Genomic DNA, 285,546 nt, shown 5'->3' with positions numbered 1-285,546 from the left:
TCTTCTAAACCAGTATCTTAGTGGGAGGGGGAGGATGACCCATTCCTGACCCTAAACCTGATAGCGGGATTGAGACCAGTTTTTTTCCCCTCTCTGAATTTTTATTGCTTGTTCTACTGTTAAAATAGCAGCATGTTTTTCTCAACAATTCAGTGTGAAGTGGCACTTTCTCAGACAACTGAAGGAAGGAGACAAGTGTACCTCCCACTCTTGTTGGAAGACTGATTCTGACAGTTGTTTGCTGATAATGTAGAGATCTGGTAGTTCTTTCTGCTTCTGTCATGATGTGAAACTGGAGATCCAGCCATAGAAAGGAGTGGGTTAGAATTGCTTCTTACCCACAAAGTGATGTTTTTCAGAAAATGCTAGGAGATTAATTAGTTAGTTAAGTGTTTGAGTTGTTCTAGTTGGTAGCATCAGTGCTGGGTGCTGACAGTCCTGGACTTGTTCCCTTCTGATACTTAAAACTTTCATGCATTTCATGTGAAATCTTGCCACCTACATTGCTCTCTCAGCATTTTTCCACCCCTCCAGTATTTGTTTTTGCACAAATAGCAACTCTAAATCTGTAAATGGTCATTTAACCATAATGCCAATTTTTTCTTTTCTTATACGTTCTGGTAAGGAAAGAAAAAATTGATCAGACTTTATTGCCTGTCCTTATTTTGGTTTCATTAGCCCCAAGTTGAGTGGGGTAGGGCAGGCCTCCATAAGCTTCTTAGAGATTCCACAGGCAGTGGACACCTAAATAGGCTCCAGCTGTTCTTTCTGAGCTTTCCCCAAACTTGTGCTGGCTACATATTCAAATGAAAAGCCACAGAAGGCAATCTGAGACTGTAGAGGTCAATTTAGTGATCAGTTTCCTTCTGCTTTCCCTTGTGCATCTAACACCACGGGAAATGGGTGTGCTAAGCAGTGTCTTCAGCATAAGCCTCTGGAGCAGTTAAGCAACAGCTTTCTTTCTTGAGGGAGGGCTAGAGGAGGAATTTGGGTAGTCAGGAGCAAGAAAACCATGGGTTTTTTTTTCCCTCCTGGCTGCGTAGATGTACGAAGTCAGGTGCCTTGAGACATGGACTTGAAATGTCCTAAACCTGGCAGGGAAACAAAACCATCTTCAGGACTGTTTGGCTGCTGATACAACATTAGGGTGTCCATACTAACCCTGGGTGCCTGAGTCCTGGGGGGCTGGGGTTGCTTAGTGCCCCTAGTCCTTCAGCAATCAGGCTGCAGGGCTTGAAGGGGAGAGGCCTTGGTGGCTGCAGGCAAGGACAAGGGTGTCTGTGCTAAATTGTCTAGTCCAACATTGGGAAAAGTGGAAGGACAAGACTCCTCCATCTTTCTTTCTGTTGCTGGGCAGAACTTTAAGATGGTACTGCAGTAAGCTATTTGTGGTCTGGGTTGTTTTGTTTTTAAATTGATTTGTAAGTGGTACAGTGAGGAACATGTTGATAGGCCACATGATTTCCAACTGACGTTTCACAATAATCGGAATATGTACGTGTTTTCCAGCAAATCAAAATCTGATGTGGAAAGAATAAGTAAGGGTTTCCAGCCTTGATTATCCGGGTTGTGACACAGGCTTCTGAAAAAGCTAAGTAGCTGAGCAAATACCTAATACAGATTTTAAGTGATGTATATTTATGTCTGGGGACCATTCAGTTGACTCTGCTTGGAAGTTGTCCCCCAAGTAGCACACAAACCTGAGCAGTTTTTTGATAATTCCAAGTTTTATGTTCTTAATACTATATTAAATGTTTTTTGAAGAGGTCCAGGTGTGTTTGGGTAGCTTTCTACTCTAGGCAGTGAATTTGTTACACTAGTAGAAATGTTTTTTCACCTGGAAATATGTTGCAATAATCAACAGTCTTTGCTTAGGAATAAATTGGTTCTCATACTTTTACTTTTTGTTCTTTATAAATTGTAGATTGTTTGTGTAAAATATTTGGAATAAATGAATTAAAGGTGTTTAAGTAGGTGCTGGAAAATATTTCCTTTTTAGAGTGATGGTTTGTTACTTTGCTAGTAATCTTTAAGCAAATGAAACTGGAGTCCAAGAAATGGATTTGCATGTGGATTCCTGCAGTTATAACCTGCTGATTCTGATTTCTTTTGGACAAGATAGGTATTGAAGAGTGCAAACTGTAGCTAATATGAGCTAAATCCCTCAAAAAGAGAAATGGGTTAAGAAGAATTTGATATCTCTTTCCTTTTGGTATAACTTTGCCTAAGGTAGGGATGCTCCTAAGTCTGCACCCTCTTCCAGCTTCCTCCCCCTCTGTGCCATTTTGGTGTGTAAGGCTTGACCATAGGTTGGCGTTGTTCTTGTGCAGGGGCTGGCACCCACTTGGGGTACATCCTTGTGCAGTTGTTGCAGCCAGCATCACTCGGTTCCTCCTGAAGAGGTGAGTTGAAGGCTGGTTTGTGTGGTTTTCCACACAGAACAGAGTGAGGAGAATTTCCCTCTGGTGCTTTCGTGGCTAGGTTTTCTCCTGCGGTTTAAATTCCACCGTGCAGAGATGAAGCCCTGTGCTGCTGCTATTGGAGAGCTGGCATCATTGCCTTCTGTGGAACAGGGACCAGCCAGCAGCTGCCTCCCAAGGACAGGGAGAGGGGTTGGGCAGCAGTCTGGTTGTTACAGCTGGATCCTTCTTCCTCACCCATTCCCGTGGCCCAGCTGAATGATTCCTAGTCCTGTTGCTTTCAATTGCCTCGTCACTCTTGTCCTTCTCTTTAAATCCAGGCTAGGATGGTGTTACACAGATAGTTTGTGTATGGTCTTGTGTTCAAAGCCTGAGATCTTAGTGTGCCCTTTTCAGTGAAGACACAAGGTAAGGACTTAAGTCTTGGGGGTTTAGGCAATAAGTCTGTCATTTCCAAACACTGTAATTTTTTCTTTGAACCACATTGCAAAAAGTGTTACAGAAAAGCCACATTCCCTGTTAGCTTTTTTTCCTAAATAAAGAGGAAGCTGTTTTTAGTATTAATGTTGTACTTCTCTTCTAGCAAGACAACTTAAATTGCCACACAGTTTTAGCTTATTTCTTCTGTGTTCACAGTATTTTTTTTAGGCAGGGCATTTTCAGGCTAAATTTGTACATGATTTTGAATTACAATTCAGTTTGGTAACTGGAAAGCAACGAGGCACAAACGTCCATGGTAGATCAGGACAATAAATTTGTAAATAGCTGAGTTGCACATTCTTCAGACTCTTAAGGATGTCCTACGCAGTGGCCAGGGAGTTCTTTGTTCTAGGTTGGCTTTGAAATAACAATCTAAAGCTTGTATGAAAACAACTAAAACAAATAGGCCTGACTTGGAAGTAGTTGCAACAGCCCAGACTGTGTGTCATAATGTAGAGATCTCTCTCCTGAATGATGATAGTCAGCTTGAGGCTTATTGTTTCATCTCTGAAGGTAGGATTTTATTTTATTTTTTTCACCAAAGACATCTGTTTATATTTTTCTGCGTTGACTGTCCTTTGGCCTTTCATTATCCAGTCACAAATTTTCATGAGGTCATTCTATTGCTAGGTAGGGTGTTGGACTCATCCCTACACAGAATAATTTCCCATCATCAGCTTTAATTGTAGTAGTCGGTGTGTCAGAGGAAGGCTGATCCAGATGAAGAAGAATAGCCAAAGGCAAACATAATATGTGGAAGAGAATAATAGTAAGCCTACAGAAGAGTACACCTTGAATAACAACATAAACTAGTAATTTTCAGGTGCCAGGTGATGCTTTTCCAGTGATGGTTCACTGCAGAATACAGTGGGTAGGATGTGTTCTTCTTCTGGCAGTGAAGGTGGGCAGTTGTATTTGGAAATGTGCTGGAAAACGTGCCAAGTGTTACCAAGCAGTATCACGAAGTCCAATCTACATATTCCCTAGAGTTGAAGAGTATTCAGTGATGAAGTGATGGAGCTTATGGTATCCACCATTAAAAGCTTCTTCTATCCTGTCTCCATGGAGGAATAGTAAATACTGTGTTTTTTAGAAATAGTTTAAGGGAGAGGCAGAGAATTGCAGATTAATGAGAGCTTACATAGGAATGAGTTTAATTGGTCACAGAATAAATAATAAAACACCTGGAAAATCATGATAGCGTGGTTTTGGCAAAGGACAAGCTGTGTTTCCTTAATCTCTTGCCACTCTTCAAACACATTGCTAAGAGGGAAAGAGGTAATACAGTCTGACACAATGTGCTTAAACTTTACTAATGTCTTTGACAATAATTCTCCCTCGGGTTAATAAAGTAAGAGACTGTCTTGGTATGCATTAAACCAGCTTAAGAAAACCCCAAAGTGTAAGAATCTTTAATCTTGGCAGAAGATAAACAGGGTGGTGGTTCAGTCTTTCTTCCCCAGGTCAATGTTATTTACATCTGTTAATTCCTGTGAATACTTCTGAGGAATTTAATTGGACTACATGGATTTGACTGGTGAAATTCAGTGCTGCAAAATGCCAAGTTGCAGGCAGCAGCAGAAATATTTCTGATCTCCTGAAAGAAAAAGAAAAGGAGAGGGCTAGAAGTGTTAAAGATAGTTTTAGTTGCCATATGTATTCACTGGCCCTTGCCAAAGGAGCTAGTTGTCACTAGATCTACTAGATGGGGCAATCAACTATATTGTGTGAGGTACAGATGTTATTTATTGATTTAATTTCCTTAATATGCAGTCTGACCACCGAGTGAAATCAATGAATGATGTGATGTTACCACACAAATGGCAGGAGTAAAAAGACACCATTTGGGAGAGTGCTCTTAAAATGATGCTTTTCCATATTTTGGAGTGACACTATGGGCCACGTGTTATATGCCCTCAAAAGGAGTAAATTCCAGGTTGCTGATTAAAAATAATGATAATAATAATGTAAAAGTTAAAGCGTGTCCGGGTAATGCATGTAAATTTTACTACTCCATGTGGAAGTTAATCTTAAAGCTTGTAGATTCAGTCTGAAGAGTGTGTGCAGAACAGCAGAGTCTTTTGTGTGAGGGGAAGGTTAACTGCCTATAGTAGCTCACTAAGAGTAGTTGTAGTAGATGTGTATGAGAGGGCTGGATCACATTTGGAAGTAAGGAAACAATAGTCATGTGCACACTGGCCCAGGGAGCAAGAGAAGCCCAGGGCAAGATTGTGACTGTGAAAATGGAGAACTGGGTTGGATTATGTGGTTTGCTCTCTGAGAATTTGTTTTTGTAATCTCTTCCTATTTCATCTGCTGTTCCCTGAAGTATTTACTTTCATTGCTGCCAGCACTTTTTTGTTTACATGCTTGTTTTTAACATGCTTTCCTACCTGTTACCTATGGGTTTGCTGCTTCAGGAGCCCCCAATAGAGGAAATAATCCAACAATGTTCTTCTTAATTTTTTTCCCACTGACTGTTTTTCAGCAGGAATGTAAGGGAGTGGATGACAATAGGTGGTTTTCATGTCTGTCCCTGTGCATGGGGATAGAAACACATGCCCACAAACATGCTTCTTTGCTTGCTGTAGTTCCGTGAGTGGCATACATGGTTTAAGAATTGCTGTCCACATAGATTGTTCTGACCAAGCTACTCTTGTTTTTGCATTTATGACCCAAGTTACTGAAGAGAAAGCCCTTACAAGGGCTGCTGTAGGTTAGGTAGTGACATTTCCTTTAACAATTAGATTACAGTGGATTAAGGTGTGAGACTCAAGGCCCTTACTGGAGTTGTTCCATTTGGCACTGGAACAGTTGAAGGGGATACTGATTCTTGTACAATATGCCTGCTGTTTATGACATTCTAGTCCCACAAGCATTAGAGTGTCTCTCATATGAATTATTTCATCCTGATTTTTCTTCAAAGCATGTGCAAAGTTCTATGTGGATCCATTTGTGGATGAACAATGTCCACCTGCTCCCCACATACCTGCAGCAAAGGAAGAGAAGCATGGTGCATTTCACCCTCATCTGCAGGCTAGCTGGTCAGCAGAGCAACACATAGAGGTCCTCGTTTTGTGGCACTGGAGGAATAAAATGGGGTGTTGGGGGTTTACTCTCAAGAGGTTTCCTCAGTGAACTGTCACTGACAGGATGTGTGGAGCTTGGGATCTCTGATGTATGGCCAGATGCTAAAGCCTGTTCTTCTTTTCTCCTTCTGTACTTGATTTTCAGCAAAGACTTTTAGTGCACACTCAGATTTCCTTAAACTTGTCCGTGTACTTGTCTTGATAGGAAAAAAGTGTTTGGCAGAAATGGGGCAGTATTTTTTGAAGAAAGGCCCTGAAAGCCAGCCTGTAGTTTGACACATTCTTTCAGCTGATGTATCTGTGTGCAGTCTGTCTCCCTTAATACACAAAGAAGCAGGACTGCAATTTCTTATTGTTTTTCTGGGAACATCCTCCCACCCATGTGCCTCAATTTTGTTTTCCCAGCACACTGATTGTTTTCATTTAACTTCTATATTGAACAGTGAATCATTTTTGGGCTACACAGTCATATCACATTACAATGTGGCAAGAGTTTTTAAACCACCCCAGCTCTTTTCCCTGTGCAAGGGCTCATGAAAAAATGTTCTGTGATGATGCTAACCTTTTAAGAAAAATACCAGCTGCTATCAAGTTGATGTTCTCCACTTAGCCACTATAACCAAGTTGTGTGAACTGTAATATCACTCCCCAGGCTATTAGTGCTTAATTGGTAACACCCTTTTACAAACAGCTTAGGAGTAGAGGAAATGTTTTTAAACAGTGTAATGTGTAACAGGGCAACATGTGATCAAAATTCAGTACGTTATCTCTCTTGGTATTTTGTTACTGCAGGTGCACAACAGCCACTGATCAGAGATGTGCTGTGGGCAACACTGCAATTAATTGAAGCTGTTCTATTTATACACCTGCACTCACAAAAGACCCTGCATGTAAACAGAAGATGCCAGAGAGAAGAATCAAGGAAAAGGCTCTGACTGAGCCGAGATTGTAAAATAATCTCTTGCTTAGGGGAAATACTGCAGAAGGGTACAAGCAATTCTTAAAACAACTTGATTGTTATCCCAAGGCTGCAGGTGTTGGAGGTATCGAAAGGATATTTCCAGATAAACTTCCACAGCAGCAGAGGCTGGGTGAGCTCTTGGTGAGCTGAAGGCGCTGTTTTGATTGAAGCAATCAGGCACTTCTCCTTAACGGAGAGAGAGCTGAAACGTTGTGTGCGGCATTAATGCTGATTATTCTGCAACAGTCAAACCAACTGACATCTGGTTGTGGAGATGTGCTGGACCAGAGACCAGTTCTTCTGCTGGCCAGCGTGGCTAGAAGCTATGTGGGTGCTGAGGTTGTCCAGGCTGTGTCCCTGGCCAAGTTCCTGTGGGAAATGTGAGGGAAACGCTCTGGGAGTCCCAGTCAGCAATGACTGATGTGAGCCCTCTGCTCCACGCCCCTCTGCTCCATGCCCCTCTGCTCCTAGCCATGGTGCCAAAGGTGGCACCCAACTCTTAGGACTGTAGAGGTTATTTTCTTTCTTTCGTTCTGAAAAAGTTGAGGATGTGGTGAGAGAAAGTAGATAATTAGTGGGATTTGAGATATCTTGCTGCATTTTTGTCAGACATGTCACAAGTGTGATGTGTGGATTTTCTAGAAGAAAAAATTCCACTGTAGCATCATGGTGTCTGTAGGCACAAAGTGAGATGCTGTGTGTGTGCACGAGCAGGTCTTTGGAAGATGCTGTTGACAAGAGCTATGACAAGACAATCATTACTGGCCTCTGTGCAAAGGAGGATAATGCCACTGGCCATGTGGATATTTGGCAGTTGCTTAAAACTTCAAATGCTTGTTTTGTTTCCTCATGTGACTTTGACTATACTTCATAACTTTTGACCTGGGAGTTTGTTTTTTTTGTTGTTGTTGTTGGGTTTGTTTGTGTTTTAGTTGAAAACACACCTTAAAGAGATTTTAACAACACTTGAAAGAAAGTTGCTTTGTTTTGCATCAGGGCACCAAAGCTTTACATTGTCAGTGTAGAAGAATGAAGGCAAAGTGCAGAATTATTATTTGCAAATGGATTAAATGAGATTTGTTTTTGATTCTACCCTTGTTGTTCTTAAAAATTAATAAAATACTTCTGAAAGACAAAAAAAGTCTTAGATTTATTTTGACGAATCTGCCATCTGGGAGTAACTGAAATATTTTTTATTTAAAATTGCATTTTTTGTTTAGCTCCAAGAAGTTCAGCAGCAGAGAGCTGAGCAGGTCATGGTGCTGCAGCGAGCTCTGGGTATTGGCCTGTGCTTAAACATGTTTCATGTTGCAGCCTCATGTACTTCAGTGCTCAAGTCCTAAACAAGAGTGGGTGTCTGTGTGGAAAATGTAAGCTAGCTAATGACTACTATACTATACTAGTACTCAGCATGTACGTGATTGAAGGTTCTGGTCATTTATTTTAAGCAGAATTTGGAAGGACTTACTGGATTTGCTTTAAAATTTTGCTATTTTTCTGCCTGAAAGATATCCTGAAAATTATCTTCTGTGTGCCACTTCCTTAATATAATGTTCTTTATATCACAGAATGTAGTCTTACTTGATTCATTTTCTAGAGAAACAGAAGATTGAACTCACCTAAATGACAGAAACATATTTTCAGATAGTTGAGGTTTTTTTAAAGGAGAAAAAAACAAACCAAAAGCCAGGCTTTCTGTCTGTGGGCTTGACCTGTTTTGCTTTTTCAACGATATTGAAGCCTTCTAGAAACAGTGATAAAATAGATTTTGCACTCCTAACAAGATCTTTACGCCATTTTTTTTTTGGTTGCTGTGTTAATACAGTGCCAGAAATTAGCTTAATTGCAGGTGCAAGCTGACAACAGTCTGTGCATCTGTTTTTCCTTCTTGGGCACAACGTTACTCTTTCTGTACAGATAACACACCTCAAACCAGGAGGCTTGTGTGAAACTTTGCAGTCCATTTTATAAATACACTGGGTGATTAAACAATTATGACTTGTCATTGCACTGCAGAAAGAAATCAAGAGGTTAGCACAGTATTTTCCATAAAATTGGAATATTCAAGGATATTATTGGCATTGCAGTTCTTATGGGTGAATCTTGCTGTGCACATAAATCTGTAGTGTAGGAGATAACATCACCCTATCCAGGGAGCAGTGACTGAATTAATTTGGAGCACTTCCAGACCAAGTGGGCTGTATAACGAGGTTACCCGTGTTGCTCAGGGCTGCTGCCTCCTAGTGAAACCCAACTTTCTCTGCAAGTCTTTGCTGCATTGACTGATTCACAGATCCTTTCTGTGGTCCTCCTTGCTTCTGGAGCAGCGCAGTGGGGAAAGAGTTCAGAGCTGAGATGGAAGTTGTGCTTTCTATACTGTGGGAGCATTAATATTTAAAAGCAGTTTAATGCCTAAGGAGGCAGGAACCTTGTGGGGACTTGTGAAAAAAGGCTTTGAAAATCCTCACAGCTAATTGCTGTCTCTCAAGGGGAGTTTTTCAGTTGTGTACTTTTGAGGACTCCGTCTACCTTTTGATGAAATGGCTTGTGGACCTACCAAGCTTAGAGTTTTAAACTGTCTTATCTCCAAGTGCATATCCCTTCTTCATCCATGTGCCTTGTGAAGCCAAGGAGCTAGTTTGGAAAGGAAGTATAAGACTGTATCTCCAGTGCTGGGTGGCTCTACAATTTGAGAGAGAAGGCTGGTTACCTGGATTGGTGGTGGGTGACCTGGCTGTGTGAGGGATGAGTGGTTGTGTGCAGACAGGACACGTTGCACCTTGTCACCTCTGTGGAAGGGACCTGGGCTGCTGGTTCAGAGGGGTGTCCCAACAGTGGGAGCATTGCACCCTGGCAGCTTGTTTTGTGTGTTGTGATGTTCTAGTCCAGAGCCAAACCAGGCACATTGGGTTTGCAGGTTTATAGCCATGTCCTACTATGACCAAGACAGCTGTGTCAGGAGGAGGGGATCAAGCATTTCCAGTTGCACAGCCCAAAACCATTTCTGATTACCTAAACATTCAAAGATCTATATTTGTCCTTAGCCTGAAAAATACTCTTGTGCTCTACTTGACTTTTTCCCTTGCACCTGTGTTTCACTGTGGAAAATATTTATTTGAGAAAATGTTGTCATGGCTAGTGCACTGAAAAGCAGAACAGTTTCTTCTAAAATCTGCCTTGAGACTGTGAGCTCGAGCCAAGATCTTGATGTGTTAAGATGTGATACCACTGCAAGGAAAACAGCAATAGGTGCAAAGTCCTGAGCAGAGTTGTGGGAAATGGGAGGTAGGAGATGAATAAGAGTAAGGATAAGTACTGATTTAAATTCTGATGGCTGTCAGTGCAGGAACAAATATTTTTCATTAAAACTTCCAAAACAAAGACCTTTAAAATCTTAGCTCTGCCTTCAGTGGATTCTGTTTAGTTAGCTTTTATTTTATGTAATCATTAAAAAAACAATAAATTACATGGTTTCCCACTTTTGGAATATGTTGGCTTGTTAAATGCATATGTATTTATGGTGTCCTATTTGTCCACTACAAGGTTGTTAAGTTTTTTTCTACTTTCTCAAATTAATGCTGCAATAGGTGTCACTAGGAGGATGTGATTTTTCACCAGGCATTGTCGTAGAAGTTTGTGTTAATTTTGGTTTTTTTTGAAGGTGTATCAAGCTGAGCCACCAGAATTGCTATTTTCTCCCCTAAAAAGCTCTTCCTGAGGACTGTCAATGCATGGATTTATTTTAATCATGTAGCCAGATGTACTAAGAATTTTATTTTAAAAGAAAACACTTGTAGTAGATTTCTGCCAAGTATGTTTCACATCTCCTCCACTGTGGTAGCTCAGGGATTTTTGTGATTCAGTCACTTCAGACAAAGTTTGTAGACAAGACTGTTGTCTTGTACTGCAAATGACTTGTCCTTGGATGTGAATGTAGAATTAGAAAAGCCTGATGTGACTGGTAAATGCTCATTTTTCCTTACACCTTTTTTAATACACAGCTATGTGTTAATTTCTAAGAACATAAGATTAGCAAGGACAAATTTTGTCCTATGCTCTTAGAGGTCTGTTTTTCTAAATCATAGAATTTAAACTTAGTGTCTTAACAAAGTATTAAATGAAGTATATTTTAATTACTTTTAAGGGTAAGTTGTGCTAGTGTTTTGAATTTTTTTCCTCTGTTGAGGAAAACAGCTCCTTCTGTGGGATAAAAAGACAGTATCCCTTTCCTAATGAAGGTTCTGATTTAAATAAGCACATGAAAGAGCTGAATGTTATAAACAGGGCTAAAAAGAAAAGAGCGAATAGAAATAATCTTTGTATTTTAACACTGAAAAAGAACCACTTGCATGCTTGCTTGGATAGATACTTGGTTGAAGACTGAACAGAAACAACAGCATCGAAAGGTGCAGGGAGAAGAAAAAAATAATAGTTTGGGGTTTTTTTTGTGTTCTGAAGTTCTGACCTGAGAAACAAAGCTGCATGGGACATGAGTACAGATGGATGTGTGCAGTGGGTCACCTCGCCTACAGGATCCCACCAGTGTTCTGGGCTCTGCACCTGCAGCACCCCCTGTGGAGGTGGCTGCTGCCTGAGGGAATCAGCCATCCACCTGCAGCCCAGAGCCAGGTGGGCTGCTGCAGGAATAGAAACACTCTGCTTACCCCAAGTATGGAATTCAGTGACAACGTGTCAGCTGCCAGCAGTGTTGATGTATGGGCAGTGTTTTGCATCCCAGATTGGTGCAGAGCTTCTGAAAAACACCAGCTTGGGGTAAGGATGGGGAGCAGGAGAAGCTGTTGTACAGTTGCTGTGGAAATCTCTCAAGCTGTGTCAAACACATTTATCTGGGTGTCTGGATTCTTAATGCAACAGCAGACTTTCATTAGGAATCAAATTGCCAAGTCCCAGAGTTAGGAAAGACCATTGGTGGAGAATAATTTTTTTTTTAATCTAAAGAAGGGGGAAAAGGAGAAGTAGTCAAGCTGCAGGATAAACTGGAGATCACAAACGCTGGTGGAGAAACAAACTGATGTTATAATCAGTTTGGCTAGCAAACTGCAGGACCATGGGGAGGTGGTCTCCAAATGTATGCTTGGAAAAGAGAGCAGTAGGTGTCCTTCCTAGAACTGAATTGAAACAAGCAGTAAAATCAGTTGCTCCTGTAGCTTTTGGTGTGAAACTTGCCATGGCACATGGAGCTGTGGGTGAAACTTGAACTTGCTGTCAGCTGAAGTCTTTAGCAATAGGACAGGCTTTTGTTTTGTGGTTTGTTTTATTTATTTTTTATATTTGTAATTGTGCAAAATCAAGTGAGTGATATCTGCAGTTCTGTGCTGTTATGGAAAATTATCTCAGAAATCATTAGCTGTGCATATAAGAATGCAGCTACCCTTGGCTCCTGCCCCTCCCCAGGCTGCTTTCCTCTACAGAATGGGGAATTGGAAGTCATGGGTTAGAAGTTCCTGTTTTTCCAGCATGGATGAGGCATGGCTACCTGGCAGATTTAGAGTGAGAACATGAAAAAAGAAACCACCTGTAGGTAAAGCAAGTAGTGGCCATATCTGTCCTCATCTTCAATAATCAGTACTTCTCCTTCACCATTTGTACTATTTCCGGGTTTCTTTCCTTTGGCGTTCCAAGGTCTTTGAACAGGACACCCATGTTTGTCTTTTTGACTTGACTGTGGCTGTGAGATTTTCATTTTCTTAGTCCCCGTTTTTGTGCTGCTGTCACATTTAGCTTGATATATAAGACAAACGATACACAGAAATTATTCAATATACATCTACTCTGTGAGCTGCATAGCTTTTCCCTTTTGCTTGCTCACCAGCAGAGGTAAGGTTTTAAGAATTTCACAGTCTATCTGCACCCTTCCCTCTCAGATACAGTGCTATGAATGAGCTTGAATGTGTTCACATGGCACTGGTTTGCTGTTGCTGCAGGCTGGTGTGTGAGGGGGCAGCTGGACAGATGTGGAGGAGCCTGGATCTCTACAGCTGTTCTGGCAGAATGGGTCAGAATTGAAGTGCACAGCTCTTCACTGCACAACCTAGCTGTGGTTTCAGTAGAAACAGTCCTTGGATTGTTGAACACCCCTTTGAACATGGATGTTGGATTGTCAGCAGTGTGCACACCAGTGACACGAGCAAACTGGGACAGGCCACAGGCAGTGGTGGGCTGGCTGTAAGCAGAAGCTTGTGGGCTGTAGGTCCTTGCCAACCTTCTGATTTCCAGGTTCTTTCCTGTTGTAGCTCCAGTCAGCTGTGCCGGTCTATTTGTGTTGATGGTCTACCCACAGATGGGAGGAAACCAGCTGATTTTTCCTACTGCCACTTAGGGACAAGCAACAGGCAAAATGAATACCCAGGGAATGGTCATGCATTATTTTTCCCCTGCTCATTCTTACAGATGTCTAGGTTTCTCTTAGTCTCGAGAGGAGCAAACTCTTTCTTTCCATCTGCCATTTAATTCGTCTTTGGATGAACTTGAACGTGGGGATCCTTGCTTAATCCTAGCTGGGTCCTGCTACGGTGCCAGTAAGGGCTCTGGCAGACTTGTAATACTGGGAATATTGGGGTTTTTCTTCCATCCCCTTGACCCCCTTCTCCAAAACACGTGCTGAGCTGCTCAGCAGGTGGTGAGTGTGCCCCCACCTGCAGCAAACCCAAGCAGCAACTGCTAACTTGTTACTACTGAGCAATGCCAGGCTTCACAAGCAGCCAAAGGGATCATCACCTTCTGGGGTGTCCACCAAATGTAGCTCTTGTGGGTAGAAAGTCCAGACAGGAATACAAAACCATTGTCCCAGCTGTGCTCTGGTCGTGTGCAATGAGCTACTGTGGATCCAGTTCTTGGCTCCTGAGTAGTTTCCAGAACCAGTGCAGACATCCTTTCTGAGGGCACAGGAGGTGGGATTGTGGCTGTGTGCCCTGTTGTACCGTGTGAGTTGTGGAACAGTGGCATGCCAATATGTTGCTCTAAAGAAGGGAAATGGAAGAGAAGCCTCTTTCTGCAGCCTGATTTTAGTAATTTATCTACTGGACAGGGTTTCTGATATCTGCAAAACTCCTTGTGAGTCTGGTTATTTTCCCTTTGACCGTCCAAAGATGGGTTTAATCCTGAAACCTTAACAAAGCATAGTAGTCACCTGAAGGACTTGGAAGCTGAGTCTGTCTGTTTGCTCCACTGAACTTTGTGGAAAAAGTAGTATTTCAGATTGTGTCCCTGAGGAAGGTGAGTTTTATATATGACTGTTTATCTTCTGTTAGAATTGACCTGTTTCTTCTTGTTTTACTAATTCAGCGACTGGTAAAATACTTGATTCAAAGAGTAAGGCTCATCCTTATGGATGCCATTATTTTAAGATCTTTTCAGCTAAGTAAAAATAAACTTATTGTATGGTCTTCAGCCAAATTTTGAAATAGGAAAATGATTTTTTAAAAGGCCCTAAATCCCTTTTTAGGAAGCAGTGTATAGGTATGAGCCCTTGTCACATGCAAAGTCAACACTGTGCAGTTTCTTTAAGTTTATAAATTACTTGCATCTTCTTTGAAGACATTATTGGAAGTTATTATTACTAGATTTCAATTTTTTTTTTTGTATAGCTGTATGGTAAGATCCTGAGAACAGCAGATGTGACAGTTTGGTAAGCAGTCCTTTTTTCTGCAGCAGGTGAGCATTTTCATTACTTCCAAGTATCCACACTGTTTCTTGAAGTCTGTCTTGTATATTTTTGTTGCAGTCCTCCTTCACTTGATCCTCCTGTGACTCTGACACAGCTTTCAGGAATGAATCCTGGAACCAGATTGAAGTTACTGGAGTGAAACAATGGTCTTGTTGGTTTTCACTGGGGTCAGATGTCACTTGGTGATGAATCTCATTTAGTTTGCTCTCTGTAGGCAAGGCTGGGAGTTGAGACAGCTCAGTGAGTGGCTGGGGAAAAGCCCCCTAAGCCAAACTACTCCATGGGTGTTTGTTGTGGTATCCTATGCTGAAGGGATGATCTTCCAGAAATCAGGAGAGAAGTTGACTTTGGGTTTCCTTATTGCAGACTTCTATATATGATTATCTGTACGTGTTAAATAAGACAGTATGGCTGGACAACAGGTCCCACATTACTTCAGATCTAATGTCTAATGGCAGCAGTGAAAAACCAGGAAAGGTTCATATTAGGTATCAATCATGTAAGAGCTTTTCTGTCAATTCACTTATAATGAAGCCCTTGTGAAAAATGAAGATGTTATGTTGTTTTTGGGTTTTTTTGGTCTGTTTTTTCTTTTTAAGTAACATTTTCAGAAGACAGAAAAATTTTGAATTTCTGAAAATGAAGTTCTTGCCACAGCACTTCAATTAAAGGCAGACTGAAGTGGATTCAGTGTTGTGTCTAGAGTTGAGATTGGCATCTAATGAGGCTCCTGCATGGAGAGTCAATTAAATTTTGCTGTGAATGGTAGATCCTTGAAAGAAAGGGAGCGCTGGGATGTGAAATGCACATTGATTTTCCACAGCTCTAGGTTTTTTCCCGTCTTCACTGGCTGTGAGCACTTTGAGGGCTGTAAATATGACAGACTTAGTAAATCTCATCTTCCTCTAGTTTATGGTCAAAGGTTCATCATTTGAAACACACCACTTGTCGTGGGCTATTTTTACCAGACACAGTAATGTGTGTATTACTTAAGACAGTGTATTACAGCTTCTCTTTTCTGGGACTGCTAGACAGTTAAGGGTAGGCTTTTAAAAGCTGTTCTGGGGTGACAGGCTAGCACTGAACTAGGCAATTTGGTGATACAGCTTGAGAGTATAGGCTAGAAGTCTCAAAAAGAACCCAGCAATGTCTGGGAGACTTCTTTCATAGACATTTCTGTGGGGATGGGAATAAGTTGTCTAAATCCAAAAGAATAAAAAAGCTAGCTGGAGTTCTTTCAATCAATTATAAGTGAGTATTTTTTAAATTGTGCCTTTTTTTTACTTAGATACTTGTTTTTTAGCCAAAGGTCTCATACATTTGATGGCTCTTTGAGTGTGCCTTAATGATGGAAGGAACCTTTAGATTTCTTGTGAGAATATCACTCTGCACTTCAGTGTGCTTCATTGCTTAAGCTACTCTTTAATAGTTTTCTTTTTTGTACCAATGATCGAAATGTTTTGGCCAGCCTGGGTTTGATGAGTTTCTTAAAACCAAGGTGATACATTTCAGAGCATCCTTTGCATTTGTGGAAATGAGACCTGGCTTATTGCAGTACTGCAAATGATGCTAATTTGACAGGCACAAAATCCTGTCTATGAATCAAGTCTTTTTGTTCCACTGAGCAGTTTCCTCTCCAGCACCAGGGATTGGCTCCTGTTGCTTTTTGAAGTGCATCTTTTCTGTTTGCAGTAGCGACCTTTTTGCAGATTTTAATTATTTCATTGTTTCAAACATACTCAGAATAAATTGAGAAAGTACCGAATGCACGTAAAATACTGAAACAATGATGTGTTTAGGTAACTCTTCATGTAATCTTAGTTTGGCTTCAGGAAGAATTCTTGCTTGTGATGGTGTGATGTGGTTACATGAAGAGGAGCTCCTCTTGGAACATGTCTGGAACATTCACCTGAGGGTGCAAAAAGTATTAAAGGATTCATTGCCCTCAGGTATGGGTAATGTGGAAGACAGCCACCTGGGAGTTCACAAATTAAATTCCTGAATTATCTTCTATCATAGGAAAGAAAGTGTTTGGTGTTTGAATAGCAGATTGCAACACATTAGCCCTGAGTTTAGCTGTGGAGATAATTGTGTGGGGCACCAGGATTCTGTAATGCTTCTCAGATGTCTTTAAATGGTTCTGTTTGAAGCTCAACTAACTGATACTGTACAGTGAACAACTGAAGAAAATACAAGCATCTAGCAGCATCTGTTTGGTCAAATATCTCGTTTGCTTCGTTAATACTTTTTCTGAGCTGTTTTTTTCACTGTTTGACCTGCCATGGAGCTGATTCTTGCCTCTGCTTCTTGTTCAGAGATGATATTCCCTAGCCTGTCACTGTTGCTTCTGATCGCTGTGTTCATCTCACATGTTTGGTGAGTTTGGGCCCAGTGTGGTTTCTGTAGCTCGTGGTGTCCTGGGGCAATAATGAGTGACTTGCCTATCTGCAGCGGCTCTGAAAATGGTGCTCAGCTTGCCATGATGAACTGCTTAAGCCTGATAACTCCAAGTTCTGCTCAGGGAATTTCTACATCCTGTTAGTGTCACAGCTGGGCTAGATGCTGTATTCAAATTTAGCACAAGTTGGTAGCTGCTTTGAACAGCTCAGAGTGGAGCAGGTGAGACAAAGCAAGAAGGTGATGTGATGTCTGTCCCATGTGCTGTGGCCGTGGGGGTGGATTTTGCTATTCTTTCCTCTCATCTGAGGCTGTCCACCTGCTAAGGGGAATATCAGAAGCAGTCATGTAGGAGTGCTGTAGTGAGAAAGCAAACCTAGTCAAAGAAGGATGAAATTGTAAATGCAGACACGAGGTATTTTCCTCTGTGACTGGGTCTTGTGAAGAGGAGGGAGCAGTGTTCAACTGGAGCTCTTATGGATTTCATTTGCAGTCAAAAGCTCTACAGAACCCCCAGGAACATCAGTTTCCTGAGAAGCTTTTGCAGAAAAGCCCAGGATTGGACAGTTTGCTTGGGAACTTGAAAAAGCCCAAACTTGAATTTCTTAAAATCTAATAGATGGCACCAAAGGGACCAAGTCAGACTGTGTCCTAGAGTTTGTTTCAGGCCATCAACGGGAAAACCAAGACCAATACATTTCCTGTTGGATGTTAATGTATATCAAAACAGCAGGAGCACTGGCAGTGTAGCTGTTTATTTTAAAATCATCAGACAACTAAAGCTAATCATACAGCAACAGGTAGGTAGAATGAGAAATGTTGCTGGTTTGAATCGTGCATATGTGTGGAAAAATCTGTAGAGGTTTTGTAAGCAACATCTGTAAAGAGACAGGAGCCCAGGACTTAATCTCCAGTGTCTATAAGGTTTAAATACTACTAAAAATTAACTGTGTTTGTGAAATGGAAGCAGCTGAATATAGTTTGGAAAGTGTTTCAACATTTCCTGTATAATAATTTATATATATAAAACATTTTCCCCTCTGTATCCCCTGGTATAAACTGGGATTGTTTGCTTTTATGATTGCCTTGACTTCTGTGGCAGAAATATATTTTTTACTATTAAGCAAACCACAAAAACACCTAGAATTTCATCTTTGAAGATGACAGCACCTTCTTTTCCCTGTTGAAAAACTAACCAATATGCAGTTTGTGACTCCTCTAGCTACTAAATGAGGAATTCCTTGCTGCATTTCTGCTTGCTGTTGGCGGGGTGAAGAGGGGCTGATGTTCTCACACCCCTCGAGTACCAGGCCCTGAGCTGCTGAAGGCAGACCTTAGCCAGTCCTGACCCACTCTCACCTCCTGGCCTTCAGTCATCTGTGTCAGTAGAAAGGAGACATGATATGGCCATGAAAGATCATGTACGTGCAAGGTTGCACTTTGTCAGCCATGAGAGACCCTTATGACAGAATTTACTGCTGAGGTTCTGAGGCTGCTTTAGCTCAAAGGTGTGATTATTGTGCATTTGGGTTTGTTTTTTCTTTTGCTGAGCTGGCCACAGGCAGCAGAAGTATCTTCCATTTCTTTGTGTGCAAATGTAGGGTCAGCAAAGGATTTGACCATCAGAGGCAAAAGGTTTTCCTTCACTGAGGTGATGTTTGCCTCCTGTTATTGACTAGTCTGAGAAGGTCAGCGTCTTGAGAAGGTCAGCTTCTTGAGAAGGTCAGCATCTGTCCAGCAGCTGTTAGCTCTCATCTCCTGTTGAAATAGTGTGATTTGGTCATGTCAGAGATACAACTATCTTCGTCGTAATGTTCAGTCTTCCCTTTTACTTCTTAGCTGTAGGGATGTGTTGAATAATTTCTTGCCTTCCCTTTCTCATGTTCTGGTGTGTCATGTTATGCAGATAGCTCATGGATTGTGGGGAATCAAGAGACAAGTTGCCCATTGCACTGCTTGGAAACATCAGAAAACCAAAGCTTTTATCCAGAGATTTTGCAGTAATGATAAGAGGCAAGATGGTTGGACATTCCTTAAGCATCTATGTTGTATTTATTAGGAGGCAAAGATGAAATATTTGAATTTCAAGAGGTCTGCACTTGCACTTTATAGCCAGGTGGCTTGGATTTGAATTCTTGTGGTGGCAAGTCTCCAAACCTGGGTAGATATAATATGCTCTGTATAAATAAGCCACTCAGTGCTGCAGTGTAATCCCCCAAATGGCTTCACTTAATCAGAGATATCACTGCTTCCTTTGTAGAAGCTTAAAGGCCATGCAAAAATACAAAATTTTTATTCACATTCTGACATTTGCTTCTAATAGGTTTCAGCTCTGATCAAAAGCCTCAGTTCTTTGTGGTCTTTCTTCATGACCACAATACCTGATACCTTGTTTAAAGCATTTGTGTTATTGGGTTTGGCCTTGGTTTTTCTAAGCAGGGTATAACATAAAACACAAGACAATTTCTGTATAAAGCTAAACTAAGAAGTTGCACGTGCTTTTTCCAAGCCCAGGTTTAATGGTAGAATGATATCTGCAAAGGTAGGCATTGTGCTGTAGGCACATTCTTAGGAAATAACTTGGTCCTTCAGAGGGAGAAGGACCATTAAATCTAGGAACAGTCAGTGTGATGATGAGGTTATTTTAATTATAGGCAGTATCTCAGGGTGTGGACCTTCTCGGTGCTCTACATGCTTTCTTTCCCAGTAGTTTCCCAGTGCAGCAGGTGTAGGATGCCACCTGTGCACCACTGGCACACTTGGGGCCTGACCTTCAGTCCCACAAAGGAGGCACCAGCACATGGCTCAGCTTTGGGTGCCCGGGGTGCTGGCTGGTGTCCTTGTGTGCAGCTTTCCCAAAACCAAGTGCTCCTGGCCAACCCCCTGTTCCTGGGCCCAGCCTGGTGCTTCCTCCAAGTCCTCCTTCTGGATTCCTTGTCTGTGAGATGCAAGTAAGATGGAAGCACAGGTAGCCTGCTGTGAGATGGAGGGTGAAAGCACCAAACCAACCAGATCATCATTACAATCTAGTTTTTTTCTAGGTTAATCTCCCCCCTCACCCCAGTAGTTTAATCTGATGTGAGCAGATGACTTGATCATCTGCTTTTAGGTTGGGGTAAAATCTCTCCCTGATTCTGAATTAGTCAGCTAACTAAACATAATCTTAATTTTTGCAAGGAATACTTAGTTCTTCCAAGTGACAGTGGTTTGGATTTCAGTTTTTGCCCTCACATACTTAGGACAAGTCCTCACTCAACTACTGGTGCCCTCTTTGTGAGGATTTCCCAATGTACAGTTCCTCAAGGTGACAGCTTTTCCTTGATGCCTTTGCCACAGGAGTCTTACTTTTTAATAGCAGTTCACTTAGTTGTGCTGCAAGTGCCATGGAGTGGGGGGTGAATGGATCCATTTAGCTTTCAAGCATCCAGTTAGCACTTAAAGGTGAAAAGTTAGTTTTAAAAAGTGAAAAGTAACACTTCATGAAGTGTTACTTTGCCTTTTTAACTTTTTTTCCCCCATTCTTTTACTAGGAGGAAATAATTAGGTAAAGAAAAAGAAATAATGAAGGAAATAAGGGTCTTTTGCCACTCTTTCTGCATGGAAAAGAGTCCCACTGAAAATACATTAAGAAGTTTTTTCTTTTTTCCTGAATAATTTCAGCTAGAATTATAAACAAAACAGTGACAAAATAAACAGGTTTATTTTCATGTAGAAAATAAACTGTCCTTCATTGCCTTCACTGCCTGTCCTTGAACTTGTTTTGATAATTAAACTTGATACATTATTTATTTCTGTCCCGTTCTACAGAGACCTCAGTATGTCACTCTGGCAGAGTAAGGGAGAACTGATTAACAAATGAGCTCTTAAGACTGAGGGCTGTTTGGACATGTGGATTTTCCACATTTACCTTTTGTTGCATTAGGAATGCATTTTACTTTTCCAGTGATTCAGCAAGTTGCTTTTAAACTGTTTTTTTGGTTGGGTTCACAGCCTGAAGAGCGCTAGTATTTTAAAGGCTGACCAAAGTAAATCTGGATTCACACCTGCCTAACTAAAAGTAGTAATTCTTATTCAGTCCTCAGCCTGAATAATTTGTCATTGGATATCAATGCTGCTGTGTGGTAATTGTTCTCACAGTTTCAGTTATTGTTGTACCTAACCCAGTGTCAACTCAATACTTATGCCTGCAATGACATTTTTGTTACTCCTGGAGAAGCTAAATCTCTTTCTGCTTGATACCTTCAAAAATTATTTTCTCTGTTCATGAAAAATACTCTTGAGTCTTCTGAGGATCAGCCATCTGCTGGCTTGGTACGTCTGAACTCTATCCTTCATAGAAGAAAATGTGAGGGTTTTTTTCTGTGGGAAAATAAATATTGATTGACCTTCAGAAAAACATAGCTAAATACACTGCATGAAAACAAACTGGCTCGGCAGCTGAATTCGTACATGGAAGCAACGTGAGTGGCTTTGGTGAGACCTGATGCTGTACTGCTGAAACTCTGCTGCTTTTGTCTGGCTTCAGCTGCTAGCTGTTGGTTTTGGCTAGGTCCTTCCCTGCTGAATTAATGAGCTTGGTAATATCCGGTGTTTTCTTCACATGAAGATACTTATAACTCCATTACCTCTTCATCTTTTTAGTAAGCGATTCCAACCATACCCATGGACCAGGCTTTGAAGTACATCTTTGAGGCATATGCCTCCTAGTTTGGCAGTGCAGTGACATAGTCTTGACCATGGCTAACTTGGCAGTGGGTGTTGGATGGAGGGAGGAGGCATGGAGGCTATCAAGGTCCTTCAGCACTTGCCCAGTACTCACTAGGGTCATGTAATTAATCATGAGTCCCTGTGCTGCTTCATATGCTTATAAGGGTCCACTTACCTCTCTCAGTCTTTTTACAGTTTTTTACAGTCTTAAATAGTAGTAGAATAGAATATTTACAGTCTCAAATAGTAGTAGAATAGAATATTTACAAGATGTGGAATAAAAGGCTAATCCTGATATAGATATATATGTGTGTGTGTGTGTATATATATATATAATATCTGCTCATTGTAATGGTAAATTACTCTTTCTTGTATCTTGGTGTTCTCAAATTCTTTCCTGTGAGGGTAGTGAGACCCTGGCCCAGGTTGCCCAGGGAAGCTGTGGCTGCCCCATCCCTGGCAGTGTTGAAGGGCAGGTTGGATGGGGCTCTGAGCAACCTGGGCTGGTGGGAGGTGTCCCTGCCCATGCAGGGGGGTTGGAATGAGCTGATCTTTAAGGTCCCTTCCAACACAAACCATTCTGTGATTCTATTCTTGTCTCCAGTTGTATCCTCCATCCATTTTCCTCCCTGTCAAAACCCTGAACAAAGTGGTGTTTATAGTATATGTAGGGAGTTGGGTTCTAGCAGACAGCAATGCTTTTACACAGATGCTGCTGCTACCAGGGTCTCTCTTCCTGCAAGCCAGGTTCCTTAAGCCAGGCTTATCCCCTGCCTAAGCACCTCAGTGAGGACAATGGTGATCTGACCAGATACGTATGGATGGTTACACAGGAACATGGAAGAATGTGCTTTTTTTCTTTCACAACAGTAGCCTTTTTTTTTTTTTTCCCTCTGCAGTAATGTTATTTGCTACCACAGGCAAAAAAAGTTCATCATACTGTCTTTTTACAGCTCTTATTAATATCTCATTGCATTTTAATCACATGAAGGATTTATAATTAAGGAATAACCTTGGTTTTCTCCAGCTCCTTTCAGTGGAGGCTGATTTTAGAGAAAGATATGAATAACATGCAAAGCAGTGAGACACTCTGGTGAACCATAAGAGATGAAAAAAGCCAAGCTGAAGGTGTTTATTGCTTTGTAAGGCCAGATGTGAAACACCTGGCTGCGGCAGTGCCCCTGGCTGACCTGTCCCCAGGTAACAGCTACACCATATGGGGCAGAGTGAGTGAGAACATCAGACCAGCCCAGTTTTGAATATATTCTCTGACTCCTTTATTTAGAGCATTTGTGGAAATGCTTAAAGAAGCCTTCAAATCTGGCTTGGTGTGGACCCAATTGTTAATAAATTAGTTGGAATAAATGGAAGTCTGATTGTAGAAAGAAGTTGTAAATTGCCTGAGCAAGAGAGATATCTCTGCGGATAAGCCACATTCCAAACTCTGTTAGCACAGCCTGTTACTTTGTTGGAAAGTGCCTGTCACTGCAACTGCAAACTCTGTTCTTCTGGAAACGGTTTCATTTTTGTGGCATCTGGCAGCATCTTCAGTGTGAGTCCTCAGTGGTGTTTGATGGGAACACAACCGAGTTCCATCTGTTCATCACGTGCTTCCTACCGTCAAGCGGGGCACACATGCAAGGTTATTTCCGATGTCCATAAATAAGAGACCAGTGAAACCCAAGCCAGACTCTTCCAAGATGGATTTTAACATCTTAACCACAGGAAGCAATTAAGCCCCCTGCCCCCCCCTTGATTTTTCCCGCCAACCTGCCCACATGCTCATTGTAGTCCATTAGGTCTTGGAGTTCCTTTTTAAAGCCTTCTTCAGTTTTCCTGAAAAAAAACCCCAACAAACAGCAAACAAAAGTGGATCATGGTAAATTTAAAGAAAAGAGGAAAATTGCTAATGGTGTTGCAGCTGTCCAGTTCTGTTTACAGTCCATGTGGGAGCACTGAAAATGGTCTGCTGAAGACATGTAGATGTGTAGCCCACTGCAATCTGGAAAGCAGCAGAGTTAACCTGAGTACTAGCAGGTTTTGCCTAATCAAGGGGAGGCAGCTTGAACGTGCAGCAGCTGGCTCCAGAGACATCTGCCCTCCAGGATCTCCTGGTGTGCTCCTGCTGCTATTGGTATTAGCAGGGATTGTGCCCACTGCCTGACTGCAGCTCCCACCTGCAGAACTGCATTCCTGCTCCCAGGTGTGCTGAGTCCTCTGCTCTCCACAGACTGCCTGCTTCCTAGAAAGCCCCCCCAGGCTTGAGGAGCATCTGACTGTCTCTGAAACATCAAGGACCTGTAGTGTATATTTCAAGTAAAGGGTCCCAAGAGTTAAAAAAGCATCAGAGTAATTGGTTCCCAGCAGCTGTACAAAAATGGTAGCACCTCACATAGCAATTGTCACTGAAGCTTAAATAAATGACTTACTTGCTAAGATCAGCACCCTTTCTTATTCAGTGCCTGCCTTTGCTGAGCCTGGTACAGAGAACAGGCATTAACTTCCACAGTGGTTTTCTGTTGTTTTCAGCAGTTGATATGCTGTCTTAGTCATGGTGTAATTATAATAATAATTGTAGGAAATGCTTCTCATGTGAAGCCAGTGTAGAAGCTTGTTTTTCACAAATGAAATGGGGGCTGCTCCCTGTTGCCAAGTGCCACATCACCTGCAAGGTCCTCGCTGCCACAGGGGTGCTCAGAACTTCCAGGGCTCCAGCAGTTTTGCGTAATTCACTCATGTTTAAGAAATGTTTGGATTGCTCTGTGAAGCAAATCGGCAGCATTGTGCCCAAGGTTGTGAATTTGGGTGATAGGTAGAGTCCTGTAATAGAGCAAGTTCTCACCACCACGTCTGCTAACAGAGTAGTCCCTGCCTGGATTCTGGGTCTGAGCTGCTGCTCCAGACAGGTTGAAGTTTCTGGGAGGGTTGTGTTGTACCTCACAGCCTCATGTCTCTTAAATGCTCCAGGATATTTAAAATGGCACTGGGTGACTGCCTGTATTTAGTTATTATCAGATTTCAGACTGTGAAATGATGGGAGAGTTTGGTGCAGCCAGGCGGTCCAAGACTGTGGAATCTGGCAGAGCTCTTGTGGTTATGGAATTCTCATCTGTGAAGTATTCACAGGTTGCAGTGATGAGTGTCAGGGTAAGTCCAGAAACACCTAAGTGAAAGATGGGTAGTTTGTACTCCAGGTAAGAACAGAGGTGTTGCTAAACCCAGAATACACACTTCAAAAACATTTTTATTCTGTTCCGTAGTTCCCACTGTAAAATAATTTCCAAACCTGGGGTTTGATTGGTGATGCTTTAGCAGGTGTTACCTTTTATTTAGTAGTGGCTACTGCATGATGTGTGTGTGGGTATTCAGCATTAAGATCTTGGAGTCTATACTGAAATGATGCAAAATCAGCTGTGGAGTCCTTCAGTACTAAAGAAACTAAGTCTTGCAAAGCCACAAAGCATTAGGAGTCAAAACATGAAACTCACTGTCAGCTGGGCAGAATCTAGAATGATTCATTTAACTTCTTTGTGATAAAATTAGATCTCTTTCAGTGATCTTTCCATGTACTCAAAAGGAACTTCACATTATAACCATGTGGGCTAAAGATTATATGCGCAAATGCTCTGATAGGGGTACTAATAAATTTTTTATGAGTAAAAATATTTAGACAGTAAATTTCTGGCTGTCAGCAATTGCAGAGTGAGTCTTTGGATCAAGTAATGTGCATCTCATTGTGCCAAGGAGTCGGGTGAATGATACCACAAAGCAGCTGGCCTGTGCTTTATGCCGAAGCTATTCATTAACCTTTAACTTGCAAAACCAGCAGAAAACAAAAACAATGAGGTTTATCATCTTGGCTGATTTATGGAACAAGTTCAGTAGTAAAATTTCGACAGTCAGAATCAAGCCCCTAAGAGTCATTGAGGGGAAGCCAGAGGCAGCTTTTGGGAACTGCCAATTAGTTTGTCAAACTTAAAATTTCATAATCTTAAGGCATTCAGGCAGTCACTGGCTACATGTTTTCTAAACGTTTGGATGATCAGCATCTTCCTACTAGATGTTCCTTTCCAGCAAATATAGAGACTTCCTCAAATTAAAGTTTTGCTGCGAATTTCTTTGGCTTCAGTAGGCTGAGGCTGATAGACTTTGGCTCCTTCACTGCTGTCTGTGGAGAACTTAGCAAACGTAGTGTAAATTTTCACTCTATTTTTTTGGAAAACAAGCTGACAAAATTGGCTTCATAATGTCTGGTGAAAAATGCAAACCAGTATTTTTTTGTCATTGTCCATAACATTGTTCCGTGTTCAAATGATGAAGCAAAGCTGCTATCTAACTTAACATGGGAGAATTTAATCACATCTGACAGACAATTACCTGTAAGATCAGGTTTGCTTACTTAGTCCTCATTTTCAAGAGAGGATGGTAATGTTTTATTCATATTATTGGGACTTGGGGCCCTTACTTAACATTTTAACCCCTAACTGCTCTGGACCCTTACAGAAGCTTTATGCAGTATTATAAAAGTCGATCACTTTGTGGGACTGTATTTGTTTTGTTAACTCCCTTAATGTTGTTGTTTTTTTTAAGTATATATTCTTTTGGATACTGATTTAAAATAATATCCTTCCTCTCTTGCAGTATGGTTTTCACTATAGTGCTGCTCACGAGGCTGCTCCATGATCCTTGCTTGGTTTGTAAGCATTGTTCATCAAGGGTACCAAGCCTCTTGGGGACAGTCCTGATGTTACAGAGATAGTCCTGTTCTTCCTCTGAGGCAGTGACTTGATTGTGACTTGGAGGAAGCCTTTCTTGAAAAGGGCCTTAGCCAGTCCTTATTTGGTGTGGTTTTTCTCCCTTGGTTCCTTACCTTTGCTCTGTGAAGGTGACGAACTACCATTTTCAGTAGCCAGCCTCCTTGAAGCTACCACCTTTATTTTTGTGGATTTTATGGTAGTTTCCTACTTTTGGAAATGGTAATGATACCATTCTACAAGGAAGGAGGTTTTGGTCCCGTGCTGCTGGTTGTCTGGTGTGGCTGATGGTTCGTATAATCTAATCCCTGACTCTTTTTGGCAGTAGGGAGCTAGAGAGAGGCTTTTATCAGCTCCCATATGCTCCAGAAAGGTGAGAACAGCTTCCTACATGAAGAGCAACTGGTTCCTGCTGGAAGGGGTGCTCAGAGCATTCTGCAATGCCAAGGGCAGCTGTGGGGTGTACCACCACAGCTCCCACTTGCTTTGGGATCTTTAGCCAGCTCATTGAGTAGGATGGTATTTCTTAACACATGGCTCTTAATTTATAAGACTCCTGCCCTGGAATTTTCTTGGAAGTTTCTGCTCGGAGAAGTGTTGGTGAAAAGATACATCTGTTTGTATCCTCAGGATGTCTCAAGTGCCAAAGCTCTATAGACCCTAGTTAACTATTTTATATGCCTGGGATTTACAGATCCCTGACTAATGATGTTCACCTTAAAAAAAAACCTTAAAGATCAACCTAATACTGACAAGTCCTTCACTAAACCCAAATGCTATGTCTATAGACTCTTACATCTCTCCAGGGATGGTGACTGCACCCTGGGCAGCCTGTTCCAATGCCCGAAAACCCTTTCAGTGAAGAGATTATTTCTAACATCCAATCTAAGGCTCCCTTGGTGCAACTTCAGGCCATAACCTCTTGTCCTGTCACTTGTAACTTTGTTCAACAGACCAATCCCCACCTCTTTATAGTCTTTTCTCAGGCAGTTGTAGAAGGTCTCCTTTCAGCCTCCTTTTCACGAGGCTAAACAACCCTCAGCCACTCCTCCTAAGACGTTCTACAGGAGAATGCTGTGGGAAGTGGTGTCAAATGCCTTACTGAAGTCAAGATAGACATTATCTACAGCTTTTCTCTCATCCAATAAGCATGTCACTCTGTCATAAAAGGACATCAGATTTGTCAAACAGGACTTGGCTTTCATGAACCCATGCTGACTGGGCCTGATCACCTGGTTATCCTGCACGTGCTGATGTATCCTACATTTGAGATTATCTGCTCCATAACCTTCCCTGGCACTGAGGTCAGACTGCCTGTAGTTCCCTGGATCCTCCTTTCAGCCCTTCTTGTAGATGGGGGTCACATTTGCCAATCTCCAGTCTACTGGGACCTCCCTGGCTAGCCAGGACTGCTGAGAGATGATAGAAAGTGTCTTGAAGAGCATTTCTGCCAGCTCCCTCAGAACCCTTGGGTGGATCGGGGCCCACAGACTTGTGTGTGTCTATGTTCAGTAGTGATCATAATTAGTTGCTTTTATGATAGGAAGGGAGGCAACTCAGCTGATACAAGCAAAGATTCTGTCTGTAGTTAATATAATACAGAAGTTTCACAGCTTTTCCTCTCATTCCTGGGGTCTGCTTTTATTTTTAGCTTCTCTCTGACAGCTTTATTGAACTTGTCAGCCTTGACTTTTGAGCCCTGTGACTCCACATAAGATGTAGCTGTATGTAGTAAGGTGGGTAACAGGAACAGTGGAAAACACCCTTTGGAGTTTGCTGCCTCTCCAGCTGCTAAGAAATAGGACATTCTCTGTGAATTTATTATTCCCTGGGGCAGATCAAAGAAGTTTAATAAAAGTTCAGTTCAGTCTAAATGGTAGATGACCATATGCTTATGTCAACCATGTTATGTGGAACTGTTATCGACTTGTTCTGAGCCCTGTATTTCAGCCACTAGAACATGGAAGGAGTCTCTTAAGCTGAACAAGTTTTTAACAAGGATCATTGATCTTTTAGTGGTTTAATAATGTAAATGCAGTTAATGTTCAAGATATAAATCAAGCCTTGCTGTCTTACTGATATATGAACTTTCAGTTTTTATCATATTTAGGTGTAATTTATTGTTACCCATGCTAAGTAGGATGCTAGATTTGTAATTGAAAGGGTGGGTCTTGTCCAGAAACCTCTGACTGTAATAGGTGAGTTCCTTATGTCTGTCTCACCCCTCTGGTCTTCATTGGGTACAGGTGAAGACATTTGCCCCTCCTGATTGTGAGGTGAGGCTCACCTGCTGGTAGAAGCTGGGGTAAAGTCAGGGGTCAGAGCAGCTTCCCTCCATTTCTGCTGTTGCAGGAGGTCTCCAGTTTTCTTGCTGGTGTGTTGGTGGCTACTTCTTTTGTAAATTTCAGGTAAAAATTCTACTTTCTGGGTTTGCATCTTAATCTTGCAGTAAAATGGGTTCAGAATGTGACAGCTTGGGAGACACGTTACCACAAATATCTGCAGTCAATGCTGGTATGTCTTTCTTTGCTCTTGTTTTATTATTAGAGGTAGAGATTTTTTTCATTTTGTTTTTTTTGCTTTTTAATCTATAGGGCCACAAATTATTTAGGCTCAGCCTAAATGAGATTTCCAGTGGAGTTTCAGTGATGGCTGTTGTTGAATTTCCCGGAGCTGCTTTGTTTAATTTTGGTTTTGTGTGATAAACAGTTAGAAAATTCTGGGAGAATATAGTTTTTAAGGAAATTCTGACAAAACTTAGCTTGCTTATATTGCTGAAAATGTTTTTTGTGTTTTGTTTTTTTTTTTTCTTGAATACCTTAGCACCTGATGACTCCAAAGTGTTAAATGTGACAACAGTTTTAAAAACATTCTAGGGGAGAGTCAGTAAACTCTTCACTAGTGAGCTTGTGGGAGCTGTGTAGGGCAGGTGGTTGGAAATGGTACTGAAGAAAGGAAGGGGAAGGTGCTGGGGACCAGTGTGGTGGTGGAATGGGGAAGTCCTGCTGCACACCTTGGTCAGAGTGGCTTGAAGACAACAGCAGCTGCCTTAATTAAGGTGATTTTGTTGATGAAGTCTATCTACTGTTTATATAGTCTTTTCCAGAAAGTAGGAAGAAAAAACTATTCCTATACATAGGCTAAAAGTGTCCGTGGATTTTTGCCCTCAGGTAGAACTGCTGAGTTCTGCTGACTGAGTGAATGACGATATGAAAGGGGAAGAGGATTTTCTGCCTTTTTTGGTGCTTTTCTGTTGTTTTTTTAACTCCTGCTCAGAATTTGAAAATGTTTTGCGTACTGAAAACATGAGCTATTTTAGATGCAGTGCCTCTTTATTGGAGAACTGTATTTTTATCTTATTTTGTAGAGAAGTTTTCACTTGTATGGTGACTATTTTACCATTTTATGTAGAAAAGGTCATGTGAAAAGCAGTGAATAGTGAGCACTTCTTGGCTAATTAAGGCTGATTAGCCAGGGTAAATCTGGTCCAGAAACCCTGCTTTCTTGTTAAGTGAGCAAAATAGAATCTAAATTGTGCTCTTCCCCACCAAAGCTGTGTGCTGCCATGTGTTGTTTCATTGTGGCATGGCCAGGGGTGCGGTTTCACTGGAGGAAAACAGTTAATTTAGTATGCACTTCAATCCAGATCCTTTCCTGAGCTGGGTTTCTGATAGGATAAAAAAAACCTGAGTCATTCCTGTATGATTTTGAGGCTTTCTGTCTCATTACATGAAATTTCAGAATGTGATGCAGAACAAAATGGCTGCAATTTTACTGTAAATGCAGTTCACCCCGAGCTTGGTCTTTATCATCTGTAGAAGCTGTCCCAAAGCCATGGTGTGTGGCTTGGCATGGTTCAGTACAGTCTCTACACAGCAGAGGCACTTGAAGGAGCTGTTGTCCAAGATGGACTGTGGTGAAATGCCTCCAGAAGCAGGGAGGTTTGGCAGGGCAGCAACCCGTGTAGATGGCAGGCATCTGTGCTGGAGTTGCTGCATGGTGCAGGTGGGGCTGGAAAGCACCTGGTGTTGGTTCTGGCTCCTGCAGCCCTTTGATGCTTCCTGGTGTCAAACTTCACTCTGGGAGCAGCCTGAACAAATGGATAACTGGAAAGAATGGTAACACAGGGACCTTCTGAAGGAGCTGGGCAACAGCCTTGTGTTCAGCAACCTGTTTTCTTGGGTGGGAAGAGTTTGCTGCTGTGCCCTGCTCCTTCTACTGCCGTGAGACCTGATGCTGCTCACCTGCATGTCTCCCTAGTCACTGAGGAAATGCTCAATGACTCTCACTTGCCAGGAAGAAAACAGTTTCTCCCTAATGATGTGGAATTGTAAGGTCCAGTGGCTGTATGAATACCAAGTGCCTCTTTTTTGCTTATTTAGTTGTAAGACAGAGCTTCTGAAAACCACAGCAGTGGTCAGGATGGGAGGGAGTCCTCTCAGGGCCAGAGATTTGGGTCTCCATCATCTAGGCATGTTTTAAACTGTCCTCCACTCCAGATCCATGTCAGCTGTGTGCATGTGTGTTTCACAGCACTCTCTCTCTTTTTTAGTGCAGCTTTCTAGTAGTTGAGCACTTGTCAGTTTGTCCTAACTTGCAGGAATTAGAGTTTAGACCTGGAATCCTCTTTCAGATACCTATAGTAGGACATTTCATACTCCTGTAAGTGCAGTATTATACCTCAAAGTACTAATAATCTGAATGCTGAGTAGTTTACAAAGTCATTCTGGTAGTCTTACCTCTTCCCTGGGCCCCCCTCTGCTTTTCTTTGTTCTAATAAAGCAAAACTCCAACCAAGAAACGGTTTTGTCTTTTTCACTAACTGCCCTTTCACAACAGCTGAACCTCTTAAAGTTAGATGTGCTCAAAAATTCATCCTGAGGAGAAAACATACACGGCTATCCATGGTATTTGTGAAATCTTTATGCTGCTGAACAGAAGGCAGATATTACAAAGTGTTAGGCATAACTAAATACTCCTAAGCAGTCACCACAGCACCTTAAAATATCTGATTCATAAAAATAATAGGAGCCTTTGGGAAATAATTCTTTTTTTGTTTATTTAGATTTGGAAAACTTGATTTATAGGTCTAATGCTGCTGTGCTGTTTAAGAGATCTTACTCTTACAATGCTTATTTAATCATGCAAAGTATAAACCACATGGTTTGAAGAAAAAAAAAAAAAGGGGGGGTGAATTACATGCACAGGAAACCTCACAGTGCAACATGAAATTGTTAAAACTCTCTTTTGTAAACCAGTCCTTTCTGCAGTGTAAGCACTTAGAGAGCTGTGAGGGCTAGAGATGGGCTGCAGAAATGTCAACTCGGATATTCTCACTCCTTGACATTTGTCATCAGAGCAGTATTAAAATCCAAATTTACACCCAGCTCATAGTTTGTGGGCAAATGAACAAGACTTCGGAAGGTCCTGGAATTTGTGGGGGTTTCATTCTAGTTCTGATTTCAAACCATCTTCTGTCATAAAGTAAACAAACTGTACATGCTAGAAGTTGCAGGGTTGGTTTTTTTTTGTCATCTCCTTCAAATATTTAGAGTGCTCTGCAGCTGATTTGCTGATACTAACATCTGCAACAGTACTTCTCTAAGGAATGTAATTAATATATTCCACATAGAATTAAATGTCCCTCCAGATATTTATGACCTGATGAACTGTTTTCTGAACCAATACTCACACTCAAGGGTCAAGGTTCACCACTTGAATTATGGTAACAACTCCAGTTGAAATGCAGACTCTCTGAAGTCATGCTCATCTAGCTGTATAGCACGTTTTTATAAATAAAATGCTTGCAAATCTCTGTGGCCTTAACTCTTATATAACTATATGCATTAATGGGTATGACTTTGCAAGATCAGTTGTGGTATTGCTTATTTAGAAAAAATCTTTATTTCACCATCAAATAAATATTTTCTCCCTTTCTGTCTACATATTCCAGATTTTGAATAAGTCTAAATATTTACTTCTTGCTTTAAACACAAACTTACTTGAAAATACACAGAAAAAATGTAGTTCATTACCGAAACACTTAAGCACTTAAGAAAAACAAATAAGAAGCTTATTTCAAAAGCTTTTCACAGGGAAATCTTAACTGAATTACCTGGAAGCTTCAAAAATCATTGCTCTTTCATAATTAATGACAGTAAATGAAATAATTGTTTTGGATGTAATTTTCAAAAGTAGTTTAGGAAATACAAACTGCACAACTGTACCAGGAAGATGTAAGAAATAATATTTTTGCCTTCAAATGACATCTTTTGTTTAGTTGATGTTTGTGGACAATTTTTCAGCTGAAAAGGGAATGGTGCTTTCTAGGGCACACTGGGATCTAGTGTAAAACTTGCTAGGTCAAATCACCTGAGAAATAACAAGCTTGTGTTGGTATTTTTACTGTATTTTTCTTAAAGAATAAAAAAAAAATAACCTAATACAGTTCTCATCTCTGGAACCTGCAGGGCAGAGATGGGTTCCTGCTTCAGGTGTGACTGAGCATAGGACTGTTAGTTGTCAGCTAGTTGATACAGTAATGGGCAAGATTCCAGCCTGTTTCCAATGGGTAATCCAGTAATTATTTACTTGTCAGTACCAAGTTCCAATGCACACATCAGTAACCTGCTTTGAAGGGCTAATTACTCAGACTGTTACAAGTAGCTGGTAGACATAACTGATTTTTTTAGCTAGCCCTTGAAGACCAGCATGGGAAGGCATAGAGCAATTCCTCACCTTGTCCTCTCACAGGCCCTGCTCAAGCTGTAGTTCCTAGCCCCAGATCTTACTTCCAGCTGCTTGGGCCTTTCTAAGATGGTATAAACTCTTTTTAGAAGTCCATGCATAGTGCCCAGGTGTGATGAGGAGGTGTTGGGGTACACTGGTGCTGCCAAACTTGCATGAGTGCAGGGTTTGCGTGGTGCTTGGAAAACTTCCCTGGTGTTTGGAGAACTTTGCAGCTGTCAGCCAGGCTGCAGGAGGAAAACTGCCTCCTTGGTTGCTCTGTTAGCTGTGCCACAGTGGGAAGCTGTTCAGCCAGCCCTCTGAGAAGCTCACAGAAATGACATGACCAACAGGTAGTGGCTACGCTGGGATTCGCGTGGCTCCCAGAGCATCCATGTCCCTTATTTCATCATAAAATGGTGTGATTCCCAGGATCGGGTTAGGATTTGAAAGAATGAGTAATCTCAGAGTAAAAAAAAAAAAAAAAAAAAAAAGCAGAGTAGTACCTCTCTGGGCACTGCTTATTTGTTTGTTTTCTGCCTAAACATTTTAACCTCCTTATGATTCTTGTAAATGGGTCCAGGAAGGCTGAAGAACTGTAAACAGGAACCATATGCTACAGAACTTTAACTTGCAACTTTTCCTTTTTAAAAATGCTGCAGGTTTTCTAAATTACAGAGCACTTCTCACTACTGTTCAGCAATTTTGAACTGTGGTCACAGGGAGATGGATGAGGTATGAGGTATTATATTAGGACAAGATTTGCTTCTTGGCAAAACATCAGTTTCTTGCGTTAACCATTTGCCAGTCAGCTTGTTTGGGAATATGTATGGAAGCAGCATACTGGGCTACCTTTCATCAAACATAATAAAACTCTTATTTTATACTTGCAAGCACACATGAAGCAGCATGTAAACTCCTAATAGCAGAATTTTAATGTCTTCCTTTTTTATTGATATATATTTAAGATGCTGGGCCAGACCCACAAACTGTTGTCATCTGTGTAGCTTTACTGAAGTTAATGAAGCTTTACTGAGATGCATGACATCTGCCTATGTGTGGGAGAGAGCTGGGAATGTGGTGCACCCTTTTTTTTTTTATTTGACACTCCCCCCTTGTGTAGCTCATGTTCTTCACTCTGTGTGTGGTTAGGACTAAAAGCATTTTAATAATTGTAAGTTGCAACATGGGTGTTTTCTGTTAATGGCATAATCACTGTATCTTGAGTTAAATAAACTCAAGCACTAAAGGTTGAAGAGTTGATTATCCCAGGATTAAGATATTATCATATTTAGGACAACACTGGTAGTTTATTTAAAATATGAAAGTCATGCTCTCCGTCTTCCTCTGTAAGCCACTAAAAATCTTCTTCAGTATGTGGGGATGTGTCTTCACAAACTATTAATCCATATTTCTTCAAATATAGCTGTAGCTATGTTTACCTTGTCTTCTTACCTTGTCAATTCAGCAAATACCTATTTATTTTCTTACCTCTAAATAATTTCTTTCGCAGAGTAAAAAAAATCGTCATTTCTTTGCCCTGAAAGCCTAAATTCATTGAAGAATACAATGGTTTTTGTAGCTCAGGAAAGATAACTCCCTTAGGCTCTTGGGTGGGTAGGATGCCCACTTGTTGATGAGCTCTGACAGGTCAATTAGTTGTGTAGAGCCTTACTGCAAAAATTCTGACTTGGTCTAACTTCAGTATGCTTTTTAGGTAATGAGATTTTTGTCCCTTGGGAACATAGTGGAGTTAGCTGAAAGAAGTGATTTGATAGCCCAGCAGAAGAGAAAATACAAAGCCTTATTTTCCTGTAAGCAAAGGATGCTCTGACAACTGGGGAAACTGCTGCTGCAATAGCTAAGTAAGGATAATTGGGTAAAAACTTACTCTCTCAAATACATGCACAGAAATATTTTCTCTAGTCAATTTGTGCCAAAAGCTTCTCCTTTTGTACCTTGGAATTCAGATCTAAACAAAAAGATTAAGAAAAAAACCTCAAGCTGCTCTGAATTCCCTTGTAATGATAGGTATCCTGCCTAGAAATCCACTCTCGAGCCTTGCAGTGCCTGGCACTTGCTTTGGCAGCAGTCTCAAAGCTTTCAGAAATTTCTGGAACATTTTGGGCAGCAGCTGTGAGTCTCGAGTAGCAGTGATAATTATATCAAGTTGTAGCTTGCAATTTTCAACTCATTCTCAGTCCACTCGCCCAGCAGAAAAGAACCCAACTGCTTTTTTCTTCTCTCTTTTATATATATATATATATTTTATTATTATTATTTTTTTCCTTTAGCTGTTGCCTGGTACGCTGCTTGAAAATCCTCTTGCTGCCCTAGAACATGAAGGTATTATGGAATAATACCTTCTAGTCAGGGTTCAGCTCACTATCTGAAATAATCAGTTTGGCTGGTATGATGCAGGTCTGTGTGCTGAAGGTGTCTGTGCTTTTCCCACTTGGCAGATTGCAAATAGTTCTAACATTTTCCCTCAAAAGTCTCTCACATATCGCACCCTTTGCAGTGGTCCTTAACATTCCTAGACAAGCTCCAGATGCTTTTACTTGCAACCACCTGACTGACATAGCTTACCTGTGTCAGCGTGTCTACTGGCCTTAGAAGAAGTTTGGGTAGGCCAGAATTCATCAAGTAAACTATTGTCCTTAAAGTGTCTGAATAGGAGCCAAGGCTTTCTGGCAGCTTTGGGACCCTCCAAGCAGCCTTGGTGGTTTGAGACGAGGCCAGCTCATTAGAGGGGTTACCATGCATTTTGGGGACCCAGAACCTCTTGGCAAGGGGAATGGATCCTTCTACTTGGTTCTAGCTGTGCTGTGTTTTGACAGTCTGAGTTTGTATTGGTGTCCTCATGCCTTGGGATGTTCCATTTGGCCCAGACTGTGGTTATCTCTGTGCTGAAAGAAATGTGGTCATCGCTGTTAGAGTGGTCCTTGGCCCAAAGACCTACTGGTTGCACTTCTGGAGTTATGCTGATCCTGAAACCAGTCCCAGAAGACAGCTTGAAAGCAACAACTCGCTCCTTAAGGCCACATGGATTCGCTGGTGGTCACTGTACCAATTGACTGCTGGAGCTATTTTGTTTACTGCTACAAATACCACTTTTTGGTCTTGATTTATCCTTTTTTTTCCTCCCCTGCTTGTGGGTAACAACTCCAGACAAGGTCCTGGGAGCTGTTTCTGTTGCTTCGGCATGTTGTAGTCCAGCTCTTCATGTGGTGTTTTTGGCTTGCTGCTTTGAGCAGCTTTCTTCAGAGCTTGTAGCAGTGCTTGAGCCTCCTTCAACTCTGGCTCCTCTTGGCTCACAATATTAGTATTTAAGCCCCTTGGTGACTGGGCACTTTCCATCAGCCTTAGGGGTTTGGAATGAAAATGTGACCTTTTTTTGGACTCTGAAGCTTGTCTTTTCCAAGAGGGAAAAAAGCCCCACCACGTTGGGAGGAAGGGGGAGAGATAGGAGTGGTTCCAGCCCTGTTTTGTATTCTCAGCAGTCTCTCATTTTGCTTACGGGGACAATGCTACTGAAGTCAGAAAGCAGACTCACTGAACACTTCTCCATTGTAGGTGGAATAAATGTCCCCTTGAGCTGTATGTTATTGCTGAGCCACTAGTAAATATGCCAGTTACTGATCCAGATAATAAAAAATTAGATTTCTGTCACTTTGGAAAACCAATTTCCAAAGAGCCAAGTATTTCAGTTTGGGACAAAGGAGATTTGATGCCTTCTGATCATTTTCAGTATGTACGACAGGTTTCTTGCGGTGCTGGTGGATTAGAGAAATGAGGTGGCAGAAGCATTGAGTTCCAGTGCTCAAGTCCAGAGATAACCTATTCATCCTGCACAAACCCCATCCTAAATACCCATTACGTGAAGTAATAAGGATTGTTGTACCTAGTGCAGGTTGGGGACTAAGTAAGTTGTATGGAACTTGGCCTTGCTGAATGCAGTTTTGTAAACAGGCTTGGTAACCTAGATTCTACTAACAATGCACAAAAAATTTCTATGGCTTGGGCCACGGATTTTGATTTTTATATAGTGGATGCTCAGCACTGGTTGAAAATTTTTGCTTGAGAAGAAACCCCTTGAGTGAAGAATCTGTAGTCACTTCAAGAACTGTCTGCCACTGTATTGTCTGCTGTAGCTTTAAATCCAAGCATGTGGCCAAAAGAGAAGTAGATGTGTTGTTTCTAAGTGCAATGTTAGTTAGATTTTTTTTAAAGTCAGCTGATGTCATGTTATGATTAACATTTGTTCCCAGCTCAGGAGCCTGCTGCGTGACAGGTCTGCTCCGTGAAAACATCTCCCTGTGCACAGTGCTTTCCCTTTTCTCTATTGCTATGGGAAACATCTCTGTGATGCCGGCCCAGGGCGACTTCCTGTAATTGGGTCTTTGAGTCATAGTTGAATTGTGGGGCTGAAACAAAAGCTGGTTTATCCAAAGCAACATTTTTGCCTCAGGTGTGTTCGCTGCCGATGGCCGGTGTCTTAATGTGAGGTTTCTGCTCTGACTTTTGTCTTATTTCCTATTGTTGGGTCAGAAATGAAGTCTGTTCAAAGTGCCTCCTGCTTCCTGTAGCCTCCGAGAGTGTTTATTTTTAACCTTCGCTTAAGGAATAGCTTGGAGATTTGGAGAGAATGTGCAAAATTAGCTTATTAATTGACTGTGACAGTTTCTGTGGTTGTTGGTCTTGGAGGCAGTAAGTCTCTGGAAGGATCACAAAAATAAATCTGATTTAGAGCTGCATGAAAAGGTTACCTACATCTTTCATAATAAAAATAACTAATAGTACAGCATAATACTGAGGGGAAAAAATGGCATATGCTAATGGTTATGAAGCAAGGTAGTAAAAATAGCAAAGGTATTATCGATTAGGTAAGATCCTGTAGAGTCACTGCAAATCCCACTGGATTTAAAAAAATGGAACTTCAGCCCCAGTGAGGCATGATTGTATCAGTTACCACCTGAGAAAATGATATGCGTGGAATATCTTTTAGGCTTTTTTTCAGTCTCATTTTAAACCCACAGAACACTAGGGTTTTGCCTGCATTTACTTGCCTCACTTTTTACGGGTCTGTATTTAGAGAATATTTTTGTTATTGTTATTTTTACATCTATAAATTCTGTTTGCTCAAGAGAGATACCTAGATTGAAGTAAAAAGTATGAATATTTTCATAGAACTTATTTTTTGTTTAATTAACGTGAGTATCAACACTTAAAGCTGAAACTCTGACCTTCTTTTTACTCAAGGGTAAATTCTAGCCCAGCTGCTACCTCCACCCCAGAAGGAACACTCACCTCCCTTCATTTCTGTTGAGATGATTTGAGTCCCAAGAAAAACACAGGCCAATTCATGTCAATACATAATCTTTTCAAATCCTGAGCAAAACATGATGTAAGTCTGTAACGTGGGGGAAAGGCATTTGGTTGATGATTGTTTCTGCTTTTGTCTGTTGTCTCGGGGATGTGGCTTGGGGAGGGGAAGCGCGTACGCGTGTCCACACATCAGGCAGTGCAAAGCATGATTTGAAACTTATCAGTTCCCCTGCAAGGTCCAAGCACATGAGGTCCACCACGGGGCAGTGTCCTCCTCCAGCAGAGGGTCAGCCAGCACTGCTGGTGCTGAGGTTGCTGTAGACCAGGTGCCCACTGACCTGCCCTCTTCAACTTCATTCAGAGGGTGGGGTGCACTGCATCAAGGGAGCTGAGGAAGTACCAGGTACTTCCCTACAGCTTCTTTTAAGGTTCCAGATAAACATCTCGGTTATCCTGTCTCAAGCCATGCAGCAGAGGTGACAGAGCTTTGGTGTCCCAGAGGGAAGGGTACTGTGCACGTTGTTGCAGGGAACGTGCAGGTTGAGACATATTGCAAGGCAGCAGTGATTGCAGACCCTCAGCATAGTGATATCCTTCAGCTTTATCTGTCCAGCCAGTGTTGGGAATTGTCTGCATGAAGAATGACAAAAAGTGAAACAGCAAAGATGTTTGGGCATTACCTGTGAAATATGGAATAGAGGTCACTGGGAAGTTTTGGGTAGCATCTGTCTACAGAGGATTTGGTTTAAGCCAGCTCTGTTAGTTCCTTGTGCTGAGAATTAAAATAGCTCTAAAAATATTGCTGTCAGAAGTGAGGAGGGAAAAGAGGGAATCAAGATCTGTTGTTATTGCTGATTTGAATTTTTCATTTGTTTTTCCCTACCATAAACATGATGATACAATATTCCCTTCCAATTCCCACACCTAAAATGGATAGTAATTGCTGTTTTGTGGAGTATTTCTTTTGGCAGCAATGTTGAAAAATTCTGTTCTATTATATGAAAAAGAACAGAAGGCAAGAGAAAGGTACGGCTTCTAGCTCCCTGGACAATAAACTTCATATCAACTTTGCTGGTACATTTAATATCCAATTTATAAATCCTTAGGTGCTGGTGAGGTAGTTTCTGTGCATTGAGGACCTTAGTTGGACTTCAAGCAGTGGCTTTCATGAGTCCAGAAACTGGTTGCTTTCCTTGGCAAATTGGGATTGAGGAGGAGGGGGGAAGCTTTCTTTTAGAAGGTCAGGTTTTTTGGATTTTCAGTACACAGCAGAGTTTCACTACTGTTGTCTGTTTTCTATCCCATGTATTAGTGATTTTCTTTTCTTAATAGTACCAATAGCAAAATATTAACTGACCTGTAAATCAGTGCAACAACATGGATAATTTTAGTTAGTGTTGACAGCTTAAATCTTCTCCACTGAAATGGTTATGAAAGCAGGGCGTCTTGAGAAAAGCACTAGTGAGCTCCTGAGAAATGAAATGGTTCAGAGCAATGGCAGTTGGAATCTGCAAGTAAATAAGGTCCTGTGAAATGTTCACAACACTCTGTGGATCCTCAGCCGAGTCTTGCTTGGGAGGTGCTTGCAGATGTCAGTGAAGGTTTACTGAAGTTTGGGCTAGAGCCCGTGGTTTTTTTTTCTCACTCCCTCCAGAGACCTCTTCACCTCCTTCTCCATTGCTAGGTTTCGAGAAATCTCCTAATCATCAGATTCACAGCCCAACGGTTGCACATAGGTGAAAGATGAGGCCATGTTTTAGTGATTTTAGAGGTAAGATTGTCTCCAGAAACAAAATGTTTATTTAATGAAGCTCCACAGGAAACAACCGGCTAAAGGAATACAGCTAAGCTGAAAAAGGAATACATGCCCATGTCTGGTGTGCCTGATGTTTTGTTTATTCCTGCCTCTACAATTGAGTCTTCAGTGAACTGTTTTATGCTCCCTCGCTTACTAAATGTTGTTTGGTATCAGATTGTATTATTTGAGTAGTTTCTGATTTCTGTTTTTCCCAAAAGCTTTTGTACTAGTGTGTTGCCACAGATAATCTGTAAGGTGTCTCTTGCAAAGTTTTTGTTATCTCCAAGGTGGAGGGTCAGGTTGGTATGCCTTTGGAACTCCAGCTCTACTTGTTTGTTTATTTGGGTTTTTATTTTTGGTGTATGTTTGTTTATTTGTTTTCCCTTTTTTTAAGATGGTTACAAGTTATTCATTGCCTCAGAAACTAAACTTTTAAATATGTGTAATGGTCTGTATATTCTGCTCACTGTTTCCCCCAGTCTGGGAAATTATTACAGCAGACTTTCAGCTCTGTACAGAATAACTTGTATACACAGGGCAAAATCAGTGTTCATTGTAAGCCTCTTGAAAAGATGGGTGCTGATGAAGTGGAAGCTGCTTTTTTTAATAGCAGTAAACCAGAACAGCTAAGCCCTAGCCTTGTGACACCTTTTACAGTAAAGCACATCTCCCAAAATGCAAGAAGCAAGTTCCTTTTCATGCCATGAACTGTACTAGAAAATGTAGAAACCTTGATTCTGCAAACTATACTGTAGGTAAGCTGATGTCTGAGTTGGGCTTGTTTTTTGTGTTTCATGGCAGGCCTGCTGGCTTCCCACCTTGCCAATTTGTTTCTCAGAGAGTGTCTGGGCCTATAGTAGCAGCTGTAATGAATGCCGTGTTTTCAGTAATATGCAGTGTTTTTGTTCTTCTCAGCTGTCAGACCTAGTCTAACCACCGTGTTGTGTTGAATTCTGTGTAACCATTGTTTGAGCTTGAAAAGCCCTTCACCTGCCCTGCTGTAACCTGAGTTGAGCAATCCCACATGCCTGTCTACCACATAATAGGGCTTTAGGACTTAATAGGAATATTGAATACAGGGGCAAACACAGGTGCATAACTTCTGGCTTCCTTCTCATTTGCATAATAGCAGCCAAGTAATTGAAGTGCAGAATGGTCAGGAAGCCAAGCACAAAAAAGATAAGAGCACCTTATTTAAGTGTGCTGCTTTAAATGTTTTTGCTTTAGAAGTGTATTTTTTGTTCCCCTTAGAAAAACTGGACATCAAAACTGGAGCATTTGTGTGTTGGAGTGAGCAGGTGTGTGTGCTGGCCCTCCCCATTCCACTTGAACCTGCATTTGCCAAGTATTTGTGTCCATCAGCCATTGCTCCAGCCTTATCCCCCTGGCCATTGCTCATGTTTCTCAACTCCTTCTCCTCCACAGCCTGTCATCTCTCTGTCTAAACCAGCTGGTTTTTGGTAAGGGAGTGAAGGAGGAAGGGGAGCAACAAGGAGTCTTCAACCTGTGTTATATTAAAGCACTGGCAGGGTCTCCTGGGAACTGATTCAACTTGCAAAACCGTTAACGTTTGTTTAAAAGCAGTGAACACAGAAGACCTTATTTGGTCTTTGGGAAAAGCTGAGAGTGATACTTTTTGCTCTCAGTTACTGGAGTGGAGAATGGATCCAGTGAGAGAGCTGTGCCTAATGCTTGGCTAATTGTAATGTGATGGTAGTCAGCAGCCAAAGTTGGACAGGCTGTGGGGCCAGGCCTGGAGTGGAAGCAGTTTCTTTAAAGATTATTTCTCTGTCATTATTTTGTCCAAAAGCAGATTTTTCACTTGGTTGTTATAGCAAATTCTGTGTTGTACAGAAAACAGAGATTATCTGACTTTCACTCCGTCCCGTTGCACCTGTTAATGTATTCTCATGAAATCAATTATAAAAACCACCCCTATTTGGCAAATGGCTAGCAAATCTGGACTGCTATGACCCTGATCCATCTGTGCACTTAAGGTAACTATTTTCCAGACCTGGCAGTGTCTTGGGAGCTCCCTTTCTGTGTTGTGGAAGGCACTGCCAGCCAGGAGGGGACAGGGTGCAGTGGCTGTCGCTTTGGTGCTGTCTGGCTCCTGCTAAGTGACAGGAGCTCTTCAGAGCTCCCTTTCCCCAGTGAGAAATTAAGGGCTGGACTGTGATACAGAGAGTAAAAAGGGTGAAGAGGTGGATCTTGTTTCTCAGAGTTGGACATTAAGTTTTTCATCTCAGAACTGCAACTTTGGGGCACAGTTTTCACAGTTTAAGATGGTTAAATCATTTGGCTTTGTAGGAGAAAGGTTGTAAATACATCAGGGTATCTTGTTAAATCCATTTTGGTGGCCTATCCAGAGAATGTCTCTTGATAAGTATCTTTATTGTCATGTATCAGTTTCTCCATTACTAGTAACATCCCAGTTCCAAGTTCTGCAGTGTTTCCAGAAATGGAATAGCATAAAATAAAAATCCTAATAATTACCAGTGTTTCATTTTCTTTATACTGAATTTAAGTTCATTTGTGACCAGAAAAGGTAAATACTGTAATTTGTCTTGCATAGCTGGTCAGGTGCTGCTGCTGTACATTTGCACATCTGGTAGAACAGTCACTTGCTTCTGCATCTCAGCTCTTGTGAAAAAAATAGTTTATAATGAGATTAAATGTCCCACAATGACCTCTAGACATGTCTTGATTAAACAGGAAATCCTAAATTCTCCCTGTGACTTGAAAAAATCAGGCACAAATGTGACAGGTGATTGCCTTAGTCCCTTTGGACTTAGTTTGGAAAAAGATGGTTTTTCTTATCTGCAAGGGTAGTTTTCCTCTCTGGTAGTCATTCTGTAAGATGCCAGGTGTACTTCCCAGTTTGCTTATTACAAGATGTTACTTTTGGTTTTCCATGTAAATTCTACATTTTAAGGTCAGTTTCTCAGTACTAAGTAAAAGCACCAATTAGATTAGAGCAAGGTTACTTTTGTTGTGTCTCTGACATAATTCCCTAAGGTCTTGTCATTTTCACAAGGAAGTTGGGGGGATTTCCCCCCCCCCCCCTCCAATTCTTATATCTGGGTGTTGGGTCTCCTCCTGCCTTCTCAGCCTAACCATTTGATGTGAGTTTTGGAGGTGTGACTGGTCGTGGAGATAACTGAGTCTGTGGGGGACACACACACACACACAAAAAAGGAAGAAATCCAGTTTCATTCCTCAACAGTCATGACTGAGGTGTGGTGCTAGTAAGTGTTGGAGATGGTAGTTTCTCTCCTTGTTTCTCCAAGTGGCTCTTTTGTGTGGTCTTGCAGCTTGAATGAAGGTCCAGCTTTGGATGAGCAGAAGGATCTCCACAGCCCCACTGCAGTGCATCTCTTTGTCAGGAGCTGTGGCCTTGTGCTTATTTTAAACAGGCAGCAGTGTGTCTAGTCTAGGGCCTTAAGCAAAGCTGGTAAAGTTTTGTGTGGGTGTTTTGGTTTTTTTTTAAAGTTTGTGAGTGTTGGCTAAGTGACAGAACCATGCTACTGGTAGCTCGGACCATTTGAAATCTTGGTGCCAGTGTTTTGTCAGGTGTGGGCTTCTTGACACAAGCCAAGCCTGCAATAGCTCTGGAAAGTGTTCCAGAGGAGTGCAGAAGCAACTCAAAAAAAATTTTTTTTTTAATGATTTATTCCATGGAGTTTCAAATATAATCTAGTAAGTACAGTTGCTACAGTTCCTTGTTCATTTTATTAAACAATGAAATGTCTGGTATTAAGGCCTTTAGAAAGGTATTTCCTGGATGTTCAGTTCTGGAAACATAAATAAAAAATTTTGTATCAGATTTTACTAATGTTTGTATCATCCTTCATTTCTAGGTAGACACATCTGTATGTGCAGGAGTCCAAATCTAGCTTGTGGTTTCAGTTGATGTCTTTGATGCCTGTCTTTTCCTTATCACTTGAATGCAGTGGGAATACTGCTGGAGAGTAGAGAGTTGGACACTGGAGGTCACACTCAAACAGCTCATTGTACATCAGTACTTACTTTTCTCCCTTCTTTTCCTGTTTCATTTTTCCTTTTAAAAATGAACTTGCAGATGTATTCAGGTGATGATGGTTTAAAGGATTATGCTTCTCACTATCTGGTGTTGCTGCAGTTTGAAGACAATCTGTGCATTGTTTCCTTAACGTTAAAAAAGATGGCACTGCGCAGTAGAAGCCAGTCTTGCCAACGCTGATGCACTGCCTTCAGTCTCCCTTTAGATTCCCCTGGCTCTGTGTGGTAGGTCAGCCAGAGGTTGCTCCTTGCCCTGCTGATCTTGACTAGGATTTTGATGGATGCTGGCTCCCCTTGCACAAGGTGTTTTTTTGACCCTCACATCCCGTTTGAGGTGAGTTTGCTGGAAAGGGCAAGTCTGCTTGCAGCGTTAGGTCTGTCAGGAAGGGGGAAAGGCCTGAGGATGTGAATTAGCAGGTCTCAGGCCAGTCAGATCCTGCCACAAGGTGGCCTGCAGAACCACAGTGATGTCTGGGGACAGTCAGATGTCTTTGTGGAGGCAGTGCGCTTTCTCATCCTCACAGGGACTGCTTGCTGATGAGAAGTGGGTTGACTCAGCTTCCAGTTCCCGTGACTTAACGTAAATGGGTATTTGTCCACATTACTGCGGTGTCTAAATCTTCCCCATGCCTTCTGAAGTCCCGTGCCTCTTGAGGAGTCCTAGGCAGCTTTACTGCCTTGGGCAGGTTGAGCTGGGGAGGTGCAGTCATCCCAGCTTTTCACACTGGAAACCGAGGCACAAGAAGGCAGAGCAAACGGCCAAGCTTGCAACGTGTGTTTGTGACACAGCGAGATGAAGAACTTCGATCTTCCCATCCCAGCCTTCCACCTTGGTCTCTAGGGTACACTCTTGTACTGTAGTCTCTCCCTTCTTTTCAAAGAGTGCATGCCTGGCATGGAGAAACCAAATGCACATGTAGTGTCTTGGAACACTGCTCAAGTAACAGGCCTGCCTCAGGACACAACTGTGTGGCACTGGGAGGCTAACTTCAAGTGTTTTAAAATAAAAGTTACATATCTCAAGATGAGGGAGAGACTTTGGGACTGAGTTCTTAGGCCTGTCTCCCCACTAATCCTGGGGCAGGTGTTTGCAAAACACAGCTGCTTTGCAGGAGTTAGGCAGGAATGTGCATTCCAGCCCAGCTTTTTGCTGAATTGGAACATGGAGCGTACTTTGAAAAGAATAACAGTGGGACTGTTAGATGTTCTTCCCATTATCTCAGTTTGATAAAAAGCATTCTTCAGGTCAACGGGGCTCTCTAGAAGTTCAACTACATTGTTCTGTTTCCAACTGTGACTCCAGTGCTCTCAGGAAAAGCCCACATGCTAGAAGATGGAGGAAAATAAAGTAAATGAAGCCCTAGGGAGCCATAATAAAATGGAAAAAAAATAATAAAAAAGCAGCAGCAGTGTAGCCTGTCAAAATAAGAATCCAGGAGCCCAACCCAAGTTCCAAAAGAGCTTTCCTTCTTTCTGCTTTACTAACACATATCAGTGAAGACCAAAAAAGCATGCTGCAAGTAAAGGTGTCTGGAATGGGATGGTGGAAGAAACTAGGAGCTCTTGGAAGGAGGAAAGCAGCTCGGAATGAACAAGATAGTGGGAATACAAATGGTTTCCTGAGTGAAAATCTGAGCATCATGAAGAACAGTGTTTATGGAATTTAAACTAGCAACCAAGTTACATCACCAAGTGTTTCTGTACCCAAATAAGTGCTTTAGAAAAGTATCCCTTCTATTTTTGCTGAGGTGTAATACTTCTTTGCAGTATTGCTTCTCCTGAAGGACACCCTAGTGAGGAGTTACTCCTTGTTAATGCTTCCTCTTCTCTGTGTACAGGAAAAACATTTTTTCAGGAGCAGAAAAGTTAATATAGGACTTACTATTTAATACAGCTAGTGATGCAGAATTCATCACCAACCTGGTAATTACAACATGTTTGAAGAGACATTCTGTGTTATCTTTGGATATATTGCTTAGTCTTTATGTATCTCTCATTCCCGTTTGAAAAATGAGAATAGTAACCACCTCCTATATGTCGCTTTTTCTACCAGTTTTTTCTGTGTCTGGGTGTTTGGTTTCAAAGCTCACCAAGACGGGAAGGTTGCTCAGCACCTAGGGCAGTAAAATCCTGCTCTTGGTGTGGGCCTCTGCCCATGTGCTGCAGATCATAATTAAAAATCTCATCAGTCTGTAGTGTTTGGTGGTGAGTACAGGTGGCTGCAGCTAGCATCAGAGTGCCTTGGAAAGAGATCATCCTGCCTCCTGAGTGGGGCTTGCATTCTAAAGCATCCTGCAGTCAGTGTGCTGAGGCTTCAGCTGAGTGGTATGGGTAGTTCTGGGCAGTGCAGAAATGTTACTGACGTGGTGGTGGAGATGCATAAATTGATGCTAATAATGAAATATGTTGTGCTCTCCTTCTCAAGTGCTATTTGAATTGGCAAGCAAGTTTTCTATGTTGGTGTGAAATATGTAATCCTCTAGCTTTGAGACTGACCTAATACAGATTTTAGGAAGTAACTTTTTTTTTTAATCATTTAACCAGCAGTTTTTAGGTCATGGCAAGTCTCGCTCATTAGATAGTAGTGTGTTTGATGGGTGATAGAGAATTCCTCTCTGCTCCTCCCAGCTCAGAACTCCCTCATCTCACCTGGCAGGAAGCTGGAACAAACATCTACGAAGCCTCCATGAATTCCTCACTAGTCACACCCCAAAACTGCAGCCTGTTTATGTGTGTGTGAACTTCTGTGGGGTGGAATGCCTTGATCTTTTCTTAGTCGTCTGCTGCACTGGTAAGGCAGAGTGCAGAGAATGTACATACTGCTGTGGCAGGGGGAGAAAAATCTCCTTTCTTCCTCCAAGGCTGGCCTGTACCAAATGCTCATGGTGTTCCTGTAAATGCTGCACCTTCCTAGACAACGTGTGGCTTTATTCCAGTGAGAACCACATATAATTGGAAACCACTGTGTATCATTTAAAACCAAGTCGCTCCACACTTGTGTCTCCAGAGGCTTGCAGTTGTTTCTTTACAGTGTATTACAGTAAAACTCATTTTTTTTAAACTGCTGGAGTGCAAATAAATGTCTGCAGAAGCTTGCAATTCCTCAGGGGCAATTTAAGTCAGGTCAATTACCAGTTTTTTACATGGGATGCTGAAATGAGCCTGGTTTAAGCCAGTTTTAAGAATATTCATGTGACCTTTGAACTACCTTAGTTGAAAATGTGCCTTTAGGTAATTGGGTGCACTTTCCTACTGTGGGGGCAAAGCACCCAGGGGAAGGACAGATCTCTCAGCTGGGATAGACAGGCAAAGGATGCACATCACAAGGGACAAAAAAAGTGAAAAAGACCAAGACTCAAAGAAATAGCACAGACATTTGTGCAGAAAATAATGGAGTGACTCCTGGCCAGTTAAAAAAATGTGGACCAAGCAGCTCTTGGTCCCTGTTATCAGGAAGTACTTGCTTAGATGGAGGATGCTTCTAGATCCTGGAGATTTTAAATTTAGGCTTTAAATGTTAAACTCCTTGTTCTGACACTCAAGTTTTCTAAATTAATAAAAGTTTGCCAGAGAACAGCCTGAGCCTATTTCTGCTGTCTTTGTGATTTAGATGTAACAGCAATGCCTTCTGTTAGTCTTTATCAAATAGCAGTATATACAGTAATAGTATATATTTTAAACACGGGAATGCAAAGAGTTTAAAAGTCTGATACAGAGGACACATCTCATTGTTTTGTTCCTGCACTCACTGGTCCTGTAAACTTTAAAAAAAAAAATCTTTTAGGCTGTTAGGGACGTTGATGTGAGGGTAAATTCATGTTGATGTATTTCTAAAAATGTTTCTTTAGAAGAACAAATGTTTCATATGTTTCTCAAAGATGACTCGAGAACAATTTTACTTATTTTTGGGGTAAGGGTCTTTTGTCCCACCCCTCTCTTTAACAAAAAAAGCAGCCAGTTAATATTAAGTTCTACTCCAAGTGATCTTGCTTCTGTGTCACTTCAACCATGATGTGTTGCATTCGCAGTGTTTTACTCAGCCATAATACTGTTGTTAATGTGTTTTCTCACAGACCCTGGAATAAATTTTTTTAGCCAAATCCAGACTTTTTTTTTTTTTTTGGTACCATTTTGTAGACATTGAAGCATGTTTTACGGATCAAGGGGGCCTTTGCCACTGAGCATAGTGTATAGGAAATATATACATATTAGATGACGCCTTTGCTCCCTTGCATCTTTCAGAAGTTAGATTTGCTGAAGTAGACCCCAGTAGTCAACACAGCATGTAAGGCACCATCATGCCCTTTGGGAGTTACTTCAAGGACTATGAAAAGCTGCTGCCTTAGACCTGTGATGCACCTGCAATGTTTTAGCTCCTTGTTTTTAACACTTAGTGATTTTTGACCTCGACAGGGCCACCCAGTGATACCTCATGTTTTTCAGAACCAGTGCAGCTTGATTTCAGGTATGGCTCAGTGTGTTCTGATGCATTTAACTTACTTCTCAGTAAGTATCATTACTTCTGCATCTTAGTATTCTGCAAGTGGGTCAGTGGTTGTTTTGCTGGTGATTGAGGGATGGGAGGAAGATGAGGTTTTTAAATAAAGATGAAGAACATAATATTTAAGTGGCTAAAACCCACCGCCTTCTTCTGGTTTAAAATAGGAGCCACAATCTTGAAGTTGGCTAGAGTAGCTGATCAACATGGATTTATTGTTGATGTACTGTTAACCTCTGCCAGAAAAAAAGAACAATTTGGGAATCTAGAATTCTTGACAAGAAAAGGAAAATTTGGCACTCTTCTTATCTGTTTTTTACAACTCATCAACTAAGGTGTTTTAATCCAGATGTTGGTATTGAATTTTTTATTTGTACAGTGCAGCAGATGCACTTCTGAAACAGCTTCAAACTCATCTGCTTCTGGATAGCAGCTGGTAAAGTGGCCGGAGATTGACCTGACAGCTCTGCCTTAGAGATTTGGAGCTTAGATTCAGGCTGTTCACTCAGTTTAAGGACATTACCATGCATGTCTATATGCAAACAATTACCAAAGGGAATTTTTCAGGTTTTGTAGCACTCTTTTATTTGAAACTCGATACATTAAACACTTGATAGAAAGGTCTTTATCGACGTTGTATTCTGTCTACGTAGACTGACAAACACTGCTACTTTTTAATGAAATAATTCACATGGAGTTAGTGGGGGGAGATGTAGTACTCCTTTCCCTTTCAGGTAGGTCTGTGCTGAACTCAGAGGCACCAGTTGGCCTTGGATTGCCCTGGAGCACTTGCCAGTCTCAGTGTGTGCTACTCAGGTGTTACGAGGAGCAGCGTTCCCAGTCAAGCTGCTTCAGTGCAGGATTAGGAATTCTCTGCTTCCTTCTTGTGCATGCAAAGTACCTTGGAGTGAGTACAATGACCCCAGCAGATGGAAAGGGCTTTAGATTGGACTAAGAGGCATATAGGAACCATTTTAAAGAATCACAGTTTTGTTGAGGGTTTGCCCAGTATTCAGTGCTTTTGTCCATCTGATGCCTGTCTTCTGTTTGTAATGACTGTTTGAATTCCAAGGCACTATGTGGAAAGGATAACAAGTGATTTTTAGTGTATGGAATACTTCCTTGTGATTTTTTTTCTTTTTTTCTTTTGCCAGTTTTTGTGAAGCAAAATTATCTTTTCATCCTTTGCACTTCAGGTTACAGAATCCTTATTGCCCCTGCCACCCCAAGCAGTCCAAGTATGTAGTAGTTAATTTGATTAATTGCTGGCAGAAGAACAAGGTATCCAATCTGTTTATATTAGTACAGGGTGACCATCTAGTATTCTTATGTAAACATGACTTTGGCCATAATTCTGGAGATAAAAAATAAGCACTTGGATTACTCCAGGTTTGTAATTGAAAATGTGTATTGGTAAGTCACCTTGTGGTAAACTACTGTTACATCACACATCTGCAGTAGTGATGGATTTTGAAGAGTGGTTTAAGGGTTTGTAAAAGCAGAATGGGCAATAGAGAAATGAGCTACAGTAAGGTGAGGACTGTCTCCTTATATTTACAGAACACTTAACCCAACAGTGAACCCAAAGTCTGTGTAAATAATTAATAGTAATAATTGTACCTTTTTTTTTTTTTTCCTAGGTTACTGGCAAGTGTAGGAAAAGAACTGAAAGGTAACTTCTTGCAAGCCCTGGCAGAGAGAGAGGAAGCCAATAGCACTGGAAAAATGTCTGTGAGTACCTGTGAGATCACAATCTTCTTAATAGCTTAAAAATTAATCTGAATAGGAAAATGAGGCATTTTACAGGAAAAAATTGAGTGGAGCATGTGAAAAAGATAATTTGACTTAGGCGGTATTTCTTGAAACTGAGAAATTGTTTATGGTATTTTTTTTTTTAAATAAGCAAAGCATATGAAAACACTGGCCAGAAGTCTGCAGAAGGTAAGTGACCTAAGAGCTGAAGGATATAAGAGGAAAGCACATCCACTGAAGTGCATTTTGATTTCATAAGATGATGTAGATTACTGCCTTGCAAAATACCTTCCCACATGTGCTTTAAACAGTGGAAGATGCAGCCTGATTATTGAGGGAGTCTCTTTGAAATGGAGTAACATGGATTATTTGAAAGGAGGATGGTCCTAAGTATTGTTTTTTTAATAGCTTTAGTTTTGCCCAAGTGAGAGTTTGTGCCTGCATGAGGTACAAGGAGGGAAGTTTGGAGTTTCAGAGTTTAAGTTTAATCTCCTTCAGTTTAAACTTTGTAACCCAACTGAAAGTTGTGAATCATCATCCTGGTGTTACTGCTGTGTTGATATACAATAGTGCTGCTTCTTGCTTTCTTCATGGGATAGCAGGATTCTGTCTGTGAGATGGCCTCTCATGTTAAAAATAATACAAGTGGCTGCAAAGGCAACACTGGGCTTTCTGGAATTCAGAAGCATTCCTCATCTTATTTCCTGGGTCTGCTTGCTTAAGAAGTTGGTCAGGCACACACTCATAGTTGTTTTTTTTTGCTTTCCTTCAATTCTCCTAATGGAAGTAAAAGCATAACTCCCCTCTCTTTTGTAATTCTGGGCTCCAAATTCATTCTTTTATGGCGAGCTAATTCATCTGTCAAATTTGCAGAGGAGATGCTGCCTCAAGTGTGGTTCCACAACATATGTGAGCAAGCTTTCTCATGAAGCTTCAAACACTTTGTGGCTTCAGCTGGCGGGCATATACCCTGGGAAGTGCACTTCTTGGGATATTTTGGGGTTTCTACAGGAGAAACAGGACACAAAAGGTTATATGTATGGCAAAAATGAGATAGAGGATGGAAAGATGGTGTGGTAATTTAGCCTTGAAATAGAACCACTCTGACTTATTCTACATATGTACCGTAATGTTAAAAAAAAAACACCCAAAAAACCAATTGCTAATTGTAGTACCTTACACTTGTAGTTCCCTTTCTGGCTGTAGTTCTCGGAGCATCCTCTAAAGGAAATGTAATCGATTGGTTTTACAGAGGGGGGCACTACCGAGTTGGGCAGAGCCCTTCCAGCTGAGAGCAGGTCAGTCTGTCCAGCCTGGCAGGGGTTCCTGCCTGGGTGTGAAGGCAGCAGCACTTGGGACAGGCTGAGACCTGCCTGCAGATGGATTCCAGTCCCCTCGGTGCTGGGGTGGGAAATGAAACCTGCCTTTCTGTTACCATAGAGGGCACAGGCAAGATCTGTGGCCAGTAACAGGCTCCTCAGTCTTGTGAACACAATGCAGTAGCATTCACTGAGCACTTGGAAGTGGATCCAGTGCAGCCTGGGAGCTCCTGGCAGCTTCTGCTAGAGATGCCCTGAGAAACCTGGATAGAAAAAAGGTAGAATAGGGTAACATATTTAAAATAAAGATTTTTGGTTTTTAACCTCCTTGGGCTTACCAAATGAAGAGAATGTGGGGGGAAGAGGGGAAGTTTTTTGTTTGTTGCCTTTTTCTGATGCTCTGAGGCATGCCTTTATATGTTGAAGCTAGTTGGGCTCCTCTCTCTGCTGTTGTGCCGTTCATCCTTACGCTGCTGTGGCAGAGGATATTGAAGCAAGCAGGGAGGAGCTGTGTTAAGCAAGCTTAGATTCAGAAAGCACTGGTAAGGTTTTAGTTCTCTGCTCAGTGAGTTACAAGTGGGGCTCTAAAAAATGAAGGCAGATAAATTATGGGCTAGCCTTTAAAATGAGAATAACAAATAAATAGTAAGCATCCCATCAAAATGAAGACAGCTGTTCTTGGTTCCCAAGTTCTCAGACCTCCTGCAGTGATACAATTTCTAGGCCCCCAAAACAGCCTCTGGTTATATATCAAAAGTTTTTTGCAACAGTGAGTATTATTACAAGCTCGTCAGTACATAGCTAGATGTAATAAGTACATCAAGTGTGCAGTTTCAGCCTCTGCTCTGACTTCCCTGCAGTTTGCTGGTTTACAGGAGACCCCATAATGTTTTCCTAATACACCTCCATGTGAAAATGCATTTCAAATAGTGGTTCAGAACATAAATCTGTTGGCTGGAATCATAAATGCACACAAAAGAGGATTGTGTTTTTACTGTTGTGTACCTGATGAGCCAACAGACAGAAGGTATTCCCTTAGGGTTTGTTTTTTATAAATCTTGACTGTGCCACCTTATTATTACTAGGGCTACAGACAATTCTGTATATTTTAGGGGTTGTAGTTGAATTCTAAGACCATGTTGCTGAGAAGACCAGCCTCCCCAGAGAAAACACTGCCTATTGAGAAAGCTAAAATTACTGCCAAGGAGTGATTGCATTGCAGGGTCCTTTCTGTCTCAGTGAGTGAGACACTTGCATGGATTCTGTGCTTTTCTGTTTGGTACATTATATCTAGAACCTGCTTCTCCTTCTTGAGGTGAAGGCAGTGCAAGCCATGGGACTGGCTTCCAAGTCACGCACATTGGACTAACAGCAAGGAGACACAGAGCAGGGAGTCATCATATGACTCCCCATCCTCCTCAGGGTGGCCCCACCTGAGAATAGCATCTGGAGTCTCTCTGAGCCATTCAATAATGTAATTAAATGCTAGAGATGCCTTACAAAAGACTGGTCAATGTCAGACTAACTTTGCTCCATCTGTCCTGCTAAGGCTGTGTAAGGCTTTCTGGGCTACCTCAAGAGTCACCAGACACATGTGACAGCATCCTCAGGATGAGGTTACCTGCCATGGTGGTGCTCAGCACAGCAGGAGTTAGCACTGCTGGATGGGGTTACCTGTTTTAGAGCTTGACTTCAGGGTTACTGCAGAAATGGGAGAAGAAAAAATAAAGGATCTAAAAAACTTCTCGGAAGTCCAATGAGTGTGATCTTGACAAAGCTTTTTGTAATACTTACTTTGCTCTAGTGTCATCCATAGCACAGCTCAGTCCTGCATTTAAGGGTTAGCAGCTCATCTGCATGTCAGAGTGACACGGATATTACATCTTGGAGATACAGTGACCAGTGCCAGTGCTCTCACCTGATGCTGCTGGTGGCAGCTCTGCTAATATGTCTGGACCCTTAGAAATCAGGCTCTGCCAGAAGATTGTTTTTGTTTTCTGGCTATACTGCCAGTTTGTCCTATTTGTAAAAAAATACCCACCCCAAAACCAAAACAAAACCAAAAAACCAGGGTAAAATATCTTCTCCTTTTCCCACACAGAGCAGGAGAAGGAGGATTCAAAAACATCCAGTCTTGAAAATTGCGCTTCACTGTGCCTGGAAAACAAACCTCTTTCAGCTGGGCTTGGTGATGCTGTGTGGCTTTTGATTAACTGAGTTTCCAATTTCCTCTCAATTTCATATCAGGTTTTGCAGGTCATTTATATGTCAAGTTGATCCGGGATGTTAATTCTCTAAAACAAACCTGTCATGACAGCGTTACTGCATGTGTTTACTTACTAACTAGCTCCATTAAAAAACTTGATCCAGGAAAGCTTCTGTGAGAAATAAGATACATGAATTAGAAGATGGTTTTAAAAAATTAATGAGGTCTGCAGGTGAAGTAGCAATAGGCTACTGACAGATTTTGGCAGTACAGGTGGATTCTCGATGTTCTCAAAAATGAGAATTCACTGAAATCCAGTAGAAGTCTTGTGATCAGATGAACTCAGCAGGCAGACAGGTCTTGACTCCTTTACACAGGTGCATGTTTACTCTAGCTAGCCCTCACCTATACTCTGGAATGCGTTAAATACTACTTGTTTGTCCAAGGTGATAAAGTGCTCCACAGCTATCATAGTTTGTGTTTACAAAAGCCTTGGGAAATTACGCAATACTTGGGAACTCCTTTTTGTGTCCCAGAGCAAGTCTCTCTGTTACTGTGTGAATACCTTGAGACTCACCTGCTGGGAGAGGCTTAGGGTGATGGGGCAGAGAGGAGAGGCTGCAGCACTGATGTGTCTGAAGACAGGTACCTTGTAAGCTTGGATTTGGTTTTCATGGCCATCAGAACAAGTTCTAGTTATGTTGTCGTGGGCAGCAGTGCCAGCATCTATAGTGTTTGGGCTCTCCAAATTATTAGGTGGAATTTGCTGGTGGACATTATGGACATTAGTGAGCTAAAGATTAAACTTTCCTCCCCCAGTTCCACTGACTAGGGGGGAAACAAGGTTTACACACCCCCCCACCCCAAAATAAATAAGAAAACCCCCCAAAAAAACTTGATGTTCCTATTCTCAGTCATGTACGAACTACAACCAGGAGATCAGATGAAATTCACACCTAGTAAAATGGAACTTGTGGGTTTTTTCTGCACTGAAGTATTGGCTGTGAAAGCAGTTAAATGGCTGGTCCTTCCTGGCTTAGAAATGTGTATTTCTGAAGCTGTATAAAAGCCCTGGTTAGAGCTTGTTCCTTCAGAGCCGTTCAAGCAAGAACTGCAGCTGACTCAAAAACTTGTGAATTATGCACTTTCTAATATACCTATTTCCTGTGTTGAAAACCCAATGAAGCATAAGATTGAATTGTATATGACCAAGAATATTGTGCTGACATGATCTTTTTTTCCCTTTATTGCTTCCCAGCAGCTATGAAGGGTTCCTTCTCAAAGAAAAGAGGGAATTACAGACATCTTTATTTCCCTTTTAGTTGAACCTGTTTGTCTGTTTAATAAATTGCAATGGAAATTGCATGAGTTGTGCAGGTAATCATAACTTAGTTTCAAACAAATCACTTCTACCCTTGAAATAATAATTAAAATCAATATTCCACGTCTTGGGAAAGAGTGTAGTATGAAAGAGATGAAGCTGTGTTTGCTGAATGTAGATGTAGTCTCATTATTTCATCTCTTGAAGGCTTAGCATGCATTTCTGCCCAATGAAAAGGAGGTAGGGATGTATGGAAATCATCTCACTTGTTGTGTCTTCCTCTGAAAATGTCTAGCAGAACCTTTTTTCCTTGTATTTTATCTCCAGAAGTCATAGGCATGATTGTCTGGTACTGTTTGTGTACTATATCTTGATGTGCATTTAGCAACAGGTGGAACAGAATAAAAAAGCACTTAGAATGCTTGTAAATGGGGCCATTGGCTCTAGAGTTCTCTGAACCTCAAAACCAACTATTAGGAAGCTGGCTGTACATTTATGTTGTAGATTTATTTCAAGTATTTCACTTGTAGGTTCATGAAATCCTAGCAACAGAAAGGGGATAAAAAAAGCCAGCAAAGAATGTTACATAAAATGTTACACAACACAAGACAGCTCTTAAGTTCAGTATGATTTTTCTTTGTGTTGATCAAATCAGTTCTGGAGATGTAGATCTTGTAAAGGACCAGTTAATATAATTTTTTTCCACCCCCAAAGATTCCTTCTCTTTAAATTTTAGGTGCAGTATAATGGAAAAATCATCCTAGTTGTAGTATATGGATTATAGATTATTGTAAATGCCTGAAAATTACACTATTAGATACAGTGTACTTTGCATCAGAAGGCTGCAAAACTGATAGTCCGTGTAGAAAAGCATGTGGAAAAAATAGGAGAAACATACGGCATCTTTTATTCCTTCATTCTTTTCTGTAATTGATCAGAAGTGAAGCAAACGTTAGGAGAGCTGTGTACATTTGGTAAAATACATGAATTGTGTCATTTCAACAGCTGTGAATAACTGCAGGTTGCTTGTGGTCATGTTTCAGATGAGCTGACAGCGAGGCTTGTGGCATGTTATTTGAGTGGTTTTAGCTGCCATCAGGAGACCTCAAGGTTCACTTAGAATCCCAACCAGAATGCGTAATTTAATTAACTGCCTTTAATTTCAGGCCAATGAAGCTGTAGTTGGTTTTATACATATCAGCAGGAGTTTTGGGTTACTTGTAAAGGGAGGGACTGACGAGTGATTGCGTACATGTATGTGAGGCTGTGTCTTCGTGAGCGTTTGAGGTGGGATGAGGAGAACCATTTTGAAACGATTCTCTCAGTGGGCCTCGCTTACCACATGTTGGTCTTGCATTGCAGAGCAATCTTGGAATGCACTCACTGGCTTTAAGGGCAAAAAAGAGAGGCATTGTACAAGAAGCTGAACTCTGGGGCACCGTTCTCTCGCAGACAGCTAAATCTTGTGATTAGAATGATGCAACTGTGATGTGAAGATCCCAAAATGAGACACGGGGGCTCTGGCTCTTAAGTGTTTCATTCCTGAAATCCTTCTCTTTGTGTTGTATGATTGTCCAGTGCAAATGTAGCCAGGTCTCTCCTGGCTAGTTCTCCTATAAAGGAGGTCTCTTAAATACAGCCAACCCAGGAGACTCTCACTTTTTGAAGCGATTGAGAAGGGGTATTGGTGAATTTTGGGATGAGGCCTTCCTTCTAGCAAAGACCTCAAAAACTGGAGGGTTCAGGTAGTGTTACAGGAGTTTGTTGTTGGATGTTCTCTAGGCATGTGAAAAACAAGTCCAAGTCTGTAATGTATTTTGTTGGCTGTCTTGAGATGGGGAGTGACTGTCCCTAACTACTTATTTCCATAGCAAGGGCAGTTGATCCTCAGTCTTACTCTTTCTGGGAAAAGCAGCTGAGCTTGGAGATGGCAGCTTTCCTAGGGATGCCTTTAGGGTCTCTCTCATCCAACTGACTGGGTCTTTTTGACTTTTAAATTTTTATTCCCTGGTGTTTGTCTTCTGAAAAGCTGAAGTATCTGTATAGTGATGTAAATGTGTGACTTGCACTCCGTGGTGATCCCAGGGTTTGCTCCTACCTGGAGGTTGGTGGGATTTGAGCCTGATCTGACAGGACAGCTCTGACCTCTTGCCACAGTGAGGAATGGCAGTATGGCTGCCACGGGGTGAACCACTGCTCTTTTCTGGCTTGTATGCTGAAATGTCCTTCAGGTGGCTAGTCTGTCTTATATTTCAAGTTAACTTTCTTGGTCTCTGACATGGATTTGCTCACAAATTTGTCTCTCTGACCTCAATTTTCTTTCTGCAGTAGCCCTTTGCTTATTATTCTGAAAAAAAATGTCATATTTGAAGTCAGAAAATAGAAGTTTGAAGACTTCTCCTTCAGATTGTAAAATCCCATTCAGATTGTAAAATCCAAGTTTACCTTTAGGATAACTGTTTTCTGGGATATTTTCCTGTAGGATCCTGTAGGCCTGTATTACAAAGCAGAGAACACGTACTAACTGGCTGTTCCCTGCATCTGTCAATATAGTGTTTTGTCTTCTTGGAGGTTGAAGTCATGCCCCTGTGGAAGTCAGTTGCTATTTTGGCTAAATGGAGCCAGAACCTGATCTCCTTGTATGGGTACTGCTAAGTTGTAGACTTCTTTGAGACAGCACCATTTCCTGGAAAAAAATTACCTCAGTGAAACCTCAGGTTTCCTACTGATCTCAGTATTTCTCTGCTGTGTGGTAAAAAGATAGCTGGGTAAGCTCAGTGAAATATGATGGTAATGACAGAAACGTTGTGATATTTTAAAAAATAAAATAAAATTGTTTTCTTTTTTAGTCACTGACTTTTTAAAGTTGCTATGTCCATGTGTATTTCTTAGTATTTTCAGCTCTTGAGCCTTTACAATAGGAGTGTTTCTCTTTTCCTGGCTACAGGAAACAAAACCCAACCATCTGGCTGCCTAATGTTACCAAGCAGAGTGACTTTCACATTATAAATTATTACCTTTGAAGGAAGCAAATGGAGAAAGGCAGAAGGAGCTGATGCATGAAAGCTTCCAGTGGAAACGAATGCATTAACAGCTATTCTGTCAACAGATCATTTCATTTGCTGCAATTAACTAATGGTCTGATTAGTGAGATTCAGTGAAAGCCAGCTGTAAGAAAAGACATTCAAAGCAGCACTGGAAGAAGCACAGTAAGACAGCTGGAATGAGAACTAATGGGCTTTCAAGGGCTTCTGTATGTTATGTGCAGTATTCCTAAATATTTCCCTCCTTAGCTTTTGAGTGATGTTCTTGGCCCCCTTGCCTGTTGGTGTGAACAACTTTATGGCTGTTCTTGTGGACTGTTGGATGTCACTGAGAACAGAGTTGGTTATGAGGGGAAAATGGTTGGTTAATCACTTGGCGAAGTGATTAATGTTTACCGAGAGAGCCACCTGCTACCATGGGAATCAGCCACTCATCACATGGTCGTACAGGTTCTTGCCAAGTACCCTGTCACGACCTAATTCAAACCATTGCAGAACTAGTCAACACAGCATATCCTTTCATTATGACTTATGCTTTTTTAATGATACAGTGATAAATGACCATAGCACATGCATGAAGTGCACCTGCAGGTCAGTTCTTGCAGACCTAGGAAAGAATTGCAGTCAACCACGTACATCAGTTGAAACCCTCCATGAATGACAAAGTCAGCATGGATTGTTTTTATCTCACAAGAGCCTGGCATGTGGTGACAACTGAAATACATGGGAGAAGTTCCATTTCCTGTGGAAATCACACTGATGCAGCTGAAATAGAACATGTTATAAATAATGTGCTGCACTTTACTGAGGAACTGGCTTGAAATGTGGGAGCACCATGTTATACAGTAGCCAGCCTTCCTACCTAGACAAAAGCTTAGTACAGAGAGGATTCCTGGCAGAAGTGGTTCCAGTGTGGCAGAGCTGCTTTTCTAGCAGATTTGTTAACTCCTCTGAAGGTTTTGCAACCCCTGAATAACTTGTAAAGAACATTTTCTAGCTAGCTGGCCACCTTCTAAGAGCTTCAATCTGTCATAGTGCCTGGTTGGTTCCATCACTCTTGTCTCTCAAGGGGGCTTGTGTCCCTCAGGTTGATTTGCAAGATCAGGGAACGTACATGAGAACAAAAGCCACTTGTGGTGGGACCATGACATGTACCAGCTTTGATGGGTTGGGGTGGGGGGAAGTGAGATATGTCTTTGATGAAATCTACTTTCTGTGTGTGTTTTCTTTGAAACTGGTAACTTGTATTGAGGCAGGCAGTCCAGAAGATGTTCTCCAGCAGGCAGGATGCTGTTGTGTGAAAATGAGATGCCCTTCAATAATTTGGGAGAGCACCAAGTAGGTATCTCAATGCCATTGAAAAAGCCAGGACGAGAGGGAGATGAACATTTGTGGCTGTTTGAGAAGTTAATTTTGATCCACATTTGTTTTGAAGGAAAATGTGTGTTTCTTTTAGGTGAATAGTGCTATATTGGTGTGTTAGATGGAAGCATCTCAAAGGTGGTTAAGTTACAAATTTTATTCCAGCTGTTTGAAGCTTTCTTACAGTGCAGTTCTTACTAGACAGCAAAGCCTGTTTATTCACCACTGTGGAAGTTTTGAACAGCTGCCCTGGGGGGAAAAAATAGGAGGAGGAAAAAAAGTACACAGCATCTCCAATCTGGTGTCTTTATCTAGGAAACAATTTTCACTGTGAGCAGCAAAATCTTAAAACTGCATGTTGTCAACAGCTGTCTGGGAGATGATTGTGAGAAACATATTCATTTAGAGTTTAATAATCAACACTTGTAAATATCTGTCTATTTTTACTTAAAATAACATGCAGAACCCTCACAGAAGTTTTTTTTCTAGGTATTGCACAGTTAGAAGAGATCAGAATGACTTGTGAGCAGCACCCTGTACGTAAGGGGAAGGGATGTGTTTTTCCCTTTAGGAGAAAATGTTTTCACATCGTGCCATAAGCACTTTGCAGCAATGCTGGGAACAAGCTTCTCTTCAAACACGTTGATCATGGGATCACTGTGCTTCTGCTGTGCTTGGATAGTGGTATTGACAATGTGTGAGAAACTCTACCCTACTCAGCTTTCTTTGAGCCTGTAGACTGTTCCTTAAATACTTGTAGTGCTCTCGTGCTTAATTGCTTTATTGCTGCTTATTTTTATGATGTGCAGTCATTGTTGTTCTAATGACCTATTTCAGTTTGGCTGTCCTGGATCATAAACTCCAGCCTACAAAAACAAACACTTGAGTCAGATCTGCCTTACTGAAATTCTTCTAAGGGTATGTGTTGGTGTATATGTTCCCAGTAACTGTGTAAGTGTCCCACAAATGCCAGATAAAACAATACAAGAGCAAACAGGTTGTTAACCTAAAATACACTGAAGTACCAAAGATAAAACAGTTGTCCTCCCTCCTCCTTAAATCAAAGGAGAGAACTCCAGATCATTAAGTTGGCTGTTTTTCCTCTGCAGTATATGTAGATTTCTTGATGCTTAAGTTACCTATTTTTCACATGGCTGCAACCAGAAGGGTTGCAATCTGTGCACTGGAAAAGCTGTCAGAATTTACTTCTCTGGAAAATGTTTGGTAGTGTTTAATGATTATCAGCTGGTGGGCTCATCAACAGGCACTTGCAGGGCCTTGGATCCAGTCATTGCAGGAAGGGCTATGCCAGAAACATTCCTGTTGGTGATCTTGGTTTAGTTTTTCACACCTTTGTATATTTTAAATAAAATAAAACTTGTCATTTTGTGCTTCTGATAATACTGACATTCTTGAAAATAGGGATTGGCTCTTCTCTTGTGTTCTGTCATCACCTCTGTAAGGAGACTGGCTCTTAGCTGGTCTTTGTTTGCATGATAATGGGCTTTCTCCTGAAGGTTGGAAGAACAACCCAGAAGCTGATAGGCACAGATGTCTCTGGCAAAGGTTCTTGCTGTAATAATCCAAAGTGGTGAGGTGCTATCTGTGATCTAAGTTTACAGCAGTGGGTGAGCAAATAAACAACTCCAGTCAAAGAAGATAATCTAAACTAATGGAGATAATTGTTCTGTTATTCAGGAATAGAAAAATAAATACATAAATTAGCAGTGCATGTTCCATAGCTCAGAGTGGTTTGGTTGTTTAATAGTAAGTAGAGCCCTCAGGGGGACCTCTTGCTTATATCCCATGTCCAGGGAGTGGACTTAACTTGGCTGTGAGGTAACTGCAGAAAGTCTATTGTGGCAGGTAGTTAATAGCAATTAAAAGTCTGTCTTCATGGATGGATGAATTTTGGGGCCATAGAACTTGGTTGTGCAACTGTGGCTGACTGCAGTTGGATCTGGGTTGTGCTTGTTAGCATCAGATGAGTTAAAAATAATTGTTTAGTAATAGTTAGAGCTGCTGACGTGAGGAGTGCATGCTGGTGCTGTGGAGTCCCCGGGACGTGCCCCTGGTAGTGTTTAAATGCCCCACTGTGCCCTTGGAGCCTTCTGGAAGCAGATGAAAATAATTTCATTTGGTGGATCCTTTCAGAGCTTGTTGTAAATCAGTGGCTCCTTGGAGCCAAGTGGAAAACCACATGATTGGGCTCCCCTGAGACCATGAATGTTACTTCTGTCCAGTTTTTGTCTATCCCTATTCATCAGTTTGAGGCTTCCTTCTTAGCAATGGCCTTTCAAGGAAGGGTGATGTTACACACGTCAGTAATGCACGTTCTTGTTACTGCCTCTTTCAGTCATTTTTACAGAAGGGATTACATGGAAGTATGTCCTGCCATACAAACAGCCAACACTCACTCTCTTTTGAGCTAAATTCAGTATTTTCGATATCTATGGTAGAAACGAGAGATGTCACCCACATCAGAAGACCAGGCAGGAGCCATGCCTGTGCACAGTAATATCTGGTCCATCTGCCAGTACTTGAACATAAAGACTAAATGTTACATCTGAATGTTTCCCATGCTGTCAGGTGTCAGTTTCAGCACGGCCAAGGCTACGCTGTTCCTGTCAGCTTGTTTTCTGCATCTGTAAAACTCTTTTAAGTCTTCTCCTTTTGAAGTGTGTGGGAAGGAGACACTTGGATGTTTAGTCCTTTTGTTTTTTTTTTTCCATATATTGCACTGATTGCCTGGGAGCACTCCTCCTGCCAAGGGTCTGGCTTTGTTCTTTATACAGACTGGGAATATTTATAGCTTTTCTCCTGGATGACTTAAGAGACAGCAGTTGTTGCACTCTGCTGTTTTAGTTTTTGTTTTGTTTTTTTTTTTTAACATGTCTATTTAATAGAAAATATTAGATTTATTCTGAAGCATGTGCATCTTTGATAGATATCCATGTTTTCACTCTATGGGTAAAGGCATAAATAACATTTGAGTTGAAGATTCATAGTTTTACCTATGAAGACATTTTCAGTTATGGAATTATTTTTAGTCTGAGAAATACAAGCTAAAGCTATAGAATCATAAAATAGTTTGAGTTGGAGGAGGCCTTTAAAGGTCATCTAGTCCAACCCCCCTGCTATGAGATCTTCTACAGCATTTCTTCCAATCTTTCTGAACTGTTCTTTCTTCCTGTGCATGATAAGATACATGAATTCCAGTGTTTGAGATGGGAGTTGTTAATTCCCCCTTCAGATTTGGTTTGCAAGAATGATTTATTGCTTCTCCTGGCAGTGCTAAACGTGCTTCTGGATGTGTGGGTTGTGTGCGTGGTCATGCAGAGGAGCTCATGGTTGGCCAGAGCAGCTGTTGTTCTGCTGCTTCTCAGCCCCATGCTAGCTGGGTCTGTCTCCCACCCCCCAGCACGATGAGGAGGTCACAGAAACCACCAGGAGGAACAGTCACCTTTTTTAGACTGTAGTCTCTGTTATATTGGTGTTTTGTTTTTTTTTCAGATTTGGTTCAACTTGAGCTGAAATCTATGCAGGTTTGGCTTCCTGAAGAACATGTAGGTAGCCATAAAGCTTTCCAGGAGGAGTCAGCAGGCTTCATGCTGACTTCTTAGGTGCTGCACTGAAATTGAGATGGATTCTTGAGGACTTGAGAATACGCAGAAGATGAGGCCACAGTTGGTGTGGAAAAGGACATAAGGCAAAGCCTAGAAAAATATAAGCTTCAAAAGCACTAGAAAAAAATATTTATAGAAGTTAAATAGATAACACATGACATCAGGGACTGCAAATTGAACTGAGCAAGAGACCTCAGACGTTGCAAGAAGAAATCCACCACAACAAAGGCTAACTGCCATGAAAAAACTGGCCTCTCTGTTACTTCCCCCAGCTGCAACAGCAGCCAAGCCTTTGCCCCTTAGCATAGTTGGTCTCTTTCCTGGGTGTGCTGCTGTAGCCCTGGTGCCAGGAACCTGGCACCAACAGGTGCACGGGGCAGCTCCTGCTTGGCTAACACAGAGCAAAGTTAATGCTTCACCAGGTGGAGTTCACACCTGTGCTCCAGTCGGGAAGATGGTCAAGGTTCAGGAGGGAGCAGGGGGAGGGCAGCAGCCCCAGGTGGGGCTCCAGCCCTGCAGGACCTGCCCTGGGCCACCTTGGGTTTCCCCACCCTGCCACCTGCCTGGCCATGGGAGCAGGGGGACCTTGTGTAACCTTCCTGGAAGGCAGCACTTGGTGGTACAGGGACTGATCAAGCCTGTCTTGCTGGGAAGATGCAAATTGTCTCCTTTGGCACCAGTGCATCCAAAGTACTTGCCCTGTTCTGAAATGTTTGCCTTAATAAACTGAACTGGCAGAGTAGACAGGAGAATGCAGGAAACTTGATCTAAATGCTCAGATATCTGTAGACTCACCTTCCAGATAACCAAGTGTATCACTGTGTAACAGAGCCATGTTATATTGCTTTTAAGTTGGTTTACAAACCAGGCGTGCATGAGGAGAGTCTAGCTAAATCTGCAGACCTGGCAAGTGTATTTTCTAATCACCATTTCGGGAACTTCCTACCAACATGTATTAATAAGGTGTTTTCTGGAAGAATCTGTAGCATTCAGATACAGAATGGAAGTGAATGTCTGATGCTGTGTGGCTGTTGCACACAGAAAGCAACCCAGGTGAGAGACTGAGCACTGGCACGCTTGAATTAAAAAGAAAACAGGTATCCAATAGCTCTGAAGTAAAGCAAAAACCTGAGTTCGTGATCACTGCTTCAGTTATTATGTAGGAATGTATTTGCTCCATTCTTTGCAAATCAGGATTCCCGATAACTTACCTTATCGGACTTGTAACAATCTCTTAATAAACACTTTTGTATTATGTGGTTGACCAAAGGAGAGCACCATCAGAGTGTTTTCCGTGACTCTTTTCAGTGTTCTAGCAAAAGAGAACAGAAACAAAGGAAAAGGTGCTGTGTGAAAATCCAGATTTCCCCTGGAATCCGTGGGGAAGCATCAGGGCAAACCTAGCAAAGAGCACATAAATAGATGTATCACTTCTAACTCGAGGTCTGTGCTGTTGCCACGTGGGTCTGCAGTCCTGCACACCTGAAGGACTGGCTGACAGGTTTCTGGTGTGTATGTAATCCTCTTTTCGTGGGTTCATTCCACCTTTTTTTTTTGTTGTTCATTGAGTGTTGATAATAGCTGACTTTAAGGCTGCAGGGAACTCGGAGAGTAAGTGGTTCGTGCAACATAAATAACCGTGCACTGGTTTTCATAGGGAAGGGGGTGACAGAATGGGGAACACCATTAATGAAGGATGTATGGGAATTCGTGTTAGTCTGTGATGCAGGATTGATATCCCACACACCAGAGTAGGTATTTGGTGAAGCAGGGATCTGAAGAGAACACATGGGAAAGAAGGAAAGAGTAGAAATTACCAAGCCATAGGTGGTGGGGGAATGTGTAAAAGCTCACTGTAATGTTTACATAGGCAAACTCTCTGAGAAGGTCTGGGAGTCATCCAGAGGAAACCATTGTTCATCAGCCTTTTCTGCCAGAGCTAGGTGTAGTCTTGATGCCCTTTCTGTTGGGCTCTGGCAAAGGAACATGTTGAAAGATTGAATTTAAATTGATTTCCCCCATCCCTTTTCATGTTATATCTGGATAGGGATCCAGCCATAGTTGTCTCATGAGTGGATATCAAGTAGTGTTGTTTGGGACAAGGAGTGTCTCTTGCTCTGCTCGTACATGCACAAAGCAGCTTCCCAGGGAAGACTGGAGATGCTCCACAAATCAAACTAGTTTGTATTTAGCTATGTTTTTCCTGTTGTCAGCTCAGTTCCTTAGAAAAAGGGCAGTGGCAGAGAAAGCGAGCCAAGTCTGAAATTCACCAGTGGTCTTGGCAACTTTCAGCAGACTTGCCTCTTGCCATATTATGTAATGGTTCTCATTTCCTCCTGTGTTACTCTTCTCCATTATGGCTCTGACTTGCCTCAACACTCACCAGTCTTGTGGTTTCCAGGGAAGTGCCTGCTTTGGTTTTTTTTTTGACTTAGTTTATCTCTCAGCCATGTCTGTAGCATTTCAGTGTGCCTCATGAGGCTGCTTCTCTTTCTGAAAGCTCACCTATTTTCCTTCAAAGAATTTTTAAAGTCTTAGTAGTACTGTGCATAACACCTGTTGCATCAAATAGGATGTTTTTAACCCATAGCTTCTGCTTAATTTTGTGCAGAAAAACGCTGTTGCATCTGTCTGTGATGAGGTTAGTGGAGCTGTTTTTTAATATTGCTAGAAGAACTTGCTTAAGCAGCTTGTGCATGTCTTGGTAAACTGCATTAACATGAAATATTGTTCAGAGTGATTAGGGAAAAAGGTGAAAGAGGAAACAGGAGAGCAAATGGTCTTTGTCATGCTTCTCTCTGTTGCAGCTGAAAGGGAACAATCATGCTCTTGGTAACAGAGAAGTGAAATTCTGGTCACTGAAGAGATTTCTTTGGGTGTGCAGCCTTTTATGTGGTTTATATTTGTTGGATTTAACCCCAAGACACCTTTTCAGTTATGGGTGCTGGTAGAAAGAACGAGCTGAATAAAAGATTACCTGAGCATGACCTTTTTCTGAAGATTTATATTGTTTAGAAATCTTATCTCTCTCTTTTTCTTCCTTTTTTTTTTTCTTCTGCCTGCTTTTTCTCCAGTTGTCTTTGTCTCTTTTGTAAATATTTAAGTCTTTCTTTAATTGCTGAAGCCAAGAGCATCCATCATGTCTGCTGTTGGTTGGCCACTGAGCTCGTGCTGAGTCAGCGCAGCCGAAGGCGGCCCCAGCCCAAGCGGGTGGGCTGAGGGTGCTGTTTCTGGCAGGGCAGTGCAGAGCTCCTGCTGGGATCACAGAATCACCAAGGCTGGAAAAGACCTTTAAGATCATCAAGTCCAGCCTGTGACCAACACCACCACATCTCTAGACCAGGGCATGAAGTGCCACATCCAGCCTGTCCTTGAACACATCCAGGGATGGTGCCTCCACCACTGCCCTGGCAAGTCCATCCCAATGTCAGATCACCCTCTCCATGAGGAAGTGTTTCCTAATATCCAACCTAAACCTCCCTGGAGCAGCTTCAGGCCAGGCCCTCGTCTTGTTGCTAGTTATCTGGAAAAAGAGCCCAGCCCACACCTCACCACAACTGCCCTTCAGGTAGTTGAAAGAGAGTGATGAGGTCCCCCCTGAGTCTCCTCTTCTCCAGGCTAAACAACCCCAGCTCCCTCAACCTATCTCTATAAGACTTTCCCTCTAGTCCCTTCACCAGCTTCGTTGCTCTTCTCTGGACCTGCTCCAGCACCTCAATGTCCTTCTTAAAGTGAGGGGCCCAGAAGTGCACCCAGGACTCGAGGTGAGGCCTCACCAGTGCTGAGCACAGGGGGAGAATCACATCCCTGCTCCTGCTGGCCACACCATTCCTGATGCAAGCCAGGATGCTTTTGGCCTTCCAGGCCCTGGATGTGGGGTGCAGATGCAGCAATTGCAGAGCTAAAACACAAGGACTGGTTCTCATGAATCTTTTAGTAGGAAGTTAAACCCTGCATCATCAGGCTTGGGAAGTGTGACTTGGAGGAATAAGACACGCTACTCCTGACCTGCCTTATGTCACCATACTTTTGGCTGTGTTTTTATGTTGTTTAAGAGTTGTCTTAAAATGCACTGTTTGCACAGAAGTGGGCTCTTTAAGTAGAGGAAAATGAGCGTGAGTGCCTTTATGAATTTATAGAGCCATTAGCTCTGCTAGTTTCAGGTTGTCTGCCAAAAGTAAGCTCAAGGAGATGCTCAGGTTTTCTGTTGCCTGATCTGTGGGACTCCACTCCTGTTAAAAATCATTGATCGAGTATTAGATAACTGTTGTCAGCAAGAGCTAATAAAGTGATGACTCGGAAGTATCTAAGAATTATGTGTAGTGGAGGGAGATGTTTCAAGAGCTGTCCAAAATTCTCCTGCACAATGTGCAGAAGACATTGGCAGGTAGGGGCAAATGCAGTTCAAGCAGAGCATGAAAAATTTCAGAGCACTCTGGGGCAAACCACATTTCTTTAAGTCTTTCCAGCAAAGAGAAGCCCCGTGTTCAGCTGCTTTGCATCAGCCACAAGTTCTTGCCCTGTGTTTTTATTTTGGCTTGGATTTCTCATCTCGTGTGAGGAGCCAATCCATGGGATGCATTTACAGGATTTGATTTGCTAAGTTAGCTAACGTGTCAGAATGAAACCAGCAAAGTCTACGTGAAGAAAATGTTCTACAGCTCTTTCCTGTGTTCTCATGAGAGCTGCCCTGAAAGAACACTGGTTGCTTGGAGTGATAGTTTGCAAATTTAGCATTACTGACTAATGGGAAGATCTGCCTTGTTTTTATGATGGCACATCACGTTTAGGCCAAATAAAATTAACTTCTTGTTGCTTTTAAACCAGTAACTATTGAGTAAGCTTTTCCTATTAGCAGAAGAAGATAAAATACAAGATTTAAACTTGTACAGAATAAACTTGATGAAGAGTTGGAGGTAGATTTACTGCAACCACTGGTGTGTGTAAAAGAAATGGTCTGACTAGATCAGAATGATGTGCTGTCTTCCATTGCACAGAAGACAGCAGGGGAAGCTTCCCCTTCCTTTGATTTAACTCTGAGGGATGTTTTTTTTTTCTTCTGTTTTCCCCTCAGAACCTATCCTGTAATTGCAGAGTGGTGAAGTTGGCTGTTTTTATACAAAACACGTATGAGCAAAGGATGAAACCTTAGTACACCAGAAGAATACTGGAAATTGTGAGTGGGTGGGTAACTCACTGCTTCTAGGGCCTGACAGCTGCAATGTTGTAAATGAGGGAAGGAACAGTGTATATCAAGTGTTCTGCTACGTTTACTTGTAGTTAATTAAATAGAAAGGAAATGGTTGGTCTTAGTTGGACAAAGTCAAGTCTGGGATGGGTTCCTGCCCATTTGGTGGGGTTGGCACTGGGAATTACAGTAAGCGTGGTTCTTGGTGAGGCTTACATATTATGGGTAACTTGAGTAACATGTTAGCTGCTGTTCTGGGGCCACTTCAGTCAATCTAACGTCACTTCAGGTAATTCCTCCCTTCTGTAGTCTGAAATGTAATCTTGAAAGAAACAGAAACATTTATCTTGAGTTTTTTCTTATCCTTCTTTTAAGAGATGAGATCTCTCTCCCTTTCTTGTTTTTTAGGGAGATGTTGTTGGCAGATACTTGACTAATTTGCTATTCCTGAAGATTGATTCTGAGGACATAACAAATTAACAATACCACAGGCTTCTGAGTTTAATATATAGAAGATACAATCAGGCCTATTGATTCCTTCCTTCCTTCATTTCCTTTCTTTGTAATTAAGAGCAGGTTTCCGCTTGTGGAATAATTGTGTGTTCCTTAGTGCAATCGCATTCAAAACCTGAAAACCATGAAAACCCATGAGGGAATTAATTTTAACTGGGAAAAAAGAGATTTTTTTTTTTTAATTTTTTTTTTTGTGTGTGTGTGGGTGGATGATGTTAATACTTACCTTTGTAAATAGGAAATTGTATATCCATCAGTCACAAAATTGTAGGCCCAGGTTTTGGCCTAGCTCATTAACTTGCTCAGAGGGGTAAAGGGGGAGTATAACCTGCGTGGGCCATTCAGGTTAAATGGAGTGTATGGAATAAGAGTGTAGGTTGTGGCTTCATGCCCTGTCTTCTGTCTCTTCAAGAGGGCCAGAAGACTGGCTTCTGCCTGGCTTCTCCCGCCAGCACGTGCCCTGGGGAACAGCAGCTGCAGGAGCAGGGACACTCTGGGGTATGGGTAGTGGTTTGGGTAGAGAGGACACAGTGTCTGCAGGGCAGCTGGGTGTTAGCAGAAGTCAGCTGGGAGAAATCATATGGGTCTGTAGCTGAGGGAGAAGGCAGGTTGATGCAGCAGAACCAAGTTAGATGTGTGTGACAAATGCAGCAGAAAGGTAAAATGTCTGTTTGAAGATTTGCAGGTTGTTTTTGTTCTGCTAAGGGAGTTTGGCTTCTCTTAGAAATTGCTTCTGTGATGAAACCACTTTTATGAATTACAAGGAGAGGTTTTGGTCTTGGTGCAGTTGTGGTGCCACAGGCTCTGTGCAGCATTGGGAGATGACAGAAAAGACTGAATGTAAGAGTGAAAAAACCTCCATAGTCTTACATCAATACTGATGAATGAAAGCGGTCGCATGACCTCCGAGATGGAAATACCACAGTAGACATCAGGAGAACAGAAATGGACTCTTACCTGCCTTTTATTTCATCTAATCAAACTGGAAATGTTAAAAAGTCATTGTCAGCAGTTGGTAATAGATACAGTGGAAATGTACAGTAGCAAGCGGAACTGATAGACAAGGCTTTCCTTTCCTCAGTCCTGGAGAGCAGTGGTTGTCAGTGCCTCTCCATGTCCTTGACACACCACACAATGGCCGTGTTTGTCTCTGCTTTGCAGACCCAGAACGTTCCGCGTTGAGCAGGCCTTGCTCAGCAGAGGTAATAACCTGGTCAGTCATGCAGCTGAAAGATCAAGTTTAAAGTAAAAATGAAGAAGGATTCCCAGCACTATTGTGTTTCAGGCTCATGGGAAGACTCCCCCTGCCCAACTGTTTGCCCTTGAGGTGAGCATCAGAGGCAGGAGGGGAGTTGATGTGCACTCTCTTAAATCTTGTGAGGTGGCTTTGAAAACAAGACTGTGGATTCACCTTTCAGGTCACCTGAAACTAAATGTCACATAATTAAGGGTCTGATCCTTCACATCCCCCTTTTCCTTTTCAAAGGTTCATCCTAAATATGAAGTCTGTTGTGAACTTGTGTTTTGTCTTCAGTTGCTGTTGCTACAAGCTGCGGTGATGGAATTCGAAACCAAGGTTTAACAGAGCATCTTGGGCACTGCTGTTTTTTCTTGAGATACATTTTTCACCTTTTCCATTCCGAATCTTGCATTTTGATTCTTATAGGTATGAAGGAAAGCCTCACTTTGGGTCTGACCTGGATTGCTGTGGGAGTTTTGCAGCTGACTTGTGAGGGAGGAAGCCCTCTGCAAAGGAAGCTTCATGGTGCTAGACCCAAACGCAGTGCACACAATATCCTTGTCACCCTGAGGGGTCTGCATTGCAGTGGAGCCTTGTCTGCATCACCAGCAGCCCTTTCTGTGCTGTGCCAGGCAGGGACTTCCCACCACTCCTCAATGGGCTGTGGCACCTCCCTGGCAGTTCCTTGGGTGCTGCATGGGACCTTGGGAATGTTGTTCCTGGTGTTTTGCTGGCTGTTACGGTGCATGAAGGCACCAAGAAGGGTCCAGTGTCGGGATGGAGAGTTTTATTATAACGTCTTGGCTGAAACAAGGGGGTGTAGTAGCTTTTACATCTTGATTTAGGTGCCTTTAAAATAAATGGGAATATTTTTCTTGATTTGAAGAGATGGTTAGAATATATTTGAGGCATCAGTTTGAAATCAAGCTCTTGGGGCTCTGGTTTTGAGGTGAAGCTGGGATTACCTAATTTGCACTAGAGGTGCCCTGGGCCTTGGAACACATCCAGGGTATTGGGAGGATGAATGCAAGCATCTTTGCACCTGGGAATTGCCCTCTTAGCAGTCAAGTTCTTGTGCAGAAATAGTCAGATTCTGAGTAGATCTCTTTATCAGAAGGACTTCATTAAGTAACGTTACTCAAAAAGGTGACATCAGAGCAGGGAAGAGACTTGAAGTTTAAAGGAAGATATTCTGGTATGGGTAGCAACAAGAAGTTTTTCCAGCCGCAAAGACCTGCACAGAGAAGATTTTTGAACTAGAAAGTAAAGAAACACTAAAATAAATAAAAGGGGGGGAAATTTTGAAAGGAAATAAAAAGGAAAAAACCCGCACAGGCAAGTGTAGATAATACACAGTTTGGGAAGATGCCCATGAAGGGTATGAGAAGCTGCCAGGATTTTTTGGGTTTTAATCAGTTGATGAGGTTGCACTGGGAAGTTGGTAATGTTGTGCACCCCCTGGACCTTGTGCCCATGAGAACCAGAGGGAGGCAGAGAAGCCTTTCAGCAGAGGTGTGCACAGGGGGTCAGCCTGTGAAGGGAGATATGGATTGGGCAGAGAGGCATGGAAAGGGAAGGGCATTGAAAAGTGATTATTGTCTACTGGTCTTAGGTGGTCTGAGTTCCTCTGCCACAACCCTGCCAGCTTTTGGCAAGTGGAGTTGCAATCAGATGCTTTTGAAAAATCCCATCATCAGTCTGCCTGTTTCCCTGCTGTTCAGACAGAGGGTAGTTCTGTTGCAGAGGGAAATGTACTGAAAATGGTTGTCTGCCCCAAAGTAAACAAAAGTACTGTATCCAGATCTTTCAGGTCCTTCTTCTGAGGCATGGTGACATTAATTCTGATAAGAAGTTGCTAAATAAAAGAGGATGTGCAGTCCATACTTGTCTTTAGGAAACAGAAATCTTTGACACCCCTCACTGTTCATTCTGCCTTAGCTTGAGTGGCTGCAGCCACCTTCCTCTATGCAAGCCTCTTTGCCTGGCAGGCCTGGGCTCTTTCTGGGCAGTTTCTTTCCAGCAGAGACTGCTGAGATTTAGGCATGCTCACCAGTGTCTTGTGAGAGCTGAACCCCATCTGCCACCTTGTCTCTTTCCCCACAGCTGGCACTGGGCAGTGCCACGTGGCACAGCTGGCAGTCCCTGAGCAGGGGGGCATGTCCAGAGTGGGCTCAGCATGTAGCTGTGTGGGGCAGGGATGCAAGGAGCTGGGACTGGAGCACGTGGTGGTGCCACTGTCCAGTTGGGACTGGAGCACGTGGTGGTGCCACTGTCCAGTTGGGACTGGAGCACGTGGTGGTGCCACTGTCCATCTGGGTGAAAGGCCCACTTGGAAGGTCATGCTGACTGGGGAGCATCTGAACCCCTTTGCATGGTGGGATGCAGGTTGGCTACGTGTCGTGCAGGTTTGAGGATCTCCTGCTGTAGAAAGAGAAAAGATAGCTGAATTATGAACAGAATAAACAACAATTATAGAAGTCTCATCTTCTCGGGAGCTGCGTGTTGATTTGCAGCACACAGGAACAGCAGACACGCTGTGTGGCATGTTATGAGTTGAGCACTAAAGCAAGGATAACTGCATCAAAAATAGAACATCTAGGAAGAGAAGGATCCCTACGAAACATGAGAGCACCAAGCAGTTGAAGTTGTGGCAAAACCAGGCTATCAGTTAAGAGGTAAAATTACCTCTGGAAATAGAAATGTAGTGTGGTAGTAATGGAGCCGTGACAAGAGGGGGCAGGAACGCTCCACATGTTCAAGGTCATGCTGAGGTTCATGTTCTGCAGGGGAGTGGAAAAGCCATCAGCCAGAGAGGGGACAGTTCAGTGCTTGAAAAGCAGCACTTGGGGATGTGCACTGACATTGGCTTGAGATGTTTCCAAACTGAATGTGATTTAAATGCATTATGTTCTTTCCATCAGGCTTGCAACAATCCTAAGGATCCCTCCGTCTTGCAGCTGCAGCTTTCTGTGGCTGGAGACTGGGGATAAGTTGTTCAGAAGCTCCCAACTGAGTGTTTTTAGTGTATTCTCTGCTCTTCTGTGGGTTATGGAAGAGCTGCTAACATCAGTAGCAGCTGATGTTTAAAAAAAAAACAACCCTTTTTTTCCAAAGTTGGCCTGGTATCCTCTGACAGCTTTGCATGTTGAATTTTGAGTGATCACTTGATCCTGCCAGAGTGATCTTGTAGCTTAGTCTACTTATAAAAAAAAAAGGGGGAGGAATATAGAACTTAACAAGTGATGACACCGTATTCCAGCCACTGTCGTGCATCACTGAATGTGTTTGGATTAAGATCCTGTTTTCTACAGATGCACAGGGTAGATTTTACCAGGCTTTAAAGTTTATTCGTGTGAAGTTTGTGTAACTGAGTGGAAGTAATGGAATGGCAAAATGTCATAGTAGCAAAATAGGCCTCAGTATTATTTCAGCTTGCATTTTGTGCATTAGGCTGTATGGAGTGTGATCCAATAGGTTCTGGAAGTGCAGCATTCTCACTGAAGTTTTAAGGAATACTTAGTAGTGATTATGTGCAATTAAAATGCACCCAAAAGTCTTCCATTTTGTCCTTCTCCTGTGTATTTTCCATATTTTTAACAGTTACCAAAAATAAGGTGTCTTGTTTATTTGGAAACATCAACTCTGAGTGGACATGTCAGTTTTGGAATTCTCAAGTAGCTAATTCTCTGTGTTACCATTGCAAGAGTTAATATTTTCTTTAAAAGTTTCAAAGCTAAAGGTGATTTTCTCAAAACTAAAACCCCAGCATAACATCTTGCATAAAGCAGTTTGTTTTCTTTTCCCTTCTTAGCTTTGTTGCTAGCAAAAACAAACAAAAAATATCCTGAAATAGCTCGTTTTAAAATCTATCAAGTCACATTTTATCCGGAAATTAGCATATATTTTACAGTTAACAAGAGAATCAGTGTTTTAAATACAATACGCGACCTTTAACATACTGGATAGGTCTGTATTTCTTACTTGAGTCTTTCATTGTTATTATTTTTTCTTATTCAGGATGGGGCAAAATACCATGTATCTAGAAACTCATCTTTTTAAACCTTTGTGTTTAGTTGTGGTGTGGGGGTGTTAATATGCAGAAGAAAATTCTTTGGAATAGAGATGGACTAAAAATGCAGTATCTGTGTGATAGGTATTATTCTACATTCTTACTATCAAAGCTTAATCAAGATGAAATTCAGGAGGAGAATAACCTATTTATTAATTTTAATGCAGCCAACAATCTCTTCCTGTTAGTAAGAAAACCTAAACTGGACTTTGTGTGGTCTTATTTCCAGCAGCATAGTCATGGACTTGTTCTTAAGGAAGAATAATTTAGAGTCTTTAAGGATTCTGTTTCAAGACTCTTAAAAACTGAGTTTGTGGAATTCTTTCCCTGCTCAAGTAGCCCTGTTCAATGCCCAAGGATAGGAGGAAAATCCTTCCTTATTGACTGATGATGATCCTGCTGAGAGTTATAACGGAACAATTGCTCATTAACTGAGTTTATCCCACCTTGCCTCAGTTTCTCTTCAGCTGAGCTAGGAAAAAATGCACAGGAGACAAGAGGAAAATTGGAAAGTATGGAAAGATCCCCTCAAAGGACACTTGATGGTGTTCTGCATGTGGTGGGTCATGCTCTGTGGTCTTCAGTCACACACAAAGTTTTGAGATTATTGCTGGCACAAGCGACGGAACTTGCTGAACTTGCTTTTGTCCAAGTTGATTCATTGTCTTATCCTCAGTTTAAGTTGAAGTCATTATTTCTCGTAGTCTTTCCCCCGTGAAAATCTGTTTAGTAAACCTGTCCTGGTAGAAGTAATCCTACTCCTGCAACGTGAGGAAGGCTTTCTAGAAATCATTTGGACCTTAAGGTAATTAAAAGGGAACATTTCTCGTGCCAAACCACAACAGCTTTCTAGTGTCTGTAATTTTGCTTTAAACTGATGCAAATACATGTGTTCTACATCTGTACTGGAGAGTTCAGCCCTGACATTCCTTCATCCCATGCAATATTTGTGAAACAAAAGAAAGAAGAGAGGATTGAATATGCATCATACAGATGGGATGTTTAGTCAGCTTGGAAGTGCTTCCACCACAGTTTCATTGCTCAGTAATTATTCTTAACCACCTGTGTTCGATTGGAATTGATAACTAGTTGTGAGTTACTCTCCCATCAGTTAATCACTTCAGGTCTACTGTAGAGAAACAAGATGGAGGGAGAAGATGTTAGAAAACCTGGGCAGCAGTAACACTGTAACCTCTTATCCTTGCCTTGGAAGCAGCACTGAGTCCTGACATTCAGGATCTCTGAGGGCTTTCCCCTTGAGTTTGCTCAGAGGGGATTATCATAACAAATTCTGTGCTTTCTGGTAACTGGTCTCTTCTTGTTTAACAACAAGAATCTCTAAACATTGTCAATACATTGGGAATGGACTCCTGCTTTTAGCCATCAGCAGTAGTGAAATGATACGATTGCCAGCAAAGCAACTTCTGTTGTCCATGCAGAACTGTAACAGTTGTAGGGTGTTTTGTTTTTTTCTTCAACTGCCACTTTTGCAGGCAATCAATATAAAAATATTTTTTATCATATGACTCTAAACTATTGTTGACTAGAGTTGTCAAAACAAAGTGGGATAAGACCAACCTAATTTTATCGTGACACAGGAAACTAGGTAGATCTGTTTATAATGTTTCTTGGGTCGCTCATTATTCATCATAATGGCCAATTTCCTTTCTTTTTTTTGGCTCTGAACGTAGCTGAAGCCTGGTAGTTACAAATGTGAATAGTAGATATTGCCAAAGTAAATTGTATTGACTTGGGTGTTAAGCAAAGACTGTCAAGCTGCATCCCCTGAATTACATTATGCTTATTCCTTCATCCTGTGTTCTCTGTTCCCTTCTTTTCTTACCTAGCATGTGTAAATTGAGCATGCAGCAAAGACTGAAGTTGAGGACCTCACAGAAACACTGCAGGGTCAAATAGTGCTGCTGCCAGGTGAACATGCTGCAGGAGTGTTGTCCAGGGAATCAGCCCCTGGTTCAGGTCTCTTGGGTTGCAGAACGTTGATGACCTTTCATACCAATAGCTCCATGCTTTGGGTAACAGACACATGACCACGACCAGGGGTTCCAGGCTGATCGGCTCCTTCTGTTGTACAGAAAAGCAAGTCAGAGCTGGATGCCACATGGATCAAAATGCAAGTCAGGAGCATAAACATTATGGATCAAAATTGGGTCTTGGGTGCTAAGATTTGGTTGTTCCATTTGGCAGATATTTCTGACACATCAGGCTTTAGTGACTGGCTTTTCCCAGGAAGTTCCTTGGAACCTGCCAATAGAAGGGAGGATAATAAGCTGACATACTTAGCCAAATGCTTCCAAATTCCAGTTCTGAAATCATCTGTACAAGTTGCCAGGGTTGTGGGGTTTTTTTACATATCACAGACATCGATGTTACTGTCACACCAAAATTTATAGTCACTTTATAGCAACCATTGTCTAAGATAGGAACTAAATGGGGTAAGAATGGAAAAACAGGCAGTGAAATGACAAATTGCCTTTCACTGCAGATCCTAAATATCAGCAGGTAAAGTAAATCATAGCAGAAGATGACGACCTCCTCCTCCTGCACAGCAGACATCCCAAGTGGCCACGGTCAGGAAGGACTTTGAGAAAGGAAGGTGGGATCCTGTGCCGCCTTGATGTCAGAGTCTCTCCCCCAGGGGTATGTAGCCTCAAACTCTGGTGGGCAGAGTATGTGGGCAAACGATGACCACATGTTTTTTTTAGGAAAACAAATCCAAATATTTTGGACAGACTTGAAGAGAAGGTAACAGGAAACCTTAGACACCTCTCTGTTTTTGTATTTAATAAACCCCAGACCCTAGCCTGGGTTTACCTGAGGTTGCAAAGATATATCAGTGGTGATGTGAGGCCTCAGAGTAGCTTTTGTAAGGACAGATTTTACAGTAATGCTTTGACTATATACAGTTAGAACAAGTGTTCAAGATCAGTCTCAACTGTCTATGAATTGTTTCTTGGGCACAATACAGAATAGTTTGTCTTGCATCTTTGTCTGCATCAGTTCTCTGAATAGTGCCCAGCTCTTTATTTGTGGGTGAGTATCCTTAGTTCTGTGTTCTCTATTGTTAAGGATATGCTGTGAACACTTTGTTTTTTCTTTCTGTTCATACAGTAGCTAGCTGGGTTTGCTTAGGTATCAGCAAAATCCAGGTAATGATCTACCTCTGATACAAAACCAAAAGCCTCTGAACACAGCACCAAATCCACGCTAAGTGTCGTAGGCCTGCTGTGCCAGTTGCTTGTCTAGGTTCTTGTAGGATGCAGCCCCAAGGAGCTGGGCATTTTTTTCATGTAGAGACAGGGTACAACAGCTCTTGAGCCATAACTTTGCTACCTATAAAGCAATAGGAAAACTTTATTTTACAAGCGTACTTGTAATACTGTAAAGCAAAGTCTTATAAGAAGGAAAAAGAAAAAAGTCAGAGTTTCTACCTTTCTTAAACTCCTTGTGTACACTCCATTGTCTCTTCCTTGCATTTTTTCCCTGTCTTGGGAATTGGAACTCCTTGGTGTCTGTGCAGGGTCCATGCATATGCTTTCAACACTTTCACTGTCTAACTTTGAAGTTGTTAAGAAGAATCCAGGAACAACCATTATTAATTGTGCTTTACATAGGAAGGAATATTTCTGTATTATTTTCTCATGTTTTAGCCACAGTGGGGTAAGGACCTAAATGGGGTGAGATGCAGTGTCATTTATATTAGGCTGAATGATGCATTTAACATCAGCAAGAAAGCTTTCAGGCCTGCAAACTGGTGGTCTTCCTTCTCCTATTCCCTGGGGTGTTCATTATCTGGGTTGCAGATCCATGGTCTGCTTTGTTGGTGTGTGGCCAAGAGCAGCAGCAGAGGAGCAGCCCCTGCTGCACACAGCCGTGCTCCTGAGTGTCCTCTGGCTTCTGGAACCCAGCTCTGGTGTTTGCTGAGCTTCCCAGAGGCCACAAATAATGGCAGGGGGCTTGGGAACCACAGAGCCCAGGCTCTGGTGTGTATGTGCTGCTATCTGCCCTTCTGTGAGAAGGGTTACTGTCCTGGATGGAAGTCTGTTGCTGTTATAAGAACAAGTGCTGGGTGAGGAAGTGTTGTCAGTGTGTTGGCATGAACTGTGTATGCAGGCCAGAAGATCATATGTTTGCTTAAAATAATATTTCCATTATAACTGCTTCTAGAAGTCCTTCATGAGGCAAAGGTGGAGACCAGGACCCACCTGAAGCAAATAGGAAAATGAGCTATAAAGTTATCTGCCCAGGAATTTACAGTAGGAACAAGAAATTTAGGAAAAGAACCTCTGAGCCCATATGTGTCTTCTGTGTATTGGTTTGTGCCTGCTGCCTAGTGTGGGGTGTTCAAGTTCTCAGCCATGTATGGAGATGTTTGGGCCAGCATGGACACATAGACCATGGAGACACGAGGCAGGTAAAATAAAGCACTGAGGAGCATCTGAAGAGGGAACAATGAGGGAAGTAGAGAGGGAAGGACTATGTTAACACAATGAAAATGTGTTACTCCACATTCTTGGGAGGGTTTTGCTGAAAGGTTGAGTTTTAAAGAAAATATTTGGGGATCATTAGTACAGGAAATAAATTTCACGGTGTTTCTAAGTTGTATCTATAAAAAGCTAGAAAGGATACCAAGTAGACAGTGCTGGTCTGGTGAATGGGCCCTGCAGCTGTGTTGGCTTCACAAATGTTTTGCATGTGCTGTTCTTAAAGAGCAAAGGAGAAGGAAAGGCAAGAAAAAAAGACACAAAAACCTTTAGTCCCCTCATCTTCCAAACCATGAGAATTTTTCCTCTTTTTTTTTTTTTGGGGGGGGTGTAATAATTGTATCAAGTATGGTCTGCATTTTTTCATTAAATGTTTGAAATAATTAGTAAAGACTTCAACTCCAAGAAGCAGCTGCTGAGAAAATCAGGCATAAAAAGAGCCTAACAATATTTGCTAAGTGAAATTGCAATTATGTAAATTCCAGCTACTGGATTTGTAAGCATGGGAGCCCGGGAGAACAGAACTGGAAAGCTCTCAATTACATGGGAGAAAGAGACTAATTTGTGTTGTAAGACAAGGTCGTGCTTGGCAGTTTGTTTGTGAGCGTGCAGATTGAGTCATGGACATTTCCCCTTGCTTCTTCTATTTTGGTGTGGAAGTCTAGTGGCTGGAAGTTTGTATCTTTAATGATTTCCTCTTGTCTGCTCTAATGAACAGCTGCACAAGTTGTCCAACACCATTTAGAGTCTTCACTGGCCAGTGTTCAGCTGACATGAAAAAGGAGACACTTAATCCAGACTTCTTGGATATTTCAGTGTTTGCACTTGAAAGTTTTTCTTTTATGCAGCCTCTGAGCAAGTGCAGAACAAATTCATGTTACAGTTTGACACTGACTGACCTTTAGAGAATGATCACTGCTAGGGAGCTCTTGAGGCATATTTTAAAGAGCTGTTTGCTGTGGACTACAGTAAGTAGGAAAAAATGCAATTATTTAGGATTCCACATAGGTGTCAATCTAAGCAGTATCTGAGGAAATTTGCCACTGTGAATTAAATGCCGAGCTGCTTCAGCTTCTTGTTGTTAGGTAGTGGTTTAGGCCAGAACATCTGCCTCATGAAATACATGAAAACTAGATCTAAAGTTGGGTGAGTTTTGATAACTCAAGCTTGCATCGAGTTCAGATCAGTGTAGAGGTAGAGCTCACAAGTCAGCAGGGTGACCCAAGCCTAGCTTTTGTCAGCTTGAGACATGACCCAACCAATGGATACTCATTCAGGTTCCTGAAAGTTGTCATCTCATAGTTTCTTTTCATCTGCTCACTTCCTTCTGCTTGAGGTGGTTGCTGTGATGTGTTTGGAATATGAGGTTTCTCTGCTAGAAATGTACTTTCACAGCCCTGTTCTTGAGAATCAGAGCTGGTCTTGAGGAACATCTGTCAGGCTGTAGCCTGCAGCAGCCTAGTGAAAGATTGGAGAAATGTATGAAAAGGAGCAATTATATGCAGAACTAACTAGGAATGCTTTAATAGGCAACTAAATGTATAAATACATACTGTGTTGTGATCCTGTGTGTTATTGCCCCATGGTTTCTGCTATATTGAACAAAAGATAGCCAGATATGTATTATTTCCACCCCTCAGTTTGCTTTTTCCTTGGATAAAGCCTAAGTGAAGTCCTTTTCCTATGGGGCAATTGGTTTTTCACTGCTATTTCAAGGAGGGCAGAAGGCTTGACCTGTGCAGTGCCAGAGACAGCACCGGGCGCCTCAGGACACTGGGAACAGTTAAGTCACCTGAAGAAGTCCCCAAGTTCTTGAATCTGCTGATGGTTGTGAATATGGCAGTATGTTATTAAGCCAAGTGTTGTGTACAAGAGGAGTAAGAAACCCACAGTTTTATCCTCAGCCTGTGCAGGTCACTGTTCTCATGAGCACTGACGCACTGGGTTAAGGATGGACTCTCCAGACAGTTGTTGGCTCACGAGGTACGCTTGGGAAAGGCAGAAATATAAGATAGGTCTCCTTAACACCAAGAGATGTACTTGAACAATAAAAGTATTTATTTTCCAGCAGCCAAATCCCCAAGTGCTGTTTTGGAAGAATACCTAGAACAGCAACTTTTCATTTGAAATCCTGCTTGCAGAGCAGACACCTCAACTGATGTGCAACAAATCCAGGCAGCCGGTGCCGGCACATACCTCTCTGCTCAGCCATGTGCTGCACGCGGGGGTTTTGACAGATGCATTTTTCCTTAGAGATTGAATCAAGTTCATCAGGCTTAGGTTCAACTGGGAGGATCCGAGGTAAAATTCCAGGGCTCCATCCTTTAGCCACCAAGCCCATGGCATGGGCTTTAAAACGGTTACGGCGGGAAACGTGACCCAAAGCTTGGGAATTGAACCGGTGCCAGTTGCGCTGCGGCGCTGCGTGGTTCATTATGTCATACCACACACGTCTGATAAGGGAAGACATAATGCTGTTGGAGAAGTTCTTGTACACAAGAACTCTACGGGTCATGTCGAGAGAGCTGTTTTCTATTTAATAACCGAGGTATGCAGGTGCTAATTTGAACCATATGTATGTGAGGCCGAAGCCAAAGTTTGTTACACCACAGTGAAATGATGGCCTTGCATTTCTGAAGGGGGCTGAAGGAGGCTAGCTTTAGATTAATCTTTATTTACTGAAGTATTTAGGCAGCTGTGTATTATATTTCTTGAATGCTTCAGTTTTTGTTCAAAAAAATTATGTTCCTCTATTTCCTCCATCAATCAGAAGCCCTTTTGATAGGGTTTTATTTGAGAAGACGTTTCTGGGAGAGGCTGAATCAGTGCTGAAGTAGGAGCAGATAGGTTGGCTGAACCAGCTCCTGCTGCCCCTCTAGTCAGTGGCATTTGCCTTATGTCTTTCTTGGCTGAAGTGAGGGCTTTGTGACATGGAGAGGCTCTGGCTCAGAGTGCCTCAGTGTGGGCTTGAGGGGTCTTGGCTCTGCTGCTCTTAGTCACCCCCTGACAGGGGAGCAGCTCCTGGGCTGTGGTACCAGCATGAGCTGGGCAGCTGGTGCAGAGTAGGTGGTGCTGCATTATGGACGTGTCTTTTGTGTATTTGTACCTTAATTTTATCTGGAGAGAGCTACCCCATCTGAAATGTAGCTCCTTTATAAATAGTACTTGCATGGTGCCTGATTAGGGAATTTTTCTATTTTTAAACAGTTTTCTTTTGCCTCCCCTATTCTTCAGAAGGCAGGAGATAAATCTTTACTATTTGCCTGATTTGCCATGAATCAGGTTAATGTGTGCAGAGGACAGGCAGCTGCATCAGAAAGCTGTTACATTGCTTTGGTCTGCCAAGTGGCCAGTCCAAGAGTGAGTTCCAGCTTCACCCAGATAATGGAGGGAAGGGGAAAGACCAACTTCCACACATTCAGGTTGTGCTACACTCAGGATTCTTGTCCCATATGGCAGTTGGATCTGTCAGTGCTGTAGCATAAGATAACAGTGATCCATTACCTCTGGTGAACTTGGGCAACTACACATCAGAGCTTTAAAGGTGTGAGGCCTGGTATCATGGTAGCAGTTGTGGCAGAAGAGCAGAAGAAGATGCAGGCTTCATGGTGAAAATGCTTCTTGGTGGCCTGTGAGGCCTTACACAGAGTTGCAGTTTTGTTTTGGATCCAGTCTGTGGTTTGTTGTGTTTGGCCAATTCCATCCTTACCTGGTGCAATGGGAGGATTAACGTGTTCAACCTGCAGTTTATTGGCAGAAATTCAGCTTGGCTGTTCTGAACAATGATTTTCACCTTGTCTGGACATGGATTCTGGGGGGACAGTGTTAAGGTTTGGCTTAATGACAGGTTAATAGGTTCTTGGTACATATGAGTGTGGAACTCATAAAGAGGTTTTTGTGCTCTTAATGAACTTTAACATATCAAAAGCCATAGACTGTTTTTCTTCTCTTGGGTTTCTGTTCTTTTCTTGTTCTCCTACTTCATAGTAGTTATGAGTTCAGGGGTGTTCTTGTGCTGTTACTGGGTAGCATAATAGCAAGAACTACACTAATACTTGCACAGAACTTTGTTGATCCCTTTTCAGTCCTCATCTGAGGGTCTTTTGTGGGGCTCAGAATCATTAAAAATATCAAGGTTGCTTTCCAAAATAGGTTTGAATTGACCAAATCAGCAGAGTTATAGCAGTTAATATAGTTTGGAACTGAGCTGCTGTTAGTGCATTTAACAAAATCAGAGACATATGTAAAGGACTTGTTTAAAATAGTTGTAATTTTATTGTACTGTTTCACCAGGAGATAGCAGTAGCCTTGCTCTGATAATATAAAACCAATCTACTTAGAGCTAAAATGTTGACAGGCAAAATAGGCTTGCAGAAACTAGTAGCCAGAAGAAAATGTAGCCTTCAAAATATGCACTGGGAGAATTCAACCTAAAATGTAGGTGAGCAGATTTGAAGGTACTGTATTATATCTAAAAGTAATGAACCCAGTAGGTGGAGGTTAAAAAAGAAGCATGTTAAAAAAAAAAGGGGGGGGAAGAAGAAAAGCCAGATTGGTATTTTGTCTGAATAAATAGTTGCTCCTAATATTAATACACCAGTATGAGTTGTCCTATCAGTGGTTGTAAGGATAGGGAAACCTTTCTGCATTTCTTTTTTTAAAAATTAAGTTGCTACCATGCTCATACAGCAGTTTTCAACTGAAGTACAAGTTTAACTTGCCTGAATACACTTTATCTGTCTCTGGTTCAAGCAGCTCTTTACCTTCTAGAGATTGTTTTACTTCCTGAGCTCTAAGTCGCTCTGCAGTGTCTCAGCTTCCTTTCCAGGTTTGGGATCACAGGTTGTATTTGTGGCTGCTCCAACAGCTCACCTGGGTTCAAGCCTTCAATTCCCTGGTGGTCCCATTCAGACTGTGAGCTGTGGATGTGTCCTGTTCCACTGTGAGCTGTTCTTCTTTATATATATCTATTTAAGAGGGAGGCAGCTGCTGTGCTTCTGGTGATATTGTAGCTATTGAGAAACCATTCTGCTTTCCCTCCTGTGGGTCCCCACTTGCCTCGTGTGCTGTGCTGCCAGCTCTCCTCTGGTGACTACAGAATGCACCAGCTTGTGCCCTCAGCCCTCTGCAGAGGTTCAGTTTGGTGCTTTGTCAGGACCAGGAACTCATCCCTGCAGAACTGATGCTGAGTATGCTTTTTTTTTTTGCGTAAGAATAGGCAAAAAATCCCATTGAAATCCCAGTTAATATATTAGTCAAGAGATGTTTTTTAATCACTTCCCAGGGATGAGTCAGTCACCAGCAGGCAAGTATGAAACAATGGGCTCAAAATGCAAGTGTCATTCTTCTGTAGTCCCTTGGGATCAGCCTTTCTGCCAAGTCACCTGAAGCTGCCAGAAGACTAAGGAGAGTAGTGAAGGTTATTCTGCTAAGAGTAGTTTGCACTTTTTATTTTGGTGAAGAGCCACTTTGTAGAAGCTGTCATTTCCACAGGCAAAAGGAAGCATTTTTACTAGGGTGGAATCTCTAGTTTTGTTTTTGTCAAATGTGCTGCATGTGATTATTGAAAGAACACAACTCTGAATGATGAAGTGAGAGCTGGCAATGCAAGTGCTTTTAATTTACTGTAATTGGTAACTTATATGTAGGCCAGTGAACTTAATGAAGATAGAATATGTGTTCAGCTCAGCATTAGTTGGCCTTATTCAAACCATCAATGGGAGGTATTTTAGCTTTGTGATTTACCTCTCCTCCTATATCCAGATGTAGAGAAAGCACCTTCCACATGATCCAATAGTGCTATGAAGTCTTTGAATTCTGCCAGCTCTTTTGCTTTCTTGATCTATATAATTTTCCTCCTAAACACACGAGAGATGAAATAAATAAAGTCTGAATGCCTGTGTAATGGGTCAGGTCAACTTTTACCAAACATCATTATTAAAATGCCTGTATCTTGGATTCATATCAAACAACTCCAGTCATCTTTTCCCAGTGCCAGTGTGATTTACACAGAGAGATGTACAGTTTCTTCTCTTTCAAAACCTTCTTTGTTGTGGGCTTTTTTTTAGCAGAATGTATCTTGATGAATGCTCTCAGGTGTGTATACACATTTGGTGTCTGAACAATGGCTTGATAATGATGCATTTCACATTGTTGACCATTCAGCCTAAGTGAAAGATAGGGTTATGTTACAGGCTTGTTTCTCTTGCATTTTTTGACCACTGTAGAATTGGAGTTTGGGCCTCTCTTTCTTCTTTCCCAATGAAAAAAAAATGTATGAAAAGCAGTGATTTTTGTTTCAAGAGATGTCTCTTCTTATTAGAAGGAATGAATTGAAATCAGTCAAAATGCAAGTATCTTTAGAAACTTGCTGTGTGGGTTCCTTGTTTCCTCTGCTTTTTTTTTTTTTTAATCTTTTGAACACAAACATACTGCATTTGATGGCTTCATTCAGACTCCAGCAGCAACAGCACAGGTAAAATTTTCCAAAACTTCCTTGTGCCTGAGGAACACCTGAGGAATGTTTGTCGCAGAATGCCACCTGTCCAAGCCCCATGCTGATGTTACTTTACTCTCGTTAATGTTCATGATCTAGATTGATAGTGGAGTAAGTAAAATTAGAAGAGAGACATTGATTCCTTGACAGATTCCTTATACTGGAAATAAGCAGAGGGATCCTCTGGGCTTTTCTTTAAATGCCCTTACTTCTGACAGCCATCAAGGGGATGAGGCAGGAGGTGGCTCAAGTTTTCTGATAAACTTCCAGCTGGGAACATCTGTTCCTAGTGCTGAGGCCTCTCTGCTTTGACAAAGGAACACCCAGTTCATCTGACAGCTTTTCTACACACTCCTGTCTCAGAAACAGGATCGCAGGGTCCTGCTGTGTCTGATGTCTCTGCAGTTTTCTTTCCCATTAAGACAGATGGACATGCCTGAACTCCACTGTGACTCAGAAATGCAGTAGGTCTGTTTTTGAGAGGCAAAAGACAGACTCGCATTGACAAACAGGAAGATGTCTTTTGTGAGGATTTTTTGGTATCGTTTGATAGAATCATAGAATGGTTTGGGTTTGAAGGGACCTTCAAGATCATCTGCTTCCAGCCCTCCTGCCGTGGGTAGACTCCAGTTTCTTTCTTTAACTTTTTTCTTCAGGATGGTGACTTGATTTTAAATATAGTTCAGGGCTTTATGCTCAGGACCCTGTTGAAGAAATAGTTGTGTTCAGAATTCCTGGAGCTAACTGTGCTGCTTTTATTTAGTGTATTCTCACCTTACCCTGAAATCTGTTGGGCTTTACTCCTAAGCAAGGTCATGGAGTCCCTGTCTGACCTTTGGGGAGTGTGGTTGTCATCCCATCAGAGTGCAAACCCTCTTCCTAGCAGGAGGAGACTGCAACAGCCAGGGACCAAAACTTGCTCTTCTCTGACAACAGCTATTCTCAAACTTAGAGTTAACTAAGATGCCTTAGTATGTGCAAACTGTTTATAAGAGAACTCCAAACTATTGCCAAAATATGAGTTCATGTTATGAAAACATGGCTGATACTTTGTATCTGGCATTTGGTTTTAAATCTAAAGATGGGGCAGTCCCATCTATGCAAAAACCTTCTATGGTTCTCCACAATGAAGTGCACTGAATGCAGAAAGAAGCAACCCAGTCCTGTTCCACCTGAGCTACTGGGATAGCTTTGTTAAGTGGTGGATCGGGGTGAAGCCGAACCCATAGCTTGTCTTTGAGTCATCTCCTCACATAACCAAGGCTTTTGCTGAAGTTTATGGCAAAGAACTAATGAACAAAACAACAACGAGGGAATGTAGCAATTTATGTTCTCCACAGCTCAAACGTGAAATACAATGATGGAGAAAACAGCTGTCTGTTGTACTTCCTGAGGAATCAACCAGCGTTTGGAAAGGAAAAACTAAAAAACTGGACCTCTGTAAAAAAAAAAAAAAAAGGGTGTGGGGAGGAGTTGACATGTCTGGGGTAAACATATAGCAGCAAGGTATGCATATCTTCCTAGTTTACTCTGTAGTGTTTTTAAAAAAACAGATGTTGGCCAAGCAGCCCTTTGTCCAAAGGTCTCTGATCAGGGTGTTGCTGCTTTGGCTCTGTGTTCCACCAGAGCTGGTTGGTGGATCTGTGCTTTCATGGAGCATGAAAGGTGAAATTCCCTTTTTTCTCTCTGTAAGTAGTGAAGGTATCAGCAAGTATTGAATGTCTTAGGTTGATGATGAGTCTTTGCTGCTCATCTGAGAGATTTTTATTTGGGCTGAGAATTTTATGTAGGGTCTGGTGCACAGAGATTTTGGAAGCAGGTGACAGTATTGACAAGGAAGTCTAAGATAGCCATTGAGCAGAGGTGTACAGCAGCATTGGTGGGGGACACTATGACTGGTGGAGGACAAGTGTCCTGCAGAGAAAAAGAGTCAGACAACTGAGCAGGTACTGAAGCACCTGGGTCCTGTGGGGAGAGATGTGACCTGAAGGAGGCAGATGTTGCCAGCAGTAGGATTAACCGAATCCTTCAGAAAAGAGCTCATTTGCCAGATGCATCCAAAACTGCCAGGGTCAGGAAAGGGCAGTTTACTGTCAGTGTCCACCTTGGGTAGTTTTAGATGCATAGCTGTGACAGCAGAAGAATCCAGGCATTGCAGAAATGCTGCTATGCTCCGAGTAGGAGTCCTTTACTGAATGCCTTGAAGGTACCTTGGTTATTCGCTTGCTAACTCCTTTTCCTGTGGTTGGCACAGGTTCTGTCCAATATCTGACTCGAGCTGTTTCTCTGGACAGTCTTCTCCTTTTTGATTCTGTGGTGCAAGGGCTATGAGAAAGTCATGACACAGACAAAAAATGCAGATGTGTCACACTTGTGGAAACCAGTGATGGCCAGTTCCTAAGACTGAGAGTCCAATTGAAAGCACCCAGAGAGTCTCTCCCATCACCTGAGCAGGGGCATGGGTGGATACCTGGAGCTGGCTTGGGCTCACCTTCTCTCTCTGCGCTCTTGGAAACAGGGCAGGAGTAGCACAACAGCTTACCTGCAGCCAGCATGTGTCTCTGATCCACTGATAGAAAAACTGCCTGCCATTGCTGAATATAATTTTCTCTGAAAATGATCAGTGATGATTCATTTTAGATAGTTTTCCTGGAAAAAACACTGTATTGCTTGGAAACCAGAGGTCCTTCAGGTATTTTCTTTTCAAAACCCTGGGACAGGGATGTTATTCAACATATGGATGATGTTAAAATAACCTAATGACTCTGTAGGTTGCAGTCACTTGGTCAGGTCAGAAATGCAAGACGGATCACTTACAAAAAGGTAGCATCAGGTGTGGGTGTGTGGTGAAGCCTCTGTGCATTAAGGTCACATTTAAACTGCTTTTCAGACCTAGGGTGTAGTTGATGCTGAGGCGTCTGCACTGGTTTCTGTTGTTCATGGTAAGAAATATGTTTCTGAGAATTGTAGTAATTTAAACTCCCCTCGCATGCTCATAGTGTTTCATATGGAGCATAAATTCTCTGATCTTAAAAATACTAATTAATGACACAAGCTCTGGTCACTGATGGTGCTTGGATGCACTCCGTTCCCTCTACTCTAATAGGGCAGCTAGCTTGTGGGAACACAACTAGTACACATAAATTGCTTTTTATTACCAGCTTCTCCTGCTTTTTGTTTTTTAACATGAAAAGGTTAGAAAGGCTGAAATAAATTCTTTAGGGAGAAAAATCTACCTCCATGGGGTCCCTGTGTTATTCCCCACATCCCAGTTACACTCTGCAGCACCGCGAAACTTCCCCGTTTCGAAAAGCTGCTCAAATTCTGTGCTCGGTGGCCCCAGATGACAATAATTTTGCTTCTGGCTGTCACTTGAGATTGCAAGCAGGGCTGGGAAGTCACTCATGGAGCGCATTCTTTGCAATCCTCTTTGTTTCATCAATGCAGAGCAACCCACCAAGATTTGTATTATTGCACCTGAATAAACAGCGCTCTGCACTTCACCCACGGAGGTCAGTGCACGTGGCTTGCAAGGTGGGCATTCCTGGGCTCTTTCCCTGCTGCTCCTGCTGAATAACAACAGCCTCAGCACCCGTGCCATCTGACCAAGTGTCACCAAGTGCATGTTTTTGGTACTTGAGAGGCCAGCTGCTGGCCACCAGTAGTTTTTTCTTGTGTGCAGCAGTGTTTTTCTAGCAAGCAGGAACAGTGTTCATCTACACGGTTCACAGTTACAGCTACCAGCATAGTTTTAGCAGAGCAGACTTGCCAAATTCCCTAAATATTTCAATTTCATTGTCATGCATAATAACAGGTGTACAGAGGAGTTGCCAGCTTCTGCCTTCTCACTGGGGGAGTAAATTATTCTTCACCAAATGAGAATGGTATTTAATTGATACTTGAAGATGGAAACGACTAATGGCAAGTGCACAAGGTTCAGCTCTTTAACACTTATATTTTTGTTGCTGTCATTTCCATGCGGCCCCTAGAAAGAGGAAAATGCCTTCCTTGGAAGTTATTCTGAGCTGCCTAGAACAGTAAGAAGTGTGTTGTTTCAGAAATGTTTTCCATATCATTCTTATAGTCTTGCCTAAAGGTTTTTCTCTCTTATTTTTAAACTTTTTCCCCCCTCTTCTTGAATAACTGTTACTATTTTGGTGAAAAGCCCTCCGTGTGTAGTTCCACCGTGGCTGTTCTGCAAATACATTCTTTAATTTAAAAACCTGAGCAGACACAAAAGCCAGATTTTCATGGTCTTGGCTGCGAAGCCTTTTGGGGCTTTTACATGGTTTGACTACTGCTGAGCTGGAGTCTGATTTAGGAGCCAAATGTTATTTTTTTTTTCTACATTGTTCTCATGGAGACCAGACATTTGTACTAGGCGGGATGTGTTGCCAAAATATGAAATTGCACCTCCTGCACACTAGTATTCTGGAACATGTTTCAAAATTACTGCCTCAACCAGGTGAAAAAGCTTGTGCACAGACAGTAAGAGGTTGCTGTAGACATGTTCTCAGCCCAGTGTGTTGCTGTCGGTAGGTTCAGCCTAGCAGAAGAGGACACGGAGGCTATAAGTAGAAGGGGAGACCTCATCCCTCACCTCAGATCTGTCTTAGTTCCTCTGATAAAAAAAGCAGTTTCCTGCAATGTCTCTGTGGGTTAAAAACATTCTTGGTAATGCTCCTTCAAAGGAACAGGTGTGGGATTTCTCAGGCACCTGCTGCCCACTGCCAAGGGCTGGAAATGGCCTCCCACATGCTAACAAGCCTGTACCTAAGTGAAAATATCAGTTTGTTTGGACTTCTTTTTAGGTGACTGTGTGAAGTCCAGCCTCAGACCAACCTCAACCCTGACCACTTCTTGCAGGGTGATCACAGGGCTTATGTGTCCACACTTTTCCTTGCTTTCTGCATGTCTTCCTGCCTCTGCCTCACTCTTGCGATGTAGCTTTTGGGTTTGTTTATTTATTTAAGGCTTGTTGAATATCACAAGCTTGATGGGCATAAGCAAAGCCCCAGAGGGTTTCATGGCCACCAAGTAAAGAGCAGAGAGCTGTTAACATGGAAAAATTTGTTCAGCAGAGCTCAGTATTCTGGCAAACAGATGGTTGCAGCCCAGCAGCAGAATGATCTCTTCTCCTGCATTGATCATCAGTGACCTCACTAGTGTGGAACCTCTGAAGGAGAGCAGTGTAGCCTCCAAATCTGGACTGGTGATCACGACTGGTGATACAGAATGGAGGCATTTGTAGCACCAGATCAAGTGGTTACACTGCAAGGTACAGGAAATTGTTTCCACACTGTGGGACAAATGTTTAATTCTTGAGCCCGGGCTGAGCTCTCACTGAAGTTACTGCAGCTTCTGCTGGAGCGAAGGATTCATTTTGATCTGGTGTTTCTTTCTGAGTATTATCTTTGAAGCCTGTTTCTTTCTGGAATGCTTTAGGTCATCATCTTTTGCCCCACACCTGAAGTAGAATTGATCTTTGCAGACAGCAAACTTTTCCCAATCCCTTTTAAACAGCAGCCCTTTGAAGTTGCCACATAGTCTAGATGAAGGTTATGTCACACCTGGCACAGGTTAAACCCTCTGGCACAAGCATGGTTGCCCATCAGTCTGTGCATTCCCTGCTGGTGATGGACAGAGCTTCTGGTCAGTGCTGCCAGCCAGCCAATACCAATGGCTTTTGAGGACAGTTTCCAGTCAGGATAACTGCATGCACAGCTTTGGAGTTCAGGTTGTGCACTCATTTCTCTCAGCCACTCATCACGGAACTGGGTTAAAATCTGCAGATATATAACTGGAAGCTGTTGCTCAGAAGCTATGCTGATTTATGTTGTCTGAGAGCGTGGTCCCCTAATCCTGTTATCTGCCTGAAGACATGGCACTCTTATGCTTTGGTGCAGTATGAACCTAAGCAATCCCTCCATCAAAAGTGCAGTTTGCACTTTTCAGCAATTTTTTCTCTAGAGGGAGAGCCCATGATTTCTCTCTGGCATGCTCTGCAGGGTTTGTATTTGGGGTCTTTATGCTTGGTTTCTGAGGGCTCTTTCAGGTTTCCTGAGTAATCCCTTTTATGTGCAACATTTCAGAATGACTGTGTTGGGAACTGTACTGGGGCCTGCAGCCAGGCCCTGCTTCTAAATGATCTTAAAAGGACACGTGTAAAATAGCTGTGGTCAGCATTGTTGTCTCCAGCACACGGGTAGAGCATCCAGATAAGTGATATGACTTTCCTAAGGCTAAAGGGCAATTTATTATCCTGGCTTCTAGCCTGCACGTGTCCCAGAACAGATGCAGAACTCTGCTCCTGCAAGTGAGAACAGACCATTAGTATTGCCAGAAGATCTGAAGGAATGCTTGTAGAAAATGTAGCTGATCCATCTTGGAGGTCAGGGAAGTGTGACAGAGGGGTTAATCACTTTGAATATCCTGCAGGCTTACCTAGAGACTTAGTACTTGGAGCTGGTATTTCTTTAACAAAACAAAGGACTCTAGGTTTAATAGCTAGGGATAATTCTTTTGCTTATTTAGCATAGTATTTCATCAATTGCTAAATTCTTAAAAATAAAAAAGTAAAAAACTACAGGTTTAAAAGGTGCTTATGCCATAATTCCTGGTTGAGGGGGAGTGAGCAAGGAGATGAATTTCTAGCCAAGTGGCTGCCATCAACTGTAAACTGAGCAGGGTTTGGACTGTTTGGTCCCATCACTGGCTTAGGAGCCTGGAGAGGCTCTGAGCTCTTCCCAGGTCTGAAGCTTTCCCAGGGCACCATACATGAGCACATGCATGAGTCCTGCTCTCCAAGCCCTTGGGGTTTGTCATCCAGCAGGTTACTGCTTCGTGTTGTGTCTGGTAGGGAGGGAAAGGAAAAAAGGCTCATCTAGCACTAGCAATGCTCAGGTCCTCTGGCAGCAGCAGGGGTGTGTGATCAGCATTTTGTTGAGCTCCCCTTGCCTCTGTCCATCTCCTTCTGGCAGCACCCTGGCCCACGTGCACTTCTGTCTGTGTGTTGCCTCACCTCAGCAAGAGCAATCAGGGCTTGATATCAGACAAGGGATCATGTGCCACATTTTGCATCATCTTTGAACAGTTCTTGTGGATTTTGCTCATTACAGCCCAAAGGGGAGGGGAGAAGACTTGCTGGATAGTGGCTAAAATGTCTGTGTACTTGGAGGAAGCTTCTCTCGGGTGTGAATCTGGGACTTGTTGCTTATAGTGTGCCCATCTGAATATGCAGTGTGCTTCTGCTGGCTGCCTATTTTGAAGCTTTATTTATTTTTGAGAGGTTTAAGTGGTGGGATTCATAGGTGCAGATGGAAACTTACAGTTTACCTTCAGTCACTGAAAAGTTTCCTGTTGAAATCCTTTCTCTCAAAGAAGCGTGTAAACTGCTGCTGAGAGAAACAGGTGGCATCAGATGGAATGTTTACTGTTGCAAAGACAATTTACACAATTGTTGAAGGAATTTGCAAACTATACTGTGTTTACATGTCACGCACAGAGAACTCATGCCAAAGAGAGAAAAGCACATAAAATGCGCAGATCATGTTCCAGTCCACAATCTCAAATAAAATGAAACTCTGTTTTGTAATGGAGTAATTATCCCTAGTGAGTTCGCAGCCATGAAGCCTGCTATGGTTTTGAACATCTGGCAGCTCAGCAGGCTTGGGGGTGACAGCAGGAAGAGCAGAGAGTTGCAAGGCAGGGATGTGGGAGGGCAGCCAGGGATGTGTTAGAACTCGAGATGCAAAAGCTCAGATTTGGTTTTCCTCCTCGGCCACAGGTATCACTTTTTATTTTAGGTGAACCACTTAAAGCTGTTGATAAATCCTTTTGGGTTTGTAAATTCCCCTTTATGATTTTCCCATAGGTGCCAAGGAGCAGCAGGAGTCGGGAGCATCTCTGCCAAGGCAGGGAGCCTGGAGCTGCTGGTGGCAGCACAGCAGGCAAGGCAGGGACCTCCCTGGCTTGGTGCTCCAGCAGAACCTAAGCAAAACCAGCACAGTAGGTCTGGTGACAATAACCAGGGTCAACCATAACCCTGTGGTCACCCAAGCAGCTTGCAGGGATATGAGGCAGGTCAGAGGCTTGTGTCAGAAGGCTATGAGGCCAAGCACCATGCAAATGCAACATAGCTTGGGCCTGAGCTCCTGGGGCCATTGGGCAGAGGGTGGCTGGAGCTGGGTCAGGCATCTCAGTTCAGGGTGATGAGGGGCTGTGAGTTCCGTGACCCTGGACTCTTGACCCACTAAGGTGGCTGTGTTCTGGGGATTTTTGCTTTGTTTGGTGTTTACTAATGTTTTGGTCAGAGATGGATGTAGAATTCTTGACTTTCAGCTGCATTAGTGCTTAGTCTCCCAGCAGGTGAGCAGGTTCAGCAATACAAATGAAATCACAAGGGAAAACAATTCCTCATTGATGGGGCTTCCAGGGGGTGGGGTTGCAAAGGAGGGATCTTCCAGAGGAGGAAGGGCTGTGTGGGCAGGAGGAAGATGTTGTGGCTGAGATGAGCCACTGGTACCTGCAGAGCATGTCCTGGCACTTGGCTGCTTAACTCTGTATTGCCAAGCTGTGAAACTTGGAGATCTTCCACCCTTACTGAACGAGGTGATTTTTGTGGGAATAAATGTCTTTTGATCAAGACAGCACAAGACCTCAGGTTCTGCACGCTGGTTTCTGTTGGCAGCAGGTGCTGGGGAAGCTGTGCTGGAGCCAGGTGCAGACCATATGCCAGCTGCATTCCTGGGCCAAGGGCAAGTGCTTCTGATTCATGAGAGCTGCAGCTACTTGGGAACAAGTGGCCAGTTGTTCAGGTGGCTTCAGTCAATGGCTTATTTATAGAAAAACAGGTATTGTACCTGTGTTCTTGAGGGGGAACCAATATTTAGAACTGTTACTAGATATGTGATTTATTTCCTATTCCTCTGTGTATGTGCCTTTCCTGTTCCTAAAAATTCCCCCAAAGTTTGCTGAGAGAACTTTTCTTTCCCCTTGTTTACGATGGCAGCATGTTTCTACAGTGGTCTGTGTATGTAGGTGGCCTGGGCTTTGTCTTGGACTTCAGCCCTGTTTTCATGCCGCAAGGGTGCTCTGCAGAGTCTTTTCACCTGACACTGTTGAGCTGGGCCTTTCCCTCTGCATTTGTACAGGTAAAATTCTCCCTCTGACTCAGGTTTGTACCTGAGTCACTCCAGCCTCGTTTCCCCCGCACCTGTGTTCAGAGGAGGTTCTGTGCAAGAGCCTGTGAGCTTACATCTGCTCCTGTAGCCTCTGGTGGTTGATACTGGTGAGACTGTGACTTTCAGGATCACCACACCCTTGGACAAGGCTGAATTAACTTGGTTGACTTTCTGACAGGCACCACTTTCTGATATCTCCTTACAAAGTGCAGTGACTAACTGTTGGTTAGGACCTCTCCATCGACACTATCACAACACAAAGACATAGTGTGAGGCTTTTCCCTTGCTAGTCTTTATTTTCTAATATATTTAATAACAGATGTATAAAAACTTACTACATTGGCCCTGAAGATGGGCCAAAATACACACAAATATGGTATGTTTCAACCTGAAGGTTGCCTCTACTCAGGACAAGTCACCATTTCTTTGATGGTCAGTGGCTTCTTTGCTAACCTAAATGTCTACCTTATCCCTGTGTTTGTAGGCTTTGGCATTGCCATTCCCAGCTGACATCTGTGTCAGCTTCTGTGTTGCACTTTCCTTGAGCTCAACTCACTGAGGCAAAAAGGCAATCATGTTAATTGGCCTACTGTGGAGAAGCTTCCCTGGCACAGCAGGTATCCTTCTCTCCTCCTGAGATGCCCTGTTTTCATTTTAATTACTATCCAAGCACTTGATATCACTAAACCATCTTCATCAAAAATATGCTTTTAAGTAAGTTTTGCTGCAGCTGTATTTTTACCTCGGAGCTGCCAGTAGACAAAAACTCTGAAGCCCTGACCTTCAAGATATCCTGAGGTGAACCAGGGCAAAGAAGGAAGTGAGAGGCCTGATCTGACAGTTGATGACCCAACGGGCTTTTGAAAATTGTTTTTTAGCATCAGTGCTACCAAGTGAAGAGAGTGTCCTGTTTTGTTAGCAGATTTTGTTTGAGACATCAGTCACTCTTGATTTAAATGCATGTCGAGGCAAAACTTGCCAGCAAATGTGCACTTCCCAAAAGTGGCAAGGGCAGTTGAACAGAAAATAGGGACAACTGTGTCAGGTTCTCTTTTGGAACCAAAGACCATGAGCAAAAAGTGAGCACTGTCACTGAAAACAGACTTGCATATTATGAATAGCGGTAGTTTCTTCAGACTGAAGGTGCTTCCTAAAACTTAGCTAGAACTTCAGCTTGAAAAATCTATTTGGCTTGAATGTTGCTACACTTAAAGCAAATTATAGGTCTTAAAATGCTCGTGTTATTTTAGAGTTACAGACTATTAAAAATAATCACCCACTTTCAGATGTTGGCTTTGATCTCATGCTGCTTTGTCTTATCTAAAAACAAGGGCTTGTTATTCTTAATTCACATCCTTAAAAGCTTGAAAATCTGCTATATGTTTCAGGAAGAATTTACTGTGATTGCTGAGTTGCTCATTTACTTCTTCTGTATATGTGGGCTTCAGCTCTGCTGTCCCTGATTGCAACAATTCAGGGGTGCATCTTGATCCTATTAATGTCAATTGAAGACTGGGTTTCCATGTCGATCTTTTATTTTTTTAATCAGAAGTAGGGCTGTGAAATTTTCAAAAATGGTTTTTAATTTGCTGGAGGTGCTTTGGAAATAATGCAGGCTGTGCTTTGGAGAAGCAGAGCTTTCCCTTCAGCCTATCCAGTACAGCTCCAAGTGTTTGGGTCAGGGAGGTTTCAGCATTAGCCTCCTGTGTGTAAACAGGCGTTGTGTTGTGATTGTGGCTTCTCTGTTGGTGATGGCAGATGTTGATGACTGTGGAGGAAGGGCTCCCTGGTCTCTACAAGTCTGCGTGCAGCCAGCACATGCTCTGAGCAAGCTGGAAATTCCCTTGGTCTCCTTGGTGGTAGCTGTGGCTATTCTGAGGCACCCATCTTTTGAACGAGGCATCCAAACTGGAAGAGTGGGGATACAGCTGGAGTCCCAGTCCAGGTCAGTTCCCAGAAATGCGTGGTCACCTCTTGGGGCACTCCAGCCCACCTCTGCCTGGCGTTCCCGGAGGATGCGGTGGTGGCGTGGGCTGCAGAGCAGGCAGATGTGCTCCACCCCAGCCTCAAGCTGCCCTATTAGGGGATGAGTCTATCCCTCTGCTCCCTCAGCCAGGCTGGACCTGACCAGAGTCGGAGGTGGTGGTGGTAGCATAGGGAACAGGGTACAGGACAAGGGCTCCAGAGAGCCTGGAGCCACCACGCTCAGTGCCAAGCAGCGACTGTGCAATGGTTCTGCTGCAAGGACACAAACCACAGGGGAAGGGCTGCCATGGAGCTCCATCTCTGGACAGCCTGGGAGGTCAAACTCAGCAGGTTCTGCCGGCTTAATCCCAGCTGGAGATGGATATTTCCCTGCAGAGGCCAAGAGGTGTGGTGGCAGCCACGTGTGGCATCTTCAGCAAGGCAGCTGTCCTGGAAGCCCTCTGGGACTCAGCCCTGGCTTGGCCTGTCTTACCCACCATGTGTTTGTCTCTGATCCTGAGGTCCTGGTGGCCAAGGTGAATTCCCTCTAGTCCTTTTCTCATTTTTTCAGTCATCATTCTCAGGCTCAAGAAGAATCTTTAACACCTAAGAAATTCAAAGGACTTAAGAGTAGCCTTGGATTTACAGGCATATTGCTGCTTAAAATGGACATGCAAATATTGTTCTCCTGGCTTTGTCATCTGTGGGCAGTGTGATGCAAAGAGAGCTCAGGTGATTTCACAGCCTGAAGCTGATGAAAAGGATGAGAACACAAACAGTCTGTTAGATGACACTAATTCAGCAGGAGTACTGTTCAGTGGAAAAGTAGCTCCAAAGTCCATCCTCTAAAGAAATGCTACTTCTCTTTTTATTAAACATTAAAATTATACAGCCTGTCAGACCTTGTGAACATTTCCAATGGTAAATCATCTCATGGGTCCACATATGTGAGTAGTGTTTCCAAACAAGTGGGAGTAGTATGGTCTAGCAGATAGGATATTTGGCTGGGAATCAGGAGACCAAGATTTTATTACTGACGTTTTTGCTGAGCTGTTCTGTGCGTTTTGGTTAAGTGTCTTCACAGGTTTGTGTTTCTGCTCCCTCTCCACCCCTTGCTTGCCTGATTGACAGAATCAGAAAGCTTACTGGAGTAAAATCACCTCTTAGGATGTGTTTATACACACACACACAAGATGCCTCAAGCAACACGGATGCTGCTTTCAATACTATCTCTTTAAAATGGTTTTGTTTTTAAAAAGTTGCCACTTGCCAAAAGCTAATGTACAGTGGCCCCCAGGATAGTTGAGATATTCTAGCCTCATAACCACAATGTCTGTAGAAATTGTTAATTTTGGAAGTGATCTCTTAGACTGTTGTAAAAGCCCTGAACCTCCTGAGGGTGTGTGTGAGGGGGACACACACACAGTAGCTCCACATTATTCCCATTGGCATCACTCAGTAGTAATTTACTTGCTAACATGGGAGAGCATCTACTGGTGGGTGCAGCTTCCTCCTCCTCCCCCCTTTCTCCCCATTCCCTCCAGCATCACATTGCTGCTGCAGCCAGCCCTGAGACTGTACCCTCTGCACTGGGGGATTTCTAATCCATTTAGAGGAACTTAGCTCTTGAAGCTGTGTCTTTTATCAGCGTCAGGAGCAGGAACCTTGCTGCCAGTCATGAAATGCCCAGTGGTGTGCTGTTACTGGTGTGCCTGTTTGATCAGCACAGAGTTAAGCCAGGAAGCAGGAGATTTGCTGGGGCTGCTTCCTTTTGTCCACGAAACCCAATATGGTTAATGGAGTGAGTAATTGTTAGCAGAAACCTCTTATATGGAGCAGTGTTGGTGGGCTCAAAAGCCTTTGTAATTCCAGGATATGCCTCCTGTCTCTCACCTTCTTTTTGGCTAGGCTGTGTTTTGATGGGAAGCACACATGAAGTCCTAATGAGTTCCCAGTGCACCAAACCTGGGCTGCAGCTTTTCCAAGTCCAAGATACAAAATGACCACAGAGGGTGTGCTGGCTGGAGTGGTGCTGCTCTAACCAGGGGGTTTGAACTGGGCTGTCAGGTCGTGTGCCCGGCACTGCTGCTGGTGGCGAGAAAACCTCTTCCCTTCTTCCTGCATGACCAGGATCTATAGCCCTGAAGATGCACTGTTCTGCAGCTGGGACATCATCAGGCACAGCTGGACTGAGGGGTGCTGTGACAGGAGCACATCTAAGCAGGTGGGAGAAGGAGATATGGGCAGAAATGGTTGTCTGACTGTCTTCCTGACTCTTTACAATCCTCAGAACGAGCAGAGCTTGCCTGCAGGAGAAGCACCATCGTGGGTAACTTGTGATCTGTTTCTCTGTATTACATCCATTGTTTTTATAGCCTGAGTCTCATTCTAGCTTGCTAGCCCTTTTAATCTTTTTTTAGGTATATATTTTTAATCTAATAAGTCAATTCTCACTCTTCTGGAGAGTCTTTCTGAACAGCAGTCCTTGTCCTCTTCAACAGAGGGCTCTTGGCTGTGTGTCAAAGCCACCCATTTTCACAAGGGGAAATTTTGTTTCCCTGAACTACTCTGGAGAGTCTGCAATTCTGAATCCTGCTTCCAACATCAGAAATCCTTTTGTCCTGTATCGACTGCCAGCTTCTTAGTTGCTTCACATGTAGCCCCTGCAAGGTAGAGCTGAGTTCACCTGGGCTGTGGGTCCGTTGCTGGCCACCAGTAGTGAGGCTGAGGATGCTGAGAGCCTGTGGCAGAGCACAGCCTGAGCAGTGTGGTACAGCTGGGGATGCTACAGCTGCTCTTTTGACTTGCTACAGTTCTTGGCAAGTGTACATAGCAAAAGTGAAGTGGAGGTTTGGTGACTGAGACTGTAGTGTTCCTTCTTTGCAGAGCAGATGCTGGTGACTCCCTATGGAGCATCCCTCTGCCCTCCAGAGCAACTGGAGCAGGACACTGGAGAATATGGCCAGTGAGGCTGAATGAACTGCAGGGTGTTGTTAGTGCTGCCAAGAGCTGTTCACTTTCAGATAGCAACAAATGGAGACTCTTTTTATAGTGGTTTACCTGTCTCTTTGGTGGTGTTCCATATGTACAACAAACAACTGGTTGTTTTTACTCTGTTGCAGTTACAAGTGCTAGTAACAATTTTTTTTCTTGCTGCTTCCTCTTTCAGCTTCATCTTGTCAAAAACTAAATAGAAAAGTTTAGCCTGTTTGAGAAAATGTCTATCTAGGTTCCTGTGGCTGTGCATGGAGCTTTCCTGGCAACCTGCCCAGGGCTGTGACCACTGGGCTTGGGGCACTTGTGGATCCTAGAAAAATCCAGCCTCAGGTGATGCTTAAGCCCCAGATGGCACGGTTGGTGTGTCGCTGCACCAGGATCCTGCTTCTCGTGACAAGCTTCAATTCAGAGAGTGTTAGATGTTTAGGAATGATGTAAACTAATTGAAAAGATCCCAGGCAGAAAACCTCAATAGCTTGCTACACTGTTTTAGAGCCAACTGTGACATTTGATTACGTCTACGGAAGTTTTGTATCTTGAGTTTTCCTCAGATTCCAAGGCTGTGCATGCTGGGGCGGGGGGGGAAATGTAATTGGAAATGTGATTTATCGAGAATTTAAACAGTTTGACATCCCCAAAGACTTCATCCTTTTTCAGAATTCTGTACTTGCAAGTACACAAAAGACCTTTCCAGATGATTTTCTTCTCTTTCAGTGTAATTTATAATTGAAAAAATATTTTCATCTACCACGAATAATTGGCAGACGTAAATTATATGCCTAAAATACTTTGTGTAAGGTCAAGACAAGAGTTTATTTTTTCGTGCCCCAGTGTATCACTGTATGTGTGGCAGTGGGACAGAGCCCAGATTGGCACAGATTTTCAAGATGCCTCCCCCCAATTTTAACCCACAGTTGAACTGCAGGTGGGAATTTCAGTAAGCAAACGTCAGTCAAACTACAGGTTTGGATTACAGCGATGGACAAATACCCAGTTTTGCATCTGGAATGAATTTTCTGTATGCAAAATTGCACCTGCAGAAGGGGAATCCAGTTCTCCCCTGACCCACTATCCTGCTAGCTTCAGAAGTTTTAACAAAATGAGTGACAAGTTGCTGGGGCCCTATTGGAAATTGCACTTATTCAGAACTCAGTTTTTTTACTGCCCCTTTCCACTGAGAGCTGTTGTGGAATAAGTGTTGTTTTGAGCTGTGATACATCTTTTTTGGGGTGGTTTCCTCTGCCCTCATGCTGGCTGGCAACTTAAAATGTTTTCCTGGCAGCTGATTTACTTTTAGGATAATTTATGGCTGAGGCAGCATGGGCCCTGAGTCTTGCATGCTCTTTTTCCAGTTTCCTCCTACTTGTTGACTTCTGTGACTTAAACCCTCAGATTTTCTTTGCCCCCTCACCTCCCACTCCAGAAAGTTCCTGTGAATCACTCTGTTCACTTATAAAAAAGAAATGCTCAAAGATAGATTTTTTTTTTTTTTCCACTTAATATTTTGTTGCAGGCTTGAATAATTTGGAACCACAGAGTTTCAACCTGATGTCCAGCAATTCATGTTTGCTGCAGTTCCTTTTGGAAATGTCCCCTTGGCTCAGCAGCTGGCAGCAATCCCTGCTCTGCAGAGGTGCTGAAGCAGAGGAAAGGCAGTCCCATAGAACCTGGGGTTAGAGAGCTGTCTGAGGAGAGGGAATTATCTCAGAAGAGTCCTGTGGGGCTTGCTCCTTCTGTGTATCCCTGTCTCGTGCAGTTCCAGATCTTGGCTGTTTCAGAATTTTTGGTACCTGTTTGAATCAAGTAACAACAATCCCTCCCACACTAGCGTGTTATCAGAGCAAAAAATGTGGGGTCTGTATTACTTTGGAGAGGTGCTTAGAGCTGCATTTTTTGCAGTGCTAGCTTTTTCAGGATGCCCTGCTTTGAGGTGACCCCTTCAGAGCTCTCAACTCAGCAGCACCCATCTGTGCAGCTGCTCGGAGCAGCTGTGTGTGTTCTTGACACCTGAAAGTCAGTCAAGCTGGGTACCAAACTGGCACTGCTTCCACAAGGGTGTTCTTGTTTGTCCAGAAGTTGCTTCTTCTCTGAAGGAGCTTCTAGGGTGTGGATTGTTTATTCCCCCCAGGAGAGCATTACTGACTGACAATACATTAATGTTTGTGAAATCATTTTCAAACATGACAAGAAAAGTGTGCAGCATCTGTGTCTTTCTTTAGTCCTGTCCCTAACTTATTTCCTTCTAATTGCCAGTTTTTGAAGCCTGGTCTCTCCTCCCATATGTGATGGCCCTCAGGGCTGGTGCAGCCATTAATGAGCAGAGTTGGATGCAGATCAAACATTTCTGAAAGGGCCAAAGCAGCATGCCTCATCCCAAGCCTCTTAATTATCAGGGAAAAGTAATTGTTGCTTACTGACACATTACAGAGGGTTGCTAACTCTTCGTGTTTTAGGCAGCATTTTCCAAAGGCACTGGACCTTGCTGCAGACTTCAATTTATCTTGGGCTAATGCTGGTGTGACAGTGTTTGTTGTCACATACCCATGGTAATTGAGGTCAATGATTTTACCTTCAGAGTAATTGTTCTGCTCTAACCAGTGGTGACAGCCACTTGCGGGCAGTTAATGTTGGACTTCTCTATATAATAAACTAATTACCATTTTCTAATTGCTTAAGTCCAGAGACTCAGAACATAAAAGTATGAGAAATTCCTGCTTGGCTTAATGAAGACTCTCACTAGGACAGCTTTTTTTCCAGTGCTAGGAAAAGCATTGTAGATAAAAACTGTGCAGTACTCTTCAGCTCTTGGACGTGTCACTCTCCTTGTGACTCGGTGGACAGGGCAGGTGGAGGTCCTGGGGCACGTGCCTGCTAGTGAGGATGGCAGCCTGGGAAGAGTGCTTCATGTAGGAAATAGCAGAGAAAACACTAGCCATGGATGCAGTGTGTATGAGGCAGGCTTGGAGTAACAGTCTGTATCTTTAGGAAGCAAATGACACGACATGGTGGTGTATGAAAATCAGTATGTAGCCAAATCTTCCCAAACCTTGCTCCATTGGGAGGACCAATCTGAAAAACAAGGTGTTTCTGTGAAGAAAACTCCCCACCTTGGCATCCCACAGGGCCACTTGGCATCAGTAAATCTGACAGCCTGACACCCTGGTTCTAGAGCAGCAGCACTGGGAACCTCAATGACCTCCAGGTAGTCCTACTGAGGAGCCTGTGCTGCTGCCTGAGCTGTCCTGTGTGAAGATTGCAGGGTGCTGCATACAGAGACTGGCATAGATGTGTTAGGAAATGGCCTGAAACCAGAGGAACTTCAAAACAATCATCTCTTCCGCTGAAAATTGGAGGTGGTTTCCCTAGTGACTTTTTGAAACCATTTGAAATTGAAAAATATGTGTATGTATTGACATTAAGCCACGTAGCAGCAGCAGCGACCTCCCCCCCACAGGGAGACACTGCTAGGAAAGGTGCTGCCTTTGTCTTTGTGGAGTGAAATACTTAAAAAAATAAGGCCTGAGGTAGGAATTCAGGGCAGGATGGAAGTGCTGCCACAGAAAGTAAGGTGTGCAAGAAGCCTGAGTCCAGAGGTCAAGCCAAAGATGAAGTCTGAGTTCCTGAAGCACTCTAAAAAGAGCAAAACTGAATTTTATAGTTCAGAGGAAGAAAAGCTCAGTTCCATCTGTTTCATATCATCACTGAAGTAAGTTTAAAATAGCGTTTATTTGTAATCCTCCAAAGGCATTCTGTGAGAAAACGATTTGGAAAATATTCTGTATCTTGGATCTCCAGCTGAACTGTTAACTAAATTACATTTGGAAGACAAGGTTCTGCTCTCAATCCCAGACATCCATTCAACACGGTTGAAATTGCACAGAGCCAAGTTTGATTTCTTTATTTTTTTTGTTGCTGGTGATCAATGAGGGCCCAGGGCTTTTTTTTTTCTTAGCCCACCAGTCACACACAGAGCTGGCAATTAGGAAATGTGTTTGTTTTACACGTGCTCACCAAAAAATGGAAAATGTTGAATGTGAGAGTAAGAATTCACTTCAAAGTTGCAAGATCCATTGCTGCATGAGGTTTGTTTTTATTATTAATTTTTTTTCCAAGAATGAATTATTAGCTGATAGGGATTTTGCAGAAGACCAATACTAACCTTTCCATAATACTTAAGTAAACAGATATTTGAAAGATCACATTCCTGATTTTTTTTTTTTGAATGTAAGGAGTAGCATAGGAGAGATTATCCTTTGTGTTCAGAATTCAGTCCTGTGTTTGTGGTGGAATAAATACACAAACACAAAGCAAATCCACAAATGATCACATTACAGCTTTTTTTATCAAATGGATGTGATTACAAAAAAGCAATTTCCAAGCATGTGATCTCCAAGTGTATTTTAAAGTTATTCTTAAGTGCTTATCTGCACGTTTCATATGTGTTCCCTGGCTTCCAGTGCCATGTGCCACCAGCAGGCAGCAGGACCTCAGAGCTGTGTCTGCAAACCACATAGTGGGAACAAACACGTGTTTGTGAGTCTAAGTGCATTTTCCATCTCCTCTAGAGAAATCTGTAGGTGCCCGGAAACAGAAAGAGCTGAAAATTAATACCTTGGAGGCTTCTGATTTGTGTGACTGTGGTCATATAGGACTGATTGACACTGTTGACAAAGCATGACTGCATTGGGGTGGCATGGTGCAGGAGGACTGTAAAGAACAGCACTGCAGCCCACCAGCAGGCACAGGTTTGTTCACCACAACGTGGCCTCCTCGCGTGCCCTGCTCCCAGCCTAGGCAGAGATACGGCCTCTAGAGAAGGGCAGGGCCATCGTGCTTGCTGTACACGGGGCAATATATTTATTGTGAGGCCCTCTGTGCTCACTGGGGAGGTTTCCTTCCCCCCCTGTTTCAGGCAGAAAGCCTGTGTGTGGAAGCACATTCTTTCACACAGCGCGTTTTTGAACGCGTGTGTAGCAGGCTAAGCACGTGCTCCCAGTCACCAGATGTGGAGATCTAGTACCTACTGTGCTTCAGCAGCCAATTACTCAAACCCGTAATATTTTTGCTTCTGAAATTAACCACTTTATGAATTATACAAAAGGAAATGATCAGTGTTGACAGCTGATTATTTTTTTTTTAATAGAGTGTAATCAAAAACATCATTAAAAATATGCCTGGAGTTCACCATTCCACAGTGCTGACTCTCATAAAGTTTTGAAATGCTATTAGCAACAGCATATCTTTCCTAAGATTCATACTTTTCCAGGTATTGCCCTGCCTTACTCAATAAATCTCAATTTCTTCCTCTCAGAAATAATTATGATTCCTGGGCACTGCACCAAAACTTGCAGATGTTTTGAAGATGTCCTGATCAGCCGAGATTAGGTTGTGAGTGTTTTAAACTTTATTCTATAGATATGGCATCCTTGAAACTTGACTTTATTAACTGGTTAGACAGTCCAGTACAAGGAAGCACAAATTACTCCCTGTTAATGAACAACGTTGTTTAAATGCTGATGATTAAGGTTGAGGGGGAGGGAAATAAATCAACCTTGATCTCTTCAGAGAAATCTGTGTATTGCTGCTGGAAACTTAACATAGTAGAAGTCTTGTTTACTTCTAGTTTTAGCCTTATAGTGATGAGAATTTTTCCCTTACAAAGATGAAAGGAACTTCTGAAGCTTGAGCAAGGGTGACCCAGCTCAGTTTGATAATAACCCTGTGTTTTCTGTATTTACTAGCTACTTGAGAATATGATAGGATCTGAGGGACGTGCTTTTGAGTCTGTTGTTTAGTCAGTCCCTTGCTATGCTTTTCAATTGCAAACTTCCAGTGCACATGCTGCCCTGATCTGTGATGTTGTCAGAGCTGTCCTCATGCTTACATTTTCCTTGAAGATTTTGTGGATGACAGTCAAGTAACAGTATTGACATAATTTTGAGGAGTCTCTGGAAATGAACTCGAGAGTTCCTTTCCCTGTCTCTGCCTCCATATGTTTATTCTCAGCATTTGTTGACCTGTTTTATTTATTTGCCTTTCCATAAAGGAAATCACTGATGGCAAAGAGTCTATTTTGCTCAAGAATACAGAAAAAGCAGCCCCTCTCTCTCAAAAAAAAAAAAACAAACCACAACAAAGCCAATATTGGAAGCATAGAAAAGGTGTATAAACCACAGATGAGTGCTGGAAGGTGGAGAGTGCTGGGAAAGTCATCACCAACCCAGGGTTGGTGGCAAGTGTCATCAAAGCAGCTTCCACTTCTCAGAATACTGTAAGCATTGCAAAATGTTGAGTTTTGTAAGGGGATATGAGAGAACAGAGGGAGTTTCTCCCGGGCATGAGGAAGAGCTCAGGGGAAACACAACAGAGTTTGCTTGAGTATTACCTGTAGATAATGGAGCCTTGGAACTAGATTGTAAATCCTTCAGTAAAAAAAAATCTGAACTTCATGGACATTGTCTCGTGGTGGGTTTGCTCCTTTTCACACTGGATTTTATTTTCTGCTTCTCTCTCCTTCTCTCTCCACGTTGTGGGAAATTAGCCTGTTGATTTCAGTCTTGAGCCCAGCCCTCAGGATTGTTCCCAAAGCCTAAATGAAGGACTCTGCATTGCTCCAAACCTGGAGTGAGCCAGCTGGCTCCCAACAGGGACAGAGGCAGAGGGGGGCTGGCTGAGGGCTTAGTTCTACAAGTGATGTGGATGTAATTGGCTTGCCCCCTTGTCTGCTGGGGTTTAAGCACAGATACCTAGGAAGAACAGACAGAATTATGGTTGTCTTTCAGACTGCTCACTCTCAAAATTTACCATCTGCTTGCTTACTTTGATTAGTTGTGTGGGATTCATATTTTTTTTTTTATAACATCTTGGCAAAAACCAACAAACAAGAGTCAGAGAAAGGAAAGCTACAATTTGCATTGATTCAAGCTACATTCCAGTTCAGTGTCATGGCCAAATGAATATGAGAAAGGGAGTAAGATAAATTATTTTAGTGAAGGAAAAAAAAAATAAATTGCTAGTATGGGCTTTGTCCCAAAGTCTCTTCTCTGAGTTGAGCATGTGGCTTGTACTGCAGGTCCAACCAGGCTGACATTCCCTTTGTAATTTACCCTTATTTTTCCACAACACTAAAACATTGGTAGAGTTAGCCACTTTACTTATCCTTGACGGGACATGGTGAAAGCTGTCAGCTTCTCCAGTTAAAAAGCAGAAAGCAGCACCCCTCAGTGCTTCAGACAATTATGGTTGGTTGATACCACTCCACCTTCTGTGCAACTTTGTCATTGCTTGGGACCAGGCAACCAGGAACATTGCCCTGGTCTCCTGTCCAACTTCTTCTTCAAAGCATGCTCAACACTGAATTCAGACCCACTTGCTTAGGACTCTGCCTGGTTGGGTCTCTCAAACCTCCAAAGCACAGAGACTGCACAAACTTTCTGGGCAGCTTCTTCCAGCTGGTGAAATACAGTGAAATGCAACCACTGTCTTGTAGATGTTGCATGAAGAACGTCGAGAGGTGCATAGACTTTTATCAGTGGGTCTGTACTTGATGGCATGTGTGGACTTCTGAGTTACTGCATGGGAAAAAAAAAGGGGGGAGAGGGGTAGAAAGAGAAACTGAGCATGAAAGAAAATAGAGGAGAGTTTTAGAGGTAAAACTCTAAGCTGCAGGTCTCACATGCTGACTGGTTGCTAAACTTTTGGGCCTGTATATTATTGGGCACACCTATTGGATATTTAAAACACTAATAGCTGCTTTGTTATGCACAGACCCTGCTCTGCTGCATGGTCTAAGTGTAGTGTAGAGACATGGCTGTCATGTGCTTTCATAGTATCTAAAGTTTTGTTTCTGAGTTTCTGGTAATAATTTGTGTACTTAGAGATCTTTCCTCTCACTTTGTTAAATTTCTCTTTATCATAAATGTTTCACTACAATATTGATCCTCATTCTTCCCATGCCTGTAGTGGGCTGGGACAGCTGGCCTGAAATAGAGCAATGTATTGCTTTGAGGCCCGTGTCAAGTGTAGACCTACTGACTGACTGACCTGGGACAAGGTCCCCACTGGTGGGGTGGTCCCAGCACCCACAGCCCATGCAGACTGACCCTCCTGCAGACCTTACCACCAAGCTCCCCTTCCCTTGGGCAGGAGCAGAGCAGGTCAGAGCCCAGCACTGCTGGCAACACGTTCCTTGGCCCAGAGCTTTGGCCTTTGCCCGTGGAGCTTGAACTGGTGACAAATGGCAGACAGTCAGCTCCCAGAAACCACACATCATGGCTGCCTGCAGTTTTCCAGCTTATAGTTTCTTTCTCTTTTTATCTTTGTTTGATCTAATTTTGACTTCGCTGACTGCCAGCCTTTCCACACAGCTGTTTGCTCTTTAAGGAGATGCACCTGTTTTTATACATGTGGAAAAATACCTGCATTACTTTCCTCATGAAAATCAGTGTTTGTTGTAGCCCTGGGTTTAATAATTAAACTCTGTTTACTGTTCAGTTCTTTAAGTAATATTTAATAGCTTTGGTTGTTAAAACCTGTGTCACACAGTTAAGGCAACTGATTAAATGAGCATGAGTAATATAAATTCTTAAAAATGTAAACAAGAAAAAAGTAAACATAAACTGAATGTTCACTGGCACTTCATTATGTCCCAGGGCATAAAGATGTGTATATGAGACTTACACAATGCTGACTTACAAAAAATGGCTTTCAAATGCCAACGATCCCAGCCCAGTAACCTGTGTAGCATTCCTCAACTTGAAGGCCTTTGGGCTTAAGGTTTTTTCTGACTAGTCTTTTTTTGTTGTTGTTTGTTTGACTTGAAACCTTCAGTACTGGCTTTTCCAGATGCCAGCTCCCTTCATCTGATCTGCTTCATCCTCCCAGTCCTTTTACAGCTGCTGTGAGAAAGCTAGAAGTCACTGGACCTGCAATAAGGAAACAGTGATAGGTTGTTACTCTGTATTTTGAAGTTGGTGTGCCTGTTGATTCAAAAGACAAGACCAAGCATAACCTTTTGTATTCTTCATGTAGCATTTCTGGTTTGGGTTGGTTTGTTGTTTTTTATTTATTTAGTGCTGTCAACCATATTTTTGTACGTGAGCCAACATCCTTTAGGGCTGATGTGTGTGCTAGTGCAGTTGATAACATCTGATTGATTTAAGTTCATGATTACCCTTTAAAAACCCTCATTTGCAAGCATTTTGCTGTTTTCATTGTGAAGAGCCTCTGCTTTGTGTTTCTTTCTTGTAGCACACTCATTAAAAATGCTTTTACTCCGGGGTCTGTGTGTGTGTGGTGTGCAGACACGTGGAGTGGGAAGTTGTGAAGGAGGTTCATCTTGTTGGAAAAGGGCCAAAAAAGGCAGCAGACTTGAAGGAAATTATTCAGTTTCAGGATTATTTTCCTATAAATCTTCATGCTGCTTTGGAGAACTGCCATAGGCACTCAGAGGACTTGGTTAAAGATCGAGATAGCTCAGCTGGACCGTTATATTCTCCCTGAAGAGATGCAGGGTGTCTCCTGCCATTTATTCCCTTGGAGCCACAAGCCAAGCAGTTCTTCCTCACAGATTCAGGTAGATGACAATTCTCAGGCCTTTTGCTGGCAGCTAAATGGTTAGCTGTTAAATGGCAGTGTCTGGAGCTGAAATGCTTCCACTTGGTCCCTGGGATGTTTTGTTGATGCTTAATAAAGGTCTTAGTATTGCAGTTGTCATGAGCGTCTTTATTTGTGTAGCTGTCTTACAGTTCTTGATAAGGAATGTTTTGGGTTTGGTTTCTTTTGTGGCTTTGCTTTTTTTTACTTGTTTTTCATTATTTTTCAAGTCCAGGGCGATGGGCAAGTATAAAGATGTCAGAAGGGAAGATAGAAAGGGAGTTACCGGTGGTGGGACTTGAAAGGGAAATTCAGTGTTTCTGAAGATCTCCAGCACTGCCTAGATAGAGTCCCTCATGTCTCTGGTCATCCCTGTGCCAGCCTCACACCCTTGTCTCACAGACATGATATAAAAGGAAGATTATGGCACACTCAGGTAACAGAAAGGTGCAATAATGTCTGTTAGTCTGTCATAGGTACACAGTCAGGACCATGTGTGAAAGAGATTTTGAGACTCTTAAATTCTCCGTAGTTGAGCATGAGGGAAAAGGCTCTCTTAGTTACTGTTATTCAGTATCTGCGTGGCTCTTTTTGGCATTTCCCTCTTTTTTTGCCTTCATTTTTCAGCTTCTGGGTGATACTGTGCATCATCACAGAGGGCATTTGTCAGGATACAACAAAGGCTGGTGCTGACTGGGAGCTGGGCAGGGGCTTCACCAGCCAGGGCCTGGTCCAGCCTGGAGCTGCTCACCTTCCTGTCTTCACCCAGCCAGCAGCTCTGCCTGAGCTGACTGCGTCAGCCAGTGAGGTCTGATGGTGCCCACGGAGTCAGTGGGAGGGGAACAGCTGCCTTGGGTCACCATCTGCCTGGAGACTGGTCCTCACCACCCAGGGTGTACACCGGGGTGGGATCTGACTCTTGGGCTATCACCCGTAGCACAGTCTGGCCAGGTGGGAACAGCACACAAGCCTTCCTGCTGGCAAAGGTGGCAAAGCAGACACTTGTTTATCAAGATTTTATCACCTGTGTGAGTTGCATGTTATCAATACCATATTAAATTCTGCAAGAGCAAACAAGAAAGTGCTCGGAGAACAGTGTTTATCATCTCCTGTGGTGTATTGTGGCAACTGATTGGCCTGCTGGAATGATAACTGAGAAGGACTTTGCGTTCCATAAAGTTTATGGTTTGATATGAATGTTGATATTAGATACTGCACTTCAAAATCACAGAAAGGGGGTTTCTGGGAGAGTTGTCTAGTTTTCTATTCCAGAACGTTCTTGGTTTTGTTTTTTTTTGCATGGAGGTTGCCAAGAGTTTTCTTTGGAGAGAAACTGCTGGAAGTGGAAAAAAAGTGCCAGATAATGTGCTACCAGAACCTCAGTTCTTACCAATGGATAAGGTGCAAGGATAGGTCATGACCTGCAGGGTCTGCTTTATGCCTAGTTGGATGGCTTTTGATGATGTGACATCCTGAAGGTCTTTTCCAACCTCAGTGATTCTGTAATTCTGTAATTCCGTGACAAAAGAGTGTTTTGTCTAAATGATAGAACTACTCAGTGAAGTGGTGAAATATTTACTTGGCTGCAAGCTCTGGGCTTCCTTGAAATTCTCAGGTCCTTCCTATCCACAGTTATTGCTTGTTTCAAACAGTGCAGCAGATAATGGCTTGTAATAACATAACAGGACACTAAACAAGTTCTTTGTAGGGCACAAATAAAAGTGTTTAACCTTGCTTTTACTGTTATGCTGTGACAGGAGCATTGCTACTTGCATGATTATTTTAATGCCATCTGAGAGTACAGCCTGTCTCAGAGGGCTGAGCTCCCTCTGTGGCATGGGGTGGTGTGTTTTCACAAGTGATTTGCTTTGAGAATAAGAGAAGAACTTGGCACTATTAAACCCCTTTTTAATTACATCTGCAGAAGATTGCCATAATTGGGATCACCTTCTGCAGGACAAAGCTTTAAGGCTGTTTTTCTTGAAAGTAGCATTGCAACTGATGTAGAGCTCTTTGTCCATGAAAGGCCCCTGTGTCCTCAGGCATTATAGTCTATTAAGAAAAAGCTATCACCTTTTGCTCTGAGTAAATGCCACTTGTTGGAGCCAAACTGCTTTACAGAAGCACTTGGGTTTTGCCCCTGGATACTCACGCCAGCAAGCTGTCACAGAGCAGCCCAGTCCCAGGTGGGCTCATCAGTGGTCAAGGTTTCCTACCAGCCCAGCCCCAGGAGTAACCAGAGCTGCCGTTGCCTCCCGCTTCCTCGTACTGCAGATTTGGGGTTATAATCAGCTCTGACCTGTCCTGTTTCAGCCTGTGGGAAGGGACATTTCTCTGCTGGAACTTCTCTGTGCTGGAAAGTTCTCCTAGACCCTGCAGCCTTCCCCCTGTCCCACTGACTCTCACTACCTGTCCTGTAGTGGCACCTTCCCAGTGTCCAAAGGTGTCTCTGTCATTCCATGATGCCATGAAGGAAACAACTGGGGGAGTTCAGGAATGACTTTCAGCAGGACAGGGTTTTCCTGACAGCCTGGTGACATTACCCATGAAGGGAATGGCCTTGAGGGGAGCCAGGAGCTGCCTGTTTCTCCCTGTGGGGCTGGGCCTTGGCATAGCAGCCTTCCCAAGGTGCTTTCATGCCTGTTGGAGCAGCTTTAGCTGGGGAAAGCATGTTCTCTGTCAGGTCCCACTCAGCAACTGCATCTGTAGTGTTCACCTCTCCTTTCTGCACCCTCCTGTTCTTTTTCTGCCCCAGCAGCTGTTGCTTAGCTTGCAAAACACCAATGGGATAATTTACGGACACATCCTTAATTTCTTAAGCTACTCTGGGGTATAAATCTGATCTGTGACTTTTTTATTTTGCACCTAAGCGCCCAGATCTTATTATGTCCTCTCCACAGGTGTGTTAAGAGGTAAATATGCACTGTAAGTGTAGCAAGTTTTCATATCTGGGGAGGAAAGCAATCAATATGTTGAGATACAATTTTACAGGTCGAACTGTTATGAATCAATGTCTTCAGGAAGAAAAACCCACAACCTGTATTAGAATTGCTGGCTGGTCCAGCATGGCAGCTTGTGGGTTGTTAGGTGCAATTACCTTGAAACCTAGAGGCCAGGTTTCCATAAGGGGAAGTATTACAGAAATATCTCTCAAACAACTGGTGAATGTGCGATGTGTTTATGTACATAGAAAAACCTATTCATAATTACAGCTTTTTATACAGATACTGCATATGTTCCATGTGTGTAAATTATACCAGAAAATGAATCATTTTACTTGATGTAATGAATAAATAGATTAAGAAGAAAACAATAATGGGTTGGGTTTGTTTTTTTTTTTTAAAAGAAGCATTCAAACAATTAAAATTTAAAGTTGACTTTAATAATTTCTAAATAAATATTTATATAGTTGGGCTTAACATTTGAAATCCCTAAGGCAAACAAACAAACAAAAAGTTTATATGCCATTAATGACCTTACATTGTGGTGAAAGCAAATGCTGAAGGCATGCCTAAACAGTATTGCTTGGCTTCAGTGGAGAGCACTGGAATGATCATAATACACATGCTGTCATAATTAATTTACTCAGTTGTTTGCTTTTGCACCGGGTAGATAACGTCTTTTCAATTAAGCAGCCTCTTGCAGTGTAACGTAACAGTGGCATATCAAGGAGCTGTTGCCCAGGTGATCCTCACCTGTGAGAGCCCATGTTTCTGGAAGGGTGGGTTTGAAATAAACCATGGCAAAACAAGGTGATTTTTTTTTTGCACAGTAATGTATTTAGCATTTCTGCATTGTCTGTTGTGGTTCCCCGGGGATGTGATGGTCGTTCAGGAACATTTGAGGATATTGAGATGATCAAGAAAGCAGAACAGATTTCCAGAATTAAGGCTTCCAGTGCTTGGCAGCTCGCTCACAACCTGTATAAACTTGCAGTGGTGAGAAGCTTCAGTTAATTAAAGTTCCACCCTGCTCAATTATGACTCAGGGACATCAGCCAGTTCAGTAAATGAAACAATGCACTTATCCTCACATGGAACCAAAGCTTCCAGTAAGTCAATGGGAATTTGCCTGATCAAGCAGTTAAGATCAGCCCTGTACTAGAACTATCATGTTTCTTTGCAGTTAATTGATTTTATTGTTTTTAAATACAAGTCTGAAAGATATAACTGTTTCAGGATCATGTAGATGAATCCAAATATCAAAAGGAGTAGGAAGCCTATAAACAGAAACACAAGAGATGAACAAACTTTCATATGTTCACTTAAAGGCTTATTCAGGGTTTATTTGAACTATGAGATAGAAAAATTCTGGGAGTTAAACACCATTCAGCTGCATGGAAGAAATAAACAAAACTCTAACCAAGTGTAGAACAGTATAGAATAACATTTGTTTAAGTATTTCCAGGTGGATCAGACTCAGATGGCTTCTCCTAGGGAAAATCATGCCTCATAAACCTTTCAGTTAATAGAATTGTATATAAAGTTGACTCAGAACGAGTAATTTATTTTTATTTTTTGAAATTATTTTTATTAAGTTGCACGGTATAATGTTCAGGAAAATAGCCATATGATCAGAAGCCAAAGGCTTTTTATTAAAAATGAAGTGAGTGTACAGCTGGTTACAGAGCAAGGAGAAGGGCATGTGATCCTTATGGGAGTGATGCTGACTCCAGCATGACATTTTCAAATCCTGATGATCTTGGGAAGAAGGTTGATGTTTGAGGGCTGCTCTCTGTGAGAGCATGAGCTGACTTGATGGCAAATGTGTGTATTGCTCGTCGAGCCTTTTTGCTTTGCTTCGCTTGCACTGAAACGAGATTTCAAGGCTGTGTGTTTGGTGGTTTTGGAGGAACCAGGGGTGATGCTGCACTTAGAAATTTCCCCAGGTTCTTGGAAGTTGTGAGAAGGAAGGAATTAGTCTGCCAGGCATTTCTTCTGAAAGGTACCAAAGTAATGGAGAGATTAATGAGTAATTTGAAGGTGGGTAATCATGTGCTCTGCTGGAATGGAAGAAGCAGTATCCTGCACTGGTGACCCTGCAAGTCTTGTTCATCTCTATGCAGCTAAGCTGAGGGGGAGGACGTGGTCAGTCCCACCAATCCCACTCTTACAAATGAGGAATTAATTCTTCACTATTTTCTCTTGCCCTTCAGCCTTGTGGGCTGCCTTTTGTGTATGAAGGAGTACTGAAATTGCTGAATGTTTCCTGAGTAGCATCTCAGAATTTTGAAGCAATAGCTTGGACTATTGTGCAACAGATGTTTCACAAACCAACCAACAGGCTCTGATCCTCCTGTTTCTTAGAGGTGTGCTTGAGCTTCCGTAAACTTTGGCAGCCTCTGGCAGCAAGAGTCAGAGTAATTTCTTGAGGGTGTGTTGCTTGAGGTTTCTTGAGCTGTGGAAGGTAAGGTACATCGTGTTTTCCTGGGCAGAAATCTGCTTGCTGCAAAGAGAAGAATAAACATGGGGGACGTGAACTTTTCATAGAGATCCGATGAAATTGCTTGTTCAACATCTGGTATGAGAACCCAGTTCCTGGGAAAAAAAAGAGTATTTTGCTAGAAAACATTGTCATGTTATGGGCAGTCAAACCAGGATGTGAGACATTGTCTGTCTGAGCATCAGAACAGGACAAAGAAAGTAATTCCGGCTGGTGGAGGTGACACAATCTCTGGCTTTTTCATGAATCCCATGACATGTTGTTTTGTGGAGATAGGTGAGTGAAGAGCCATGCTTGATTTGAGTGGTTATTGCAGGTGGCTGTATTCTCAGTTTCCCCTGCTGTCCTCCTGGCCCAGCTGTTGTAAGGTGCTGTCTGAGGCTGTGAGCAGGCAGCTCAGGCAGAGCAGCGTGCTGCTGGCCCTCAGAACTTGCCCTTCCTATCATGGAGCTTCATTTAGTTACTGCTGCAACATTCAGCTGGAGACGGATAGTTATTGGCATCACCAGCTCAGTTGCATGAACAACAAGTACTGATGCAGTTATTGGGCTTCATAAATAGTAAATCAGTTGGATTCCACCTGTGGCTTTCTGCACTTGGCGTCCAGCCACTACTAGCAGGAGTCAGAAAGGGAGCACCTGTCCCATAAGATTAAAAAAGCCCTAGTCAACATTTATTATAGCCTTTATTTTCTGCATTCTGTGGGTTTGGAACTGTTAAGCCTAATACAGCTGACTTGCTGCTTTGCCTGTGATTTGTTTGGTCATGTTGAACAGTTGAGGCTCCTCCATGAGTGACACTGGTGAGAGGTTGCGGTTTCATCGCTCTGGAGCCCAGTGGTGCTAGCACAGTACCAGCAGGGTAGAGGAAACACCAGAGGATGTCTACACAATAGCTCTGATAAGGCAAATTCTTCAGATGGCCTGATGATAGCTGCCTTTGGTGTGCTGACAGCACAGGGTGTGCGCCAGCTCTGTGAGAAACGCTGAACATCGATGAAAGTCGATGAAACATGGCTTTGATCATGCTGGCAGTATAAAAGGCAGAAGGACACCACCATTTGAAAAACGCAGCCCTAGGCGTGCCAGAATGACAGTGCTTGTCAGGACCAGCTAATCCTGGGCACGATGGTTTGTGAAAACCACCGTTAGCACTCTGTATCTATGAAGGATGAACACAATTAACCTACCAAGTTTATTGACATCTCAGCAAAGCAACTAATTTGCACCTGGCTTAGTTTCTTTATAATTCATTGTCAGTGCCTTGGTGGCTCTGAGTGTTATACAGTTTTGAGGTTAAAAGCTTGGTACTATAAAATATACAGAATATAATTTACATTCTTGATGAAGATTTCAGCACTTTATTTCCTGGGATGAACCCATCTACTACTTCTCAGTCTTCCATTTCCTTCCTCTTTACAGGTCAAAATAAGACAGTGATTTTGTGTTACCTTTATACTCCCTTTGTATTTCAAAGAAAAAAAATGTAACTAACTTCATGCACATTTCATTATGCTGAAGTGCCCATATCTGTTTTCTCAGCCTGCTCAAGAAATCATCCATTCCCCTTCTGGCTTGCAAACAAGTTGTGCTGGGATTGTGCTGCCATTCTGCCAGGCAGATGAGCTCTTCTGCACTTCTGAGGAATGCCAAGCCTGTGCTGCCTTGGTGTCAAAAGCCTGCATGTGCCACAGGCCAAGTTCTGATTTTCTTCACAGGGAAATGTGAGGGCAGGTTGAATATTCTTTCCCTGAACCTCCTATGAAAAATTGTCTTGACTGTAGAAAAATCTGTCTGCGATCTTGCCCTTTGCAGCCGTGTCCTCTCAAATGCTAACAAACCTACCAAACTAGTGTTGAGACCAGGCAGTTACCAAAAAAAAAAAGAATTTAATAAAAATCATCACATAGCTCTTACAAAAAGTAAAAAGATCAAAGCATTCACTGACTATTGATTTCAAACTGTGTGTTACTCTGCAGTGGCAGAAAAACCTCTTTCCAGGAGGGCTTCTTTTTTTGATTGATCTTGTGGGATGGGCTTGCTTTCCATGCAACTGTTGAGATCCTACTTCAAGTTACACTGGAAGTTGTTTTCTCGGGGCCCATTCCTTCTGATTTCACATAAAACAAAGTTTAAAATGTTTTCTTTGCTTTATGTTTGGGAGGGGGAAGTTACATGAATGTCCTAATAATTTGTGTTGTATTAATTGTTTTGCCAAAGAAGTTGAGTGTAGTTGAGCACAGCGAAAATGTAGCGAAGCAGCAAAGCAAGGAGCTGGTGGCAGGTGCTGGGGGAGAAGTCATTTAAGCTCTTGCAGAAGGCCTGGTATTGAAGTTATTCCTTTCAACCTTTCACCCTCCAGGGGTGATAACTGAGTAACTTAAAATGCCAATTGATCTGAGTGGGAAGTGGAAAGCCACTATAATCCAATTAATCACAGGGGGCTGGATGCCTCTTTGTCAGTGCGAAAGCAACTCCACCACATGCTCAGCTGTTGCTCTTTCACAATGAGTAGTACAGTTGTCACTCCCAGGCTCCTGCCAGCAAAAACATCCGCTGGGTTCATTTTGCCACCAAATATTTTTACACTTCTGCACTAATAAATATAAACTACCCTGGCTGGAACAGACATGTGCAGTCCTACCACCACTTGCATTGCACCAAGAGACAGCGGCTGAGCCGCGTCGCCCTCCTGATCAGCACATGTGCTCAGCAGTGGTGATCCCTGCTGGAATTGAAGAGTTCCTTCTCCGGTAGTGATTTTAGCCCAGGATAACAGGAATGGGCAGAGGGGAAAAAAGTATAACATGAGTCCCTATAATTGGACAGCTTTGACAGTCTATACCGACTTCTCCTAAAGGAGCCTGGAAATGTTTTCCTCTAGTTGGCTGCTGTTACAGGCATGTCCAGACACATGCAGAGCTTGGGACATGGTAGAGAGGCAGGGTCTGCTCAAGCATTTGCCCTGGCTTAAAATTCTGCCATGTTCTGTGACTTACAGGCAATCAGGACAGATGTCTTTTGTTTATGACTGTGATTTAGTCTCTGACATGTAAAACAGTTAAAGCAATCACCAGAAGAGAAGCAGGTGGTCATGCCTTGTGTGGAGCACACAGGGATAACCCATTAGCGAGTGCCCCAAATCTTCTGACACCTTCCCTGCAGTGCCTTTGCATGCTGTTCTTGTTCCTCAGAGTGCCCCAGAGCCAGGGGCTGAGGTTGCATAGCTGACTTGAGAAGGATCACAAGACTGGTGAGATGCTGCTTGGCCTGGTGGTCTGGTGTCTTGACATAGGCAGAAACACAGTTCATCTGAAACGCTGGTAGAGCGGCAAGTTCTTGTTTGGAAGGACCTGCCTTTGAGGCTTCATCTGAACTCTCTTTAAGAACATGCCAAGCATTTAAGTACTGAAAATATACTTGTTTTCAACACTGCAGAAGGCTTACACAGCTGAACTCTCCCATGTTTATATTTGACGTCAATGGGAACGCTGCCTGAATGTGGGATTAGAACTACCGTGCTGTTTCTGCTCCGAGTGCCAGTGAGGAGTTGTGTCCACACCTCCCAAGCTCCGTGGGCTCGGGCAGGCCTGATGCCACGGCTGCAGCCTGGCCATACAAAGTGTTCCCCATGTGTTCTCCTGGCAGTGCCTTTTTTTGCTGATGTGGGACAAGTGTCAAGACAGAGTCACAGGTCGGGTTTCTGCTGAGGGTCGGGAATGCTGGTGTCTTTGTTTCTTATTTGGATTGCTGAGGCACCCCATCAAGGGCCAGGGCTCTGGAGAGCTGTGTGGTGCAAGAACACGGGAAGGAACCATGCTCAAACCCAGCAGGCTGGGTTAGCTAGCTACTGGGCTAACTTGGAAGGACAGGCAGGATAGAAAGGTCTTGCAAGGTTGATGAGGGGAGAGGAGCTGAGTGGAAGAGGAAGGATGCTGAGGCCAAGGTGTGCCTCCCCAGGTAATTCTAGATAAATACCTGAAGAGTGCGTGAAACCTGCTTGTATTACCAGTCTGCTGGTGCTCTGAGGATTACTGACCCACTCTGCTGTTGATGACTCCATCACCATAACCTTGGGTAGTCCTGAAAAGAGAATGTAGCATTTACCTAAGTAATATTTCAGAGAAACTTGTGTGTTCCTTCTGAACATATTAGTACAGTCATTAGGTTATAGCTTATAAAAGCACTGAGCTCCTAGTCCTCCATGTCAGACAAGCTGAGTACAAGGATTAGGGACATTCATCTGGGTTATATTCTCTTAATCTGTAAAATTTAATAATTTAAGACATTAAAAATCTGTCTCTGCCTTAGGTGAGTTTTTACCGGTGTGATTTTAACCATAAAGAAGTTAAGGAATAAGAATTTTTCAGATCTCCTGATGATGGGATAAAAAAAAAGTTGTCTGTGATAGCTCATTCCCCAACAAGTGCAGGGGCTTCAAGGGCACACAAAACTCAGGTGCAGGATTTTTTTCTTCAGTAGTTTGACCAAGTGATTGGTAGATAAAGGTATGGACATCATTTTATTTTAAGAAATTGGAAGACTTTCTGGACAAAATTAGGAATATAAATATGGTCTTGATGTCTGCCTCAGTCCTCTCACCAGCAGACAGCTGGGTTCATCTCTTAGTTTCTAACAGCAGATCCCAGTTGTCTACTGCTCTTGTGGCCAGGTGGTGAAGGTGATGTTCTCGGGTGCTATGATTTGGAAGTACTGCACTTAAGCCAGTGGATTTCTGACAGTTTATTTCTATTTCAGTTTAATGGGTATCAATGTGTAGCTGCTTTTATCTGTGAAATGGGATGAGCTGTATTTATCTTTTCAGTTGTGTGTTCTGGTTTGGTTTGGTGGGTTTTTTGGTAGCGGGGGAAGGGCCTCACGCATGGCTCCTGTAAGAAGCTGAGAAGCTTCCCCTGCTTCCAAAACCAGCCAGAGATCCATTAGAGGGACAATAGATACACCTCAGTGATTAAAATAGGAAAGAACAGCTATAACACCTGAGCAGAGAGGCACCTGGGGGGAGAAGAGCTGTGCTGGAGAGGCAGAGTGATGCTGGTGGTTGGTGAGGAAGAAGGGGAAGAAACTGCCCAAGCAGAAGTTTCCCTGCAGCCCATGGCGAGATGGCAGCTGTCCCCCTGCACTCGTGGAGGAACGTGGTGGAACATTCCCTGAAGGCCCCAGGAGGGCTGAGCTTGGCCACTGGACTTGGATGTTGTGGCCAGTGGATTTGCTGCCTGTGGACTCTGATTGTGCAGCTTTGGAAGAGCCCGGGCCAGGGGAGTTTGTTCCCAAAGCAGCTGGGACTCTGTGGGAAGCCCAGGCTGGCGCAGCTCCGGTCCTGGTGGGCAGGACCGATGGCAGAGAGGTTTGTTGAGGGACTGTCTCCCAGGGGAGGGACCCCGTGGGGAAGCAGGAAGGGACTGTAAGGAATCCTTCTTCCTGAGGAGGAAAGCGCAGCAGGACCCATCAGCCTGTGAACTGACTCTAAACCCCATCCCCATCCCCCTGTGCCGCTGGGGGGAAGGAGGGAGAGAAACCAGGAACAAAGGGATTTGGGCCCGGGAAAAAGGGAGGGGTGGGGGTAACAAATGCAAGCCCTGCTCTGTGTGTTTTCTGTGTCCTGGGTGTGCTTGGTTAGTGTGAAATTAAATAGTTTTTTTTTTTTCCCTAAGTTGAGTCTGTTTTGCTCGGGACCTTAATTGGTGAAGATCCCTCCTTGTCCTTTGTCTCGACCCAGGAGCTTTGTCCTCCTCATCCCAGAGTGTGTGTGTGTGGGGAGCTGAGTGAGCAGCCATGGGGCTGCTCCTTTTGATGTTGTGTTGGGCCCAAAAGCACCACATTGTTGGCGAGCCAGGCAGAAGACCAGGAAACACAACGGTTGTGTCTGTTGAGATTTTTTTTTAAATGCTATATAAGAGGTATTTTTAACCACTGTACTGCAGACAGTAGGGAATAACTGTTTCCCCACTCAGATGAGAGGAAATATATTGTCTTTAATGGAGTAACAGTGATGTACATGGATATCAGTGAATTGAGATCAGACTAAGCTACTCTGTAGTTCTGGTTTGCCTAAAAGCAGTGCATTTTACTTCTGCAGTCTATCTTATAGGACTTCCCACTTTGAAAAGAAAAAAAGATAATTCTCCTTTCTCTTTAAATCTGGCTGCTATAACTGTAGTTCAATCTAGTGCTCTGATTAGCATGATTATATTTCTCCAACACAGATGTTCTAGAAATTTGCATTTTGTTGACATCAATATTTTATTTTCTTAAAGCTCAATTTAATTTTGCTAAAGAATTATATAAACAAGAACACGTGTGTAACTGAGCTGTGTTCCCCCCCCCACAACCTCTTGGAATTCAGTCCTTCCCTTCTGGGTGGTCACTATACTTACTTGGTGTTTTTATACTGTGGGGTATATAGTGAGAGCTGTCTTATATAAATGAGAATACAATGGAATCCTGTTTACAATTAAAACATTTGAACTGTCTTACAGCAACCGTCGGTCTCTTCCTGTGGTCAGCACAAGAAAATTGGTCTGTTGTTTCAGTGACAACTTGGGAAATGTTTCAAAACAGCAAGAAGCCCTTAACTTTGTGAGGAAGGGGGGGGGAACGTTCATCTTGTGAGGGCTGAGGACTATGAGTTTGAGCCCGGATGGCAAATATGTGATATTAAATCCTTTAATATTGAAAGGAAATCCGTAAAAAGCTGCATTGTGCCTTTAACTTATCAGCAGACCCTGCCTGTCTTCGTTTCTGTCAAGATAAGCAGAGTCAAACTTGGTTTCATGGTGCAACAGCCAAGCCTCTTCCTTGTGCTGTCAGCATTGCTGTCCTCATCCGTGCTGCTGTCACATCTCTCCTTGCTTGCTCCACCTCGAGCATCCATGTGAACAGAGAGATGCTGCAGTACTAATATTCATGGGAAGAAAACTGTTTTGCATTCAAGAAAGATAGAGGTTGCTGGACAGATAATTGCTGCTCCTTCAGAGGTAGTTCTTAGGGAAATCTTGGCCACTTAGAGAGGGAATCTACTATGACAGTGCCCCTAAGCTCAGACACTGGTTTGGGTCAGTGCCATGTGAATGGTTCTAATAAAACTCAACCTGCCTAAATATTGGTGCTTGAAGTTTGCCAAACCACATTGCATAATGGCACTTACTGTTTGGGTTTGAAATAGCAGAAGTGTTGATGAGTCCTTCCAGATCCACTCTTACTAGCCTTACTGAGTGCTGTAGCATGAACTCCCTCCCCTTGTCCCCGCTTTGGTTTAGGGGTTCTAAATCTCAGAGACCTGGTGAGATCAAATCCATTTTTGGAGGTGCTGCTCTGCTTTGAAATGCAGTTGGCCCTAGTAACCTACAGGGACCAAGGAGTGGCTGTGGGGATTGTTGATGTTGTGTACTTCTGAGTTTGAGATGGAGATCAGTTTGGTCTCATGCCTGTTTTGTAACATGCAATCTGCCTAACAAGTTATGATTGTCTTATTTCAAGGCACAATTTTAGTTTGTTTCTTTCATATCTTCAAAGGTTAAGGCTTTAAGTCATCGCAGATATTAACCAACTCTTATTTTTATCCTACTGCTACTTTGTCTCTCCTGCTGCTGTCTTTGGAATTACACTGTGTGAGGAAAGGAGACTGGACTGCAGCTGACATGATGCTGCATCCTGAATGAGTTCAGGCTGGGGGAAGTTGAGAAAAGAATGGGTTAGGATTAAACCTCTGCCTGTGACAGAGGTTTCCACACCACTTCTGATGTGTGTCCACAATCTGAGCTCTCTCTCAGCACCAAGTTGCTGAGGCACTCCTCTCCAGCTAATCTTTTTGGGGAGACTGAAAATTCTTTTTCTTTTGGTCTTATCTTTCAGCAGTTATTCATTCATCTCCTCCAAAGGAGATGACTGTAATGTCCCGTGCACGTGCACTGAATGTAGGAGTTCCCAATACTTAACTGTACGCCATACAGTTTGGCATTTAGAGTCATTAATTATTCTAGAGTGTAGCTACTCATATGTTTAAGACCACCCCTCTCACCAACAACAGAAAATATATCACAGTTCCACGTGGTAGATGCTTCTGCTGAGCAGCTGTGCTATCAGCTCTAGGTATAGCAGCTCAGGGGCTGACACAAGCACTATCTCAAACCTGTAGACTTGTTAACATCTCCTAGGAGGATAAATCCAAAGACATGGAATGAATACCATGCCTACCTGCAAAAGTTTAAAAGGCAAGTTTTGATCTGCTTGTGTGCAGCCTACGTGTGAATCAGGAATGGACAGAAAAGACAAAGGAATGCAGGGAAGGGATGGACCAGTGTAAGGCACAGCATGGAGGTCAGTACAGTTGTCTCATTATACACTTGGGTAACACTTCTGTGACTTGCATGTCATTCAGGAGTTGTGGCATTGAGTCGTGTATCCTGTGCTCATGCCTGTTCTGAGATGCCACTCCACAGGAAAATTGTTTGATGATTAAAAAAACCAGGTAGGAAGCTGGTTACATACAGTGAGTGAAAGTGGGAAGGTGTTTTGGGAGAAAAGTGCCCTAGCTTCATGGGAAAATTGTGGTTTATTAGAAAAAGAAGTGAGATTCAGTTCTAGATTGGTAGTTTTTCTAACTAGAATATAAAGGTATGCTTTGTAATGGGTGATTTTGTGAATATCAGATAATTCCTTGAAGGGCAAATCTGCCCTAATGCAGAAGAATGTCTGTCTCAAGCCTTAATTTAAACCCTGAATAAAGCAATAATGTTAGGGGACTGACTTTCTTCTAGCCAACTGTGCAGGACCTGTCTCTGCCTAACTCAGGTCACCTTCATTCAGGATGGATGGTTGTGGTGAAGTTTGTCTTTATACCTCTGCTTTACCTTGAACGTTCACAGTGCAGGTGTAGAGGAAGAGGGAGAGTTGTAATGATAAAACAGGAGCGGTTTTGTTCTATCCAATTTTATTTTTTTTAGTCAAGAATGGACAACTGTGTTCATCTCTATTGCCATCTTCCAAAACAGAAGGGATGCTGTGGGATTTCCTTCTTGTACCTGTGCCTTTTCATGTGCTTATGAGGGTCTTCCCAGCGGGAGGGGCCAGAAACCAATCCTGTTTTTGTGGGGGAGTTTAATGCCTTTTAAAGCAAGCACTTTATAGTAGTAACAGCTATGGTTCTTTCCTTTTTTTAAAGAATGGAATTCCATGTTCAGCTTGTATCAGCTGATTTTTCCATTGCCTGTGGTAAGCTGATTTATACCAGCTACAAGTTTTTCAATGTGTGTTATTTTAAATTTTTTTTAATAGATAACTTTTGCTTATTCACCCGTTCCTTGTGCTTACGATGAACAGCAATGCATTAAACCTGTGAATTTCATTCCTGGTGGTACAATAGTACAACTGAAAGGTGGTATTGTATGACACACCAAAAGCAATCTGTTCTGGGAGAAAACAAACAGATGAGCAAAACTCCACTCTAAAATATCAAATTCATCTTCTCTTTCTTTTGTGCGGGTGGAAAACTGAGTGTCCTTCACACACTGCTGCTTGGATTTTGTAGCTACTGAGTTTTGTGGTTTTCCATTTAGTTTGCTTTGTGATTTTTAGAGACAGGCTACCCACTAGCCAGCCCTTTTACAGCATGTTTGATTTTCTTGAGTGTTAGGACTCTATTATTTGTAGCAGACCTGAAATACTAACCTATTTGAAAAGTACACGAGATCCAGGAATCATGAACAGAGAAGGTTTGAGCTGGATGACTTTTTTCTTGCCACCTAAAAAGGGTGGCCAAGAACTTACTCCTCAAGGCATCTTTTTCCTATTCTGCTTCCACACAGCCAGGTATTCCTTCCCTAAGGAGCATCCTGCCTTCTACCCTTTCCCTTCTTGCCCTCCAGTTCTTTCAAGGGTACATGCCAGTCTGCACCTGCGGTTTTATTCCCGGTCTATGATATTCCTTAATCTCTCAGTATCAGGGGATTTTGAAACCAGGTCTAAACCAAATATTTATTTAGACAGTTCTCCTGAAAACTCAATTCTGATCGTGATCACCAGGCCCAGAGCATGTTAATAAGCTATGAGTTTTTCTCATTTGCCTGTAGGAAATTGCTGCTTATTTCTCTCTCTCTTTCAAGACATTCCAAAGCAGCTGCTGCCCGTGATGTCTTCTTCAGGATGTACAATGGTTTAAAAGTTGTCTTTTATGTAACTCACTGAGAAAGGTTACCATCAAGTCTGCTGACATTTATATATATATATCTGGATATATTATCTAGAGGCTGGAGACTGAAGAAGCAGTTTCTGTAAGGTTAAGTAGCTGCACTCTGAGGTTAAGAGGACTTCTGACATCAGTGTGGTGCTTGGAAGCACATAGTTCTGGGTCAGGACTCTGAAGAGCTTGGCTGGACGGTGCAGGGAGACTCTGCCTTGTTTCCCCTTTCCTCCAGCCACGTCCTGCTTTGGCTCTGCATCTTGAGGGAGTTTTGGCTTGCCCACCAGCAGGGGTAGAAGCTGTGGTGCATTATAGTGACTGCTCCTAGTAATGAAGCATATTTGTGTGAGTAACGTACTTAGAAATAAAACTAGGAGAGTGAGAGGAGGTTTGAATGTGCAGTTTGAGTTTTGTAATGTACCAAAATATTCCAGTAAGTGAGTTGACTGGGAGTTTATGAACACACTGGCTCAGCAGAATAAATACAACTTAGGCCATTTGAGCACATTGACACTCTATGAAAAGAATTTGTCTTCTACCTGTAGATGATGGTTCTGACTGGAGATGCTTTTCTTTGTAGTATTTTAATGTTGCAGACAAAACCATTTCTTCCAAGTTACTTCCAAGTAACTTGGCTTCCAAGCCCCCAGTTACTTTTGCCAGCTGTAATACTCTATGACAATATATGGGAAACTCAAATTGAGAAGAACTGCTGCAACATACCTGGAGCTGAGGCCTGAGCGTTTCCAAAATCATACTTTTGAAGTTAGTTCTTTTTGAATGAAAAGGATGTGCTTGACTTGCAGAGTTAATGAAAGCATGACTGCCATAGCATCTACATCTATAACTCATCAGGTATTGCTTGGCTTGGGTTCAAAGGAGGAAACCCTCTGATCTCTGTGTGTGTAGGAGCTGGCGAAGATGTTTTAATAGCTGGTCTGCAGGAAGATAAGGGAAGATTTGAAGAGGGTGCATTAAAATGCATTGGGTTTGGGACTAATTGAGAAAAGGTGTCGTCACAGCTTCTGGAGTGTGGTGTTCACCCTGTAGTCATTGTGCCAAAGAATTCCCACCCATGGTGCCTTAGCAGGCACTGGCACAGTGATGGCAATGACAGGTATCACAGAATGTTTGGAGTTGGAAGGGACCTTCAAGATCATCTAGTTCCAACCCCCCTGCATGGGCAGGGACACTTCCCACTAGACCAGGTTGCTCAGAGCCCCATCCAACCTGCCCTTCAACACTTCCAGGGATAGGGCTTCCACGGCTTCCTTGGGCAACCTGGGCCAGGGTCTCACCACCCTCACACTCAAGAATTTATGCCTGATCTCTTACCTAAATCTCTCTTCTTTCAGTTTAAAACCATTGCCACTTGTCCTTCTCACTACAAGCCCCTGTAGAAAGCCCCTCCCCAGCTTTCCTGTAGCCCCTTCAGGTACTTGAAGGCCACTATGAGGTCCCCTTGGAGCCTTCTCTTCTCCAGGCTGAACACCCCCAGCTCCCTCAGCCTGTCCTCATCAGAGAGCTGCTCCAGCCCTCGGATCATTTTCATGGCCCTTCTCTGGACACGTTCCAACAGGTCCACATCTTTCTTGTGCTGGGGGCACCAGAGCTGGACACAGTGTTCTAGATGAGGTCTCACCAGGGCAGAGCAGAGGGGCTGAGTAGAGAATCACCTCTCTCTATCTGCTGGCCACCCTTCTTCTGATACAGCCCAGGATGGAGTTGGCCTTCTGGGCTGCAACTGCACATTGGTGGCTCATGTCCAGCTTCTGATCCACTAGTAGCTCAGGTCCTTTTCCACAGGGCTGCTCTCAAGTGTGACCTCCCCCAGGCTGTATTCATATCTTGGGTTACCTCAGCCTAGGTGCAGGACCCTACACTTGGCCTTGTTGAACCTCATGAGGTATCTTGCAGAGGAGAGAGAGGGAATTTTCTTTCTGCTTTGACAGCGTGGCAGAAGCAGAGCTGTGCTTGTGCTTCTGGGCTGGATGGAGGTGATGTTGAAGAAGTTATCTTCTGCAGGGTGACCAGGTGCTTCCTGCACAGCACAGATGCCCCTTTCCTAGGGGAGCTGCCTGTGAGCTGCTGCCTGCTTGGCTGGGCCTGTCCCCCGGAGAAGGAGGCTTGGATGAGTATGTGGTTAGGAAAGCAGGAGAGAGAGCTAAGAGATCCTCAGATCTGGGAAGACATAGAGTTGCATTAACAAGAGCAAATAGTTCAGTGTAAAGAGATGCAGTTTTTCAAGGAGTGAAAGGGGATAAAATAGAGAAAGGAAAACAGTGGAGGAAAAAAGCTCCAGGAAAAAATAAAAAAGTGCAGTGGAAGCAGAGGGATAATGGTGAGTCAGAGGCAGACGTGAAGCAGGGAAAAAGGAATTAAGGAACAAATGAATAGGCAAGAAAAGATCCAAGTTGTGGGGTTAGCAGTTTTGGTTTAATTTATAGTTCAAATGTTTTTCTTGCTTCAGATACTATCAACAATTTATTTTTTTTTCAGAAAGAGAATACCTCCCAACTGCCTATAAGCTTTTGTCTGCTTTTAAACCAGACCTTGAAAGAGATCTGCATAATTAAAGCCTTCTGGTGTGCTCCACAGCACCGTGGCTCCCGCGCCAAGGAGCTCTATCCGTACAATCTGCCTCTTCCCATCTCTGCTCTTCGCTCACCAGTCGGGAGATTTGCCTTCGTCTGCACTGGGGATGATGCCAAGGGAGTTACCAGCAGCCAGCTTGTTCCCTCCTTGCGGGGCACACGTCTCTTTCTGTCCTGGTGGCAGGGACCTGCTGGGTCACCACACCCATCAGCCAGGTGGGCAGTGGGTGCAGGAGGTCCCTGTGCTCCAGGGAGGGATCTGGTGGGGAGTGGATGGATCTTCTCTCCCTCTTGTGGGGCAGCAGATGAGTTGGCAAGGCTGCTGAAATGCTGAGGGGTGGGTGCTGTAGATGATGTGCAATTCACCCTCCCCCCTCTAGCTAGCAGGAACAGCAGCTGGCAGGGAAGCCATGGTCCCAGCAGCTTCTGATGCCTCCCTGGTTTGAACTTCCCAGGCTCCTTTTCCTGCTCTTGCTCAGGGCAGAGGAGAGCTGGCAGGGCTTCTGCCTCATGCCTGATTAGCAGCGCTCCTTGTGGACTTTGCTGGATCTTCCTGGCCTCCCAGACTTGGAAAATGCTCAGAGATGGACACAGGACACAACTGCTATAATTTGCACGAAACCTCTATTTATTTATTTATTCATTTCCGTGGAATTCGTTGAACCTCAGTTGTTTCTGGTGTAGCTACAGGGCAGTTGCTGGACTGGTAACAGGGGTGAGTTTGACCCCACAAATGGCATGTGAAGGTCACTGTGGCCATTCCTGCCTTTCTAGCATTCACTTCCTGGAACCCGACTGGAATCCTCATAATAGCCTGGGCGTGAAGATGAATTTCATGCAAATTTCTCAAGTCCTTTAAATTCTAAGCATCTTTGAAAGCAACAGCTCATCCTGGCGTGACAGAGCTGTCCCAACCCCAGGCTGCCCTGTGCCTGCTCCTCCAGAGGGTGGATCAACTGGGAGTTCCCACACCGGGTCCTGTGCTGTCACCAGGCCTGTGTGCAGTGAGGTGGGGACAGCAGCTCGAGCTTCTCGTGGTGAAATCCACGTGGTAAATCAACTGGGTTTCATTCTTACTCGAGCGAATGTCTCATGAGGTGCAGTGGAACTTGATGAAAGCTTTGGTACTCAAGACTTATTTTGCAAATTAATCTGTAGCAGAAATATTGACACATATATTTTGATATTTTTGTTTGATAGAACAAGAGGGAATGGCTTCAAGCTGCAACAGGGCAGGTTTAGACTGGACGGTAGGAAAATTTTTTCCACAGCAAGAGTGGTTAGACACTGGAACAGGCTGCCCAGAGAGGTGGTGGAGTCGCCATCCCTGAATGTGTTGAAGGGTCGTTTGGATGTGGTGTTGGTGGAGATGGTTTAGGGGAGAACTTGGTAGAGTAGGGCTGATGGTTGGACTCGGTGAAGGTGTATTTTGCCATTCTGAGTGTTCTACAGTTTTGTGCATATTTATGTTTTAAAAGTAAAGACAAGAAAGTAACAGGCCTCGATCACTTGTCTGAACACGTTCCATGTTCAATTCCCATGTGAGGAATGCCCAGAGTGTCTCCCAGTACATGGTGGTGAACAACTCCTATGCCAACAAAGAGGCCTGAGCTGTAGAATTGGTTGGGAACTTGGAGTTAGGGGGTCTGAATGCATCCTGTCAGCTTGTATTGCTTTTGGGCTTCCAGAATTGCCCTGTGTGAATGGTAACTTGAAGAGATGCAGGAGCCACCCAGCTGGTAAAAAGTGGTACATTGCCTTGGAGGCAGCTTAATTTGCTCTTTCTGCTGTTTGTGTGTAAGCAGCAGCAGTGTCAGAATGGTCAGTGGCAGCTCTTGTGTCCAGTTTCGGGCACCTCAATTCAAGAGAGATCTCGAGGTGCTGGAGCGAGGACAGAGGAGGGTGAGGAAGCTGCCGAAGGGCCCGGAGAATCAATCTGATGAAGAAGGCTTGAAGGAGCTGGGAATGTTTAGTTTGAGGAAGAGGAGGCTGAGGGGAGACCTCATCAGTCTCTACAGCTGCCTGAAAGGTCATTGTAGAGAGGTTGGTGCTGGTCTCTTCTCAAAGGTCATTAGCCACAGAACAAGAGGGAATGGCTTCAAGCTGCAACAGGGCAGGTTTAGACTGGACAGCAGGAAAAATGTTTCCAGAGAAAGAGTGGTTAGACACTGGAACAGGCTGCCCAGGGAGGTGGTGGAGTCACCATCCCTGGATGTGTTGAAGGGTCATTTGGATGTGGTGTTGGTGGAGATGGTTTAGGGGAGAACTTGGTAGAGTAGGGCTGATGGTTGGACTCGGGGATCCCCAGGTGCTTTTCCAAACTGAATGCTTCTATGGTTCTTTGAACTCAGAGCTGATGCTGTGATTGTGCTTGCCGGCAACTTTATGCACAAGAAATAATCGTAATTTTGAACTGCCTCGCTCCTCGTGGTCTGGAAAGCTTTCTGGCAGTAGGGAGGAAAATGCCTGTGGCTGCAGGTGTGTGTGGTGCTCCTGATGCCCCAGAGCAGTTCATGTCACAGCCTTGAGGGCCCACAGACTATCCAAGTGATGAGGCAGCACATCAGAGGAGCACCAGGCTTCTGTGAGGAAGCTGCCTTTGCTGGCATGTATCTGCTATGGAAAAGAAGAGTTGAATTTTATTTTGTGAGTTAAGCCTGAGAATGTTTTAGATGTGTTTGGAATGTGGGGGGTCTATTTATGCTCTGTTACACTTTGCCACAAGACCACTTCACAGGATACTCGACATAGATACTTAAGCTGTCATTTAAATAAACCAGGAACTACCAAACTCCTCCAAAAACCCTAGCTCACAAAAGAAAAAGAGAGTTGAGGTCCCCATATTTCCTGAACTGACAGGCTGACTGCCTTTTGTAATCACCTGAAAATTCTCTATCTTTCTACTGAAATACTTGATAATATTGATTTTGTATGTTCATGTACTGGAGCAAGGCATAAATGAGTCTCCTTAGTGTCAAAGACTTTTGAATTACTGTTGAAGCCACCTAACTCAAACCTGGATCAGTTTTCTGTGGAGAATGTGGAATATCCTAGTGACAGAAAGAAAGGGCTAAGGATGGGATGAATCTGAACAAAGACCAAAGCCACGTCTTCACATCATAGCTTTGATAAATAGGATTGCATTTTTGAGTGGGTAGCAGAGTTACTGGGATTCTTGGCTGGACTCACTTGGTGAGTTACTCATTTTCTGTTTTGTCCAGTGGAAGTGTAAGAATAGTTCAGAAGAGCCAAAGCGGGACTATGTGGGATTTTTTTTTAATGCAAAATGAAAAATAAACTGAAGAAATGGCAGAGAAAATGATCTTGTGAAATACGAAGGAAAGATTATTAAAGGGGCAATTTGTCAGCATAAAAATATAACCTTAGGATTGGCAAGATCAGAAAGTTGTACAATATACAGTGCTGATGTATTGTGTAGGATCTATCTGAGGTTCAAAGTGGCTACAGATTGCTTTAGCATGTTGATATAGCCCATTTTGGATAGATTATTGTGTGTATTTCAGAGGTTATTCATTGTTTCAGACAAGTTAGTTAAATAAAATAGCTAGGAAAAAACATTAGGTCAAGTCACTTGGTGCTGGCTTTCTCAAGTTGTAGATGGATATTTGCTGCCCACTTTCTTTTCTTTCTGCATTTAGCTTATTGCCCAGCTAGGAGATTATATTTAGGGAATGAAAATCCTTGTTATTGGCTTTTCCCTGTTTTACCTGAATAGTAAAATAGAGGCTTCTGGGAGACAGAGGGGACTCAGTAACTTGTGGATTTGTTTTCCCTGTCTTTGTCCAGCTGCCTGTCATTAACTTCTGGTGTCCATGTGTGGTGACAGGGTGTGCTACAGATTGACTATCCCTTGCATGACGAGCCTTTCCCTTTACTAGCTCTGAGCTTCTTAGTCTTATTTCATGGACACTAGTTCTGCCTTGGAGTATAATACAAATGCCTTTCTGGGTCATTCTAGCATATTCTGGGTCATTCCGCATCATCTTAGTCTACTCATACGTTCTTTGTACAGATGCCATTTTGGTGATTTATCTCCTGATGTTTGACAGGGAGGGGTGGAGTGACTGCTGCTGGAGCCCCTATTTAACCTCGACAACTTGGTCTCTTCACCAGATTTTATTACTGCTTCACATTAGTCCCCTTCTTCCAGGGCATCTACATGCTTGTTTAACGACACAGATCCTAGCTCTGAGCCCTGCAAACCTCCCAACCTTTCTCCTGTTACAATCCTAACCCGTCATCCTTTTCTGGATAAAAAGCCAACCATCCCAGCAGTAACCTCACCCAGCACTCTTTTGCTAATGTGAAGCAGCCTCTCAAGGGCCAGGTTCCCCTCTTGTTTCCCCCTCTTTTGTCTTGTGCTGTTCTGTTGCTAGAAGAGCTAATGAAGACAGCAGAGATCCCTGCTTCAGTGCAGCTCCCTGAGAGAGTGTGTCCTTGGGAAAAGTTGGAGGGTGGAAGCTTTGCTCATCCACTTGTCTCCTTTTAACAGAGAAACCAGAAATAATGGGTCTCTGCATAAGAACTGCCATCGAGTCTGACCCCTTTCAGCCTCTTAAAAGGAGGGGAGGAGGTGGTTGAACCCTCAGAGCCCATTGCCGTGTCCAGTTCAAGGCTTCCTCCAGAGTGTAACATCTGCACGTTCTCTGTGGCAGTGAGATGAGGGGTCTGTTACCAGCGGTGCTGTAATTACATATTCAAAGCTCTCTCTGCTTTTGCTATCCTAGAGTCTTAGTAAAAACTGCCCAGTGTCCTCTTCACAGTAGTGGTGACCTGGCAGCTGGCCTTGCTTGGGCTTTTCTACAGGGTTTCTTTCCTCTGATCTGGAAATACTTGAAGTGTGGGGGGGTCCCACTGAGCACTTAGGGTAAATGCTGTGAAGCAAATGTAAATCACAAGCCCTTTGTTTAGCAGCCTGAGTAACCAAAGAAAGTGTTCTGGGATAGCAGTGGCTGGGATCACTCAGCAAATGGCAGGCTCTGTCTGAAGCAAGTGAAGACCTACTATAGCAAAAACTCACTTTTCCTTCCGGGAGAAGGTGGGAGCTGTTGTACCTCTGAGTCAGAGTGTGGTTCTTGGCCTTAGCCTGGCGAGGCTCAGTTGTATGGCACACCTGAAGAATCACTGAAAAAACAACTGCATTGTTAAAATCCTTTTGTGCCTCAGGTCAAATATCAGGGGACCCTGGTGGGTGTTTGGCCTAGGGACAGGCTGTGAGACTGTGCAGCACAGGGTCAGCTTCACCCATACAGCCTGTGCCTTCGGTGTGCTGGTGTCAGGGCACATGTGGCCAAGGCTTTTGAAAATGAAGCCCTGTTAAATAGACCTGTCAAAACTGTGCTCTTGTGTGGTTTTGGAGCCAGGCTCCCCAATAGCCTCTGGCCCTTTTGCATAGTTCATTGACACAGAGTGTCCATCAAGGCAGTTAAACCTTATTTCTTGGTATTTTGTGTTATAAGGGGACCTCAAACAGCCAGACCCTAATAGGAGGTGTGCCCTTTTCTCTGTGACCTGTCATGGCTGCTGAGGTGGGGAGCTGAATTCTCTATTTCACTGAAGTGTCAGAAGAGAGCTGGAGGTTAAAAGCCTCAGAGCTTCTGCCTATAAAGTGCTGCCCTGAAAGGGACATGGAGATGCTGAGCTCACTTCAGAGAGAGTCCCAATTCCTGCCTACTTTTTGAACTGCAGTTTTTCTCAGGGTTTGGCTTTCAGAAGCTGTGAAAGGTAAAATAAATCACCACTATCTCTGCTGCTTTTAAACTGAACACACTATTCTCAAATTGAAATCTAATTATGGACCTGATGTGCTCTGAACATTTTATTTAGTCAAACTGAAAATTATATTCTTTGCAAGCTGCTTTAAAGCAAAAAAAAAAAAAAAGATAAAAAATGAAACAAACCACCTAATTATAGCAGCAGTGTGGAGGAGGTCTGCTAGAGTACTCTAGGATACATTTTGACAGCTGCTTTTTACTGGAAGATTGTCAAGACCCTCACAAAAATGATTTGAAGTGCTTAAAATGGGCAAATGCAAAAATCTGTCACTTGGTTGGCAAAGGCAACAGGACTTGTGCCTTTGGTTGGGCCAGGGTTGTAGCAATGGTGAATAGCATGTCCTCATCCTAGCTGGGCTCCTAAGCCGTTTTCAGCAGCTTTGCCAAAGTTGTAAGGGATGAAACTGCACCATTAGTTGGCAGATAGAAAAACTCTCCAAAAACACTGGGTGGGTGAGAGGTGTTTCAGATGTTTCTAATTTTAAGGATTTGGCAGGGTAGGTTCATTGTTTTACTTAGGGTCAATAGGCTGATGGCAGATGGGGCAGTGAGAAGAGTGAACAAAATCCATCCTTAATCCCTTCCTTCTTTCTGTAGCTGTTGCCATGTATATGCAGAGGCCCCAGACTTTACTCCTGAAGAGACATGGGAAGGAGATTCTAGGTACGTGGGCAGCATGACCACTGTAAATACAGAAACAGGCCAAGCTGAGAGAGCATGTGGAAGAAGACAAAGACAGGAGGGACAAGAGGGAGGAATGTCTCTGCACTGGGTTTTCAGACACAAAGTCCGAAATGGGCACAGACTGCAGTTCAGTGTAAATGCTGACTGTTTTGGCTCTGTGGTAGCAGGTTCTCCATGTAACTGAGAAAAGGAGGCAAATCTAGTCCCTCTCTCCCTCAGCCCTGCCATTTTGCACCAGTTTTCTTGCCTTTGCCTTTGCCTAGTGCTGGCATGAAATTCAACAAGAGCAAGTGCAGGGTCCTGCACTTTGGCCACAATAGCCCCAGGCAGCGCTACAGGCTGGGGAAGAGGGGCTGGAGAGCAGCCCAGCAGAGAGGGACCTGGGAGCACTGATTGACAACCGGTTGAACATGAGCCAGCAGTGTGCCCAGGGGGCCCGGAAGGCCAATGGCATCCTGGCTTGTATCAGGAATGGTGTGGCCAGCAGGATGTGATTCCCCCCCCTGTACTGGGCACTGGTGAGGCTGCACCTCGAGTCCTGTGTCCAGTTCTGAGCCCCTCACTGCAAGGAGGATCTTGAGGTGCTGGAGCAGGTCCAGAGGAGACAACGAGGCTGGTAAAGGGACTGGAGGGAAAGTCTTACAGGGAGAGGCTGAGGGAGCTGGGGTTGTTTATCCTGGAGAAGAAGACACTCCAGGGGGACCTCATCACTCTCTTTCAACTACCTGAAGGGAGGTTGTGGTCAGGTGGGGTCAGGCTCTTTTTCCAGATAACTAGCAACAAGACAAGAGGGCACAGCCTGAAGCTGCTCCAGGGAGGTTTAGGTTGGATATTAGGAAGCACTTCCTCATGGAGAGGGTGATCAGACATTGGGATGGACTTCCCAGGGCAGTGGTGGAGACAGTGACGTGTCTGGATAAGGAGAACTGGAATTAGTTACATTCTGTGTGGCAGCTATCATTGTTTAAGAAGTAACTTTTCCTGGGAGACTAATCACCTGTGTCATTCTTACAAAGATGTAGAAAAGTGTTTACTTGATGACCCATATAGGCAAATTCATCAACAAGTTACACCATGTGTGATTTTGGCACCAGGGCTTGAAAACACTTAGTTATTCACTCATTTAGCTCATGCTTCTTTGCATCAACTGACATTGAGTCAGACTTCAGGGGAATAAGATTTGCTTTGATTTAGCTGGATTGTGAAGCATATTCAAGTTTGTTGTGTTGTTTTTTTTTTAAACTGTGTGCTGGTATGAATTTCAGAAGAATTTCAACCAAGACATGATAAAACTATCCCAGGTGCCCTCTTATTTGTTATTTTTCTTAACATCATTATTCTAAGAGTACAATTACTTGGCAAACACTGCTAATTAGAATTACTACATTGCTTAGCAGGGACTGAGGAACCTGCTTCCTATTTTGAAGAAGTAGTTTGGTTGTGTCTGTCCTTGCAGGGAGCCCTTGGTTTCAAGGTCAAGAGTTGTGTTTTGCAGATGGGGCTTAGGGCTTGGTGTGAGAAATGAGCTTGAAGTGTTTGCTGTGAAAAGGCATCCTTGGGCACAGTGGGGTGTCATCAAAGGGCATCGCTGTGTTTAACTTGACAGCAGGCACTTCCTGCTGCCGCTGAGAAGGTGACACCTCTCTGTCACACTGGTGCTGATGACTGAGGACAGCAGCCCATGACCTTGACAAGAGCCACTGGGGTTTTTATGAGGAAAGCTTCAGCTGGTGCTGGATAAAGCTGTAGCTATAGGTGACACTTGTGTGGATGCACTAACCTTGCAAGCTGTCCCTGGTGAAGGCAGTAGCGATGCCTGGGGGTGGGATGCTGCACCACAGAAATGAACTGCTGGCCAGGAGAGCCCACCCAAAGCAGCAGCTTGCATGCCTCAGGGTGGGAGAAATGCATTCTTCATCTTACAATCATAGAACCATTCAGGTTGGAAAAACCCCTTGGGATCACCAAGTCCAACCATCATCCCTGCTCTACAAAGTTCTCCCCTAAACCATCTCCACCAACACCACATCCAAACGACCCTTCAACACATCCAGGGATGGTGACTCCACCACCTCCCTGGGCAGCCTATTCCAGTGTCTAACCACTCTTTCTGTGGAAAAAAATTTCCTACTGTCCAGTCTAAACCTGCCCTGTTGCAGCTTGAAGCCATTCCCTCTTGTTCTGTGGCTAATGACCTGTGAGAAGAGACCAGCACCAACCTCTCTACCATGACCTTTCAGGCAGCTGTAGAGACTGATCAGGTCTCCCCTCAGCCTCCTCTTCCTCAAACTAAACATTCCCAGCTCCTTCAAGCCTTCTTCACAAGATTGATTCTCCAGGCCCTTCCCCAGCTTTGTTGCCCTCCTCTGTCCTTGCTCCAGCACCTCGAGATCTCTCTTGAATTGAGGTGCCCAAAACTGGACCCAATGCTCCAGGTGTGGCCTCACCTGTGCTGAGGGCAGGGGGACAATCACCTCTCTACTTCTGCTGGTCACACTATTTCAATACAAGCCAGGATGCCACTGGCTTTCTTGGCCACCTGGGCACACTGCTGGCTCACATTCAGCCACTTGTCAATGAGAACCCCCAGGTCCTTTTCTGCCAGACACTTCCCAGCCACACTTCCCCAAGCCTGGAGCGTTGCCTGGGGTTGTTTTGGCCCAAGTGCAGGACCCAGCACAAAACCTCGTCGAATCTGGCCTTAAAAATCTCCAGGGACTGGGCATCAACAGCTTCCCTGGGCAACCCGTTCCAGTTTCTCACCACCGTTAGAGTGAAGAACTTCTTCCTAATATCTCACCTAAATCTCCCCTCTTTCAGTTTAAAACCATCACCCCTTGTCCTGTCACTATCTTCTCTGATGAGAAGCCCCTCCCCAGCTTTCCTGGAGCCCCTTCAGGCCCTGGAAGGTGCTCTCAGGTCTCCCTGGAGCCTTCTCTTCTCCAGGCTGAACAGCCCCAACTCTCCCAGCCTGTCTCCAGAGCAGAGCTGCTCCAGCCCTTTGATCATCATCTTGGTGGCCCTTCTCTGGACCCTCTCCAACAGGTCTGTATCTTTCTTGTGCTGAGGGCACCAGAAGTCCCGTGGGTCAGTCTGAGTGTGGCACTTGTGTGGACTACAGGCTTAGCTTTGTCACTGTACCTGCAGGAAAGGTGGTGCAGATTTTTTTCTACCCAACGAAACAGTCCTCTCAGCAGACTTCACCTGAGTTTTTTCTGTAGGAACATCACTCCACCTTCCTCTGGCAGTTCCTTCTAGGGAAGGACAGCGAGAATGACTGTTATTTTTCCAACAGATTTTCCAGTAGTTTTACACTCTGAGCAGTGCCCAGGAAGCGTGTTGGCACCTCTAGGCATTTCTACAGTTCTCTTTGCCTGTGCTGTCTCTTTTCCAATTTGTGTATATTTTTAAGATGCTTTTTGGCTGTGACTCGAAGTAGAATTTTTTTGTAGACAGAGTTGCTTTGTATTTGCTGCCTGACCAGTGGCTTTGATACTCAGTGACAACCTGGTCATTTCTGCTCCTCTGGAAAATTAATCTTGGAGAAAAGTGAGCGTGGCTGGTAGGAAACGCCCACACTTCTGTTTGAGCTGTGTTGAACATTTCCTGTGGGCCTGGGCACACGTATGCTCAGGTGTACAAGTGCCTTCTTGATGAAGAGCCACACTTGACTTCACTTCAAAGTAAAATTATGAGGGGGGAAAAAAGTAATCTGTCTGTCAGTGTTCATGCTGCCATGAGTTTGAGGGCAAGAACTCAATTATATATAGTGCTTTGCCTACCTGTCGTGTTACTTATGTAAAAGATAATATATGAATTCTTACAATGGGGATATGAAATTTATACTAGGGCTGGGCCTGATGAAGATGCCATGTTAGATTTGGATTAAGAATGAGTTCAAAATACATGTGTATCTTTGTCTAAAACCAGGTGGCCAGTAGGTAAGAAGCAAGAGGGCAGCTGAGCTGTCACTGAGGCCTTTTTGCTTTTTCTTTATTTTCTGTGTGTCTTTGCTTTGTCTGAAGGGGGAGCTTCACAAGAGTTCCTCCAGAATGTGAGTTAGATGGGTTCTTGCTTTTGGACAAGGAGTCTTTTTTAACCACAGTTCTTGTTCTCATTGTAACTTTTTTGTATAATACACTGACTTCAGAGTCAAAACACTCTTCACTGAGCTGAGGGTGGGTGCACACGTTTAAATGATGGGCTGGGGACACCCTGCTGCCACACCTGACCAAGAAAAATATGTATCTGGTGTCTACTCCCCATAGCCATGTTGTGCCTTACTACAGCAGTGTTGTTAGGGTCAGTAATATATTGAGATAAAATGGTTTCCATCAACAAATGTTCAAGTCCTTGCTTCAGTCCACTATTCAAAAGTAGAAGTTAGTACATTGCCCTAAAGCACTGAGGAGCACTCATGGATGAAACCAGCCATGGAATGTATCACTTAATGGCAGCAGGTCCCCCGCTCCCCACCCTTGGTGTGTGTGTCTGTGCCTCCTGCACCATATGTTGTCAACCATTTATTAAGTGGTCGTAACCCAAACTATATCACAAGTCTGATACTTCCAGTTCCTCCCCTAGAGGTGGAGTTCTTATCTCCCCTACAAGTAATACTCTGCTCACACCTTCCAGCAAACCTCCCTCTGTCAACACAAGCAACTATGACATCAAAAGCCATCATAATAATAGTTGAGGAAGAAAATAATGTCTTCAAGAGCTATGGGTAAAAGGCAGTGTTGGGTCAAAATATGTGGGCTATAATGTATAGTAGTTATCAAAGAGAGGTGGAAGCTCAGGCCTAATTTTAGGCTCAGGCCTAAAATTTTATTTTTGTGGTTGTTAAGCATCAGTATTTTAAAACCAAACACACCAGATTGTGAATATATATTGCTCAAAGCTGAAGGGCTATTTATTCTAGTTCTGCTCTACAGGACTTCTAGGAGTCATGAACTTCTGGGCATTTTCCTCACTGAAGTCTTTTTAAAGCTCTCACTGTCCTCTTTTTGAAGCCTTCACCAGTGTGTCAGCTGGAGCATTCCATTGATTTACAAGCTAGTGTTTTAACTAGAATCAGAGAAGGTGTTTTGAACTCTGGACTTGGAATCTGAATGGGTTAGAAGTAACAGGAGTTGGCTTGATCAGTGATTTATAGATGTTTAGAAGATGTTGAACAACGATTTTTGAGGAGCAATGTAAACAAAGTATGTTTATATTAGCAATTCTTTGATGTGAAAATCTATTCAGAAGGTGCCAGGGCACTATCAGAGAAGATCATCAAGAACATGTGTAATTCCACAGTAGGCATTTCCTGCTGTTACTCTACCAGATCACACCTTGTCTGTTGTACTGCTGGGAATACCTGTCAAGGTACAGCAGTTAATGAGCTTTTCAAAGAGCTAAGGAAGCTCTTACAAGGAAGGAAACCAGGATCAGGTAGGTTGCTCTGAGCTGGCTCTATTAGGATCAACACGGGGCAAATTTTCAAGCCTAAGAAAATGTAATTTCTACCTAAATAAGACAGCTTCTGAGAAGTGGTCAGGATTCATGTGCTGTTCTGGTATCTTTTGATTTCAGTCCAGCCAGTTTGTTTTGATGCTGCCTGTGCCTGTCTTGGGATGGCTGCTCAGTTTTTGGACACGTGCCCTTGACAAGCCACTTGAGTGCTGCAATGTGAGCTTATGCCTGGCCTGAAACACCCTGTGGGTCCCTGTGCATGGTTACAGGTGCAGACAGGGTGCATCAGCAGGGAAACTCCCTGGACTCTGCAGCTGCAGGGTCCAGGTGGACTCTTCTCATTTATGGCAAATCTGGGAAACTCGCTCTGCTTCTCTGAAGATCGAGGTACCTCCCATTCCCTGTAGTTAGCATGAAGCAGTTCCCACGCTGGACACCCACACCCTGCCTTGCTTCCTTGTTTAGCCTCTGGGTATGTTTTAGCATCCCCATTACTGCCTCTGCCCCGTTGAGCCTCCAGCACATGTGTGAGGAGTAGGAGTTTGTCCGTGTGCTCCCTGTGCCCAGACGTGTCCTCCCAGGGCCCAGAGGGCTGTGAGGAGGGCTCAGCTGTGCTGCCCAGCTCCCCTCAGCAAACACAGCCCCCCAAACACCACTACTGATGGGGCTGGCCTCTGCTGAGGCCCCTGCCTAGACTGACCTTGGCCTGTTCATACCAAACAGATTTCTGACCCATCTGGTGATTTCAGCATTTTTGGTGAATATTTATACTTAGGTATCAGGCAACTTGAACTACAAGTAAATTCTTACTCTTTTAACAGAGTAGCTGCCCCTCTGAAAAAAATACCAGGCTCAGTATCAGGCAATATACACCCATTTTCCACTTTGTCCTACTTTGTTAATTTTATAATCTCTCTTGTCTCCTGGCTTGCACTGTAGGGCTCCTGACATGAAAAGCAGCTCCTAAAATTATTAGTGTTTTGTATGCTACTGCTGATTCTTGAGAGACTTCAAACACTGTTTCTCAAATGAAATTACAGCCTGCACCCATCAACAAATGGATTATGATTTCAGATGAGAAAGAAAAGCCAAGTCAAAATAATCCATCAGGAACAAGTGGTGTTAGTGACATGAAGGGAAAGGGACACGTAGAAAGTGAACTGTATGGTTTCTGTGTGTTTCTGTAGGCTATTGAACATTTGGAAACATTTCTGATGGGATCAGCTACTTTTTAAACTGGAGCTTAGGAAGCTTAGGGTATCTTTTGTCTGTTTGTCTTTTCAGATATATAGTTTTTCTTTTAAGCTGTATTTCATGCTGAAGTGATTGACTGAGGAGTCTTACCGATAGAAGCAAGCAGGGCGTGCCTTGGCAATCCTGCTGACAGGGCAGCTTAAGTGGAGTTACCAGTTGGATTTCATTAGAAATGCAGATAGTTAATTTTATCAAGAAGATTTCTGGTCTGCTTGTGCTGTTTTTCCATATAAGAGGCAGACCACACAAAGCAATTTAGTAAGATGTCAAACTCACGGAGCTCCTGCAGGCTGAATGTCTTGTTTCACCCGCATGAGCACTACAGGGTTGAGGCATGCTAATGGAGCTTGGTCAGGGCAGGTTTGTAACCATAATTCAGCTGTTGACCACTGAGCCTCTAACATTAAGTCCAGTTTCCAAGCTGTTCTTTCCAGGGCTGAAAGTTATTGGCTCATTTGTGTGAAATCTGAGAGTTTCATTCATCAGTGCTGTAGGTGCTGGAGCAACGCAAAGTACCGCAGACCTCACCACATCCAGCATCGTGCTATCTCCTTCCAGGTCTGCAGTGGACTGTAAAAAGAGAAAATTCCTAAAATTAAAGAAGCCAGAAAGTGGGAACAATGCTATTCAGATGTCACTGTTAGGCCAGGATCCTATTTCCTGTACTCCAGATTAAGTGGATAACTAGGAAATGCAAATAAAAGCTACCAGCAGAGAAAGGGAATCACAGTGCAACAGAGAAGCGAGAGGAGAGTGAGAGGTTTTGAATGGGGCAGAGACATGGAAGAGAGGCCCAGATCTGTGAGCTGGCTGGGGAGAAATCACAGGAGGGCACCAGTTTGCTGCTGCTGTGCACACAGATGCACGAGTCCATCCATCCTCGTCTTGCATTGAGGCATCACAGCCATACGTATGCTGGCTCTTAGCTGAGTCTGAAAAATCAGGACAAACTTGACTGAACCACAGAAGGGATGACAAAGGAAGGCTGTGCTGTCATTTGTAAGAGGGGGAGGTGTGGGTCTGTTTGTGTGTTTGAAAGCCTTTTTTCCCCCTGAGAAGCCTGTCTCTTCCCAGCTAATGGAGGTTGGGTGCTTGATGGGGAGATTTAATCTATTTAAGATTTGTTTCCAAGTATTTAAAGGACTAGTATAGGGTAAGGCTTATCTCTTACCCTTCCTTCTTCCTTCCTTCTACAGTCATGCTTCTTTTCTACAGAGAAACAACAGCTTTTCCATAAAGAGAGTCTTAGGTAATTATTTCTGCCCTAGTGACACTTGCTAATTAATTAATGTGAGGCTCTGAGTATTCTGCTGTGCTCTGCTGCTCTGATAAAGGAGCCAAACAGAAGCACAGCAGTGCAGTTTCCTCCAGCTTTGATGTTGGAGTGCTGCTGTCTTTGGAAGGACCTCTAAGGAAATAATTGAGATGTGAAGGGGAAAGCCTCAGAACCAAGTCCTCTGGAGAGGACTTCCCACTGCCTTCCTCATTCCTCTTTTCTGCAGTGAAACAGGTTGGCAGCACAACACACGTTGCAGTTTTTGATCATAGGATGCCCAGAAGTACATGTCTTGGGGAGGTGGAGTGCTGAAATTTGGATGGAGGCAGACAGCATTTGTGGAAGATACCTGAAAGTAAATAACTTAGCAAACTGTGAGATGGATGTGGCGGGTTTAGTTCTGGCACAGTTCAGGCCGTGCAGCAGGATGAGTGAGGGGATGGCCCAATGGTGCAGGTTGCATAGCCTCAGCTGAGCCACAGCTTGGAGCCAGGGATGGGTTGTGGTGCATGTGTTTCCTTGGGAAAACTCACTTTCCCTTCCAAGGGCAGTAAGGTGCAATTCTGCTGTTAGCAGTTTTGGCTCCATGTTGTTCTCCAGCCTTTCCCAGCCCAGCAGGAAGGGTCAGCTGGCAGGTTTGTCACAGGAGACAAAGTCCAGCTGGGGCATCTGGGTGGGAAGGCTGGACTTGGCTCTCCTGAGCCCCCATGGTCTGTGGTGCCATCCATGTCTTGTGCCTGTGAGCTCCCTGTGCTCTTCATGGGCAGCCATCCCAGCTGCCCTCCTTCAGGGTACCAATTCACCAGAAGTCTTGCCAAAGACATGGAAGCCTTACCCTTAATTCCAGTGCTCCATCTTTACCCTGAGACTGCAACTGTGATAGAAGTCGTGTCTCCCACTTCAGCACCCTTCAGGATGCCAGTGTTTGGTTTTCTGTATCTTTTCTTGTGTCAAGTAAATAACTGTTGAGGGGAGAAAAGTCTCCAGCCCATCAGCCTCGTTAGCAGCACATGTAAGTCATTAAAGATGTGACTGTCAAGCATCTCCTTTGTATGACAGATCTGGGACCAAATGCGTGTGAGTCCATGGAACAGGCTTGATTCAGGCAACCAAAATTATAAGTTAGCTGCACTTTTCCCTTTTTTTTAAATTTTTATTCTATTGATGGCAGAGTTTTAATGTGGTCACAGCACAAAGTCACATGATTTACAATCAAATGGATTAACCACTGACTTCTGTTTCACATAAGCCTTATAAATCCAGGTGCATACCTTCCAGATGCTGGGCAGAGAGCACTGAGCCATTTTTGAGACCTATTAGCAAGGTTATTTTCTGATTGAAAATATACACAAATCCCACTGACATTACATTTTAGGAGAAATTACAGCAAAGATGTGCTTGACAAGGCCCTGTAGCTATTTATAGGCAGTTCTGTCAAATTTAGGGTAAACTTGTCTTTTTTGTCTTTTTTTTCCCCTTCCAACCACATTTGCTGCAGGATTTTTCTGGTTAATTGTGGGCTGCTGGAGCTTTGCACAGTGGCACCACCCTGTAATTACATGGGAAGGGATCTCCCATCTTGGGAATTTGCTGGTAGATGTATTTTGGGGTGTTTGGTCAGCTCAGGCTGCTTTTTTCAACCCCAGTTCCGTCTTCTCTTTTTGGTGATCACTCATACTGTCATTGCACCCTCTGCAAAGATTCTTCCTCTCGACCATTTCCCAGTGTTTGTTTGGACTGATGGGTTGGTTTCTATCCACCCACAACAGAAGCAGGTGAATATCAGTGGCATTGAATGGACTCCCCAGGGAAGTTGGAATGGACTTCCCAGGGCAGTGGTGGAGGCACCGTCCCTGGATGTGTTCAAGGACAGGCTGGATGTGACACTTAGTGCCCTGGTCTGGAGATGTGGTGGTGTTGGTCATAGGCTGGACTTGATGGTCTTAAAGGTCTTTTCCAGCCTTGGTGATTCTGTGAGAAGAACCGAAGTATGTATTTTTAATGATAGGCTTTACATAACCAAAAAAAAAATCTTAGAGAGAAATTAACTTGCCTGAAATTAACTTGCTTGCAGGTACCTGCTACACAAGGTCAGCAGTCGCTAAGAGCAGAAGTGAATCAGGGTGCTGTACCCAAGGGAAGCGGCAGAAAAAATAGGCCAGATGCTCAGCATAGCATGACTTTGGGCTTTAGGTTTGGTAGTTATTAATAAAAAAATCGATGAACAGCTTCTACACCTTACCAATAGGCATATTAAAAGCTCACCACCCTGAAGAGTTTTCAACTTCTGAGGCCTTTCAGAGCCTCCCACAAGCTCATGGACCCTGGCCTGTCCCCCTCCCTTGAAGATGGGTCTGAACCTGTAGACGATCCTGTGCAGAAGTGACAAATTTCCCCATGTCTCTTCCAGCAGTGCCAGCGTTAAGTACACAAAGGGCATGCAGCTGAGGTTCTAGCCCTGAGGGCTGCCAAGCACATTTTATGAACATTTTGGTAAACAGTTTTTAAAAAGAAAAAGGAAGTCTGGGAACAACCAGTTCAGTTCAACGGTCGGAGGCATGACATTCATTACAGTCAGATCTGTTCAAATATCCTTGACAAATACCAGGAGTGTTCTTTAGACAGGTGGGTTGTTTAAAAGGTCACTCCTTAGAAAAAAAAAAAAAAAGGAGAAAGCTGAGGAAGCTGGAAAGCTGTTAGGATTGCAGAACCTTCTTTAGGAGAAGCAGCACAGTTGGAAAGGAAGGGGTGCTGCAGGTGGGTGTGCAGGAAGGGGCTCAGTGCGATCAGAGAGGTGCCTTTGAGAAGTCTTACACCCTGAGCACATCACGTAGAGTTAGGCAGATGTCCATCCAACCCAGTTTTTAATTAGGATTTCAAAATCAACAGCCTGACTGACTTCTGTGCCTGGTAACAGAAAAAAATGAGTATGCTTTCACATGATGAAAAGCACCTCAACTTTCATACATTTACAAGCAAGACACTTTCGCTTTGCTTTAATTTTACTTCCTTTCCCATCTTTCTCCTTGTAGTTAATTTTGAGTTGTCTTCCCCTTTTGTGTTGACTTCAGGACTCAGGCGGATATTTGAGCTGCTTTCGTGCAACTCTCACAAGTTATGTGCAGCCAGGGATCTTAGTTTTGTTTTGATTGACCTCAGTAAAGCTGTTTTTTAACCATATTGTATAAACCTTGAGCCATCAGTGAATGCTTATTCTATCTGGCAGGAATTTTTGCAGTGGTCCTTCAGGTCTCATAACTTAAGGAGAGTTGAAGTGTGTATGTGATCCCATAGCAAATGTTCATGAACTCACAGCAGCTCCTAGAAGCTGCTGTCATCATGCCTGGAGTTCATCCCTCTTGGGTTTTGGATCAGAGTATGTTCCTCCTGGGGTTTTTGACTTCTGCTTGCTCTCTCCTTTGCCATTTTTGTCCCTCCAAGTTTTCATCAGAACTGGCATCAAGAGAAGTGACATTTTCTCACTTTTGGTAAACTGTGCCCAGTTTTACCTTGATGTGAATAGATTCAGGGAGGAGATCATTCTGCTCCTTTGGGAGAAGCAAGCAGCTGTAGATGTTAGCACTGGTTGGCCCCTCTGCACCTGCCAAGCACAGCTAGTTTTCCAGCTGCCCAAAAGGCCAAGGAGGCTCGTAAGGGGAGGCTTCAGAAAAGCAAACACTTGCATGTGTCAGCAGGACCACTGCCTTGAAGTTGTTATTATAGAAGTAAAGTTGACCCCAGAGCACAGGGGGTGATGTAGTAGTTTCAGTCCGTGCCATTCAAGAAGGCTGTTAAATTCTGTGCAACTTGTGGCTTTTTTAAGGTGTTGATTCCCATGTAGCTTTCAGTCTGGTACAAAGTCAAGACCTTCTGGTATCCTATCAATGGTGTATATGTACCTCCTTAGGGGAGGACTTACCTAGATAATGCTATTTAATGTAAGTCACTCAGGGGAGTTGTTGCCAAGGAGTGGAAGAGTCCAGCGTAGTCCTGGCCCTGTGGTTTGCCTCAGTGACTGGAGCTGGAGGTTGTCAAAACATCATGTTTGCCAAGGCAGTGGGACATCCTGGTTATACCTGCTGAGAACAAAATAACGCTGAGTCCTGTAGATTTGCTGGCCAAGGTGGACTCTGCGTCTCATGAGACAAAGCCCTGATCCAGGGGAGGATGCTCTGCAGGGTCCTGCACACCCAGCCAAGAGTGCCCAGGCCACGGAGTGGCCTCTGCTCATCCAGCAGTGCAAGCAGAGAGAGCTGTTTCCCTCGTTGAATTTCCCAGGCTGCTTTTGACAGCCCATCTCTGTGACCTTCCCTCAGCTGCAGTCCCCCAGCCAGCAACCAGCATGCCTGCACCCTACCAGCACACTCCTCCAGCCCCACCTCCAACAGCCTTTGGAGACATCTGGTTTGTTGAAGCTATTTGTCTAATGGCTCTTTCTCTAATCCCAAAGCTACATGTGAGTCCCGTTTTATAACCCCCTTAAGAAAAAATCTTTACTGCAAGAGGTTCTGCAACCATTATCAGCACCTAAGGGGTGGCAGGGATCATGTTTTACTCTTAGGTCAGTGGAAAACAGGAAAATATTTGAAATTTGGAATGTTATTCACTTATATTTTTCCATGTGATTGTAAGAGGTCCTTTTTTTTTTCCCCTCCTCCCTCTCAAAACGAAAACAAAAAACCAAAACAACCCCCTGAGTTCAAAGGCATGCAAATGAAGCCTTTACTATTTTTACAGTCATTTTTTTCTCCACTGGAAAACAAATTATATAAACAGACTTCTAAAAAGAAAGCCCCTCAGAACTGGTCCAGGGGAAGTGTTCCTCCAGGACGACTTGGAAAAAAGAAGGAAGCAGCACACCTGCCTCCAGCTGCTTCCCTGCGCCGCTCTCCAGCAGCCCCAGCTTATGTGAAGTCGCTGCCAAGTCAAACAAGTAGCAATTTTTAAGTAGCACCTAAAGAGGAACCAGGCCAGGCCTTGCCAGCAAAACCCCGGCCCCTAAAAGGTTCCTGCTGCACAGGCTTTATTTTCCTTTCCCTGACCCATCTTGCAGGGCTGTTAGTGATGGCCTGGCCTGCCTCCCTGCGCACACAAGCCCATCCCAAGCAGCAGCAGCAGCTGCCACCCCAGCCACCTGCAGCACCCCCAACACTGGGGGACTGTTCATCCCACAGGGCTCTGGGGAGGCTGCTCCTGGCTGGGTGTCCACCAGGCACACGTGCTCCCAGAGGAAGCCAAGCAGGACATGTCTAGGGCCCCCCAAAAGGTTTCTTGGCCAATTAATAGAAAATACATGATTTGTTTGTCTTTTTACTTTCCATCAGAGAAATCACAGAATCACCAAGGCTGGAAAAGACCTTTAAGACCCTCAAGTCCAGCCTATGACCAACACCCCTACATCTCCAGACCAGGGCACTAAGTGCCACCTCCAGCCTTTCCTTGAACACCTCCAGGGATGGTGCCTCCACCACTGCCCTGGGAAGTCCATCCCAATGTCTGATCACCCTCTCCATGAGGAAGTGCTTCCTAATATCCAACCTAAACCTCCCCTGGTGCAGCTTCAGGCCAGGGCCTCTTGTCTTGTTGCTAGTTATCTGGAAAAAAGAGCCTGACCCCACCTGACCACAACCTCCCTTCAGGTAGTTGAAAGAGAGTGATGAGGTCCCCCCTGAGTCTCCTCCAGGCTAAACAACCCCAGCTCCCTCAGCCTCTCCCTGTAAGACTTTCCCTCCAGTCCCTTCACCAGCCTCGTTGCTCTCCTCTGGACCTGCTCCAGCACCTCAATGTCCTCCTTGCAGTGAGGGGCTCAGAACTGGACACAGGACTCAAGGTGCAGCCTCACCAGTGCCCAGTACAGGGGGAGAATCACATCCCTGCTCCTGCTGGCCACACCATTCCTGATACAAGCCAGGATGCCATTGGCCTTCCGGGCCCCCTGGGCACACTGCTGGCTCATGTTCAACCGGTTGTCAACCAGTGCTCCCAGGTCCCTCTCTGCTGGGCTGCTCTCCAGCCCCTCTTCCCCAGCCTGTAGCGCTGCCTGGGGCTATTGTGGCCAAAGTGCAGGACCCTGCACTTGCTCTTGTTGAATTTCATGCCCTTGGCCTCAGCCTATTGATCCAGCCTGTCCAGTTCTTCCTGCAGTTTCTTCCTACCCTCCGGCAGATCAACACTCCCCCTCAGCTTGGTGTCATCTGTGAACTTAGTGAGGGTGGACTCAAGGAAGAACAAGGGTGACCAAGATGGGAACACAGAAGCCCTCTGTGCAGTGCTGCTCTTGTCTCTGGAGCAGGCTCGCCCGTGGAAATCCAGTTGTTGCAACATTTGGGCAGGCTCTGAGCAGTCCCTTTCACTGGCTTTAAGGCATACCCTTATTATTCCAGTTTCTTATGCCTCACTAGGTGTTTATTCATAAACGAGGTGTTTGCCAGGGAAAATAAATTGATGCCCTTCTGGTGGAGCAGGTACAGGAGAGCGTGCTGAAAAAATCTCCCCATCCTAAAATGCTTAAGCAATATTTATGGATTTTCTTAAAGTTGAGATTCTTGGAAAAGCTGCATTTCTTCTCACTTTCCAGGCTGAAATAGTCTGCTAATTTATCTAATGGTTTACCATTCTAATAATTACACAGCTTTTTATATGTTTTACCAGGATAAACAGAAACGTATATTTTCAGTGAATCAGGTAGGAAAGTGACTTTAATGTTTGTGTTTTGTTCTATGTGTTCATTTCCTCTGGTACCCTGGGTGAGTGGCAAACTTGTGATTATTTTGCAAACTGGAAACTGACTGTGCGTTCAGGTACACTTGCAGTATCTTCTGCTGTCTGACCCCACTGCACACCCTTTAACTCATGGGGAAGGGTTAATCAAAAACCCAGTAGCCGAGTTGTGAACCCCTGGCTTAGGAAATGCTTGAGCTGCAAGGTTGGTGGGGTTTCTGGATATACAGCATTGGGGAAGGAGCATGCCACACCTGCCCTGTTGTTCTGCACTTTCCCAGGCACCTATTGTTGGTCCCTTCAGGGACAGGAACAAGTTTTGGTGGACTTTAGTCTGCTACTTTCCTGGTTTTGTGAGGCAAGGGCAGAGCTCTCCCAGGATCCGACCACCCCCGCCTTTGCCATCAGCCAGCAAATCCCCTTTAACAAGTGGCATTTTGGAGTGTTCTTGTCATGGGTGGGCTGTAGGACTTACAAAGAGCTTGTCAAGACTTGGTAGGATGCTTTTATTGTTAGCATATAGTTCTCTGGGATTTTATACAGACAGAGTTCAGAACAAGATAATTTCTCTGGTGTAAATGAGCATGTCATGTGGCCTTGGCAGTCTCCATCCAGGAAAGATGCCTTTCCTGGCTTATTTGGACAGACTTGGGTATTGATGTTCACTTAGAAGCTGCAGAAATTGGCCTCATTGTCAAAAACAAGTAGCCCAGGGGCCCTTGCCAAGCCTATGGCATGTGTTATCTCAGCCTGTCTAGCTCTTCCTGTGGCTTTTGACTGGCTCCTGCCTGGCCTCGTGTCCTAATAACCACATCCCATCTCCTCCTGCCCCTCGGCCCCTGCAGCACAGTGGGGGCTAGAGCTGCCCAGGCTGGGGGTGTCAATGTCTGCTGGCACTCCATGCTCAGGAGGATTTCTGTCTGGGATTCCTTCAGGCACAGGAACAAGGACACTTTTCCTCACACATCTTCAAGAGAACTCAGAACATCTGGGTCAGTCAGCTTTCCTTCCCATGATTCTTGAGTTTAGACTCTTTCTTTCTGTTGAGGATGCTTGGAATTTCATATCTAAGTTACTATTATGATAGAGCATCAGCTGTCATGATGATTTAGAATACATGTGTATATATATATATTTGTTGATATGCATGAACCACTGACTTGCTACTGACAGTAAAATACACGGTTATCAAACACACTGTGGGCTCATGTATTTGCAGTGAAATGAGAGGAGAAGCTAGTGGTGCTTTTTTTCCCCCTCTCGTTTGGTTCAGGGCTGAACTGATGTTGGCACTGAAATGGCAAAGAAAAAAGGCATTTAGCTGAGGAAAACAAGAACCTGGTGAAAGTTTAATACATGCAAGCTCAAACTGAGCACAGTAGTGGGGCATATCTTGAGAAAATGGTGAAGGCATCCAGGAATTAAACTGCAAGGCAGTTGGTTTTACCAAAGTAAGTTTCTTTAAGAGAATGAAATGCCTTGGAACATTTTGATTGACAAATGTTCCTCTTGTGAGGTTTTCTGTGTCCTTTAAAGTCTCTTTGCCAGACTTTTTCCTGTGCAGTGCCATCCATGGCTGCAGCAGTGGAGTAAGTACTCAGCCTGCAGTTTTTCCCTCATTTCCCTACAACATGGAGCTGCAATGGCCCCCACAGCCCCTCAGCTGGATGCTGGGGCTTGGCAGAGGGATGTGAAGAACTCAGTTTTTGTAGCAGGCGTGAAGTGTCATCCTGGGCAGACAGAAAAGCCCGTTTTTATTTAGCCTTCCATGGGATCACGGGTGTCCTGTGGTGCACAGCAAGGCTGGCACTCTCACGTGCTCAGCCAGCATCTCAGCGCAGAAGATGCTTCCAAAAGGTTTTGTCTAAGGGAGTGGAAACAGGCTGAGATGGGGTGTTCTTGGGTGTTCTCCCCTCAGCTTTCTCTCTTCTTGTACTGAGTTGGCTGTGGCCGTGGCTTTGTGTTTCTAAATTTTCTAAAAGGCTTGTAGTTCTTCAGTAGCTTTAAGGAAAAGCTTCCTTCCCAAAAAGGTTGTGGGCAGCACCTGCTGCTCTCTTTTTTGATAGGTCTTAATTAAAAAGCAATCCCCCTCTTCCCGGTCTCACACTTAAATGCAGATGGGGTGGGAGGTCCCATGCTGGCTTTTCTTTTGGGCTTTTTCCTTTTCTTTCTTGTTTCTTCTCCCACCCCTCCCCTCACCTTTCCTTACGTACGGACTGTTGTCTGAGGTCTCTTGATTCTGCTCAGAGCATTACCTGCACTAGCAATCCCTTATGGAGGATCTGGAGAAGGAATGCTCCTCTGCCAGGAAAATGGGCCTGGTTCCACATGAGCTGGACCCAGAGGCTGTGGCTGCCTTCTTGCTGCTAGGGCTGACTTCTTAGGTCTACCTGATCAAAATTTGAGGTTCTGTGTGAGTTTCTGGTTTTAATAACCTCCTTTATTTTGATGCTAGCAGAATTAATCTAAACTCACACTCTCAGCAGACTGTTCTCAGCCAGAATATCATTTTCAAACTGAGGCAACTCCCTGTTTACATAGATAAGCAAATTCACAGTCCACAGAGCTTCTCCGAGTTGGAGCAGCTGCCGAACACTTAAGAGTACGGGACTGGGAAACACATGTTTCACATACATAGCAAACATTTCTTCTTCAGAAGGGTAACCAGAATATTTTTTGTTTTTTAATTTTTTGTTGGTTTTATTTTTCTTTCTGCAGAGTTGAAAGCTAGAACATCTGCTTCTTGGCCAGCCATTCTTTCCCACAAACCCTGCTTCCCAGGTTCAAAAAAGCTCGGTTAGGTTATTGTGTGTGCATGCATCTCCATGCCTGTGTTTCTGAAATATGCCCAGAACCACAGCAGGGAACCCAGGGAGCTGTTAAATATGGCAAACTCTGCTGTGAACCTGTGATTTGCACCCCAGCCACAGCTGCTACCCCTTTGCAAAGGCTCTGAACAGCCAGGGCTGCTCTCAGGGCATAAATGTGGATGAGCCCAGTTGGACAGATGGAAATACTGGGTTCTCAGAGTTGACTCTTCACAGAATTTGGCTCCAATGACAGAGAAGCACATCTTCCATATCCCCGCTGCTGTCGTAAGTGGGCTGGTTTTCTCACATCCTCAAACTGCAGAGGTCTTTGGGGGAAAAAAAACCACCCAAACAACAAAGGGTAGAGGCTGTGCACAGCAGAGCGAGAGTTGAATCCAGGTTTGAGTACCTGCTGGGTGAGAGCAGCCCCACTGCCCGGATCTTTCTGAGGTGCCTCTGCCTCCAAACCTCCCTAGATGCTGCACCAGAAACAGGTTTCCTGGTGGGTAACTGCACAGAATGCAGATGGTCACCACCGAGAGCCTGAAGTCCTTCAGCTTGGCAGCCCTCTGCTTTCCTCAGGGAGAGCTCTACTTTGTCTTACCACAGAGCTGTTGGGCCTTGGGTCATAATTTTAGCAGCTGTGTGGTCTGCTCTCTGTTATTCCTGCAACACCAGCCTGGGCTAGGTCTCTGTGAGCCACATAGGAGTTTCACCGCTTGGTACGAGGTCCAGCACATACTGTTTTATGTTACAGCACTGTTGTTTTCTCTGTGTTTCTGCTAATGAAATCAAACATCCAAGAGTCCTTCTGTGTGCTCTGGTGTCCCAGGTTAGCACCAAGCAGTGCTCTCTGGGCCTGGAATCCAGCATTTGGGTGCTGAACTGGGGATTGCATGTACTGGTGTGACCTAATTCGTAGGCTCAGAACTTGGAGATACTTTCACTGAGAAAAAAAAACAACCAAACACAATGAGGCAAACACATTTTGTATCTGTTTGAGCATGTGTAAGGATCTCTTCTCTTTCTTTCCTTTTTTTTTTTTTCTTTTTAATTTTCACCTTTACACCACATCCTGCTTATTTTGGATAGATGAGGAGAAAGCAGACTAAAGGCTGCTGTGAACATGTGCTTACTCTCCAAGTCCTTGATGTTTTATATTTTTTTTTGTTTCTTTTTACAGTAATAAGCAGGTAAAAGATGCATGTTTTCCAAAAGCTTGGCATTTTGGAGCATAGAAGGAAACTGAAGTAATTTCAGACATATTACAAGTTTTAGAAACCTTTCAAAGTCAGTGTAAGTAAGAGAATGGTATTTCCAGATGAAAATCTGGGAATGTGTGCTGAATGTCTTCTAGGCTTGCTTTAGTGGTGGTTCAGTCTCTCTACTGAAAGGATGGCATGTTTCTGCTGTACCCTTCCCCCAAAACCAAACTGTGCAGAAGGTAAAATCCCAACCTGTAAGCCTGTGTTTTTATGCTGTTTTCACTCCTAGCCAGCAAAAAAAACAGGTCAGCAGTTTATTCCTACGTGCAAAGCAGAAATGGTAATAGCAGCTGGTTTAAAGACACAGAGGTGAGGTCCTTTCTCTGACTACTGTTGCCCACTGGTATTTCTATTAGATGTAATGTGATCTGCAGGTGGCAAATAAGGCCAAACACTACGCAACAAAAATAAATGGCTGCTCATTAAAAATATATTTCAACTGGTAATGTGTTTTACGCCTGTCCCTTTCAGCCTAATTGTGCTCTTTCCCCTGGGTCCCCACCTGTGATATTGTCCTCAAAAGAGCTTCCTCAATGTATTAGTAATTGACTCCTAAATATTGTCTGTCTTTACCTTCCCATCATCTCCTCTCAGTTTGGCATGTTATGAAAGGACTCTCATTTCGAGACAAGTTCACCAGACAGCAGGGCTGGTCTCTCTCTGTTCCCATACTCTCTTCTCCTCAGCCAGGCTGCTGAATCATGGCATGTTCCAGCTAACTTGCCATCTTGCAGGTCCCAGTCCAGCAAAACCCTTGGACTCAGTTAAAAACCAGCTGTAATTAGTGTGTTGGACCTGCCCACAAACTGTGCTGAGGAGGTGCCCAAGGAAAAGCCTGTTGAAAGGTTTCCTTTCAAGGTAGGAATGGTCTGCTCTGAGGATAACAGGAAAAGCAAGGGTTTCAAAAGAGCCCACAGTTTTCAAAAGATAATGGACACTCATGCCTTTTAACCCCTAAAAAGTACCTGTTGTTTTTCCTACTCCCAGGGATCTTAGCAGGTCTTACAGTGTTAGCTCTTGGTGTGTACACTTTGCTGGCATGGAAAAAAGGTCTGAGCTCTGGAGAGCTCATGTGCAACATCACCTTATGAAAAAATGAAGACAGCCTTCTGGAATGTGGGAATGGTCACAAATTTGAGGTCTTTCTTGGAAGGCTTATCTGTATCAATAGCTTTTCTTTCCTAAGCAGCATTACTACCCACACCAGCTGCTCCAAGATAAGAGCAGGGCATGGAGGAGTGATGTATTTGGCACATGGTTTGACCCTAGTGCTCTAACCAGAGAAAAATGATCCTTCAGGTGTGGAATATTTCAGAGAGCCAGATCTTAATGTGAGGAATGTAATTCTTTCTGGTACTGTTAACAAAATGTGGTGCTTTTGGGCCCAACACAACAACAAAAGGAGCAGCCCCATGGCTGCTCACTCAACTCCCCACACACACACACTCTGGGATGAGGAGGACGAAGCTCCTGGGTCGAGACAAAGGACAAGGAGGGATCTTCACCAATTAAGGTCCCGGGCAAAACAGACTCAATTTAGGGGAAAAAAAAAAAAATTAATTTCACACCGAGGACACGGACAACACACAGAGCAGGGCTTTCATATGTTACCCCCATCTGTCCCTTCTTCCTGGGCCCAAATCCCTTTGTTCCCAGTTTCTCTCCCTCCTTCCCCTCCGTGGCACAGGGGGATGGGGTTTAGAGTCAGTTCACAGGCTGATGGGTCCTGCTGCGCTTTCCTCCTCAGGAAGAAGGATTCCTTACAGTCCCTTCCTGCTTCCCCATGGGGTCCCTCCCCTGGGAGACAGTCCCTCAACAAACCTCTCTGCCATCAGTCCTTCCCACCAGGACCGGAGCTGCGCCAGCCTGGGCTTCCCACAGAGTCCCAGCTGCTTTGGGAACAAACTCCCCTGGCCCGGGCTCTTCCAAAGCTGCACAATCAGAGTCCACAGGCAGCAAATCCACTGGCCACAACATCCAAGTCCAGTGGCCAAGCTCAGCCCTCCTGGGGCCTTCAGGGAATGTTCCACCACATTCCTCCAGGAGTGCAGGGGGACAGCTGCCATCTCGCCATGGGCTGCAGGGAAACTTCTGCTTGGGCAGCTTCTTTTCCTTCTTCCTCACCATCCACCAGCATCACTCTGCCTCTCCAGCACAGCTCCTTGTCCTGCTCACTCTGCTCAGCTCTTACCTCAGTTCTTTCATGTGTTAATCATAGAGGCGCATCTATTGTCCCTCTGATGGCTCCTTGGCTGGGTTTTGGGGGAGCTTCTCAGCTTCTTACAGGAGCCACCTGTGAGGCCCTTCCCCCGCTACCAAAAAACCCACCAAGCCAAACCAGAACACAAAATAGGAAAAATTAGGAAGAAATTCTCTTCCAACCCGGCAAGTCCGATCAATGCTTGCTGGTGTCAGTGGAAGCAGCTCTTCTGTCTTTGGTGGGTGTTTGAGCCTGTCTCATGATGCACATCAGTATCCCCCAGATGATGGGCACGTCCTGGCATTTAGGTGTCCCTGCTAAGGTTTTGTTGGCAATCCAAACCAATGTTAGGAAACCTTTCAGCATATGAAGTAACATATATAGGAATGAATCACTGGCAGGTGGTGGTTGTTTTTTTCCTTACAACCTGTTCACAAATGGTCCCAGTTTCCCTGGGCTGGATTCCCAGGCCAGCCAGCAGAGTTGGCAGCGAACTGCAGTTTGGGCAGCTGCCCCCCTGGTGACAGGGATGTCCCACACCTCTCCTCACCCTCATCAGACAGGAAAGCTGTGCAGGGGGGGGAGTCTCCTGGGGCTCCTTCCTCTCCACCTGCTGCTTCCAAGGACTGGGCTGAGTATAAGTTTACAAACTTTCTCTGCTGCTTGTATGAGTTTGGTTATTTCTTTAAATCCATTTATATTGCAACCTGTAGGGCTTCTGTCCTCTTCCTGATTCCTCTCCTCGGCTGGGGAGTTGGTTGGATGAGCTGGAGATGGCAGCAAGAAAGATAAGCAGGGGAATGCAGGATCTGATTCTGTTCCACAGGGCAGTTTCCTGATCTTGAACTTTATCCTCTCAGCCTCTCCCCCAAGGATAGCTTTATATTTCTATAAAAAGATAATAAATACGTAATTGTAAATATATTAAGAGATTTCTATTTATCCACTTCAATGCTGCATCTCCACTCTCTTGCATCTGACCAAAAAAGAGAGAAAAGGAACTCTGTTGCTAGATGATCCTTGTAGATCCCTTCCAAGTGAACTATTCTGTTTCCCTTCTGTTCTAAATTGTTCCAAATTATAATAATTAGAGGTCACTTTAGCCCAGTTCTAAGTAGGTTCAGTTGTTAGGCCCAAAAGCTATGTGTAAACCTACCTTTCAAGCCCTATCTTAAAGCTTTCCCACCTCTCAGCATATAAGAAGTTCTTGAGAATTTGCAGATGGTTGCAAAGCACAAACTCTGTGCTTAATGGATTTGTTGTGTCAGAGACTGATCAGAAGAGTAATAAAGAGACTTTTAGGAGAAGATTTTCCAGTTTCTGGGGGTCTGTGGTGTTTTTATTCTCTCTTTCAGTTACTTTTCAGTCAGGAGCTTTATCGTTTTGGAGGAAAATCTGTCCAAGTCTTCTCAGGGGGAAGAAAGGTGTGACAGAATTAAAAAGTTTAGAGTAACTGCAGAAAATTGAAGCTGATTCATAGTTTAATGAATGAATTCTTACAGGTGGTTAGAAATGAATCGTGGATGAGGAAAAAGGAGAGAAACAATGTTGACAGATGAGAAGGATCCAAGGTCTTTAGTTTTGAGGAGGAGGCCTCAGAAATGTACCTTGAACATAGAACATTTTTGTTTAGATATTCTGATTGCTCTCTTAGGGTCTGTAAAGCAGTTTTGATGGAAATGCCTATGCTTGCCTGCAGTTCCATGTTGATTTATAGTTCAGGAGATTAATTTTACTAGAAGAGCCCTGGAAGTTAGCCCTGGTTCTTTCAATCAACGGTGCTGATGGTACAAAATGAGCAGGACATTTTGATGCAATTTAAATGTGAATTTGGAAAGGAAACGTGTCTCAAGTATAACGAAGGCTTGCAAGATGAACCACTGCCCTCTAGAAACCTGCTGCTGTGACACTAAAAAAAAGTTTGTCGCAAGAGTTCCGTGTGGTATTGTTTCAATTTCCCCCACATTTAAATAAGAACTATCACTTGGTTTCAGTTGAGTGAAAACAAACATGCACAGCTAACAAATGCTGTTGTACCTCACCTACCTAGTAACATCTACACTCAGCATTTAATTTTCCTTTTGTGGATCACAGGATGCAAGAACCTTTCTGTCTTGCCAGTTCATGCTCATCCTACCAGCTCTTTTTGCTTTTTGTGTTGTGGTAGTGTGTGAAAAAGAATTGCCTTTTACCAACCTATTCTGTCTTCTGTTGGGAGATGAAGCAAATAAAAGGTAAAGGAACAGAGAAGGAGTAGAGCATAAATGGGAAGCAGGGTTTTCCAGCAACAAGTGGTAAAGAACACCATCCCCTCAGCACCCTTGTCTGTGATGTGCATGTCAGCAGCAGCAGAGATGTTATTCTAAGTTTTACAGCCCCAAGGAAGAGAGTAATCTGTCTCTGTCCCCCAGGTGTCTCTGTGCCACCTCTCAGCTCAGCTCTGACACGTGGAGATGAACCACTGAAATGGACAGTTTGTTCTCCTATTGGTAGCCACCCTGCTTTAGTCATCTGTATTTCTAAGCACAGATTTTGTTTTGCTGTTGTTTGCTTGTATTCAAATTATCAGATTTTTGCTCTGGAACTCATTAGGTGCTAGGAATGAAACTCCACAGAGCTTGTCTGGCAAGAGAGGGCTGGCCAAGCCTGCTCTGTTCTCTGGCGGTAGCAGAGGAGCAGAGACAGACCAGTACAGTAACAAGTTTCCAGTGTGTCATTGTTCTGAAAAGCTAAAAATCTGCTGTGAGTATTGTTGAATAAGTTTGGCTTTGGCTGTAGAGGTGCATGGCCAAAAAAAATAATACCCTCACCCTTCCTGCTTTGGTCTAGGAGTTAGCGTGTGGACGGTAGTATTGTAGAATATCCAAAAAAGCCCCCTCCCTTACTTAAAAACAGGTGTCCCATGGCATTGGACTGCTTTAGGATTGTGTGCCTGGGGCTGGCAGGTATGACCTGGAACATGTGGGAAAACCCCTCAGAGATACAGGGGATACATGAGGGCATGTTGTGTGACTCTGCATTTGTTCTAATATTCGCCGCAGCGCTGCCCAGCTTGTGTGAGGAATTATGCCTTCATAGGAGTGTCTAAAATCCTATCAGAAGCCAGGCCCAGGTGGAGTTTAAAATGTGCATATACTCTGGAAAGATGCTTTTGTACAGAAATCTCTGCACGTGTGTCTCTCTGTTCTTCATTTGTGGCTGCCTTTGTGTTTTCCAGTCCATCATCTTCATTCGGGACCGGAATTCCCATCGCCAGGAGGTGTCCGGGTACATCGACTATGCACACAGGCTGACAACAGATGACTTTGAAGCCTACTTCAGTGGGAAGAGGAGACTTCTCCCTCGGAGCACTGATCTGAGGTATTTATCTGGGCTTTGTCTTTGTTTCTTTGCATCTAGGCAAGGCATAGGGAAAGATTCAGATGTTTCTGAGTAGGAAGATAGTTCATGAAAGTGCTTTTCGCTGAAAGGCAAACACCGTCAATCATAATTAGTTGTGAAGAATGGTTTTAAGAAGGGTTCCTTTCAGATTTGTTTAATCCAGGACATTATAACCATCTCCTGTCTTGGCATCTCTCATTACCCTGAGGGGGTCTGTAAATAGTGACATGCTTTGATCAGTAAGAGGACACTTCTGGAGATGCCACAGGTCACATAGCTACAGTCAGTAAATGCCAGAACATCTCTAGTTTTGCCTGTTCTCCAGAGTGTCCGTGGGAGGATGCTTTGCTTTGAAAGTGGGCCACCTGCAGAGGTCTTCTGGGGACAGATCAAGTAGTGTGTTACATGAGGCTGGTGAGAATCATCATCAACGAGCTTTTTCATTGAGGAGTGTGTTTTTCTTACGATCTATCTGTGCCTGAGTGCCCAAAGATACACCTGTGAGAGATGGTTGTGCACTTCTGTTGGTGAAGGCCAAGTTGAAGAGGGTTGGTGTGGCAAAGCTTCCAGCCTCAGCGAGGCCTGGGACCATGCTTAGCACAAAAGCAGGGTGTGATACAGCAGCCAGCTGCTGTTGACACAGGGAAAGAGGTGGTAAGCGTGTCAGTGTGTTGGTGGTGTGAATCCTTACGGGAGTCTTCTCTTCCCACATGTCAGAAGGTAAGGAGTGGCAACTACTTAGCTGCAGTGTCACATGCAGTTACTGTCCCAGGTAAAAAAGGAGTTAATGCATTTTCTCTGTTTTCTGAGAGTCATCCAAATCAGTGCAAGTTCTGCTCAGTCGAATTCTGGTCTGTGTTACAGAGCAAGAGAGCAGGAATGGGAGGTTGGAGGGGACAGGTGGGCTGGGGAGGGTTTTGTGTTATTCGCTCGTGGGACAGCAGATGTCAGTGATGAGGCAGAGAGACTGAAATCCCTCAGCACCACCTGAGATGGGGAGGAAAAACCTGGTTTTACACTTTCGATTCACAGCGATGAGCAGATGCTGCGTATGACTGAATTAAGAACAGGAGTAAACGTAACATTGTGTCTCCTTTGTGTATCATGTCTTTCCTACGTGTTAGGATTTTACTAGTGACTCATAAATAAGCCTTTTAAAACATTGTCATATCCAATAAGAAATGTCACCTATATCTAGTAGCTGTGCTTATTCTTTGTTGAAAAAAGTCTCATTTCATGTTCCTTCCTTGTGTCAAAAGTAGCATACACTGCAAATCTCATGGACATCTCAGTATCTTCGTTCCTCCTAGTGGTAGAATAGAGCATCAGATGATATTTCATTTTACCTTTTTGTTAAAAAAACAAAGGGAGGGATGAGATAGAACATTACTTCTTTATGGAGTACTGTAATACATTCAATACTGCATTTGAACTTTCCAGCTGAACATAAAGGAGAGTGTAGACAGAGGATGCCTGGTGCCAGGAAAGCTCAATCATTTTATTTATATATATGCATGAATGTATATACTGTAGATAATGAGGTTTGTAAACAGATATATAAATATATATGTAACTGTACCTAAGTAGACTGAAGTCTTACTAAATTGCTCGCTGGCTAAACAACAAACCTTCACTTTATGGTAGGGCCCATTTTGCATCAGGTGTCTTCAGAGCAATGGAATGTTATTGGACAGATGGAAGCCTGGGAAGAAAGCCTTGGCTAGCACTGTGCTGATTTAAAGACTCATTGGCAGACATCTTACCATGTCCCCTGAAAACCTGCTTTTTGAGTAGTTTAAAGCATCCTGTTACTTGGTTGTAGTTTTAAATTTTAACTTCACCTGCTGGATCTTGCTTTTGTAGTTGCATGCCAGGTTAAATACAGCTTTAGGATTGGACAAGGTGTAATTGGATGGGCTGTCATCAAAACTGTCTTCAGCCATTCTTCAGGAATCTAAAAAGAATTTTCTTACAGGTAACATGTAAGGGTCATCCCTCAGCTTGGCAGTGCTGTTCCTCTGCCTCTTTGTTTTCTACCCAGCTTCTTCAAAATGTGTCAAGAATTCTGTTTATGAGTGAGGATAGCTTGACTGTGTATGTAATTCTGTGCCTTCAGCTTTGAATCTCTTGTTGAGATCTGAATCCAAGTCTTTTTAAGTTTTTTTCCACGGACACTTGCAGGTATAAAAATGTCCAACTACAGATGGCATGTCTACTTCTCAGGCTGAAAGACTGAGTGTTTCTGTCAAAAATGGGTGTTCCTGAAAGTCATCAGATCAGTTTCAGTTGTTCCAAAATGCTGCCTTCTTAAAGAACAAGTCACTTTGGGAAACAGCCTCTCTCAGATCTTTACAGAGCCTTTGCTCTTGGTCCTATTTACTCTTAGTCCCTTGGGAGACTATAAATCTTGGATTATTGTGGGAGAAGTTAGTATCATGTGTTAGTGCCTTTTAAATATGGAAATCTATACTTTGCTGCAACATATTTTTTCCTTAGCTGTCTGAGGCTGTCAGAAGATACTAAACTTGGTCTTAAGTACCCTCTGAGTTAGATGCTTGTTCACAATGCAAAGTAAAAATGCTTGTACAATTAAGTTTGTGTGATGTTCATACCTTAAATCCGGTGGGTAATGTCAGAGGCTCTTGCATTTGATCTACGTGGTTCCTCTGAGTATTTTTGCCATTTTATTGTACTGCCCTATCGAGGGACTATTATTTATATGATTTAATCCTCATTTGGTTCTAGTTTATTAAATGAGAGGAATGTGTTAGGCAGTAACTTCTTAAGTGGTCTGGAATCTGGGCTGTAATTGAATCCATTCACTCTCAGCTAATTTATGTAATCTGATGAGAAACAAGTGTAATACAATTTGATCCGAGAAAATGAAGAACGTTCACTCTGTGGAACCATACCAGAAAGTTCTCTGAATGCAGCAGCACAGCAAAAGACAAAGTTTGGGTTCCCTTCTGTCTGACCAGCCACGCTTTGAGCGTCTCTCCTGGCAAATGAGAGTGACACAAATGTCTTGCAAGTAGAATTGTACTATTTCAGTTTTGTGTGAACTCCTGCCCAGGTTTTTCACTGGTTTCCTGTGGCAGCATGCTAGAGACAGTATTTCTGATGCCACGCACTGTGGTGTTTTATCCTCACACTTGGCTTGTGGTTGCAGCCTTTTCATTTCTTCTTACGAGCGCATTCCTTTCCGAAACAGAGCCAGGTAAGGAGCCGTTTACTGCAGAACCCGGGTCCTAGATTTTCCCCTCAACTAATGGTCTGAAATCACTTGCTTATCTCATCAGCAGTGAAACTTGTTTGGTTTTGGCCCTGGCACGCAGCAGTCTGAGCATGGGAGGTCCAGCATCCAGGGCTTTGTGGTGGTACATCTCGTCTGCGATAGAAATGCATCATGACATGACAGGTGGGTGCTTCCAGACACAGCGTCTTCTTCTTCTTCTTTGTTACTGGCAAGAACCAGCCCCTCAGCTTCTGCCCTTCTCCTCTTGTAGTTCAGCTGTGGTCTGTTTTGGCTGTGAGTGGGCGCAGCATTTGGCAGTCTGGGGTTGGAATTCCCTCCCCTTTTATTGTCAGGTACATTCTGAGATACCATCTGTTAATCTGCAAAGACCTGTAGGCCCAAGTCGTGGCCAGCAATACATTCCCAAGCGTGGGGCATGAGGCAACTTCTCCCTTCCCTGCTGGATGTTGTACCCTGCAGATGGGAGAACAGTTCCCAGATGAGTGGGGCTCCCGCCCCTCTTACCCAGGTGAGAGCTGGGAGGGAAGAAGTCACATCTTCACTCTTTTGTGGCACAGCCAGTCCCTGTGTGCCAGGCAGAAGATGGGCAGAGAACTTCTCCCTGATGGAGCAGGCAGCAGGAGCTGAACCCAACTCCAGCTGCACCCCAGGAGCAGCGAGGCAGCAGCAACACACGTGCAGGGGTTGTGGTAATCCCAGAATCCAGCCTGAAAATCCTTTCTCCATAGGCAGGGAATGTTCTGTGGCTGCCTGTACATTAATTGATTGCAGCAGCTAGAAGTAGGAGCAGGTCACCTACAACAGTCAGCAGGAGCCTGTGCTGGGTGACACCCGATGGTGCAGATCTCCTCCCAGCTTCCAGGGGTGTTAGGGGAAAACAGGCTGGGATTGTTTTGGTGTTTTCTGTTTTGTTGGTCAGGAGGGGATTTTTGAAAATGCAACAAGAGGTTCTTGTGTTGGAAGATCCACAGTTAGCTGTTTCTCCAGTTGCCCTGCTGGTCTCTTTGCTTCAGTTGGCTCTGAAAGGGAAGCCCTTTGGTAACTGGCTCCTGGTGTAGGTCTGCAGACCCCGTTCATTGTCCATTTGGCTTGTCACTCTCCAGCTGCTCCAGCTGATTCAAGGCAAGTCAGCTTCTCAGCAGTGTGGACTGCTTGCAAATCAGAAGCTCCTGAGTGCCTCTCATGATTGGATGCTGTGGATGTAGACCATGAGTTAATTCCAAACTTCATTTCAGGAAAAAGGTGAAAGCATGCAGCTTCCAAAATGTGCAGTCTTCAGTCTTGGAAGACTGTTAAATGGACTCCGCCCCCTAATTTGCACCAATTACCATACTGCTAGTAATATTAGTGTGAAATAATTCAGCGTTGATTAAATAATAACTCTCTTCAACATTCCACTTTGGTAAGGACTTTGTCATGACTGATGGAGTACATTTCACTTGATCTCTCACAAAAGAGTTACTGGTTTGAAACAGTTTGTTGAGGGCAGTATTTTGTTTTACAGTTCACAAAAAATAGATATGTTGGGGTTTTTTTCCTGTTGTTTGTCATTATGCTTAATGTTTACAAAACCATCTGGGTCTTTGGTTACAGTTGTGTCCTGTGTTTGTTGACCAATACTCCAATAATGCTGAGCCAGATGCTGATGAGGCTTTGGGGAAATGAGTGGGCAAGGGTGTGTAAACAGGGAGCCTGGATGAGAGCAAAGCCAGGGAAGGCTGGTGTCACTCCAGGCCTGTCTCCTGGAGCCCTTCTCTAGCCATACGGGGGCAAATGTTCTTCTCACTGAGTTCTTGATGTACATCAGACATGAGACTTAGTGTACTAACTCACAAGTCGTGTGGCCTGATCAGTGAAGATTTCCAGCACCTACACTCTTGCTGCTTTCAGTGGTATTTATGGCTTAGTCAGTCACCCATGAGGCTCCTACTTCTGCGTGTTGCTGTCTCATGTTTGGCATCCAGGAGTTTTTGTCACAGTGTTCAAATCTTGTGGAGATGGAAGGGGTGCCATGGTGCCAGTGGGACGAGTGGCAGTGCAGAGGTCCAGGGAATAATCCATAACCACTGCTGAGGTTGGCAGGGCAAGGGAGAGCAAGACACGTGGGTAGAAAGGAGAGTACATTCAGACCTGACGTTTGCATGTGTGAGAAGAAAATTCCATTGCTGCCAACTCAGTAAATGTTTAATTTGGAGAACTATCCTTCCACATCTGGCTTGTATTGAAATATAGCAAATATTACTTTTTACTTTTAATCTGTCTTTTTTTTTTTTTTCAATTCAAGCTTCAATCTCGTAAGATAAAGTCTCTTAAGAGGAAAGATTCTTCTTCTCTTACAGCTTTGAACAACCTTAACTGAATACATAGGGAAACTACAATTGGCTAAAATCTTAATAGAGAAAGAACTATAACACAGGGGAAAGGCTGGCGTGTCCTCCTTCTCACTACAGTGGTACTATCACCAGAAAGAAGAGAACAGTAGGAAAAACCTCTCAGAAAATAGAAATTGGCCAAGCACTTGTCTGGAATGTGATGTGGGTTGAAGTTTCTGTGTGCAATTTGGAATCAGAAATGATTCACAGCTGTTTACATGTGAAGACAGTTATTATGCACAGGCAGATGCAGAAGGCAATCTGACCTAAACACGATAGCTTGGTCTTCTCTTGCTGATTGCCTGAAAACAAAGGGAACGGGTTTGCAGTACTTCCTTGTGCATTCACTCATTCCAAGAGAGCTCTGCAGGCCAGAAGATCAAATCCTATCTATCTTGCCTCGCCAGATACCTGCCTGTCTTCTCACCAGCCTCACTTGTCTCCTAACGTGGACCAGAACGGATACGGAATGCATTTTTGCAGTGCTGACAGTAGATTTGTGCAGGTGCTGTCGGGCTGCTTTGGATCAAGCTCTTCTAAATTGTCCCACAGTTTGTGTAAGAGCTGCCAGTCACCGTGCTGCAAACCCAGCCACGTCTCACATGCTGTGCCCAACCTTCTCCAGCTGCATTTTTAAAGGCCCCTTTAAGGTGCCCACCAGGATGGGCTTCCTGGCATGGCTGCAGCTAATGAAGAAGCATTAGAAACAACAACAGCTAATGAGTGAGGTCCCAAACAAGGGACCTAATTAGGCAGCGCTTAACTTCTTCCCTGTTTAGAGAAACACTTAAAACATGTATTGGCATGATTTTCCAAGCAAGAAAACTGACTAAAGACCTAGACTGGGGCTTTAATTACTGAATGTGTGAAACGTTAAGACGTGCCTAAGTTAAAATGTGGTGCCCTCTGATAAGCTGGATTCTTTATGGCAGGTTTATGTCAGAATGAGCATGTGAAGTGCTTGGGGTGAGGAGCTGAGGCAGCTCAGAGCTGGGTGTCACGCGTCACCCGTCACCCTGTGTCATGGTCCAGGGCAGGAGGCCTGGCCGCACCGTTCCTGACCACCAGCCCTGCAAGCCCAGCCCCAGTTTGCCTGGTGGTGGCAGATCTGGGCATCACTCCTTAGTAATGGACATCAAAGGGGTGTTTGTAATGAAGCTGCAGTGCCACATAGTTTTGCAAGCACTCTTGTGGGAACTTTGTGATTTGGGTTTGTTGTCCAGCCAGAGCCAGAGCAGTGTGTGGGGATCCTGAGCAGTGTGTGATTTCTGCCACACATGGGTGTCTGAGAAAACACTTACTCCTTCTAGTTAGACCAGGAAATAGCTGTGGCTGAAGTTGGTATGTCCAGATTTTTTAAAGGATGGTTGTATGGAATAACTAGCACTTTCTTCACTTGCCAGCTCTATATCCTAGTGAAAATGGTGGCAAAATTCTGCACCACGTTGATGAGTTGATGGCTTTGGCTGCCAGCTGCTGTAGGTGAAGCTGTGCATCTGGGGCAGACAATGTCAGACTTGAACTGCAGGATCACTACTTCTTACCATCAAGAGAATTTCTCCCTAACCCTCAGCAGGGTGAAGCCCTGGCCTCTGATTGTTGGTCTGTGCCTAAGACCAGAGTTTGTTTCTTAATTATTAACTTCCAGGAACCAAAATTAATACCAAAGGAGGGATCTACTGAGGGATCTATTTTAACTCCTTGGAAAAACTTTCCTCAAAACTTCCAAAACTATCATTTGGGAAAGACGTAGTGTCTCTTAAAATGTTCAGAGGGGGAAAGGAGCAGGGAGAGGCAGAGAACAACCCCTAATGAGCACAGGATAACTGGGTGATTACTGGCTTTTTTTGGCTGCATTTTTCAAGCTCTCCTGTCTGAGCTATGCCAATAATTAAAGATCCAACGCAGGATGGATATGCAACTGGATTTCCCACATCCTTGGTGAGGTCTGAGCAATCAGGGTCTTGAAATAAACATTTGGTTGAAAAATTCCTCAATACCCCAAGCTGAATCTACTTATCTCCTGTGCTGCAGCAGAAGTCTGCGAGTAATTTGATCATGTACAGAAAAGTACTTCAGTTTAAAAGTTCCTATTCAGTATCACTGTGTTTTCTCTCTTTTTTTTTATTATTATAGTGCCACATATTTCTCTCTTCTCCTGCATCATGCCAGTTAATCTTTCTTTATATTGAAATGTCTGATGCTTCTCATCATTTCACTGCTCCTCCTTAGATCTCATCAGTGAAAAGTAAGCATGTACATAAAAATCAACAGCCTCTGGTAGGATCTTCTTTTCTGACTGCAATGGTTAGCAAACCTTAGTGTAATAACAATCATTTTTAGTTTGATTCTACAAGTCTTTTTACACACTTTATAAGCCATGTAAACTGATGGTGTCAGTTTTTCATGCCACCAGGTCGTAGTACTTAGAAGCTTTAAATCTACATCTCTTAAAGGGTATTAGGAAGGCAAAATACAACCTTCTGGCATTTAGGAGAGAAAGAATATATTTCTCTGTGCTTTTCTTGACCACTTTCAAAAAAGGGGGGGTTGGAAACAATTTTGTTTGTTTGTTTGCACCACAGAGTTCATCTTTATGTTTGTGAAAATCTTTCTATGACACACAATAGTGATTTTATTTCCAAAATATCCTGAAGGCACCCACGCTTATGGAGAGCAGATGGAGGTCTAGTTCCTGAGTCAGAAAGCCTTCAGGAGAAAGCCTGAGGGCTGCATTTCAGCCTCTTCTGCTTCAAGACAGGGCAGCTTGCTTAATGCCAACAGGGGGTAGGCCAAGTAGGGATAATGTGTCTCAGATGTAAAATACCCTGAACGTTAAAAAGTGTCGTGTCCTTTTTGATGTGGTTTGTTGTATGGTTTTTTTCCTGTCGTCCAGCACATGCTGCACTTCTCTTCCTCCATGAAATAAGTGGGTGATTTTCTTTTCCATGTCATTAGTTTGAAGTCTTTTCCCAGTTTTTCTTGGTCTCTGAATTTCCTTCGTTCCCCCTGCCTCCCTGTTTTCCCCCCTTCTCACTCACAGATGCTTACAGAGAGCTCACAAAATTGGAGGTTCCTCTGGGAAGCCTCCTAATAAGCCTTTGTGTCTGTGTTTTTCATGGAAAAGAGGATCCCTCTCACTCAAAAACCCCATTGTGTGCTCCCCGATGCTGGGCTGTGGTGTGACAGTGACACAGCTCTGGCCCTGGGGTGCCATGGGCACCCTGGTGCTCCCTGGTGCCAGAGCCTGCAGCTTGAGTCATGGTGGCTGCTCAGCACCACTCTTGGGGCTTTTAATCCCCCTTTTTGTCCCAGGCTTCATGGTTGAGTGGCAGGGAGTTCCCATGCTTTTCCAAGTGAGCCCGGTGTGGCTCGTTGAGTGCAGCCTGGGTCTCACAGCCCCAGTAAATTCTTCTGGTGCTTTTCCAGGGGTTGAAGAATGAGACCAATTTAAGGAAATAATGTCATGCACAGCAATAGTCCAGATACCATACATCTGCACGTGATGACAACTTAACTGCAGGTACTCTGTGGGTCCCACAGGTTACTTTTATTATGTCTCTGAAAAAGACCACAAACTAGGAAAGTGACTTAATTCCTTTCACTGATAGGGCATTTTTGGAGGGTATGTTTTTCCTTGGCTATGAGTTTTAAACAGGCTATTCCCCCCCGCTTCCTGCTGGCCCCCTTTTTTGATGAATGCCTGGAGTCTATGGATTTAGAATGACATTCCAGGCTGATCTAGTAACAAGGTTTGGATGTGAAGGCTGTGCATGTCGAGCCAAGCTGGAGCCCTGGCCCTGCCAGAAGCTCATTGTTTCAGCACTGTCTGGGCACTGCACCTGCACCGAGGAAACCTTCCTGCACTCCTGCCTCCCATTACACCCCTGGATCAAAAATGTTCTTTGTAACGACAGGGTATCTGGCTGGCTCCCTCTCCTGAGCTGCTCTACCCTGAGGTTTGTGGAATACTGATACCACGCTTTCCAGGATGTTCAAAAAGCTTGGATAAACACTTGGTAATGCGGATTTATGGCCTTCTGTGCGCAGGCAGATCGCACATGTTGTAACCACACTGAAAATATTTCCTGAGGAACAGCAGGAGAAAGGGTGGGAGCAGCATGGGTTAGCATTTAAGGTGGGGAAGGAAAGGTAATTCTTCGTTCTTAATGCTCTCTGGAGCTAATGGTGCCATTTAAAGCACTTACTAGAATTAGTGAGGTAAGGAGAGACACTTTTTTTTTTGCATTGGACTAATTCTTTCTCAACATCATATGAGTCCATATATATCATACGGCATACAATCCCAAACTTTTCAGCCCCAAACTGATACTTCTGCCAGGGAAGCCCCTTCCTTGCCTGCAGGGCAGAGCACAGGGACAGCCCTTGGCTTCCAAGGGTGTCAGCAGCAGGGGCAGGGAGAAGCCTGGAGCTGTCACAGGCTGTGATTAGCCAGGGTGGCTGCAGTTTTGCCAGAGTGTATTTGCATATGTTGAATAGTTGGGTGTTGATGGGCTTTCTTCTTTAATTCTACAGAAGTTTTCACAGAATCACCCGAATCACAGAATCACCGTGGTTGGAAAGGACCTCTAAGGTCACAGAGTCCAACTGTCAACACAAAAAAAAGAACAACCAAAAAACCCACCTTGACCACTAGAGCGTGTCCTCAGGTGCCAAATCTACCTGGCTTTTGAACACCTCCAGGGATGGTGACTCCACCACCTCCCTGGGCAGCCTGTTCCAGTGCCTGACCACTCTTTCAGAACAGAAATTCTTCCTGAATCCAATCTAAACCTCCCCTGGTGCAACTTCAGGCCATTTCCTCTGGTCCTGTTGTTATTTACCTGGTAGAAGAGGCCAACACTCACCTCCCTACACTTTATGTAGCTGTAGAGTGTGATGAGGTCTCCCCTCAGCCTCCTTTTCTTTAGAGTAAACACCCCCAGTTCCCTCAGCCTCTCCTCATGTGACTTGTTCTCCAGCCCCTTCACCAGCTTGGTTGCTCTTCTCTGTGTTCACATTCCCACTTGAACACTGATACCTGCATATGTACATGTCTCTTACAGGAATTTAATTTTACATAAAACACTGAACTATAACATGAGTTCTGTTGTGTTCTATACTTGTAAAATTCTGCCTTCAAGAAGATGGGTGACAGATTTTAAAACAAATGTATAGGAGGCAGGAGTTGTGGTAGTGTACAGCTCTGGTGGGATGCAGAGGAACTGGGAAGTTTTCTCAGCTTTTGGTTGAGAACATCCCTTTTTCTTCCTGCAGGACGTGGCACTGTTCTGTTCTACACACAACACATATATCATATTTCCAGTACTCTCAACTACATCAAGCAGATGTGGAAAAACAATGATTACATCAGTTATAAATCATAATATTTGAGAATCCAGCTCAAAACATTAGGGAGGGGAACAACTTATCTACGGTTTTTAATTTAAAACTGCTAGAAAGTTATTCATCTGCTGTAAGTCAGATTTTCCCATTGTTAAACCATTGAGCTGTTCTAGTGTTTGGGGAAACAATCTTCATTATTTTCTAGTGTACACCCCACAGATAGTGTCTTCAAAGAGAGAAGTTTCTTGAAAACTTGTTGTGTAGTTGTTGTGCAAAGTTCTGGTCTCTCTCTTCTGTCCATGGCAGTTTGTAGCATTGCTGTCTGTGTTGCCTGCCTGATGCCCTGTCATCCCCTTTTTTTTCTCTTGCTCAACGTACGTTTAAATTAGCTGTGTCAGGGAGGCCATCCAGAGGGACTTTGACAGGCTGGAGAGGTGAGCCCATGCCAGCCTCATGAAGTTCAAGAAGACCAAGTGCAAGGTCCTGCAGCTGGGTCAGGGAAATAACAAGGACAAATACAGGTTGGGTGGAGAATGGATTGAGAACAGCCCTGAGGAGAAGGACCTGGGGGTGATGGTGGAGGAGAAGCTCAACATGAGGCGGCACCGTGCGCTGGAGCCCAGAAACCAACCCTGTCCTGGGCTGCAGCACCAGCAGCGTGGGCAGCAGGGCCAGGGAGGGGATTGTCCCCTCTGCTCTAGTCAGACCACACCTGGAATACTGAGTACAGTTCTGGTGCCCTCAGCACAAGAAAGATACAGACCTATTGGAGAGGGTCCAGAGAAGAGCCACCAAAATGATGATCAAAGGGCTGTAGCAGCTCTGCTCTGGAGACAGGCTGGGAGAGTTGGGGTGTTCAGCCTGGAGAAGAGAAGGCTCCAGGGAGACCTTATAGCACCTTCCAGTGCCTGAAGGGGCTCCAGGAAAGCTGGGGAGGGGCTTTTCATCAGAGAAGATGGTGATAGGACAAGGGGTGATGCTTTTTAACTGAGAGAGGGGAGATTTAGGTGAGATATTAGGAAGAAATTCTTCACCCTAAGGGTGGTGAGGAACTGGGATGGGTTGCCCAGGGAGGTTGTTGATGCCCCATCCCTGGAGGTGTTAAAGGCCAGATTGGACGAGGTTTCGTGCAACCTGGTCTAGCGGTTGGGTTCCCTGCTCATGGCAGGGGGTTGGAACTTTATGATCTTGAAGGTCCCTTCCAATCTTAATGATTCTATGATTCTATGATTCTTCCAGGTTGATAGTATGTTTGTGACTTGAAAGCATTAAAAGCCTAATCTGGTTTCCATAGTTATGTTTGTTTGAGCTGTATGTTGCTGTGCATCACACCAGTAGTTGCGATGTGCATAGTACTGGGTTGTATCAAGTTTTTTAGGAGCAAAGAGAATAGGCACTGCCTTTTCCTGGAGCAAACATTGGGCTGTAAGAAACTAAGGGATCATACCAAAGCTGGTGCTTGCAGGATGTGGTGCCTGAAGCTAAAACTACTGTTTTTTAATTAACTAAGTAAGTTACTTTTGAAGATTTTGTTTTTACACTACTGGCTGTTGGTTAGTAATTCTCCCCAGACTTGGTGAGCTGCTGGGTGCTTTGGTCCCACCAAATCTTGTTGGTGAGCTGGAAACTACTAAGCACATTTTTCAGAAATTTTTACATCCTGCACCCTTAGGTTTTTTGAGGATGTGTTTTACAACAGCCCTTTGGATCTAATCAGTTAGGAGTGACTCTTCTTAAGACCTTTTCCTCAAGACAGGGTAGTCCTTTCATGAGAAGCTGGCATTTTTGCCCCTGGAAGGGAAGTTGCTCAGGATAGAAACTCCTGCTGCATTCTCATCTCTCCTCTTCCTGTGCATTTAAAAACTGAGGTCACTGATACAGATAAAATCCTGAGTGTATTGCAGGAAGTTGAAGGGGGTAAGGAGGAAAGATGTAGAGCAATATTTTGAAAATGTGCCTAAATATTTAAGATTTGTCTTCTAAATGTTTGGATAGTAGGCAAAGCTTGAAGAATATGAGACTTCTTGTGCAACAGCTTGCAGAACCCAGCAAGGCAGGGCAGTGCCCCATCCCCACAGTGGCTGAGGTAGCACCCAGCAGTTTCTCAGCCTTCCAGACTAAGGTATGAGGGGAACTGAGCTCTCCTCAGAGGCTGAGATTGTCCCTGTGCCACTTTCCAGTTCCAGTGGGAAATATGCAACTAAATGTCCCCAGGTTGCTTGCAAATTGCAGCCTTAATCATTCAGCAGACTGGTTGCTCTGAGGATTCCCTCAGTGCCCAAGCCATTAGGATTTCAAAGGTTTTGCATTGGTGGGGTCTGAGCAGGAGGAAAGGATCCTTTCCAAGCCTGGAAGGTTGGCTGTCTCCCCTGGCTTCACCTTGCAGCACTAAAGTAAAACACTGGGAAAAAGCAATGTTCATTTTGGTATTGTTTTTTGTTGTTGTTTTTTTTTTTAAAAAGAGTATTCTTTTTCATCTGTTCAGCTGATAATTAGAAGTTTTAGCACATGGTTTTATAGATTAATTATTTCTGGACTCAGCTCTTTGCCTAAGGAGATTAGAGTTGGAAAGGAAGAAGACCCTTTGAAAGAAACCACAGGAAGACCGGGAGATAGATGCATACATTAAGCATGCTTTGAATACATGTCTTCAGAAAAATCATCATTTCATCTCAGATGCTTAATCAAACTTTGATCAAGAGGCTAATTTATTCATGGATGTTAACCCTGCTTCCTTCAGAAGGGAGGATGTTGGAGTAGCTGGCCCAGCTCCACAAATACATGTATCCAATTCGACATGCAACAATACTTGGACGTTTCCTTTGCTAGCTCACCTCCCTGTCTAGTTGCCATTTAGTTCCTCCAGGTCTTCCTGCTCATCATGTCTTGTTCTGACTCTGATCCTACCAAGCACCTAAGCATTTGGTTTCAGTGCAGCTTTGGCACACATCTGAAGGTCATGTTTTTCAGAGTGTTCAAGGCGTAGGCAGTAGAACTTGTGGAAGCTCCTTGCAATGCACCCGCCTACTACAAGGAGCTGTCAGGCTTCTGAACTCTGTCTTGGCCCTTAACCTGTACCTTTGGCACCTGAAGAATTAGTTGAATGATAGTTCAGGGCTGCAGTTGTTCATCATACTCTGGCTTTTCGTTAATAGAAGAGGAAAGCTAATAAGTGAACCTGTGTTGCAACCAGAGAGATGCTCTGCTCTGATGCCTTTCTTCATGTCTAGGTCAGCCTTTGCTTGAAAGTCCCCTCAGATAATCAGATAATAAATCTTTCCCTAAGCCTAGATTATTTCCTGAGGTAGATTCAATGATCTCTCCTCCCATCTCGCTGCTCATCATTAGATACTCCTTTGCCTGTCAGGGTGAGGAGCTGTTTTTTGGTAGATCTGTAGTGAATGAACTTGAGGTTCCCCTCTTCTTCACAGCCTGTTGTTCAAGAACCTTAGCTGGCCACACCACTTGTTGTGGAACAGGGGCAGTGTGACCACTGCATGCATGTTGTTGTAAATGGCACTTTGGTTGATTGGTTGGTTTGGTTCTGTTTTAAAACCCCAGGCCTGGTTAGGAGGGAAACTTTTGTGACTTGAGATTTTTATAGGGTGTTTTTTTGGCTCCCGTCTTTAGACATTTTGAAAAGGCACAGAAGGAAAAAAGAAATTCCTTGACTGGCTGAGTGCTGTTGCAATCCCTGTGCACTGGTATGCAGAAGAACAGGCACTCTGGTTTTGCACATTGATCCATCACCTATATGCAACTTCTAACAGGCTTTCAGTGATTATTAATTTCACAATATGTATAAGCTATTCATTCTGTTGTTCCTTCAACAATTACACCCCTCTCTTTTATCTTCTGTGTTGTATCTTCAAGATAAAGTTTTTCTTTTTGTTGGCCATAAATCCTAATGTGTTGGGTGGTTTTATTCTGTAATGATGGAGAGAACTAATAAGATAATACATTCTGGGTGATTACTGCACCACTTGTGGAGCCTGACAGAAGTTTCATAATATCTTGGGATCCAGCCTATAGCTCCAAGGACTTTATTTATTTTCCTTTTATTGCTTTTATTTCTTGGGGGTTTTTTTCCTATTAATCTCAGTCTTCATCCTGAAAGGTTGTACCCAGGTGAAGTTCAAACAGTGCTGGTAGTTCTGAGGAGATTACACAAAAACCATCTTGGCTACAAGAAATGTTTCTAAATGCTCCATTGCTGAAGGTGTCTGCTAACACCTCCTGAAAGCCAAAGCAGAGGGACCTGCAAGTTGGAGCTCTTAGACTAGGGCCCGTGGTGCCATGCAGAACTGTTCTGCCCAGAGGTGAGGAGGGTTTGGGCAGGAGGAAGAATCCTAGCCTTTGGAAATGAAAAGGGAAACTTAGTGTAGCAGTGAAGGGTTTGATGATTTTCATGACATCCTCCTGAGGCAGCAAAATCGAGGCACACACCTAGATTATGAGGACTGAAATATGTGGCCTGATTGAGGTCCTTTGGCTTTTGATGGAAGGTGAAATGCAGTGGCTGTGACAGGATGACAGGATGATGAGACAGGAGGGTGGGCAGTTGGTGAGGTAGCACAGATGCATGGGATGATCATCTGGATCCCACTGCTGCCTGTAGAATACCCATGGGAGGTGTATGTAGATAGAGCAGATGTGTCATGTGCTCATGTGCTGCATTTTGAAGTAATCTTTGATTTGTAGATAATTCGTGGCCAGAAGAAAACTTACTTGATGAGTAAGCTCTGTGCAACAAATTGTTCCAACAGCTGTGTGTGCGTGTGTGTGAAACAGAGGAAGAAGATCTCACCATTTTAGATTCTGGTAGACAGACCTATAAAATGAACAATGCAGCAGCTGTTAATGGGGACAGGCAGGAAAGGTGTGTAGTAGCTGAAAACTACAATATAAAAATTGCTATTTTATATGAAGATTAGAGGGTTGTGGGTTTTGTTATTCCGTCAAGAAGAGGCTGAAAAACAGAATCACAGGGTGGAAACATCTTTTGGCTGTGGGAATTCCAACTCTCTTGTGTAACAGTTTGCTTTCCAAGTCCTCTTTGTGTTGCTGCTGTTCTGACTGAGGGATCTGCCCCAGAGTGCTGGTGAATCCTGAACACTTCTGGCAGAGCTACAGACAGCAGGGAACCTTCAGACAAGCAGCCTTCTTGAGACACTTCTAGCCTACATCATCAAACTGAGGTTTGGATTGTGCCCTTCTCCAGCCTAGATGTACATTTCCCAGGCAATGTGGGTTTATAGCTCAGTGAAGCTCATTGCTGGGGCACCATTAGCTCCCATTAGCCACCTTGTGTTTCTCTTCACCTCCTTTCAGTGCTCTGCCTTTCATGGTATCCCCTCCAACTCAGGAGAGCTGATGCAGAGGCTTGCTGAGCACGCATGCTCTCAATGGCAGCTGCAGGTGCTTATCATTTTTGCATATCACACTCCTTTTCCCTCCTTGATGTTGGGCAAAATGGACAATGTTAGAGGCAGGTCCCAGGCAAGAGGTGGAGCAGTCATGTGGCTTGGGGGGGTTATCAGGAGGAGAGGGTAAGATCAAAGGATGACAGAGCTGAGAGGAGCTCTGCAAGCCCTTTGATCTCAGAACTGGTCCAGCACACCTCTGATGATGTTAAAGCCACTCTCCATGCCCCACCAGACTCTTCCCTGCAGTCCCTGGGCATAGCATTCTTCATTGCTCTTTGAGGCAGGGCTTGGTTGCCTGCATATCCTCACAGCACTGGTTTTGAGGTGTCAGGTCAGGATCTCAGCCCTCCCACGGAGCGTTGTGTTCATCACCCTTTGGGGATGGAATCACAAGTGAGTGGGATCCAGCACAGATGTGCTCCTCTCAGAGCTCTTCTCGCTGAGTGTCACCCATGTTTAAACAAAAGTGAAGGAAAGGGAAAAAAAAACTGTTTTGTTTTTAAAGCTGTACAAAAAGGGGGAGTCAATAGCTCAGGGAGGTATTTTCAGACTCTTGCTATTTGTGAGGTTCATTGCCATGGAGCAGTCACAGTCCTGATGACTGGCAGTGAGCTGGTGGTCCTTGTCCTGTGCTTGCTGAACAGACTGGGTGAGCATCAGCCCTCCTGCAACCAGTGACAGCCTGGCCAACTGATCTCTGTTGGGCCAAATGTCAGGGTTTCTGCTGTTGCTTGGGAGAGATGGAAAGGAAAGGCTGCGCTCAGGAGCTGCAGGGAGAAGGTGCTGGCCACAGGAGCTGCCCAGGTTGGAGCAAGAGGGAGAAGCGATGTCTCTGCGTGGCTTGGACACATCAGGGCTGGCAGGCACACTGTTGGTCCATAAAGCTGCCTTGCAGCCAGGAAATGTCACTGCTCATCCCAGTGCTGATGGGGCCATTTCCCCCGTTCAGTAATGAGATGCAGTCAACTGCACACTAGCTAAATGGCAAAACAGTCTTCGAGAGGATTTCTGGCTGTAGTGCTAAACACCTCTCGCTATGCCAGTGCTGAGCTGAGAAGCTTGGCCACAGATGAGAGGCAGAGATCCCCATTACTCCCAGTGCCAGGAATATAAAGAGGACGTGTCAGACACTCACTGTGTACTGTGGTGACTCCTGCTTTGCAACTGCTTGTGCAGCAGGCAGTGCTGTGCTCTTTCCCTGCCTCTAGGAAACAAAGGCATGGATTAGTCCTATGGACCAGATGCTCATTTCTAGCCATTTTATACAAAAGTCCATTTGACTTAACTCCCGACTTACAACCAGTTTGCAAGGTAATCAGCCATGTGAGTTTAGCTAAATGGAACCAGGTTTTGATTCAGTAGTGGCAATATCACACAAGTAAGCAGGAAAAGGTCACCAAAATAGCCACTGTGCATGGTGGCTGTGAACAAAACAAATTGCCTTCATTTTCTGAAGTACTGGTAACGTATCTCACCCTATCCTGGCAATGAATTATTTCAATCAAAGCTGCTTCAAGATGATAAAGAAAAGCAAAACTCAGCATCTTTTCTTAGGTGGAAAAAGTAGCTTGTTCTTGTTTAACCAGAGGTCTGTGACATGCATCTTACTATGGAGCAGTGGTTGGCATGGAGTCAGGCATATGTCCTGTATTCCATTGTATCATGTCCCACCAAAACACTTACCTCGTTTGGACCAGAAAGCTGTGGAAGGACTGAGGGGCCAAATCCCATCTGAGTAGGTTGCTTGCTACTTTGTCATATTTGGCAAGCAGATGCAGAATGCCAGTTTCCCCCCATTAGAGTGATTACCAGTGCACTCCTACCGGAGGGCAGAAAGAAGGAGAACACAAGGATAAAGGAACTTCTACTTCTTTTTATTCCTGGTTCTGCTCTCCTTTGTTGTCCTGCATCCCCCTATCTCCCCTGTCTGCACCCTTCTGCTGCTGCCCAACTAAAGCAGGCTGGTCTGTAAATTACCAGGAGGGGGGCTGAAGCCAGATAGTTTGCATCGCAAATTCACAGAACCACAAACTGAAAAAAGCTGTTGAGCCATCATTGTTTATAATTAGTTTTTGACTGAAGTCCCAGTCTGCTATAGGGAATGGTTTTATCTTTATGTATGTGTGGGTGGGAAGAGAAAAGTAGAGAACTGAATCAAGGAACCAATCCTTATCCTGAGGGGAAAAAAGAATAGGGTAGGATAATCTAACCCCATGGGATCAAAGGTGGGGCCAACACAGACATAAACACCTTTACACTATGTTCTGTCTCCCTGATTTTGCTGATTTAAATAGTAAATAGTAACTTGGGACAACAAAGCTCTTCCCCTGCAGATGCACACCTTTTCTTTTGGTCAGATGGTGATTGGCAACCCTCAGTTTGTTCAGTGTCTGTCCAGGCCTGAGGCACCGTGGCATTTCAGTAAGCTGTGGAAGAAGTTCTTCCATCACAGCTCATTTCCCCCTGCAGAATAAGGGCAAAAGGAGGACAATCTCACACTGGAGCATCCAAATCCCGTTCATAACTTTGCCAAGGATTTGCCTCTAGGAAAATGATTGTCCAGCACCCTGAAGGTGAGCAGCCATAGGGTCTCCAACCAAAGCATCCCATCACCTGGCTGGAGCCAGCAACTGGGAGACACTGCTGCTCTGCCATCAACCCGCATATCCTAGGGAAAAATCTCCAACATTTTTTGTGCCCTGGCTCCCTCAGCCACTTTTGAGCTGTAATAGAGCCTGCCTTACATCTCACAAAAATGTCAAGTGGTTTTAATGCATGTTTACAAAAGGACCCAGAGATTTTTGGATGAAAGACATTCTATAAGCACCATGTGGTTTGATGTGCTGCCATCTTGGTACCTAAAGGATAACTTTAAGGATACAAAAACTTGTCTTCAGAGTCCTGTGTTATGGGAGGGCATTTGCCTGCCTGCAGAATGAAAATCTGCTCTGACCAGAATTAGCTCATAAATGGAAAAAAAAAACACAGCACCCGCCTCACATGTTTTAGTCTGTATTCCCAAGTCTGCCTGTTATATACCACTGCACCAACAACTCATTATCTAAACAAAAATATAAAAATTAACAAAAAACATTTTTAAATAACCACGATGCATTCTTCTTGCAGCTGGACTGTGGGCACTGCTGAGTCTCTCATACTCCACATACTTCAATGCCGTGCTGAAAACTGTTACATTTGGTTGAAAACACATGGCAAGCAAGGCAAATACTAATAGAAAAAAAATGCACACTGAAATATGTTTCGTTAGCATTTGATCATGTTAATCTGATAGCATGTTTTAATCTCAGGAAATTTAAATATTTAAAGCCATGTGGAATTCTGCTAATGAAAACTAATTTTATGGGATTACAGGAACTCCTACATAACACTTAGTGCTGAAGTTTAGTTTAGTATTTATTCTAGAGAAAGAACCACGGATGAGATGGGAGTCCCTAGGTCCTGATTTCCAGCCCCTTCTTCTTGCAGCAGCCTGATGGAAGAATGTGTTGATTACAGTGAGCAAGTTTCATCTTGACAGTAACTGTCAGGGGAGAGGCTGCTCCAGACATCTCCAACCTCTTGCTCCTCTGGTCAAAATGTTCTTCTGACTTCCTGCCTCTTTAGGCAGCAGTAGGAATCTTCCCTGCTAGCATATATTGCTTTGTCCTCTCAGCAACACTGTCCTGCAGCTGCAGCAGCCCTTCTTATCCTACCTGCTGGCCTGGTGTGAGGCTTATTGAATCTCTTGATGTCACCAAGTTTCAGAGAACATGAGCAAAGGGGAAATTTCCTTCCATGGCCAGACACCTAGGCTTCCTCAAAGCAGCCACCATCTTGCTGTCTGCTGCTCTTTGTTTTGGAGAGCATGGGAATGCCAAGAAGCTCAGGGCTTACTGTGGGAAAGGCAGCACAGGATGCTGCCCCATCCTCTCAGCCCTCGGTAGAGGGTTCAGAGAGATTCACTTCATCGTGCTGGTGAGCTTGGGTTTGTACCTCACATCTAAGCACGTGATGGAAACTAATTTGTCCTGGAGGGAAAGAGTCTGTCACAAAGCTGTTTGCACTAGGCATTGAATTCCCAATAGAAGGGCTGTCTGAGCTCTGGTCTTGTCCTTGCTGGCTTAAATGGGGAAGTGTGGGTAGGAGTGGGGCTGGAAGCTTGGCAAAACGCAGGAAGTTATTATCCAACAGCTAATTAACTATTTCCACCTTCAGATGTTTAATTTCTTTTGAATGAATGTGGGGGAAGTCTTTGCAAAGAGACATATATCCCCCACCCCAAGATAAATGTAGAACAATTCCTTCCTCATCTGGTAGTGGTTTTCCAGCAGAGGTGATCTCTATTTGTGCAATTGGGACTTGTTAACCAGGTTGTGTCCTTGGGGACAGGGAAAAGTAACTGAGTAGAGAGTTAGAAGAATCTGCATCTTTGATTTGTATATAAGTCTGTGCATATTCTTATTCTTAGAATTAAACAGAGATTGAAAAAATCTGCTGTTTACCACTTAAGGTGGGTAAACACAGAGCATTAAATAATTCTATAGATGACAATTTCGACCAATTAGCATATCAAAGCAAAGCAGTTCTTACTGCTAAGCTGGATGAATTGTGTCCACCCACCTTCTAGTCTTTTTCTGCAGGCATTTAAGCATGAGGCTGCACAGAACTCCAGAGGCAGCTTCTAGTTGCACTGAGTCACTTGCTCACGGATGTCTCTTGGTGCTGAGAACACCATTTTACATTATCTGGTTGTGATCCAAAGCTAGAAGCTCCAGTGGCCAGGATGGATTCTGTGAGGGCTTTGTAAACTCATCTCTGAGTCATTATACGTTGCTTCATCCCTACCAGAGGTGTTCAGGATGTAGAAAAGGTTTGGTGTAAGCAACAGTGAGGCCTATTGTTTTGTACCCTTTTAACGTGAGGAAGAAACCAAGGTGCTTTAGAAACTGGTTGGAATGGAGTATCCTTGCAGAAGGTGGGAAAATGAAAAGGTATTGTCTGCATTTCCGGAATCCTCCGTACACACAGACTCACTTCCTGAGTTTCTCCCATCTCCTCCTCCTTTTGCAAAAGACATCTGATCAGCAGCACGAGTGCAGTGTGGCACCTCAGGGCTCCAGTGAGTATCCATCCCAGCAGGGGCACAGGGAGCAGTGCCTCAGCATTGTGCCATTTGTAGGAACCTCGGAGCTGGAAAGGTTTCTAAACAAATGCTGACCACGAGCCTGCAAATGACAGCCTGTTGGCTGCCTGTGTGGCTAGTACCAAGCCCAGGTGATAAAAAGTTTTGAGAAGTCAAAAACCAAAAAGCTTGAGAAGGTTTGGGGAATTCCAGCACCTCTGGGTGCTGGAGAATGGAGAGAGGGTGGAAAAAGGGAGGATGGATAAACTGCTGAAACCCTCCTGTGTCCGGTTTGTATTTGACATGGCAGTCTGGTTCCTTTTGACTTTTATTTAGTGCTGGACATCTGGGGAACAAGTGAGCCCAGTCAGCCTGAAGGAATGATTTGCTCCAGACTTAATGCCAGGCTGACACCTGCTTATCTCCAGGGAGCTGGGATTTTCCTTGGGGAGCTGGACTGCAGCCCCTCCTGCTGTATCTGGCCCACAAAGAAACTTCCAAAAACTCTTTACTACCAGAATTCTATTAAAAACAAGAGGAAGGAAACCAGTAAGGCAGCAAGACCATTCCGTTGAGATCCGAAGGGGAAACCGACAGTTCCCACATCTGGTTTGCAGATCTGTGGTGGTCTGGGAAGCACTTTCAGGTGGTCTCCAGAGCTGTTTCCTTCCCAGTAGTAGTTCTCAAGCACTACCACTTCCCACTAGTTATAACCCCGGCTCTGAGTCTTTTAGTAACACTAGTACTGAATGGATGAGGAGACAGCTAGGGGCCTCAGGTTTGGTTTGCCAGAGACCAGGTATGTAGGGCCACTTTTGGACAGGTTTTCTAGTATTTAGTAGACTTCTGCTCCTGAGTGAATCTGTCTGGCTTTCAGAGGGGCTGTTGTGGAATCGAGAACTACTCAGCATGAGTAAGGAGGTCAGAATCTGCCCTTTAAGCTGGAAGAATGACATCCATTAAAAGTACAGCATTTCTGTTTCACATTTTCACAGCTTTTACAACTGGGATAGAGATGTCAGCACTTCATGTTCCAGCCCAAATTACGAAGTGATTGCTGAAAGTGCCATTGGGGTGCTCTTCAAGAACAAAAGTGATGGGCAAATAATAAATGTGGATCCCAAGGTAAACGTACTTTTTTTTTAAATATTCTAAATTGCCTTTATGCAGTGGAGTTTGTCTGTTGAGTCTGACTGCAAATAGTGTCTTTATCAGTACACGTCTAATATTTCAGGCTTACTCAGACATGCTGTTTTCCTTTTCACACAGCTGCTCTGGGCCCTGTCAGATAAACTCAGCCTACCTCGGTTATGACTAAGAGTGTCCAGGCCTTTCCCATATGATGACAAAAATCAAAAGTTGAACTGACTGATAAAACTGAAAGCTTGCCAAAGCAGGGTTTCTCCTACACCCTGCCCTTTTCCCTGCCCTTTTTCCTTCCAACCAGAATGAGAAACTGTTGCCATTGCTGCCAGGATAGGCTGCAGGGTCATGCTGTGTCCTAGTAGCTGAATTGCAACAGGCTCAGGAAAGGGAAACATGGCAGAGGGAACAGGCTGAGGAAGAAAGCAGGGCTGAGTGTGAGCGTGGTACTGTATAAGCAGGTACATCTGGTGTGGAAAGACACTGGGTTTTACTTGGAGGATGACACATGTGCCTCTAGCTAAAAGGAAAAACTGTTAAAATGTTGGTGACACATCCCAGGGCTGGGGGTTCCTGTATTCATCTCCTCTGCCTCCTCCCTGGAAGTGTTGAAGGGCAGGTTGGATGGGGCTTGGAGCAACCTGGTCTGGTGGGAGGTGTCCCTGCCCATGGCAGGGGGGTTGAATCTAGATGGTCTTCAAGGTCCCTTCCAACCCAAACCATTCCATGTTTTTATGATATGATTCTTAAAAATCCAAACTCTATTATGAAACATGTCTGCAGGTGGATAAAAATAAATAAATATTGGATAAAAACGAATAGGTACGAGGCTAGTTTGAAACAAAAGCTGCAACTTGCAGGAACTGTAGTATCCCAAATCCTGGCAGGGCTTGCTGAACACCAGCAAATCCAGAAAGCAGAATCAGTTCCTGCCTCTGAAGCATGGGCCATCTTCTACGCCAGCAGTTTGGCAGTGGTGAACTGGAACTGGCAGAATTCCTTTCCCAACTGCACATGATCCTTATTCTTTCTCCTTAATACAAAAGATTTGAGAAATCCTATGGAAAGCAGCCCCATCAAGGTCAATTAGTACTTGTAGCAGATTTACCTTGTCACTGGCGTGAGGGTCAAACTTTGATTTTAAACCCTCACAAAAAGAGAATTTTACACTAGATGCATCTTCTTGTGGTGAGTTGTGTTTCTCCAGAACACAGTAAATGGTTCAGAAGGACTTAGAACTGATTAAGAGAAAGGAAAATACTTGTGCTTCAGTAGTGCTATAAAATTGATGGACATTGTGGACTCTTGTGTCTCACAGATGATTGACAGCACAAACATATACTTTGTTTTCACCTGGAAATGGCTCTGATCTTGTTACTGCTGAAGTGGATTGGTCTCTACTGTTTATTTACATAGCAGCTGAATCCAAACAAAAAAATGCCTGAGCCATACCTGGACATCCCATTTTCAGCCATAGTTGAAAGCTGATTAAATTGCCATGGGTGTTTTTATCTTTCATGTTGAGACCTGAATGGGTAATAACACTACAGACAGCTTCCCTCTGTAAGAAACCGTGTTCCTCTAGTGTCAACCACACTTTTAAACTTCACAACTGAATTCCTTGGACTATAGATTGGATGTGACAAACACACCCATGCTTTGGTTACTCTCAAAACCAACATGAACTAAGCTGGGCAATAATTTGTTTGGGTTTCTACAGAGCTGATCTAGGATGATGGTTTCTTTGATGTGCTTCCCATGAAAGATGGTCACATATGAATAGTAACAGTACAAAATATCAAATTATATGCATTTCAAAATAAGTGTGTTGGTTTGTTAGAAATTCAAAAATGCATGCCTAAAAATGTGTTTGGTTGCATTGAAAGTGGGCCACCAGTCCAACTTCCTGCAGCTGCAAAACATCTGTAACAAATAACCAGCTCTTTAGTGTCTATGTGAAAGATGGTCTCGTGCCAAGAGCCACACTAAGAAGTGTTTGTGCGTGTACATTGTGTCCCCAAGCAGGTTGCAGGGCACAGGCCTGAGAGTCCCCATGAAATTAGTCTGGCTTTGGCTTTTCTATAACACTCACTGATAGAGAACTAACTTCTGAGACATGCTTGCTAGGGGCCACACTGTAATCAGCATGAGTTCTCTCTCATGGGGTTCAGCTTGAACAGACTTAGTACCAGCTGCCTGATCTTTGCAAGTGGGCCTTCTCTTTGACTGGTTGATGGTCTGCTTGTTCCTAGTTGTGTTTAGCTAAAAGAACTCCCTGTCCTTGCACCTGCCACAAGTATGGCAGGAGAATCGATGTGCCTGGTGCCAGGATATTTATCTTCCCTGAGAAATCCCCACCCTCAGAGCTAGTTGCATTTGTCAAATTTGATGTTTCAAGGGAAGAAGAAAATTCATTGAGTTAAAACCCACGTATTTCCTCTCTTCTGACTGGGTAATATTCTGTGTTTCAGGCCTACCCAGGAGACAACACAACACGGACGCCTATTGAAACACATCAGTATCTCCATGTTGTTATCTATGACCATATTGTTGGAAGAGGGACCTAAGGTCCACCTGTGTGTCTCTTCTCCCACTGATTTGTTCAGCTGTTTTGAAGCAATCTGGAAGAAAAGCAGTTGAAAGACTTTTACCTTGTGTTCAGAGGTAGGAAGGGCATTTTTATACAGGTTTAGAGTTTGTGCCTTGTACCTTGAGGGAAGTAAAGTGGAAGGAAGACCTCATACTGGCTGTAGAGTCCATATGTCTGGGCCCCTTGTCTGTCCTTTGTGAAGTCCATGTGGTGTGTGAATTGCTAGAGCACCTGACGGGAAGACAGAAGGGTTTGACTCAACTTTCCCCACTACTCCTAAGGCAGCAGGGCAGCTGGGACAGAGGTGTGCTGTATTCTTTCCTGGAATAAAGAAAATAAACTACTGTCCCATAGCTCCACAGCAACAGGATGTTTTAAATTCTTCCTGGGAGACTCTTGTTCAGGTAGGCCTTGATCTCTGTTGAGCAGCTAACACCATGTAGTACGCACCGAGCCATCCACAGGGTAGCAGGGAGAAGTTGTACCAAACTAGACTGGTAAGTGTCAAGAAACCTGCAGCATTTTGATGGCGTTAGTGGTTCCTTGAAGGCCACTTCTCATCCATTCCTGCTTTTGCTGCTGTTCTAGTACTGACTTGCCAGAAGTTGAGGCAACAGTGCAATGGCCCAAGGGACTCTCTTCCATTCCCAGGGCACTTGGGGAAGTTGCCTGCACTTACATGACCCAGCTGGTAGAACCACCAACGTAGCTGTCTGCTTGCTGGGGAGCTGGAAGACAGCACAGAGCTGAGGGGCAGAAAGAAACAAAAGCAATCATGACAGGAACAAGAAAAAGGAAGTGGAGGTGAAGGCAGAGGAAACGAAGGCAGAAAGGGAGTGGGTGAAAATTCCCAGGACCTTAACTGGTTAAGGGACTAGGTGGGTGATTTTAATGATCTTTTCTGGTACTGTGGATCTGTGAAAAGGACGAGTGAGGCAACTCAGACAAGAAAAAAGATGGTAGCAGAGCTGCTGGGCTTTCCATGGGGTGGGGTTTATCTGCCAGCCTCATCGCAATCCCTTTGGAAAGGCCGAGGGCCTCGGCCTTGGCAGCTGGCGCAGGGAAGATCCCGTGCTGCGAAGAGAGGGGAGCGTTCCAGCAATCCCAGAGTCCAAAGCTGTTCCTTCAAAGCTGCAACCATCTGGGAGAGACTTTAGAAGCCTTGCTTCCTTTCCCATAAAACTTCCAATATCCATCAAGTCCTGCCATTTCCAACAGATGAGTAAAATCTTTTTCGTCTTTTAACATCTTGCTTTGGTGATGGGAGAGCTTTGTCCCAGTGGCACCCTGGGCTGGAGGTTGGTGTGCTCGGCCCTGAGGTGCAGCCAGGCTGGGGAGGAGGAGGCAGGCGAGTCAGTCCTCTTCCCAGGGACATCGGTGGGAATCATGGACTCGTAGAATGGTTGGAAGGGACCTCTGGAGATCATCGGGGATCCCCCAGTTCAAGAGGGAGAGGGATTTACTTGAGAGAGTCCAGTGAAGGGCTGTGAGGATGATGAAGGGACCAGAAGACCTGCCTTACGAGGAAAGACTATGAGACCTGGGGCTTTTCAGTCTAGAGAGGAGAAGACTGAGGGGGGATCTAATTCATGTCTATAAATACATGAGGGCTGGGCATCAAGAAGGCAGGGACAAGCTCTTGTCACTTGTGCCCTGTGATAGGATGAGGGGCAATGGAGTAAAATTTGAGCCCAGGAAGTTCCACCTCAACATGAGGAAGAACTTCTTTCCTGTGAGGGTTACAGAGCACAGGCTGCCCAGAGGTTGTGGAGTCTCCTCTGGAGACTTTCAAGACCTGCCTGGATGCCTTTTTGAGTGATCTGCCCAAGTTTTTTTGGTCCTGCTCTGGCAGGGGGTTGGACTCAATGATCTTCAGAGGTCCCTCCCAACCCCTGACATGCTGTGATTCTGTGAAAAGCCCGAGAAGGCTGTTTGGTTTTGCAGAGGGCCCTGCATTGGAAAGGTGTGTTTCCAGAGAGAAGACCTTGCTCTCTCAGGGCAGGCTGCTCCTGACCTTGGTCCTTCTAGGTGTGTCCCTCATTTAGCAGTACCAGACATAAAGAGTTCCTTCATGCCTTGTCTGTCACTGGAAAACCAGACTGTTGTCGTGGGCTCAGCTTCGCTTTGTGGCCCCCGTGTTGAGGCAGTTTGGGGAAACACTTTCAAATACGCTTGTAGCATTGAAGCGAAATTACCTTTACAGTGCAGCTTAGCATTTAAATTAGGTAAATATACTTGTGTATATATAGGATTTCTATTATCTAATACAGAGAGGTTTTTTTCCACTTCTAAAATAAGAACTGAGCCGTTTTTAGAACATCAGTTTTTTCCTCTTAAGCACTGGAGAGGGAGAAAGCCTCATTATGAAGGCTGGTAGAAGGGACACTTGGTGGAAAGCATATCAACTCCATTTTCATTCCTCTCAACAAATGAATTGTCATTTTTCTTTCTCAATCTAATCAGATTTTGAAGTAATTCTACAAAAACCTTAATTGGAAAGTGGTCCCTGGAGTTTAGAGAACATTATCTCAGAGTAATTGTCAGTAATTAATTAATAACATGAAGTAAGCTTAATACAAGAAAGTTTTCAACTTTAGAAGTTATTTCCCCACATTCAGCTTCCTTTGTCTTACCAATCAACACCCTTGATTCAAAAAAACAGGAGGAGGTCTAGGAGAATCCTGTCTATATCTGCAGGAAAATGGAAGGAAGTTTGGATCCAAATGGGCTTTACTTGTTTTCAGGTCAGTGAGCACACTGTGTTTCTCCAAAGATCAGTAACTGAAAGGCTCTCAAGGTGTAGGAAGGTGCTGACCTGTGGAACTGTAATTTCATGCTATTTCTGACTGAGGTGATAAACCTCATTTGCGACGAAAGGTAAACTGTAGTATCTGCAGTGAAAGAATGGTATTCACTGAGTAATTCACAAAATTACTGGCTGCTCAGTAAACTCATTTGATTCCTTCCCACCCGTCCTTGACTATGAGCTAATCTTGTGTTCTGCCTCTTCTGACATTCACAACCTGGGACCCCAGAGCATTGCCATAAATGAAAGTTCACGAGTTACATGTTACAGTCCTTTGCCAGTTGTAACTGGAAGAAACCATAGTGTCTGCTGTAAGTGAAAATCTGTCCCCAAACACTTCTCTAATCTGGCTTGTAGTTGAAAGAAAAGGTTAATTTTCTTAGACAAACAGGATAATGCCTAGAAGCAACTAAGTGCTGTTAGACTCCATATCCTTAAAACGTCAGTGGTGGTTTTTCCCAACGTCCTGTCACTCTTCAGCCCTGGGTGGACACACAGCAAAGTGGACATACAAAACATATGGTAATCAAGAGAGAAGCTTTCCAAGGACTGATAACCACGTGAAAGCTTCCTGTATATGTTCTCAAGCTCTGTGACTTTTTAGCAGAAACACACGCAAACTGTCCAGCCTGAAAATATTGCCTGCAGTGAACGTGAGGTGAATGGAAATGTCTCCATTCTGTTCTGCAAGGAAACTCTGGTGTCGTCACTGATCTAGACATTTACTGCAGGTAAAGAGTTTGCTGTAAGATAACTGATTTTAGGCACTGGTGGGAAAGTGCATCCTTGCGAAGAATCCCTAGAACTCTAGATTTTATACTGCGGGGTGGGGGGAAGGTTGTGTGGGGTTTTTTCCAAGCATGTCTAAACTGCGTACAAGAGTTATGGTCTACAGATTTTATTAGTCTGTGTATGTTTTGGATTCTTTTATATTTCTTTACCTTCACTGCCAAAATAATGGTTTTGTTCTTGTTATGTGGAGTCTGGATCTTTGGTCTTACAACAATGTTCGGAACTGTTGTTGTTGTTGTTATTTTGGATAATAGAGTGAAGCTGAAAAGTATCATGGGATTGGTGGTGAACAGCTCCATCCTGAGCCACAAGCAGAATCACAGGAAGAGTTCATTATTTAATACAAAATACAATGCTTTGAAAAGAAAAGTCGTTTTACACCAAAAGGTGAAGTTATTTGTTCTTTTAACTGTCACAACAGGATGCTTTGATGTAGTTAGAAACTTTTTGTATTACGTGAAATGCAATTCTGGTGAGTTGAGCGTGATTTTATGTAGAGGGATCAGCAGCTTTGCATTCTCTGACCAAAGGCAGTTTTGTGGAAGGGCAGCTGTCTGAGGAACCCAAGCAGTGGCAGTAATGAAGCCCCACTTTTGGATCTGCTAGCTGTACAGTAGGGCATGGGCTTAGAAAACACAGCAGCACTTCATGAACTCAAGGGCTGTGATTCCTGCGGCAGCCTTGCCAGCCTGGCTGCACCTTCAAAGCTGAAAGGAGATGGGGGGAGATGGCAGAGCTGCCTTAATAGCTGACCCCGATCTCATGTGAAGAACAAGCTCTCCAAGCAGCATCCAGCTTGGTCATTAAGTGTTCTCCGTTTGGCCATCAGCAAAAGAGGTTGTAGGGGAAAATCTGCCATTAACTCCCAACTCCTCACATACAGAAAAGAAATCAGATTAAAAATGAGTAAAACCTTTGGGCGATTCTCTGCAAGGCAGGCAGGAACAAGCAGTGCAGGCCAAGCCACTGTTCCCACTGGAAAGAAAACAAAAACACAGGTGCTGAATGTACTGAAGCCATGCAGATTAGCCCTGTGTGCAGCACACGCTCTTTACAAGAAGAAAAAACATCACTCTTGTTATTTGGCTATTGTTCACTTGAGGCATGTTTTATTTCAGCTCAACTCCACGCAGAGTTATTACAGATCCCACAGCAGAAGTTCTTTGTGATGAGAGAAACATGTGATCTCCGGGCCCTAGAGAAGAAATTATGCTGGGAAGGCACCTCCAGCGGGAAGGCTGGTGCTGGCCACCTGAGCAAACACCCCGTCCAGCAAGCGTAAGGAAAGCAAGCAGAGGGGGTGTGCACTGGCTGTATGCAGGGGTGGTTTGGTACGAGCTTCTCACCCTGACCCTGCCTGGCTTTTTTTCTGTACACATCTCCAAGATCAGCAGCACGGAGGTTCAAAGAGAGCAAACATCCCTTGGTCCCCTGGTGAAAGGGGAGTGCTGGCTCTGCGTGTCACCGTTTGTGTGGTGTGATTCCGAGCGCTCCCGGCGGATGTGCTGGTTAGTGTTCTCCTGTGCTGGTTAGTGTTCTCCTGTGCTGGTTAGTGTTCTCCTGTGCCGATTGTGAGCCTCACAATGTTGTACATGGGAGTGTGTGTATTTAAGGGATATATGGGAATGGTTTGGCTTAGGATGAGTGAGTCATTCAGAGGTGACTGTGGAGGATTCTGCTGACTGGCTCACAAGCCAGTCACAGTTCAGTGAGAAGAGGCAGGGTTTCTCTGGAGTGATGGCTTCTGAGGGGGAGGTGGGACAACACACCTTAGCCAGAAACAGTGGGTCTAGTAAGAGCAGCGTGACTTTTTGGGCTTGGAGACAGGCTGCTGGGAGCAAGGCTGGTGTCTCTGACCCGAAGGCTTGGTGGCAGGAGCCCATCTGAGACAGGGAAACAGATGGTGCAGAGGGCTGGTGCGAGCCGAGGTGAAGCTGCAGGGGGTATTCACCAGATGACAGTGAGGAAAGCTGGATGTAGGAGCCACAGCAGCAGAGATTGCTTTTGTAAGTAAAATCTGGAAAGCCTGAAAGCCAGGCAACTAATAAGCACAAGTGCGGGATTGGCCTTCACATGCTGAACAGATTTTGCTAATATCACTTTGTTATGCAAATATGTAATTATTTCATTTCCCCCAGAAGGAGTATTTGTGGTTTCCTCTTCTCCGGGACTTCCGAATGCTTGTGTGGAGGGAACAAATAACTGTCAAGTTACCAGGTATGCACATTACATGGCAAGCTCTGAAAAAGTGGAAACCCGAAATTTTTTGGTGGAGGTTTTAAATAGCACTTTTGAAAGGGGCTGCTGGAGGATAAGGAGGCTGGCCCTGAGAATGGCACTGGTGTTGCTCATCATTTAAATAAACTTAATTAAGGTTGAAGCCTGCTGTGTGCCCAGGGCTAAGGAATAAAAAGGCTAGGTTGCTTCACAAACTGGAGATCCCATGGTGGATTGGGATGGGGCTGTACTAGCCAGGAGCTGCTAGGGCCTAGCAGGGAGGGAGCAGGATCTTCAGACCTGACTGGAGCTGCACTGGCTGTAGCTCAGAAGGATGATGTTTGTGGGTAACCTGTCCTCAGCGATGCAGGTGGGAAGGAATGAGAAGCACCCACTGACTCTTTCTGCAGTACTGTGGGAGAATAAGTACAGGTGGGTCATCAGCTTGGGAAGTCCAGTCCTGCCCAATTGTAAGGCAAGTAACTTTTGTATTACTAAAGGCTAGAAAAGCAGTTGGGCTGTCTTATGCATAGCCAGAATTTCAGATAGTTTCAGTTTGGTTTTGCCTTCCACATCTGCCTGCAGGCGCATCTGTACACACACACACACACACACGCACATGTGTGTGCACGTGCATGCACCAGCTGGAGGTTGGTGCCTACTTCTAGAGTGGCATTATTTGACCTCTTTGGGTTTTTTCTGTTTCTTAATACAAGCCAGGAAGGGGAAAAAAAACACCAAACCTTAAAAATTACATCTTATTTGTAGCAGTCCAAATTGTTCTCTCAGGTCTGCAGGTGGGAATCTAGAGTGACTGTACTGGCTAGGATGGAGTCACTCTGTAATCACACCATTGTGCACACCGTTTGTCCCGTGAGGTGGTGGTTATTCTTTTTGTCTGTCTGCACGTTGTGTAGCTTTTTGTGCCCCTGCAGATGTTTTGTGTAGAGACCTGCCCTGCAGACTAAGACCTGATTAGTACGTTCGTACCAAAATGATTTTTATGCTGTGCAGAAAGGCAAATGAGTTTATGTGGCTATTCCAAATAAGTGATTTAGGAAGTTGGACAGTGTTTTGAGATGTGGAGCCTGTCAGTATATCATACTGAAATGTTTGCCTTGTTTTTATAAACACAGGGAAGGCAGGTAAGCTTTTATTCCACAGTTGCTTTGATGGTTATGCCATTGAGCTGCTACATTTGGCAAACCAAGACAGAAGAAAGGGGGAGGGAGGAAAATAAGAAATGAACGCCACATTTAGTCATCCCCATTAAAAATGCAAAATATGGAGAGTGTTTCTGCACCAAGCTGAGACTAGACCTCACTCTGCACAAATAAATTTTTACTTGACATATCCTTCAACCCTTCTTAGCCTTCTCAGTGACTTGTTTGGCCTTTAGCAGTAGAAGACTCAAAAAGCCAATCAGAATGCACATCAGCAATCCCCAGATGGCCCCGCATTCAGGGACGAATTCAGGAGTTTCATTCTCCTGTGTTTCTCTTCAGGCATAATTGAGGTCAGTCCTGCAGACAGCTGAAAAGTGGAGATGTTAAATTTGAGAACTGTTATTAACAGTTTTTGTACTTCCTAGAGGTTTACACGAGGAAAATCATCACAGCTTAAATCAGCGAAGTAATACTAGTTTACTTAGCGAACAAGTATTTTCTTAAGAGTCTTGGAAAAACCCACTGCCAGTCTTTTAAGTATGGGTACCTAGTTCTACTACCAACTCTGGTCAATCTCAGCTGTGCTTATAACATGGAAATGGAGGCAGCCCTGTCATTTGTGAGGATTTGGCCCAAAGAAGAGACCTCAGGATTCGACTGTGTGTCAGTGCAAAACGAACACAGGCTTTTGGCTCATATCAGTCACTCATCTCTCAACCTCCTGCAGCTGTCCACTTATTGGTGGTCTCCACGTGGAATGTGTCCTATTGGTGCTGACCCCCTGAGCCTAGTCATTTAAATATTATTTTTTCAGCCGTACAGATGGTAATATGTCTGAACCTGGATACAGGGATTTTGTCAGAGATGGTGGCAAAACCCTGGCTAAAGTTGAGGTGAATATCATCCTTAGGTCTCCCTCATCTGCAAGGCCAGTCAGTTTATCACAAAAAGCAATTAGGTGGGTCAGACATTACTTGCCCTTGGCAATTCCATGCTGACTGTTCCCAATCACTTTGCCTCACGTGCCCAGAAACGTGCCTGGAGAAGACACATGCCATGATTTTCCCAGAGGATGAAGTGAGACTGTTTGGTATTCAGCTGTTGGTACACCTTTTCTTGACCATGTAACTCTGACAGATCCAGTGGAGGGGACTTGTTTCCTCCTGTGCCTCCACTGTCCCTTGTCTTTCCCATACAGGGCTGCAGTTCAGCTGTTAGGGAGCTGCTTGGCATCGATAGGTGACAGTGCTTCGTTCTTGCTGCTCAGTGATCTCTTGTGTAGACTGAGGTCATATTGGGTGAAACTGAGTCTGGACTTCCCGTTATTCTGGGAAGAGCTTCAGATCTGACCTTCTCCTTTGGCCATTTGGGTAGAAAAGATTCCAGTGTCAGAGCAGTACCATGGCCATCCTGTTTCTTCCTTCTTTCCAAAACAGTGCTAGTGAAGTCTCTTCCAAGGAGCTCGCCATTTGCTTTTTGAAAGATAGATGTTTAACCAAGAACTAACCTGGAAGCACTTGAAATTGCTACCTCGATTAAAATTAATGTAATTAATATTAATTGTGTCAGAGAATGAAGTGGCAGTAGTAAAATGTGTCAGTAAGTGCTGACTTCATTGTGTTTTTAAGTATATTTGCCCTATGAAACTTGGCCAGTTGGTGCAACCAGGCTAGAGCACCCATCTGCTTCACTTGGAGCAAGACTCAGGCCACAAAGTATATTAAGAAAAACTGCAGAACTACGTTTCCATCCTGCAAGTAGCGCCAATGTCAAAATATCTACTGGAAACCAAACCACAGGTTCTTTCCATAGCTCTCATTGCTGTTCTTAAAATGTTAAAGAAACTGAGCTGAAAAGATGCCCGTGGAGAATTTAGTTTGGGGACGTAGTCAGAATCCAAACTAACCAACCACAATTTATTTCAACCAAAATATTTCATTTTAAATGAAAGCATTTTCTCACTTTGCCAGGTCCCCTTGCCTAACTCTCAATGTTTTAATACATCCCTATCTTAGCAGTAAATGTTGATAGAAAGAAAACAAACCACGGCTGACAGGATAGCAGGGTTTCTTCTGCCAGCTCATCAAAGGCCGTTAAGTGTGCAGACCAATGATGATGAATATTCATCAATTGATGAAAGAAGATTTTTCTCCCCACAATCAGCAAATTCAGATACTGCTTTCAGATGCAGAGATTGCTGCTTGTGTGCCAAGATGTATATTTTCAAAAGTGGGCACTAACCTGGAGAACTTCTTTTCCATGTATCCACCTGGCTGCCCCTGAAGAAGGTGGCTACAGAGTGATCTTGAGGGCTCACAATCTAACTCAGGAGTATTTTTCCAACCTTGGAAGTTGAAAGTCACAGTGGTAGAACTCCAAAATTGTCTTTGCAGTTGCATGGACAGCAACCTGGCTGACTAAAAGCCTACTGACAAGTGAGGTTGACAGCTCTTGAGATTCTTTTCCCTGCATTAATGAGACATAATGGACATCCAGTTAGAAGAGAGACAACCTAAAGTTAGATGTCTTCATCTCCACAAATATGCATGATTCATAATAGTGAGTGCTTGTGGTGGTCCCCTGTTAGAATTCCAACAGCCCCAGGTCCGCTGGCTCCCGTTTCGACACATACTCTGCACTTCTGCTGTAATAGCTCAGAGGAGCTTTGGAAAAAAAATCTTCCTGCACTTCCAAGAATGCGTTGCCTTGCACTGAAAACTGGTACTTCCTTGCATATTTGCCATCTACTGGCCGTGTGAGCTGAGAGTCACAACACAAACTTGTAGCCAGGAGTATTTTCTGCACGGGGCTGAGCGCACATTTGATATGTGCTTCAAAACTGCAGTAAGAAGATGGGTAGAAAATCACCCTCAGGGATTCTGAGCTGCTTAGTTTCAACTAAGCACAGCTTTTTGCTGGCAAAACTTGGTTCACTTGCTATCTCAGGGCTGGTAGACAGGATGTTTCACAGTCTCTCTTACACAGAACGGGGAGAGCTGGGGGTGTTGTAGTAGACTGGGACCTTTCACTGCAGCATCACATCTGTAGCACACTCAGGAGGTGTGCATTGTCCTAACAAATAGTAATGCTGCCTCAGTCAGTAATACTGAGAGAGTTTCCAGTTCTGGGGTAGTTATACCAGAAAAAATGACCATGACAGCTGAGATTAGCTGGTTTCTTGTCAGTCAGCCAGCCACAGCAGAAAGCTTACAGAAAAGAGGGGTCAGGAAAATTAAACCATCCCAGAAAGAAAAATTGTGCTTTCAGTTCAGGGTAAGCTCTGGTTTTATGCAGTGCATTGCTGAAGTGCTGCATGGTAAGTCTGATATTTATTATTAGTAGAATTATGGAGTAATTTTAGCATGCGTGAGGAAGCAGGATGGAATTACAAGCTTGGGCTCTGCTTATACCGATATGAGTGTTAAACCATCCTGCTGGGTTTCATGGGGACAGGCATATTGCACAACAGCACGTATTGACTGTTCTCATCCACTGTGAGAACAGTCACTAAAAAGTAAGGTCATGTGTTAGTATCCCCACCTAAAAGGCAGGTAATGAGTCACTGCACTATCACTCATTAATGGAGAATTTTGAGAAAGATTAAATCAAAGTCAGTGTCTCATTCTTGATGTGTTTCAACTGATTCTGGGTCCTTTTTCCTCTCTTTCCTACTGAGATGGGGTAGGGCAGGAGTGCAATGCAGCTGTGTTTGGCAGCCCTGGCTGCACAATCCTTTCACCTGGGTGTTGAGTCTAGCTGGGCAGCTGGGATGTTTGTCACAGCATGTCCTTTTCCTCTTACACTGCTGTCCCATTCCACTTGTCAATTACTTCTTTCCACTTCCCGTCCTGTCCCAGAAATGCTACATGCAAACACTTAATTATAGGGTTGTAGAAGCAGCTGGAATCTGACCCATTCTCTGAACAACCCATTGAATTTCCGATTCTTTTACCAAAGCCAAAAAGCAGAGTGTTCGTCCTGGGTGGAAATGCTGCATCCATAGGAGGAAGGGGTGGTTTCAGTGGCACTCACTGATGCTTGCAGTTAAAAAGGTTTTACTGGCAGAACTGTTGTTTTGAGGGTGAGCCTGTGGGTGCCTCTGCCTCCGTGGTATTTCTCATGGAAGCACCATGTCTCTGCCAGGGCTAGGAACACGTTGCACCTGGTACCAATACAGTTTTCTATACAGCTTCAGGGGACCTCTTCTCTTGGGAATCAGCACAACTCTTCTGCAACCTGTGGAGTTAAACTCTAAACTCTCTGGGACGCAGTCAAGGTTTTGTTGTCTGAACAATGCTAAACTTGCTAGTTTCTTCCATGAGGAAATGGGAAATAAGTAATGGAGAAGTGCAAAATCACTGTTATCTCAGAAGTCAGGTCTAAGAGTTTGCTAGCTGGTATTTACTAATGAGGAGTAACTCCTTACATGTACTAGTTTGGTTTGGTTTGTGCAGTCACAGTGCTCTGGCATTTAAAAATCTCATGTTCAGTTTGAGCTAGGGATGTTTTTTAACTTAGGGAGCCACAGAACTGCGTGTAATGAGCGTCCCACCAGAAAGCAAAGAGGTATTTGAAAGCCAAAGTGTTCCTCTGCACTGCTCACAAAACAGCAACAGCTGTCTCAGAAGGGGGATTCAGAGAAGGTACTTGGTGCCCTGAAAAGTCACTTGTTCCTTTCTGCCTCACACCGAGTGTCCTCTTTGTCCCTCCTGGCTGGCTGTAATAGGGTTGTATAGGGCTAACTTTCTATTTTAGACTCTTAACTTAAACAACTGCAGTCAAGTGGCAGGGCAAGGCTCTGGGAGCCAAATTCTGGACTAATTTTGCATAAACAGGGCTTTCTGTTAGGACTTAAAAGATTTTAAATAAAAGCTCAGCCATAGGGTGCTTTGAGCTTCCATGAAATGAAGTTAGTTCTTGTCTAGTCCTCCTTTTCTTGGGCATGGTGTTAGGTACATGCTGTCTGAGTTGTTTTGGTTTTTTTAACTGAAGTCATTCTTGTTTTACAGTGGTCCCCTAGCAAGAGTCAGGCCACAGTTTGGAAGTAATGCTGGATATACAAAACAGCACATTCTGACAGCCGCTTGTTTGGCTCTGTAGGTTTAAAAGAGGATTCAGTGATGCTGGTTTTATTTAAAGCCTTGTGGTGTGTTGTTTTTTATTTTTAAACCACATCTCTTGCCAGCAGAAATTAACATGACTGAAGCTGAAATAGCGATTCCAGGGTTTCAGTTGCCCAAAGATTATTCCTTGAGATTGGCAGTTCTGCCAGGGATATAAGCCAGAGATTGCTGCTTGTGCTATCAGTTTGAATACTTTTGCTTTCTTCCTGCAGAGATCTGCATTGGCTTTATTATACATGTCCAAAAACTCGGATCAAACCTTCGTGTTTTAATGATGTACCTTCGCTTGTACAGGTTTTATGTTGCACCAACATAAGTTTCTTACGTGGAGAAAAGTCAAGTTAACCTTACTATTTGCATTAATACTAAATTCCTGTGGGTTTATATATATATGGATAATATTTTTAGATGCATGTGGCAAATTCAATGCCTCGAAACTGTTGGAAGAAGAAACACTCTCATGGATTGGATTTGAGCAGTCAAATATAGAAACATATACAATTTATTCCTCTGCTTTTGAAAATCTTCTCTTTCCTTCCTACCTGCTGGTAGGCACTCTTGTAATTACAGATGCACTTATTAAAACTGCATTACAATATTTGTTACCATTCCCAAATTCAGTGGAATTGGAAAGGCAAGTTCACCCTGCAGTACATGATGTGTTTTAGTGTTGTTACATTTAAGTGCTTGATAATGCTGCACTTTCTGTAGCCCTGTTGAAAATGTGAATGGCCCCATGCTGGAAATCATGTGTGCTGAGCTTTCTGTGCAAATCTGCAAGCCAGTTTCCTTATTTTCTTTCTTTGGGTTAGAAATTAAGTCATTCGTGTGAACCAACATATTTATAAACCGTGGAAGTCCAAGGAGGCTTGTCCTGCTCCTCCTGCGTGTTCCCCCACCAGACCAGATGTGTGGGGCAAGTTTCCCTTTGTATTGCAAAGTGTGTTGTGGAAGGGACAGTGTCACATACCTGATGGGCCGTTGTCTGATGCTGTGGCTCTGGTGAGGGGACACACACACATTTTTGTCCTTTTGTAATTGAAAAGCAGCCAAGGCAGGAGGTGGGGGGAATCTTCTCAGCCCAGCAAGGAGCACCTTGCTGTGCCCATTTCCCTGCCTGAGCCCAGTGCAGCTCACAGAAGGGTTACGTGCCTGCAAGGGCTTGTCCTCCTTTCACCTGGCCATGGGGCATGTCCCTTCCCATGGGCTCCAGGCTGCTGGGGACACCTCTGCCGGCCCTGGCCAAGGCTGGAGGCTGACAGAGGAGAAAGCGGAGTGCCGCCGTCCCTGGGGAGTGCTGGGCTGAGCATCCCTTCCACCTGCCTGCCACGGACGGCGCCGAGTCTAGCCAAGCCTTGAGACTTTCCAGGGGGCGAGGCCGCCTGCGGTCTGACTCGTGATTTGCGTTTGATTGCCGTCACGTTATTTGACTGCCTTTGGAAGAGCCTGGACGGAGGTGGGAAGGGGAACATCCCCCCGCCCCGTTTCCCCGGCAGCCCTCGGGGACGCGGTGATTGCCTTTCCAGAGGCAGGTCTCCCTGCCTGGGGGTGGGTTCCCCGCGGCGTGGCCGCTGCGGGGCCGGGCGGAGGCGCGGGCGGTGCCATTGGCTGCGGTGCGCGGAGCCGCGCCGGGAGCGCTCGCCCTCCCTCCCTCCCTCCCTCCCTCCTTCCTTCCCTCCCTCTCTCCCTCCTTCCCTCCCTCGCCCCGCACACACGCTCGCACCCACCAAAACTCACCGGGCTGCGCCTGCCCCGCTCACACGGCGCGGGCACCCGGCTGCGCGGGGAGCAGCACCTCCACCTCTCGCCGGAAAACCAACCTGCACAGCAAGGGGAATAAACACCTTCCCTGCCAGCCCCGCGGAGACGGGCGCTTCACACCGTGGCGCTTCCCTTCGCCCCGCTGTATTTTTTTTATTGTTATTTTATTTTTTTCGGTTTTTTTTTTTTCCTTCTCCCGAAAGAAGGAAAACCCGCTGGCGGTTTTTTTTATTATTATTATTATTTGCTATTTTATTTTCTAGCGCGGCCCCGTCCGCCCGCGCTCTCCCGCATCTGGCCGCAGCGAGCTTGGTCGGGGCTCTGGGTTCCCGCCGGGAACGCGGGGCGCTGCGGAGCCCAGCCGGGCTGGGCGGAGGGGCAGGATGGCGGGGACAGCCCGCTGGCTGCTGTGCCTGTGCCTGGGCTGGGGCTGCCTGTGCCTGGCGCTGGGGGACGCGCTGCGGGCCGGCTGGGTCGGGCTGCGGCGCCGGGCGGCCCCGGGAGGAGCTCGGGCAGGCCGGGCTAGAGCCGCGGCAGGTGCCTACGGGCTGGAGCAGGAGGAGCGGCGGCGGCCGGAGCGGCTGCGCCCGGGGGACAAGGTCTCGGAGCACATGTTGAGGCTTTACGATCAGTACAGCGGCGAGGGGAGGGCGGCGGCGAAGCCGCAGGACCCGCTGGGGAAGCTCCGGGACCCGCCGGGGCTCCCGGCGCTGAACCTTCGCCGGGGGAACACGGTGCGTGGTTTCCGCCCGCTGGCAGCAGGTGAGTGGCGGGCGCGGCGGGGAGCCCGCGGGGCCGCCCGCTGCGGCTGCAGCTTGGAGGGGCCGGGGAGGGAACGGGGGAGAGCGTGGCTGCCCGGTGGGGTGATGCTGTGCGGGGAGATGGGCTTCGGTCTGCGGGAATGGAGGTGAGGGAGCGTCTCCGTACCCTGGCAAACAGGTCCTGCCCCGCAGCTGCCTTCCTGGGTGGGTGTATCTGTTGTAGTGGCCCAGGGAGCTTGATGGAGGGAAGGAGGTGAGAAAAGGATGAGAGAAGTAATGCTTCCTGCAGCAACAGGCTTGTCTTTTGGGCTATCATATTTACATTGTCTCAAGATATCTTAATGACTGGCTTATCTCTTCGGCTCCGCGTGCAGCATCTCTGCCGTGTGATGTCTGAGTGCCATATGAGGGAAGTGGAGTAATTAACATATCCTCTCTGGAGTCTCCTTTTATCCGTGTTTTGCATGTGTAGCTTCTGTCGAGTCCAGGGGCTGATTTGCATGTGACAGAGCAATGAGGTGGTTTGGGGATCCTTTAGACTGGCTGCAGAGTTCTCGTTTGCAGACGCTGGTGACAGGACTGGCAATTAAGGGCACTGGAAAATGAGTTTAGCTGAAGCATGATGTATGCGTGGTCAGTAATGCACCTCAGCATCTTTGGCAGTGGCGCTTGGATCTCTCCATCATTACAGACTAGCATGCACAGATAGATTTAGGAAAATGTAAAGTCGTTTTTCATAGAGCAGGGGAAAGGGATGGGGGGATGGCATATTTAAAAAGGCAGCATCCCAAAGGAACTGTGTCCTGGCAGAAGGGGAAGGTGGCACTGCCTCGGTGCTGCATCCCCCAGCTCCGCTCTTGTGCTTTTTGTGCATCTGATCTCTGAAAGGGCTAAATGGAAATGCCAGAACCCAAAAGTGACCCTCGCTGAGATGATGCTTCCCAAATCCACTGCATCCCAAAAGCTTGCTTGTTGTGTGAGAGCTGCCATACCAAGCCTGTCAGCCCAATTTGTCAGTCTCTGTTTTTCACTGCACTAGGGGACTGGCCCAGTAGCTTCCTCACGGGCAGGCATTTAGCGGTAAAACCCAGTGTTGGCTGGGAGTTCGTGACCCGTGTTGATTCCTTCCTCTCCCAGAAAACTCAGAATTGGTTGCCAGGTTTTCCCTACGATCCTTTTGGAGTTTTAGGATTGGTGTCTTAGGAACAAATGTTCTCCATCATGTGTTACTGCAAGTATTTCTGTCCACAAGAGAGGCTTTAGAGGCTGGGAGTGTAAATTCTGTGGTTTTGGAAGATGGAGAGCTGGGACCCCTCAGTTGCTGCTCCTTCAGAAGAACTCTCTTGTGTTCTAACGTGACTGTTTTTTTTCAATATAAAGTCTAATGTGCGTTTGTTGCTTCGTTCTGAAATAAGCAGTTACCTCACTGAAAGAGGGGGAGATACAATAAAAAATAAAAGGGGGGGATTATAATCCCAATATCGGCTCCTTTAAGCATATCTGATTAAAGGTATTTATTGTTCTAAACCTAGGAGGCCTTTGGTTGAAATCCCATCTCTGTGGTCTTTCTGATTATATTTATACTCTCACTTGACATTGGGTGGCAGCAGTCCTATAAACACACTATTCACTAATCCCTTTCCTCCTGCTCCAATACTTTTACAGTTCAAGTGCCAAAGCAATAAATTGGAAGCGGTTATAAGTTTTTTGACACTTTTATAAGTATTTATGCAACGTATTTAACCAGGCAGCTGTTGTCTTTCTCTTGCCATCGGCAGCAGCTGCTTGTTTTGTATGGTCCTTGAGGGCAGAAAAGTGCATTTCCAGAAAGCCCTTAGATCACACATTCCTTGGGGCATCAGGGGCAGTGAAAAGGCTTCTTCTGGTTTCTGACTTTTCTGACTGTTGCACTCCTGGGCTGCAAATCTCATCTCCCACAGGCTTCCCCTTCTCCTTAATGTGGCTGCATCAGTTAAATTAATAAATGATGCCATTATTCCTTCAGCACGTTTTGCCATCCCCACTGCCAGCCCCTTCAGGAGACAGCTTTCTGTCTGCCATCAGAACTTCCCTGAGAATACGCCCATTCCTCCTGCATCTCTAGAGGCCTTGCAAAACAATCTTCAGTGATTTTATTTGCAGTTCAACCGTACGTTTTGCAATTTAATCTTATATATTCAGGAGGGAAACTGGTTCTTTTCGGAAACACAGCTCTCAAATGCGGCTGTGAAACCTTCCTGTCCTCGCTTTTCCCCTGGAGGGTTTCAGCTCTTCTGCAGCACAGGGGAAAGGCCTTTCCTAGATCTCCCCGGTGACCCACCAGACATCTTTTTGAGACCCTGTAAGGTGGAGTGTTGCGTGATGAAACCAAGAACTGGTAGGATTTGTTGAAACTCATCCCTGTTCTTAGTCCAAGAAGAGTGGTGTTGCGTATGGCAGCTGTGGTCTTGCAGTGGACAGCCAGTGAGGAAGAACTAAACCATGGTTAATCAAAAGAGGCATCCTGACAACTGCTAAATGCAAGTTTATTTTTCTGTGGCTCAGTCCTCCAAGGGGATAGGATGGGAGCTTTAGCCCTGTGTGGGCAGCTCTGAAACCTCCATCCTACGCTGCCCTGAAATCTTCTTGAGCACCAGATTTCACAACTAGACTGGATTATTAGTGGTTTGTTCTTTTGGCCTTTGATGAATGTTTGTGTGATCTTCTATTCAGGCAAATTTGTTTTCTATTGGTCTTTCTGAATTATCTCAAAACATCATTGTTCACTTTGAGTCACTCCAGAAAGGACCCTGTGATGCCTGTGTCAAAGCTGAAAGAAACCCCAGGTCCCAAAAGGATATCAAGTGAAATAAGGATGTGCATTGTTCACAGTACACTCAGTTGCATTCCTGTGCTGTTCTCTGTCATTGACTTAACTGCTGTAATTTATTCCTGTGCTTTTGAATCAAAGGATGTTCAGCCCATGATTTCTGAGGCAACTGTGTTGTTGTTGTGGGGTGTCTCTGGGATGACATTAGCAGCCCTTGTCCCACTTAGGCCAGACTTCATAGCGAGCTCTGCTTCAATAAAAATCCTACAACAAAGCCTTTTCTGGTTCTTTACCTGCCAGTACCTCAGCAGTGAGTTGTTTTCCATCCCTTGTGCCTCTAAAAGGGTCATTGGGAGCAAGGCCAGAAGATACAAAAGTCAGAGCCCAACACCTGGACAATTGTGCAAGTGTACTCTTCAACTGTGGTCGAGTCTGTGCACCAGTTTCTCCACACGAATGTTCTTTCCTCCTGCCAGTTAGCCAAGTGACCAGACCTCCAGCTGATACAAATCTGCTTGCCTTCAGTGCTTCCTGTGGAGGTGTGCTGATCTGCAACTTCTGAGGCTCAGGATCTGGAGGAAAGATACAGCGTGGAATGAATAAAAGCGAGTGGAGAGATAAAAGCCTCAAATGCAAAACCTTCAGTCTGGTTTTGAAAGCACTTTTAATCATAGCACTGCTAAAGGAACATGTCTTGCAAATGAGTCATTTAAAAAACTCAACTTTAATTGGAGGGTCCCTCTAATGATGTTATAGTAAAGCTATACAGGCAGAAATTACTCTAAACTCTTTTTTATTGACTGAATTTCAAGTAATCCTAGGTATTACACCTGCCCTTAGGCCAATTCTTGTGGTTTAAGAACTATGTTGTCCTTCTTTCTCAAAATACCTTTCTTTCCTTTGTTGTGGTATGAAATGCCCACGCAAACAAGGGAAACCAAGTACTGCACAGGGAAACCAGCTAGTCACTGGCTGCCATCGGCCTGCAAAAACCAGTACAGGCCAAATTCTGGCCTCTTTGAACTCTAGTAATATTAAGGTTCTTTTTTAACAGGAGCTTTAAAAAAAGGCAGGCAGGAGACGGTGAATGTGTGGGGTTTTTTGGTTTTGTTTGGTTTTGGGGTTGGGTTTTGTTTAGGTTTGGGTTTGTGTTTTTTTTTTTTTGTTGCTGTTCTATAAATAAAATGCAAGCGGCAGCATCCTGGTAGTTTTTAGGCAGAAGGAACCTGAAAACCATTATGATCTGGACAGGCTGGGCCCATATCTTCAAAGCTTCTCCGAATTAAATGGGCAGGGTCTGTAGGTTTGGCCACTGAGGACGAGAATGTGAATTTTCTGGCTTTTGTTCCCATCAGTCTCACTGTGCTGCACATAGATGCAGTGAGTCTCACTCACTGCACATGGATGACCTGTGCTTGCCATCCCCAGTCTGTCACAGTTTCTAGAGCAGGTCACTTCACATGTGAAGAGTTCTGGCCTCGAGAGGACAGGCTCTGCACAACTTGGTTTTCCTACAGCCAACCTGCTGCCACCAGCTGAAGTGGAGCTAATCATGGTTATGAGAATTAGAATCAGCTTTTGGTGTTCCCAGATTTGTGGGCTTAATTAAGGCAAACTCCTTACTTGCTTAACTGAGGCGAGCCTGGAGTTTGATACTGTGTTCAGTTTTCAGAGCTGCTGTGGTCTTTCTGCTTAAAAATACATAGCAGAGAGATCATTTGCTCACTGTCCAGCACATTTATGATGTGCAATGTGCATATTTGTGGTTTTTGTGTCATAAAACCCACATGTAAGTTAGATCCTGAGCATGCACCATCGCTGTGTCTCAGAGTTCTTTATTTAATTAGCTGACAGCTTTAATCAGGGTGATGGACTTTTTTTTTTAATCAAGTTACTAGCTGCTCTGACCTTATTTGCTTTGTGAAAATAATTGAAGCCATTAAAAAGAGGAAACTGTATCCTATTTGTATTTTTCTTATTTTTTACAAAATGCTGAAATTGGTAAGGGGGAAGCAGCAATTGAGTAGGAGTAAAGGTGGGAGAAAAGAAGAAATCTGGATTCCAAATCTGTGTTTCTCTTCTGGAACTTGTTCCCATTTCCACCTCTGAATGAACTTTTGTAGCTGGACTGTGAACCTGTGGAAACAAAGTTTTACAACGGAAACACTGATACATTCTTAGCTGTGCACTGGCACAAGAGCACCACTTTAATATCTCATTTAAATGATGGTTAATGATGACTATATAACTAAATAGTCCTCGTTATTGCATCCTTTTTCACCCGTGGGATAGATTTGGCAGTCCATAAAAACGTCAGTGCATCCTCTATAAAGGTAAACACACCAGACGTTAGTGGAGTCATTCCAGCTTATTGATGCCTGGAAATGCCCCTTGTAACAGGAACATGTTCATGCTGGTGATGTCAGTCTCCACAGACCTTCTGCATTTTCTTAAAATTCCTTTTTAATGCCAGGAAGAGGGAATCCATGCAGCTGTGGGTTATTGCAGGAATGGGAGGGTGCACAGGCTGTGCCTGAAGATTCAGTGGGTACAGATCCAGGCTGGGGGGAGAATGGCTGGAGAGCAGCCCTGAAGAAGAGGACCTGGAGGTGGTAGTTGATGAGAAGCTCGACATGAGCTGCCGGTGTGATCTCACAGCCCAGAGGGCCAGTCACATCCTGGGCTGCATCAAAAGAAGTGTGGCCAGCAGGGCCAGGGAGGGGATTCTGCCCCTCTGCTCTGGTGAGACCCCACCTGGAGACTGTGCCCTATTCTGGAGCCCTCAGCACAGGAAAGACTTGGACGTGTTGGAAAGGGTCCAGAGGAGGTCTATGAATATCATCCAAGGGCTGGAGCACCTGTGCTACCAAGGCAGGCTGAGAGAGTTGGGGTTGTTCAGCCTGGAGGAGAGAAGGCTCCAGGGAGACCCCTTAGTGGCCTTCCAGGACCCGAAGGGGCTACAGAAAAGCTAGGGGGAGGCTTTTCCACTAGAGAGGGCAGTGATAGGACAAGGGGGAATGGTTTTAAACTGAAAGAGGGTAGATGTAAGTCAGATATTAGGAAGAAATTCTTCACCACGAGGGTACTGAGGCACTGGAACAGGTTGCCCAAGGAGGGTGTGGATGCCCCTTCCCTGGAGGTGTTCAAGGCCAGGTTGGATGAGGCTTGTGCAGCCTGGGCTGGTGGGAGGTGTCCCTGCTCATGGCAGGGAGGTTGGAACCTGCTGATCTTTAAGGTCCCTTCCAATCTTAAGCATTCTGTGATTCTATGATTCTACTTGAGCTGTAGTGCCATGAGCTGGGTTGCTTTCTGGCCTGACTGATCAGTAAATAACCTGGCCTCTCCCATAGCCTCAGCAAGGAGGAACAGCACGCTCTGGGTGACAACTGCCTGTGTGCTAGAGGAAGGCTTTTCCACTGTAGGCCTGGGGAGGCTGGACCTTCCCTATTCCCCCACCCTGCAGAGCTCTGTCCTTGCTTTTGCAGGAGACTGGAGAAGGGATGCTGGCCCCGTACAGGCTTTGCTGTGGTGCTGCTGGTGTCTGCGCTTCATTCGAGCACGGGGAAGCCCACAGGCAGGCTATCCATCTAACAGCATGTACCTTCCAAATTATATCCTGTCATGCAGAGTTTGGTCTTGCAAATCCCTCCTCAGGCTGGCAGCAACATAGCATGATCCCTTGAAGGGGGGCAGAGATTTCCATTAAAATCTGGCCTCAGAGTATCTGGAAGGTAGCAGCATATTCCTTGCATGTGTTTTTCCTTTGCTTTTGTTTCCTTTTCAATCAGCTCCTCCTTGCATGCTTTGGTGCTGAGAAGTGCTTCCTATTCTATTCCTACTGAAGAGCAAAGCTGAGCTGGCAGAACTCACTTTAGGTAAGAAAGAAATAAAAGACTTAGCTCAAGTACTGGTGCTCAGATAGAAACCTACTGCTCACAGAGCTGGGAGCTGTTTTGAGTGAGCAGGGGAAGTTACTGCTCAAACAATACTGAGTTGCCACAGAATTACACTCTGCACTGCTGCAAATAAGTGTGAGGTTTTCTAAATACAGCTGCTCAGTCTTGCCAGGCAGTAAGGTGGTGGACAACCTGAGTTCAAGTTGGCTCCAGCAGCTGCCTGCAGTGCAAGGACACTCAGGGTGCCTGAGATCTTCCCACTGCTGCTGTAGCCCAAGAACCAGCTCAGGCAGAGCAGCACCTTCTGTCCAGCATCCCTCTGAAGGGACATATTTCAGCATCAGATGTTGTCTGTGTCTGCAACATATTTCTTGTCTGGGCAACTAGCACAAAGAAAGCTGCTGCAAAGTTTTCACCAGGTTTTGTTTAATGTTGAAAACATAAGGAAAAAAAAAGCTTTTGCAGTGCCCGTAGGTTTCTGGGCCTGTGTTTTCCTTTCTTTCACCTGCAAAACTGGCTTTATCCTTCTAGACCAATAAAGGGCTTTGTTGCAAGGAGATCTTGTTGCCTTTAAGACCTTCTGTGTCTTGTCACAGAGGGCAGACTGGGCAGAGGCCTTAGTTGGGCTTAGTCTGCCTCTTTCCACTGGCTGCTGAGCAATTGTTGATGAACTTCACCCTGCAGTTTGGTCCCCTCCTCCATTTAACATGGAGCTATTGATGGCAGCATCTTTGGAAATATGATGGACAAGGTATTAGCGTTGAAGCCCTACTTAGATTTGGTTTGGGTTCTTGTTTTGGATCCCTAGGGATTAGCAAGGAGGGAAATGGGGCTGTTTGGATGAGAAGAGTTCTAAGAGTAAAGACTAAAGCCTCAGCCGACGTTAGTCAGTAAAACTCCACTGGTGTCAGATGACTAAGCTGGAGGAGGCTCATGGAAAGCTTCCTGCATCCCCAAGACATTTGCTTAGGTGGTTCTCAACCTCCTGACATGGATGAAAAGTTTAAACCATGCTTCTGACCTTGGCTAGTAGTGTAAAACTACATTGATTGTGGGGATAGATTGTCAGGAGTTTTCTGTCTGGGTTTAAGAACAAAGTTTCACTGAAGTGAAATGAAGTTCTTTTGAGGGAAAGGTGCATTTGTAGATATTTTCAAGGTGAATCCTCCATGATGTGTCTGTCCTTTCTAGGGGAAAGGACTGGCCCTTGGAGCGCTTGTTTCAGTGCATCGGTCGCATCCGAGAGTCAGGAATTGCTGTCACACAAGGGATGGATTTAACACGGTGTTCCCAAGTTGTGACAGAAGCCCAGGACACACAGTTGGGTTTGGCTGAGCCGGAAGCCAGCAAATCTGTAGACATCTGTGCTGGGAACTGGTTTCAAGATGTTTGTGGAGACTGAATGATGCACAAACCCTCTGGAGCGCTGAGTGGGGAGGCGGTTCGGTGAGAACACAGCACCACCTGCTGCCAGCAGTGCTTTGGGCGTGGGGTTAAAGTGCTGAGAGTAGCTTCTCAAGGCTTCCTTCTAATCAAAACTATATATTCCTCCTGTGTCGGCCTCACGCCAGCTAGGGTTTCTCCATAAACAAAAGCAGCTTGTTTTGTGTTGCACTGCAAAATGTCAATTTAGAACAGGCAGTGTTGTGAAGTTCTTATTAAAGATTAAAATCCAAACTTGTCATTCAACATACAGCAGTGATTCAAATAATAACTTCTTTAACAGGCACTTATGAGACATTGTAAAGTCTGGTTCCTAAGACTGATGTACTTAAGCCTCTGCCAAACTACATATTAACTTCATTACATTAGTGGTTACAAACCAAGCAGAGGTCAGGTCCTCTTGTGTGCTTAGTACAGATGCAATAAACAGCCAGTTTGGGCTTGAGGAATTAAAAGTAGGATGGAAGGCAAAGAAAATCTAGTTCCCCAGGCATAAGTGATAGCTAGAAATTGGGTTGGTTTGGTACCTTAGTTTTCAGCTGTTGGGAACTTAGCTATGTGGTGCACCATCAGGTTGGGCTAAATATGTAAACCATCATGGAATCATAGACTGGTTTGGGTTGGAAGGGACCTTCAAGATCATCTAGTTCCTACCCCCCTGCATGGGCAGGAACACCTCCCACCAGCCCAGGTTGCTCAGAGCCCCATCCAACCTGCCCTTCAACTCTTCCAGGGATGGGGCAGCCACAGCTTCCCTGGGCAACCTGTTGGTGTCTCACCACCCTCACACTAAAGAGGCCTTAACAATTCCCCTGTTTCACTGATAAAAGTGTACGTTGTTTTTTTCCTAATTTCATGGAGCAAAACGTGTTATATTGGGAAGGAAGTTTCTGCCTTTCTAGTGAGACCAATTCCTGCATTTTTAATGTGTTGGTTAGAATATTGATGCAAAAAAAAAAAAAAAAAAAGTTTAGAAAAAGAGGCCACTTAGATTGTTGAGATGGGGATGGGGAGGCAGAGGGAGAATACAATCTTTTCCTGGACTTACCTAATGGCATTAGCAGCTGGGATATTGCAGGCTGGGAGCACAGAATGTCACCCAGAACATAAAGCTGCCCAAATATTTGAAAGATCAGTACTGGAAATGATGTATTTACTTGTCTGGGCTGGGGACTTATTCCAGTGTTTTGAGGGTGAGAGTGAGGAGGCTGTTCTTCTGTAGTCCACAGGCATCTCTGTGCTTGTCGTTGCTAGAATAAAACATAAAATAATGAGCAAAACTCTTGCAAAATTCTATAAACTGCAACTTCAGCCTCTGGAGAGGGTTTTGACATGCCATGTTGTCCAAGAAGCATTTAACTCTGTGTTCCCTTGTTTTCCTAATGTGTTGGGTTGTTTCCAGCCCTTTGGGGGCTGCAGACCATACTTTTGCTTTACTGTATTTGACTTTTCCATACAGCCTGGTTTTATAGCTCTCAATAGCACCTTAACATTTGGACCTGTATTTCTCTCGCTCTGAGGGACAGAACTAACTGCAGTCCAAGCAGGAAATTTTAAAATAAAAATTAAACCTTCCCCCCAGGCCTTTCTGTTGCACCCTACAGGGTATTAAAGTTGTCAGCCACCTGTTCCCACAGATGGGCCCCTGTTTTAGGTGTCTTTGGGTTTGGGCAAGATACCTGTGGTGGGTTTGACTGCTCTAACTGCACAGCTGCCAAAGCCCCCCCTGTCCCCGTGTCTCACTGAATCCATACAGTAACATCCCAAACAGGAGGAAGGATTGTCCCTGGCTTGTTGTCCTGTGCACAGGGGCACCACTTCCCTCCCCCACAAAAGGACATTTTGGGTTGGCTTTCTAATGGTTATAGGGGTTGCTTTAGTACTGCTAACCTACCTTCAGCTATTGGCTCCTAGTGTAAATACTTCTAACTATGACTGGCTTGAAAATTGATGGGATGTCCTGGGTGGAATGGACAAAGTTTACCCAGTGGAATTGCAGCAGTCCTGGGACTGATGATTTTAGAAGGAAACTTCAGTTTCCATTAGAGTCTGACACTCAGCGTGTGTGTCTTGAGCTCATTATAAAGGGTGAATCATCTCTCCAGAGCTGACATCCAAGCCTTTCCAATGGTTAAACAGTGATTCTATCCTGGTGTTTCTTCTCCCTGCATCTCCAAAGCCACGTTCCTTCTTTGTGTGCAAGGCTGTTGTCAGTAACTTTATACTTCCTTCTGTGCCCAACTCTAGCCTCGCTGGTGAAGGGCTCTGGGTCATGAAGACCCAGTTCACATGCAGAGGTCACTGATGACTTGAGGGGCCAATAAATTGGTCTTATGGTAATGGAAGAATGGTTAATATTGAGAGGAGACATCCTGTGTAACACAGGATTTCACTTTGTCTTTTCATTTGGCTTTTGGTATATGTAGCTCTTTGTATGTTTGCTTACCTGTTTTGCATACTGACATACATAGGTAGCTGTACCAAATGTTGCATGGTTGTGGGTCCCTTTGACATCTTCAGAAGCCAGGAGTAAATGCCACCCAGTCTTGTAGGTGAGGCCCAGACCACAGGGGAGCAGCGTGGAAGGTTTAAAGGAACCAGCTGGGCTTTTTTTGCATTGAACACCTTGGCAGTCAGAGCTGAAGTGACTTACCTGGCAGTACACCTGAAAGCCTGTCACAACACGGAGGGTTGTGCCCTGTTTGAATCCAGGGTGTTCCTCTTTCTCACTGCCACCTTCAGCCTCTAGCAAGATGGAAGGAAATACCCATCTGAGGCTGGGGCTCAACAGGATAGTGGAAGTTTACAGACAATCCAGTGGTTGGTGAAGCCAGGGGGAACCTGTTTCCAGCTTCAGCTAGGCCTGGGCTAAGGCATGGTTCAGTGCCATTGATGTCCCAGTTGTCTTGGAAAAAAAAAGACAAGTCTTTAGTCAGGACAGGGACAGTAAGTTACCTTGGTGCATTTTGAGATGGAAGGGTGTTGGAAGTGTTACATAGAGAAGAAATCAAAAGAGCAAAACCTTACTCTGGTGTCACTAATGTTTCTGGATGATAGATCAAGCTGTGTTGCTGTGACCTAGCTGCTTTCCTCAAGTCAGAGGAGCAGTAGAAAATCTGAGTAATTCTGGATGGAGTTAGGTATTAGAAGGAAACCAGATTGAAAGTGTGTGATTTGCAGTCACCAGTTTACCAGCTTGGCTATTTTCTGAATAGTGGCCTAAACATATTCCCACTGCACTGTGTGAAGATTCCCATGAATCATAGAACCATAGACTGGTTTGGGCTGGAAGGGACCTTGAAGATCATCTAGGTCCAAACCCCCTGCATGGGCAGGGACACCTCCCACCAGCCCAGGCTGCTCCAAGCCTCATCTAACCTGGCCTTGAGCACTTCCAGGGATGGGGCAGCCACAGCTTCCCTGGGCAACCTGGGCCAGCGTCTCACCACCCTCACACTCAAGAACTGTACAGCCTGGAAAGCAACGCGCTTGGTTCTTTCTTTACAGCAGTTTGAAATGCCTTTGTTCTTATCTAAGTACTTCTTCTTCTAGGGAGCCCTGAAAGCCAGGAGATGTACATTTTTAACTTGACGTCACTCACCGAGTCTGAAAACATCTTGTCAGCTTCAGTGTATTTCTATGTTGGTGACCTGCTGCACGCTAAGTGGAACTGTTCCCAATCCAGAGGCTGTTCTCGCCGTGGGCACAGGAAACCTGAACTTCAGATGCATCTTTCAGTTTGGACCTTTCCTTCTGCTGGGAACCAGACTCGGAGCCTGGGACATTTCCTCATCAACATCTCCACTGCTTACCAGGATGTCCTTTCCTGGCAGTGGAAGGATATCACTCAGCTCCTGCACGAAGCAAAACGAAACAAGGAACTCCTGATGGGTGTCAAAATGGATCTGGCCGGCCGTCACCCCTGGAAAAGGGCCCCATCGCGCTATGAACCCTACGTTCTGGTTTATGCCAATGATTCTGCTATTTCAGAGCCAGAGAATGTTGTCTCTAGTTTGCAAGGACACCGTCATCCCCTGGCAAGGGTCTTTCCCAGGCCAGAAAACCAGGTGAGGAGCAGCCTCGGGAAACGGCGGCGGAAGCGCTCTGCAAACACCCTCTTGCCGTTGCAGAACAACGAGCTCCCGGGAGCCGAGTACCAGTACAACGAGGAGGAGAGGTGGGAAGACAGAAAAACCTACAAAACCTTTCAGCCCCGCTTAGCAGAGAGGGCAAAGAGCAAGAAAAAGCAGAGGAAGAATCAGCACCAGAAGAGCCAGACCCTCCAGTTCGATGAGCAAACGCTGAAGAAGGCGAGGAGGAAGCAGTGGAACGAGCCCAGGTACTGCACCCGGCGCTACCTCAAGGTGGATTTTGCAGACATTGGCTGGAGCGAGTGGATTATTTCCCCCAAATCCTTCGATGCCTATTACTGCTCAGGGGAATGCCAATTCCCAATTCCAAAGGTACAGTCTTTCATTGATTCTTTTGCACTGTTCCCCTAAACTATGCGTGTTCTTTCCTGCGCCAGTAAAAGGCAGCTGCTCACCTGTTACGTGTTTGGGCCTAGCAAATAAGTGGTATCCCTGTCTCGTGCTGCAAAGAGTGGTGGTTAGAACAGCTAGTAAAAAGACAGGCTTGTAAAGGTAATTAAAACAATATTACATGGTATTACTTTTTTTGTCCAGAACCCAAATTGCCATAAAACATTTCCTGAATAGTGCTTATGATGTGTGAACTTGTTATTAACCTGTTTAATAAACATAATACAAGCCAGATTCAGAAAATTGCTTGTTAGGCAGTAAGTTGTTAGGTCTCAAAGGAGTCTCTGCTGCCAGACCGACGCTGGGGCCAGTCAGCATAGCTGGCTGTGGGGAAACATGTTCCTCCTGAGGCATGGCTGTCCCAAGGACAGGGACTCTGTGGAGCTGGAGGAGCAGTTGGGATGCTCTGGATCCAGGCCAGGTAACTTTTGAAATGTTCTGGTTTTTATTAAATCGTTGCATGTGTGTTAGCATGAAAGGGTGATGTGCTCCTAGCCCTGTGACTTAGGTGGATGAACTTAAGGCCACTAAGATGATGAAGGGACTGGAGGATCTGCCCTGTTATGAGAAGGCTGAGAGAGCTGGGGCTGTTCAGCTTGGAGAAAAGGAGGCTGAGGGGGGAGCTCATCAATGCTTACAAATATCTCCAGGGGGTGTCAGGAGGACGGGGCCAGACTCTTCTCAGGGGCGTCCAGGGACAGGACAAGGGGCAGTGGGCACAAGCTGGAACACAGGAAGTTTAACCTAAATATGAGAAAATATTTGTTTACTCTGAGGGTACCAGAGCACTGGAACAAGCTGCCCAGGGAGGTTGTGGAGTCTCCATCCCTGGAGCCCTTCCAAACCCACCTGGGCATGTTCCTGTGTGATCTGCTCTAGGGGATCCTGCTCTAGCAGGGGGGTTGGACTAGATGATCTCCAGAGCTCCCTTCCAACCCCCCCATTCTGTGATTCTGTGAACTCAGCTCCTTAAAATCAAATGCCCAATGTCATTATTAGCAGCATGGACCCTCCCTGGAGTCCACTGAAACCTGAAAGCAGCATGTGGTGCTTGAGGCTGGCCCGAAATGAAGGATACACACAAATAATGCCTTCAGGAAATGTCAGTCAAGGTAGGGCTGTAACCTCTCCTTCCAGAGCTTTCTTTCCTGCCACAGTGAAACCTGGACAGTTAGTTCTGGAATTCATGTGGCATTTCAGTGGCTTAAAGACCCAAAGGAGTCAGCCTTTGAAAATGACAGGTGGAGAAATGTACCAAAGGGGATGGAACACAGAGAAAACAAGCTGAGGAAGGCAGGAGACTCTCTTTTCTGGACGGGGTGACTCACCTGACTACCTGCAACTGCAGTGCCAGGTTTTCAGGCATCAGGTCAAAGGAAAAAATGAAGGGGAACAAGAAGAGGTGGAGTCATTACCTTTGAATATCGTACACTGGGCCTTTTGCTTCACTGTTGATAGGAACCGCGCTCAGTCGAACAGGGAACCCAGCATACAGGTTAGACATTTTAAAAGCACCAGACCTGGACTTCTCCCATTCTCACTTTAAGGACACATGAATGAAAAAAATACTGCTATGTCCCTCTGCTTAAGACTGGGTAGCAATCTTTATTCACTAAGCTGCAGCTTTAGTTATTTTTTTAAGATTGTAAAAAGATGTTCTGCCAAATTTGGGTTCTGCTGCCCTGCAGATAGCAGCCTTGGCCTCTGAGATGTCCCAGTTTAGCTCCGTCCTCTCAAATCTGTAGACTGCAGTATTGGCTGCTATTATCATGGTAACTAAGTCTGGCAGTCCCAAGGGAGTGTTCCTCCTCCTCTTCACCCCTCACCTCTGCACAGGGTAGGCATGGACGCACTATCAGAAGGTGTCCCTGCCCTGGAAAAAGTTTGTGGTAGAAAATAGGTGACAAATCATCAGGAGAGATGGGTAGGCAAGTAAATAGCATTTAAGTGACTTTGCTGATGGGGAGCAGGTCTGATTGCCATGAGCTAAGCTTGTAGTGCAGGCCTGCAGGGCCATAAGTAGGACACCTGTTTTCTTCTACAGATTCCTACTGGAAAGCCTAATCCAGCCTTTATGTGTGAAACTCTCTAGACTCAGTCAGGTGAAAAATTATAGACACAGAGCATTATTTGGACACTGGGAAGCTGAATATTTGCTGCCATGTACTGCAGAGAGAGACAGTTCACTGAAACCCATTGTGAGTCTGGTTCCCTGAAAGCAATTGGTAGATTTCTGTCCAGGTTGGAGTTCAGGTTGTTCCTTTTGTGTGCTTTTTTAATCACAAAACCCCAAATTACCTCATTTTCCAAAGAGAACAAAAAGCTGAATTATATAAAAATGTGAAATGAGCATCTTCTGGAGCCAGGTGTTATTCTTGTTATTCATGCACAATACCTGGTGCTGCTAATAACACTGAGTTTGCAAAATGGTACCATAACCATCAGGCAATAACACACTAATCTGTGCCTGTGGGTATATAATGTTCCCTTGCCAAGGGTGTCTAAAAGTTTTAGGAACAGATGTGTCTCTTCCCCCGCCCCAACACTTCCACCCCCAAATTTTCTGGCCTTACCCTTTTCCCTGACTTCAATTAGCTGCTTTGCTTGCTGTCCAACCCAGGTGTGTGGGGCTTGAGCATGTGGGCCAGGCAGACCCTCTCCCAGGTCAGGAACGAAAGCTCGTAGCTGACTTCATTTGCCCTGCTCATAACATATCTCTAATGGAATTCAAGAGGGCAGCCAGTCTCCCAAGGACACGTGCAGCTTAGCAGGTGCAGCCTGAGCCACAGCTGGACTCATTCACACATTTGGCAGTTTGGGGTCAGCTCAGGATTTTTTTTTCCTCCAAAAAGATCAGGCTCTGTGTAACATCTGCATTTAAAAGGGACTTGGATCCTGGGCGTACTTGAGAAAACTCTGACTCTCTCAGAGGATAAACAGAAGCAAGGGATGTGCAGGATTGGCCCCATTTCTTGCCCAGCCTTGCTGCAGGTGAAGTAGGTTCCTCGTGGGGAGAAGAAAGAAACATTCACATTCTGTCTCATGTCCATAAAGAGTAGCTGAATGCTCCCCAGTGAATCCTTTTCAATTCTGTGTCAAACGGTTCCAGTTCTCTCTTGACACTAGTTTCAACAACATGATGTGGATGAAGTCCATTCTGATCCATCTCTGTTGGAATTCAAGGAACAGCTGTCTCCATGGGGAAGAAGGAAAATACAGCAGTTGTGAGCAGTTGTGAAAATACACAGTTGTGAGCTACTTGGCTGGGCGTAGGGGCAGGTTAGACATCCCTGTGTATTGCCAGCAGAGTTGGAAGCCCTTACTCCTGAATGTACTAACTTGCTACACAAAAGATACAACTAGACAGAATCTCCCAGTTGTTCCTGTGCTTTTTTGCATGCCAGATCATTCAAGCTTGCACCTCAGGTAAGTACATCTCTGACCCCTAAGACTGATTTTTCCAAAAGAGAATCATCTCTTGCTGTGGCAAAACTGCCAGTCACAGATTTGGCCCAAATGATCTTGTTCCAGGTATTTCTCAGTGGTATCTGACTGACGATATTGAACTGTGCAGTTCCCAGGTTGTACACATCAGAGATGCTCTCAAAAGCACTGTTCAAGTTTCATTCTTCCAAAACCACAAGTCTTGGGCTAAAAACTACTTCTTGTGCATTTTTCATGATTGGCTGCCTTTCATATAGACACTTGGATTTGGGAGGGTTTGGAGCTCAAGAGGTAATACTTAGTATTTTTCATTCCTAGGAATTTAATCATTTTTATGAGTGTATTAACGAACTCTGGCTGTTCAAAGACAGTTATCTCACTGCTCAGCCTTTTGGTCATCACCCCAAAGTGTGTTCCCGTTTACATGACTCTAAATCTGGGAAACTTTGTCCTGTGGAGAAAACGTCCCCTTAACATGTAGTACAACTGACACGGGATTTGGGTGCTCAGTTACTTGGCAGTGTCACTAGGAGAAGTGATTTGGCATGGAAGAACAAGCAAAACAACCACAAGAGCAAACTGGAACCATTAGCATCATGGCATCAAGTACTTCCTTCTCTCCTCTGGACACATTTGATCCACTTTTGTTTTTCCTGACTCACTCATGCCCACCAGTCAAACTTCCAAGTGATGTTTCTTTTGCTCCCCTAATGACTCAGCCTGCTAGTACTTTGCCTCCCTCCCAGTCAGACAAGTTTTATGACTAAATTGTAACTTACTTAGCTCGGGAGAGACTACCTTGCCTTATAGGTACACCTTGCTGCAAGGTCTGCTGCCCGGGCCTTTTCCTGGGAAGGCACATCCCAGAGATCCCAAGGCTCCTTCCCCAGCACTGCAAGCAGTGGAGCAACACTCACATCCAGTGGCCAGAAGAACCACATTCCCTGCTGCTGGCTCAGGGCAGCTGTGGTGACAACTGGAAATGGTTGCCTAGAAGACAGATTCCACAGCTAGTCAACTGTGGATTCTGCACAGGGCCCTTCTTGAAAATAAAGCCCAGTTGTGTTGTAGAGTAGGTGGGGCCCATTCCGGGATGGGTGCAGTTCCATATTGTGCTGTGTCTTTCTCTTGCAGGCCTTGAAGCCATCCAACCATGCCACCATCCAGAGCATAGTGAGAGCTGTTGGGGTCGTCCCGGGCATTCCTGAGCCTTGCTGCGTTCCTGACAAAATGTCCTCTCTTAGTATCTTATTCTTTGATGAAAATAAAAACGTGGTTCTTAAGGTGTACCCCAACATGACAGTGGAATCCTGTGCGTGCAGATAACATCTCGGGAGACCCTTTTGGAATGCTGAGGTGATCACTTGGTACTGGGGAAGGGGATGGGAGGGGGTGTTTCATGATACCTACTTTTTGTTTGCACTGCCAATGCATTTCCTTTGGACTAAAAAGAAAAAAAAAAATCTATCTATATATATAAACAAATCCAAGCAAAGAGGATGGAAATGGAATGGATTCCAAATAGCAGTTCCAAGGGAAGAGAACATGAACTTCATTCGTCTCTGAATTTGACCACGACACAAGTCTTGGCAATGGGGACTGACTGTTGCTGCTGAGATCCAAGAGATCAAGAGGAATTTGAAAAAGACTCTTCAAGAAGGACATGCTGATCTATTTTTGTACAAGACTTGGGAAGCAGCAATTTTTGTCTCCCTCCATTTTGACTAATGGGGAGGGAGGTGAGAAAGATACTGTTCTTCATTTTAAAGCTAAGCTTTCTGCCTTAGGTCATTGTGTAGTGCAGCAAGGAAGGCAAACAAATCCAGCATCCTAAGAGCCTTAGGTAATCCAACTGAGACGTAGATCTCCTTGGGATGACATGTCATCATCTGCATGTGTGCATTCATTTTCATGGACATGCTCTTGGGAATTCAGCTTATTAGAGGTCAGTGTCCTCAGTCAGAAGAACACAAAGCACGTTACGAGTGGAATGGTGGTATCTCAAAAGCAAAGACTTTTCTTTCATGCCACTGTGGCAACTCAGCAGGCCAAGGGTAGGAAGGTGTCACACTCTCTGAAGCAGCTGAGCAGCTTGTTCACAGCACATATTCTAGAATGTAGTTACAAATAATCTGTGAGTAAATCATGGTAGTTGATTCCTGGTATGAAATTATTTGGTGCATAATTTTTATCTGTAGTCCTTCACTACAATTATTTGATCAAAACAGCCTCTGGGTTGGTGAGTTTTGATTGCTACATTAATCAGATAGTAGATTTTTTAATTTTTTTTTAATCTCAGTTCACTTCTACTCTGGAAATCAAATTTGTTGTACCTATGCTGTCAATTTAAGACTTCTTACTAGCGAGTTTTGCACAGTAAAAACACAAAGAATTCTTTCAGTTGCTTTATTTGCCAAAAAATTCATATGAGAAGCTACAAGCAGGAAAGAAAACAGCTAACAAAGCTCTCACACAGCTCCAAAAGTTAGAGAGTACATGTTCACAGAAGTACTTTAGACAGAAACGTGGTTCCATTTCCAGCAGCACCATCTATTGAGGATGATGCTTTTGAAAGCACTTGGGTCTGGTGAGGGTGATGTTTTAGTTTGACCTAAAGTAAACATCAAACAACCTTTTTCCTAAGTTACCTTCCTAACGGACTCTCGGAAATATTCACAGGGAATAAATTCCCCATCATCAATGCGAGTTAAATTCCCTACTTTGGGGTCAGCAGTTCCTCAGTGTACTGAGGGTGATGACAGCTCTCTTGTGTATGTGCCTTTTTGCAGCTCCATGGATGTTTGGGGCCAGCAGAAGAAGCTCAGTCACTGCTTTTGGTGTTTGGTCACTGGTGCCATCGTGTTCACCAGCCTGTGCATGAGAGGTGTGGAGCTGGTGTGGGTATCCAGGGGATCCCTTCAGCAATCACCTTTTACCTGCACAGTCTCAGTGGAAGCTGACAGGAGTTTTCACTTCAAAAAAAAAAAAAAAAAAGAAACCAAAAGAAAACCACTGAGTAGTCCCAGATGCAAGTTGATGCTTGTGGCCCTTCCCTTGCCCTGCTTGAACAGCATGCCCCTGTGGTCAGATGGCCAGAGTGCCACCAGAGCCATCTTTATTGGCTCCAATTAACACTAATTAGCACAGCTATCCAGCCTGATTGCTGTATGTTAGGACTCCAAGAGCTCAGTAGCAGCATTCTGCCTCGAAGGACCTGTTCCCTGGAGAGAAAAGTCTCCAGCTCTAGAGAACAAGTGCCATCTTCACCTTGCAGGGGCAGAACGGCCATCAGAACCAACTCCAGATGGGAAGCTGTGGACATTGAGATCAAAGTTCCTTTGATCCACTTCCACAAGCAGGAGGAAAATCCAACATTCCACGTGCAGATCAGATGGGCTTCAAAACAGGAGCAGAAAAATCTGTGATTTTCTCCTGGCTGGAAAGACAAACAGTTGCGGCCAACCAAGAGCATGTCATGGCTGTGAGCTGGTGGGAAGAGCCTGTCCCTGCTGTGGAGGTGAGTGGCCTCCTGCCTTGACGTTAAGGTCAGGCAGAAGCAGTAGTGCACACAGGCTGCCCGTGCCCTCAGGCTCACCTTGTAACGCACTGCTCTGCTCATGGGCCAGGTGTCATTAGGACCTGTGGGGAGATGCCACTGGCTGAGCTGGAGGCAGGCTGGGATCTCCAGTGGACACCAGGCCCTGCAAGCAAAAGCAGATGCAGTGGTTTCTGATACTTGTCTTTTGCAAGAGCTGAAAGTCCATTATTTTTAAATTTCATAGGATCATCAAATGGTTTGGGTTGGAAGGGACCTTAAAGATCGTCTCATTCCAACCCCCCTGCATGGGCATTCAGTCTGACAATGGCTACTGTTCAAAACCACAGAAGCTCAAACACCAAACCTAACTAATTTTCAATTTGTAGAGAGCTTGTGGCAAAACAAGTTTCCTAGAACTTGACAAGGCAACCTCAGCTTTGGGCCAATATGTCTCATCTCATTGTTCAAGGTGAGCTGGCTGGTGGCAAGTCATGATCACATCACCAAAATGATTGCCTTGACAGTATTTCTGAGGCTCTTGGGGTGTGCACCTCTTGTCTTGAATGGGAAAGTGGGAGCTGCTCAGTAGCTCTCGAGGGCTGGATTTCTTCCCACTTTGGTTGTGCTAGGATACAGCCAGACTTTGTTGTGAACCATACGGTGTAGAACAGGTACAATCTTCCAAGTAAAATGTGATCTGCCGCTTCCAACCCTACGCTGGGTGTTCTCTTCAGTTAACCACACAGAAGTGAGACCTTTTACACCCATGACTTGTTTTGCACTTCTCTCTGCAACAGGAGCTTCCTGCATGAAGCCAGGTCTAGCATCAGCCACGTGTTACTAGTCAACACGGGCAATGATTTCTGTATATAACTTTGTACTAGTAGGGACCTCAAAATAATTTCCAGCTCATGTTATTAATCACCTTTTTAATCTCCAGTCAGCATGGGGGGCTTTTCCCCCCCATTCTGTTCTTGTTTGTTGTTGTTTTTTTTAAATACTAGATAAATGGTTCTGCTTCCCATCTAATTATGTAGTATCTGATGCCTGCAGATTATTTTTATGGCTGGCTCAAAAGATGGGCAGGGAAATGTCTCGAGCTACACAAGCTCTCTCTTCAGAGGGGCTCTTCTGGGAGCAAAGTCCTCAGAGGGGAGCAGACTGTGAGGAGGCCACTGCAGAAAGCTCTTGGAAATCCCACTCTTGGGAGGCTGAGCAGGGAACCCCCACAGGAACTTGTGCAAAACAGAGTGCCAGAACAAACCTGCTGCTCCTGCAGTGTGGTCCCTTGACCCAGGAGAACTGCCTGCTGGAATCAATGCGGGGGGGTGGGGGTGACAAGGCAGGCTGTGCTTTGCCCCTGAGCTTGCAAAGAGCAGAGCTCCTTTTGGAAGGTGCCAAGCAGCCCTGCCCCACTGCAGGGCTGGGCCAGAAGCTCTGCATGCTCATCTCTGAGGAGACACTCAGCAGTTTGCAGGGGGCTGATGGTTTTATTTTTTGTTCAGCCACCCATTTCTCCTTGTAAAAAACAGCCTTTTTAAATTATTCCTGTTGAAAAGTTAATCTTTGTACAGACTATGTCAATTAAAAAAAAAAATAAATATTAAAAATTACCCCCTAAACTGAAAAGTTATTTTGTATATGGAAAGAAACTTTTACAGAAGCTTTTAATTTATTTTATATCTGTGGCCATCTTGTCCTTTTGATGTTTTCTTCATGATCACAGTGCTCTTCAAACAACACCGTTTCTTGTGAAGATGAATGCTAGGACTGTAGTCAAGTTTGCAAGGACAGGTCTCAGCCACACTGTGAAGGGCATGTTTCACTACTGATGTATAAGCTTGCCTGGTTGGTATTATTTTTTTTCCCTTCCATAATGGGAAAGTGTCACTAGGAACTCTGGAGAAAATATAAAATAAAATGACTTTTTCCATGAAGATCCTTTTTTATTCCAATAAAGTTTTCACTGCTTTCTGTGTTCAGCTCTCTGGTCCATCTCAAGTGCTCGTTGGCAAAGGCTCCTCAGATGGGGAATGTCTTTAGAGAGCCAAGTGGGGAGTGGCTGGGGGGTGGGTGCTGGGATAGGCAGGACCATGTCAGTGACACAGACAGTGGAGCTGAGGGCATCCTCAGCAAGTTGGCTGGTGACACCAAAGTGTGTGGTGAGGTCGACCTGCTGGAGGGAAGGGAGGCCATGCAGAGGGACCTGGACAGGCTGGAGAGGTGGGCCCATGCCAGCCTCATGACATTCAACAAGGGCAAGTGGAAGGTCCTGCACTTGGGTCGGGGCAATGCCAAGTACAAATACAGACTGGGCAGAGAATGGATTGAGAGCAGCCCTGAGGAGAAGGACCTGGGGGTGAAGGTGGAGGAGAAGCTCAACATGAGCCGGCACCGTGCGCTGGAGCCCAGAAACCAACCCTGTCCTGGGCTGCAGCAGCAGCAGCGTGGGCAGCAGGGCCAGGGAGGGGATTGTCCCCTCTGCTCTGCTCTGGTGAGACCCCACCTGCAGTGCTGTGTCCAGCTCTGGAGCCCCCAATACAGGAAGGACCTGGAGCTCCTGGGGAGAGTCCAGAGAAGGCCACAAAGATGATCCACGGCTGGAGCAGCTCTGCTCTGGAGACAGGCTGAGAGAGTTGGGATGTTCAGCCTGGAGAAGAGAAGGCTCCAGGGAGACCTTAGAGCACCTTCCAGTGCCTGAAGGGGCTCCAGGAAAGCTGGGGAGGGACTTGGGACAAGGGCAGGGAGGGAGAGGACAAGGGGGAATGGATTAAAACTGGAAGAGGGGAGACTGAGGTGAGACATGAGGAAGAAAATCTTTGCTGTGAGGGTGGTGAGACCCCGGCCCAGGTTGCCCAGGGAAGCCGTGGAAGCCCCATCCCTGGCAGTGTTGAAGGGCAGGTTGGATGGGGCTTGGAGCAACCTGGGCTGGTGGGAGGTGTCCCTGCCCATGCAGGGGGGTTGGAACTAGATGATCTTTAAGGTCCCTTCCAACTCAAACCAGTCTATGATTCTATGTTTCTATGAACTTACCAAAGGTGATTGGGCCCGATCCAAGGTCCGAGGGTGTGTGTGGGCAGGTGCCAGCCCTCTAGGTACAGCATTACTTGTCACAGCAAGAGAACCTCTGCTTGAAATAATCTCTTACCTCTTGATAACAAGAGGGTGACACAAGTGGGGACTGTGACTCCTGAGGAGTTTTTTGGGTGCTTCTGACTGCTCAGTCATTCCCTGCTGGCCCAACCCAGCAAGTAACTTGGTGTTAGATCTCAGGGTGACACCCTGAGTAACACCCTCTCTCCTGGAGGTGACCCAGGTTCCCAACCCATGGGACATAAGGGTTCCAGGAAGGCAGGTCCTGCCTGCACATCTTTTTGAGCAAACCTCAGGATTTTATATTCTCATTTTCAACAGGGGGATTTTTTCCCCCCCAGAAAGCTTGAATTTACATCTTAACTCATGCAAGGAGGTCACACCTGTGTTTCAGAGGATGCAGAGAAAAAAGCCTTTGAAGTATGAAGCTTGCACACAGAAAAAAAACCCACACCACATTTTTTTTTTCTTGCCATATGGAATTTTCATGAGGTTTTTATGAAAAGATGCTTCCTATTTCACTTTGAGGGTCCCTTCCTGCAACACAGACCAGAGAATCCCGTTCTCATAAATGAGGCTGTTATAGCAAGCCCCAGGTTATCCAGATTTCTAAGGGATTTTGGAGCATCGTAGTGAGCTGGAGCTAATTTAGGACCCTTCATTTTTTAGAAGCTTTTCCACAGTGTCAAATTTTTTGTCATTCATTTCGGATCTTCACATCTCTCTGCACAGAGCTCCTTGCTTACAGCCTCTGGGAGGAATGACCTTGTTTTACTTGCTTTCTGCCTCTGCAGCACATAGCACTGCTTCCCCTGTCTCCTGAAAACTGCACCACGTGCAAAATATGTTAATCAATGTGGTGCATAATCCATTTTCCTGGGTGTTTCACATCAACAGATCTTAACACACACTTCAGGAGAGTGATATCCATAGGATCTGCGCATGGATGTGCAGCCACTTCAGTGCTGAAAATCAAACTGAGGAAGCAGGGTTTGGGTGAGAGGCACCCTGAGGTGTGCATGTCTTGTCTGGGTCTCTTGATTTAGTCCTGCTAGGTCAGTCTTAGAGCAAGAAGTCAATCAGAAATGCTCAAACCCGTGCCAGGAAGCAACATAACAACGTTCAAGCACAGGGAACTCCAGAGAAACAGAACACTGTCCTGGTCCTGCCTTGCAAAAAATGGGAAGGGAGGCTGAGTTTAGGGCTGCACGTTAAGCTGGAGCTGAGAAGGCTGCCTTTAATTGGCTCTTCTTTCCTACACTTTTCTGCATAATCTTGAGGAAGTCAAATTGCGAAACTGCCAGAGGTGTCTAAACCCAAAGCTGTGTCCATGTCCCGGCTCAAACCAGGACAACAGCTCTCTAGAGGGCCTTCAACAATCACCAAGGGGCTTAAATCTCAGGACTTCAGCTCCCATTTCATCACAGAACGATAACAATTCTTCTTCCCACTCCATCATAAGGTCCTCGGGGACCACAGCAGGGAAAAGCTGAGTCTGTTAGAGGGAGGTTGTTGCTTAGTGGGAGGAGAAAAGGGTCTTTGCTGCTTTTCATTGCAGATGAGGCCTGTTAATCCTGAGCTACCTCTGGATGTGGTTGGCCATTTCTGGACAGAGAAATGGGAGATGTCCAGCCTTGGGCTGTGAGTTTTGGAGAGCAAACCAGGACCCAGCATCTGCAGACCAGACCTTTCCCAAGTACTTTACACAGTGAGTGATCCATGGCAGAGTATCTAATGGCATCCCCTGAGTGCTGTAGAAAATGGGTTGGTGTGTGTTTCATTAAAAAGATGGGTTTGATTTACTTTTTAGAGAAAAGTACATGAAACAGCACTCCATCTTCTCCAGATCCAGGGACAAAATCTTCATGGGCCTGCCTGTGAGCAGCAGCAAGCCATTTTCTTCAAATATTGAGCCACACCCTGAGAACACAGAGAAACTCTGTGGCTGATAACATTTTGTGAGGAAAGACCTTCCAATTTCTGGGGTAAACAGCTCAGCCCCCTCCTGGGAGCAGCTGAGTGATGCTCCCTGCCAGGAGCACAGCCCAGCTCAGCACCCCCAGTGCTGATAAGAGCCCCGAGCCTCCTTCAGTGACAGCAACTTGTGTCATGCCTTGCCTCCTGCTGCTGCTTTGACTCAGGAATGCACGATGTCCACCTCAAGCTCTGGTGGTCAAGGTCATGTTGCTGCACACAGGGATCCCTGAGGGCCCCCCCATGGGGAGCAGACCAGCGGCATTAGTGCCTGCAGGGAGTGGGGCACCCCCAGAGGTACCTGCCTGCAATCCAGCATCTGGGCTTCACCTAAAGAAGATAGGGGTGATGTGAGTTCACTCATCAGCTGCTTTCCTAACGACTCTTCCAGTAAGGAGAAAGAAGGGTAAAGCGGGACCTCATGTTTGGTTCCCCTTTCCCTGGGGGGGGGTCAGTTTTGCTGCTTCACCTGCTTTCCCCCCCAGGCTGTGGGAAGCTCTGCTGCTCACTTCCCTCCTTCTGCACCTCTGCTTTGGGGCTTTTTTGTCTTATTTCATTCTTTTTTCTCTTTTCCACTTCTCATTTTTTCCCTCGTTTATCTTTTTCCTTTTTTCATATATATATATTTTTTAAGCTGTTATTTCTGTTGTTTTCACCTTTTTTCTTTCTCTTTATTCTTTTCCTGTTAGATCCCTTTGTTTTCTGTTTTGGTGATATGTTTGGGGATTTTTTTATGTTTCTTTGGTTTTTTTCCACCTTCCCCCCCCGCGTCTGTCTCCCAGCCCCTCCCACAGATCTGGGCCCTCCAGTGCCAAAGGACCCGCAGCTGGGCTGGGCGGTGGGTGCAGAGGGGAGGTGGCTGGGATGGCAGATGCGGGACACTTGCGGGCATCCCCGGGGCAGCGGGTCCTCAGCGCTGGCTTTGGCTGGAGTTTTGGGTTCTTCCCGCGGGCGGGCAGCTCTTCTGAGCCTGGGCTGGGGTGTGAGGGGGCCCTGCTCCCCACTGCCCCCCGGCACTGCTGCAAGCGGCGGGAGAGCCCCAGCTCCCTGGCTCCCCTGCAGCAGGGTAAGGAGGTGCTGGGAGCTCAGGGAGCCTTGTGCCCCTGCAGCAGGACGTGGGGTGTCATTCTCTAACCATAACCCCATTTCTGCCTCATTCTGTCCTTCGGTTACCTGCTTTCCTATCTGAGCAACGGAAAAACAAGTAAACCTATAAACAAACAAACCTAGCTGGTTCAGGACCGTGGGGGGATTAGCAAATGTAAAATCTGGGCAAGCAGCTAGAGGGGAGTTTGCATGGCACAACGGTTCCTGAGGTTTATACGTAAACATACACATGTAGGTATGTGTATTGGTAGATGATTTGCTGGGGAAGCAGGCTGGGAAGTGTGCTGGAACCTGCTCAGGGCAGACGGAGCACCTCTGTATCTCTTCTCTGCGGGAAGAGGAATGCATTCTCAAGCTTGGAATGCAAAAATGTCCATATTCACTACCTATACAATGTAAACCCCCCCCCCCCCCAAAGCAACAGCCCCTCTCAGCTCCACAGGTGGGCTCGGGCGGATCCCTTACACTGCAAGGGTGGGGTTGATTGGTGTTAATAGGGAAAAATACCGATTTCCTGAGCAGCCTGGAATGACCTGAGGTGAGGAGGCAACGGCCCGGTGCCACCAATCACCCTGATGACACCTTCCATCACCCCGCTGACACCCCGGGGGGCGGGGCCGTCTCTGTCATTAGCCCGGGGGGGCCGAGCCTATAATTAGCCCGGGCGGGGCAGGGGGGCCCGGCGGGTCGATGCGCGGCTGCGGGGGCGGCTCCGGAGCGGTGAGTGCGGGGCTGCGGGCGCGGGGACCAGCCCGGCTCTCTCCGCTTCCCTCCCTCTCTGCCGGGGCTGCGGGCGGGCCTGGGGCGCCGGGAAACCCACCCCGAGGGCCGGAGCCCGGCGTCCCCATCCCCGGAGCCCCGGGAGCGGGTCCAGCCGCGGGGCCGCAGCACCGGCTGGGCTTGGGGCAGGAGCCCTGTCGGGATGTTCCCCTCCCGGGCCCGGCTGGTGTGCGGGCACCGGGAGCGACGGGCCCAAAGGTGGGATGTTCGGTGTGACAGAAGGATCGGGATGAAGGGAGGGAGGGATGGCCGGGAAGGGCACTTCGCCGACCGGGACTGGGAGGTTTCTCTCCAGCACCGGTGGGGAGGGATGGGCTGGCATCACTGGTTGCATGTTCTGTTGCTGTCATTGTGATGATGTTTCAGTGATTAAATGGTTTTTGCATCTCAACCTCTGAGTCTCTTGTCCTTGTGGATTCTCCCCCATTCCCCGGGGAAAGAGAGGGAGCAGCTGCTGGGATTTAGCTGCCAGATCCAAGCAGGGCACACGAGGTCACCCCTTGGAAGCAGAGCCCAAATCCTGCGGGTTTGGGCCCAGACAGGGCCCCAGTGCTGTGGCTCCAAACCACAACCTGCCTCCCCCAGCTGGGGCTGGAGGCAGCAACCAAAGCCTTGTGCTTGGGCTCAGAAACAGACCAAGTCCTGGAGCTTTGGGGGCTGGAAAGCAGCTCCCTGGGGCAGCTTTGGGGCTCAGAGAGGTTGGAGACCAGGTGCTGCATTCTGGGGGCTCAAAACTGGGCTGAGAAAGCAACCCAGCCCTGTGATTATCAGTCTTGAAAGGAGGCTCACCTGGCCCACAGAGACTAAGTCCTGTGCTCTGGGGGCTTGCCACCAGAAACATTTGGCCCTCACAAAAAGCACCCAAGCCCTGCATGTTTGGGCCAGTGCTAGAGATGAAACATGGACACAAGTCCTGTGCCTGGGGGCTTGAATGGCAGCCCAAGTGCTGTGTGTTAGTGCTTAGAACCAGAGACTAAGTCCTGCATGCTGCAGTTGTGACACCAGGCTCATTTGGCACTTTCAGGGCTGAGGAGACCAAGTCCTGCCTTTGGGGGCCTGAAGCAGAGACCCAGTCCCTCATGTTGGTGCTCACAGTCCTGCCTTTTAGGGCTCCAAGCAGAGCCCCAGTGCCCGGTCCCAGGGCTTGAAACCAGGCTCCTTTGGGCAGCCTTCAAGCTCAGAAAGAGCCCAAGTCCTACCTCGGGGGGCATGGGGTCAGTTTCAGCGCTTGGAACTCGACACGAAGCCCTGTCTCGGGAGACCCGACCCCCGGGTCGTGGCTGACAAAGCCCAAACCGGGCTCCTCGGGGCTGTTCCCGGCTCAGAACCACCAAGTCCCGCCGCGAGGGGCCCAGCGCCTGCAGCCCCCGCCGGGGCCCGGGCAGCAGGAGCATCCCCGGGGCAGCTCCCGGGGCAAAGCGCGCCCCGCCTGCCCTGCCCGGCCTTCCTGCAGCCTTCCCGAGCAGCCGCCGCCTCCTTCCCGCCAGCCCGGCCCCAGCGCAGCCCCTCAGGACACCGGCGCCCTCCGCTCCCCGCAGCCGCTCCGGAGCCGGCCAAGCGGGACTTGGCCCCGAGGCCCGGCCGCCGCTCCCCGCTCCCCGCCCGAGGCGCCGGAGCGCGGCTCCTCCTGCCCGCGACCTCAGGACGGAGGCGCCGAGAGCGGGCAAAGCGGGGCGCTCAGGCCCAGCCCCGGGACCCGCCCCCCGCCGGCCCGGCGAGCAGCGGGCACGGGCCGGGCCTCCTGCTCCGGCCCCGCAGGGCCCAGCGGCCCGAAGCCCCGGCCCGGCTCCCCGGCCCCGCACGGCTCCAGGAGCAGCCCCCGGGCCGTCCCGCCGCCGCAGCTCCGCTCCCAGCCCCGGCTCCGTCCGGCCGCGCTCGGGGCCGGCGCCGCGCGGGGGCTGAAGAGGCGGCGCGTGCCGAGCGGGGCGGGGCCGAGCGGGGGCGGGGCCGCAGGGCTCAGGTGCGCGCGATGGGGGCCGCAGGGCGCGTGCGCAGCGGGGCGGGGCCGGGCCAGGTGCGCGGGGGGCGGGGCCGCAGGGCGCGTGCGCAGCGGGGCGGGGCCGAGGCTATTTCAGGGCGTGGGGCGAAGGGCTCGGGTTCCGTTTTGGGGGCGGCAGCGGGCGGGGCGGGTGTTGGTGCGGGGGGGGGCCCCGGGAGGAGCTGGGGCCGGGGAGCGGGGCAGGGGCCCGGCCGAGCGGGGCCGGGGCTGCTCGGAGCTGCTCCGGACGGAGGCGGCTGCGGAGAGTCCGAGCCCGGGCGGCCGCGCTGGAGCCGCTCTGGGGGCGCCGGGGGAGCGAAGGAGAATCAAGCCCGAGGGCCGGAGCCGGCGCCCCCCGTCCTCGCCCGCGGCCACACGGGGCTGGGCCCGCTCCGCGGGTCCCCCCGACGGTTCCCAAGCACCGCTCGGGATCGGGATCGGGATCCCGGTCCCGACCCGACCCCCCCCGCTCGTTGTCCGGCCCCGCCGGGGGCTTCGGGGCTCAGCCCCGGGGTGGGTTCCTGGGCTCAGCAGCGCGGAGCGAGCCGGGCGGTGCCCGGAGCCCTTGTCCTGCGTGTGCGGGGCTGGGAACGGGCCCCGGGGCTGAGCAGGGGCGAGTCCTGGCTCGGGGCTCGGGAACGGCGACTCGCTCGCTGCTCCCGGGCTCCGAGGCAGGGGCCGTTTGGCCGCGGGTGCGGGGAGGGGGGAGGCGGGAGGGCCTGGGGCTGCGGGAGGGGGGCGGGAGTAGCATGGGCCCCCGCCGGAGGTGGGGGCTCGGGGTGGGTGCCTGGTCCCCCCTTAGGAGGGGGGGGTCCGTGCGCGCGGGGCCCCCCCCGGAGGTGGGGGTCCAGTCCCAGCCCTATTCCTGCAGGCACCAGAGAAAAAAACAAGTTGGAGATAGTCTCAGGGCGAAAAAGCACTTTTCAGGCCTTGTTGCTGCCCAACTGTTTATTCAAGGTACAAGCCCCTTCAGGGTTGGGACCAGGGATGACACTTGATGTTCATGTGTGCTTGGTGACAGTGAGTGAGGGACAACTTGGGCTGAAGCCAAGAGGGCTGGAACAAGCACCAGCTGAGAGGGGCTGGAACCACAAGGAGCTGGAACCCAGTTGGCAAAGGAGATGGGATGGACACCAACTGACAATGCAGATGGGATGGAAGCCAATTGGCCATGGAGAGGAGCTGGAACCCAACTGGCATTGGAAATGAACTGGAACCAACTGGCAGTGGAGATGCAGCTCAGCTGGAGGAGATGACTCTGGACTGGTTCTGAAACCAACTGGGGTCCAAAACACACTGGAAGCAGGAACCAGCTGGGCCTGAAACCAGAGCAGAAACAAAGTGGTGCAGGAACAAACAGAAGCCACACATGAGCTGGACCTGAAATTAATGGGGGCAGGAAGAAATTACCTGAAGGTGCAAACGAGCTCCAGCCAGAGCTGCCCATGAGCTGCAGCTGCAACCAGACTCACAAACCAGCTGGCACCATCCATGAGCTGGACCTGAACCCAGAGCAGAAACAAACATGAGCCAGAACTGAACTGGGGCCATCCAGGAGCTGGGCATGAAAAAAAAGGGGCACAACCAGCCAACCTGAAGCTGCACATGAGCTGGAGCCACAAGGCCCTGGTGCTGCAAACAAACTGGAGCCTTCAGGGGCAGGACCTGGAAGAAGCAGGAGCTGAACTGACAAACAGAACAACCCAAAAGCAAGAGCCCAAACTGAGCTGGACCCAAAAGAACCGGGGACCCAACCAAGCGACTGTCCTGGGTGCTCACCAAGCAGACAGGGCAGTCATTCAGAATGAGATTTCTTCTAATCCAAGTTAATTAGTGCTCTGACAAACAACAGCAAACCACTGTGCAGCTGCCAGTAGCTGTATGTAACACCAAGAAGTAGCTATATAAATAGCTGGGGTGCCAGGCAGGACAATCCTCCCTGGCTGCCTGCAGCCCTCCCCAGCTCCCAGCTCCCCCTCAGCAGGACCCCCAGCCCCTCACCTCTCACAGAAGGGCTCTCAGCCCCGGGGGTCTCCTTGGCACAGGCAGCCGAGGGTCTGCCCAGGGCTCCACACCCCACGTGGCTCCTGGCAGGGCTGGGGCTCCTCTGTCCTTCTGTCTGTCTGTCCTGCAGAGGGAGAGAGGTGGGACACTCAGCACCCAGCACTGCACCAGGGGCAGGAGGGGAGGCAGGACACCTGGGATGTCCCATGTCTCCCCAGAAGGGCAGGTGAGAGCCAGGACCTGGCTGAAAACCCACAGCAGGATGAGGGGCAAAGCCCTGGGTGGCCCTTCCCCACGCACCTCACGTGTCCCAGGGTGTCCTGTGTCCCTCAGGAACAGCTCTCAGCTTCCACAAGGCAGAGTCCTCGTGTCCAGGCCTGGGCTGTCCTTGGGTTTGCTTCCCTTCTGCACAAGCACTGCCCGTGTCTCCAGCAGAACTCCAGCACCTCGTCACCCTGCGGGGCAGAACCAAGGGGCACAGCCCAGCCAAGTCCATTGGCTTTCACACAGCTCAGACCCACCAAAGCCACCCTCAGGGCAGGGCATGTTCTGCACAGCCCGGGCAGGGGCAGAGGCAGCACACGCCTGCCTGGAGCCATCCCTGGGGCTCCCTTGAGGCCTGGGAGCCAGGCCTGCAGGGAGGTGTCACCCCGGGGCTGCAGCCCAGGGACCTGCAGGAGCCCCAGACCCCCCGGAGCCTCGCTCCTCCCTCCTGCGCCCCAGCCAAGTCACCACGGCCACCCCCACAGCCCCACTCACCCTCACTCGTGGGCTCCTGGCACAAACCCGGCGGCTGAGAGACTGTGGGCAGCCCAGCACACGATGGGAAGGGCTTGGAGAGGGATGGGGGGCAACCAAACGCTCCATTTCCTGGGGGGAAGAGAGAAGTGGGTCAAAATCCCTGCAGAAACCCAGCAACTGCCGTGCAAAGTCACACCTGGAACACTGAATCTTACCTGGAACCCACAGGTAGCAAACACACGCAGGGGGCTGGTCACCAGCTGCTGACACACACCAGCTCATCCACTGCCTTAAGCAAAAGGAAACAAACATGCAGGGAACGACAGCCTGGAGCTCAGCAGCACTCCCAGAGAAAGGCTGTTCCAGCCTGGCTGCCCTGAGGAACCCCTGCTGCAGTTCTGGTCCCAGCCCTGCTGCCCCAGCAGTGACACCCCCAGCCCTGCTGGCACCAGCTCCCAGGTTTGGGAAGAAAGAAACCAAACCCATTCCTCAGAGGAGCTGCTGGAACCTGGGGCTGAGAACCAGAGGTACCTGTGGACAAAGCCAGGCAGCAGCAGACAGGGGGGAGCCAATTCAGGTGCCTCCAGCTCTCGGTGCTTCTCCTGCTGCTCCTCATTGCTCCCCATGATTGGGGCAGGAACCAGCACCTCTGGTGTCCAGGGAATGTCCTGTTTGTGCAGCTGAAACCCTCCCGGCCTGTCTGGGGTTGGAAAAGGGCACAGCCTGGAGCAACCCAGATCAAGCCAGGTCTCACTTCGGGCTCCTGGCCAGCCCAGCAGGTCTCGCATCCCGCGGGGACCATCCCCTCTGCCCCAGCCATGTGTGAACTCCCCCCGAGGAGCCCCCAGCCCGGCCCAGCAGTGCTGCCCAGCCCGCGCCCACCCGCAGCCCCCAGAGCCCTCCCGGCACAGCAGCACCCGCAGCCCTGGCCCCCAGCCCAGAGCCCCCTCCCCTGAGCCCGGACCTGGGGAACACCCGTGTCCAGAGCAGCCCAGGGGGGCCCCAAACCTGCCCGCAGAGCCGGGTGCGGGGGAGCCGGGGCGGGAACCAACCTGGGACGCAGCCCGGAACGCAGCGGGGCAGCGACGGGTTCGTGCTGCCGGTTCCCGGGCCGGGAAACTCCTCGTCCCCTGCAGCAGCGACAGCAGCTCCGGGCACCCGCACCCCCAGCCCCGGCACCCCCAGCCCCGGCACCCCCAGAAGCCCCGGGCACCCCCTGAAGCCCCGGGCACCCCCTGAAGCCCCGGGCACCCCCAGAAGCCCCGGGCTCCCCCTCCCCCCCAGCCGCCCCCGCCCCGCTCTGCGCGCGCTGCTCCCGCCCCTGGCGGAGGCGCCCCCTGGCGGCCACACGCGGTAACTGCGCCCCGGGGCCATTCAAAGCCTCGGGGCCGGCACGCGCTGCCGCTCCCACCAATCAGCGCTGCCGGCGGCTCCGGGGCCGCAGCCAATGGCGGGACGGGGGGGGCGGGAGCAGCCCCGCGCGGGGGCGCCGCCTGGCGGGGGAAGCGCGGCACTGCCCCAGCCCGCCCCCCGGAGCGGCCGCGCCGGGACCCCCGGGAACGGGCTCCGGACCCGCTCCGTGCTGCTGCCCCTTCCGTTCGCCGCCGCCCGCTGCAGGGCCCGCTGAGGGGTGTTGCAGAGACGGATGAGCGGGCAGCAGGGAGAAGGCGAAGTGGGGCGCTTGGGAAGAGCCGGGAGGGGAGAGCAGAGCGGAACCAGAACTTCCACGTGTCTCCGAGCAGAGCAAGCTGTCAGGACAAAGCAGCCTCTCCAGGCTAGCAGGGCTGAGGACACGCTAGTCCAGCCCCACGCAGCACTGACAGCATCCCGGGGGAAACGAGGACCCTTCCCTGCTGCGTCTCTTACAGGGGCAGTGGGGGAGATGGCTCGGATTGTCAGGGAAAACAAGTGAGGTGCTGTGAGAAATTCCTTTTGGCACTGCCAGGAGGGCCTGGAAGCCCAGTTGCTGTTAAGTTTTCATGAAAACAGGGTAACCCTCCCCCTCAAGCAAGGGTGGAGCAGCAGGAAGACACAGGAGCTGTCAGGTTTGCAGCCCTGACCAGTTCCTGGGAGAGGGATCTGTCCATCCTGCCCGTGAGAGGCAGCTGAGCAAAGAAACAGCCCACACGTTGCTGTCAGGCTGCCACAAGAGAGGTGAAGCACAGGAATGAAGCCAGTGGAAGACAGGCTGGCAGTTGTAGCCAGTTTCAGCTCTGCCTGTGCTGGTTCCCTTCGAAGCCAGGGAAAGCCAGCAGAACATCTTCCATAGCAAAGGCATGAAGGCAGGAATGAAGTTGTGCCAAAAAGCCCTTCCAGCCGGATTTCCAGCAGCAGCAGCCCTGCCTGCTCTGCCCTGGCTGGAGCCTGGCTGTGCTTCTGAGGTGCTCTGCCCAGAAAGGTGCTTAGCAGCCCTCAGGACTCACCTGCTCCTCTGCTGCAGCCTCCCTGCAGCTGGAACACCCTTTTCCAGCTGCCCAGCAGCAAAGCCTCAGCTCTGGGGGATGAACACGGATGCTGAAGGTCTCGGTGTCTCAGATCAAAGTCCTCTCTGGTTCTGTGGCCACACTCCATCTTGCATCCTAAACACACGGGTCTCTGCACTGCTGAGCCAGGCCAAGCTTCCAAACAATGCTCCTAGAAGAAAGGCTTCCCTCAGGTCTTTCCCCCCCTGAAAAGCTCCATCCTCCCCAGACACCAACATGTCACTGAAAATATTTCTTTACAGTGTTCATAAAAAAATCAATTAACTACATCAGGGGGTGTTTTTGCATCTGTTTTTCCTGTGAATAAGCTTTCTAGTTTCCTCCCTGGATTTGTTGGCAGCCCATGAGGTTGGTTTTACCTCCTGGGATCCACTTTTGAGATTGAAGATCAGCAAAAATGTGCTCCAGGCTCAGCACAGGCTGCACCACAGGGAGCTCTGCAGTTCCTGCCTCCCAAGGGCCTCCTCATCCAGCCCTTCAGCAGCATCTCTGTGGATCTGCTGCCAATGAACCTTTCCTGAACATCTGGGCTTTGACTAGCACAGACTACTCCAGGCCAAGGCCTTCTAATACTCTGGACCCAGGACCTACAGGAACAAAACCAAGTCTCTAACCACAAGCCCCAGCGTAGTTGGTCTCCAAGCACAGCAACTTCCCCTTCAACAACCAAAAGTCTTCCACATTCAGAGAGGAAAGGAGACCACAAGGTGGCCCCCACCAAACACTCACACTTTGTGAGCCTTCCTGAGGCAAAGAAAGCCAATAGTCACCTCCTCAGATCCCAGGACATACACCAGAATCCTGCTCTGCTGGGTGCAGACGCTGGTACCCGAGGGCAGCAGCACAACCTTGGTGCACACACACACACACACACACACACAGAGGGCACTTCCAGCTGATCAGGCACATTTCAGTTGTTTCCTGGTGGAAAAGGCTTCTCATGGAACACACACCCCCCTAACCTCAGGGTGAGATCTGCCACCCCCACACGGGATCCACAAAGCCCTCCTCCCTCCTGCTGACACCATCCCCAGATGGGGTCACACTCCTACCTGGAGATGCTGCTCCTGCCTCCCCCTTCAGCCCCAGGGGTGCTGACAGCCTTGCTGGGAGGCCAGCACAGGACAGAGCAGTGGAAAGATCAGAGCTGCTTGCTGGCAGCTGCTGCTGGAAGCATTCCCAGGGCCCCACCAGGTCCCCATCACCCTGATGGCATCACCTGGAGCCCCACCACCACCCACCCACCCTTCCCCATTGGCCCCAGCTCTGTATTTAAGCTCAGGCCAGGGGTCTCTTTCCTGGCTGTGTTGGAAGCTGTTGTGCTGTAAGTCTTCAGATCCCTGAGCGCGGCCGGATGGAGCCGGGGCTGGGAGCGGAGCTGCGGCGGCGGGACGGCCCGGGGGCTGCTCCTGGAGCCGTGCGGGGCCGGGGAGCCGGGCCGGGGGGCTCGGGGCTGGGCCCTGCGGGAAGGAGGAGGCGGCTGCTCGGGAAGGCTGGAGAAAGGCTGGGAATGCTGCGGTGCCGGAGCTCCCCGCGTTGGTGCTGCCCTGCATGGGGCTTCGGACCCGGGGGGTGGGGGGAGCTGGGGCTCTTCGGGATCGGGTCACTCAGTCAAGGCGGCAGCTTCGCGGGGACACGGAATCAAAGCCGGCGGTGCTGGTTTCCAGGCTCAAACCGCAGCGCTTGGTCTCTGCTTTCAACCCTGAACCGCAGGACGCGGTCTCTGGTTTCTGAGCACAAGCCCGAGGGTTTGGGTCTCTGGTTCAAGCTCCCCCAAGGCAGGACTTGGTCTCGAGTTCTTAGCCCTGAAACTGGCTAAGGGAGCCTGGTGCCAGGACTGAAACACACAGGGCTGAGCTTCTCTTTCTGAGCCCCTGTGGGGAACATTCCATTTTCTCTCCCCCTACATCAGACTAAACAAAATGCCTCTCAAGCCAGCAAAACAAGAGTGGCACCTTTTTGCTGATTTTGCCAAGGACAGACCAGAACAGGCCCCCTGCTCTGCCAGGTAAGTCCACAGCAAGGAAAGAGTATCAGGGTTCTGAAAACTGGCAGAAAAAGGGGTAGTAAGTTAAAGATGCCTCTGACAAAAGATGTATCTGACCAGTCCTAATTGGCTAATTTGAACAGCGGTGCTTTACTTGAACAGTGATTTCTGATCTATAAGGGAGGGCAAGCTTTGCAGGCCCAGGGCTCTGCTTGCCCAGGAGGAGACCCTGCTGCAGCACCAGAAGCCATGGGAACCTGGAGGGGACCCTGCTGCAGCACCAGAAGCCATGGGAACCTGGAGGGGACCCTGCTGCAGCACCAGAAGCCATGGGAACCTGGAGGGGACCCTGCTGCAGCACCAGAAGCCATGGGAACCTGGAGGGGACCCTGCTGCAGCACCAGAAGCCATGGGAACCTGGAGGAGACCCTGCTGCAGCACCAGAGGACATGGGAACCCGGAGGGGATCCTGCTGCAGCACCAGAACCTGCCTGCAACGCCAGCCCCGCTGTCCAGAGCAGCTAAGAGGGAAGGAGGGGGAGGTGTCTGTGTCGGCTCCCCGGGGACCCTTGCCTGCTCCACGGGGATTCAAGCCCGTTCCTGAAGGATCGCTGCCTGCCCAGCCTGAACCCAACCGGACCAGGAGCTTGCCCAGCCTGTGCTTGCCACCTCCCTCAGGACTAGAGCCGTGTTTGCTGCAGCTGCTGGGAGGGGTCGCCCCGGTTCCCGGGAAGCCCCCCACGGATCTCCTGCCGAGCCTGCAGCCGCATCCCGGGAACCACGTGCTACGGAAGGAGGGTAAACGCATGCACACACACACACGCACCCAACTCGTACCCTTTCACTCCACTGATTCTACCCCTCTCCCTCGGAGTGTGCACTTAATGAGACCGTAGCACCTTTTAATTACCTTTCTGATTTACACCTGGACAACCTCTCCTGAACCTTGGCCCCTCAGTTTGTGTTGACCCTTAATAAACCGATTAATTCATAAACTAACCCTTGGTCTCAGTAACAATTTGTGAGCATGGAGAGGGGGTGTCCTAACCTACCCTCTAAGATAGGGTCCTGCAGGGGCTGTTCCTCTGGGAGAGGCCATGTGTGACCCTCGGGCTCATCCACAAACCTCTCCACACTGGGGGGAAAGGAGCAGAAGCCCCTGACAGCTGGGAGCTCTGATACCTGCCCATGACACACCCAACTGAGCAGGTGAGTCTGGTTTCAAGCCCCCAACATGCAGGTCTTAGTTTCTGTTTCTGAGCACACACATGAGGGACTTGGTCTCTGCTTCTGGCCCCCCCAAATGCAGGACTTAGTCTCTACTTCTAAGCCCTGTCACTGGCCAGATGAGCCTTGTTCCAAGACTGCAGAAGACAGGACCTGGTCTCTTTCTGAGACTGCTTTCCAGTCCCCCCAAAAGGCAGGACTTTCTAAGCCATGAGCAGCTGCAGCAGTTCCATGTGCCTGAGCCCCACACCAGCCCCTGACAACCCAGGACTTGGTTTCTGTTTCTCAGATCCAGCCCTGGCCCAATGAGCCCAGTTTTGAGCCCCCAGAATGCAGCACCTGGTCTCCAACCTCTCTGAGCCCCAAAACTGCTCCAGGGAGCTGCTTTCCAGCCCCCAGAGCTCCAGGACTTGGTCTGTTTCTGAGCCCAAGCACAAGGCTTTGGTTGCTGCCTCCAGCCCCAGCTGGGGGAGGCAGGTTGTGGTTTGGAGCCACAGCACTGGGGCCCTGTCTGGGCCCAAACCTGCAGGATTTGGGCTCTGCTTCCAAGGGGTGACCTCGTGTGTCCTGCTTGGATCTGGCAGCTAAATCCCAGCAGCTGCTCCCTCTCTTTCCCCGGGGGAATGGGGGAGAATCCACAAGGACAAGAGACTCAGAGGTTGAGATGCCAACCATTTAACCATGGAAACATCACAACGACAATCCCACCAGCAGAACACCCCACCAGCGGTGCCAGCCCAGCCCTGCCCAGAGGTGCTGGAGAGAAACCTCCCGGCAACAACCTGGGAAGCGAGCACGTCCTTCCCGGCCATCCCTCCCTAACCCCGATGGTTCCGTCCCACGGGACATCTCCCGGGCCCCGCGGCTCCCGGTGCCCGCACACCAGCCGGGCCCGGGAGGGGAACATCCCGGCAGGGCTCCTGCCCCAAGCCCAGCCGGTGCTGCGGCCCCGCGGCTGGACCCGCTCCCGGGGCTCCGGGGATGGGGACGCCGGGCTCCGGCCCTCGGGGTGGGTTTCCCGGCGCCCCAGGCCCGCCCGCAGCCCCGGCAGAGAGGGAGGGAAGCGGAGAGAGCCGGGCTGGTCCCCGCGCCCGCAGCCCCGCACTCACCGCTCCGGAGCCGCCCCCGCAGCCGCGCATCGACCCGCCGGGCCCCCCTGCCCCGCCCGGGCTAATTATAGGCTCGGCCCCCCCGGGCTAATGACAGAGGCGGCCCCGCCCTGATCGGGGGCACCGGGACACCCCGGGGGGAACACGGAGGGACAAGGACCCGCTCCTTGACAGGTCCGACGGGCGGGCGCGGCTGCTGTGCCAGGGGCACTTCCCGCTGCCTCCTGCGGCTGCCAGCCCTCCAGGGGGGGCAGGGAATCAGGGGGTTCCCCTGGGAACACTCAGCACCCAACCCCACCCTTCCCGTGCCAGAGACCAGCCCAAGCCCACCTGAGCAGGTTCCAGCACACTTCCCAGCCTGCTTCCCCAGCAAATAATCTATCAATACACACACACACACACGTTTATATATCTGTATAAACATCAGCCACCTTTGTGCAACACTTACCCCCCGCTCGCTGCCGGCCCAGATTTAACAGCTGCTGATCCCCACACGCTCCTTAACAAGCTCGGTTTCTTTATTTTTCAGTTGCTCACACAGGAAAGCAGGTAACCAAGGCACAGAATGAGGCAGAAATGGGGTTATGGTCAGAGAATGACACCCCACGTCCTGCTGCAGGGGCACAAGGCTCCCTGAGCTCCCAGCACCTCCTTACCCTGCTGCAGGGGAGCCAGGGAGCTGGGGCTCTCCCGCCGCTTGCAGCAGTGCCGGGGGGCAGTGGGGAGCAGGGCCCCCTCACACCCCAGCCCATGCTCAGAAGAGCTGCCCGCCCGCGGGAAGAACCCAAAACTCCAGCCAAAGCCAGCGCTGAGGACCCGCTGCCCCGGGGATGCCCGCAAGTGTCCCGCATCTGCCATCCCAGCCACCTCCCCTCTGCACCCACCGCCCAGCCCAGCTGCGGATCCTTTGGCACTGGGAGGGCCCAGATCTGTGGGAGGGGCTGGGAGACAGGCAGGGAAAAGAAGGGGAAAAAAACCAACAACAACAACAACAAAAAAACCAACCAAACAAAAAACAAAAACCCCAACAGATTAAAAACCAGGAAAAAAAAATAAAGGGGTGTAAGAGGAAAAGAAGAGAAAGAAACAAGGTGAAAAGACAGGTTAAAAAAAAAGGGAAGAAGGTAAAGAGGAAAAGAGAAAAAAAAAAAAAAAAAAAAAGGCAAAGGATGAAATAAGCCCCAAAGCACAAAGCAGAGGTGCAGCAGGAGGGAAGTGAGCAGCAGAGCCCCCCGCCCCGCAGCCGGGGGGGTAAAGCGGGTGAAGCAGCAAAACTGACCCCGCAGGGAAAGGAACCAAAGACACAAACAAACCCGCCCGCACAAACCCTGCCAGAGCAAGGGAAAAACAGCAGGAAAAACGTCCTGACCTGCTGAGAAACAGCAAAAGGGGAAAGCACCACACAACTCGCCCCCAGAGCCTGTCAGAGGGGGCCCATCCTGGGGTGGAGTCTCTCCGGGCCCCCCCTGGGGACTGGTAGGGTTGGGGAGCAGAGCAGGTTCTTGGGGCCTCAGGTGCCCCCCTGCTTGGGGGCTGCTCGTTTGGGCTTGATGGGGTTGGGAACAACAGGATCATTAATGAATAAAGCAAAGGTTGGGGGAGCAGTGTGTGATGGGGGGACATTGCTGTGATGGGGGGACATTGCTGTGATGGGGGGACAGTGCTGTGATGGGGAAGATGTTGCTGTGATTGGGAACATTGCTGTGATGTGGGGGATGTTGCTGTGATGGGGGGGACACACCTGCCCCCCCCGCCTCCCACAGTTTGGGGTGCCCTGGCCCGTTCCCAGGGCCACTTGCAGCAAAGCAAACGTGAAGTAAAAGTGTTTAAAGTCCTGTTTGGGCAATTCAACAGGACCAGCTCAGCCCTCTGTTCAGTGACACCCTGTTACTCTCTTTCTACATGATTAGAGAGTCAGGGAAAAAGGTGTGAGCTAGAAGTAACCCCCAGAAATAAAAGGCAGGATTCATTCCTTTATCAACTCACCCAGTGGCTGGCACAAGGTTTGCTTTATAGATGATATAAAAGGTTTATTAGGGAGTAAAGTGCTCAGGCTTACAGATCAATACATTCTTGATCACTGCAGAAGACTTGCATAGACAACAGCTTCCTTAGCAAGACCAAACTCTACGTCCCTATGCAAAAGCTTTAGGTGTGTAATAAGTGACAAAATAAACTATCAACGAAGGTTGAAAAAGGAAGTAAGAAAACGTCTATAAGTGGCTGTGCCCTTCCTGCCAGGCCTGTTACCAACACCCACGGGTACTCCATGAAAACTCCCTGCACTCCCAGATGAAGTTTGTTCTGAAGTGAGGACACGTGACAAGAAATGCACCTCCCCAGAGACACCCAGGAATGCAAGAAGAAAAACATCCTGCAAAGGAGGATGAAGGGCCTGAAGGGAGTTTGCATTGCAAAAGAGACATTTCTACAGGAAAACCTCTTTCAAACCAGACTGGGAGGTTTTGTTTTGCATTCTTTCCTGTTGGGAAGGTCCTGCCTCACCACCAGGTGACCACTCCATCACTTCTGCAGGCTCCCCAGGCCCTGCTGCCACAAACCTCACCACGTGCTCTACAGACCACAGGCACAAACCTGAACTCCAGGTTTTCCTAGTAAATTTCCAGCTGATTGCTGGACAACTCCAGTTGGGTCATTTGGCACAGTCATTGATTTGAAGAACATGATTATTTAATTATCTTAGCACGTAAGGCTTCTTTGACCCTAGAAACCCAACACCTACTACGTCACACACGTGTACTTACACACACCTCAGAGTTTAAGCTGTAATTGGTGTCACCTCCCCAACACACTGCACACTTTGGGTATGAATGTCAAGATAAGGCTATGGACATTTAAAAATGCTTTATATTGTCTTTTCTATTTTCCTCGCAACCAGCTGGCCATGGGTACAGTTACTGGTGGTTCTGGTTGGTTTGTTTGAAGTCAGAAATGCCAGTTTAACATGGAAAATCTTTCCTCAGGAAGGTTTCTGAGTCCAAGAGCTTTCAATCAAGGCAAGACAGAGCTCAGTCTGAGTGTTTCTCGTTTCACACTAAGGCCTTAACCACTGTGTTGTGAGCTGCTTTGGGAAGCTGACAGGGTTTCTTGTGAAAGACCATTCACGTCTACCCAGTACAGGACAAAATAACCCACAGAAGGAAAAAACATTTGCAAGAATCACAGCCTGATTTCCCACATTCTTCTGCTCTCGAGCAAAGAGCTACCAAGAAATTCCAGCCTCCCCAATGAACTTCCCTTCTGTTCCATCTCACATGAAGGTTCTGTGCATATGGTTTCTTGTGAACTTGAAAAATAAAGAAAGGCATGAAGTCTGTTGAGTTTTAGCAGGTTGGTTGGTTAGAGGGAAGGCATTTTGAGTCCCTGTGAAACCAGGCAAGGCAGCTGTAGGAACAGATGCAAGATGCAAGCCTTGCCTGAGCAGAAGTACCACAGGAATGAGGTGCTAACCCCTGGCAACAACTGCTTTTTGAAAGCACCAGCCTAACATACACATGCTACTTATAATTTGTAAATAGGCATTTTTTCCTCTTCTCTATTACCGTAGTCATAAGCTAAGGGGTGTTTGATTGTGTAGCTTTCTATTTTCCTTTACACCAGGTCTTTAAATACAAGACAACTGCCAGCTTGAGGGGAAAAAAAGCACAGCTGACAACCTCCCTCTGAAAGGGACATTCCCCAGGTGGAAACATGTTGCTACACGCACCTCAGTGCTTGCAACAGGAAACCAAGGTCATTTCAGTGTGACAATAAATACTCAAAATCCGTGATGATACCACAAACACCCTCCCAAAGGAATCCTGTGTTGCACCTCAGCAGAAAAGCATGTGCAGAAACGTCCCTAATCATTTGACAAGCAGGTCTGTTCAATGTAAATACAGACTACATAGCTGAGGCATGATTAGAACTTCAGGGTTTATGAAAGGAAGGTGCTACCCAAGGAACCTGATCTCTGACAATATGACCCACCTGGTTGATGAAGGAAAGGCTGTGGATGTTGTCTACCTGGACTTCTGTAAGGTCTCCCACAGCATTCTGGTGAGACCACTGGCTGCCCATGGCTAGGATGGGTGTTTGCTCTGCTGGGGACAACACTGGATGGATGGCTGGGCCCAGAGAGTGGTGGAGAATGGAGTTACATCCAGCTGGTGGCTGGTCACACGTGGGGTTCCTCAGGGCTCAGGGTTGGGAACACTTCCTTTTAACATCTTTATCAACCATCTTGATGAGGAGAGAGAATGCACCCTCAGTAAGTCTGCAGATGACACCAAGTTGGGAGGGAGTGTTGATCTGCCAGGGAGGCTCTACAGACAGACTTGGACAGACTAGATCCATGGACTGAGGCCAATTGTGTGAGGTTCAACAAGGCCAAGTGCTGGGTCCTGCCCCTGGGTCACAACAACCCCAGGCAACACTACAGGCTTGGGGAAGAGTGGTTGGAATGGTGCCCAGCAGAAAGGGTAATGATTGATAGGCTGAACATGAGCCAGCAGTGTGCCCAGGTGGCCAAGAAGGCCAATGGCATCCTGGCCTCTGTTAGAAATAGTGTGACCAGGAGGAGCAGGCACGTGATCATCCTTCTGTACTGGGCACTGGTGAGGCCTCACCTCGAGTCCTGTGTCCAGTCTGGGGCACCTCAGTACAAGAAGGACACTGAGGTGCTGGAGTGTGTCCAGAGAAGGGCCACGAAGCTGGTGAAAAGGCCTTGAGGACAAGTCTGATGAGGAGTAGCTGAAGAGGCTGTTTAGCATGAAGAAAAGGAGGCTGAGGGGAGACCTCATCACCCTCTGCAACTGCCTGAAAGGAGGTTGTAAAGAGGCAGGTGCTGGTTTCTTCTCACAAGTGACTGGTGATAGAACAAGAGGGAATGGCCTCAAGCTGCACCAGGGGGGGTTAGACTGGACATTAGGAAGAACATTTTCACTGAAAGGGTTGTCAGACATTGGAACATGGTTGAGTCACCATCCCTGGATGTGTTTAGAAGTCATCTAGATCTGGTGCTTGGGGACATGGCTTAGAGCTGGACTTGGTAGAGTAGGGTTAATGGTTGGACTGATGATCTTGAAGGTCTTTTCCAACCTAAGTGATTTTGGGATTCACAGGGCACAAGACTGGATTTTCCCAACTGTCAGCAACTTCCCTGCTCCCTTCCCTGCCACACCTACATCAGTCTTAGTTTTTCTATTTTCTGTGCTCTTCAAGAGTGTATTTTCTGCAAAGGAACCATTATTTACCTAGGAACCCAGGGAATATCTCTTGCAGGAACACTTTTATAGTTGGTGATCTATAGTCGTACAAACTACGTGCACTTTCTTCTGTTTAAGGAGACACAGTCCTTCTCAAAAACTGGCAAAAAAGAACACTGAACTTAATGAAAATGTTACCACATCAAGAATAACTCAGAAAAATAGGCGGAAACTCAAAGCAAAAAAAAAAAAAGTGCTGTTTTACCTCTTTGAAAAGTGTCAGCTATTGCAAAGAAGGAGACAAACTGATGCCATCCTCTTAAAAATTGCTTTTAAAAGCACTTAAAAAATCATGTTTTCCAAGAGCCAACAGAAAACTGGCAGCCTTTCATGTGAGTGTTTCAGCCACAAGCACATGACTTCGTCTGAAGTCTTGCTGCCCTCATGGGAAGTGTTCCCCAGAATTCATGTATGGCACCAAAATTCTGTCCAGGGAGATTTTGTCACGCCTGGTTTTCATTCTGTCTCCTGCATTTTCACTTCCAAGCCTGACAGTCTCATTGTTGGTAATTTGAATGTGACATGTAGCTCACCTAGGTCTGGAAATGCCATATGAAGGGAATATTTACTTTTGCCCACCACTGAAAATTGTCCTTAGTGGTCTGGTCAGTGGTCTGATCCCACCTCGTGCTGGGAAACAGTGGAGTAGTGTGTTTGCTGGCTTGATACTGAACTGAAACGTTTAGAATCACCTACAGAGTTAATCACAGACCTGTCAAGGTTGGAAGGGATCTCTAGAGATCATCTAGCCCAACTCCCTGCTAAAGCAGGGTGGCTAGCGCACATCCCACAGGACTGCATCCAGGTGGGTTTGGAAGGGCTCCAGAGAAGGAGGCTCCACAACCTCCCTGGGCAGCCTGTCCCAGCGCTTCCTACACGTGGATGTTAGTCCCCCCGTTTCCTCCTCCTCCTCCTCCTCCTCCTCCATCAAGACCATCTGACTGGGAGGAAGATGGCCGAGAGCTCCTGGACCGTGGCTGCCCAGTCAGTCCCAGGGGTGTTCCCAACTGGTGACTCATCTGGGAGGCTGTATCATCCGACTCCCACCGCTCCAACTCCTCTCGCACAAGTCGCTCCATTTGCTCCCTGTGGATCTCATTGTCACGACCCAGCCTTTCATCCTAAACAGATGCAAAGACACAAGCTGGAAGCACAGATTCCAAACTGCACCCTCATACCAACATGGGAGATTCTTCTACCATCCCAGTATTTCCACAGGCTAGTGGAGAACCAGTTGCTGCAGTAAACTGTTTCCTTTCCAGTGATGCGACACCCAGGTTGTCACCTTCACTTACAAAGGCACAATTTGTGTTAGTTTCTAATGCTTAAATCCATGGCCAGAAATCTAAAACATACTGAGGAGAGCACACCCAGAAGGAAGCCCCATCTCCAAGAAGAACTCTTGGATGGAACTACAGTAAGAGCCAGGAACACCCAAGGCAACTGGGCAACTCAAAGCTCACCTAAATAGCCCACAAAGCCATCCTGTCCACCCCTTCACAGCCCTGTGCTGGCTGTTCTTGCCCCATCAGGGAGCTGAGAGGTTTGAGCATCCACAGAAATAACACATTTGTCTCACTGGCCATTTCCAAAGGGCCCTCAAGAAAGGAAAGGTGGGAGCGGAGGCTACAGAAACTGGATAACCCTGGTGACAGAAGTGACCTTCTTCCACCTGCCACACACAGTCCCAACATGGGAGAAGAGCAGCAGGATGCATGGGCTTGCTGGGCTGGATCCCAAAAACTCTACCAGCCCAGCCCAGAAAACACTGGCTATGAATCCGAATGGACACCAAGGGATGAACGAGCTGCGTCAGCAACTATGGACCACCACTGCTGTCCAGTTCAGGGGTTGAAATGGTGCTCTGTTCCCTCAGCATGACTCAGGCCTGCTCTCCAGTGGGTTGCTATATCTGAAACTGGCACCAGGTCCCTAAGATTTTATGCTTTCCATTCCATGTTTTCCTCGTACAAACCCAAGATCACTTGGCCGCTACCAAAGCGCCCACCTCGTCCTTCCCACCCTCCCAAGCCAAGCAGCAGGAAGTAGTGCTGGAAGGAAGCAAGACATGCGGGTTGTGAGCAGAGAGGAGAGAGTGGCTTTCTTACCTCTGTCACTCCATCCAGCAGCCTGCCCAACACATCCCTCCTTTTGAGCTTGGCTTTCTCCATGGCTTCCAGCTTGACAATAACGGCATCGATCTTGGAGACGATGCTGCCGATGGAATGTTCCATCCGATCCACCCGCCTCATCAGCCTGAGGGCAACAAGTGGGAGCTCCAGTGAGTGACATTCCCCAGGCAGGACCCTTCCAGCATGTCAGCACACACAGCAGGTAAGGATGAGACAGCATTTTAATTCAAGCACAGTATCTGACTTCCCACAAACGAGTCCGACTGTCCAGGAAGGGACAAAGTACACAAGAGCAAGATGTTAACACAGGGGTAAAAAAGGGGGTGGGGGAAAGAACACATTCCACTCTGTTTTCCCTGCTTTTAGGGCACCCTCATAAAAATGTGTTGGTTCTAGGTAGTCAAATTCTTCACTGAGCTAGTGCTGTTATTATGAATTAACATGGAGATCTATCGTTTTAGACAAAACACACATTCAAAAGTAACTTCATCTTATTTAAAAAACAACAGCTGAAATTCTCACTGAACCTAAAACCATTTCAAGGTTTTATTACTAAAAAACAAACAGCAAAGGCTTCTGGCATTGCTGTAGCATGACCATATTTTCTGTCTATTTAACGTCCATGTTTTAAGGATGGGGATTTTCGTTTGTTTGTCTGTTTAAGTCTGGTTTTCTAACTGATTCCCATGGGCCTCTCTAAACTATTTCCAATTCAGATACTCCTTGGAACCTACTAAAAGGAGTGACTTAAGCACCTTTGAGACACAACATGTACTTTTATGAATGAGTTGATTAATATTCAGTTACAGGAGAGACGACTACATAACTGAAAGAAGAAAACCCATAATATTAACAAGAAAAAACACAAAAGACACCACCCATGCAGATTCATCCCTCTCTGAAGGACAGACTTACACTTGGAACTCTTCATAGGAAACCCCACTGGAGCTGCTGCCCCTCCTCCTGGAGCTGTGTCCACTGTCTTCATCCTCATCCTCCTCAGAGTCATCCAAGCTCCGGGGGAAGCTGCGGCTGCTCAGAGGACGTGGCAAAGAGTTCCTATCCAAGTCCAGGTCCTCCTGAGTGAAAACACAAGCCACAGACAGAGAAGATGTAAAGACTTTTTCACCTCTAGACACAGGATAGAGGCATGGAGGTCCAAGGCCTCCTGTCCTCCATCAGCTCCCCCTTGCCATTTCTGCTCAGGCAGCCAGGGATGAGAGCCAATCTGAAGAGAAACAAAAGGACTCTTCTGGGGAAGCCAACTGGCACGGGGGGGAAGACTGGCAGGCAACACTGGTGGCATAACACTTCTAATGCTGAGCTCACCCTCTCTTTCTCCAGATCATCTCTCATCTGCTGATGTTCATGCTCTGTCAATTCCTGGTCCCCATCCTGGTCATATTTGGTAAATATTGCTTCAATCTCTGCATCCGTGTGCCCCTTCCTGAACAGGCAGTAAGAAAGTTCCTTTACTTCCCATTTTTCAGATACCGGATGAACTTCAAGTATTAGAAAAACACTTCACCCTGAGCAGACTTTCACACCCCAAGCCAAACACACAACTGACCCCAGCCTATCAATTCACAACCCTGATACCATCATGCTCAGCCCACACCTTGCACTCAGTGGTAGCACAAATCTTCCCCAGACTGCACTTTGCTCCTTCACAACCATGGAATCATGGAATGGTTTGGGTTAGAAGGTACACAAAGATCATCTAGTTCCAACCCCCCTGCATGGACAGGGACACCTCCCACCAGCCCAGGTTGCTCAGAGCCCCATCCAACCTGCCCTTCAACACTGCCAGGGATGGGGCAGCCACAGCTTCCCTGGGCAACCTGGGCCAGGGTCTCACCACCCTCACAGCAAAGAATTTCCTCCTAATGTCTCATCTCAATCTCCCCTCCTCCAGTTTTAATCCATCCCCCCTTGTCCTCTCACTACAAGCCCTTGCCAAAAGTCCTTCCCCAGCTTTCCTGGAGCCCCTTCAGGCACTGGAAGGTGCTCTCAGGTCTCCCTGGAGCCTTTTCTTCTCCAGGCTGAACACCCCAACTCTCCCAGCCTGTCTCTAGAGCAGAGCTGCTCCAGCCCTTGGATCACCTTCACTCGTTCCAACAGCTCCATGTCTCTCTTGTGTTGATGGCTCCGGAGTTGGACACTCCTAAATGGAAAGGGGCAGAATCCCCTCCCTTGACCTGCTGGCCATGCTGCTTTTGATGCAGCCCAGGCTGTGATTGTCTCCCTGGGCTGGGAGTACACACTGTCAGCTCATGTCCAACTTCTTATCCAGCAGTACCCCCATGTCTCTTTCTGCAGAGCTGCTGTCCATCACCTCATCCCCCAGCTTGTACTGACAACGAGGATTGTCCCTACATAGGTGCAGGACCTTGCACTTGGTCTTGTTGAAACTCATGAGGTTCACATGGGCCCACTTCTCCAGGTCCCTCTGGATGACATCCCATCCCTTTGGTGTATTGACCACACCAACCAGCTTGGTGTCACCCACTGACCTGCTTAGGGTGCCCTCAACCCCAAAGTCTATATCATAGATGAAGATACTACACAGCACTGGTCCCAGCAGAGAGCCCTGATGGACACCACTTGTCACCCCTCTCCATCTGGACATCAAGCCATTGACCACTACCCTCTGGATGTGACCATTTCCTTCTTTCCAAACCTCCCACCAGGTACAGGAAAAGCACATGCTTTGTTACAGAAGAAAAACCTTCTGCTGTGTTGCTTTTACCCACCTGAGCACACTCTTCCCACATTTCAGAAGCAAGGAGAGAAACTCCTATCAAAGACTCAACAGCACAGGCCTCTGGAGATACCACTGCAGAAGGAACAGCTTCCTTACCCTTTCAGATCTTGTCGGAGTTCATCAAAATTCAGTTTTCCCCCACCTTGCCTCAGACTTTCTGAAATGTCATCAACAGTAGTTTTCTTCAGCTTCAGTTTGATCATGGCTTTATTGTAGCCCTACAAGAAAGAAGTGAAATGTTGTGGTTTACTTGTCAGAAATTGTTAACACTTGATTTCCAGTAACTTTTTTGGATTCCAGTCTCATCAGCTGGTGTGCACTGTCATTCAGGGTGTTCCAAAAGCAAGAATCTGTCTTCTCCTCCAGGTGATCCAGCTTTTATCTTAGTGTTGAAATGGGCAACATACAAGGCTTTCAGTGGGAATGAGGTATTTTATATTTTGAGGTATTTTGTCCCAGTAAGACACCTTGGGCAGCTACTAAGAGTTAGGTGACAGTTTTAAATAATGCTGATAAAATAGATCATAATACAGAAATGATGTCCTCAGACCACCAAAGGAGCACTTTTCATTTTTCTCTGCTCTGTCTTAATAACCAGTTTTCCAAGTTTTAAACTCTGAGTGATGCTGAGTGTGGGTTGTGCCATTTCTGATCCCAGTACAGCACCCATGCCAGTGCACACATGTTTTTCCTAAACTGGGATTCAGGTCAAGCACTTGGTTTTGTATCCAATCACCTTACTGGCAGCTGCCCCTTAGAGCTCCCAACACATTATCCAACACTTAACTCATCCTATTGCCTGAAATGAGGCAATTATGAATTCTGTGAGCAGTTTAGCTTAATCAGTTCAGTATTTCTGTATGTGCCCAGGCAGACAAATCCTCTGTCATATTCAGGCTGATCATTCAATGCCAAGTCCCATAGAATATGTTGTGAGGGAAAGTTTTCCTTCATTAAATTTATACTCAGCTCAGATCCATTTATTTGAACCAAGAGATGTGTATTTTCACCAGCTGCTTTACTTCGTGGGGTTCATGTAGCATTTTATGCAATAAATTCAGGAACAAGCAAACAAACACAACATTATTTTTACCTTTCTGATAAGGTCAGACAGCTCCATCTCTGCCTTCTGTTGAGCCATATCCGATTTGACTTCAGAGTATGTGTCATTGATAATAGCCAAAAACATATTCTGTTCAGAAGAGAAGTTAAAAAGCCCACTGAAACATTTCAACAAGTCAGAGCCCTCCTTCTCCTATGACCTTCATGTGCAGACTGATCCAGGAATTTTTTAAGAAGGGCCTGAAGAAAATGGTGAGCTGTTTAAAAAGCTTGACATATTTCAACACCATGCACTGCAGTATAACAACCTGAAATCAAGACTAATGGTTATTAATATAACTGGGGAACTATTTTCCATGGGGGGCTCATGCCTACACACAGCAGCAGCAATAAACCATGTGTGTTCAGTGTTACATGGGTAAGTTTGGCTTTCTACCTGCAAGGCCAAATTTAATCATAGAATGGTTTAGGTTGGAAGGGACCTTCAACATCATCCAGTTCCAACCCCCTGCATGGGCAGGGACACCTCCCACCAGACCAGGTTGCTCAGAGCCCCATCCAACCTGCCCCTTCAACACCTCCAGGGATGGGGCAGCCACAGCTTCCCTGGGCAACCTGGGCCAGGGTCTCACCACTCTCACACCCACACACCATTTCTTCTCACTTCAAAGAATAATAAAAAGCCTCCTTAACTACAAGGGTCATTAAATAAATATAGAAGTGATGATGATACAGATGCTGTCCTGTTTTAAGGCTAGTAAAATCCTGCTTTGATCCTTGTCACCTTACCAAGTCACCTAACACTTCAGGGAATAATCTGAGCATATCTTGCTCATGTAACAGCTTCCATCTGGTGATATCATCAGAAATACAAATACTACATACTAAGGTTTAGTACCAAACTGAAAACTACATCTAGGTAGAAGTTACTGGGGCTCATACTGACATTAAAAAAATAAATGACTTGAACACCTCCAGGGAGGGGGCATCCACACCCTCCCTGGGCAACCTGTGCCAGTGCCTATTAGAGATATGTACTTTGAAAAGAATAATTAAAAAAATAGACATTAAAAAAAACCCACAACAACACACAACACAACAAAGTGTGGAGTGGGAATGACAACAAACATCCAGGGCAAATCTGTTTGAAATGAAGAAAAAAAAAAGGGAAGCATGTAGTGATTGCCCACAGAATAGTCAGGCCCTACAACGGGCTGCACACTCACCACGGTCAAACAAAAATAAAAAGCCCCACAGAGCAACAGGAATCAAAGAACAAGGGAGGTAAAAATGGCCAGCTACCCACCCCCCCCAAACAACAGGCGTACATACCAAAAGAATGAAGAACATAAAGAACACAAATGTAGTGAAATAAACTGGTCCCAAAATTCGATTCGCTTCTTCAACCTCGGTGAAGTTGAAGTCTCCCAGAATGATGCGGAACTGAGTAAATCTTAAAAAAAAAAAAATAAAAAAATAAATAGGAAAACAAAACAAAACACACTTTTGGAGCTGTGCAAGGGAATTCTCCATCTCTGTTACCTTACCAGTCTGAGTGGTGGGCAGCAGAGAGGTTTGCACTACTGTCACGCTTGCCCAAGCACTGCAACAGTCAATTCCTCCAGCAGAACCAAACTCCCAGTCAGGTGCCACAAACACACGCACACACAGAGCAACACTGGCTTTTGGTCACATAAGGGGAGCAAGAGGAAGCAGAGCAAACCAGTGATTACCACTGTGAAGCTTTAAGACCCACTCCTGTCCCTCTCCCACATGCCACCCCAACCCTCTCTCTCTCTCAAGCTGCCTGTGCAGTGCCAAGGCTGGAAGAAGCTTGGCACTCTACAGCAGCACCAGCATCATTTCAAGTTCTTCTGCTTCTCCTCAAGAAACTTTTGGCAACACTGCCCCAGGGTAAGGGGGCAGAGGGGTAACTGAACAACCTGGTAATTATCTCAGTTCAAATCAGGTGACCTTGTCCCAAATTAATAAAGGAAGAACTGATTAACAACCATAAGTGAGGTTCTGTCTCTCTCCTGGATTCCAGCAGACACTTCCAAATCTACTAGTTGGCTGTCTAAGATGGACTCTGTGAGTCAACCAACTACACCTATGACCAGGAACACAGCCTTACTATTTTTACTAAGTTCTAAGTAACATTTTAGCAAGTTATAAGTAAACATAAGCAAGCATATCATAATTCAACTGCTGAAGACAGAGTAATTGCTTTGATGAGGAATGCAACCAACTGCTACAAACCCCATGTCACTCCCACCAATGAAAAACTGCCATTTTTAGACTAAAGATCTGAAACTACAGGATATTTTTAATCTATAAAAATGTTCTTACAACAATGCATTTGCTGCTGAGCTACATCAACAGTGACATGCTGGCAGCTCATCTGGTTAGATCAATGTCATGGGACTTCATAGAATCATCAGAGAATGGTTTAGGTTGGAAGAGACCTTCAAGACCATCTAGTCCCAACCCCCTGCATGGGCAGGGACACCTCCCACCAGACCAGGTTGCTCAGAGCCCCATCCAACCTGCCCTTCAACACTGCCAGGGATGGGGCAGCCACAGCTTCCCTGGGCAACCTGGGCCAGGGTTTCACCACCTTCACACCCACACACCATTTCTTCTCACTTCAAAGAATAATAAAGAGCCTCCTTAACTACAAGGGTCATTAAATAAATATAGAAGTGATGATGATACAGATGCTGTCCTGTTTTAAGGCTAGTAAAATCCTGCTTTGATCCTTGTCACCTTACCAAGGTGACAAAATTTATCAAGTCACCTGACACTTCAGGGAGCAATCTAAGCATATCTTGGGACAACCTGTTCCTCTCATGAAGCAACCAAATACATCTACCTAGGTACTGAGAAATTCTTGGCATTTTTAAAATTCTTTTACTTACATGCAGTCCTGGAAAGTGCTGAAGTCATCGACTTGAGTGCCAAAGACAAGATAGGCCAACTGAGCATAGGCTAAGAAGATAATGAAAAACATAATAGCAAAGCCAAGGACATCTTTGACACAACGAGACATGGTCGTGGATAACTGACTCATTGTTCTGTTGAAGTTAACAAATTTGAAAAGCTGTTAAAAGAAGAAAAAAAACAAAAACACAACAAAACACAACGACAACTGTAAAGGTAAGTTAGACAATCATTCCTTAACACAGTCCCTCTCCAGCCTTTCACACGTGAGATGTCTCACTGAATCTGACTGGAGACAAAGGCAGGTAATTCACATTTATAAATGCATCACTTCCTAAAAACACAGGCTTGAAAATGTGAGGGAAATTCTGTGCGAACAGCAGCTTCTGGCTTGGGTGTGGGGTTTCTATTTGACACTCTGGCTTCAGAGTACTGTTACCAAAATGTTTCCCAACCCCTGTTTCTCTCTCTTTACCTTCAAAGAAGATGTTAGTTACGAAGGAGTAAAGTGCCAGAACAAAACCTCTCACAATGACTTTGCTCTGAGCAGGTGGTTGGACTAGAGACTTTCTGAGGTCCCCTACAATCTGTATTATTCTTTTACTCTGCAGCTTAACATTTACTGTTTCAAATGAACCACTTCATTCCTTAAACTGTGATGAAACAACTTTATCTCACAAAATAGTAGGAGGTTAGCTAACTTGCTTTACAACCCTAAGTATCAGTTTGGAATATCAGAGTGGAAATCCACTTATCATTGGTCTTACACATTCCTCTGTTGGAAAATTTATTAACCAAATGTTCCTCTGCAACTTTATACACAAAGAGGACAGGAAAATGAGTATGTGCACAAAATATCACTAGAAAGGAGGCAGTAGAAGAGAGAAGTTAAGCTTAACTGAAGTAATATATCTAGTTTTCAAACAAATTGGACTAGCTTAACCAGCCATTCTAACAATTTAGAAGTTTTGGGTAGATAAAATGGGAATAGTTAAACCAGGCTAGGAAAAAGCAGTACCCATTAAGGATTAATGACTTAGCAAGTCAGGAGTAATACAAACACTTCTTTATGTGTGTGCTGTGACAAAGCACTAGCACTGACTAAATCCTCTAGGCTTAAACAAGGGCTGACTAAACCTGCAGCTTTGCTTTTCAACTGCAGGAAGCCACACCTGTGCTTCCTGCTTGACCAATTTTAGGAGAAGCAGGACCAAAACACAAATTCATATATCACAGAAGCCTCAGAGCCCTGGTCCATTCGAATGTTAGAATAGGGATGTGTGTCTTGGAGTTACCTTAATCCAGACAAAAAACACAGTGACTGCAGCAACGTTGTTGAATTGCACTTGCCAATATGCCAATGGTTCAAAATTGGGGAAGGAGTTCTGATCCTCCAGCAGCTTCTTCAGGAGCATGTCAACAGTTGATGTCCTGTAGATGCTAATTCCTATAGCTACCAGAGAGAGCTGGGTACAAAAGAAACACACACATTGATGAAAGGTGATGAGGAGACTAAAACTGACTTGTTTTAGCTACACATGTCAGATAAAGCTAAGCAAAGAGGAACTTACTCTTCTTTATAGCACTACCATCACATGAGCTTGAAATGAAAGCAAATATATTGTTTTCAGGGTGTCCTGACTACAAAGTTAAAGGTTTCAAATGGGAAAGTAGCAGCTAGGGATTGCACAGAGCCTGGAATCACTGATAAAAACTTAGACTAAGTCCCTCACTGTCAACCCTGCTGATCATTTATCACATCAGTGATAAGGGGACCAGGCAGTTGCAGGGCCTGCAGAGGTTTCCTCACCTTTCACTCAGGAGTAATTAACTCCTCTTTGTATACTTTGATAAGCACAGCTTGACAGAAGTCCTGAGAGAATGACATTAGGTAGCTTTAAATTCAAAGCTCAGATTTTCTGCCACCTCCCCATTTTTAGCCAGCTGCCCCCACTCTGCGACTTCTTCAAACCGGGTGTCAAGCTGGGGAGTATTTTAACACCATTACACAACAAGAAATCTTTTTGTGGTTCTTTGCAAACACTCAGATCCCAGTCCCCCTTCCTCCAAGTGCAAATCACTCCTTTACAGCAGCTTCTCTTACTCAAAAGCCACTGCCATCATCTTTATCAGAGATATCAGATGTGTAGAAGAGATATGAAGGTTTGTTACCTCCCATAATGGTTGTGCATTTACAGAGAAAACCTGTGAAAAAGCAAACTGGACAAATACTTGAACTTCTCACCAGGATGCAAAGGTGGAAACCACAGAAGAAAGAACAAACAAGTTTGGAAAACATATCAACATTACAACACAGACTAAAATTGTCTTATTCAGACAGAATAGTTCAGTAGCTTGGAAGTATCCATCCTAATAATGGCCTGTAAACCCACAATAGGAATAAAACCACCAGAGTCATGAACACCTCCCACAAATTGCATTTCAGAAAGCAATTTTAGCCTCATTAAAAGATTACTGGTCTAGTGAGAGGTGTCCCTACCCATGCAGGGGGGTTGGATCTAGATGATCTTTCAGGTCCCTTCCAGCCCAAAGGATTCTATGATGATTCTATGATGATTCTATGACACTTACCACAATGATAAGGATATCAAGGCAATTCCAGAGACTTCTGAAGTAGTGCAGTCTATGAATGTGAATTTCTAAGATCTCTTCTACCATATAATAGAGAACAAAAAGACAAAATGCCATCTCACAGGCTGCCAGGAAAAAATCAAAAGTGGAGAGGTAGTTAATCAGTCTCACTGGCTGAAACTGCCAAGATGTGACAAGGCCTCCAGTTGCTGGAAACTCCACTAACAACCTGGATTCAAAAAAAAAGCAAAGGGAAAAAAAAAAAAGTCATTTACACAGTATTGATGACAAGCATTGCTTAGTTACATGGTGTTATTAAGACAATTATTTAAATAATGGCAACAGGCAAAAGCCCACATACAATTCAGATGACACCACACAGAACAAAAGGTGCTAACCTGACTGCACTGAATTTTGACTAAAGCCCAAAGCACTTCAGGAATCAGGAGAAAACAGACTGATGTCCAGGTCTGGAGGCTACAACACAGGAAGGACATGGAGCTCCTGGAGCAAGTCCAGATGAGGCCACTAAGATGATCAGAGGGCTGGAGCAGCTCTGCTCTGGAGACAGGCTGAAAGAGTTTGGATTGTTCAGCCTGGAGAAGAGAAGGCTCCAGGGAGACCTTAGAGCACCTTCCAGTGCCTGAAGGGGCTCCAGGAAAGCTGGGGAGGGGCTTGGGACAAGAGCTTGTAGTGACAGGACAAGGGGGAATGGATGAAAACTGGAAGAGGGGAGACTGAGGCTGGACATGAGGAGGAGATTCCTGAGTGTGAAGGTGGTGAGACCCTGGCCCAGGTTGCCCAGGGAAGCTGTGGCTGCCCCATCCCTGGCAGTGTTGAAGGGCAGGTTGGATGGGGCTTGGAGCAACCTGGGTTGGTGGGAGGTGTCCCTGCCCATGCAGGGGGGTTGGGACTGGATGGTCTTGAAGGTCCCCTCCAATTCAAATCCTTCCATGATTCTGTGATCCATGCAATTACATTACTAAGCCAACTCACTGGCCAAGTCCCCTGCAAACTGCACCCAAGCCATGGTGGCACCAGGAAGGTCCTGTTTGCCTCCAGCTAGTGAGTGCAGCTGCCCCGTGCAGTCCCACTTCTCTGAAAGGGAGCCATGCCACTTCAGTTGTCTGCCTCCTCTACAGGAAATACACTCTTACCCATAGAATCACAGAATCATAGAACCCTTCAGGTTGGAAAAGCCCCTGGGGATCCCCGAGTCCAACCATCATCCCTACTCTACCAAGTTCTCCCCTAAACCATCTCCACCAACACCACATCCAAACGACCCTTCAACACATCCAGGGATGGTGACTCCACCACCTCCCTGGGCAGCCTATTCCAATGCCTGACAATCTTTTCAATGAAGAAATTTTTTCTAATATCCAATCTAAACCTCCCCTGACACAACTTGGGGCCACTTCTCCTCATCCTATCACTTCTTACATGGGAGAAGAGGCCAGTCTCTACCTCACTACAACCTCCTTTCAGGTAGGTGTAGAGAGCCATAGGGTCTCCCCTCAGCCTCCTCTCCTCCAGGCTAAACAACCCAGTTCCCTCAGCCTCTGTTCACAGGCCCTTCACCAGCTTGGTTGCCCTTCTTTGGGTCTGCTCCAGCCTCTCAATGTCCTTGTAGTGAGGGGCCCAGAACTGCACCCAGGACTCAAGGTGCAGCCTCACCAGTGCCCAGTACAGGGGGACAATCACTTCCCTACTCCTGCTGGCCACACTACTCCTGATACAAGCCAGGATGCTGTTGGCTTTCTTGGCCACCTGGGCACCCTGCTGGCTCATGTTCAGCTGCTGTCACCCAGCACCCCCAGCTCCCTTTCTGCTGAGCAGCTCTCCAGCCTCTCCTCCTCAAGCCCAAGGGTTGCCTGGGGTTGGTGTGTCCCCAGTGCAGGACCTGGCACTTGGCCTTGTTGAACCTCATACAACAGGCTTTGGCCCATGGATCCAGCCTGGCCAGGTCCCTCTGCAGAGCCTTCCTACCCTCAGGCAGAGCAAGACTCCTGCCCAACTTAGCATAGTCTGCAAACTGACTGAGGGTGCACTCAGACCCCTTGTCCAGAGCATATTCAGCCTCTTGTCAATTAGAGACCCCAGGTCCTTTTGCTGCCTGACACTTTCCAGCCACACTTCCCCATGTCATCAAAAGCAAGAAAACCACCAGAAAAGCTGAAATCTGCAACCTCCCCTGTGCACCCTGAGCACAGTGGGGCTGCTCATACCTGACAACGCAGAATAGGTTGATGTTTGCATTGTATACAGAGAAATCAATGAAAGCTGCTCGGGTCCCTCTGTCCAGCCACAGGTTCTTCTTAAGGCTAGCAATCTGGACAGCTGTCACTTCTCTGGTCCTTGAGAGGTCCTGGTAGTAGCCAGCCCCACTGTAGGTAGCAATCAAACCCCAGTGGCTGCTCCCATTCAAATCCTTCTCATTGGTGTATGTCCAACTAGCTCAGAAGGAAGGGAAATGAAGCACGTTAGTCTTTCTTGCAACTTACAAAGAACAAAACCTGGCAAAAAAAAAGAATTAGGTACTTAAAGCTGCCTTCATTTAAGAGGCACTTGGAGAAATTTTTAATGTTCCATGGAGAAAGAGCTTACAGAATTCCTTTTAGTAACACAAGGAAACGAAGATAGAAAGAGGTGCACCTCTCCTGTGAAGAAAGGCTGAGAGAGTTGGGTTTGTTCAGCCTGGAGAAGTCTCTTAGAGCACCTTTCAGTATCTGAAGGGGTTACAGAAGAGCTGGGGAGGGGCTTTTTACAAAATCTTTTACCCAAAACCCTTCTATAATTCCATGTGCCACCAGTATATTAACTGCGACAAGAGAACACATCAACCCACTCACGCAGAATTTCTACCCTTAGGGAAAGACTGAAAATTTGCATTTACAGTTACATTCCACTTTCAAAACCTTTTGCAGTTCAACTCACACCTTGTCCTCCAAGACAGGCAGTGCCATTCCCATTTGTAGCCAGGGAGGACAACTCAGTGAGACCCACTGCAGCAATACAAGCTGGAATTACAGAGCTGCTCCTCATGAGGTGCAGTGCTGCCCTCAGCGTGGCTCCCACACACAGGAGCCACCACGGGCACAAGGACAGCACCTGAACTCCAGTGGATCAAGAGCACAGTGCTCTGCATGTTCCACGGGGCCTCTCCAAAAGCAGAGGGGGCAGCTGCCCTGGGTTTCCCTGCTCCACAGACAGAAGACATGGCAGAGTCCCACCTGCCGAGTGATTTAGTGTGTAATTCAGAATCATCCAGGTCAGATTTAAAAAAAAAGAAGAGGTGTCTACAGGAATCCTACGTACGCTGTTCCATTCTGAAGTCCAAAAGGAGCAGTGTCTTCATTAGCTACAGAGTAGACATCATAGCAGTCTTTGATTTCATCCTTTAAATCTTCAGGTACTGAGCACGAACCGTTCCTGACTTTCAGCTGCCGAAGGCGAGGCACCCCTAGGAGCAGGTTCTCATAATAAATGAAGCTTCTGTTTTCTGCCATGGTTTTGTTGTTGTACCACAACTCCCAGTAAAGGCCATCCAGCAAAGGGCCTTCTGTGAACTGGGGAGGAACACAGAACCTGAGTTTGCCTTTGGCCAGCACTGGTTTTATAGATAGAATCATAGAGTGGTGAAGATTGGAAGGGACCATCAGGTTCCAACTTTCCTGCCATGAGCAGGGACACCTCCCACCAGACCAGGCTGCACAAGCCTCATCCAACTTGGCCTTGAACATCTCCAGGGAGGGGGCAGCCACACCCTCCCTGGGTAACAATCTTCATTCCATGGATGTGTTAGAATTGCAGCTGATAATTTTTCTGACACAGGCCCTTGCTGTCACCTGTCCCCCAGAGACATTCCACAACCTTGTCCCTACCCTGCCCCACTAGCATGACCTGGGTTCTATACTTTCACATATTAAAGGTCTCCTTTGTCCCATAGCTGTGACACATGCACAACCCCTCCCACATTAGAAAACAGATCCTGGTTCACTTGAACAGGGTGTCCACATTGGAACAAGTTGTCCAGGGAAACTGTGGCTGCCCCATCCCTGGCAGTGTTGAAGGGCAGGTTGGATGGGGCTTGGAGCAACCTGAGCTAGTGGGAGGTGTCCCTGCCCATGCAGGGGGGTTGGAACTGGATGATCTTTAAGGTCCCTTCCAGCCCAAACCGTTCTGTGATTCTATGATCATGCAGGTTAAATTTACAGGCCATGACAGGACAAGCAAGGCCCAGCCACAGAAATTTCTAGATTACCTTCCAGAAGTCTTCCATGGTGGATAAAGTTTTGAAATCAGTTTTCTCCATTTTTGATACAGGTGCTTCCAGGAAGAGCTGCGACATAACCCTTGTGTAATAGTACATACTGGAACTCACTGTGCCATAAGTCACTGCAAAAGATTTGTAAGGAGTGAGAGGTAAAGGGGTGAGGAGAAAGAGAAAAGAAGAAAAAGAAGTAAGCACTTTGCTTGTTTTCAATGCACCAACTTGCCTTTGTATAGATTTTTGCACTGGAAAGTTTAAGCTTCAGAGCAAAACAAAATCCACACCAAGAAGGATTTATCAGTCAACTGTGATTAAAATACAGAGAGCAGTGAAGAGCAGAGTGACCCATCAGTTTAAAATACTCAGTTCTCCTTCCCACACCCCATTCTATTATTAATGCTTCTACAAAAGCTGATTTCCAGATAAACCAAGGCACAATTCAGCAGCCTGAAGAGAGGCAGCTAGTGCCTTTTTAGATGACTTTCAGTATTCCAAGCCATCCATAGGGAGCTGGCACGGATGGCACAAGACCTCAGGAGAGCTCTGCCCTGCTCAAGCAGATGATGATGGTCAATCAGGACATCTCAGGGCCCTGTGACTGCCATTTGCTACCTACGGTTAGGCAACTCAACTGCCCCCAAGATGTCCAGTCCTTCCCAGAGAATCTCCTCTCATGACTGTGTGTTACTTCTTTTCCTTACTCTGGGCCAAGCCTAAGGTCCACAGAGCATAGGTTATAAAATGTGGTCCTTTTAGCAACTGGAGAACAAGAACTATTTTTAATAGGCTTCTGCTGTGGCACGTGGGATGCATCCCATGGTTGTGCAACAGCTGGATTCTCTCTCAGTATGTACTCTCCAAAACACAAGAGTACAAGGCGGGAAGGAACTTGATGAAATGCAACAAGGGCAAGTGCAGAGTCTTGCATCTGGGGAAGAATAAGCCCATGGATCAGTACAGGCTGGGGGCTGAGCTGCTGGAGAGCAGTGTAGGAGAAAGGGACCTGGGGGTCCTGGTGGACAGGAGGATGACCATGAGCCAGCAATGTGCCCTTGTGGCCAAGAAGGCCAATGGCATCCTGGGGTGTATTAGAAAGGGGGTGGTTAGTAGGTCAAGGGAGGTTCTCCTACCCCTCTGTTCTGCCCTGGTGAGGCCACATCTGGAATATTGTGTCCAGTTCTGGGCCCCTCAGTTCAAGAAGGACAGGGAACTGCTTGAAAGAGTCCAGGGCAGAGCCACAAAGATGATGGAGGGAGTGGAACATCTCCCTGATGAGGAAAGGCTGAGGGAGCTGGGTCTCTTGAGCTTGGAGAAGAGGAGACTGAGGGGTGACCTCATCAGTGTTTACAAATATGTTAAGGGGGAGTTTCAGGACAGAGCCAGGCTTTGTTCAGTGATGTCCAGTGATAGGACAAGGGGCAATGGGTGCAAACTGGAGCACAGGAGGTTCCACGTAAACATCATAGAGGAGACAGTGCCCCTCTCCTAAAAACGACATGTCTCACAAGGCAGTGAGTGAGCACAACATGGCTGCCCATGACCTGCATGGGGACTTTGCCTGTCTGCCCTCTCCTCCTTGCCACAACCTGCAGACTGGGCTCCATGCTGGAGACAGGGAATCCTGTGGTGGGAATCCACTGGAAACACTGTTGTGAAGTGCTGCCCAGAGACTGCTGCCAACCCTTCAGTGATGGGATTGTAGCCCCGGGAAGAGGGTGAAGCCCAATCCAGCATGGGGAAATACCTTGGGACAACTTCTAGAAAGGACTGCAGCAGCCAGGCTCCTGCTGGCTTTTGGGAATGCTGGGGCAGTGCTGCTGGTCAGTGGGCAGAGAGGTCTGCTGGCTTTCTGAAGAGACTAAGGGAGATAGGGTCAGTCAGCCTAAAGGAATACTGCTGTTCCCTGGGAGTGCTGGAGAAGTGCCTGCCAGCTCCTGTGAGCTCCTGGCGAGCTCCACCTGCCTGTGAGGATGATGAGTGGCCGTCCAGCTGGACCACGGGCCATCAGGGGGACTCTGCTGTCACTGCTGCTCCTGCCCTCACAGCGTGGTTAAACCTGTCTGCCAGTTAGGCAGGAAGACAGTGAAAACTGTTAGGGATCAAATGTAGGGTTGAAGTCCCCCCACAGCCTTGGCAGCTTGGTTTGGTGCAGTTAGGGCAGCACGTGTGGAGAGATCAGTCCCTCGGGAGTGTTAGAGATGAAATGTAGGGTTGTTTTCACATCCTAGTGTTAGAAGCACATGGTTGGTTTTTTTTTTATCTATACCCTAGTGTTAGGAATATAATAGTTTGCTTAAGAGAGAAGTGAGATCTCTGCACCTTCCAAGGACACCAGGAGTGGTTTATGGTCCAAGAAACCGAGGGACTTCACTGGGCTCCATCTGGGGGATCCCAACACGGAGCAGGATTGATGGCCAAGATCAGACCCAACGAAGCCACTTCTGTCCTGCTCCTCGGGGCAGGATGGCACCAGTGGGTGCAGAGCGTTGTGGTGATTGGGAAGGCAGCCAAGGGGGCAAGGAAGGTCAGAATTAGACCTTAAAAGGTAAAAAGCACCTGCTGGAATGGGATGTGTCAACAGGGGTGGGAAACTTCTAGGATGGGCTGTAAACCCTGGAGTGCCCAGCCCGTGGGGAAAGAGGGGAGGGAACTTGGGGAACAGGGAATATAAACCGTTCTTCACCTCACTGTGGGTGGGCCTGCTGGTTTAGGTCACCCATTCTGGCACGAGTGTAAACACCCTGTGCTTGGCTGAGGGATCCGTGGGGGCCTGGTCATCGGCGCCACAAACGTTTCTCACAAAACCTATAAAACAGCTGACCAACTTGGGACTTGTGTAAAGAAGATTTGTTTGCCCTTAATCCTTCCTTGCCCATCTACCTGGCCCCCATCCCTTTAACCATCTCTTAGGTGCACTCTTCATCTGCTCCTTTCCCATTCTTTTCCTTTCTCCTTATTGCTATTGCTTCAATCAGTGGGGTGTTGCTGCTGTTGGTGTTCACTGAAGTTACCTTAGCACAGTATTATTGTTGTTTTTCCATTATTTTCTATTATTACGATTGCTATTGTTGTTTCCTGGTTACCTTCTTTGAACCTCCTGCCCCAAATGGTGTTATTTATCCTTTTAATAAACCATATATTTGTAAATTCCAATTGGAAGTCAGCTGCTTTCATTAGAAACATTAATAAGTATCAGACAAGTGTCTCACCCTAAAAGTCAGTTACTGTGAGGGTGACAGAGCCCTGGGACAGGCTGCCCAGAGAGGTTGTGTCTCCTTCTCTGGAGACATTCCAAACCCACCTGGACACGTTCCTGTGTGATGTGTTCTGGGTGACCCTGCTCCGGCAGGGGGGTTGGACTGGAGGATCTTTCCAGGTCCCTTCCAACCCCTAAGATGCTGTGATTCTGTGAAATTCCCACAGCATTTAGCCTGCACTGACTTTCCTAGGACATGCCAAGCCACAGACCAGTGGCCCATAGTCATTGCTTACATGTAAAATTGAAAAGGACAGCACTTCAAAAAACACTAATGAATTAGCAGTACCTGTAGATATCCAGCATGCCATCCTTTTCCTTTATTCTGTTCCCCCAAATCTTTTTCCACAGCAAAACAATTTCTTAGCAGCCTGGGGACTAACTTTTCCCACTGAAACCCATTTAACTTGATTTTAATTTAGGTCCCATCACTGCTACACCCCTCAGGGTGGTACAGCATGCCAGCCACAAGCAGTCTTACACTAAAGATTCTATAGGACTCAGGATGGAAAAAAAACCTCATGATCTTTACCATATAACCATGCTTGCAGTACAACACCCAAACAGTTCTGTCAAGGGGATAAAATTTGGGGTTTTTTAGTCACACTACTCCAGACAAGCAAGGCAAACTTGCTCTCAGGGCCACTCGACCAATGTAGTTTTTACATTTTCTTTTCCACTCCAACTTATCTCACAAAAAAAAAAAACAACTCTCACAGACATTTCAGGCACTTAGAACAGAACTGCCACCCTGAAAACTGGGGGCTTGAAGCATGCCAGCCTTCTAAAGATGCAGTAACTTAATGCATACAGATTTTGTTGTTATTCTCTCAAGTAACCAAATAAAACATTTATTTCACAATCCCATACTAAGTTCTGCTTGGCATTGCCTTGCTAACTTTTAAGCAAATAGATGAATATGTCTTGTTTTCACTATTAAGGTAAAAACCCTAGAAAGCTTGAAGCAGAATTGTATCTGGGCTTTAAGTTCTCAAGGCCAGCATCATAGAAACATAGAATCATAGGGGTTGGAAGGGACCTGTGAAGATCACCAAGTCCAACCCCCCTGCTGCAGCAGGAACACCCAGGGCAGGTCACACAGGAACGTGTCCAGATGGGTCTTGAAACTCTCCAGAGAAGGAGACTCCACAACCTCTCTGGGCAGCCTGTCCCAGGGCTCTGTCACCCTCACAGTAAAGAAGCTCCTCCTCATGTTGAGTTGGAACCTCCTGTGTTGTCACTTGGTGCCATTTCACCTCATCCTATCACAGGGCACCACTGAACAGAGGCTGGCCCATTCTTGACATCCACCCTTCAGGTATTTGTAGACATTAATAAGGTCCCCTCTTAAGTCTTCTCAAGACTAAACAGCCCCAGGTCTCTCAGACTTTCCTCATAAGGCAGGTGTTCCAGTCCCTTCATCATCCTTGTAGCCTCTGTTGGACTTTTTTCAGTAGATCCCTGTCCCTCCTGAACCGGGGATCCCAGAAATGGACACAACACTCCAGATGTGGTCTTACCAGGGCAGAGTAGAGGGGGAGGAGAACTCCCCTTGACTGGCTGGACACACTGTTCTTAATGCATCCCAGGATACTATTGGCTCTCTTGGTCTTGAGGGCACATTGCTGTCCCATGGATAACTTCTTGTCAACTAGGACCCCAAGGTCTTTCTCCATGGGGCTGCTTTCTAGCAGGTCAGCCCCTGAGCTATACCAGTGCATGGTGGTTTTCCTCCCCAGGTGCAGGACTCTACACTTACTCTTGTTGAACCTCATTAGGTTCCTCTCTGCCCAGCTCTCCAGTCTGTCTACAGCTCACTGGATGGCCACACAACCCTCCAATCTATCAGCCAATCCTCCCAGTTTCATATCATCAGCAACCTTGCTGAGGATGCACTCCATCCCCTCAGCCAGGTCACTGATGAAGATGCTGAGTAAGACTGGGCCCAGCACTGAGCCCTGGGGCACACCACAAGTCCCAGCTCTCCAGCTGGACTCTGCCCTGTTGATCACACCCCAGTTCTCCATCCATCTCACTGTCCACTCACCCTCCTGAGCTTAAGAAAAAGAGGACAGCTCTCAGAACTGTTACACTACCCCGGGCACAACTTCACATGGCATCACAGACAACAAAACAAAAGACACACTTAAGTCATGGAAGTGTCCAGCTGTGACCCACACACACTTGAGCATATACAGCCTGCAGGTGTGTTAAAAAACCTCCAGCACCACAGCTTATCAGGTATTTCTAAGCAGCCAGCATTATCTCTGCTTTCCCAGCTACAACTGAGAGCTTTTCATCTTAAAATGATCTGTAAACATGCTGATAAATTTCAACATCTGTGATTTCATTCTTTTGTCCTGGATGACTAATTCCTGCTCTTCACATTTAACAGTTCTGTTGGGTGATTTCAAAATGCACAGCAGAAGCAGGACACTGCCGTGTCTTCCATTTAATTCATGGAATTCAAATTTAAAAATGTGTTACATTTTTTTAAATGCTCCCTAAAAACAAAGAATAAGCTTCTTATTACCCTGTTTAAAGGTTCCAAACTTGTTAAAACACAGGAAATGGCAGTATTTTCAATCTCAAGCAACAACCCATGGACAGAACCAAGAGAAAGGTTGAATTCCAAATATTTGCCTACATGCCTGCCCATTATTAATTCTTCTTCAACTGAAGAGAACCTTCACTGCAACAGCCTTCATTCTGGAATCCCAAGCAGCAAACAGACAGTGCAGAACTGGAAGCAGTGATGCTGAACAGGTACTTACAGACACACAAGACCACAAGGAAAATGATGTATGTGACCAATTCTCGTAAGACACTTCTCAGGTATCTCTCTCTGCTGGTGTTGCTTTCTTCCATGAGCCTTGTTCCCCACAGACCTGAAAAGGAAGGCATACACAACAATGTACACAGATGTCTGATACCAGGTACACAAGACATGATAAGTGAAGTGGTTTGGAAAGCTTAACCTATGTCATGTCTGCTGCAGGCTCTTCCATGGATTTTAAACTGATCCAAGTTCAAGTGAAAACAACTTCCACAGGCTGAACAGGGTCTGAGGCACCATGAGCTATTCAAGAGATCCCATAATAATTTAGTCACATCTCAGAACTCTAACAGCTCAGAACTCTAAACAGAACCTGCTGAAGATGAGCCAGAAGTGCTGTCCCTTAAAACCACATGGTATCAAAAGAGATAACAAGTATATATAGACACACAGATAACTGTCCTTCAAGGGATGAATTGCAGGGTTTGAGGTTTGTTTTTTTTTAAACACCAAGAATGAAACTGCACGTTCAGTATCAAACCTTTATTAGCAGTCTTAACTAACTTTCTACCTGAAAGGAGGCTGTGTCAGTCAACGTATTTTCAAAGAAAACAAATCATAACGTTCCTCTCCCAGATAGACAAGGCATGTCCAACAGAGAGACAGCAAAGATCTTGGTGTTTCTACATTCTTTCTTTCTCTGCTGCATCAGCTAAATGATTTCTGCCTGCTACTACCTTCCTATTACACTTGGCAGTCATAGAATCACAGAATCTTAGGGGCTGGAAGGGAGCTCTGGAGATCATCTAGTACAACCCCCCTGCTGCAGCAGGATCCCCTAGAGCAGATCACACAGGAACACATCCAGGCAGGTCTTGAAAGTCTCCAGAGAAGGAGACTCCACAACCTCTCTGGGCAGCCTGTCCCAGGGCTCTGTCACCCTCACAGTAGAGAAGTTTCTCCTCATGTTGAGGTAGAACTTCCTGTGTTGTAGCTTTATACCCATTGTTCCTTGTCCTATTATTGGGCACCACCAAAAAGAGACTGGCCCTGTCCTCTTGACACCCACTCCTCAGATATTTACAGACATTACTAAGATCCCCTCTCAGCCTTCTCCTCTCAAGATTAAACAGCCCCAGGTCTCTCAGCCTTTCTTCACAGGAGAGATGTTCCAAGCCCCTTCATCATCCTTGTAGCCTCCACTGGACTCTCTCCAGTAGATCCTTGTCCCTCTTGAACTGGGGAGCCCAGAACTGGACACAACACTCCAGATGTGGTCTCACCTGGGCAGAGCAGAGGGGGAGGAGAACCTCCCTTGGCCTTCTCTCAAGAAGACACTCTAAGGGAAGTTATTCAAACTTTGTTGAGACCTTCCAAAAGGGTAACAGAAAAGTGAAAGTATCTTTTAAATGGAGTCTCTCAAAGAAACAACCATCTGAGAATAGAAAGCAGTTAGTAAGCACCAGACTTCTTTCCTATGCCTAATAAAGAACAGAAAAAAGCTAGGATCAGCTGCTGCTGCTCAGCCCTCAACTGCTCCCTTTAAGGAACTTCTCTTCATTTAAGCCTAAATAAAACGAGGCAATTTGACCCTAGTGGATGGTGGGAGGGAAAGCATATAGAGAGAAAACCTCCCTCTTAAGCAAGCACACCAAACTTCCACCCTTTTCCTTTTCAGGTATCTTAAACAGCCAACCTTTTCAAACACCCTTCAGGTTCTCAGCAGACGGTGAGGAAGTAAACTCAGACTCCCTAGGAGAAAATCTTGGATCCAGCAAACACAGGGCAGCAATTTGAAGTCAGGGGACAGCCAGAACATGTCACAAAGCTGACAAGAAGGAAGAGCCGAGTTGCTTTGCAACCCCTGCTGTAAGACTTAAGGCAGACAAAGGGCTAATCTGCCCACTGCAGAACTTCACTTGCTAACAAAGAGATGGGAATGAGGAGGGTTTTTTTCTCTTCCAGCAGACATGGGTGCATTCAGAAAAAAAACCCAACAAACCAGAAAGAAGTGTTAGATGTTTTCAGAAGCCTTTCAGCTGCCACATTTTTAAGTTGTGACCTAACCACAAAGTCAACCAGGAAACTTCTCCTGCACAGGCACAGCAAGCATGAAGAGTCTTCGCATTAATCTCTTTTAACACTCCTGTATTAGTAGCTTAAAACCTTCACCACTGTCAGTCCCCAAAACAAGAGAGCATTTTCAAAGCTGTTCTTTAAGGCCAAGTCTGAAAATTTACAGCTTCAGACTGCAGCTTTAGCATACAGGATGCCAAATCCTCACCTTCATTCCTGAAGACAGAAAAATGAAAACATTTCCAGAGTCACTAAATACTAAAGACCTCAACAAGTTCAGCCTCTAACACAGCCCCACGTTGCACTAGCAACCCTCATAATAAAGGCAGGAAAACATTACAGAAGGGAGGAAGAAAAGGCTGGAACAGGGAATGAGCTCAGCTGGCGAGAGAGCAGAGTCTTGGCTGTCAGCACATGACTCACCAAGAAGAAATGTGGAGAGCAGGAAGCTCACAAGCTCAACTTCTGGCATATTAGAATATTGTTAGTGATGTCAGTTATTAACTGGAGTAAGGAAAATTTTGGGGGAAAGTCACATAGAACAGAACAAAGAGACAGGTAGAATAAAAGCAGAGCTTGCATAACAGAACCAGTAGAGGTTATAGGTGACCTGCTGGAAGGCAGCACTGGGGGAAAAGACCTGGTGGACAACAGGCTGACCCTGAGCCAGCAATGTGCCCTGGCAGCCAAGAGGGCCAATGCCACCCTGGGGGACATCAAGAAGAGTGGCCAGCAGGTCAGGGAGGTTCTCCTGCCCCTCTCCTCTGCCTTGGGAAGGCCTCACCTGGAGCCCTGTGTGCAGCTCTGGGCTCCCCAGCTCCAGAAGGACAAGGAGCTCCTGGAGAGAGGCAGCACAGGGACACTGGGATGCTGAAGGGATTGGAGCATCTGCCCTGTTATGAGAAGGCTGAGAGAGCTGGGGCTGTTCAGCTTGGAGAAAAGGAGGCTGAGGGGGGAGCTCATCAGTGCTTACAAATACCTCCAGGGGGTGTCAGGAGGACGGGGCCAGATTCTTCTTAGGGGCGTCCAGGGACAGGACAAGGGGCAATGGGCACAAGCTGGAACACAGGAGGTTTAACCTGAGAAAATACTTGTTTGCTCTGAGGGCACCAGAGCCCTGGAACAAGCTGCCCAGGGAGGCTGTGGAGTCCCCATCCCTGGAGCCCTTCCAAACCCACCTGGATGTGTTCCTGTGGGATCTGCTCTATCAGGGGGTTTGGACTAGATGATCTGCAGAGCTCCCTTCCAACCCCACCACTCTGTGATTCTGTGATAACACTGAAACAGCAAGAATTGGAGAACAACACATCCCAAGCAGTCAACAACAACACAACCTTGAGACGTAAGCCTGCAAGACAAGACAAAAGGGATGGAAAAGAACACTCCCCACAACTTAACCTGGTTACAGCCTGGAACACTGGGTAGAAAACACTGCGTGTGATGTACTCTAGGTGACCCTGCTCTGGCGGGGGGGTTGGACTATATGATCTTTCGAGGTCCCTTCCAACCCCTATGATTCTATGATTCTATGTACAGAAGTAGCCCCTGTGTTTTGGGAAGCCACCCTGCTCCCTTTTATGCACAGAACTGGACATTAGAGCAAGTACCTTGACTCTGTGTGTGGATCATCTTTCTGCATGCTGGGTGACAGACCCTGCTCTGGGGACATCAGGAGTCAGTCAGCAAGGAACTAAGTTACACGTGAAGGAAAAAAACCCCAAAAAACAACGAAACAAACACAAAAAAAACCCAGCACCAGAGATCAGACAATTCTCTTGGTGTTAAATGAAATCTGAATTTCCCTGTCAGCTCCCTTGAAGCATTCATTAGGTGCCAGGTTTTTAGAAGATATCAACATTATTACCCTTTTTGGTCTTATTAGAATATTGTTTCAGATGCATGAAGAATAGTAGCAGTAAGCAATGCTGGATTTGACATCTACTGCAAGTACCAAAAATGTACCATTTCTAGCCCAAATCATCTTCAGTCTTTATAGAAATTTGCTATTTTTGAACTTCTGGACAGAATTTATGTAGTCTTTATAGTACCCAACAAATCTGCAACTATCAATTCTCTCATACTGATTCTGTAGTCAAAGGGCTTCCTCAAAGAGTGTAGGAACCCAGCAGAGGTGTCAAGGAAAAATTATCAAATGCAAATGGCTGGCTCTGGAAGTGGATTTTGCTCTTAATCCATTAAAAGCCTTGACAACTTTCTCCTTAATGGAGCTGAACGGTCACCCCTCCTCTCCCTCCAGCATCTGGGATGTTTGTTGAAGAGAGCTGCAAAACTAGGGGGACTAAGGCTACTTCACAGAGACTCATGCTAGAATCTGAAAAGAATCCACAAGATTCCTTTCAAAGAGAAAAGAACCTAAAGAAAAGAACTCTCTCCAAAGAGAAGAACCTAAACTACAGATAGTCTGAAGTATCTGACTTTTCATTCACTTCCTAACTCCTGTTACAGTGTCTCTGATGGTTGCAATTAACAAAATCTCATTACCTGAAATGCTCTGCATTTTTACTTTACAGCTGACAGCAAATAAAGTACAAGCTGCCATTCAATGTCCTGCACTTGCTGAGTGGCAGCTTGTTTAGCCAGGGTAACAGCATCACTTTTGATATCCAAAGGATGAATCCCTCTCCTTGAAATCTTTGTAGCAAAACAGAATTTCATGAAATCAGTCTGTGCTAATTTTCCTCCAGCCACCTTCAAATAAAACTGAGCACTGAGTATGCCATTTTCCAGTCATCAGAGATCCTCATGGCATCCTATCCACACTTGATTGACAGGCTCAGGCCCAGCAGCATAAAGAGAACCACAGCAGTTGAAAGGATCCATCGTGTTACCATGACAAAAGTGGTCCTCATCTTTCAGCCTGAAAGCAGAAATTAAAAGTTCAAGCTACAGCCACACACCAGCCCCCCAGCTGGATGATTCAACACAACATCCCACCAAGCCTTCATTCCAATGGTATCTCATGGGTGTGTGGGGGGAAAACCTGCTTGATGGACTTTCTTTCCACTTGCAAATACACGGACCTTAGACTAAAACTTACCAAGCTCTGCATTCAGGTTCAAAATGGCTCAGAAACCAACAACAGAATCAGTCCTAGTGTTGTCCCAAAACCGGGTCTATTTACCCCACTGTAAGGTCCTGCACCTGAGTCAGGGCACAAAGTCATGTTGGGTGGAGAACGGATTGAGAGCAGCCCTGAGGAGAAGGACCTGGGGGTGATGGTGGAGGAGAAGCTCAACATGAGGCGGCACCGTGCGCTGGAGCCCAGAAACCAACCCTGTCCTGGGCTGCAGCACCAGCAGCGTGGGCAGCAGGGCCAGGGAGGGGATTCTGCCCCTCTGCTCTGCTCTGGTGAGACCCCACCTGGAGTGCTGTGTCCAGCTCTGGAGTCCCCAGTGTAAGAAGGACATGGAGCTCCTGGAGAGAGTCCAGAGGAGGCCATGAAGATGATCAGAGGGCTGGAGCAGCTCTGCTCTGGAGACAGGCTGAGAGAGCTGGGGCTGTTCAGCCTGGAGAAGAGAAGGCTCCAGGGAGACCTTAGAGCACCTTCCAGTGCCTGAAGGGGCTCCAGGAAAGCTGGGGAGGGGCTTGGGACAAGGGCAGGGAGGGAGAGGACAAGGGGGAATGGATTAAAACTGGAGGAGGGAAGATTTATGTTAGACATAAGAAGGAAATTCTTGAGTGTGAGGGTGGTGAGACCCTGGCCCAGGTTGCCCAGGGAAGCTGTGGCTGCCCCATCCCTGGCAGTGCTGAAGGGCAGGTTGGATGGGGCTTGGAGCAACCTGGTCTGGTGGGAGGTGTCCCTGCCCATGCAGGGGGTTGGAACTAGATGATCTTTAGGGTCCCGTCCCACCCAAACCAATCTATCATTCTACAATTGGTTAACAAGCTCTTGGCTTCCACTTAAAGCAGCAGCGTTTCTACTCACTACACATGCTCAGAGGGTGGGGGCTTTTGTGAGGAGATGGTCCTTCCAGCTTGAGGGAGGGTATTTCAGCATGTTAAAGAAGTGATTTCACAGTAAGTTGAATTAGCCTAGGTTTTCTGTTATGTTTTGCTTAGGTTTTAAGACTCAATACATCAGCTGTTAGAATCTTCCATTTAATTCTTCTTCATCCTAAAATAAGGACACGCTGACCTGGCTTTTTGGACATCACTAGAGTGGATAATTTCTTTACAGTATCACCTCAGAAACCAGGTCTGAGATGAAAGAGGAGCAACTACAGCCAAGTCATCACTGTCACTCTCACCTCCTGTTTGAACACCACTATTTTTCACCACACTTAAAAGCACAGACAGGAGGCTCCTTCTTGCCAACAACTAGTCCAAAAGGTGCACCTGAAGTCTGCTTTGATAAGAATGTTTATAAAACAGCTTCACTTTCTTCACATGAAGCAGCTCCTTTCCTAGGCATTTATGTGTCTCTAAACACATCACTGAGGACTCCAAACAGAGCAGTGCCAGCTCATGCATAACACATAATTAGCACTGATATTTTTTCTTGGCCATTCTGGCCTCTTGTTAGGATGGGACTTAGTTCCTTGAACACTCTCCCCATAAAATCTGCTGAAAAGAAAACATGCTCTATTCCATAATCTCTGCGAGCCTGTCTGGCATCCAAGGACAACACTGCAATGATCAAGAGGGATTTATTTTGGTGCAAGACAGCTGAAGCCAGAGAAATCATTACAGCAAATGATTTTTGAGTGCAGATCAAAATCAAAGTGAAGACACACGGGACATACAACAGCCTGGTTTTCAAGTCCCTGCTTAAAATCAAGTTAATTGTGACACTTGCTGGTGCAATGCCAGCCAGTACCACCTATCACTTCCGAAAATCCACATTTTAGAAGAAGAAAGTTTATTGTCTAAATACAGTTTACTTTTCCTGCAGCTTTGTAAGGACACAGATTTTGTCTGACATGTAGCCCTTCGTATAAAACCCCCGTGATTTGATGATGGCATTTTAAGCTTCTCTGAAAAGGAAGGGGGGTTTCTCTCACACGTGCTGTCAAAAACTTGGATGTCAACAACTTGCCATCCAGCACCTCCTCTGCTGTGTCAAATGAAGCCTGTGCAGGGCCAGCCGAGCACAGGAAGGTTAAAAGGACACTTTAAATGCCCGTGAGAGGTGCTCCTGGTTATTCATCCCACCGTGTTTCTCCAGGCACCAGCTGTGTGCTCAACCAAGGGCTGCTCTCAGCAGCTCCAAGGCTCTGTGCAGCCTTGCAGAGCGGCAAAGCTCCATGAAACAGCCTCTCGACCTCACGCTGAGCACGAATGCCACCCTAACCACCTCCTTTTACAGCACAGAGAGAAAGACAAGAATTCTGCTCCGAGACCTGGAGTTGGGTCAGAAAAGCCACACGTATCCGAGTACTCGGGGTTGTCCCTTAGGCTGAAAGCTGCCGGGAGGGAGAACTGGGGGGGGGGAGAGGAAAAGCAGGAAAGGTGCGGCTGCATTTGTGCGAGGGGCACAGCCCGGGCAGGAACCAGGACACGGGGACGCGTGACTAAGCGGGGCCACAGCCAGGGGGAAGCCACGATGGGCAGCCAGGAGGCGGGAAAGACAGAAAGAAAGACAGACAGAAAGAGAGAAAGAGAGAAAGAGAGAGAAAGAGAGAAAGAGAGAAAGAGAGAGAGAAAGAGAGAAAGAGAGAGAGAAAGAGAGAAAGACAGACAGAAAGAGAGAAAGAGAGAGAAAGAGAGAAAGAGAGAAAGAGAGAGAGAAAGAGAGAAAGAGAGAAAGACAGACAGAAAGAGAGAGAGAGAGAGAAAGAGAGAAAGAAAGAGAGAAAGAGAGAGAAAGAAAGAAAGAAAGAAAGAAAGAAAGAAAGAAAGAAAGAAAGAAAGAAAGAAAGAAAGAAAGAAAGAAAGAAAGAAAGAAAGAAAGAAAGAAAGAAAGAAAGAAAGAAGACAGGCAGCAACGGGGTGGGCGGAAGCAACGCAAGAAAGGGACCCGAAGCCGCCCCGCAGCGTTCCCCCCGGCGACAGCCCGCAGGGAACGGCGCGGAGGGGCGCGGGGACGGGCGGGGGGTGCCCAGGCTCTCACCTCGCAGTCGCCGCGCCAGGCGCTTGGCCCAGCCCGCCCGGGGGGCCGCGCTGCCGTCGGGCAGCCCCGGCAGCCGGCTGGCTCCCTCGGCCCCGCCGCGCCCCGCCGGCAGCCGCCGCCGGCCCTCGCCCTGCCCCGCCGCGCCGCTGCCCCACTCCACCTCCATCATCTCCAGCACCGGCCCGGCCGCCGCTCCCGCTTCTTCCTCGGGCTCGAAGCCCGGGTTATCCCGGCTCCAGGCCTGCCGCGAGCAGGCGGAGGGCGGCGGCGACGGCGGCGGGCAGGAACCGGCCCGGCCCAGCCGCTCCAGCTCCAGCTGCTCCCGCCCGAGCCGCCGGGCCCCGCGCCCCGCCATCAGCCCCGCGCCCCCGCCCCGTCCCCGCCCGCCGAGCCCGGGGGCGGAGGGGCTGGAGCCGGCCGGGCTGCCCGCCCTCGGCAGCGGGAGCGCGGGCGGCTCGGTGCCGCGGGGCCGCTCGGCTCTCCCCTCGGAGGCCCCAGCCCAGCCCCGAAGCCCAGCCCCGAGCCTTCCGGCTCCTCCGGAGGGGCCGGCAGCGGGTGCCCGCGGCGGGCTCGCTGCTCCCCGCCCCTCAAAGCCAAAGGGAGCCCCCCCAACCTCCCCCCCCCCCCCCCCCCTCCCCCCCGAGGCGTTTTCCCCGCTTCGCGAACTGCGCCGCGGCAGCAGAGAAACTCCCCACCCCCCACCCCACCGCAGCCAACACGTAAGGCAGGCACAGGGTTCTGGGTGTTGTTTTATTTCCATCCGCTCGCGGCTCGAGGAACCGCGGGCTCCACGGGCCCGGCAGCCTCGGCCTCAGCCCCCGGCGCCTCCGAGCGAGGCAGCGCGCTGGGGAGAGGAGCTGGCCCGCACCCCGGGAAAGGAGGAGAAGAAGGGAGCTTCCCGCACCCGGCAAGCCGGCACGCTCTAGGCAGACGAACGGTGACCCCCCCCTGCCCGCAGGCAGGAACTGGAGAAGCAGGGAAGCGCGGCCCGTGTCCCCCTTCAGAGGGTGACCTCGTTGGTGTCGATGCTGCGGTGATCGCCCGCGTCCTCGGCGCTCTCCAGCGTTTGGTTGCTGTTGTCCTCGGGGAGCCCAGCCGGGAGGCTCTCCCTGCTTTCCGTGCTCTGGTGGCTGTCCCCTCTGGCACCAGCCTTGCTGCCATCTCCTTCCACCTCGTGGCTGTCGAATTTCTGCCTGCTGTCGTTTTCCGAGCTCCCGTCACGCCGCTTCCCCTCTAGCTCGCTGCTGTCCTGCCGCTGCCACTTGTCCGCCCGTTCCCAGCCGATGCCATGCTTCCTCAGGAAGCCTTGGGCAGCAGGAGCCTCCCGGGAGAGCTCTGCTTGCTGGCTGGCTGCATCCAGGGCGCTCTCATCCTCCTCCTCGCTGGCACCGTACGCCAAGAGCTGTCCGAAAACAAACGCCAGTGTCATTCCTGGGAGAAACGTTTGTGGCGCCGATGACCAGGCCCCCACGGATCCCTCAGCCAAGCACAGGGTGTTTACACTCGTGCCAGAATGGGTGACCTAAACCAGCAGGCCCACCCACAGTGAGGTGAAGAACGGTTTATATTCCCTATTCCCAAAGTTCCCTCCCCTCTTTCCCCACGGGCTGGGCACTCCAGGGTTTACAGCCCATCCTAGAAGTTTCCCACCCCTGTTGGCACATCCCATTCTAGGAGGTTACTTTTTACCTTTTAAGGTCTAATTCTGACCTTCCTTGCCCCCTTGGCTGCCTTCCCAATCACCACAAGGATCTGCACCCCCTGGTGCCATCCTGCCCCGAGGAGCAGGACAGAAGTGGCTTCGTTGGGTCTGATCTTGGCCATCAATCCTGCTCCGTGTTGGGATCCCCCAGATGGAGCCCAATTCAGTCCCTCAGTTTCTCGGACCAGAAACCACTCCTGGTGTCATTGGAACATGCAGAGATCTCACTTCTCTCTTCAACAAACTATTATATTCCTAACACTAGGGTATAGATAAAAAAACCCCAACACTGTGCTTCTAACACTAGGATGTGAGAACAACCCTACATTTCATCTCTAACACTCCCGAGGGACTGATCTCTCCACACGTGCTGCCCTAACTGCACCAAACCAAGCTGCCAAGGCTGTGGGGGGACTTCAAGCCTGCGTGACACAGCTCTGCCTGGAGAAACATCGGTCTTTTATGGAGTGAGATGAACCTTTCACCTGATGAGAGGCTCAGGTTTGATCCTTGCCTCAGGTGTCACTTGTGCAAGGACAACTTTGGCAGTGCAAACGGCAGCGTTGGGTGGCTTGCAGCAGCAGCAGGGGCCAGCACTCTTGCCTCAGCTCACTGACACCCCTCTGACGTGGGGTACCAGAGAAAGGAAACACATTCCTTCCCTCATGCCTGCTTTCCCCCCACCAATGCTTTTCAAAATGAAACAGCAGGTCCATTTTCAGGTTCCCTACCCCTTTTCCAAAAGGCCTGGGTCCCTCTGCTCAGCGTTATTTACCTTTTTTGCAGCTTTGAGGAGTTTGCTGGACTTCAGCACTGCGGCTTTTGCCCTCACCCTGTAGCCCACGCTGTCTCCTCTGCCAGCGTTGTCTCCCCGGGTGAAAGGGAAAGGAGGGAAGGGTACAGTTACTGGAATGTCTGTGGGAAAACCAGTGATGACCTCATCGGATTCATCTGTGTCATTGGAATCACTGTCATCGTCGTCATCCTCTGCATCTTCATGGCTCTTGCTTGACACACCAGGGAAGTGCTGGAAAACATTTATGAGGCATCAGGCTAATGAACCTACAGGTCAGCTGTGCAGATTGGTACCTGTCCTGCTTGTGCACTGTTGAGGAGCTACGTGCAGAGATTGCTCTGAATTTGTCTCACCCTGCCTGAAGTTTTGTTTGATTTAGGGAGAGACGTGACCACGGGAACCTGATGGAGGAAGAGGAGGGCTGCTGTGCACTGCCTGCCCTGCAGAACTCAACTGACACTCTCCTGTTCAGCACACTTACCAGTTGTACTGGGACATCCACACTTTCTTCTGAAGAGTAAAGAGCCTGAAAACAAGATAAAACTCACTATTAGCACACAAAGGCATGAAGAGTTGATCAGCATGTTAACTATTCATCAAGTACTTCATCCTAAGGCCCAAATCTTGGCACTGAGAGGTGCTTTGCTTTCTCTGCCTGTACCTGCTGAGGTGATGCCAGGTCATCCTGTGGTTGCTGCAGTCTCTCCCAAGACTGAGAATTCACCTGGTGGTGGTGATGTCTGTGTGAGTGATGGCCCCGGGGGTCCTTCCAGAGAAGAAAAAAAGGATGAGGTTAGTCCCCAAAGGAGCATACAGGAGCAGGGAAAGCTGCTTCCATCACCACCTCTAACTCTGGTGGGAGGTGTTCCTGCCTCACAGCAGGGAGGTTGCAACCTCATGATATTTCAGGTCCCTTCCAACCCTAACCATTCTGTGATTCTATGACTTGCTTTTCAGGCAACACACTCTCCTTTTGTGCAGGATGTGTCCTCAGCAATTCATGGCAGTGGGAAGAGGAACAGATCAGAACAAGCCACGATCCCAGCTGAACATTATACCCAACACAGAAGATGTGCCTCTCCCACTGGCAGAGCCTGAGGAATTTCAGATCAGTTTCTCCAGCTTGTTTGAAGGAAATTGGGAGTTACTTCTAATGCCCATTTTTTCTATTGATCCTCAGGTCCTTTTCCCAAGAGTGATTTATCTCCCATGTGGTGAGGACACTCAGTAGCTGATTCTCAGAGCAAATCATTGATTTTACATGGGTAGCAGCTGGTGAAGGATTATAAATTAAATAGCTATATACAAGACTAATACAGTTCACTTGCACCACTCCAAAAAAATAATACAAATCAAGGGAACTGGAATAAACTGCTCTTCCAACACCAGATATTGCCACAGCTTACGCCTTTTTAATTAAGAAACAAGGTTTCTAGTGCTGGTCCAGAGTTACAACTGATGAAAGTCCACAAGCAGGATGCCTAACATCACAGAAGACTACACACATCAGTTGGCTCTCTGCTTTGTCTACCTGAGAAACTGGCTCATACCAGCCAAGTGAGGACATGTCCTGCAAGCAGCTGCAGTCATAAAACGAGTATCAAAGTGTATTGGGGTGGGGGGGAATAGAACAAAGAAGGATTTCTTCAAGAAAATGAAGAGACAAAAGGAGCTTACGTGTTTTTCTTCTGAGCTGGCAGACGTGGCATGCTGCTTGAGTTTGCTCACCTTGAAAGGGAGAAAAAAAGCATCTGTCAGTACTGATTTTTTGTGAAGGAGCAAAGAAAACATGCAGCTGGTTGCTGCTCTGCAGCTGTGAGGTACTCACTGGCCATGCAGCAGTGATGCTGATGAGGCATAAGCACAGAACTGCCACCTTCATTGTGATGCTTTACCTAAGAAATATTTGGAAAACAGCGAATCAACAAAGTAAAATGCCACCAAAAATGCCATTGGCTTTTTCTTTCTCTGGCTGTGCTTCCCCAGCTTTCTGCTAAGGATTCAACCTGCCCGGGCCAATCTTTTTCCTCTGCCTTTTATCACCACCCTGCACCCAACTGGTTTTCTAAGGACCGAGCCACTCAAAAGCTGCAGGAATTTAAAAACCAGCTCCTGAGGAGTGCTGAGAGTAGCCACACTGCCAAGGTGAGCAGGCTCTGCCATCTTGCCCTGGCAAAGGAAAAGCTTGGTGAAAAAACACTGCAATAAAGGTCACAATGTCCACAGAACATCATTTTGTCAGAAGAGACAGGGCAAGGCCAACTGAGCTTGGTTTCTCTTTTCAGTTATTTTGAAAAGCTTGTGCTCAGGTTGATTAACTGGAGTCCCTGTGAGTAAACTCAGGTTATAGGAACATAAACTGCTCTTATTGATAGACCTTTGTTTGCAGAAGTTTGAACAGAATAACCCGTGTTACCAAGCAAGAGGTGAAGTGAAATATCTGCTCTCCTTGCAGTTTTAGCAATTTAATAAATGAGTGATTCCTGAATTAAATTAGGATAGTGCTGAGCTACAGGAAATGTTGGTGCTGACCACCCAGTTCCCACGATAAAGAAGATCTCTGAGAAATGAAACCAATTTACTGATGAGCAAGAGGCATCTAGAACTTTAATAAATCCCAGCAGGAAAGAAAAGCTGCTCAGGGCACATTTAAAATGGATGAGCAAAGCTGGCCCTGAGACAGGACACGCTAGGAGAGGCACTGCAACCCCAAGAGTTCAACAGCAAAGGGGGTGTGTGTGTGTCCCATCCCAGCCAGAAACGTGCAGCCAGGAGAAACAGGGAACCTGCCAGGCAGTGCTCACAGGAGGGAGGAAACTTTCTGTGTTCAGGCACCAGCTTTGAGATTCCAGCACCTGATCCAGTGGCAGGGTTTGCAAAAACCCCCTCCCAAGGTCGTCACCGGACAGGTTGACAGTTGTGATTAGGAGTAATACCTTCCATTGCTAAAGCAACCTTGCTTCTATAAAAAGTACACCTTTTGTGTTGTTGTTGTTGTTGTTGTTGTTTTTCCACATCAAAGACCCCCTGGCTAGTGAAGCAGTTTTCAAAGATCTCCTGCCCAACACTTCCTTACACTAAAGCTGCAGACAGAACAGCCCGTGTCAGGGAAAAAAAAAAGGCAAAGAAAAAAATTACCTTTTCTGATGCTGGAGGGGTCAGCTGTGCCAAAAGTGCTCTTCGTGATGCCAGCAGCAGCTCTCAGCAGCTCTGGATTCCTCTCCTCATCCCCTGACTGTCTGACATCTCAGACCTCAGGGAATTTAAACCCTGTCCCAGGCAGGGCCACCAATCCCCGCGTGGCGGAAAAAGATGAGGTCAGGAGGCTGCTGGCCACCATCCTGCCCATGTTCTCCTACACTTCCTCCTTGGCTTTGTGGCTTCTGAAGCAAACAAAAGCTACTCTGTGGTTAAAACATTACTTATGGGCAAGATCATTAACCAGCAGGTCTGGTGAATGCAGAGCATTTGGTATCGTGTAGGAGGACTTCAGGGCACGTCTGTCGTCCTGTTGTGAAAGAGCAGTGCCCAGTTTCACTGAAACCCTGTCCTGTAGGGGGTAGGAATGGGTAATGTGGGCAGGAAGAGAGAGATGTGAAGGTAAAAGTCCTAAAAACAAGGGGGTTAATGCTTTCACAGAGTTGTAGAGCTGCTCTCCAGAGTGTACCTGTTGCAGTGGAAATGGCCAAGGCAGGTTGCAGAAAATGGCTCCTTGCCTTTTTGGTCTGACCTGGGTAAAAATAAATAAATGAAATTGTCTTGTCACAATAGGCATTCTGCATCCAGAAACTCGTTTGTGAAGGTGGACAAGAGCCACTGATAGACTCATTAAAAAGAGCTTGAGCACCATGATGAGAACTTCTCACTCCTTTGTATCCCTTCTGGATCCTTTCTCCTTTCACTCCCTCAGGTGGTTCAGTTAAGTCACCTGTTACAGTTGTCTTCTGCACCAAACCTGTTCCATGACCCTTTCAGGGACTAGATACCAGGCATCAAGCTAAATATATATATATAAAAGGAGAAATAAAAGATACTTTTTTTAAAAAAAAAGCAGCTACAGCAGCTTGTCATGAAGCATGACAAGCACTGGAAAGCAAGGAGCAGTGTGTTCGCCTTGGTAATGGGCAACAGATCTGTTCTGGCAGCATTTCAGTTGGGTGGTCGTGGCTTTGGAGAGATTCTGCCTCATCTGGGATGTGCTGCAAGACTCTCAGACCCTCTTCCATTCAGTGTTTCTTTCAAATGACAATGAGGTGTCATTTGAAAGCTGGAAAATATTCCAAACTGCCCTTTATAACCAGTCAGGTCAAAGGAGGTGATTCTGCCCCTCTACTCTGCTCTGGTGAGACCCCACCTGGAGTACTGGGTCCTGCTCTGGAGCCCCCAAGACAGGAAGGATGTGGAGCTTCTGGAGAGAGTTCAGAGGAGGCCACAAAGACGACCCAAGGGCTGGAGCAGCTCTGCTCTGGAGACAGGCTGAGAGTTGGGGTGTTCAGCCTGGAGAAGAGAAGGCTCTAGGGAGACCTTAGAGCACCTTCCAGGGCCTGAAGGGGCTCCAGGAAAGCTGGGGAGGGGCTTTTGACAAGGGCAGGGAGGGAGAGGACAAGGAGGAATGGATGAAAACTGGAAGAGGGAGATTGAGGTGAGACATTGAAAGGAAATTCTTCCCTGTGAGGGTGGTGAGAGCCTGGCCCAGGTTGCCCAGGGAAGCTGTGGCTGCCCCATCCCTGGCAGTGTTGAAGGGCAGGTTGGATGGGGCTTGGAGCAACCTGGGCTGGTGGGAGGTGTCCCTGCCCATGCAGGGGGTTGAATCTAGAGGATCTTCTAACCAAAACCATTCTGTGATTCTATGCTTAAGCCCAAACTTCTAAATAGCACCCACCTACAGCTCGAGTCCTGTGGCTCACACCTGTGGCTCACACCACTGCAGGTGGGACTGGGTATGGGACTGGGTATGCTGGGTCCTGCTCTCCTGTCCACTCACTAGATGCCATTTTAAGCCTGCAAAAACCTGCTTTCTCTACCATCCATTCACTAAGAGACATGGAAATGAAAAACAACATTACCCTGGAAGATCCCCTGGCTAAAACAAGAACCTTCCTGCACCTGCCATCTGCATAAGAGCGTATTCATGTCTGTCAGCCCCTCAGGAAAATACATATTATGCCAGGACTTGTAAACACACTGTTTCACCAAGCTCAGCAGCAGCTAGCAGACGTGCTGATGGAGAAGCCCAGGGCCACCAGAAATGCTTTCTTCCTGCAATTTTCTAGAGACCTTCCTTGTACAGGTCAATTCTCATTGTGACTTTTCAAGGCAACCATTTTGCGTGTCCTCGGAACACTTGTCTCCCAGCAGAGACATTCTGTGACCCCCCCAGGGAGTTGCTTCTGGCAAACAACTACAATTTCCAGGGAACTGGGAGATGGCAGCATTCCTGAGTACCTTTGCCAAAGCTTCACGCTTGGTTTTGTAAGAAGGAAAGACCAACAATGCTCTTCTGCAGTAATCCAGAAGCAGGATGTGAAGTGAGAGTTATTACTAAATCGCTTCATTTCATGCAAGATCAGCCAGTACAGAGTAAATTTAGCATCTGCCTCATTCCCATCATGATGGGGCTGTTCACCCTGTACATCATTTCATCCAGCTGAGAAACCCTCTGCCTTGGTCGGAGGTAGCAATTCTTGTCCTTCCTGGAGATAAGGAACCAACAGGGCAGAAAGGGGGAAGATTTCACCATTTTCTCTTCTCAGCTTGAAATGCCTAATTCTGCAGGGAGCACTTGGCTGGCAGGGGCACAGCAGAAGCAACTTGCTCAAATTTGTCCCAGTGGGAGGGTACAGGAGTTCAGCTGTCAGGGCCTGTGTGGAGCACGAGTGTGACAGGCTGTCATCTGATGCACCTAGGTGATGTTTTCTGCTTGGCTGTTCTCTCAAATGAAGCTTTTGACCACAATTTCTTCCACCTGGGGCTGCTTTAGGAAGATGGGGTCTTCTCCTGTCTTGGAGAAGTGCTGTCCCTGCCTCCCCCTGCAATCCCTGACATCTACCTCAGATCCTGAGCTGAGACATCAGCTTCATCAATGGCTGCAGGTATCTCTGACTGGCAGGAGAAATCCCAGCCTGATAATTCCCAGCCTTTCAGGAGAGCTGGCTTCTGTTTAGTTTTGTTCACCAAAAAAGAAGTCTTGGGGGAGACCAGGGCAGCATCTCCTAGGTGGCAAAGAGTAAGACTGGGGCAGAGAGACTGAAGTTCTTCAGGAGCATTAAGAATGCTATGAAGTAAAAGCCCTGAGAAAGCCCAGCTGGGCACTGTTCTTAGAAACAACTTTTTTGCAACTGGAGTGTCCTGAAGACTTAGTCAACAGTGGTTTCTGTGATAAACAGATGAAACCCTAAGCTTTCTTGCATTGCTACCATAAAAGACTCCTGAGAAGTGCCTTGGAAGCTCAGCAGGTCAGCCAATGTAACCAATCTCCTAAAGCCCTCACATGTCACAGAATCAGTTCCCCGTTTCCAATCCTACTGCAAAATTTTCTCCTCCCAGTGAGGAATTACAGGAATGGAAACATCCGGGTGTGCAGGCTGGAAATGGAAAGAACAGCATTTTCTCACTCTGCATTGTGAAACTCTTGGAAAGTCACAAGATGCCTGTTCCACCTAGGGCAGGGGCTTTTCTGGCAGGGCACAAGAGGGGTGGTTCTGCTCCCCCAGCACCCCTCTGCTTGCATCTTCCCTGAGCTCCCCTGGCAAAGCACGAAGAGCCCGCCCCCTCATTGCAGGAAACAGAAGAGAATACAGCACAGGATGACAGAGAAGAGGTGGAACAGGGAAGGTGATGGGCCACCAGAAGGAGGAGGACCTCTGCAGCCACTGCTGCTGTGCTTAGCAGTTGTAGCTGTGCCCTGATCATCCTTTTCACACAGCAGCTTGAATTCCACGCAGACCACGTCGAGCTCACGTCGCGTTTCCGCACACAAACCACACAAAGCACGAGGAGCCAAGAGTCCAGAAAAGCTTGCTACCAATCCCAGAGACCAACCTATCATGAGGCACACTTCTGGAGTGCCTCCTGGAAGGGGCCAGTGCCAAACAGGTCACTTGGAGAGGTGCTGGGAATTGTGCAGGGCTGCAGCCTGTGGCCATCTGTGCACAGGGCAGCTTCCCTGCAGTCTGCCCTGACTCTTCAGCCTGCAGGTGTGGGGAAGGTGGAAGCAGTGCAGGATGAGCTGTGACCCTGTCAGTAAACCAGAGCAAGGCTTGGCCACAGACCAGAAAACCCTTCAGGTTTCACGTAGCTTCAGGTTTTGTGGGGAGCAGTTTTCTTAACTTTCTGTCTAGGGCCCGTGTGGTCTGAGGTGGGACGGGGGCAGGACTGAGTCAGTGTGAAAACAAACATCTCCCAGGCACTGTGCACCCTGCCAGAGGAGTGGGAGGAAAAAAACCTGTCTGTGGGTCTGATGAAGGGAAATTAAAGAGTTGGGGACTGGATTGGGGGAGGAAGTTTTTTGGCTGAGAAGCTGATTTGATTTTGTGGGGCAACCAAAAACCAACAGGCTAGGGTCAAGACCTCTGCTGTCTCCACTGAGTCATGGAGAGATTCCCCACAGCTTCCTCTGTCTTGGAAGTGATGAGGCTGTTTTCCCTCGAAGCCCATCCAGGCAGGAGTTCTGCAGGAACCAGATTTGACTTCAGCAACAGATCATTTTGGTTCTGGCTTGGAAAGCCAGGACACCTCCAGCATCTCAGAATACTTCATCTTAGTTGGTATTATTGGGGGCAGCCACCTCTTGTAGAACAAGTGACCCAGCAACTTCTCCTCATGATTTGCATGTTGAAATGGTATTAATCCTTTCAAGTTTGTAAACATTTGTTTGTTTGGTTGTTGGGTTTGGTTTTTTTTTTTGTTGGAATGGGAAGTAGTAACTCACACCTCACAGGTATTGCCATCAGCAAGTAAAAGGAGTTGTTAATTTTCTTAATTGGGTCATACAAGTGGCTGGAAAAAAGTAAAAAGGTTGGTTTTCATTAGAAGGGTCCCTTCCCCCTCCAGCCCCCCCAGCCTTGTTCAATCCCTTTTCTTTTCCTTCCTGGCCTTCCTTTATAGAATTATAGAATCACAGAATGGTTTGGGTTGGAAGGGACCTTAAAGATCATCCAGTCCCAACCCCTGCATGGGCAGGGACACCTCCCACCAGACCAGGTTGCTCAGAGCCCCATCCAACCTGCCCTTCAACACTGCCAGGGATGGGGCAGCCACAGCTTCCCTGGGCAGCCTGGGCCAGGGTCTCACCACCCTCATACTCAAGAATTTCCTCCTCATATCTCACCTAAATCTCCCCTCTTCCAATTTTAATCCATCCCCCATGTCCTCTCCCTCCCTGCCCTTGTCCCAAGCCCCTCCCCAGCTTTTCTGGAGCCCCTTCAGGCCCTGGAAGGTGCTCTAAGGTCTCCCTGGAGCCTTCTCTTCTCCAGGCTGAACACCCCAACTCTTTCATCCTGTCTCCAGAGCAGAGCTGCTCCAGCCCTCTGATCATCTTTGTGGCCTCCCTTGGACTCTCTCCATGAGCTGCATGTCCTGCTTATGTTGGGGGCTCCAGAACTGGACACAGCACTTTTAGGAGGACTAAAACTCAAAAATACTTTTTTTATGGAAAGTTCCTGTGTATTATCTGCTGAACTGGCAGCTCACCTATATGAGGCAGGTGCCACTGCTCCCCAGATTTATTACCCCCTGAACCAGCCAGTCCCTGACCCTAAGAACCAGGAGCACTGAGGACCCAGCACCCTGTGCTACTAGAGAACTGCTCAGAGACATGCTGAGCTGGCCTGGCCAGGAGGACAGACAGCCTAAGTACAGGGACACAGCAGCACAAACCCTCCTGGCAAGCCCCTGCTCTCCTTCCTTGCTTACCAGCTCTCTTTGGAAGGGAGATGCTTTTTTGGAAATCCACAGCTGAGAGATAATCACATCCAGACTTAGGAAATAACATTTTGCACATAATTCATACTGGCTACCTAGACAGATTGTTGGTTGAGCATGTAGCTATAAATTTGCCAGAATACATGGCAAACTGTGGTTGGCATCTGGATGCAAAGCAGGAAGCAAACTGCAGCTATACATTAACTAGAGGAAAGGAAAGCTGAAGAAACTGGGTTAATCAGCAGGTTCTGAGGCTCTGAGGAGGGGCAGCTGACAGGGAAACTAACTCTTGAGGAGCAGATCAGGGCTGTTTGCAGTAGGAAGAACATTACCAGTCAATAAATAACAAGCCAGAACTGCTGTTTTGCTCACTGAGTCTTGTTTATCACAAAGAAGTCAAATGACTTCTCCTCACCCACGGAAAATGTGAACACAGGGGATGACAAGCAATTTTGGGAAGCAACATCCGTTCTGTATGGAGAAACTTGATCTACTCTACCCAAAATAACTGCTGTTGAAACACAGACTAAATCTCATTTAAGCAATTGATTAAGACAAGCTGTGTAAGCACAACTTGGAGCTGTGGTGGTCTCACCTCAGGTGAGTTAAAGATGGCGGAGACAGGTGGGCTGGGAATTGCAGACCTTAGGAGAAAGGTTGTCAACAGGTAACTCTGTGCCCTCAGCAGCCTGGCTGGAAAGCATTTCTCATGGCCCACAGTCCCTGAGGGAAGTACAATAGAGACCCTGGCATTTGTCCCTTCAGCTGGTGCAGCTGCAGCCCATGGGAATCTGTTGGTCTGAGCCCTGTGCCACTCCTGGCTTCCCTAACACTTCCCACTCCTGAATTGCCCTAGTAGGACAGGCAAGAGCATATCGACCCAGCTCCATCACTCAAGCTCCCTGGATGTGCTAAGCAGAAGAAAATAAGTTGTTTGGTGGCTACAGCAAAAACCCAGAGCTGGCTGCAGGTCAGCATTCAGCTGGCACAGCTGCTCAGAGAAACGACTTCTGCAGAAGGGGTTCTTCTACATCCACCTTTGCAAAAAGAAGTTAACTTCTCCTGCAACGGGCTTTGGTACAGAGAGACAACCCAATGTTTGACTCATTGAATCATGGAATGGTTTGGGTTGGAAGGGACCTTCAAGATCATCTAGTTCCAACCCCCCTGCATGGGCAGGGACACCTCCCACCAGCCCAGGCTGTTCCCAGCCCCATCCAACCTGCCCTTCAACACTGCCAGGGATGGGGCAGCCACAGCTTCCCTGGGCAACCTGGGCCAGGGTCTCACCACCCTCACAGCAAAGCATTTTTTCCCAATGTCTCACCTAAATCTCCCCTCTTTCCCCTTGTCCTCTCACTACAAGCCCTTGGAAACAGCCCCCTTGACACACAAGGTGGCCAGAATTTTACTGGTTGAAAACTAGAGGCCTGGTTACATCCCAGGCTGAAAGCCTGATCAGAGCAGGTTTCCTGCAGCAACACACACACATACAGGTGCACATAGATACTAACATTCCAACTCATGTACAATTACTATTTTAAATTCCACTTTCTGAACCAAGCAAAGTTCTGGAGTTCTGAGTCACATGAAAGTAACACAAAATCCCAAAACCAACAGCAAAGGAGAGGGCTGGACCCCAGCTGGTCCCAGTAGGACTAGCCTGAGTCCCCTGATCCAGACCTGACTAAAGGTGGAAAGAGAAGGGCTTCATTTCAACCACTGTTCAACAAGTATAACAATAAACATTCAACACATTGCAACAAATATATTTGGCCAGTGCCACGAGTGTCATTGCTGGGATATCCCACTGCTCATTGGCTTGGCTGGAGCCTTAAGATGACAGGAATAATGTAGATTTTCCAATGAGAACTGAAAAAAAAACCCAGCAGCATCAAAATACTAAGAAATGCCAAGTATGGTAGCAAGATTTTTTTGAAGTAGCCTTTCCTTTAACTTCATGCCTACCATCCCTGCCCTTCCCAGGCTGATGTTCTAGCCTGGGATGTTCTACATCATTTTCAGAACGAAAGCAGTATTCATTAGGACTCTGATCTTGCAAAGCTGATGTTTGGGCACCAGCTTTGCTTTTCCTGATCATACAGGTTATTGGGTCAAGGCTATTCAATGTCTTTTTGGCAAGGAAGCAACCAGAAGACTTGCTGCAAGAAGAATCTGGTTGCTTCCATTTATCAGCTCCTGGCTGGATATTGCCCACACACCAGACCAGGCACAGATGCCTGAGAGATCCAAAAAACCCCCACAAACTCCCTCTGAATCCATCATGATGGCAGTGTTTCTCTTCACACATGTTTTTTGCACCATGATCATCACAGAAACCGAGGAACAATTCGGACACAAACTAGGAAGAAACTGTCTGTCCATCCATGTCGTGGCATTCTCTGGCTGCAGGTTTTAAATGTCTGTCTTTAACAAGGACTGTTCCCTACAGATTTCCATGGAAAACAGCTCTGTTTGCTGATACACAGCTCGGGCACTGGAGGCAGGGGAAAAGGGTGGGGGTTTTAATGATGTGGCCTACACAG

The 285,546-nt window shown here is 45.8% G+C and overlaps 4 protein-coding genes and 1 long non-coding RNA gene across 5 annotated transcripts; 2 read left to right on the top strand and 3 right to left on the bottom strand.

Moving 5' to 3' along the window:
- Positions 1 to 50,222: 50,222 nt before the first annotated feature.
- CFAP299 (cilia and flagella associated protein 299) lies at positions 50,223 to 183,569 on the top strand. The gene is made up of 5 exons (XM_051618267.1): positions 50,223 to 50,299; positions 50,527 to 50,617; positions 158,174 to 158,316; positions 180,855 to 180,984; positions 183,474 to 183,569. Exons 1-5 carry the CDS (start codon positions 50,223 to 50,225, stop codon positions 183,567 to 183,569), a joined length of 537 nt encoding a protein of 178 aa, XP_051474227.1.
- Positions 183,570 to 197,840: 14,271 nt separating this feature from the next.
- Positions 197,841 to 215,720, top strand: BMP3 (bone morphogenetic protein 3). The gene is made up of 3 exons (XM_051618799.1): positions 197,841 to 198,219; positions 209,919 to 210,829; positions 215,486 to 215,720. The coding sequence occupies exons 1-3, from the start codon at positions 197,841 to 197,843 to the stop codon at positions 215,675 to 215,677; spliced, it is 1,482 nt and encodes a 493-aa protein (XP_051474759.1). The 3' UTR covers positions 215,678 to 215,720.
- A 12,563-nt stretch (positions 215,721 to 228,283) lies between these two features.
- On the bottom strand, positions 228,284 to 229,693 carry LOC127384437 (uncharacterized). The gene is made up of 5 exons (XR_007889418.1): positions 229,585 to 229,693; positions 229,126 to 229,280; positions 228,823 to 228,949; positions 228,415 to 228,486; positions 228,284 to 228,323 (listed from the first exon to the last, which is right to left on the bottom strand). It is a non-coding gene; the product is annotated as an uncharacterized LOC127384437 (long non-coding RNA).
- Positions 229,694 to 238,362: 8,669 nt separating this feature from the next.
- On the bottom strand, positions 238,363 to 271,937 carry PKD2 (polycystin 2, transient receptor potential cation channel). The gene is made up of 15 exons (XM_051618778.1): positions 271,581 to 271,937; positions 263,433 to 263,546; positions 257,394 to 257,527; positions 256,448 to 256,698; positions 255,358 to 255,582; positions 253,130 to 253,358; positions 251,833 to 252,003; positions 250,516 to 250,697; positions 248,930 to 249,050; positions 247,629 to 247,727; positions 246,632 to 246,753; positions 245,101 to 245,218; positions 244,687 to 244,850; positions 243,748 to 243,895; positions 238,363 to 242,760 (listed from the first exon to the last, which is right to left on the bottom strand). Exons 1-15 carry the CDS (start codon positions 271,933 to 271,935, stop codon positions 242,512 to 242,514), a joined length of 2,682 nt encoding a protein of 893 aa, XP_051474738.1. The 5' UTR covers positions 271,936 to 271,937; the 3' UTR covers positions 238,363 to 242,511.
- Positions 271,938 to 272,324: 387 nt separating this feature from the next.
- Positions 272,325 to 277,304, bottom strand: SPP1 (secreted phosphoprotein 1). The gene is made up of 7 exons (XM_051618824.1): positions 277,217 to 277,304; positions 275,907 to 275,973; positions 275,756 to 275,806; positions 274,740 to 274,844; positions 274,560 to 274,604; positions 274,058 to 274,309; positions 272,325 to 272,982 (listed from the first exon to the last, which is right to left on the bottom strand). Exons 2-7 carry the CDS (start codon positions 275,958 to 275,960, stop codon positions 272,581 to 272,583), a joined length of 909 nt encoding a protein of 302 aa, XP_051474784.1. The 5' UTR covers positions 275,961 to 275,973; positions 277,217 to 277,304; the 3' UTR covers positions 272,325 to 272,580.
- Positions 277,305 to 285,546: the final 8,242 nt, after the last annotated feature.

The sequence above is a fragment of the Apus apus genome, chromosome 4 (assembly GCF_020740795.1).
Source record: "Apus apus isolate bApuApu2 chromosome 4, bApuApu2.pri.cur, whole genome shotgun sequence".
NCBI classification, from domain to species: domain Eukaryota; kingdom Metazoa; phylum Chordata; class Aves; order Apodiformes; family Apodidae; genus Apus; species Apus apus.
The sequence above is the reverse complement of the archived record's forward strand: the minus strand, read 5'-3'. Positions and strand labels throughout refer to the sequence as shown.

Bases quoted from the DNA above. Each gene is read 5' to 3' on its own strand.
- SPP1 (XM_051618824.1), bottom strand. From the start codon at position 275,960: ATGAAGGTGGCAGTTCTGTGCTTATGCCTCATCAGCATCACTGCTGCA. The intron at 274,310-274,559 runs GTAAGTGTGCTG...AATGTTTTCCAG, and splicing joins TGGATGTCCCAGTACAACTG to CACTTCCCTGGTGTGTCAAG. The intron at 272,983-274,057 runs GTAAATAACGCT...GTTTTCGGACAG, and splicing joins TCCTCAAAGCTGCAAAAAAG to CTCTTGGCGTACGGTGCCAG.
- CFAP299 (XM_051618267.1), top strand. From the start codon at position 50,223: ATGACTTTGGCCATAATTCTGGAGATAAAAAATAAGCACTTGGATTAC. The intron at 50,300-50,526 runs GTAAGTCACCTT...TTTTTTTCCTAG, and splicing joins GTAATTGAAAATGTGTATTG to GTTACTGGCAAGTGTAGGAA. The intron at 180,985-183,473 runs GTAAACGTACTT...TCTGTGTTTCAG, and splicing joins TAATAAATGTGGATCCCAAG to GCCTACCCAGGAGACAACAC.
- BMP3 (XM_051618799.1), top strand. From the start codon at position 197,841: ATGGCGGGGACAGCCCGCTGGCTGCTGTGCCTGTGCCTGGGCTGGGGC. The intron at 198,220-209,918 runs GTGAGTGGCGGG...TTCTTCTTCTAG, and splicing joins TTTCCGCCCGCTGGCAGCAG to GGAGCCCTGAAAGCCAGGAG. The intron at 210,830-215,485 runs GTACAGTCTTTC...TTTCTCTTGCAG, and splicing joins GCCAATTCCCAATTCCAAAG to GCCTTGAAGCCATCCAACCA.
- PKD2 (XM_051618778.1), bottom strand. From the start codon at position 271,935: ATGGCGGGGCGCGGGGCCCGGCGGCTCGGGCGGGAGCAGCTGGAGCTG. The intron at 249,051-250,515 runs GTAAGTAAAAGA...TTTTTTTTTAAG, and splicing joins AGCACTTTCCAGGACTGCAT to ATTTACTCAGTTCCGCATCA. The intron at 242,761-243,747 runs GTAAGAAAGCCA...GCATCTGTTTAG, and splicing joins TGCTGGATGGAGTGACAGAG to GATGAAAGGCTGGGTCGTGA.